The following is a 233,381-nucleotide window of genomic DNA, read 5'->3' as shown; positions in this document are numbered from 1 at the left end:
ATTACTCAGTCTGTTGAGCTGCCAAAGAAACCCCAAAAGGGTACAAATTAGTCTCAGTGACAAATCAATGTTTAAGACCTGATTGAATAAAGTCAATGATGACAAGGAAGACATTGACCCTACAATGTTGCTCGGCATCAGATTCAGTAGGTAAGTTGCAATTGGTGGAGAACTCAGATGAAATGCCAATATTCTGTGTTACTAATTTGGACTCAGTCAGGATTGCATCCCATTGTTCACAAATCTGCTGAATGTCATGGATAAGATTTTCAGTGTTATCCCTCTCAACATCAAGTGTAGCATTGCATGCTTCAATTACCAGATTAGTTTGGTGGATCATTGTAAATAGCTTCATCCACAAAGATGACATCAGTCTATTCAGAAGCACATATCCAAATTTGAATGCATTCTGAAGTTCATTTCGAGCCTGTGCAGTGAGATTGAGAGATTCAAGCTCATTTAAAGCCTTTCTCACTGAATTCAAATGCTGCGCAGCTGGTTGAACACCATCAATCCGTGCAGACCATCTAGTTTTGGACACCCCATGCAGTGAAACAGGAAGTTATTGCTTAAGAATTTCCCACCTTTGTGGACTGCTACTGAAGAGATTGTACATTTGCTGAACAGTTCCAAAGTAAGTAATTGCATCCTTGCATGATTCAGCACAGTCAACACCTACAAGATTTAGTATGTGGTTTCCACAGCTGGAGAAAATACAATTTGAATTATGCTCAAGCAAAACTGCTTGTATACCTTTGTACTTTCCAGCCATATTAGACCCATTGTCATAGGCTTGACCAGTGCAGACTTGAAAATCTAACTTAAAACCTTCTAGAATTGCTAATACTCGAGCAGCAATTTCTTTTCCAGTTTTTCTCATGAAATTATTAAAAAAAATAAACCTTTCTTCAATTGAAAATTTTGAGCTGTCTACAGTCTTAACATATTGAATAACCATAGTAGTCTGTTTCTGGTGAGAACAATCTGGAGGGCATCAACAATGATTGAAAAATACTAGGCATTTCGAATCTCATCAAGAATTGTTGTTTGTACGAACGACCCACATAGCTCAATAAACTCATTTTGTATGCGTGTGGAGAGATAATGGATTTGCATGCGCTTTTGACTAGCTTGTGAGTCTCAAACACATTTAACATGCTCTGTTAAAAGTGGGTCATATTTGCTGAGGAACTCAACTATGCCTAGAAAGCTTCCATTTGCATGATCACCAATATGTTGACTGGAATGAAAGAAAGCCAATCCCCGCTCAGAAAGAAAAAGGATGACATTCAGGATGCACTCAAGACATTTTTTCCAGTTATTAATTTCTGTAGAGAGTTCAGTCAAGAGTAAATGCTCAATTGAACTTTCAGCTGATGCTGCCCTACTGGCTGATTTCCATGCAACATAGTTTTCTTTATGTGATGTTGAACTCTCATGTGATAGCATTCGGTCTTTCAACTTCCTCCAATCTGTTGATATTCCATCCTGATTGATCAGAGGGAACTGATGCTGTGATAAATGAAGGGGTGGGGGGTAGCTCCCTGTTATGGACACCCACCCAGCCAGTTAGCTATATAATTCCTTTTAGTAACTGTTCTCTACTTGCTTTACCTGTAAAGGGTTAAAAAGTATCACTGCTATCCATAGGTAAAAGGAAGTGAGTGGGCACCTGACCAAAAGAGCCAATGGGAAGACTAGAACTTTTTAAAATTGAGAAAAAACTTTCCCTTTGTCTGTCTGTTGTTGATCTTGGGGAGAGGCAGACAGGGCTGCAACTATGCTGTAAGAAGCTTGGGGACAAGTATGAAAAATTATTAGTATTATACCTAGAAACTACTCATTTGAAACCCCAGATATGTAAGTAGATTAGGAAATGTCTAGGAAGAAACAATCAGGTTTATCTCCTTTTATTTCTTTATGGCTTATGGTCTCCTCTGTGCTAACCCCAAATGCTTTTGTTTTGCTTGTAACCTTTAAGCTGGACCTCAAGAAAGTTATTCTTGATGCTTAATCCTTGTAAGGGTTTTTTTTTTTAAATCTAGCAATAGCCTACATGTTTTTAATTAGCTGGTGGCAACAGCTGATTTCCTTTATTTTTCTTTCTCAGCTCTTCCCCAGACTGGGGAGGGGGGTGAAAGGGCTTGAGGGTACCCCACAGGAAGGAATTCCCAAGTGCGCTTCCTGGGTTCTCAAAGGGGTTTTGCACTTGGGTGGTGGCAGCATCTACCCATCGAAGGACAGAGAGAAGCTGTAACCTTGGGAGTTTAATACAAGCCTGGAGTGGCCAGTATTAATTTTTAGAATCCTTGCAGGCCCCATCTTCTGCATTCAAAGTGCCAGAGTCAGAAATCAGCCTTGACAGATGCATTTGCAACACTTTTGTTCAAAATGAAGCAGGGTGCATGGTACAGAGATTGTTTTTCCATACTCCAGCATAACCAGTCTCTTGTGCAGGTCTCACCATTTGGAAGAGTTTTTGTCAGCAGATGAGTAGGGAAAGCACGATTATCTCGTAGAATATTATTTGGAATTTCAAAACAACTAATTTGAAGAAAAGATTGCATTTGGGCAGCATTGCTCTTGTCAATAATTCCAATGTCAGTCACAGTCAAACCTGTAGTACTTATGAATTACTCTTGCTGCGTAAGGTTTACATCTTCCAGTTGCTGTTGAGTTTCTTGATTGTACACAGGGTCTTCTGCTGCATCTGTTACTGTTGGCAATCTCCTTCTTGACTACTGTCCTCATGTTCAAGTACTGGCATTGAAATATCACCTGTTGCAGTTGCGGAGTTTTCATTATCTGTAGCATTGTATGTTAGGTAAGGTGTGTTTTCCAGTGGTTTGAGAAATTAAGTTATTGGCTTTGAGCTCTTAGCTGCTTCTTCACTCAGTTGTTTTCGCCGTCTCTTGCTTGCACCACTTTCAAATCTCCTCTTCATAGTGATCTATCTGGTCAACATGTAGCCTATCCACACTTGAAATATTCTGCTGCACATAAGTAGCTTATCTACACTTGAAATCTTCTACTGTAAGCATGTACACATGCTGAATGGTACACAAATTCTGAAAAGACTTAAAATGAAAGAATATAATTAAGAACACAAAATGAAACAGTTAGGTTATTATCCTTATCACTGAATCAAAACTCAAGCATACAAGGTATAGTATAACAGGCTACGATGAAGACAAAGGGATCACATATATATATAGTAAACACAGATATGGATACAGACAGAGGGATAATGTCCAAAAATTTCAAACGTGTGTCCTCACAAAACTCACTGAACAAGATTGTCCTCACAAATGTTCATCTTGAATCTGGGCTTACAGACAATGAAAGCCTATGATGATGGCAAAGCTAGGGCTCAACCAACAAACCAGTCATCTCTTTTAGCTACCCTTTGAAGATAATAATGAGGAATTCTCACATACAAATAATTCCTTAGTCAACTAAACGTAAAACTATAAAGACCCTAAAATATAACAATTCTCTACCTTTCAACACGCACTTGATCCAGCACCAGCCACTAGTAGTGGTTTGTTTATATAATCAGCTGATCTGAGAGGACACATTCATCACGGTCTAATCTTGTGCCATTAGGACCGATATATTTTTATTAATATTTATGAACATTTTAAATTATTTAATATGACAAAATCTATATCAGTTAACAAAAAAATTATATCTTTTACCAAATCACATCACTTATTTGCTTAAATTTGCAGCTCTAAGCTGAGAGAGCGTGTCACATTTTGGTCTGATAGGGATGTGCATAAAAACAAGTTGCGAAACTTATAAAATGCCAAAAAATTAACAAGTGTCTAAATTTGAGGCCCCCTTTGAGTTTGAGGCCAAGGCCAAATGGCCCTCCTGGTTCCCCTCTGATTGGCCCTGGGTAAAGAACAGTCAAAAACTACCCCAGGAATGTGAGTATGGGTGATGGGCCTAGGTGGTGTATTACCAACACCAATATAAAAGGGATAACCCCTCCTCTTCTTACTCAGAATCTCCACAGCTCAGAATCACTCCTTCAACATTGAACACTCTCCCATCAGACAGTCCCAGGCCACGAATATACCATCAACTTCACCCCATTTACACACACAACCCTCCAAGCCCATATCCTATCCCAAGGCTCAGAACTATTCTCCATCTGACCTGACACCCACCATACATCAGAAGTCCCCCCACCTACTTGTTATTTAGTCTGGAAAAGCAGGAGAAGAGATAACAGAGAGCACATTCAAATAGCTCTGTGGGGCTACCTACCAGATACTTTTGTTCTGCATCATCCCTCTACAATCTACAGTCTATGTGCTACAGGGCCAGAGGTCCACTGGTGGCAGCCAGATGTATTGCAGACTCCAGGGGCTGGAGTTCTCCCAGACCCACCAGGTGTGCCCCAGTGGCAGCAGGTGGTTCTGCAAGCTGAAGTAACACACTTAAACACAGTTGTGATATTACTGGTGGGACTTGGCCCCACTAACCCTTAATGAACAGCCACCAAAGCCAGTGTGAAAGGGGATTTTTTAAAACATCTTTGTTAGCTGAAACCAGGCTACAGAGGGTTTCTTAGATGATGCTGGAGCCTCAAGGTGTGTTCCAGCTAGAAATGGGCGCAGACCAAACCTCCAGATCTGAATGTCACCAAATCCTGGAAGAAGGAAGATCAGAATTCAGTTCCAGACTCAAATTTTGCAGTTCAAGCCCATCTCCATCTCCAGTTGTGTTAGGTTGTTTGGTTTCAAAAAAGTTACAAACCACAGTGTGCACAGAGCCTAATGGAAGGAATGTAAGTGCTGGCAGCAGAGTTTACATGGATGACACTACTCTCTGCACAAAGTTGTTTTGTGTCATTTCAAGTGTTAATTTTCCTTTTCTGTCTCTTTCTTAAATGAAACTAATATATTTAATACCAGACTATTTAATACAAAATGTAAACATCAGAAATGTAAATATCACTTTCTAAAGAAATATTTAAACAACACTCAACCAAGTCTCTGTACCAACGCACAAAATAAACATGTCTCCTGGAACATCCTCCACTCTTTTGGTGTCATTCCAGTTTTTATGTTCTGCAGAGTGTGAGCACTGTGCTATGACAGATCTCTGTATACCTAGTTTAGCCACTATGGTTTGCTGTTCCCATAATTATTGTGTGCTTAGGCTGGTCTTGCCAGTCTGTTAAGAGAGTATGCAGTGCATGAATGAGATATCATAATAAGTGACCTCTTTCTTTCTGTACGTTATGAACTGCACTTCTCACAAACAGAGACAACTGTACAGCTTGAAGTAGAAACACCTCTTATGCTTTCTATCATGTAATGATAGAAAGATAAAATAGCAGCTATGGCAAATTATTCCAGAACAAACACCTATTACGTTTATTATAAAACAATCTCATAGAGAAAGCAAGGAAGAGTACGTCATCTAACTGAAACTGTGAGGCATTCAGGTACTATAGGCAGAATGTAATTACCCTAATTGGAAATAGATTAGAACCTCAGGGCTAATGTGTTCTAATATCCTGGACAAATCAGGTAAGGAGGCCACACCCCTTTTTCAACATACAAAATAAATTATTTTTGAATCTTCATACAACAATTATTAAGTTAATTTATGGTGGATGAAATTTCTCTCTCTCTAAAATGCAGGGTGAAGTTCTCTCCATATGCATGTGGAGCTCTCAAAAATATCAGTTGTAATCCTGAATGTGTATGGAGAAAAAGAATATATCCCTTAGAATGGAGAATGCACTACAAAGACAGAATCCCTCCTGAACTGCACTGCTTAAGAGCTAATTAACATTCAGAATCAAGAAAGTGCTAACACGTGTCTAGTTTAAAGCAGGGCTAGCCCTAGATGTGGGAAAAGTGTGTAGCAGCAAAGGGATCCATATTTTGTAGGGTCCCATGCTATAAGAACATTTACTCAGGGCTGTCTGTCCTGGAGACATTTCAGCTCTGGAGATGCCATCCATGGGCAGAAAAATAGGAATGTCTGCTTCACCATTTGCCATATCAGTTGAGTGCTGCAAGCATTGCCAGTTGCAGCTAACCACAATCTCCTTTTCTGGTCCCTCTTAGGGGCGGATTTAGGGGCAGGTGACCCAGACACCTGGGATGCTGAGCTTGGGGGGCACCAGGCTCGGGGTGCTGCTTTATGGCCAGTGAGCCTAAACTCTGCTTAAACTTTATGGCCAATGATCATAAAATGGAAGGGGTGGGGCAACGAAAATGCTCCTCGCCTGGGGTGCCATTTGATCTAGGGTCGGCCCTGACACTAGTGATACTCAAAACTGCAATCTGGCTGCTTTCCAGTCCTGGTTTAGGAAGTCTTCTTGGGTCTCCACACATCTGCCTTTGAACATTGTCCCCCAAAACATCAACTGATCCATTCTTCAAGAATTTTAAGATTGCAGCACAAAATATGACAAAAATCAGGACATATAAAGTTATGTCTGACAATCTGTCCTTAACACTCACTACTGTAAAGAAGATAAAAGAAAAGCACTATAGTGCACAATAAATTACAGAGTGCTAGCCTTAGCACTCAATTTCCTGCCTTTGGATGGTTTTTTTGCACCTTCAGTTGCAAAGCTGAGACAATTATGAAAATGTAATAGGCAGCTCTATAAACTGGGGCAGAGTTTTATCATAAAATGGTATGGATCTACCCTACAGTGAGTTATGAATCTTTAAATTCACATATTGATCAAATGAGCAAAGTTCAAAGTGGTGGGGAATCAAACACATTACAATTGCCACTCCTGCCCCAGCTCCAAGAAGCAAACTGACCAAATCTCCTATTATGCTCAATCCACCAAAATGTGATCAAACCAACTTCAAGCCAGAGAAGGAAAAAAATCTCTGTAAAATTGTTGAATCTGAAAAATCACATTATAGCTAAAATCATATTTCTGCTGTGACTACATCACTCAGGAAGGTTCTTGCTCATAGCATCATCCATTGTGCCCTGTGATTCATCCTGAATCGTCATCAGAGTGGACATAAGCCATTTGTAAGACAAAAACTAAAGATAATTATTTAATCATTAAAGAGTTCAGATGGCAACCTCAGGTCTGAGTAAAAGTCTGAACATTGATAGTTGCATGGGACATTTGTGCATAGAAACAGTTGCATTTGCCTGGAGCCTTCTCCTTTTAGAATGGAACAGAATATTTATAATAAAGTATTATCAGTTGTGAGAAGAATTATGCTGTTAAGAAAGGAAGGATGGTTTTGTGTTTAAGAAGCTGGGCGGAGACTCAGGAGCTCTCGGTTCAATGACCACACTTTTCCTTTGTCCTCTTGTCAAAATCACTCAAATTGTTTGTGCCTCCATTCCCCATCTGTAAAATGGGGATATTAATTCTTAACCCTCAGAGGATACAGTAATTAATGTCTGTAAGGCACTAAGAACCACAAGGAGATTTAGGCATCTAACTGCCACTTTTGATAGCTAAATCCAAAACACAAATCCTCTAAACCTCTGCTCAACTACTGCCTAACTTTGTAGGTGCCTAAAGCCCCAACCTAATTTCCACTGGTGAAGTCCCCATGGCACTAAAAATCTGCCACCGGGCATGTGCACAATCACCTCTGTCTAGGTACTCAGATGCCTAGCTCATACCTAAGCTCCAGTGGAATTCCCAAACTAGGTGTTGCCGTGCCTATCTCACACATGGGGCTTGATCCAGTGGGTGTTCTCAGAAGCTGCTTACCAGATTAGGCCCAAAACAAAACAGCACTGGAGAAATCATCACCCCCCTTCTAACCTTTAGTCCAGTGGTTAGACTATTCATGCAGGATCAATTCCCCCTACCTGTTTGGTGTTGAGCAGGGATTTGAACCTGGGTCTTCCTCCTTGCAGAAGTGTGCCCTTATCCACTGGGTTGTGGGGCCACAGAGTGCTCCACCTCTGCTGTTCACACTGTTCCACTGTGTCTGACTAATTAAATATACATTGAGCCAGAGAGTGAGTGAGTCTGTCTGAATGGGTAGGGTACTCATCTAAGGTGCAAGAACCCAAGTTCCAGTTATGCTACTTTTTGGACTAAGGGAGCCGAGCAAGCACTTAGGTACCTAGCTTCAGGAGAGGTTGCATGGTTGTGAATCCTGAGTGGAGAGGTCTCCCTCTGACCCAGACTTAGGCCTAGTCTACACTACAAAGTTAGGTTGACATATGCCATGTTAGGTCGAGTTAAGAATGTATGTGTCTAGACTACCGAGTCCCTTCCGCCAATCTAAAGGGCTTGTAAAGTTGACTTCTGTACTACACCTCCACGAGAGGCGTATTGCTTCAGTCGACATCCATGCATCAACATGGGGATAGTGTAGACACTGTGCTGTGTTATTCGAATGAATTGGCCTCCACAGTGCTCTACTGTGACCACTCTAGAGAGCACTTGCAGCCAGGTACACTGAAAACAGCCTCCTCTCCATTAAAGCCCCAGGAACTTCTGAATTTTCATTTCCTGTTTGATTGGAACAGAGAGCTCGTCAGCACAGCTGACAACAGATGCTCAAGGCTGCAAACGCACTCCATACTGGAGCACACAGGAGGTGGTGGATCTTATTGCTGTGTGGGGAGAAGAGTCTGTGCATGCAGAGCTCTGATCCAGCAGAAGAAACACTAACATCTATGCCAAAATCACGCAGGGCACGGGAGAGAAGGGCTTAGACCAGTGGTTCTCAAACTAGGGCTGCCGTTTGTTCAGAGAAAGCCCCTGGAGGGCCGGGCCGGTTTGTTAACCTGCCGCATCCACAGGTTTGGCCGATCGCGGCTCCCACTGGTCGTGGTTCACCGCTCCAGGCCAATGGGGGCTGCGGGAAGCGGCGCGGGCTGAAGGATATGCTGGCTGCCCTTCCTGCAGCCCCCATGGGCCTGGAGTGGCGAACCGTGGCCAGTGGGAGCTGCGATCGGCCAAACCTGTGGATGTGGCAGGTTAACAAACCGGCCCGGCCCTCCAGGGGCTTTTCCTGAACAAGCGGCCCTAGTTTGAGAACCACTGGCTTAGACTATACCTGTTTCCTCTGCATTTCAAACTGGCTACCTTAGGTGCTTCCCCGCTCAGCATGCTGGCTTTTGTGGAGCCCTTTTTTAGGTGCCTCACTCTCCCCATGCATTGTTAGGCACCCACACTCCCTAAACTTGGGTAAACGGATGGCACTAGGTGGCAGAACACCTAAACATTAGGCATTGCAACACTCAGCCTAAGTCCCCTTTGTGGATCTATCACTAAAATTTTCTCGTAGTGATAGACACACAAGGACACAGACAGATAAGTCCTTGATCTGGTGTGGCAGGACTTGGTTCCATATGTGGAAGGCCTTTTCCACATAGGAAAGTAGCATTTGACTCAGGGGGTTAAACATTGTATATATTGCTGCCTGTATGATGGAGGGCCAGTCATTTCATGCCAAAAAAGTAATTGTTTGGAGGGAAGGGAGTCAAACAAGAGCCTGACTGAAAATAGAGGCAACTAGTCAAGGAGATGTGCTGAATTCACTAAACAGGAGACTAGTAGTAGCAGTAGTCGTCCGTCACTGTTGATGATGAAGATGTTGTGGCAATTCTCATACGCATATGATCTAAAGTTCAAACCCTGATGCACAGAGTCAGCTCACTGAGGGCATGGGAAGTCTGTATGATGTTTGTGGATGCAACTCTGTGGCACCTTTCATGGGTAGCCTGGAGACAATTTAGTTGATACTGTTTGAATCTGCTGCATGCTAATCTTGTCAGAGACTGCCAGCGAGTCATGTTCTGAGCTGTTTGCTCAAGTTCTTTGAGATTGATGCCAGCCCACTGGAGACTGCTCTTCAAGTTATCTTTGAAGAGCTTAAATGGATTGCCCTTCATTATTTTGTCCTGCCTCAGTTCCCCAGACAGGATCTGTTTTGGGAGATGGTGGTCTTCCATTCTGATGACATGTCCAGTCCACCTAAGTTGTGTTCTCAGTATCATTTTCTTGATGCTAGCTGTGTTCGCTCTCTCAAGGAACTTAATACTAGTCACTTTGTCCTGCCAGCAAATACTCATTATTGAGCAGAGGGAGTGCATGTGAAATTGCTCAAACTATTTAATGTGCCATCTATAGAGAGTCCATGTCTCAGAACCAAGAGATGTTAGGACCACTGCACTGTAGATCTTCAATTTGGTGGTGAGATAAATGTTGTGTTGGTTAAAGACTTTTGATTGGAGTCAGCCATGGGCCTGGCTGGCTTTACTGATTATGGAGGCAATTTCTTTATCAAGGGAACCATCACTAGAGATCGTACCACCTAAATACTTGAACTGATCCACATTTTTCAGCTGTGTGCCTTGGATGGAGATGGCTGGGGCACTGGAGTGAGGTGCTGGCTGGAACAAGACCTCTTATCGAGACTGATAGTAAGGTCAAAGAGTTGGGATGCTTCAGAAATATCTATCAACGATGACCTGAAGGTAGTTATGTCTATGGGTGATCAGGGTGCAGTCATCTTCAAAAAGTACCTTGACAAGAAGTCTCTTCAGCATCTTAATCTTAGCATTAAGTCTGTGAAGATCAAAGAGAGAGCCATCGAGTTGGTACTGAATGTATATCCCCTGGTCCAAGTCCTTGTGGCATGGCTGAGGACACAGGCAAAGAACAAGTTGAACAGCAGTGGAGCAAGTACACAGCCTTGCTTCATTCCATATGAGATTTCAAATGTATCAGAAGAGTCACCACTGGAGAGCACTTTCACTGTCATGTGGTCATGAAACAGATGGATGATTTGTATAAATCTTCTTGGGCAGCCCAGTTTATGCAGAATAGCCATAGACCCTCTCTGTTGACTGTACCAAAAGCTTTTGTCAAGTCAATGAAAACTGCATACAGGTCCATATTCTGCTCTAAACAATTTTTCCTGGACCTGCCTCATGACAAAAATCATGTCTGTATTACAGCAGCCTAGTCTGAAACCACACTGTGCTTCTGTTCAATTCTCTTCAGATATATTCACAATGAATCTGTTCAGTAGAATGTAAGGGAGTATTTTCCCTGCTGTACAGAGGAAAGAAATGCCTATGTAGTTTCTGTGGTCAGCTTTGCTGCCTTTGTTTTTGAATAGTGATACAATAATAGCATCTTTAAAGTCTTGTGGCATTTCTTCTTCCCCAAATGCTACTCAAGATGTTGTGAAACACCTCAATAGGCTTTGAGCCTGCTGCTTTGTACAGTTCTGCTTGAGCTTTGCTATGTTGAAGGCTGTTCTGCTGAGCTTAGAGCACCTGTGCTGTCAGGAGCTACATGTAGGTTAAGCACTGCTCTTACCAATCTGTGGTCTGTCCAGCATTCTGCACCACGCATGGCTCTGGTAATTCTGACATCACAGATGTCTTGTTGGCAGATAATAGCATAGTCGATCATGTGCCATTGTTTGGACTGTAGGTGCATCCATGACATTATATATATTTAATTTTTCCTAAAGTTGGTGTTAGTGATGCGCAGACTGAGTTCTGCACATGTACACAAGAGGAGGAGTCCATTACTGTTCATCTTTCCCCCTCCATATTGTCTTATCATACCTCTCCAGTCACTGCTGTCTCTACCAACTCTAGAGCTGAACTCTCCCAGCAGGGGTTCATCTGTCATATGCAGGGGTTCATCTGAGGATGGAGTCCAGGTCAGAGTAGGTGCATAGGCACTGATGATAGTGACATACCATAAAGGATTCAGGGGGAATTGAAGTTTCATGAGCCGTTCATTCAGGCCAACAGGGAGGTCAGGAAGTTGTTTCAGGAAAGACGTTCTGATTGCATATCCAACTCCATGGATCCTGTCTTCATCCTCTGCTTTTCCTTTCCAGGAGAAAGTGTAGTCACCTCCTAGCTCATTGAGGGAGCCTTCACTGGCCAGTCTAGTCTCACTCAGTGCTGCAATATCAGTATTGTAGTGGGCAAGTTTTCTAGAGACAAGAGCTGTTTTTCTTGCAGGCCTTCATGCATCGCCTCCATCCATAAGGGTGCAGACATTTCATGCTCCTAAAATGAGTCTTTTCTTCTTTGTTGTTTTTTGACTACTCTAGGATGATCTGCCAGCTGTGGTAGTCTGACCAGATGTTATGGGGCAGGCAATGTTTAGGGCACCTTTTTTAGCCCCCTCCCTTAAAAAGGGTGAGCAGTGCTATCCTAAAAAGGGCTGCTCAGTCGCTTAGGGTGCTGCCGAACTTCTCCGCTGCCCCAGGGATGGAGCTGAATGGCTCCTAGTCCTAAGGCTCTTATGTGCAGGATTGTGGCTACTCTGACTGCCAGTAGTCATCTCCACCTGTTGCTTCGCCATGCTCCCATTGCTGCAGGACTTGGATAAATAATAAGATGATGTTAATGAGCTGAGATTTGCAAGAAAAAAACCTGTGCGGGAAATTTTTAAGTGAGAAAGCCGTTGCATAGGGGCAGTCCCACTCTCTCAGCTGCAGAAGCCAGATTCCAGCAGCACGAGGAATCATTATGGCTGGGGACTTCCTTAGGTGCAGTGGGTGATCAGGACATCTTCAGTGCCTTGTCATGCTCTTCACCTCCCACAGCAGGCTGCTGAACTCTGCCAATCCGACCTGGGGAAAAAATCCTTCCCAACCCCAAATATGGTGATTAGTTAGACCCTGAGCATGTGGCCAAGATCCACCAGCCAGACACTTTGGAAAGAATTATCTGTAGTAACTCAGAGCCCTCCCCATCTAGTGTCCCATCACCAATCATTGGAGATATTTGCTGCCAGTTGCAGATTGGCCACATGCCATAGTAGGCAGTATCATCATACTGCTCCCTCTATAAACTTGTCAAGCTGAGTCTTGAAGCTAAATAGGCTTTTTGCAACCACTGCTCTGCTAGGAGGGCTGTTCCAGAATTTCGCTCCTCTGAAGGTTAGAAACCTTAATCTAATTTCAAGCCTAAATTTGTTGATGGCCAGTTTGTATCCATTTATTTTTGTGTCCATATTGGCACTTAATTTAAATAACTCCTCTCCCTCCCTGGTATTTATCCCTCTGATGTATTTATGAAGAGCAATCATATCTCCGCTCAGCCTTCTTTTGGTTAGGCTAAACAAGCCAGGCTCTTTGAGTCTACTCTCATAAGGTAGGTTTTCCTTTCCTCGGATCATCCAAGTAGCCCTTCTCTGCATCTGCTCCCACTTGAATTCATCTTTCTTAAATATGGGAGACCAGAATTGCACATTGTACCTAGAGTATGTGCAACCTTTCCATTACCTGCCAGTCCTGGGGAAATATCCCTTCCCTTTAGACATGTGTCTAAGTGCACATTGGGAAAAGCCTTTGAAGGATGGCTATTAATCATCATTAAAAGGTCTTCATATCTGCAACAGTCCATTTGCCAGAGAAAGCAGCAAGTCCAAATGCTATTGTGTGTGCAGGTAATTGCTTTTCAAATATTTTCCCCAAAGGTGAAGCCCTGGATCAGGAGCTAATTAAGATGAAACATTCTCAGGAGTTTAAGAAAACTATTTCTTGTATGTGAAGTCCATTTTCTCTGGTTTTAATTAATCTTGTTTTTATTAAGATTAATATTGTGTCAATAATTCTTGCAGCTGTCCCCAAAAAGAGGAGAAACCCTTAATGTTTAAGGATAAGTGCTGAAGAGTCAAAATTACTAGAATCTACTCCCCCACTCTCAGTCTTGGGCAAGGAACCTGAACAAAAGTGTCCATCCCAATAAAGCTTTTGTCTACATGGGGAAATTGACCAGAATAACTATTGTGGAATAAATTATTTTGCTATAGCTATTCCAGCCTAGCTCCCTAAGTGGTCGCTCTATTCACTTGTATTGTGGAACACATGAGGGAGTTATTCTAGAATAAGGTAAATTAAACCAGAATAGCTAAAAGTCAATTTTCCCAGTATAGTCAAGGCCTAAATTGTGTTGCCATTAGACTGTAGTGGGTCAACACACAGGAAAAGGCCAAAGGACAAAGCAAGAGATGACCTTTTGATGGGGTATTGGTTACAGCCTGCCATGACATGTGGTTCAAGTAGAGTAGAGAAAATATTAATACACAGTTTCTGGTAGACTAAAATAGCCTGTCTTTTTCTTATGCCAAGCCAAAATAGGGTGAATTAAACCAAGGAGGCTTTTTCACTCCTAGAATGGAATAACTCCTATTGTGTTTCTTCATGTGCATCTTGGAGTAATGATTGATGTAATAAAGGTGTAACATGCTGATCACACTGTTACTGGCTGGAATTTATTTTCTGGCATAGACCAGGGTTAAAAAAGACTAATACCTTTGCCACATGATGTGGGTCAGTACATATCCACTGACTCAAATGGCTCTAATGACTGTTAGAATCAGTAATCTATTTATCCATTTTTCAAATGGATTACGTGGGGTCTGTTTGAGGAGGAACAGTATACTTTTCACTGAATTTTATTTCTTTAACTTCTTAATGGTTGGAAAATGAGTCGTTTGATGCATGCAATTTTCCACTACATGAAAATGCATGCCCTCCAATGCTATTGAGAGAGAACCGCTTATCCTTGATAGCGCAACAAACCATTTATCGGCACAGATGCCAGACCTGCTAATAGTAATATTTGCTCTTATGTAGTATTTAAACCTACAAAGCAATTTGCAAACATTTGCTAGTAAAGCCTCATAGCATCCCTAAGAGATAAGTTAAGAATTGTTACAAACTGATAAAGCAAGTTAGAGAGTTTAAGGCTCTGAGTTATAAACGAGTGAGGGAAGCAGTTAGGGTGACCAGACAGCAAATATTAAAAATCGGGACAGGGGTGGGGAGTAATAGGAACCTATATAAGAAAAAGACGCAAAAATCAGGACTGTCCCTAAAAAATCGGGACATCTGGTCACCCTGGAAGCAATTGCAGTATCAAACTGTGCATGTGAATGTGAAACTACCTGGTTGCACAGTTACTGTGACAGTGTGTGCAAATAGGGTAACTATTTGCAAAATACAATTTACAAATGGCTTATAATGTGTGTTTGCACACATGCCCCATCTTTTGATACCCACATGCAGTTTCATGGCCTCATAGCTGGTCAGTTTCTATTGATGGAGAGAAACTGAAGATATGCAATCAGGAACAATGCAATCTGTTTATTTACACTATGTACATAAATCCCGTTAAATCGAGATAGACCAAATTGCACACAGCCAATTTCAGAAATCCTAGCTCAGTCACTACTGACAGCCACCAGAAAGAGCTGCCTTCCTCACTGTCCTTCCAGGTCTCAAACTATCTCTCAACAAAGACAGAACCATTCCCTCCTAGCTGAGCTATTTCCCTCAGTGAGGAAACTGAAGAGCAATAGAATATTCACCTTTAGAAAATTCATCACACTGCCCTCTGCTTACATATTATTGTTCAGATAGTTCATTACAATATTGACCGCCAAGAATCAGACATCAAAAATGCGAACTGAGATACAGTACAGGGTCTTAATGAGCCAGATTCTGAAGTCTTTTACACTGGCTTTATATTGATATAAAACCTTGGACTTCAATTTATTGCTCTGTTTGATAATTGGAGCTGGTCAATAGATGTTAATTTTTTTCAGAAAAAAATCAGAATAATTTTTTCTGCAGGTTTAGAAAAAATAATTTTGGGGGTTTGGGGGAAATTTTGTTGTGAAAAAAGTTTTACCAAAATATTTCATGTATTTCTTTTTTTCAAAATAAAACAGTCAGTGTCCATTTTAGGTTTTTCCTCCTTTCTCTCCCTTTTTCTTTTCCCTCCTTTCTTCCTTTATTTTCATTTTGCCACTGAAAAGGGGTGAAAATAAAAAAAGTGGTGAGAAATGGGGAAAAAAAGAAGCAGCCCTGAAATGGGTTTGTTTAGTTAAAATACAGAATATTTTTTTAAATCAATTTTTGGTGAAAACTGTCAGTTTTGAAAATGGGTCACTTTATCACTGAAAAAATGCTTAAAATTAAAAATGTCCACCAGCTCTACTGGTTATCTGAAATTGCTTAACTGATTTATTTTATTGATTAAGTTATTGCATTATGGTTTGCTGGCTAATTAATTTCTCTGTCAGTTCACAACTCACTTGGCATTACTTCTCCACACCTCTTCTTTATTATTTAGGTATTTATTTATTTGTGGTAGCACCCACTGTATGCTAGGTGCTTTCTAAACACTTCTCGGTTTCTCCCTCTCTTCCTCTTTTCAACTTCACTTTACCACTTCCTTCTCCTCATCCCTTTTACCCTACTATATTTTCTGCTCTCATCATTCTGTCTCCTCTTCCATTCATCCTGTCCCTATTCCTGCACTCATCTCTACAAATCTCTACACTCCACTACTTCCTTTTCTGAATTCTTCTCCTTCTTTCTAATAACAACTCCAAGCCATGTCCTTTGATCGCTGGAGAACGTTAGTAGCTAACGCCCAGACTCTAGCTGACAGATACTATATGATGACGCTCTAGCAGTGGAAATAACACAATGTTTCAGAAGGAAGTTAAGCAAATTTCATTGAAACAACTATGAACAAACTTGGTACCAAAAAATAACGAGTCATCAGAAACCACTGCAAACAAGCTATCAGATGATTTATCAAAACATAATGTCAGGCAAATACTTTGACTTTTTGGGAGAAAACAATGGAGTTATAAGTACCTTTAATGCAAATGGTGCAGTAAAAGCGTGAGAAACCAGTAATGGTTTAGTATTTGTTTTATTTTATCATTGTGGTCTTTGTCTAGTTTTGATCTTGTTTTCACTTCAGTGTAAGAAGATATTGTAAGCTGTCTGTTAAGCACTTTGGAACAGAGACTATATTTGTTTCTATACAGTATTGAACATACTGTAATCACAAATAATCATATAATAATAATAATAGTTAATACACATTCTTGGTATTCTATTTGTTATGTGTCATAGGTAACATGTAAAATGTACATCTCCCATCATTTTGTGTGTTTGCATTACTGTGGATTTTGTTGTATTTTGTATTTTATCTGAAAACAAAAAAGTACAGTAATTATATCAGGTAGCTGTGCTCCCAGCAGTGGTAGCTATTCCCCTCGTGGAGGTGCTTTTTTTTTATAGCACTGGGAGAGCTCTCTCCCAGCACTATACCGTGACTACACAGCCACATTAAAGTGTTGCCACGACCAGTGCTTTAATGTTGCTAGTGAAGACATGCCCTCAGAGAGCGCTTATTGAGGGCCTCTAGAATCCTTAAAGGCTAAAGAAGTTGTTGGTATGTCCTAACCCAAGTGTTTTCTCAGAAAGGCTCTTACCTGAGTATTGCCTTGAAGATAGAGAAGGTGGGTGAGGTAATATCTTTCATTGGACCAATATCTGCTGGTGAAAGAGAGAAGCTTTCAAGCTCCAAATGCTCTTCTTTAGGTCACCTTGAAGGCATTTGAAACATTATTGCCTGATATGCTGAACTGCAGGTTAAACAATCTGGAAGGTTTCTTAGGCTGCCAAATTTAGGGTCAGGGACATCAGTGGCCAGGTTCTCAAAAGGTTTTAGTGCCCAAGAATTCTTCCACTGAATTCTTATGAAAGTCTGTTGCTGTAAACTTACTCTCAGTACTTTTTTGTCTGTTTCATTTGACGATCTCCATTCTATTTTCAAGAAGTTTTATGTTTAATTTCATCTAAAAAGAAGAAAACCTAAAAATAGAGCAAAAGGGAGTTGCAAGTGAATAAACAAACTCTAACAACATATTCACAGTATTGCTAATCCCTCAGGGTAATGCCAGTGTAATTAAGCAATAGACAGTATTGCCAACCCCAACTGTCCAAAAATCAGGTCAGAACCCCCCCCCCCCCCAAATCATGAGATTGGCTTAAACATAATACATTGTAGATTCTTTTTATTTGCCTTCCGGGTTATGGCCTTTAGGCTGCCTGTGGTTTATTTACAAGCTTTTCTTCACAACTATGAGAGCTAGAAACTTTTTCATAATGAAATCTGAATCCCATATAATTACATGACTCCAGGAGCTGGGGCTTCAAGCAAAACACTAAATATGGCCAGGCTCACAATAAAATTGTGAGATGGCAACACTATATTCAGGATCTGACTGCAACACACTTGAGCTCCATCTGGGGTTGCAAAAGATGTTTTGTTTCTGCCTTTTTTAACATCTCCAAAATGTATAAATAAATGGGTTAAAACTGTTTATTAGCCCAGTAAAGACCAGGATTTCAAGGTGAGTAGCAAAAGAAATCAAACTGTACTTGTATACGTTTTTTTTTTTTGCTTTTCCAGACATGTAAAGAAGGCTTTATTGTTTACATAGTTATTTTTTGTGCTTCCTTTGCAGTATCCACTCATTTCTCATCTACGATGGAGGACTCTGGCAACCGGAGCATCAGAACTGGTGAGGTTGTGACATCATCACAAGCAATGAGGAAGTGCCATCTAACTAACCGTGAAAGGAAGTGAATTTTGTACAGATTGCTTAAAACTCTTTGGGTCGCATTTTAATAGCTATTTAATATCTATCTAGATATCTGAGGTATTTATATGGCTCCCATTATACCAGTATCTGAGAATCTAAAAATCTTTCATGTGTTTATCCTCACAATACCCCTTTGTTGTAGGGAAGTTCTATTATTTCTGAGTTTTCGAGAAAAAGCAGGGGAAGACCAGGCTTGATATTCCAGATATTTCTAAGGCAAAAAACCAAACACACAGAGATTGATTTTTTCCAAAGGTATTTTGTCTTTCCAGGGCTTCTGAATCCATTATAAAGAAGCAAAACACCCACAATTCTTTCTGTTTCTCCTTTGCTTGCCAAACATTCAAATTTCTGACACCAGTGACAGTAGTGATCTAACATAAACCAGGGCACAACTGTCTTGTATTTTTGCCCCAGCCTACACTCTGCTTTTTTTCCCCCAAATCATTTTTAAATATGATGCTTCGAAAAGGAACTATTACAATTTCCCTGTTTTATGGGATTAGGTCTAACATCAAATAGAGGTGGCAAGTTTCACGGTACTGTATCTCAAACCTGAAGGAGCTTAAAAAAGAAAACAAACAAAAACCCTGGCTGCTTTCCCCCACAGATAATTAGATGCAAATGTACACAAACACATGTAAAAAGAAAAGGAGGACTTGTGGCACCTTAGAGACTAACAAATTTATTAGAGCATATGCTTTCGTGAGCTACTCTGAAACAAACACATGTGAAAGAGAGCCCGGGGTTTAGTTCCCCTTCTTTCGAAGGGAAACAAAATAAAAAGACAACTCCCACCTCCAGGAAAGTCCCGCATTAGGCAACGGATACAGCTAGAGGGACTGGGGTAGAGATGGTTCAGAGTAGCAGCCGTGTTAGTCTGTATTCGCAAAAAGAACAGGAGGACTTGTGGCACCTTAGAGACTAACACATTTATTAGAGCATAAGCTTTCGATGAAGTGAGCTGTAGCTCATGAAAGCTTATGCTCTAATAAATGGTTTCAGAGTAGCAGCCGTGTTAGTCTGTATGCACAAAAAGAACAGGAGGACTTGTGGCACCTTAGAGACTAACACATTTATTAGAGCATAAGCTTTCGTGAGCTGTAGCTACAGCTCACGAAAGCTTATGCTCTAATAAATGTGTTAGTCTCTAAGGTGCCACAAGTCCTCCTTTTCTTTTTGCTCTAAGAAATGTGTTAGGTCTCTAAGGTGCCACAAGTCCTCCTTTTCTTTTTGCTCTAATAAATGTGTTAGTCTCTAAGGTGCCACAAGTCCTCCTTTTCTTTTTGCTCTAAGAAATGTGTTAGTCTCTAAGGTGCCACAAGTCCTCCTTTTCTTTTTGCTCTAAGAAATGTGTTAGTCTCTAAGGTGCCACAAGTCCTCCTTTTCTTTTTGCTCTAAGAAATGTGTTAGTCTCTAAGGTGCCACAAGTCCTCCTTTTCTTTTTGCTCTAAGAAATGTGTTAGGTCTCTAAGGTGCCACAAGTCCTCCTTTTCTTTTTGCTCTAATAAATGTGTTAGTCTCTAAGGTGCCACAAGTCCTCCTTTTCTTTTTGCTCTAAGAAATGTGTTAGTCTCTAAGGTGCCACAAGTCCTCCTTTTCTTTTTGCTCTAAGAAATGTGTTAGGTCTCTAAGGTGCCACAAGTCCTCCTTTTCTTTTTGCTCTAATAAATGTGTTAGTCTCTAAGGTGCCACAAGTCCTCCTTTTCTTTTTGCTCTAAGAAATGTGTTAGGTCTCTAAGGTGCCACAAGTCCTCCTTTTCTTTTTGCTCTAAGAAATGTGTTAGGTCTCTAAGGTGCCACAAGTCCTCCTTTTCTTTTTGCTCTAAGAAATGTGTTAGGTCTCTAAGGTGCCACAAGTCCTCCTTTTCTTTTTGGGGTGGAGATGAGTAGTTGCCTCAGATGATTCTGGCACCGTGCAGATTTATTTTTATGCAGGGCCCGAGGCAAGGCTGAGAGTACCACAGCCAACAACAACGACGAGCCAACCCCGGCAAACCCTCAGGGAGCGGGGATGTTCTGCCTGAGCGGCGGGTGTCTCTCTCCGGGGGGAGCGCGCTCTGGAGTGCAACCAGAGCTCAGCCACAGCTCCGGCCGCTCCCCTGCAGCGGGGGGGGGGGGGGAAGCCTCCGGCTCCGGTGGCCGCTGTTAGTACCTGGGAGTCACGTGGGCTCTTCCCTGGCTAGGCGAAGGGCGAAGTTAGGGCTGGAGGGCAGCTGCCGCAGAGGTGGGTTCCCCTCCCCAGAGACTGGGATGAGCCCAAGCGAGCGAACGCCCCCGCCCGGCTCCGACCTTCCGGCGGCCCGACACCTTGCGTGGAGTTGAGGAACTAGTTTGGCAAGTCCTGAGCCGGCTTGGGAAGGGAGCGGAGCGCCGCGCCATTGGAGGGCTGGGAGAGCCCGAGCCAACCCCAGGCGGCTGGTGCGCCTCTGCCCGGGCAGTGGGGCGAGCATGCAGGGGTAGGGCGGGAAAGCGCTGCCGGAGGAGCCAGCGGGGCCGCCGGAGCCCGCGTTGCAGCGAGAGGTAAGGGGCTGCGGAGGCAGGGCGCTGCTCTCTGGGTGTGTGTGGCTCTCGCACCTGCGGCGGGGCCAGGGGGCGTCTCCGTGCGGGGGGAGCCCTGGCCGGGGGTTGGGGGAAGGCGCGGCGGCGTGTGTCCCCCGGGCGGAGGGGATGGAGGACGATGAGTGCGGGTTGGTGGCTTGCGCGGGGCAGGTCCCCCTGGAGGGGCGGGACGGCTACCGGGGGCCGCTTCCCAGCAAGCCCAAAGCGGCGGTGTCCTTACGCCGCTCCGCTTGGCAATGAGCGCCTGGCCCTGCAGGCTCCTGCCGCCCCAGCGCGGCTCTCCGCCGCTGGGACCCAGCCCCTGCGCTGGGCACTTCCCTAGGTAGGCTGGCTGCTGACCATGGTTAAGTGACTCTAACTTTCGCGGGCTCCTGATCGCAAAAGGAAAAGGAGGACTTAGCCCCTTAGAGACTAACGCATCTGTTTGAGCCTAAGCTTTCGTGATCCTCCCCTTTCCTTCTGCCGGGCCCGCTTCATAGGTGCTGGGACTAGGGCCGCACCCCCTGGCTTGAAGTGGTTCCCATTCTACCCGGGGTTCGGTTCAGTGGCCCTCGGCACCCCCCGCTGTACAAACTGCCCCAGCGCTGTTCCTGTGGGCTTGCTCAGGCCTGAGAAAGCCAGGGCACAAGCTCCCTGCATAGGATGGAGGCTCCCGTGCCAAGCGCTGGGGGAAGGCGTGTCTCTGCCTGAACCCGAACTGAAGTTCAGAGCCACGCAGCCGATCACCAGAGAAGGCCAAACAGGTTTTTGTAGCTCCTCCCCAAAAATCCAGACAGGTCACAGCTAGATTCAGGGTGCAAGTGCTGTCACCCTTCAGCGTTTGCCTCTACAGACTTGTGTGCTAATTACCTCAATCTCAGAGGTTTCTGTAGTTGACATACAGGATAGGAGCCTGGAGGCGCTTCATGAACTAAACTAGATATTTAACGTTAACTGTTAACATAGCTTACATAGTGTAAAGCTAAAATATCTAATTTTTCCTGGACATTCACTAATCTCTTAATAGTGTGCTCTCAGCACTGCGTGCGCCTGCCAGTTCTGATTCACTTTCAGATTGATCACTTGTTAAGGTAAACATGAACTCGGTGGAGAAGCGCCTTGCACTGATCTGTTGCTGAAGCTGGTGGAGGAAATAAAAAAGCCAAACCTACTGGTGTTTGTTTTCAAATGTCTTTTCAATACCCGTCTGTTAGCACAATAAAGAAATGCACGTCATTCTCCTCCCTGGACTGGGTAGACAAAGGCAAATTATGGTGCACCTGCTTTGACTCCAGAATATGCTGTTTCTGTATCACTGTATATGTTGCAGTATGGTTTTTTTTTTTTTTAAAGACTCTACTTCTTGTGCTCATTAGTAAAGTTTCCTTTTCCTTTAATATGAAAATGATTGCCTGATTCCATTGTGACTGTAGCAATTTCTGTCTGCACAACTTTCTGTAAAGCTCAACAGTATAACAAAGGAAGAAAAACTCTACAGTATATTAATTCCTTAGTCAACTAAGAGTGGATAAGGAATTGGTTAAACGGGAGACCGCAACAGGTCCTACTGAAAGGCGAACTGTCAGGTTGGAGGGAGGTTACCAGTGGAGTTCCTCAGGGACTGGTTTTGGGACCAATCTTATTTAATCTCTTTATTACTGACCTTGGCACAAAAAGTGGGAGTGTGCTAATAAAGTTTGCAGATGATACAAAGCTGGGAGGTATTGCCAATTCGGAGAAGGATCAGGATATTATACAGGAGGATCTGGATGACCTTGTAAACTGGAGTAATAGTAATAGGATGAAATTTAATAGTGAGAAGTGTAAGGTTATGTATTTAGGGATTAATAACAAGAATTTTAGTTGTAAGTTGGGGACGCATCAATTAGAAGTAACAGAAGAAGAGAAGGACCTTGGAGTATTGGTTGATCATAGGATGACTATGAGCTGCCAATGTGATATGGCTGTGAAAAAAGCTAATGCGGTTTTGGGATGCATCAGGAGAGGTATTTCCAGTAGGGATAAGGAGGTTTTAGTACCATTATACAAGGCACTGGTGAGACCTCACCTAGAATACTGTGTGCAGTTCTGGTCTCCCATGTTTAAAAAGGATGAATTCAAACTGGAGCAGGTACAGAGAAGGGCTACTAGGATGATCCGAGGAATGGAAAACTTGTCTTATGAACGGATACTCAAGGAGCTTGGCTTGTTTAGCCTAACTAAAAGAAGGTTGAGGGGAGATATGATTGCTCTCTATAAATATATCAGAGGGATAAATATAGGAGAGGGAGAGGGATTATTTCAGCTCAGCACCAATGTGGACACAAGAACAAATGGGTATAAACTGGCCACCAGGAAGTTTAGACTTGAAATCGGACGAAGGTTTTTAACCATCAGAGGAGTGAAGTTTTGGAATAGCCTTCCAAGGGAAGCAGTGGGGGCAAAAGATCTATCTGGTTTTAAGATTCTACTTGATAAGTTTATGGAGGAGATGGTATGATGGGATAATGGGATTTTGGTAAGTAATTGATCTTTAAATATTCAGGGTAAATAGGCCAAATCCTCTGAGATGGGATATTAGATGGATGGGATCTGAGTTACCCAGGAAAGAATTTTCTGTAGTATCTGGCTGGTGAATCTTGCCCATATGCTCAGGGTTTAGCTGATCGCCATATTTGGGGTCAGGAAGGAATTTTCCTCCAGGGCAGATTGGAGAGGCCCTGGAGGTTTTTCGCCTTCCTGTGTAGCATGGGGCATGGTTGACTTGAGGGAGGCTTCTCTGCTTCTTGAATTCTTTAAACCATGATTTAAGGACTTCAATAGCTCAGACATAGGTGAGGTTTTTCATAGGAGTGGGTGGGTGAGATTCTGTGGCCTGCGCTGTGCAAGAGGTCAGACTAGATGATCAGAATGGTCCCTTCTGACCTTAATATCTATGAATCTATGAAATGAGATATATTGGAATAACAACGTTTAAACTTTAATATGTTGGTCAAATGTAAAGGTTATATAATTGCTTACGCATTACATGAATTTCAGGCTGTCACATAAAATGATTATAGCACATTATCTCATAAAATGACTATAGCACATTATCACAGAAAAATAGTTTTGGGGGAGGGGGTCATTTTTTGTTTGAATCCCCTTGGTTAGATTTATGTGACTTTTTTGTGAGTCACAAGTAAAGAGTATTTCCCCTACAGTTGTAAGCAGTTCTTGGTGGTGGTGGTTTTTTTATTTTGTTTTGAGTGCCAAGGGTGTAATTTGGTGCTCTACAGACCTAGGCAGGTAATCCCGAACTGAAGGACTTTTACTTCTAGGGAATGCAGAAATGGAAGTTCAAACTCTAATGACAAAAGCAACTCCTCACTATGTTTTAGGGAATGTTTAGTAATTGGTTGATGCATCTTACTTGTGGTGATGATAGGGTGACTAAGAGCAGTGAGCTCTGATAATCCTGGCTGGATCAGGCTGTGAGAGCTTGGACAAGGCCCTTAAATTTTGTTTGTTTCCACAGCTATAAAATGGTGGTAATTTATTTTGCAGGAGTGAGATTGACTAATTAATAACTATGTTTACATAGTCTTCTACAAAAGTGAAGCTGGTGCTTATTAAGGAACATTTATAATCATGTAATAAAACTTGCTAAGATTATCATCTGTGAGGTTTGTCACTATTTGAAACACCTAATCTAATAGCGAACCAAAGAAAATTAGGGTTAATTCTTCTAGGTTTTTGCTTTATTGTCTCTGTGGTTCATATTTCTTACTACTCCATGTCTATTACGTATTAAAATTTAAAATAATGTCCCCAAAACATTAGCTTTTTTTCATGTAAAAGTTCTAATGGAATTGCTTAATTGGATGAGTTAGTTATCAAAACAATATCCTAACTTTTTTTTTTTTAAAGAATATGCTAGAGATATTTAGGAAGTGAAGTACCTCAGATGCTACAGTTACAAGGACTGTGTAAGTAGCTGTGTAGATATAGTACCAGGAACTTCTGGGTACTGGAGGCTCTCAGATTTGTGATCACCTTTTTCTATTGTAAATATATTGTACAAAAGGTAAGAGAACAGTGAGCCAAGTACAAACCAAGTGGACTACTAACTAACTAACCAGTTCCTAAAATAAATCCTGCACATGCTCTTATTAAAATCTGGAAATCTAACTCTTGGTATGAGCTTATGAATGTCAAATTGTATGGTATCAAATCATGGTTGGTGATTGGTTTGTTTTTAAGTAATAATTCAAGCTCACGGTGAACATGATGATTTGGTCACTGTCTGCTTTATTTCAAACTCTGAAGATTCCAAATGTGAATTCCCTTGCCAGTAAAAGATTGAATACTCTTGTAGCATTGGAGTAATTTATGTTTCATACTCCTAAACGTATGTCCCAAACATTTTTCTTTTTCTTTTAACTAGTGCTAAACATTCAGGTGGCCTTACTTAGTAGTTTGATTTGTTCTCTTCGCTTGCTCTCTTTTGTGAGACTTCCTAAGAGTATTCTGGTCCCTAGTCTTGCAATTTGTAACACTAAATTGAATGAGCCACTTGCCTGCCTCTTCTATTCAAATAAGCCTGAATTCATTTGCTTTTTTTTTTTTTTTTTTAAACTGTAGTTATGCAGGCCTTATTTTGACAGTATGTTAGTTGTGTTAGGCTTGATTATGTAGTCTGCCATAGGTTTAAATTCTACTTTTGGAAATTGGAATTATAAGGGTTTCCAATCTTTATCTGTGTTCACATTTCTGGTCAATGGACAGTTTAATCCACTCGCTATCGTCTCCCATTGTGCCTCAGTTTCTCTCTATAGTTACAGTAATTCTTTCTTGCTACATGAGCATTTTCAACATAGGCAAGTGCTGCTTCTAATCCTTTCAACTGAGCCACTGCATTAGAGTCTGTCACAAATTTCTTTATTAATCCCAGATACTTGGACCATTCAGGGCTTTTCTCATCTTCTATTTTCTGAAAAAGCTTCAGAGCTTCTTCGTAGCCATTCACTCTGGCTTTCCACAACTTGTGTTCACGTTTCTGGTCAATGGACAGTTTAATCCACTCGCTATCGTCTCCCTTTATCTGTGGTTGTTTTCTTTAACCAACATCTATTATGATCATTTAAACTCTGACACCCTCCATAACACAGACCTAAGAAACTTGCCCAGTAAAAACTGTATACCTGTGAGGTAGGAAAGTACAATTATGCCCATTTTGTAGGGAAACTGAAGCACAGAGAGGCTAAGTGTGTGACTGTGGGCAAGTCAATCAGGTAATGGTGAAGTAGGGAAATTAAACCTGGCTCTCCCAAGTGCTCTAATAACTGAACCATCTTTCCTGTCTAACATCCCCAGAGAATTTAAGGTGATCTGAAGCATTTTTTTAATTCTGTGTGTTTTGCTAAACAAATCTACTTAGTGGCAGGAATACAAGCTCACAGGCTATTTTACCTCTAAAACGTGAAATAAATTAAATAACTGATTCCAATGTAGGACCCTGGGGAACTGTATTAACAGACAGATGCTGACTGTACCTGTTTTAAGAGTGTATCTACACTTAAAATGCTACAGAGGTACAGCTGTGCCACTGTAGAACTTCATGTAGACGCTACTTAGGCTGACGGGATTGATTCTCCTATTAACGTAGGTAATCCATCTCACCATGAGGCTGTAGTTAGGTTGATGGAAGAATTCTTCTGAATTCATCTACACGGGGACCTACGGAGTATAGTTAAGTCAACGTAGGGGATTTTTCACACCTCTGAGCAACGTAGCTATCCTGACCTAATTTTCTAGTATAGGCCAGGGCTAAGGGAGCCCCTGACATCTAGTAAACATCTTTAATTTTCCTTCTGTCGCAAATATATTTAAGTGCATTTCCATATGTCAAAAGTGCGTTTCCATAAGTCATCCTTTTCTCTCCATGTCTCTGTTAATAGCCTTGAAATTTTAGCACTTGTATAGCTGCTCACTGTAACTTTCCCATTGCTCAAGAAATGTTTAATTCTTGCCAAGACTTTGCCCCTTATTCTGTTATTTATTATCCTTAATTTTTAGGAAGGATCTCATTAAAAGTCTTGAAAAGACAAATTATCTCCTTGGATCCACCTTTAACTATTGTCCTAAAGATTTTTTTTAGGGAGGGAAGGAAACCTCTTAACAGGTTAGTGAGGGATACACATTTATTTTACAGAAGTCATGCAATTAAATTGCTCTACCAAGTTAGTCTAGTGCAGCTGTTGAAAGCTGTCTTTACACTTTCAAGCTTTTTCCACTGTAGTGAGGTAAGAGAAGTACTGGTTTGTAATTCCTATGGAATCGTTTTAAGAAAAAAGGTCATATTAGAAGCTTTCTAATTATCAGCAACTACTGTTTTGAGGATATTATATATTGTCAGGCTCTCTATTCCACACTTTTTTTTTTTTTTTTTTTTTTAAAGAAACTCCCTATGTAAATATATGCTGTCTGCTTCTGGTAATTTACTGCACCTGAATTTCTAAAATTGCTTTATACTTTCATTAGACCACAGTCCATCAAGGCCATGCCCTGCTCTCTTTAATTTTACCTCTTCGAATTGAAATTTCTAAATTCCTCCTATATCTCTGGCATGAACTAATACATGATTGTTCTAAGGATGATGAAATCTCCCACAGTGCTCCTAGCTAGTTGCAGTGAAAAAGATTGCTTCCTTAATACTTCAGGTTACACCCTTAAGCATGATTTGATCACCCTTATTTTACAGTAGCATGCGTATCCCTAAGCGTCATTACTAGCAATACAATTATCCAGCCTTGCTTAAAAATTCAGCTATGCTGTTTGGCATAATGGCCTGTGGTAATGAATTCCATACTTCTGCTGACTTCACTGCATGGTGTGACAGATTCCTGCTAAGCCATATTCTGCCCCCAGTTACTTCAACCCCTTTAATATCAGTGGAGTTGCATGAATTAATCTGAGCCCAAAAAGAAAAGGAGTACTTGTGGCACCTTAGAGACTAACAAATTTATTGTCATGCATCCGATGAAGTGAGCTGTAGCTCACGAAAGCTTATGCTCTAATAAATTTGTTAGTCTCTAAGGTGCCACAAGTACTCCTTTTCTTTTTGCGAATACAGACTAACACGGCTGCTACTCTGAAACCTGTGATTATGTCTGAGCCCAAAATTTGGCTTGTACAAAGGTTATCTAATTGTGCAATCCAATTCCTTAAAGCTTTTCTCACTGTCGTATACCAGAACAACCTTGATGAATACAAGAGAACGTTGTATATTCCATGGTTAACAATACCATCATTCTTATCAACTCTCAGAATAGTACAGTTATTGACACATTTGCTGAGTGTCGTATCAAACAGCATGCGAAGTACATTACAATGGTGAAATGACTTCAGACTCTAACTACTCCATAAGCTTAATTGCTCACATGTGGCTCTCTGGTTTCACAAATGTATCTGTAGAGTCTTAGGCTTTTAAGATTTAGAGATCCAAGGTTCAATGCCCCCTCTCCATGATCTACCAATAGGCCCTACCAAAGTTACAGTCTATTTTGGTCAATTTCACGGTCACAGGATTTTAGAAATCACAAATTTCACAGTTTCAGATACTTGCATCTGAAATTTCAAGGTATTGTAACCATGAGGGTCCCAACCCAAAAGGAGGTCATGGGGTGTCTCAAGGCTATTGTAGGGGTCATGGTGTTGCCATCCTTACTTCCTGTGCTGTTGTTGGAGGAGGTGCTGCCTTGAGAGCTGTGTGGCTGGAAAGCAGCAGCTGCTGGCTGGACACCCAGCTCTGAATGAAGCACCGCTGCCGGCAGCAGCACAGAAGTGAGAGTGGCATGGTATGGAAGGGGGTCCTCACTTTTGGGGGTGGGGGGCAGGGCCAGCCTTATGGGTGGATGACTGCCCAGAGTGCTGGGGTGGGTGACTGCCCTTGGACACTCCCTCCCACAAGCCAGCCCAAGGCCCCTTTAACTTCCGAGCACTGGGGTGCTGGACAGGGCTGGGGGCACCCGGGCAGAGGGCTCCTACTTTATGCCGGGATCCTGGTTAGGCGGGTGAGGAATGGGACAGCCTCTTCCCCTGCAGGGGCTACTCCCAGGGCTGGGACAGACTCACCTCCAGGAACCTTCTCCAGCTGCAGGAAGCTACACGGCTGCTGGCTGGAACCCCAGCTCTGAAGGCAGCGCCACTGCCAGCAGCAGTGCAGAAATCAGGGTGTCATGGTATTGTCACCTTTACTTCTGTGCTGCTGTCTTTAGAGCGGGGTGGCTGGCACATATCCCCTTGCTAATCATCTGGCCCACCATGTCTGGTTTTGCAAGTTGCTAGTCTTTTGGAGAAGAGAGCATTTACACATCTTATCTTTGTGACCATCTTCTTCTCTAAAGATATGCAGCTTCTGTAATAAAACATTGTTTTGCAATGGTAGAATGTCATTTTCATATACTGTAGCATACACAAGATATTTAATGCGATTCAATTATCTAAAAGCATGTGAGTTTTTGGAAGATGGAGTGGATAATATGTCACTTCTGTTATTGACTAAATGTCCCACTCATTATAGGCTTATTCTCCGCAATACAGTTCAATAAAACTTTGTCCACAACTTCCTTGAAGAGATTTCCCCTGTACCTGACCCCCAAAAATTATTGAAAATAATTTCATGATTAGGAAAATCTCCCTGAATTCAGCTGATGTTTTCCTTTACTTAAGAGCCAGGTACAATCAACAGCTGAACAGATCTCTAATGAGATGCAAATAGAGCACGCTACCTGTTCAGTCCTGTCTAGTGGTGCAACACATTAAGAGTAGAAATGCCTAACCTGAAGTGTAGTCTAGGCTCAGTGAGTGTCCTCTGTCCTTTTTTGTGTGACCGTAGCAAATTGAAAATGATGGTTGGCAAACTTTCAATCACTCATTTTACTTTTGTGTGTTTTGGCTTATAAACAGAGGCTTAGTTAATTTCAATCAGTATAAACTTGCTTGGAATAAACTGTGACACAGCAGAGTTGTATGAGCATTGACAGAGACACATCCTGGAATGCAGTGCTCTGTGCGGAAGCTGGATATTACTTTTTTTTTATATAGAGATTATCTAAAAATTTGCCATTTAGCTAAGATGCTTACTCTTTTTTTTTTTCTTTTTTGAGAAAGTTGTCCCTTAACCATGTTGAACCTTTTTGGGTAGATTTATAAACCGGGCAACCTTCCCTACTTTAAACTTGCTGTGGTCTCCAAAATATGTTATGGGCTTACAGCAGATCCATGAGATGTGTAGAAGGATGCACCTCCAGCTGCTTCTGAATTGTTAACCCCAAAAATTGTAAATCAGGCCCCCAAAATCATGAGATCTCAAAAAAGTGGGTTCACTTTCTTTGTTTTCTGTCTGAGCTGTCAGTGGTTTGTTTTCAAGCTTTTCTCCGTAACCAAGAGGATTAGAAACTTTTTTTTTTTTTTTTTAACAAGGAAAGCTCATCTAACCACACAACTCCAGGAGCTGGGTCTTTATTAAAACCTTGAAATATTTCAGGGCTTGCAGTAAAATAACAATTGGCAACACTGTCGCTTATCTGAAAAGAGAATGGAGTGCAGTTTCAGAAGAATCTGGTCCACTGCTGTGAATTTCAGAGACTATTTTAGCTCTCCTGAGCTTGTGCTTCAATGGCTGCTGGGCAAAAGGGCATGTACACCTCCATTTAAACTAGTTTGCCCTCTTAATGTGTTTTTTTTTTAATTATTATTTTAAATTGCAAAGCCCTTTCAACAAAAGCTGTATTTAAAAAAAAATGTGGATGATATAGACTTCGTAATATGAGGAATGAATTTGAAACTGCTTTCCAATTGGAGGACCTTGTCTTACCTGAAACAAGAATGGCTATAGATGGATCCTCTGTGGCCCATAAAAAGAAAAATCCTGATATTGAAACGCTGCCCTAAAAATAAAAAACGGACAAAGGGGAATGGAAGAACTGGGTTCTTGTCTTTTATTGCTTTTGAAATAAAGAGCTTAAAGGATCATGGCTGTGGTGTGTCGTTCCCTCCCATTTTGTCTCTGATGCAATCCCCACAGCCTGTAATGAATGCTTTATCATCTTTATCATCGTTGATAGTGCTGCATGAGTCTCGGGCTCTGTACACACAGCATCTTAAGTCAATATAAGTTAAGTTGCTCAGGGAGTGAATAAACCACCCCCGAGTGACGTAAGTTACACTGACCTAAGCGCCGGTGTGGACAGTTCTATGTTGGTGCAGAGCTTCTCCTGCCAACATAGCTACTGCCACTTGTGGGAGCTGGAGTAATTACATTGATAGGAGAGCTCTCTTCTGTAGGCTTAGAGCATCCGCACTAGCAGCGCTTCAGTGGCACATCTCTATCAATGTAGCTGCACCACTGTACGCTCTGTAGCGTAGCCATAGTCTTAGTCGCAAGGACCGACCTCTGCGATATAGAGGACTGTGCATGGGCATTACGCCTGGCCTACACTAGGAAATTAGATCAGTATAACAGTCACTCGAGGGTGTGGAAAAATCCACACCCCCTGAATAACGCAGTTAAACCAACCTAACCCCCAGTGTAGACAGTGCTAGGTTGATGGGAGAATTCTCCTAGTTGCTGCCTGTTGTGGAGGTTAATTACCTACACCGATAGAGAAGCCTTCTCTTTTGCATAGGTAGTGTCTTCACTGAAGTGGTTCTGCAGTGTTTTAAGTGTGGTGCAGTGTTTTAAGAGGAGTCCTTGTAGTTGTAAACCTGGCTCTCCCATTGACTTGAGTTGCCAAAGACCAGAAGGCATTTAACCTATCTGCCTCAATTTACAGATGGAGGTGATATGTATTTCAAAGGAATATTGTGATTTAATTTAAATGAGCTAAAGTGTTGGAAGCAATGCAAAGAATGTTAATGTCAATTATTTATTGGCTTCTTAGAGGCTTCGCACAGTTGGGGATGGGGAAATTCAGTGTCAATCAACTATTACTTCTAGGTTTGAGAGCCAAATGTGTGGTTGGTGATTTCTCGTATAAATAGAACAATTCCATTCTGTTTCCCTTTCATGCATCTGAACTTCAGTGTGAATGTGCCAGATATCAGAATTGATATTTCTAGCAAAGGTGATTTGATCAGGTTATAGTTTACTCTTCATCCCTTTATAGCTTCCTCATCTTGGATTTTACCTGAGTATACCAATGCTGTGAACAGTTTAAGCCCCATTGCTATGCATGCCCAGAGATTTAAAACAACAACAAAAAACTCTGGTAAATGAATGCAATAATAAAAAATTAAAAAAAAAAAAACCTCTTGTATGGTTCTTTTCATCTAGAGATCTCAAAGCAAAATGAGGTAGAGATCATAATTAGAATTGGGGGAAATTACTCCAAGTGAAACTTTTTTGATTAAAAAAAAAATGTAGGTTTGGTGACATTGAAACATTTTGAAAATTTGAGTTGATTTTGCTGAACTGTTTCAATTGAAGGAAAAAAAATAAGATTGTAGCATTCTATCTCTTTGATTCAAATCTGCTTTTGGTTTTGAAATTTCCTTTTAATTTTTAAAATCATTTTTAAAAAAAAACATTAAAAATGTTATACCAATAAAATAAAAACCAGCAGGATCTTATTAAAGGGGAAAAGGCAAAATACCACAATTATTGTGAATACAGAAAGAATCATAGTAAGCAGTTAGTTATAGCTATAACGTTCCATTCAATCTCATATTTGCGCGCGCGCACGCACGCACACACACACACACACACACACACACACACACACACGTTCTGCAAGGTTGTTATCATAGTTACCAGCCTTACAGTTGCTCAAGCCAAGCCACTGGCCAGATGGCCTGGACATGAGGAGGGAGCGGGGCCTTGTCAGATGCACATCTGATGCTCCTGGAAGTTGGTTTGCAGAATCAGACCCCAAAGTTCTCACTTTCTAGAGTCCATTTTTATAGAAATTTCTTCCTATGACAGTCTATGGGAATTGCTGCTTCATGCTATTGCTGAATCAATCAGCAGATGGCACATTCCTGATGGCTCCGTGCTGCCAGATGTTATCTTGTTCTTTGGTTCTCCCATTCTTGAGGCTGTTGGGTGGATTCCAGTCTGCCCTCTGTGAGTCCTCTGGTTATTTCCACTTGACGCCTTCTTCAGCCGATGGACACTGGATTCTTAGGCTGGCACCTCCCTGATCATTCAGTTATTATCCACACCAAGCATCCATCCACATAGATCCTCTATCTCTATCTTAATCACAATTGTTAACAAAGCGAGATGAATACAACAAAAGGGCGAGGAGTCTCTGGGTGCTGTTTCTGTTGTTACAGAGTATTGCTTTGAGAACAGACTCTGTCTTAGAATGTACTAACACAATTAGCAGCTTGCAAGTTTCACACATAGAGGGAGAGAAACAGTACCAAAGACCAAGAGACCTCTTAACCAGTAATACCCTGGAATTCAAACCATGGGGAATCAAACTCGTTTGTGACTTTAATACAGAACTTCTTTAATATGATCCAACAAAAATACTCAATCAAAATGAAACGCTTCATTTCAGGCAAAAAAAAGTTTCTACTTAAAATAATTTTTTAAACTTTGATTTGCCAGCTGTTTTCTTTTGGGTCAGCCCAAAGCTTTGGTTTGTTAGAAATAAAAAACAAAACAAAAACCCCCAACTATTCAGGCAGCTCTAATAATTATTCCTGTTTTACAGGTGAGGAAAGTGAAGTACAGAGGTGAAGTGACTTGTCAGTGGCAATGCCAGGAATAATACCCAGGTTGCTCTATTTCCTTGGCCACACTGCTTTGAAGTTTACAATATTGTTGGCGGGTACCTCAAGCCCTGCAACTTGGGACTAGTCTCAAGAACGAGTTCTAAACTCTCCTTAGACTATTTCTGCAGTGTTTTTGTAGCTGTGTTGGTCCCACGATATGAGAGGCGAGGTAGGTGAGGCAAATCTTTTATTAGACCAATTTCTGTTGGTGTAAAATGCAAGCTTTTGAGCTGTACGGAGCTCTTCTTCCGAGTGTCTTCCTTCTCCAGACCTAATTTCCTTCCCCAGCCCTGAAGAAGAGCTCTATGCAGCTCAGAAGCTTGAATCTTCCACTAACAGAAGTTGGCCCAATAAAAGATTTACCTTGCCTACCTTGTCTTGCTTAAGCTTTTTGTGAATTATGTTAGGGCCCAATCTAACTCATTTAAGTCAGTGGCAAAGCAAAACTCCTATTTATTGATCCTAAAACAGGTTGGTGTTAAACTATTGGATCAATGTACCAAAACTCTATTAACGAAAATAACATTTACTTAAAAATAACGTTCCTGTTGCATGGGAATCAAGTTTACAGTTATTAGCACACCTTAAGCTATGTCTACACTGATCGTCTGGACATGGGTACTGGACTGTGTGTGCCCCCCTATACCCAGTGATGAGCTGCCAAAATCTTAACAACGGGTTCCCTCCTCACCCCACGAGGGAGTTGTGGTCCACCCCCGCCCCCCGGGACTACTGCCCCATCCAACCCCCTGCGTTCCTTGATGCCCCCCCAGGACCTTGCCCCATTCACCTCCCTCCCCTGACTACCCCCAGAACTAGGCAGGAGGGTCTCGTGGGCCCCCCGTAGTGGGTGCCCACCCCGCCCCGGCCCTAAGAGCCAGAGGGAGCTGCCGGGGGGCGAGGTGGGGAATCTCGGTGCTTACCTAGGGTGGCTCCCAGGAAGCATCCGACAGGTCCCTCTGGCTCCTAGGGGCGGGGTAGCGTAGCTAGGGTGGGAGCAGGGGGAGTGGCCACTCCCCCCATTGATTGCATCAAAAGCGGCGCCTTAGGCACTGACTCTGTGGGTGCTCCAGAGCTGTAGCACCCATGGGGAAAATTTGGTGGGTGCAGAGCACCCACCAGTAGCTCCCTGCCCATCCCCAGCTGACTTCCACTTTGCCTCCTCCCCTGAATGCACCGCCCCGCTCTGCTTAGCAGGAAGCTGGCAGGGCGGGGCAGAGAATCAGCTGTTCATGCGAGAAGCCTGGGAGGGCTCAGAAGCAAGCGGCGGCTTTGTGCTCAGGCCCAGGGAGGTGGAGGTGAGCTGGGGCGGGTAGCGGTTCCCCTGCATGCTGCCTAGGTTACCCTCCTTGCACCCCCTCGCCCCAGGTCATCTCCGCTCCACGTCCTTGGGCCTGAGTGTGAAGCTGCCACCTGCTTCTCAACCCTCCCAGGCTTCCCGCGCGAACAGCTGATTCGCGGGAAGCCAGGGAGCGGAGAAGCAGAGCGGGGTGATGCGTTCAGGGGAGGGGGAGGAGCGGAGGTGAGCTGGGGCCAGGCGAGGAGCTGCTGGTGCTCTGTACCCACCAAATTTTCCCCGTGGGTGCTCCAGCCCCGGAGCATCCACGGAGTCAGCACCTAAGGCGCCACTTTTGGCCAGTTCTAAAAGGGCTTCTAAATTTAACAACTGGTTCCAGCGAACCGGCTCCAGACCTGGGGGAAAGGCTGCATAAAATGTTCTAGGGTGTCTCCTGCATGGGATTTAGAGGCCAGACACATACTGGCCTTCAGGACAGTCTCTTGGGTTCATTGTTCCACTCCTGCAGTCACAGGGCTCCCCCAGGAGGGGTTTTGGGTATCGGTGCAGGGCATTGTGCCCGGAGTCCTGCAGCCTCCCTGCCTATCCTGGGGGGCAGGTCCTCTATCCTCTATCTCAGCAGCATGGTGGACTGCAAATACAAGAGGAGGTTGTGTCAGCTTTTGGATACTGAGTGGCAGGCATGACTCAAATCCATTCCATCACCACCACTCAAGGACACAACAGTGCCTGGTCCTGGTCTCTTTGGGAAAACTCCCATTCCCTGAACCATGCATCCTGTTCCAAGAACTGGACCACTAATCCCTCCTGTCTTTGGAAAAAATGTTCCTCCAGCTCCATAGCCTATTGCTCCTGCTCAGTAGCCTGTTCCCTCAAAGTCAAACTGCGCTTAGCTCCTCCTGTTGATCCCAGCGTACAGATCTTCAAGTGTCGTCCTCTGTCTGGGCATACTGTTCCTGGGCTGCTGCTCCTGATTGGCTGCAGGTCCTGCCAATTCAATAACAAGCGTGACATTATATTTTCTCTCTCCTTGGAAAGCAGTGCCTGCATCCAGATAACATAACTGCTGTTGAAGGACATGTTGTTGATACTTTTCAGCATTTCAGGAATGCGATTGTTTCATTATACTTTTTTCTTCAGATGACTTTTGCAGCCCCCAAGAAAGAAACACCTACTGAAAATGGTAGCTAGCTCAGTGGTGTCAGAACTGTGTTTTTATTTTTGCCCCAATGCTGGCTATTCTTTTTTAACCAAATTGAAAAGTTCATTCTTAGTTTGAATCTGTTATACATGTTTATAAAATGCATCTGACCTATCTGAACTCTTTTTTTTATATTTTTGAAGTATATCTAGTTATATTTGGCTGCTTCCTTGCAGAATCTCTTATTACAGTGGATAAACTGATTAATAAATCTTTAATGAAGGATAATATTCCATTAGGCCGTCTGACTGGGACCACTGACAATAAGAAGTGAGAATAGGAAAACAATATCCTATCATGAAAGTGCTTTTAACTTTGACTGTTCCTTTGTAAGGAAAAAATGGCTAGCAGGAACTGTAGAAGCACTAACTAAACACATTACCCGTTTGATAATTATCAGGCTGTGAAATGTATGGCTATGCAGTGTCCCAAGGTGACAACTCTTTCAGATTCTGTATTGCTCGCTTACAGTGATTATCTGCAAAAAGAAAAGGAGTACTTGTGGCACCTTAGAGACTAACAAATTTATTAGAGCATAAGCTTTCGTGAGCTACAGCTCACTTCATCGGATGCATTTGGTGGAAAAAATTATATGATTTGCTATTTGCAATAGTCAATGGAAACTGGCAACTACTTTTGTGGATGCAGAAGTTTCACTTTACAAACTAAAAAAATATTTTGCTCCCTTCCTGGTAATTGATTAGACTTCATTTGAAGATACATAGAATTATAGGATTTGAAAGGACCTCAAGAGGTCATATAGTCCAATCCCCTGCACTCGTGGCAGGACTAAGGGCTTGTCTACACTACCCGCCAGATTGGCGGGCAATGATTGATCCAGCAGGGGTTGATTTATCACGTCTAGTATAGACATGATAAATTGACTGCTGAGTGCTCTCCTGTCAACTCCAGTACTCCACCAGAATGAGGAGCACAAGCAGAGTCGATGGGAGAGCATCCCAGCTGTTGACTTACTGCAGTGAAGACACAGCGAAAGTAGATCTAAGTACGTCGACTTCAGCTACGCTATTCACGTAGCTAAAGCTGTGTAATTTAGATGGACCTCGTGTGGTAGTGTAGACAAGCCTTTAGTATGTGGTATTAAATCAGTGTTCTCAGTTGCATCTCATGACTGCTTCTTTACTCCTGGGGTAAAATTCATCCCTGATATAACTAACCCTAAATGATACATTATTCCCATGGATTTAAATTTTTTTCTCCAAATGCCATTAGAAATAGATACTGGGTAGACACAGTCTCCATTTGAAATGCTGCCATGAAAAAAATCTTCCTTCCTTTTCAGTTGGACCATGTCATCCCCTCTTCAAATCACTCCTCCAGTTTTCCCCTTTTCTGCCACATTAATTCTCATCCTTCAGAGCCCCCTGGTTGCCCCACCCACTTTCCCAAAAATGGCAGCCTTCACACAGTGTCCGTTTCTCCCACAAACATCTCTACCTTCTTCTATACTGTGCCCTAGCCCTGAAATGCTCTTCCTGAGTCAGTGATGACCTATACTGAAAATTTACATTGGCATAGCTGCTGTGTGAAAAATTCACACCCCTGAGCCATGTAGTGAAACCAACCTAACCCCTAGTATAGACAGTAGATTGAGGAAAGAATTCTTCCATCTACCTAGCTACTGCCTCTTGGGGAGGTGGATTAACTACAGCAACAGGAGAATCCCTCCTGTTGTTGTGTCTATAAGCTACAGCAGCACAGCTGTGGCACATACCCTCTACCACAAACACCACCTCTTCTGGATTATAAATGCTTTGTACTAACAAGACATGGTCTATCAACATTTGCCCTGTGCACTTTCTTCCTCACTCAGTCTGTCTGTGTTTTTAATCTGTATGAGCTTTCAGGACAGGAAAAGCCTTCGCTGCCTTTTGTTTTGGAAAGTGTCTAGTGCAGTGGCTCCAAAACTTGTTCCGCCGCTTGTGCAGGAAAAGCCCCTGCCGGGTCTGGCTGGTTTGTTTGCCTGCCGTGTCCACAGGTTCAGCCGATCACGGCTCCCAGTGGCTGCGGTTCGGTGCTTCAGGCCAATGGGAGCTGCTGGAAGCGGTGCGGGCTGAGGGACATACTGGCTGCCACTTCCAGCAGCTCCCATTGGCCTGGAGCAGCAAACTGCGGCCCCTAGGAGCCGCGATCGGCCAAACCTGCGGATGCGGCATGCAAACAAACCGTCCCGGCCCGGCAGGGGCTTTCCCCGCGCAAGCGGCGGAACAAGTTTGGGAACCACTGGTCTATTACATTGTGGGTGTAACCAAAATATGTAAGAATCTTGATAAGGACTGGGCATGGTTTTCTTTCTCCAGTCATGCATGGATGATATTTGTATTAGGTAATGGAAGACCTATTATTTTCAGAAACTAGCAAATCCCTGAAACAAAACAGGATTTTGTAACAGTGAATGGCCACTGTGACAAACCAAAATATACTAGGGTTCCAGATCTCTGCTTCATGCAAATGATTTTGTATAGAAATGATCTGTTAAGTTCCTTTTTGACAAAATAATATAAATATTATGTATGTGTTAAAAATCCCAGTAGAACATACATTTCTAGCTAAGACTAGTCAATTTGCAACTGAGATTCTTCTTTGGCGGATGTTTGTAAAATATTTAAAACATTTGTCCAGTCACACACTTGGTGCATTTGTCAGAGCCAGACTTGCAAGATGGTCACCACAGATGATATGGTTTGCTATATTTGTGTTTACTGAGAAGATATGGTTGAAATCAGTTTCTGTTTCAACTAAACTCTGGAATATGAGGTGTTCTTGTAACTATTTCCCTTTCTTGTTGCTAGTTTACAGTATTCAGCTTTCCACCAGTTCTGGGTATAGCTATAGCTGCTGGAGATGTAGAACTTGGAAAAAGAACTAGATAAGTTCATGGAGGATAGGTCCATCAGTGGCTATTAGCCAGGATGGGTAGGGATGGTGTCCCTAACCTCTGTTTGCCAGAAGCTGGGAATGGGCGACGGGATGGATCACTTGATGATTACCTGTTCCATTCGTTCCCTCTGGGGCACCTGGCATTGGCCACTGTTGGAAGACAGGATAATGGGCTAGATGGACCTTTGGTCTGACCCAGGATGGCAGTTCTTATGTTCTTAATTGTGCTGAAGAGGCATCTTTAGGGGGCTGTTGAAACTAATTGGTACTGAATAAGTAGGGGTTTTGTACTAAAAAAAATATCTAGTGGCAGGAGCCATTTATCAGCAGCTAGGGTTCCTGGGTTCTGTTCTTGGCTCTGTCCTTGAGTGAGAGGCAAGATTACTTAATCTCTTTTATATAAAATGTGTATAATACTTAAGCCTTACCCATTTGAGGCAGGTTAACTGTAAAGTGCTTTGAAATCCTTGAATTTTACTCTTATGTACATAAGTATAGCTGCTTTTGCTGTATTGAGCTCGTAAAAGCTTGCCCTGAATATAGGACTATCACTGGATTTGAACAAAATCTTTACCATTCATCACTTTAACATGACCGTGACTCAGAATCAGGATGCCTGATTGCAGTTTTGAACACACAACCTTTATTTTTGTAACAATCATACACTGCTTTTTCTACCACTTCCTTCTCCAACTTTTCTCAGAATATTTTGATCTTCAAAGATTAAAAACTGTGTGAGCAGAAAGTTAACACAGCTTAGTCTGACCCTCATCTCAATTGTTTCTGTTCCAAGTGACTTCACGTATGACGTAACCTCATTTGCAGTACTTTTAAATATTTTATGCTTGCATTGAGTTCCTTAACATAAGACATGAACAAAATATAATTGTCCTGGATGAAGTATAAGCTTTAGCAATTTCAGCATATATGATAAAGGGCCCCAAGAAATAATCTGGAAAGTCTGATCTCCCCTGGAAATTTATTGATGATTTTCTGGATATAAAGTGTAAGATAGAACTGTATGCAGTGTCCCTTACTCTGTTGGATAAAGTTTTCCATTATTCATAGTTTTCCCCATCCTAACATATTAACTAGGCAAATATTAACTCGAATCACTGATGTATCCCAAGAAGCCAAATATATTTTGTAATGTCCTTGAAATGTTGAAGGAACTAATTCTTTGTGTGTCACTGTTCTGTGGGTTAGAGTCTACCACTGCAATTCAGAAGAGATTTAGGTCCTTTGCCAGACTTTGCCACTGGCTTGCACTCTGACATTAAGCAAGGTCAGGCCAGGGCCACAGGCCAAATCACTTGATATTAGGATAGATCAAAGTAATTGTTGAATGTAGAGGAGTGTTTGGTGTTTAAACTTCATGAAAATTAATGAGTCGTTACTTGCATTGTTTTCACTTATCTGTTATAATGTAACAACAAACATTTACATTGTGCATACACTATAACTAAATTCCCATAAAAGAAATCTTGTGAAATGCTAATGAAGGATTTAAGGATTTTAACAGAAAATGCTAATTTCAAAGCAAGTGGTCATTGTGTGTGATGATCCAGGTCACGGACTCCAAGTGCATTCCTCACTATCTGTCATCAAACACTCCCAGCTAGCTTTCTGTGTAAAGGGGCTATAAATATGGATTCAAGAAATGACTGTTTGGGAAGTGTGCCAGATGCAAAGTGGAGATCCCCAGAGATGTCCTCACCTGTTAATATATTTTGACTGCTTTAACCTCTCACTAACTATCATTTCTTTTTCTTATCTAAAAAACCTGTAGTTTACTATAGAATTGGCTGCCAGCATTGTCTTTGATATAAGGTCTGGAGTACCAATTGATTTGGGATAAGTGGCTAGTCCTTTTGGGACTGGGAGCAACCTAATGTGGTGTGATTTTTGGCTTATGTCCCCATTATCACTAAATCCAGTTTGTCTGGGTGGCAAGATAGGCTGGAGAGCCTATGGGGACTGTCTGTGACTGGTATAGTGATCCAGGAGTTCACATCTGTTACTGGCTTGGTGAAATCTAATTACAGACTATATCATCATTTTGGTGTGTCTGCCCTGTTTTCTGACAGTCTGACCTGAGATTGGCACACTCAGTTGTGAGTCATGTGACACTTGGGTCCTTTGCCAGACTTTGCCACTGACTTGCACTTTGACATTAAGCAAGTCATTTAATTCCTCCCTGCCTCCATTTCCCCATTTGGAAAATGGACATAATGATCAGTCTGGTAAAGCATTTGAGATCTTTGAAGAGAAACAACTAAAATACTCCAATTCTTTTGAAACTGGACACATCTGATCAATTAACTTGTTCAAAGCTTCACTTCATTCAGAAATATGAACTTTTGGTGGAATTACACAGAGGAGGGGAAGTAACTCTTTGAGCCCTGCTGGCTATGACATTTTAAGAGTTGATGTGATAGATATGGGAATATTTTTGGGTGATCTTACTGCATTAAATTTATGCATCATTGTGGGCCAGGCACTGCATGTAATTCCATGGTGGAGGGTGACCACAGCTCCTCCAGGAACTATGAACAGTCAGCGTGGGATGATTAGGCAAATTTTACTCAGGTTGTAACACTTCCCAGAGAGATACTACCACTTGGAGAGGCTCTCATATACTGGCTGAAAATGGATTCTCCAGAGACCAACAGACAAAGAAAGGACTCTTGGATAAATAGCCTAAGTTTAAAATGACAAATGGCCTTTGTTCTGGTCCAGCAAATGCACAGAACCTTCTGTCCAGGTAGTTTGGGGAGGAGGGGACAATCCTTATGAAGCATTGGAAGTACTGATACCTAGTAGAGATCTTGTTGGGTTAGGGGTGGGGGAGTTTGTCTCTGTTAAGGTTATTAGCATATGTGTAAGTTCTTTTATTGTTTTCTCTGTAATTCTTGTTACCTTATAAAGAGTTGTGTGGTAACTTATAATTGCTGGCAATTACTCTGTTCCTAGCCTCTGGAGAGATACAAAGCACAGACACTGACCTGTTTAGGCACTCTGGCTTGCTGGGAATATCACAGTGTAGGCAGGGAACTGTGCTGCATGGGGAAAAAAATCCTGGTCTGGAGAGAGAGACAAGTGGAGGTCTACCCAAGAGAGGTGATGGCTGAGGAGCTGTGAGCCTAGAACGTGTAACCTTGAGGGACCATGGAGGGGGAATACAAGTGAAGCTTCCATGTACTATGATAATAGGTGCTTGGAGTATTAAAATGGAATTAAAAAGCAAATTGAAATAAAGTATTTTAAATAGTGGATTACTGCATGGGATTGGGAGCCAGAGTGTTCTGAGAAATCCCTTTCTATCTTCATTTACCAAAGGCTCCTACGCCAGTAACTTCAGAGCTATCCTGAGGTAGGATTGGGTAAGTCTCCCTCTGCATCCATTAACCACACTTAGAGTAAATTTGTCTTGCTTTGTTTTTTCATTATGTACTTTTATGATTGCTGTGATATTCAGTGTCACTGAATTTATTGGTACTAATTATTAAAGGATGCTGCCATCTTAAATATTTCTTAGAACTCTTTCCCACAAAAAAAAATCCAAACTATCATTGATAAGCATAGGTTTCAGAGTAGCAGCCGTGTTAGTCTGTATTCGCAAAAAGAAAAGGAGTACTTGTGGCACCTTAGTTAGTCTCTAAGGTGCCACAAGTACTCCTTTTCTTTTATTGATAAGCATGAAACTGAAATCTATTTATATTTGCAGACTTTTACTACTATCCAATTTTTGGTCTAGATTGCTGGTCTTTTTTCTTTAGAATGCTGACCACTGGGACTTTTCAGTTTTGTTTTTGCTGGGCTTTTATCCTCCAAACAAATGACGCACTTTGCCAACATGAGCAGGAAATACTCAAAATTCTGGACTTGCCACCACCTACAATGACTGCTTTTTATGTCAAAAGACATATAGGAATCCAGGATGTATTTACTGTTCCATGCCCTATATGATTGACTGATTCCATGCATTATGAAGCAATGTCATAGGACTGTTGTTAAAGTACATAGCTACTTTTACAGACACTGTGCATTGCCAAAGTATATATCGGATGCATCCGATGAAGTGAGCTGTAGCTCACGAAAGCTTATGCTCTAATAAATTTGTTAGTCTCTAAGGTGCCACAAGTACTCCTTTTTCTTTTTGAGTATATTATCTGTAACACTACCATTTTAATCACCTGTTTTCCCCCCCTAAGACACTATAGGTTAATACAACGTAATGCAACAGCGCTGCCATGTTGGCTGGGTCTGTGTGTGGCACATTCACAGCCATTCCCTAAAGGATGTGGCTCCTCCCAAAGTAGAAAGACTCCTGACTCAGGAAGTGACTTTCACTTTGCCCAGGCAGGAAGCGTACACCTCTCCTAACTCTGAAAAGAAAGGGTTTTTTGGAGTCGGCAGCCTGAGGGCAGCTGCCTTTGTCCCCTCTTATAGTAATAATTTTTCCATTGTTACTGAATTTATACCCATGTCATCATTCTGGGGAACTCTGCCTGTCTGTGCTAACCCACCAGGAAGAGAGATCACAAAGTCATGCAACAGTACTCAATAGCTGTATATTGTGGACCTAATAGTCAGTTTTTAGATTAGCACTTAATACTGCTAATTCTCTCTCATGCAGGAAAGAATCATAAGCATACCTTTTCATACTAAATTAAAAATTCCTTTTCCATTTTATTTTTGATCAAATATTCCTACAAGTGTACTTAAAATCTGGCCCCGTGGATGAAAATCTGACTTAAAAATTTGGATTGTGGTGGAGTTGTAGTTCAGTCTCTTAAATGTGGTTCTAACTGAGCTACTAGAGTACTTACAGTAGCCATGATAACGAATAGGCTATTAGAATAGCTAAATAAATAAAACAGCTGGGTAGATGCATGTTAAGCAGCCTCTGGGCTTGTCTACACTATAAAATTAGGTTGACTTAAGTTAGGTCGACTTACAGCCACTGCAGTAATTAAATTGGCTGTTGGTGTCCATACACTACCCTCCCTCTGTCGGTGGTGCGCATCCTCATCATGAGTGCTTGTACCAACTAAAGTGGGACATTGTGGGGCACTGACAGCTGGAGTGTGGGGTGCTAACAGTTGGAGCCTCCCACAATTCCAGGGCTGACAGCCACAGTTTTAACCCCTGGGCTGGCTGATAACCGGAGCCAGAGAGGAAATGTGAAATAACAGCTGTGAAACTGACAAGAATGACAGGGTCTGACAGCCAACAGGCAATGTAAGTAACACAGTGACATGATACAGTTCTGTGGTGACCTAGAATCCTATTTTCGACGTCTCAGACTCAAGGAATATTTCCAACATACCTCTGACCAACATATTAACCCACAGAGACCTTCCTGCCAACACTACAAAAAGAAGGATTCTGGGTGGAATCCTACTGAAGGTCGAAACAGCAGCCTGGATTTCTACAGACTGCTTCCGCCGACGTGCACGAGCTGAAATTGTGGAAAAGCAGCATCGCTTACCCCATAACCTCAGCCATGCAGAACACCGTGCCATCCACAGCCTCAGAAACAACTCTGACATCATAATCAAAAAGGCTGACAAAGGAGGTGCTGTCGTCATCATGAATAGGTCGGAGTATGAACAAGAGGCTACTAGGCAGCTCTCCAACACCACTTTCTACAAGCCATTACCCTCTGATCCCACTGAGAGTTACCAAAAGAAACTACAGCATTTGCTCAAGAAACTCCCTGAAAAAGCACAAGAACAAATCCGCACAGACACAGCCCTGGAGCCCCGACCTGGGGTATTCTATCTGCTACCCAAGATCATAAACCTGGAAATCCTGGACGCCCCATCATCTCAGGCATTGGCACCCTGACAGCAGGATTGTCTGGCTATGTAGACTCCCTCCTCAGGCCCTTCGTTACCAGCACTCCCAGCTATCTTCGAGACCCAACCGATTTCCTGAGGAAACTACAGTCCATTGGTGATCTTCCTAAAAACACCATCCTAGCCACTATGGATGTAGAAGCCCTCTACACCAACATTCCACACAAAGATGGACTACAAGCCGTCAGGAACAGTATCCCCGATACTGTCACGGCTAACCTGGTGGCTGAACTTTGTGACTTTGTCCTGACCCATAACTATTTCACATTTGGTGACAATGTATACCTTCAATCAGCGGCACTGCGATGGGTACCCGCATGGCCCCACAGTATGCCAACATTTTTATGGCTGACTTAGAACAACGCTTCCTCAGCTCTCGTCCCCTAATGCCCCTACTCTACTTGCGCTACATTGATGACATCTTCATCATCTGGACCCATGGAAAGAAGCTCTTGAGGAATTCCACCATGATTTCAACAATTTCCATCCCACCATCACCTCAGCCTGGACCAGTCCACACAAGAGATCCACTTCCTGGACACTACAGTGCTAATAAGCGATGGTCACATAAACACCACCCTATATCGGAAACCTACTGATCGCTATTCCTACCTACATGCCTCTAGCTTTCATCCAGATCATACCACTCGATCCATTGTCTACAGCCAACGCTACGATATAACCGCATTTGCTCCACCCCTCAGACAGAGACAAACACCTACAAGATCTCTATCATGCATTCCTACAACTACAATACCACCTGCTGAAGTGAAGAAACAGATTGACAGAGCCAGAAGAGTACCCAGAAGTCACCTACTACAGGACAGGCCCAACAAAGAAAACAACAGAACGCCACTAGCCATCACCTTCAGCCCCCAACTAAAACCTCTCTCCAACGCATCATCAAGGATCTACAACCTATCCTGAAGAACGAGCCATCGCTCTCTCAGATCTTGGGAGACAGACCAGTCCTTGCTTACAGACAGCCCCCCAATCTGAAGCAAATACTCACCAGCAACCACACACCACACAACAGAATCACTAACCCAGGAACCTATCCTTGCAACAAAGCCCGTTGCCAACTCTGTCCACATATCTATTCAGGGGATACCATCATAGGGCCTAATCACAATCAGCCACACTATCAGAGGCTCGTTCACCTGCGCATCTACCAATGTGATATATGGCCATCATGTGCCAGCAATGCCCCTCTGCCATGTACATTGGCCAAACTGGGCAGTCTCTACTTAAAAGAATAAATGGACACAAATCAGACGTCAAGAATTATAACATTCAAAACCAGTTGGAGAACACTTCAATCTCTCTGGTCACCGTCGATTACAGACCTAAGAGTGGCTATCCTTCAACAAAAAAAGCTTCAAAAACAGACTCCAACGAGAGACTGCTGAATTGGAATTAATTTGCAAACTGGATACAATTAACTTAGGCTTGAATAGAGACTGGGAATGGATGAGTCATTACACAAAGTAAAACTATTCCCCATGGTATTTCTTCTCCCCACCCCACCCCCCACTGTTCCTCTGATATTCTTGTTAACTGCTGGAATTAGCCTACCTGCTTGTCACCATGGAAGGTTTTCCTCCTTTCCCCCCCCGCTGTTGGTGATGGCTTATCTTCAGTGTGTATGATAAACCCATTGTTTCATGTTCTCTGTGTGTGTGTATATAAATCTCTCCTCTGTTTTTTCCACCAAATGCATCCGATGAAGTGAGCTGTAGCTCACGAAAGCTTATGCTCTAATAAATTTGTTAGTCTCTAAGGTGCCACAAGTACTCCTTTTCTTTTTACGAATACAGACTAACACGGCTGCTACTCTGAAACCAGTGTCTACACAGACATTGCGTCGCCCATACTACATCAACCTAAGTTGTATGCCTCTTGCAAAGGTGAAGTTATTCGGTCGACGTATTGGGAGACTTAAATCGGCGGGAACACCATTCTAGTGTAGGCACTTACATAATTAGGTTGACATAAGCTGTCTTATGTCGACCTAACTCTGTAGTGTAGACCAGGCCTCAGTTTACTTCTTGCTTGGTGCTTAGGGTAGAATGTCTCTAGTTAGCAGGATGAGCAATGCAGTGTGGGTGACAGTGTGCCATGTAAATACTTTTTCCTTAGTTCTGGGAATAAAATGTAATTACTCTAATTACAACATGTATCTGTTAGTAAGCCCTTAAAAAGAAACCCAGAGATTAAGTGAGACACTTTGTCACATACACAGATTCGGAATATAGATATATACGCAAGCTGCTCTGTTCGGAGCAGCTATTAGAGTGAAATATTTAATGTCTCTCTCGCTACTAGAGTGAAAACTTCGTTAGTTCTGTATACCAATGTGTTACATTCTAGGCTTCCCCTTTTTTAATGATTCATCAAAGGAAGCTCCATGTAACCAATTTGAATAATTAATGTTTGATTAACCCTGGACACTCAATAACAGACTTAAAAGTGGCAATTCTTCAACAAAAAAATTTCAAAAACAGACTTCAACGAGAAACTGTAGAACTGGAATTAATTTCCAAACTAAACACTATCAATTTAGGCCTGAATAAAGACTGGGAGTGGCTGGGTCACTACAAAAATTAATTTTCCCTCTGTTAATACTCGCACCTTCTTGTCAACTATTGGGAATGGGCGATGTCCACCTTGATTGAATGGGCCTCGTTAGCACTGACCCCCCACTTGGTAAGGCAACTCCCATCTTTTCATGTGCTGTAATATATATACTGCTTACAGTATTTTTCACTCCATGCATCGTGGGTTTTAGCCCATGAAAACGTATGCCTAAATACATTTGTTAGCTTCTAAGGTGCCAAAAGGACTCCTCATTGTTTTTTGTTTGATTCTTAGGTATGTCTTCTCTATTACAGACTGAACAGAATTAAAGGTGATCTGCAAAGGAACAGTAATTGGGCTTATGCCTTTTTTACTGTGAAATGCAGAGAGGCCTGGTGGTACGGTGTGTGGGGGTGGGGTGGGGGGCTATTGTTGAAAACCAAACTCTGAAAGAACAAATCTCCCTGACCACCTGTGTATATATAATGAAGAAACAAATGGTGCACATGCCTGTTTTTTTTTTGTTTTTTTTTTTTTTTGGTAGATTGCTTAAACAGTTCACATAGTCTTTTTCTATTCATATTCAGTCCTCTTGTACATCTGTCAAAAGCTGTTCCGCAACCTAAAACTTTGGAATGTAATTACAAACATCTTAAAGTGGGCTGAAATAACAATCTGGTTTTAACTTGAACAAGATTTCTCCATTTATTGTGTTGCAATATTTCGTCCTCACTGGGAAGGAAATAAATACCACTGACCTGGTCAATGTTTGTTTCTTGGAAAGAGTGCTATTGTCTTAATGCATAATGGCACATCCCTGCCTGTCAATATGAAGAATGTTGACTCGTGAACGTGGTGGTGTTCTTAATGACATGCTTCCAGTTATTGTTCAACTTCCCTAGTAAAATACTTTTAACTAGAGTTTATCTATCGTGTTACTTTCCTGTTATGGTGGAAATATACATTTTCTTTATTTTGCAATACAAAACGTGAACTCCTTAGACTTTGAACATAGTTAGGGTAATTAGCTAAGAAGCCAGTCAGTATTCAACAGTCGGATGCTGCTGCTCTTGAGACTTCAGCTTTTAACTTGGTCAGAACTGCAAGGATTCATCATTACCTTAGATTTCATCTTGTCCAAACAACAAAGAAAATAATTCTCCATTGTTGAGCATCCTGAGATGGAAAAGTCACTTGTCTGCCATGCTGGTTTTTCATATAGAAGTAATTCTAGTTGTGACCTATTTGTAATTTTTTTTTAAAAAGCTTAATAAGCCTCAGATGCTCACTATTATTTGTTCAATTTTAATAATAAAAAACAAAACAAAAAAAACCCTCAGCAACATCCCAGAACATCTTTGTCTTGTTCTTACATACTTCAACTCCAGTTGCATTCAAGAGCTGTTACTGGAGTATTCCAGAAATGTCTTTGCTTGAGCAGGCTTATTTACTGAAATAAGTTTAATGCAGATGAGTTTCTTATGCTGTACAGTGACGATAACTTGTCACTTAACAAATATTGATGTTCTGTATTATAGTAGCACCTAGAAATCCCAGCAAGGTTCAGGGACCCAGCAAATACATTAACCACTGTGTAAGATGGTCCCTCTCCAGAATAACACTGTAGAGTCCAAGGCAGACTAGATGTGGGAAAGGGGGATGCAATGTACAAGTACTGTGAACAGAGTGATTGTTGGTAAATGTCCTGTTAATTGTAGGTTTCTTCTTTTTTTCAGGGTGGCTTGTACATAATAAAGATCCCCAAAACTTCTTATTAATTAAATGAAACTTGTATTGAGAAAATATATATAAAGACCTTGGTCAGTGTTCTGAACTGATTTGTATTTTTGTTAGGAAATCCATGATCATGATTCTTTAACTTAAACTTATGACCATTTCTATTAAGACTGAACCCTTTGCTTCTGACCCACGTTTCCCATGTTTTGCAGGAGGGGGAAAAGGGGGAAGTCCCATGTGTATTTTTCTTCCTGGGGGAGAACATTTGTGTGTAGTGTTTGATGTTAAAAAGACGAATATTCCATACACAGGTATCTCGCATCGGCTGCACACATCTTAAATGGGATAGGGGAGCTTCTGTGTGTCCATGCTTACCTGGCTTGTTTGCCTCCTCATAATACAGTGATTCTAGTTGAGTTTTTATTTAATTTTTGTGCTCCCGTCATGCAAACATTGTAACTAAAGTTGCATGTATTAGTATCCCCATGGACTTCAAGATTACTGCATGTTAATAAAGTTCAGCACATCTGCCTGCAACTATCCTTTTGTTCAGTCAACAAGATGTGTGAATGATCCTAAGGGGATTGAATCTCTTGCTATACTGTCAACTTAGGTCTTGTCACAGTAGCAAGTTCTGCTGCTTTAATTATACCAATAGAGTTAAAGGACAGCCCCCTAGCATGGACAGTGTTTATATTGATATGACTTGCGCTGCTTACTGAAACAGAATCAACGCTAGTGATGGCACCTTTATATGGGTATAACTGCATCATAAGAATGACTGTACTGGTCACACCAATGGTCCATCTAGTCTAGTATCCTGTCTTCTGACTGTGGCTAATGCCAGTTGCTTCAAAGTGAATGAACAGTACAGGGCAATCATCAAGTGATCTGTCCCCCGTAGTCCACTCCCAGCATTTGGCAGTCAGAGACTTGGGGACACTCGGAGCATGGGATTGTGTCCCTGACCATCTTGGCTCATGGCCATTGATAGTCCTATCCTCCATGAATTTATCTAATTCTTTTTGGAATCCGGTTATAGTTTTGGCCTTCACAACATCCCCTGGCAATAAGTTCCACAGGTTGACTTTGTGTGAAGAAGTACCTTCTTTTATTTGTTTTTAAACTTGCTGCCTATTAATTTCATTGGGTGACCCCGGTTCTTGTGTTTTATGTGAAGGGGTAAATAACACTTCCTTATTTACTTTCTCCACACCACTCATGATTTTATAGATCTCTATTGTATCTCCCCTCAGTTGTCTCTTTTCTAAAATGAACAATCCCAGTCTTTTTAATTTCTCTTTGTGGCAGCTGTTCCATACTTTTAATCATTTTTGTTAACATTCTAGGTACCTTTTCCATGTCTAATGTATCTTTTTTTGAGATACATGTTTGTTGACCCTCTCAAAGAATTCTAATAGATTGGTGAGGCATGATTTCCCTTTACAAAAGCCATGTTGACTGTTCCCCCAACAAATCGTATTAATCTGTGTGTCTGATAATTCTGTTCTTTACTATAGTTTCAGCCAATTTGTCTGGACTGAAGTTAGGCTTACCGACCTATAATTGCACCTTTTTTAAAAAATGGCATCACATTAGCTATCCCCCAGTCATCCAGTACAGAAGCTGAGTTAAGTGATAGGTTACATATCACAGTTAGTAGTTCTGCAATTTCACATTTGGATGAAAGAAAATTTAATTTACCAATTTGTTCCCAAACCACCTCTATTGACACCTTTAATCTGGAATAGTTACTCAGATTTGTCACTTAAAAAGAACAGTTAGGTGTAGGAATCTCCCTCGCATCCTCTGCAGTGAAGACCAATATAAAGAATTAACTTAGCTTCTCTGCAATGGCCTTGTCTTCCCAGGGTACTACTTTAGCATCTTGATCGTCCAGTATCCCTACTGATTTGTTTGATAGGGTTTCTGATGTACTTAAATTTTTTGCTATTCGTTTTTGAATCATTTGCTAGTTGCTTTTCAAATTATTTTTTGGCCTACCTAATTACACTTTTATACTTGACTTGCCAGAGCTTATGAGCCTTTCTATTTTCCTCAGTAGGATTTGATTTCCAATTTTTAAAGGATTTCTTTTTTGCCTATAAGCGCTTTTTACTCTGTTTAGCCAAGGTGGCATTTTTAGGGTCCTCTTACTGTTCTTTTTTTAATTTGGGGTATACATTTAATTTGAGCCTCCATTATGGTGTGTTTAAAAAGTTTCCATGCTGCTTGCAGACATTTTACTCTTGTGACTGTTCCTTTAATTTCCATTTAACTTCTCATTTTTGTGTAGGTCCCCTTTCTGAAGTTAAATGTTACGATGGTGGGCTTTTTTGATATTACCCACTCCCCACAAGGGTGTTAAATTTAATTTATTATGGCTGCTATTAACAAGCGGTTCAGCTATATTTACCTCTTGGACCAGATCCTGAGCTCCATTTAGGACTAAATCAAGAATTGCCTCTCATCTTGGGGGTTTCAGGATTAGCTGCTCCAAGAAGCAGTCATTAATGGTGTCTAGAAACTTTATTTCTGCATCCTGTCCTGAGGTTACATGTACCCAGTCAATATGGGGATAGCTGACATCCCCCATTATTATTGATTTTTTTTTTCTATTTTTATGGCATCTCTAATCTCCCTCAGCATTTCACATAGTATAGCATAGTATTTCTATCCATAGAGATTTTAGAGTACTGTTTGATTCATTTTAAGATTTTTACTCTATTTGACTCTATATGCTTTCTTTCACATATATATTGCCACTCCCCCACCAACATGACTTATTCTGTCATTCCTATATATTTTTGTACCCTGGTATTTAGTGTCCCATTGACTTTTGTCATCATTTCACCAAGTTTCTGTGATGCCTATTCTATCAGTATTCTCATTTAATACCAGGAACTCAAGTTCACCATCTTAGTATGTAGATTTACAATTTTTTTCACTTTTTAGTTGTCTGCTTTCATGTGATGTAATTGAATAGAACTCTTCATTTGATTCTTTCCCTTTGGCTCCTATCTATACTTTATCAACTTCTATTCTGTCTTCTCTAAAATGTAGAGAATCCCCGTTAATAAATCCTCCCCTATGGGAGGTCTCTGGCTGAACCATGTGCTCCTCCACACCCCAGCCTTAGTTTAAAAACTCCCCTATAACCTTTTTAATTTTATATGCCAGCAATCTGGTTCTATTTTGGTTTAGGTGGAGCCCATTCTTCCTGTATGGGCTCCTCCTTTCCCCAAAGGTTTCCCAAGATCCTAATAAATCTAAAACCCTCCTCCCTATACCATCGTCTCATCCACACATTGAGACCCTGCAGTTTTGCCTGTCTAACTAGCACTGTGTGTGGAACTAGAAGCATTTCAGAGAAGATTACCATGCAGGTCCTGGACTTTACTCTCTTGCCTATCAGCCTAAATTTGGGTTCCAAGACCTCTCTTCTACCTCATCCTCTGTACCTTGACCACCTTGTACCTTGACCCCCGTCTCCTCCCCAGCACTGCACATAAGTCTGTCTAGATGTTTAAAAAGATCTGCAACCTTTGTATCCGGCAGGCAATTGCCATGTGGTTCTTTCAGTCCTCACAAGCCCAGTTATCTATATTTCTAATGATCAAATCCACTGTTACTATTACATGTCTCTTCATAGTAACTGGGATTCCCTCCTCCAGAGAGATGTCCTCATTGTGAGAGGATAACATGACATCATCTGGAAGGAGGATCCCAACTATGGGATTGTTTCCCTCTGCTCCACTTTGATGTTCTCCTTCCCAGAGACTTTTATCCTCCTCAACAGCACGGGGGCTGTCAGACTAGGGGTGGGACCACTCTGCTGTGTCCCAGAAAGTCTCATTTTATGTGCCTCTCTTTCTCCCTTAGCTCCTCCAGTTCAGCCACTCTGGTCTCAAGAGCCAGTACTTAGTCTCTGAGAGCCAGGAGTCCTTCCACACATGCTACCTGCCCCCAGGGCAGGTAATTAAATGCTGCTTCTGTGCAATAAATTGGGTAGTCCCACTCTGCTTCTGATCTTCTGCCTGCGTTCTTTTTACTCCTGAAGTTTTTTTGTGTTGGGGGGGGAGCATGTTTATTGGCCTAAGTTTAGAGAACGTTGGGTATATCTGGTTCTCACACTCCCCTGTCTAAACTCCCTTGAAAAACTCCCCTGATTGCTAGGTCCTCTGGTTGCTTAGAAGCTGGCTTTTTAAACCCCTGTTTTCCCTGAGTAGCCCCGCCCCATAGTTAATGGATCCTAAAGGGTTTAGGGATCAAAGCCTCCTTAAGAAGCAGGCCTCTAGGCTCAGGACACATCCTGTCTCCCCTGCTTCCTCTCTCCCCACCACGCAAACAGATCATACTATAATCAAGCAGCAAGCACACAACAAAGAGACCATGAACTCACTTCAAGAGTCACATAGTCACTCATCCTTTACCTGGAGAACTCCCTTGCAAAATTCCCGTTTGCTGCTCCTGTTTTCTAAAGTTTACACCAGTGTAACAGGTGTTGTTTTTATTTATTTATTTATTTATTTTTAAGACCAAACCTAACAGACAGTATAGCAGTATAACTTCCTAATGCAGACCAGCCTATAGTCAAATCTGAACCAGGAGCAGGCAGGCAGTCATCAACTGCTGGCAAATCTGGATGCATTGCTAGCCCAGTGCTTTATCTGGCAAATATCTGTCCATAATCTGACACACTGTCCTTCTAATATATGTATTCCACTGTACCTGAAATGGGGTTAAAGATTAGGTCAATGCACAACTACATATCAATCCGTTGGCACTTATATCTGCACGAGGACGGGTTCCTGGCTTATGTAGCAATTTTTGAAGGTCTCCAACTATAAACTGAGAGTGGATGGGAATATGGTGCCAGAGTCAAAGCTGGTGTGAAGACTTCAACTGTGAAGTTCTTGAATTTTATCTTTCCTTTTTCAAAGCTATAATTCTGTTAACATTGTGGGTTTTGTTTTGTGATTTATTTTAAAAGAGGGGGAAACTCTCATTAAGAATTAAGGTTGAAACTTTTCTGACTGGGAATGTATGCCCAGATTATGGGGATGCAGGGACCATGTAAATTCCTAACATATAAAGGAGCTGGTGAAGGGGAGAAGATAATAGTTTTATCACCCAGTTAGACATTAACTCGGCCCTTCCTTGTGCTAGATAACTAATCTATTGTTTCTACATTTGTAGCAGGTGGGACAACTCTGTAGGTCACTCCAGTGCAAATGGAAAGAGGGATGGGAGATGGCAAGATAATGTCTATATGAAAGTAGGAGAAAGTATTTATGGAGCACTGGCAATGTAGTAGGAATTGAGCAAAAATAATGTTACCAATTCAAACATCCAGTGCTGCATTTTCTGGGTTTGGATTAAAATGAGCATGGTCAATTTTCATATGAAGTTAGCAATCTTTTTAAATTATCTCAGAATAGTTAGTTATATTTTACCATCAAGTTAACCATTAACTGATTGATATATCTTGATTACTTGTTGACACTTGTAATTGGGCTGTAGATTTAAGTGGCTTCTCTTGTCATGAAGGCAAGCCCAATGGGGGAAGAAAATTGATCACAGGAGTTTTTAGTCTCTATTTAAATCCATGGAAAATACCTGTTCAGGGGACAAAGTATTTGAAGCAGCAGTAAAGCATTAAGTCAAATCCCCCTTTCTTTCTTTTTTTGATTAAAGAAAATCTCAGTTGTGTCAATACACTATGTGGTTTTGATCTTTGTTATATCCTGAAAAGTACAAACACGCCCACCTCTCTGGGGCAGTAACCCTTTCAGGGCCATCTCTATCAGTATACTCTCCTTACTGTCTCCTAGCAAGTAAACTGCGAAACTTAGGCTTTGTCTACACTTCATCAGCAAAACTTTTGTCGTTCAGGGTGTTTTAAAAACAAAAAAAACCACACGGAGCCCCAAACGTACCAACAAAAAGTGCCAGTGTGAACAGCTGCCGCCAAAGACGCTGCTGCTTGTGGGGGTGGAAGTTTTTTGTGGGCAGGAGAACTCTCTCCTGCCGCTGCTGACAAACATCAGCTACATTGCGTGCCTTTTAGCAGCACGGCTGTCGCAGCACAGCCATGTCGCTAAAAGCCTCGTAGTGTAGCCATAGCCTTAGTGTGCTCTGCATAGCCTTGCTATAAACTTGTCTCTGAACGCAGCATGACACCCCCACCCCCCAATATGTACTACTTTCCAGAGGGCTCCTGAAGCTGAGTTGCAGTAGAAGGCTCATACCACTAATGAAAATATGATGAGGCTACCCTGAAGAGTTGTTACCTATGTCCAATGAAGAGATTTTTCTCACTTATTTGGTGATAGGGATGTTTTGGGGTTATAAATTTAAAAGAAGTGCCAGACAACTTTTTAAGTGCTTAACTTTGAAGGTTTACCCCTCTTTTAATCTGTAATTTTAAGTGCAACCTTATTTCAGTCCCCCTTGTGCATATGACCTATGAGACAGTTTTTCTAATCAAATTATTGCATGCTATTTTTTCCACAGGACTCCTGCCTTGTTTTGTGAATGAGGATTCAATATTTCTTTGTGTCCTTCTCATTCAGGGTGTGGCCCCAGGACTCCCTTACAGCACAACATTCAAACACTTAGGGTAGGTCTACACTTAAAAAGCTGCAGCCATGTTGCTGTAATGCTTTAGTGAAGATGCTACTACACCAGTGGGAGAGGGTCTCTCATTGGCGTAATTAGCTACTGCCTCTCGTTAGTCCTGTGGGAATTGTGCACAGAATTTTTAGGCACAGAATATTTTAAAATTCTGCAATTTTTTTTGTCAAAATAACACTACATAATCACGCCGGTTTCAATTATTTTGGTAATTTATTTCAAAATAACTGTAAACAAGTATGATTTAGTTGGGGATTGGTCCTGCTTTAAGCAGGGGGTTGGACTAGATGACCTCCTGAAGTCCCTTCCAACCCTGATATTCTATGGTTTTATGTCTATAACAATAAAGACAAATTTCTGCAGGAGTAGAGAGTTAAAGAAACCCCTACAACAACTCAGTTCCTGCTTCTCTGCCCGCCGCCCCGCACCCCTCATATAGCCCAGGGATCCAGAGGGAGAAACAGCCTGATGCTGGGTCTCAGGCTTGCACAGAGTTTCCTGCACTCCATACCTCCTTCCCTCAGGGCTTGCGGGGAACTTCAGCTACTGGTATCCCTCTAGTTCTCTCCCTGTCCTCCTGGCAGTGTCTTCTATGTGCAAGATGGGCTCTGCCAGTTCCAGCAGCCCCAAGTGGCAGCCAACAGTACTGTAGCCCATTTTTTGGGGGGGCGGGGGGAGAAAGGAAATTTTGCCCAAAAAACATTAATTTCTGAAAAATTCTGCATTGCGCTGTGGCACAGAATTCTCCCAGGAGTATCTCGTGGAGGTGGATTATGTTGATGGGAGAAGATCTCCCATTGACATAGTGCTTTCTATACCGGTGGTTAGGCTGATACAACTGCGTTGCCCAGGGTGTAGATTTTTCACACCCCTGCGTGATGTTAATTATACCATTGTAAATTTGTGGCGTAGACCTGGCCTGAATAGAAAATTAATTTCTTTGAGTGGTGCTCTCACCTTAATATCTGAGTGCTTCCCAAATAGCAGGATTGTCTGGCTATGTAGACTCCCTCCTCAGGCCCTTCGTTACCAGCACTCCCAGCTATCTTCGAGACACCACCGATTTCCTGAGGAAACTACAATCCATTGGTGATCTTCCTAAAAACACCATCCTAGCCACTATGGATGTAGAAGCCCTCTACACCAACATTCCACACAAAGATGGACTACAAGCCGTCAGGAACAGTATCCCCGATACTGTCACGGCTAACCTGGTGGCTGAACTTTGTGACTTTGTCCTGACCCATAACTATTTCACATTTGGTGACAATGTATACCTTCAAATCAGCGGCACTGCGATGGGTACCCGCATGGCCCCACAGTATGCCAACATTTTTATGGCTGACTTAGAACAACGCTTCCTCAGCTCTCGTCCCCTAATGCCCCTACTCTACTTGCGCTACATTGATGACATCTTCATCATCTGGACCCATGGAAAAGAAGCTCTTGAGGAATTCCACCATGATTTCAACAATTTCCATCCCACCATCAACCTCAGCCTGGACCAGTCCACACAAGAGATCCACTTCCTGGACACTACAGTGCTAATAAGCGATGGTCACATAAACACCACCCTATATCGGAAACCTACTGATCGCTATTCCTACCTACATGCCTCTAGCTTTCATCCAGATCATACCACTCGATCCATTGTCTACAGCCAAGCGCTACGATATAACCGCATTTGCTCCAACCCCTCAGACAGAGACAAACACCTACAAGATCTCTATCATGCATTCCTACAACTACAATACCCACCTGCTGAAGTGAAGAAACAGATTGACAGAGCCAGAAGAGTACCCAGAAGTCACCTACTACAGGACAGGCCCAACAAAGAAAACAACAGAACGCCACTAGCCATCACCTTCAGCCCCCAACTAAAACCTCTCCAACGCATCATCAAGGATCTACAACCTATCCTGAAGGACGAGCCATCGCTCTCTCAGATCTTGGGAGACAGACCAGTCCTTGCTTACAGACAGCCCCCCAATCTGAAGCAAATACTTACCAGCAACCACACACCACACAACAGAACCACTAACCCAGGAACCTATCCTTGCAACAAAGCCCGTTGCCAACTCTGTCCACATATCTATTCAGGGGATACCATCATAGGGCCTAATCACATCAGCCACACTATCAGAGGTTCGTTCACCTGCGCATCTACCAATGTGATATATGCCATCATGTGCCAGCAATGCCCCTCTGCCATGTACATTGGCCAAACTGGACAGTCTCTACGTAAAAGAATGAATGGACACAAATCAGACGTCAAGAATTATAACATTCAAAAACCAGTTGGAGAACACTTCAATCTCTCTGGTCACTCGATCACAGACCTAAGAGAGGCTATCCTTCAACAAAAAAGCTTCAAAAACAGACTCCAACGAGAGACTGCTGAATTGGAATTAATTTGCAAACTGGATACAATTAACTTAGGCTTGAATAGAGACTGGGAATGGATGAGTCATTACACAAAGTAAAACTATTTCCCCATGGTATTTCTCCCCCCCACCCCACCCCCCACTGTTCCTCTGATATTCTTGTTAACTGCTGGAATTAGCCTACCTTGCTTGTCACCATGAAAGGTTTTCCTCCTTTCCCCTCCCTGCTGCTGGTGATGGCTTATCTTAAGTGATCACTCTCCTTACAGTGTGTATGATAAACCCATTGTTTCATGTTCTCTGTGTGTGTGTATATAAATCTCTCCTCTGTTTTTTCCACCAAATGCATCCGATGAAGTGAGCTGTAGCTCACGAAAGCTTATGCTCTAATAAATTTGTTAGTCTCTAAGGTGCCACCGGTACTCCTTTTCTTTTTGCGAATACAGACTAACACGGCTGCTACTCTGAAACCAAATATCAATGAATTCATCTTTCCACCCCATGAGAATTCATCTTTCCACCCCTTTTTATAGCTTGGATGGTAAAGGTTGGTAAAGACATTAAGGTTAAAACCATCAGAAGTGTCCACTGATTTTGGGTCCTCAATTTGACACCAAGGCTCCGATTTTATGTATTTACTTTTGAAGAATACTTAGCATTTTTGTAGCACCTTAGAGCTGTGCTTTGAACATAACTGATTTCAGTTGGAAGTGCTCATCAATTCTACAAACCTGGCCCCAGATATCTCAAGGTGGGCACCCAGAAACTGAGGAACACCTAATCAGTGGCCAGCTGTGAACATTTTGGTGTATGTAATTTGCCTAATAGCAGATGAGAGCTCTGTGGCAGAGATAAGGATAGAATTCAGTTCTCCAGGGCTGCATTCAACTCCTATAACAAATGAAGGAGGGGTTCTACAGACAACCGCTTCTTTCACCATACAGTGCTGATTCATCCCCAGAACAAGTCTATCCTGTGCACTGAATGAAGCCTGGATCCTGTGGAATCAAATAGTATGTGATCTCAATGTAGCATGCAAAAGGTGGGTAAATTAAGGGTGCCTGGATGAATTCTGGCATTTCCTAACTCTTAAGCTGACTTTGCAACATTCTTTTGTGTGTGTGTGGTGTGTGTAATTTCCTAGCTTTGAGAAAAAGAAAATTGTGGAATCCTATTGGCTCTCAAAGTGGGTCCTCAGCAGGGTTTTGGACCTTTTAGATCCACTGTAGAGACCTCTGCCACTTGAGCTAGCAGAGTGACTGGTAGCATTAGGAGACTGTTATACTCCATGTGATCCTGCCACTAAAAAAAGATTAGACCTACTTTGCCAATGGATTTCACTGCAATTTGTTCACAGCAATTAAATGCAGATTCTCAAGTTTCCTGGGTTCAGTTTTAGGCTTTAGAGGGGAGTGTTCTCTAGTGGTGGTGGACTTTTCTGTGCCTATCTCACCAGCCTGTCCTTGTTCCCCTCTCCTCTTCAACACTTAATGCCTTGGGTTATCTGCTCCTGTCTGTCTTCTTCCACCCACCCTCTCTCCTGGGCCCAGTGCACTCCAACTTGGCTGCTTCCTCCTCCTTTTCCCTACTACTGGGCCCCAGCTGAGGGACATATTGAAAGCACAAGAGTTGCTCTTCTCTCTTCTTATGCCTAGTGCCATAGCAACCTCTGGCTGCTTTGAGGATCAATTTGAGTAAAATCTTACTTGGCCTTTTAGCCCCTAGGTTGGCATTTGCTCAGTTGTTCTGTGGGGAGAGTACCCTGCTCAGCAGGTAGCAGCAAGGAAAGTACTGCTCAGCCCATGCAACCCTGGATTGGAGCATGCTCTGTGCAGATGAAGTCTTTGAAGAATTTTGTTGCCAAACTTTACCAAGTCTCAGAGCATGTGGGAAAGAACAGATAAAGATTATTTAGATGTCTTCGAATCAGCAGGACCTGATGAAGTTCTGGTATATAAAGAACTAGCTGAAGCAATGATCTTAGAGAACTCACAGGGGATTGGTGAGGTTCCAGAGGACTGGAGAAGGGCAAATTTAATATCTATCTCTAAAAAGGTGAACAAAGAGGGCCCAAGGAATTAGACCATTCAGCCTAACTTTGATATGTGGAAATATATTTGAACAAATTATTAGTTGGTTTAAGCACCTAGAGAATAATAAGGTTATGAGGAATAACCAGCATGGATATATTGAAAACAAATCATGCCTAACGAACACTAATTTTCTTCTTTGACAGGTTTAATAGCGTAGTATTGGTGGGAAGCTGTAGATATGATCTATCTTGATTTTTAGTAAGATTTTTGACAGTCGCATGTGACATTCTCATAAATAAACTAGGGAAATGTGGTTTAGATGAAATGGGTGCACAACTAGTTGAAAAACCATACTCAGAGTAGTTATCAATGGTTCACTGTCAAACAGGACAGTATATCAATGTGGTCCCAAAAGGGTCTGTCCTGGGTCTGGTACTAGTCAATATTTTCATTAATGACTTGGATAATGGAGTGAAGAGTGTGCTTATAAAATCTGTGGAAGACGCCAAGCTGAAGGGGTCACAAGCACTTTGTGGGGGAAAGGATTAAGAATTCAAAACGACCTTGACAAATTGGAGAATTGATTTGAAATCAGATGAAATTCAATAAAGACAAGTGCAAAGAAGAAAAAATCAAATGCACAACTACAAAAGTGGGGAATAACTGGCTCAGCAGTAGTACTGCTGAAAAGGATCTGGGGTTACAATGGATCACAAATGGAGTCAAAAGTGTGATGCAGTTGTGAAAAAGGCTAATACCATGGTGGGGTACAATAAGGATCATATGTAAGACATGGGAGGCAATTGTTCTGTGCTACTCGGCACTAGTGAATCCTCAGCTGGAATATTGTGTCTAATTCTGGGCACCACACTCTAGGAAAGATGTGGATAAATTGGAGAGAGTCCAAAAAGAGCAACAAAAATGATAAAAGGGTTTAGAAAACCTGGTCTGTGAGGAAGTTTAAAAAAACTGGACATGTTTAGTCTGAGGGGGGAACTGATAAGTCTTCCAATATGTAAATGGCTGTTATAAAGAGCCTGTAATCAGTTATTCTCAGTGTCTGCTGAAGGTAAAATAAGAAGTATTCGGGTTAATCTGCAGCAAGAGAGATTTAGGTTAAATATTACAAAATACTTTTTAACTATAAGGATAGTTAAGCACTGGAATAGACTTCTAAGTGAGGTTGTGGAATTGCCATCGTTGGAGGTTTTTAAAAAACGATCATTAGAGACACACCTCTTGGGATGATCTAGATCAGTGGTTCTCAAACTTTTGTACTGGTGACCCTTTTCACATAGCAAGCCTCTGAGTTTGACCCCACTTATAAATTAAAAACACCTTTTAATATATTTAACACCATTATGAATGCTGGAGGCAAAACGGGATTTGGGGTGGAAGCTGACAGCTCACAACCCCCCATGTAATAACCTATCAACCCCCTGAGGGGTCCCGACTCCCAGTTTGAGAACCCCTGATCTAGATGTACTTGATCCTGCCTCAGCAGAGAGGCCTGGACTAGATAAGCTCTCAAAGTCCCTTCCAGATCTACGTTTCTATGATTCTGTGTGTGAACCGAAGTTTTACAGGTGTGGTAAAAAGCACATCCGTGTCCCAGGGCAGTCCCCTGCCCAATTTTAAACCCTTGTTTCCGAGCATGGAGGCGCTAGAGCTTCTCAGTAAAATGGCTGTGAGAATTTTAACATGGGCAAAACAATGTATTTTTCCCTACTCTTGTTCTCGAAAATAGCCTAACAGTGTTTCCTAAACTTTCCCAAAAATTGAGGCTGAGGCAGTCACCCACCATGGAACACTTCAGTCCAAATGGTTAAAAGTTTTTGGCAAAGGTATAAGCAACTGAAAACAGGATCTTATAATGGAAAGTACTTAGGGTTGCCAGGTTTCTGCTTTTCCACCTGAATACCTGGTCAAAAAGGGATCCTAGCTCTGGTCAGCACCGCTGACTGGGCCGTTTAAAGTCCAGTCGGCGGTGCAGTGGGGCTAAGGCAGGCTCCCTGCCTGCCTGGCTCCGCACAGCTCCCAGACAGCAGCAGCGTGTCCCCCTTCTGGCTCTTATGCGCTAGGGCAACCAGGGAGCTTGGCATGCTGTCCCTACCCCAAGTGCCAGCTCTGCAGATCCCATTGGCTGGCAACTGCAGGGGCGCTGCCTGTGGATGGGGCAGTGTGCAGACCCGCCTGGGCATGCCTCTGAGTAGGAGTTGGTGGGGGGGGGGGGGGTTATGTCGCTGCTTTCAGGAGCTGCTTGAAGTAAGCGCCACCCGGAGCCTGCCCCAGCCCTGATCCCCCTCCTGCTCTCCAAACCCTTCTATCCCAGCCTGGAGCACCCTCATCCCCAGCCCCACTGTAGAGCCTGCATCCCCAGCCAGAGCCCTCACTCCCCTGCATCACAACTCCCTGCCCCAGCCCGGAGTCCCCTCCCACACCCTGAACCCCTCATCCCTGTCCCCACCTGAGGGGCAGACAGAGCCTGCACCTCTAGCCGGAACCCTCACCGCCTTCCGCACCCCAACCCCCTGAGAGCCCGGTGAAAATGAGCGAGTGAGTAAGGGTGGGGAGAGGGAGCGACTGGGGGACGGAGTGAGAGGCTAGAGTGAGCAGGGCCGGGCTTCAGAGGAGGGGCAGGGCAAGGGTGTTTGGTTTTGTGCGACTAGAAAGTTGGCAATCCTAAAAGTGCTGGGCAACCATGACTATATGAACAGTTTTCAGAGTAGCAGCCGTGTTAGTCTGTATTCGCAAAAAGAAAATGTGGCACCTTAGAGACTAAATTTATTAGAGCATAAGCTTTCGTGAGCTACAGCTTTACAGTAATGCCTCTAAGGCAGAGGCAATGGGATTTTGGCCTCTTTTGGAACTAGGCTTGCAATCACTGAGAAACTCCAGCCTTTTTGCTATTTCCAGTCCTCCCCAGAAGTTCTGATTGGCTGGCTGCCTTTCCCAGTTCCCTGACTCCCAGGGAGGAACAGTCAGTTGGGGCTGCTGCAAGAGGAAGAGGGCACTCTCCCCTCAGGAGCTGGCAGAAGCTTTTGGGTAGGAGGGGAGAGAGGAGCTGATACCATTGTTACAGGAGGGGAAGGAAGCAGAGCAGGGCACCTTCCCATGAAAAATAGGTCATCCTCCTTCCTCACCCTTCCTCTTTCTAGTCCTGCAGCCCCAGGCCTCGGAGGGAGAATAGCTGTTTCTCCTGTCCAGCTTGAGAGAAGTGGGTGAAGAGCCTCCACCATGGTTGGAAAAGCAAAGGTGCACAGAGGACAAGGGACAAATGTTGGGCTGAGGGGAACATAATCAATTGATGTGGCGCTGAAGGGGCTTGAACATTTTATATGGGCCTGGGGAGTGCATAACTTGGCTGGAGATGATGGCTGCAGGGTTGGGAGTGCACAGCATAAACTGGAATTTTGGGACTTTGGAGAAGCTCTCTGCACCATCAGGCACCGTGTGATAGAAATGTGTGTGATTTGATCTCAGTTGGGCTTTCTGACGAGATCCTGCAGCAAGGGCCACAATCTCCTTACTCTCCATACACTTGTGAGATCAAGCACCACTGTATCTGTCACCCATGCTGGAGATGGGAAGGGGGAGTTCCTTTGTTGGATTGCAATATTGCCTCCCCAAAATGTCCAAAAAGCACGAGTCAGACCCCCCTCCAAATTTAAAATAATAATTTTTGAATCCTTTCTATTTGCCATCTGTTTTTTGAACTTTTGGGGGGTACAATTGGGTCACACTTTCAAGTTTTTCTCCCCAACTCTGAGGGTTAGAAACTTTTCAAATGAAAGCTGAGATTCTTGCATCCTTACGTTAATTTGGGAGCTGGGAATTGAAGTAAAAACATCAGATATGCCTTGCAGTAAGATAAAATTGCAATAAATTCACAAAAGTTGGCAATATAGATATTTAAATAGAAGATCTTGCATGTCAGAGATCTTCTATGAAAGCCCTGGGTTTGCTTTACTAAAACAATGGAGCTTTTTATTTCTCCAAACGCTTTGTATTTATTCAAATGTCAGGAGTTGATATCCACAACGACTAAAGGTGTTATATTATGTTGACACGCATTGTATAGTAAGATAATGCTCTGAGTAAACTGAGCTCTACGAAAATGATTTTAGAATTGTGTGTAATCACTATGCTAATACACTAATGAAAGAGATAATAGTTCTCAAATTTCAATAAATTGTTACTTTGTAAGATTCATTCCCAGCATAAAATTCAAGATGTATACAGGTTTGAGTGGTAGTCGTGTTAGTCTGTATCAGCAAAAACAATGAGGAGTCCTTGTGGCTAACAAATTTATTTTGAGACTAACAAATTTATTTGGGCATAAGCTTTTGTGGAGCAGGATGTATACAGTTGCTTCTAGAAAATTTAAGGAGAAGTTGAACACCTTGGAATACCCCTTTGTATAAGAGTGTGTCACTCCAAGTTCTCGCACATATTCATGAGCTTTTCTTTTTGTGTCCTGTTGGTAAAGCTAAAGGCATGTATGTTGGGCAGCGCAGAGTAACTGGCACAGTGTAGCTATGTTAATTGATTTTTAAACTGTTTAAATTATTTAGCTAGGGTTGTGACCCTCTTGAGTGTATTGTTGTCAGTTCTTTGATTAGCATACAATGTGCTTGATATTTATATAATGCAAATTCACATGCAATAACAGGTTTTCATTGAAAGCCTTGATTTTTTTTCTCCCGTCTTCACTGTCCCTGTAAATGAATATCTGTAATACTACTGCATTAGAGATTGCCTACAGTTACTTCTTTCTTCAATCTTTTATCTTAACTAGAAAATGAAACCAATATATGTTTTTTTCCATGTACATTTTGTTGCTCTCCTCTGAATGCTTTTTTCTTTAAAGACTTTCAAAACTAAGCCTTGTTCCCATGGAGCCCTAGAAAGTGCAGAATACAGTGAGAAAAATATTCTTAATGTCCAGTCAAACAATCCAAAACATCCTTGTTTACTTTGGTGATGCATTTAGAGTATGACTATTCAATATACAATAATGAACTGGATTTAGACTGAGATTATTCTCACTGAATAGCAGCGCCTGATGATGGTACCAGCTCTGTCTCTCCCAAGGCAGCAAAATGTATATTTAACTTTTGGTATGAGTAACTGACTTCTTGTAGGGACCAACTTTTGTCAGTATTGTATTGAGCACCAGAACCACAGGGAGTCAGCCTGTAGTGAGGAGGTCTGGTTCCCTGCCGCCCCAGAGAGTGATGAGCCTCTCTGGATGCCAAAGTGGGCGGAGCCAGTGAGCCCTGCGCCCGCCCCTCTGTGGTCAAGGTGCAGGATAGGAAGTATAAAAGCCTGATCCCAGAGCTCAGTTAAAAGACAGCCACCAGAGAGGCCAGATGCCTGTGGCGGAACTTCCAGCTGGGAGGCCCCGGCAAGTGGCGGCCGACCTGAGGACTGGCCAGACCAGCCAATGCCTGATGCTAGCCTGAGCCCAGAGACGCTGCCAAACTTGCTGCTCACCAGTTACCCCGAGGAGCACCAGTTACCCCAAGGAGACCATGGTGTGTGACCCCTTGGAGGATGCTGGCCAGACCCAGGTACCTCTAAAGAGGGAGGTAGGAAGTAGCCCGGGGGCAGCCGACCCTAGTCAGGCTGCAACAGGGGAAGTAGGAAGTAGCCCGGGGGCAGCCGACCCTAGTCAGGCTGCAACACTGCCAGAGCCAATGTCAGTGTGTTGCGGCCAGGAACCCCACTGACCCAGCAGCAGGTTTTCTGCCGCTGCTAGGGCCCTGGGCTGGGACATAGTGGAGTGGATGGGCCTGCGTCCCCCCCGCCACCCATCTTGCGGGTGGCAATCTCCCCCTCTCCCAGGCTACTCGGAGCCAAGAGCCTGGGTTTGCTATTGAACTCTTTGCTCAGCCTCTGCCTGAGGGCCTGAGCTACTAACTGTTGGCCCCGCAGCCAGGCTAATTCCCCGACACACCTGACAGAAGTAGCGAGGCCGTCTGGTTCCCCACCACCCCGGAGAGTGACGAGCCCAGGTCGAACTTGCTTACGCAGCCTGTTTGAGTATTCAGCTTTCTTATTTTTTTGGTACTCATAATGAAACAGTAATGTGTGCTAATAGAAACAGAGATCTATCGGGTGGAGAATGGGAATTTTTGGTAATATTTTTATGAACAATATGTATGACTCGATTTACCCACCCATTTTGTATTGTTACCTAACTGAGGCCATGTCTATACTACAGACCTATATCAGTATAACTATGTCGCTCAGGGGTCTTAAACATTGTTCGAGGGGTGTGGATTTATTTATACCAGTCTAACCCCCTGTGTAGACTGCACTGTGTTGATGGGAGAGCTTCTCCCGCTGACATAGCTACCAACTCTCACGGTGGTGGATTAATTACACCAATGGGAGACATGGTGCAGCTGTGTCACTGTAGTACTGTAAATGAAGACAAGCCCTTACTGTGGAGGGTTTGATTGCTAATTTGGGGTGAGGGGAAGTGAGGCATAGCAGGATGTCGGACAATATGTCTGTCTGGGATGGATCCTAATGTGCCATCAAAAACTGAATGGAGTCAACACACATGAATGTTAGATACAATGACTGAACATTAACTCCTAATGACTGGCAGCCAGTAGGAAGCTATTTCCTTCAACTCTCTGCAGGGAAGCACAGTGGAAAGACCTGAGCAAATAAAAGGGATGAGGTGTGAAGAGTCTGGGGGTATGTCTACATTATAGAGACTATGATGTCATAGCTTCAGTACTCTCAAGTCTTTGTTTTTTGTTTGGCTTGCTGGTAGTTTGTGCATGGAAAAATAAAGATCAAACATTTTCTGTCTAAATTATTTTCATCTTGGTTTGAAGAAAACCATGAAACAACTCTTTATGCCAGCATATTATGTGTGGCTTTGCCGATTGGAGCAACACTGCCTATTTCTGCAGGCAGCTGTGTTCTTCGTGATTTAAAAGTACAGTTCACAGAAAACAAGCATATTTTATAGAGCTAAATTATGGCACACATTAGGAAATATATGTCCAAACGCAGACAATACTTCCTATCTGAAAAAGGAATTGTAGAATTTCCTGTAATTGCATTAATATTTTGGAGGTGGGGAAGAGGAAAGGTGAATAATAACAGTATGTCTTAGAGTCACCTAACAATTAGTAAGCTTCAGACAGATTTGACAGTACGGCTGACTTCAAAATATTGTAGGTTACTTAGAATCATAGAATCGTAGGACTGGAAGGGACCTTGCGAGGGCATCTAGTCCAGTCCCCTTCACTTGTGGCAGGACTAAATATTATCTAGACCATCCCTGACAGCTGTTTGTCTAACCTGCTCTTAAAAGTCTCTAGAGATGGAGATTCCACAATCTCCCTAGGCAATTTATTCCAGTGCTTAATCACCCTGACAGTTTGGACATTAGGAAAAACTTCCTACCTAAATCAGGATATCTGGTTGCAGTCTAAGGCTATGTCTACACTGCACTTTCGTCATTAAAACTTTTGTTGCTCAGGGGTGTGAAAAAACACCTCCCCCGAACAACAAAAGTTTTGATGAAAAGTGCTGGTGTGGACAGTGTTTTGTTGGTGGGGGATGCTCTCCTGCCGATTTAAGCTATTGCTCCTTGTTCAGGGTGGCTTTATTTTGTCACTGTGAGAGCTCTCTCCCCATGACAAAGAGCAGCTACACTGTGCACCTTACAACAGTATAGCTGTACCAGCACAGCTGCGCCGTTGTAAGGTGCGCGGTGTAGACAGTTTGACTGCAATTTCAAGACTTTTTTTTTTTTAAATGGAGGAATTGAGACAACACTATTGATGCTAGTAAAAGGATATCTTCTAAAATATAAACACTTCCTGATTTAAAACCGAATCCCAAACCGAGGAGGAGATTATTCTGTTCAAAAGGGACTTTGAGGGTTTTTTTCCACTGTCTTCGGCAAGTTTTGCAGACTCTCTAGATTAGACATTTGACAAGAAGAATGACTTTGGTACTAGCTCAGCCAAGAAGTTGTTGGAGTGGACAAATGCTATATTATCTTTCATGCTATTCTGATTTGGATAGGCGAAACCAAAAACCCAATTTCTGTACTCCTTTTCTGTAAAGGATATAACATCTTACTTGCCAAAAGCATAAATTTGACTTTTCCATAAGAATTTCACCAAGTTCTTTTTATAGACTTTTAAGAGGTGCAATGCCTAATGCTAATACCCAGTCTTGATTCAGTACAGCCAAGCTAGCTTGTCTTGAGGAACGGAAACTTTTTATTTATGGACTGTGATGTAAGGATTGGCAGCACTTGAACCCAGGCTTGAAGTCCTACAAGGCAACCAACATCCTCACACTGCCACCCAACAGCAGTTGTAACCTGGCTGCTCACTGTGAGCCACAATCCACAGAAGTTGTATGCCACAGGAAGTTCTGTTTTGAGTGGTCTGATTGACAGTGATACCATGTTGATTCCTTGATCCTATATAAGCCCATGGGGCATACCAGGAAGCATCTAGGTAACAGTGTGGATGTCTAGGTAGCTGCTATGACTGATCTGTTTCTGAACTCCATACATTGACCTCAGCACTGACTTGGATTCCGACTCCCAATCAACCTGTGGGACTGTCTTTTGTTCTGTTTGTACAGCACTTAATACCAAGGAGTCCTGGTCCATGACTATGGGTCATGGGTGCTACTGCAATCCAAATAACATAGGGGGAGTTTACCTGCAGACATTCCGCTTTCCCTGAGGGTGCTCCACCCCAGGTCCTGCCTCCACCCCGGCCCTCCCTTTTCCCGCCCTTGCTCTGCCCCCACCTCTTCCTACCTCTGTTCCACCCCCTCCCTGAGTGTGCCTCGCTCTCCCTCCTCTCTCTCCCCCTGCACAGCCCCTCCTGCATGCCTCTAAACAGCTGATCCATGGTAGGCAGGAGGTGCTGGGAGGGAGGGGAAGGTGCTGATTGGTGGGGTTGCTGGCAGGCAGGATGGCTGAGGGGCGAGGGGGAACAGCTGATCAGTGGGACTGCCAGTAGGTGCTGAGCACGATAACTTTTTTTCTTCTTCTCTTTGAGAAGGTCTGTCTTGTTTGTTTGTTGCAGGACTATGACACCTGGCAGGGGGAATATGTGCAACTGTAACAACACTTCATTGTGCATCATTAGCAGGGTTTGAACCGTGAGTCTTCAGCACAGAGTACTGCTACTGGAGCTCCATTAACTGGCAGCAGAAAGCTGTTATCTGGGGAGAAATGCTGGGGGGATGAATGGACCCATAGGTTCACATGCTGGGTGCTGGGAGAGTTGGAGGAGCCCAGCCTAAACTGGCTCTCACCCTCACTTCTCAATGAGTTGGAATGTAATGGCCTTGGATGGGGGAAAGGGCCACTGGAACCAGGGTGTGGTTGGGAGGATCCCATTTCTTCTTCCCTCCTCTCTCTGGGAGTTGGGGGAGATCCAGTTTGCGGTGCCTCCAGAGAGGGACATGGGCTGCTGGGGCCACATGCCAAAGTCTGGGGTGCTGGAGGTATTGAAGTCTGACTCTCTTTCTTCCTGCTATAGCTGCTCTAGAAGTTCCTGAATATTCTAAAGTAGTGGAGGTGGTGGCATGAGCCCTGCTGAGGAAGTTGGTGGTGGTGGTTTAGCAGTTTGCCAAGGTTTTTCTTGAGGCATGCAAGTTAAGAGAAGGGAAATTGTGATTTTAACAGTTTGTCTTTCTCAACAAAAAGCTAGTCAGAATTCCGTGGGGCAAAGAAAAGCCACTTTTATAGCCTGATGGTTTGTCTTTACCCTTTTTTGTTTTAAAACAAACAAAAAAACCCTAAGAAATTATCTGTTAAATGATATTTAGATTGCAAAGTCAAGCACTTGAAAATTTGGAAATGCCAGATTCATGATTGCCTATGTACTCTGAATTCTGCCTCCTTTTGTAACCATCACGGGCAATGAATGGGGGTAAAAAGGTATGTGAACATGTAATTCTACCACAGGGCAGAATTAAGGTTGCCTGGGGGACTGTAAATTTGACACTTTCTAAGGAAAATAAAACGTTTGTTTTCATGCAGTTTCTTACATAATTTTACTTAAGCTATATAGAAATACCCCTGTTCTCCCCCTCTCAGTCCATTTGCTTTGGGCTATCCCAAAACGATAGACTGTGCTGCTCTGCATTGGAAAGTTAACTTGTATATTTTCTTTATATACATTCTTTCCATTTTTCTGATCTGGGAACACACACTGAAATATTGCCTGAATTAGAGCTATATGAATTGCAGCTACAGACTTCAGCACAATTTATTCTGTTCTAGCTGTTTTGGTGGAATGGGCAAACAATTACTGGCTCAAGTTCTCTGGATTGTATGCAATGTACTCCTTTATATAAATAGCCATAAAATCTGAATGGACTTAATTAGCAGTTAATATGTGGCTAAATAGTAGGTTTTTAAAAGCATTTCTTCAAGGGCTTTTCATACTTTTGCCTTGCTGGAAACACCACCTCAAATATAACAACATTGAAAAACTTATTAAAGAAAGTAATCTGCCGCTGATGTGATGTTCTTAAACAGCGGAAACATGGCTCCCTCTGTTTTGTTTGGATCCTGTGAGGGGAGTTGATCTATATCATTGTCATCTTCACCTTTGCTGAAGCTGTGTCCTTTCCTTCCAGGCCTGGCACAATGGAACCAGTTCATTTTCAAATTTTGCCCCGTTTCACTTTGTGGATTCAAATAGCAGTTTCTACAGCTCCCTCTAGAACCTTCTTACATACAACACTCACCCTCCACATACACTTTTTTAATTCAGAGTTTTACCCCAAAAACAAAGTGCTCTGAGATTCTGTTTCAGAAAATTACCAGAACAACCCATAGCAGATGGTGTGCTTGCCAGAAATTCAAAGACTTACTTCTATTTGCTTTCTTAGATTAAATTTATATTGTTTGGATAAAAAAAATTAAGGAAGGCACATAATGTTTAACTAGAATCTCTGTTATGTCCTTAAACTCCAGCTCACCAAGTTCTAGTGAAAAATGCAAGTTTTTAAGAATAGTAAATGTTGTTTTTTCCCCACCAATGCTGGGAAAACAGCCCTTTGTTTATCCGCATCTTCTATGGAATTTGCATAAAAATACTGCTCAAGTCTCTGAATATATATTGCAAAAAAAAAATTTCATTAAACTGGAAACAATCCATATTGATCAAATGGCTGCCTATGGCTTTAAACTCTCTTTTTATATCCCTTCCTTGTTGCCAGTCTTCTCTAGTATGTTCATGATATACACTCAGGAAAGTTGTAGAAAAACATATAACAATCTTGCTGGAAGGCTGCAACATAACACTACATTTATTGTTCGATCCAGAATGATAACACACAGTAACCAAAAACAGACACCCAAAACAGGCTGCTCCTTGAGGCAGATTGGTACAACCCAACCTTGGCATCTTGCTGTAGCCTGGCTCTTTCCAGACTGACTGATTGCATGCTTCCCAACAGAGCCTCCTAGCCTGCAAGCAGGACCAGGAACCCCCACTCCATGTACACACACTCTCTTAAAGGGAGAGCTTGCAATTCCAACACAGTGCTCTGTACACCACATTTATGTTTAGAGTTGAGTGATCATATTTACCTAATTACGTTAAGGCCCTATCTGTTCTTGCCCTGGAACCATGTTTAATTGGAGTTCAGCCTTAAGGCTTGTCTACACTGGCACTTTGCAGCACTGCAACTTTCTCGCTCAGGGGTGTGAAAAAACACCCCCCGCCCCGAGCACTGCAAGTTTCAGCACTGTAAAGTGCCAGTGTAGATAGTGCACCAGCACTGGTAGCTGCACTCCTAGTGCTGGTAGCTATTCCCCTCATGGAGGTGGGGGTTTTTATAGCGCTGGGAGAGCCAGCGCTGGTGCTGCAACTACACAGCCATGTTAAAGCACTGCCATGGCAGTGCTTTAACGTTGCTAGTGAAATCATGCCCACAGATACTGCAAGATGGGGGTATAATACTGTTAGCTAGCCTTTGTGGAAAAGGCGGCTTCTTCATTTTAGAAGGGTTTAACTCTAGGTTCAGGAAAACCAGTATAGCCATAACAGAGGGCCAGGCTACACAAGTTGTGCTGTAATTCTGGTGTTTGATAGGCTGAGTTCAAACTGTGCTTAAACCTATGGACACTGAACTTTACTTTAAGAAATATATTTTCTGGATTGGTAACATAAGGGAATTTTTAAGAAGCATTAACATTATTTTTAAAGAGTCCATTTTTATGCTTATTCTAATTCTCATGTGTTATGTCATACCTGAGGCACGATGCCTGACAAAGGTACTCCATACATGGGCCAATAGCCAAGAATGTAATCCCTTCATGTGACATATCTTCCCAGGTGTCTCCCAAAAAAATCTTACAACTATACTTACTAACCTATAGTAGTTCTGTCATTTCTATTAGGTAGCTCAGTTTAATTTCTTTCCCCTTGGAGACAATGCTCACTTAAAAACATATGATTTATCTGAAAAATATACCTACCCACTTTTTTTTTTTTTTTTTTTTTGCATTGTGGTAGCTCCTAGGGACATCAATCAGTGCCTTATGTTTGTACATTGCTTAACACAAAAAGATGGTTCCTGTCCATTTACAATCTGAGACTAGAGATAACAGGTAGATGTAAGAAGACAGATGGAGACAGTACTGAGTACCAATGAAATAATTAATACTCAAGATTTCTTAACTTTAAATGACAGGAGCACAAATAGTTTTTTCAATCTTTTCAGTTTACTTTATGTATAGTAAGTTCATTGTTGCTTCCTATGTTGTCAGTTTGTCTGATTCCACTTTTTGGACTCTGGATCTTCCGCACAGTGACATAGGAGGCATGTAGTGCATCTGCAATTATATGGGGTTCTAAAACTATAAAATGTGGCAGAGGGATTTGGAAGCAGGTGTAGCATAGTGATTGCTATTTTTAATTCTCCTTAGATTGACTAGAATACAATTTGACAGATTCAGGGATGCGGTCTCTGAGAAAAGGTGCCTGGGCTTACCTCTTTCTATTGGACAGGACACTTAAATCTCATTGTTTTGTGAAAAATTAGGCCATGCTTCTAATTTCATCCCCTGTAATTCAGTTTATTACAGCATATGGCAGTAATAAATATGTGGTGGTTCTGTTTGTAGAATTGGAAAGGGATCATTATTCAATATAAAATCATTCTCTTGAGGTTCGCAATAGCTAAACTGGTCATGTGCCAGGCATAAAAGAATTACCATCTGTTCAAGTGAGTCCTTGATGACTTGATGGGCTGCAGCATGGTAAAATTTTTAGCTTTGTGTGATTGTCTGTGAGTATAGTGTAGCAGGCCTGTTTTTTTATTTAAACTAATGCCAGTTAAGTATTAACAGACTTTTGAAGTAAGAGTGGAAATCTTCATCCGTGCTGACAGCCCAGTTTGGGCCTTCTGCACTGGGGTGAATTTCACTTAGGTATTCAGATATGGTGTTGATGTGAACAGCTTAAGAATTTAAGTAGAGAGAATTCTGTAGTCTTAGCATAGATGTACAATTCTCCTTCAGTGCAGTTTTTTTTGAAGGCTTTCCCTTCTTGCATATACATGACTATGGCTTGACTTTTGCGGCATTTATAATTTGGCTCGGATTCGTGAGGCTGATGAATGGAAGACAGAGTTCCAGTTTCAGCATGGCTATTTTGAGTATCTGGTGATGTCTTTTGGTCTTTCAAACACCCCAAACACTTTTCAACATTTCGTTAATATTTTTAGGGACATTTTAGATCAAATACCTTGACAATATTCTTATTTTCAGAAAACCAGTTCCTCCATGACCAACACATTCGCCTAGTACTGGAACTTCCCTGTGAGCATTGGCTATATTGCAAATCTAGAAAAATGTGAATGGAATCCATGGAATTTCTAGGTTATAGAGACTTGCCCCAATGGCATCAGTGTGGATCCTAGAAAAAAGTATCTGTGATCACAAATTGGGTAACCCTAAGAAATGTACATCAAGTACAAAGTTTCCTTGGATTTCCAAATTTTTTTACCAAGATTTTCTTAAGGATTTTGTTGGACTGGTGTCCCAAAGACTGGACTGTTCTTGAAGAATGCTCCATTTGCCTGGACATGGGAAGTTTGGTCAATCTTCGATCACTTAAGAGAGGCATTTACGTCAGCACCTAGATTTGGTGAAATCTTTATAGTTGAGGTGGAAGTATACAATATGCGAATTGGAGCTGTATTATCACAATGACATGGACCCTGGAACTTATTCCATCCATGTGCATTCTACTCCTTTAAGCTCAAAGAAGAGAGTTACAAGATCTGTGATAAAGAACTAATCTCTATTAAAGCTGCCTTTGAAGAATGGCACCACCATCTGGAGGGTGCCCAACTTCCAGTCCAGATATCTACAGATCATAAAAATTTGGGATATCTGCATGTTGAAAAGACCCTGAACCAGTGTCAAATCTGATGGTCTTTATTCTTCTCCAGATTTAACTCTGTTTTCATGTACTATTGGGGCACCCAGAATGGCTAGTCAGATGCATTCTCTCTTAAGAGGGAATAGCTAGGAGAAAGAGCTCGAGCTCAGAAATATTCTACAATCCTCAAATCTTGTAATTTTGCCAATGCCCTAATACATAGGATTTGTTGCCCTACCTCCAATCCTCCTTATTCGATGACCAATTTGTGGTGGAAGGCACGTTGACTCAGAATGTTGCCAGTGACCAACCTCCTAACCTCTCTTCCTGATTAAATATGGGTTTCTTTATTTTAAAAGCTGCATCTGTTTTCCACAGGGACGCCCAAGCTTGAAGTATGTAAACTTTATGGTGATTCTCTTCTGGTGGTCACTCTAAACCATGGATACTAGTTTCTCTAAATATCTGGGGGTCAAAGATGCAGCCCTTCATTTTCTATATTAACTCCAATATTTTTCTCTTGAACAGAGGCCCCCTGCGTGAAACATATTTGGGAATCATACCTTTATGAACCCCATCCCAATCCTGGTCATTTATCTCCATGAATTTTTATCATTGATCTATCCAAACTGGATTGATCCAAATTGGGACTAAAATGATCCACTTTTATCTTGAATCCCAGGATCTCCCCTTTTTTTTTAAACTCATGTCTTCAAACTCCCCGGGCTAGCATCATCATCAACTGGTGCACACAATTCATTTCCCATTTGTGGCTAGGATTCTTAAATTGCTGAATGTTAAGCTACATCCTGCCTCTGCCGACCATCCTCATATCGATGGGCAGACATAAGAACATAACATAAGAACACCCATACTGGTTCAGACCAATAGTCCAATCTAGTCCAGTATCTTGTCTGACAGTGGCAAGTGCCAGATGCTTCAGAGGCAATGAACAGAACAGGGTAATGTTGAGGGATCCATCCCCTGCTGTTCAGTCGCAACTTCTGGCAGTTGGAGGTTTAGGGACACTTGAAGCATTGGGTTGCATCCCTGACCATCTTGGCCAATAGCCATTGATGGACCTATCCTCTATGAACTTCTCATTCTTTTGAACCCCGTTACATTTCTGGCCTTCATGACCTCCCATGGCCCTGAGCTCCATGGGTTTCCTGGGCGTTGTGAAGAAGTACTTCCTTTTGTTTGTTTTAAACCTATTGCCTATTTAATTTCATTGTGCTGCTTATGCTATGTGACCATATGTGTAATGTATTATGTGACCAAATGGATTAATCAAATCCTTGAATAATACTTTCATTGTTTCATCAGTTATCACCAGGATGACTGGGTCTATGGATTGCATCTGCAGTTCTATCCATTCTTACAAAAGGTGTCTCATGTCCCCACAGCCATCTACCTAGTCCAGCATTTTCTACCACATCCAAAAGAAACTGAGAAAACATCTCAATACTGCCAAAAATAGCGACAAGTATTATGTGGACCGGCACCATTGGGAAGTCCCCTTGTCTCATTGACTGCGTATGGTTATCATGGAATCTGACCTCCACTTCACCCTCACGTAAAGTAGATAATCATTATTTGGGTTCATGTAAAATTATCCAGCAAATCAACCCCATCTTGGTCAAACAGCTTCCTGTTCACCTCCATTGGATCTCGTCTTCCATATTTTGCTGTTTAAAGCCAGGTACTCACAATCCCTTTCCTGGATGAGTCAAGCCTCAGCCAGTCATCATGCAGGGGCATGAAGAATTTCTTTACAATGGATCCTGGATTCTCAGCTAGTCAAGAGCAAACTGTGAGGTACCTTATGACTTGGGAAATTTTATAGGCCAGCTGACCAATTGTGGAACTCCCACCAGTCACATCCACACATCTGATAAGATTGGGGAATTTCACCAAGCCTACCCTGCCAAGTCCAGACCTGAGAAACCTGGAAGGCATCCTTGAAGGGAGGGTAAATATAAGGAGCTCATGCAGCCTGTGCAGGGCTTGCAATTGATTTAGTATAGCATATACTCCACTGGTCATTGTGCACCAGAGGCTGCTTATGCTGGCTATACAAGAGCTCTGTGAGTACCCTTCATCATCTGCTCAACACAACAGTTGTCTGGCTCCTCGCCCACTAGGTTCTGCATTGTGTTCTCAGAATACACACCTGATGTTGCTTCAGCTGAACCTGAATCTGTTGTGAGTGTTACCTTGTTCCATGGCAATGGGTAACTATATTGGTGAACTTATTACATTTAGTAAAGAAAATAAATTTTTTGTGTTCTCAATGGTAGTTTAGTAACATTAAGGCTTCCCCCACTTTTTGTTTTTTTTATTTTAAGACAAAAGTAGCTCATTGATTTGGTTCAAAGAAGCCCATTTAGGTTTTGAATTATAGGCCAGCTATGGTATATTGGCACAGAGAGATTCTATTAGCTTATTAGTCAGAGTTAAGCTAGCTTTTGAAAACTGATATAAAGCAAACATCTAACGTTTCAGCATTCAAGTGCAGTATGATGGGAGTAGGGTTACATTTTACAAATGTAGGCCCTGGAATAGAGAAAAAATAAAATACAGGTGATATGTCATCCATTTGGCCTTCAGATTGCCATGATTTCTGACTGTCCACAAAGGGATGTGTGGCCAAAGCTCTTGATCTTTGTTGCTAAAATTCCTGGAGGGGAAAAAAGCATAAAATGAATTATCTACAATAGTGATCCTCAAAGCTTCTGTTTAGCAAATTGGGGAGAGTTCCATGATGACACTTAAAAATGGCTCCCTCCACAACACAAGAAAACTTCTATTCAGTTTTTGGAAGGGAGATTTGTAGTTTAAATAATTACAAATCTGAGGCAGTAATTAGCTTTCTCTAATTGAAGTTGTACTGAAAGAAAAGATAGGTTTCAGAGTGGTAGCCATGTTAGTCTGTATCGGCAAAAAGAACAAGTAGTACTGTGGCACCTTACAGCCTAAGATGCCACACGATCCATTGTCTACAGCCAAGCTCTAAGATACAACCACAGTTTCTCCAACCTTTCAGACAGAGACAAACACTTACAAAATCTCTATCAAGCATTTTTACAACTACAATACCCACCTGCTAAAGTGAAGAAACAGATTGACGGAGCCAGAAGAGTACCCAGAAGTCACCTACTACAGGACAGGGCCAACAAAGAAAGTAACAGAACACCACTAGCCATTACCTTCAGCCCTCTCCAGTGCATTATCAAGGATCTACAGCCTATCCTGAAGGACGATCCCTCACTCTCACAGATCTTGGGAGACAGGCCAGTCCTTGCTTACAGACAGCACTCCAACTTGAAGCAAAAACACTAACCCAGGAACCTATCCTTGCAACAAAGCCCGTTGCCAACTCTGTCCACATATCTATTCAGGGGACACCATCATAGGACCTAATCACATCAGCCACACTATCAGAGGCTCGTTCACCTGCATATCTACCAATGTGATATATGCCATCATGTGCCAGCAATGCCCCTCTGACATGTAATTGGCCAAACCAGACAGTTTCTACACAAGAATAAATGGACATAAATCAGACGTCAAGAATTATAACATTCAAAAAGCAGTCTGAGAACTCTTCAATCTCCCTGATCACTCGATTACAGACCTAAAATTCACAATATTACAACACAAAAACTTCAAAAACAGACTCCAATGAGAGACTGCTGAATTGGAATTAATTTGCAAACTGGACACCATTAAATTAGGCTTGAATAAAGACTGGGAGTGGATGTGTCATTACACAAAGTAAAACTATTTCCCCATGCTTATTCCCCCACCCCAGCTGTTGTTCTCACTTTCTTGTCAACTGTTAGAAATGGGCCATCCTGATTATCACTACAAAAGATTTTTGTTTTTTTTTCTCCTGCTGATAATAGCTCACCCTAATTGATCACTCTCGTTACAGTGTGTGTGTGTGGCAACCCATTTTTTCATGTTCTCTCTCTCTCTCTCTCTCTCTCTCTGTGTATCTATCTATCTATCTTCCTACTTTATTTTCCACTGGATGCATCCAATGAAGTGGGTTTTAACCCACGAAAGCTTATGTTCAAATAAATGTGTTAGTCTCTAAAGTGCCACAAGTACGCCTCATTCTTTTTGTTGAAAGAACTGACTATCAGTTGCCCATTGTCCCTGACCTGGAGAGTAGAAGTAGTAATCGGATGTTACCTGTCTGTCTTCTCTGGCATCCTCCATCTACCAAGAGAAAGTATTTGTTTAAACAGAGTTCTAAATTTGGTTTAAACACTGTTTATGTTTACATGTCTTCCTTAGCAAACATATACATGTAAGTTACGCATACATGGCCCTAATCCTGAAACCATAAGTATGCGGGTGGGATGCTACACTTAGAGCCCTATTGAAGATAGTGGGGATTGGTGAAGGTGCAACAGACTGCTTGTATGATGCCAGTTGCAGGATTAGGACCCATATTTAAAGCAGTGTTCTGTAATTAGGCTAGCATTGATAAGTCCAAAGTGTGAAAAATACTGAATAAAGAGTGGCTATTACAGATGGAAATAGATTCACAGACAATGAGCCCTGGAAAATCCATGGCCCAAGCAGTGCAGTTATACGGACCAAACTTTTGCTATCGACATAGCTATGGCCTCTCAGGGAGGTGGATTAACTATGCTGATGGGAGAAGCTCACTGAAGCACTCTAAGTGAAGGCAAGCCCTAAGGCCAGAAGTGATCATCTACTCTGACTTCCTGTAAGCACAGGCTGTAGGACCGGGGAGGCAAACTTTTTGGCCTGAGGGCCGCATCAGGTTTCTGAAATTGTATGGAGGGCCGGTTAGGGGAGGCTGTGCCTCCTCAAACAGCCAGACATGACCTGGCTACCACCCCTTGTTCCCAGACGGCCCCCCGGGGACTCCTGCCCCATCCACCCCCCCACCACTCCTGTCCCCTGACAGCCCCTGAAACCCCCACCCCTAATTTCCCCCCTCCAACCCCCACTCCTTCCTGACTTCCCCCCCGGGACCCCTGCCCCATCCAACCACCCCTTCTCCCTGACCGCCCCTGGACCCCTCGCCCCGACTGCCCCCCTAGGATCCCATTCAAACGCCCTGTTCCCAGCTCTGACTGCCCCGACCCCATCCATGCCCCTGACCAACCCCCCCGAACTCCCCTGCCCTATCCAACCCCCACTCTCGCTCCCTGCCCCCTTACCACAGTGCCTGGAACACTGGTGGCTGGCGGCATGGCTGCACCAGGACAGGCAGCCGTGCAGCACAGAGCACCAGGTAGGCTGGGCTCTGCAGCCCCGCCGCCCAGAGCATTGCGCCATGAGGCGGCGTGGCTGCAGGGGAGGGGCCGAGGGCAAGCCTCCTGGGCCAGGAGCTCAGGGGCTGGCCAGGATGTCCTGCGGGCCAGATGTGGCCCGTGGACCATAGTTTGCTCACCTCTGCTGTAGGACTTCCTTGAATTAATTCCTGTTTGAACTAGTGCATATCTGTTAGGAAAAACTTTCAATCTTGATTTAAAATTGACCTGTGAAGGAGAATTTTCCCCAACCCTCGATAAATTGTTCTAATGGTTAATTACGCTCACTTTATTTAAAAAAAAAAGGGGGGGGTACTTTATTTCTGGTCTGAATTTGTCTAGCTTCAATTTTTCCAGCATTACATCTTGTTATACCTTTGCTAGATTGAAGAGCCCTATATTATCGAATATTTATTCCCCATGTAGGAAAACTCGTATAACTATAATCAAGTCGCATCTTAATCTTCTTTTTGTTAAAATTAATATGTCGACCTTAATCTTTCATCATGAGGCATTTTTAATGATCTTTCAAGCATTCTAGAGACTTTTATCTCTACCTTATTCAATTTATCAACATCCTTCTTGAATTCAGACATCAGAACTGGCCATAGTATTCCAGTGCCAGTCACCAATGCCAAACACAGAGGTGATGTAACTTCCCTACTCCCACTTATTTCCTTTGTTTATATATCTAAAGATTGCATTAGCCCTTTTGGCCACAGTGTTGCTCTTGGAGCTCATGTACAGCTAATTCTCCATCATGATACCCAAGTTCTTGGAGACTCACTGCTTCAGGATAATTCCCCCTCCTGTAAGTGTGGCCTTCATTCTTTGTTCCTACATGTGTGACTTAACATTTAGGCTGTATTGAAATACATTTTGGTTGCACCCAGCTCACCAAGTGATACAGATTGTTGTGTATCCATGATGTGTCCTCTTAATTATTTACTACTTACCTAATCTGTGTCATCTGTAAACTTTATCATTGATTTTTGGGGGTTTTCTGGGTCATGACATAGCATAGGGCCAAAAACAAATCCCTGTAGGATCCACTAGAAACATATCTGCTCAAAGATGGTTGCTGCTTACAATTACATTATGGGACCAATCAGTTTGTTGGCTTTTAATCCATTTAATATGTGCCATGTTAATTTTGTATCATTCTAGTTTTTTAATCAAAATGTCATATGGTATCAAATCAAATGCCTCAACCACTAAGTATACTACACGAACACAGTTTTATATTTAGCAGCCATTTAACCCCCTTTTAATCTTTAAATCCTATATCAGTTGTTCCATTATTTTGCTAAGATGTGACTTGCTGGCTGACAGGCCTATAAGTATTCTGCTCCTCCCATTTACCTTTTAAAAATATTAGTATAACAGTAGCTTTCTTCTGGAACTTCCCCAGAGTTCCAAGACTTTTTGAAAATCAACACAAACAATCAAGAGAGCTCCTTGGCCAGCTTGTGTGTGTGTGTGTGTGTGTGTGTGTGTGTGTTAACTCTTGGGTACAGATTATGCTGATCTATTGATTTTTAAAATTTCTAAGTATAGGAGGTGCTGTTTAACATCCTCTTGAGTTGTATTTGGAATAGAAAGTGTTTCATCGTTACATAAGACTGCATCATCTGGCTTTTTCCTAAATACAAAAGAAAAACATGTACTGAACACCTTTTCCTCTTTCTGCATTTTTATTGACTGTTCCCATTTCCATTCCATAGGCCAATATCGTTATTAAGATTCTTTTTATTCCTACTATACTTAACTCTGCTGGCTGTAGATTTTGCCAAGTGTCCTTTTGCTTCCCTTATCAATTTTCTGCAATTCCTAGTTTCTGGTTTATATTCCTTTCTGTCAACTTCCCCTTTCTTCTGTTTATGTGGTGGGGTTTTTTGCTGCTGCTGTTTGTTTGTTTTTAAATTGCTGCTTTTACTTCCTCTCTAAACCAGATTTTTTTTTTTAAACCAGTGTGACCTTCCTTCTCGGTTGTGGCTTTCTGGGCATCCAGTAAAATATTGTACAGTTACCAGTTATCATGCATGGTTTTTCTGTTCATATTCTTTCTCCCAAATGTCATGGCTCATAATTGTAAAATGCTTCATGGGTAGGTTTCCAAACTTGTCTACAGTGTGATTTGTAATCTGTTAGCTGGGCAAATCTGGATAGGAAAACAAACTATTAAACATGTTTTGTTTAAAATGGTTCCATTAGTCCTGTTTAGTTGCCAGTGGGCACACAGAGTCTTTAACATCTTAACCATGACTTGGAAGAATAGTATTAAATCCATATTTCATGTTTTGAAGATAAAATTTAACCCCAGATTGTATAATTCAATGAAGGCACTTCTGTACCATTTAAGTATATTTTTAAAACCTCTGCTTTTTAAAAATGACCTAACGTTTTGAAATATGCATCTTGGGGGGGCTTACTCCAAAAATAGAAAATGATCCTTCACAAGATGCCGAAAATACTCCAAAATTAACAATTTTCAGCTCTTTAAAAATACTCTTGGTAGAAGAGACTGATGATTCCTCTTAGAAGTCTTGCTCATATCCAGGATTGTGAAAATTCAGGGAAGGCCAGATCTTTGAACATTTTAAAAGGAATTGTTTCTGAAGAGCCATAATCTGCAAAAACTTTCCTTCTGAAAATAGAGACCACAAATCTGTGTTTATATTTTGACTCTTGAGAGTTGGAATTTAAACATTTTAAAGGGTCTTTCAGGAAGAGGTGAAGGCTAGCTATGTTTTTATCTTATGAGAGTACGTAGGTACAATAACGTGTTCAATGCTGAGGATTTTTTTTAAACAGACTTGTGTATAGTATAAGCCTTCAATGTAAATAATTTATATTTGTAATCAGTTCTAAGTACATTACTTCATCAGAATACTACGTTTTACAGTGCAATAATATGAATGTCTTTACTATGTTTTTTTTTATTGCAATAGTCATGATGTTCAAATATCCTGTAGAAGTAGTTAAACATTTCACATTTGGTTTTTTACATGAAAAATAAAGGTTCATTTAATGTTACTGAAAGAAATTACTTGTGTGTGAGCTTCTCCCACTGCCCTCCTAATGGATACAACTGGAACTCACTCAGTCCCTATACCAGTCACTGCTAATGAAGGTTCTCATCTAGCTCAAGTGTCAAGAGCCTGTGCTTCTGAACCAGAAGGATCTGAATTCTATCTGTAGTGTCTCTCCTTTTTGAAAAAAGAAAAGGAGTACTTGTGGCACCTTAGTACTCCTTTTCTTTTTGCGAATACAGACTAACACGGCTGCTACTCTGAAACCTGTCATTATGCAAGGCACTGAATTTAGCCGAATAGAGTGGAAATCTGTCAACTTCATGAAAATCTCTAGGGTGCCACAAGTACTCCTTTTCTTTTTGCGAATACAGACTAACACGGCTGCTACTCTGAAACCTCTCCTTTTTGAGAGGACATGGGCTCCAGTATAGTAACAGCTGTAAAGACCTATGTGGTCCTGAAGTTAGTAATACTATTGTAATACTTGCTAGAATTTATGGGTATATCAAGGAATTAGTATGTCAGTTACAATAATCATTACATCAGTCTGCTTAAAATTTCAGAAAGATAATCTAGAGGTGCTAAAGGTCTTGGATTAGAAATCCTGTTCCATGGCTCCAAACTATCTTTGAAATTGGAGTCTGAACTCAGTTGAAAGAATTCTTAGCAGAGCTGCTTTCAATCCTGATTTTAAGAAGAGACAGATTAGAATGCTTTCTATGCTTTTGTTATATTAACTATCAATTTGTTGCCTTTATCAAGTGTTTGCAGACTGCTGGCAGAATGCATTCAGACAGGGATTCAGAGACAACCTTTGATGAGGACTCTCAGCCGAATGATGAGGTAATGCCCTACAGTGATGATGAAACAGAAGATGAATTGGAGAGTCCACCTGCAGTTGAACTAGAGCAAAACCGAATCAACAGAGAGGCTGAGGAGAGCAGAGAACCAGTTAAGAAAGGTAATGGTATGAGAAATTGTACCGAACTAACTATTGAATATAAAGGTTCAGAGGATTGTTCAGTGTACCAGATATGCATAGATTGCTGAATTTGTTCAGTTTATTTTCAAATTTAAGAATATACTCAATACTTTCTCCCTGGGTAGATCTACATAGATTAATAGAAAATGCAGTTAACCAGTGGAAACTAGAAAGTTAATCCACATTCATCTACAAAATCACAATCCACTACAGCTATTTGGGCCCAGTAAAGTGGCTTCACACTATGATCTGAGGTCATCAAATGTGAGCTTGATCAGATCCAGTCTATTTATTCAGTAATGTTCACAAACTGATGGGCTGTTACTCCTGAACCTTTCACATGACTTCAGATTTATTGCAGGCCTTCCACTAGTTTTTTTTTTAGCAATTTTATTTAATTTTGTTTCTGGATTAGCAGCAGATAGGTCACTTCCACAAACTGTTGTGGGTGGTGCTGACATCAGGTGCTCTAAGGAGAGGGATTGTTCTTTGGATAGTACCTGATACATTTTGGGTGCCCTCACGTTTTGAAATAATAAATGTAATACACAGGTACCTGGAAGATTGGCACAAAAATTGTCAAGATGAATGGCTAGAGTCTGTTTGTCTTTTACTGTTGGCTTTGACATCTGCCTCTAGAGAAAAAGAGAAGCATTTAATACATTAATTCAATTTTTTCACTAAGTAGGTTGCTTCTGAAACATTTCTACTCATTAAAGACTTAATTTACATGTAATGGAAGCAAAGAAAGCATGTAGATCTGGTTTTAGTATCTACCAGTATAAGTGAGAGATGCACTTGCTTTGAGTTTCAAGAGCTAAATAGTTTTCTAAATGACTTTTAACAAGTTGTCACTGCCAGCTGGAGACTTAAACTAAAAATAAAAGTTCAAAAATATATTTCATCTTGAAGTAGCCTTCTTGATAGATTTTATGCTTCTTTTCATGGCCTTTAGAGACAAAATCATGAATCGGCATTGTTCCACTTTTGCTACTAGAATGTGTTCTAGCAGCAGTTTGTTTCTGACATCCGAGTGTCAGGATATGGAAGGTATTTCTAGCAGCACTGGAAATTAGACTTTGCTGGCTATCTTTAGTTTGTCATTCAGCAATGACATGGTCAGCAATGTTGGTATCTAATTCAAGCATTTAATAATTAAACTTCAAAGCTCACGTAAAGATCATGATCATAGAATATCAAGGTTGGAAGGGACCTCAGGAGGTCATCTAGTCCAACTGCCTGCTCAAAGCAGGGCCAATCCCCAACTAAGTCATCCCAGTAGGGCTTTGTCAAGCCTGATCTTAAAAAATTCAAAGGAAGGAGATTCCACCACCTCCTTAAGTAATCCATTCCAGTGCTTCACCACGCTCCTAGTGAAAAAGTTTTTCCTAATGTCCAACATAAACCTCCCCGCTGCATATTGAGACCATTACTCCTTGTTCTGTCATTTGGTACCACTGAGAATAGTCTAGATCCATCCCCTTTGAAACCACCTTTCAAGTTGTTGAAAGCAGCTATCAAATCCCTCCTCATTCTTCTCATCTGCAGACTAAATAATCCCAGTTCCCTCAGCCTCTCCTCATAAATCATGTGCTCCGGTCCCCTAATCATTTTTGTTGCCCTCCACTGGACTCTTTCCAATTTTTCCACATCCTTCCTGTAATGTGGGGCCCCAAACTGGACACAGTACTCCAGATGAGGTCTCACCAATGCCGAAAAGAGGGGAATAATCATGTCCCTCAATCTGCTGGCAATGCTCCTACTAATACAGCCCAAAATGCCGTCGACCTTCTTGGCAACAAGGGCACGCTGTTGACTCATATTCCACTTCTCATCCACTGTAACCCCTAGGTCCTTTTCTGCAGAACTGCTGCCTAGCCACTCGGTCCCTAGTCTGTAATAGTGCATAGGATTCTTCCGTCCTAAGCGCAGGACTCTGCATTTGTCCTTGTTGAACCTCATCAGATTTCTTTTGGCCCAATCCTCTAATTTGTCTAGGTCCCTCTGTATCCTATCCCTACCCTCCAGCATATCTACCACTTCTCCAAGTTTAGTGTCATCTGCAAACTTGCCAAGGGTGCAATCCACACCATCCTCCAGATTGTTAATGAAGATATTGAACAAAACCGGCCCCAGGACCGACCCTTGGGGCACTCTGCTTGATACCATCTGCCAACTGGACATGGAGCCAATGATCACTACCCGTTGAGCCCAACGGATCTAGCCAGCTTTCTATCCACCTTATAGTCATTCATCTAGCCCATGCTACTTTAACTTGCTGGCAAGAATACTGTGGGAGACTGTATCAAAAGCTTTGCTAAAGTTAAGGAATAACATGTCCACTGCTTTCCCCTCATCCACAGAGCCAGTTCTCTCCATCATAGAAGGCAATTAAGTTAGTCAGGCATGACTTGCCCTTGGTGAATCCATGCTGACTGTTCCTGATCACTTTATTTTCCTCTCCTCTAAGTGCTTCAGAATTGATTCCTTGAGGACCTGCTCCATGATCAATGGGGGAAGTTCATACTTCTTCCGTTTGGCTGCAGATGTTTCAGTCTGGTTGCAGATTCAAGAAGATCTTCGTTTCCTTTGCTCTGGTTAATAAAGTCAACTCTCTGCTTAATTGCAGAATCTGTGGAATGTACCAAACTAGGTTAATCTATAGGTTATTTATTGTCAGATAGTGCTACAGAAATCTCATCCTTGTTGCTTTTTCTCAATAGAAAGGATTTCTATTTAGTTTTCTTAGAAGTTGAATCCTTAATTAACAGCTTTTCTCTTCCTCAATGAAGAGTATAAAATAAGAACCCTTCCAAGTAGACTGAATAATAAGTCTTTCCCCTCAACCAGGTTTCACTCACTTATTACTTAATTCAGAATTCTCCTCATTGTCCGGTCACCCATAGTCCTCCTTCATTAGCATCAGTCAAGGTTACCACTAGGGTCAACACTTGTCAGTGAACCTTCTTATGACAAGTGTGTTCATAAACACACATTGCTGTTCAGGACAGCACTTTAATCATGAGAGGGGACAAGCATGTCGTAAACGGGTCTGCTTGCACTTTTTTTTTTTTTTTTGCAACTGGTTTGGCTGATCAGTAATACAATCTATTTTAGAACCTCAGTTTTCTTACAGTATGGTTTATTGTGATCTTGTAGTCTGACCTCCTGTGTAAAACAGGGCACAGAACTGCCCCAAAGTAATTCCTAGAGAAGTTCTCTTAGAAAAAACATCCAATTTTTTGCTGAATGGCCAAAACATAAGGTGCCCATTTATTGCTGGTGCTCTTGTTATAATTCTGTCTCAATGATAGTAGTTTGAGGGGAAAAAAGGATTAAGAGAACAGACTGGAAGCTAGTATATCTATCTTGCAGTTATTGCCAATCTTTTCTCTATTTGAAACAGGTCAGTCAGGTTGCAACTTGTCTGATTATTGACTAGGAAGCTGCTTTAAAAAAGCATATATTCCCCACCCTATGGGGCAGTCCTGCAGGATTCCCTGATAGTGTAGGACAGGGTTCAGTTAAATTACTGTACCATGCCCCTACTTGTGGGATTCCCAGAGCACCCTTGTTGCTGCACACTCACGCATGTATAGCATGAAGAATAATCTGAGCAAGAAGGATTGTTGATCAGAGATGCCATTATCTTGTCTGTGGGACTGTGTGTAGAGGGAGACTGATGTAGGTGCAGAATCTAGAAAAATGGTCTAATACTGTGTTCAGAACTGGCTTGGCCTCACTCACACTGGGCTGGCAAATTGTTTGAAAATCAGTTTAAAACCTGTTAGACAAGTTGAGTAAAGTTTAGGCAGGTCCTAAATGACTGAATTTTTAGGTGCCGGGAGCAAGGTAGGTAGTGTTACCAACAATATGGGCCTGTGGGCAGGAGTGGAAACTGGAGGATAGTGGAGGAAAAGGGTTAGACGGTGAATAGAGAGAACATGAAGAATGTATTGGGTGTGTGAGAACTGGACTGGACGTATAAGGGCTAGAGTGAGGCAGTTGAGCAAGGGGAAGGGACAAAATGACACAATGGGGCAGGGAGTGGACAGGTTAGACTGCGAAGGCAGCATGGAGGGAAGATAAGAAACATCTGTATGAGGTACTTGTGGTGCATGTAACCCAGACAATCCACTTCTCACAGGAACTGCTTGACCAGTTCTAAATTCACATCTCCATGCCAGAGATAAGGTGGGTGAGGTAGTATTTTATTGGACTAACTTCTTTTGGTGAAAGAGACAAGCTTTTGAGCTACACAGAGCTCTTTTTCAGGTCTGGGCATCTCAGGCATACCAGAGTGTCCAGGCCTATAAAAATGTGGATTGCAAAACCCTGGCATAGCATAATGCCACTCTGGGATGTAAAAGGCTCCTTGGACTTGGAGTTTCTGGTGGACACAAAGCAACTCAATACCAGGAAAAATATTTCTTCATTGTTGAACCTGCACTTTATTGCTGTAAAACTCTTGCTTGTTGTGTTAGCAATTCCGCACAAATTAGAACTAGCTGAAAGTCAGAGACTTAAAGATGAATTGCATAGGATTTTTAATGAAACTGGGATTGGGCCCTTCTCTACGATTTAGACAGGTGATGACAAAGGGGTGAACATTTAAATTCTGATTGTTTTTATCTTAGAAATATTGGGGATGTCAAGTCTGGCTTTGCTTAGTATTGTTGGAGGATTTCTTAGGAGGTCCCAGAGGTGCATTGTGAGCTTTTTCACATTAATTAAAAGGGCAAGATTGCTCAGTCTCTGAGATGCCCTTTTTTTTGTTCATTAGGCATTGGAGTTAGATGGGTGTAACAAAAGCAAAACAAAATAGTCTGATTTAAAAATCTTTTCCCTCGATTGTTTAATTTCCAACGTCTTGTAACATAACGTCCCTAATTTTCTGCTTACCACATGTTTTTCTCCCAGCGTAGGTTAGATTTCAGTTGCTTATATAGACAAACAGAATGCTTTTTTACAAAATCCTTTGAGGACTTCTTTACCAACAATACAGAAATGAAAAAGGGTTCAGAGGCCCAACTTGATTTTTTCCATTGCATGTTGCCTTAAAAGATACAGAGGGGGTAAACCTTAAATTTGTAGACTTGTTTCCCCATCATTGGAGCAGTCAAGTATTATGATTCATTTGGACGTGTGTGACACTCCTTTTTTTTTTTTTTTTTTTTTCCCCCTTCCCCTCCCAGATTGCAGCTGGCAAGTTAAGGCAAATGATCGAAACTTCCACCAACAACCCCAGTTTAAGAAAACAACATTTCTATGCTTCAAGAAAAGCAAATATGCCGTAAGCTATTTTCCTTTATATATAATGACTGATGTAGATTTCTTGTCTGGAGGAACACTTGTTGGTTCATGATAAAACGTTTCAATAATTAAACAGTGTACATGTACTAGTATACCTCTCCAATCTACAAAGGTGGGTAAGTACCAGGAACGGATTAACTGAGGCACAGAATGATTTGACTAAGGGCTTGTCCACATGGTGGTAAGCTTTTTGAATCTACATCAAAGTGCATGATGGAACTTTTAGTGTACCATAGTGGGGTCCATCCTGTCAGTTCGTGCATGGCTTGCTTGTGTGCTATAGCCTGGCTTGCCATGCACTAAGTTGCTGTACACACTTGTGAGTCAAAAGCCATTTAGAACCCAGACTTTCTGAATCCCAGAGCCGCATCCTATTCACTGGACTATGGCTTTCACTAACATTTGAATCAAATAATGTTTAAGTATTTTATTTTCAATACTTTACTAAGGGCAGCCTTTAGGGAGACAGCATCCTGGTCAAACCTGAATGTGGTGCATCTTCAAAATAAATGATTATCTAAGTACAGTCGAGTCTTCTTGTTGTTGTCTTAGGTCACCCACTCTAAAGCAAACCATGTTATGGATGTATTAATAACTTTCTTAAAAAATTGTGTTTAAAACATACATTTTTAAAAACAGTGGGATTATTTTAAAATAAACAAGTAGTGCTCATGTGCAGTTTTGGTCTTAAATGACAGAGTGATATCATGGGATTTCACATTGGCCAACCTTGATTACTTTCAGGGCAATAACTTGTTTGTTTTACAAATAAAATGTTTTTCTAATTGCCACCCTTGCAAGCTTTGCCAGTATCTGAAAGTCAGTTTGGGTTATTTCTGTCTTATGCATGAACATCAACAATAGAGATTCTGCAATTGGAACCTTTCTTACCTATTCTACAAAAACAATGAGGCGTCCGGTGACGCCTTAAAGACTAACAGATTTATTTGTGCATAAGCTTTCGTGGGTTAAAAAACCCACTTGTTCAGATGCATGGAGTGAAAATTACAGATACAAGCATAAATGTATATTGGCACATGAAGAGAAGGGCGTTACCTTACAAGTGGAGAAACAATGTTGAAGGCCAATTCAGTCAAGGTGGATGTGGTCCACTCCCGATAATTGATGAGGAGGTGACAATATCAAAAGAGGGAACATTACTTTTGTAGGTTTCAGAGTAGCAGCCGTGTTAGTCTTTTGTAGTGAGCCAGCCCAAATTGATGGTGTTAAGTTTGCAAATGAATTGTAGGTCTGCAGTTTCTCTTTGAATCTGTTTTTGAAGGTTTTTTGTTGAAGAATGGCTACTTTTAAATCTGTTGAATGTCCAGGGAGATGAAGTGTTCTCCTACTAGCTTTTGTATGTTACCATTTCTGATGTTTGATTTGTGTCCATTTATCCTTTTACATAGAGACTGTTCAGTTTGGCCAACGTACATGGCCGAGGGGCATTGCTGGCACATGATAGCATATATCACATTAGTAGATGTGCAGGTGAAGGAGCCCCTGCTGGGTCCCAGCCACACCATCCGGGGCTCATTCACCTGCACATCTACTAATGTGATATATGCCATCATGTGCCACGTAAAAGGCAGTCAGCTGTAAAAGCAGTCGGCTGTAATTTGAATATCCAGAAGACAGATGTGTTGAGTAAAAGGTGCCATTCTTCATTATCACTCTTTTGATCATAACATAGCAGAATCTAGTTAATCATTTTAGTTACATTTCAAGTTAAAGATGAGTATTTGTTACAAGTGTCGGGTTTGTTGTCAGTACAGTTCCCTATTCTCGGAACATGGGTAATATTGACATTGGCAGTACAAGCTTCCCCATCCTGCTTTGCGCTATGTAAATCAGTCCTGCTCAGAAGGGACAGTCTTTATGGGTGAGTAAGTAATTCAGAGTCCGTTTCCATTCAACTGTAGCTTCTCAGGCCAGGTCTAAGCTATAAATTTTTGCCGACACAGCTATGTTGATCAAGATTTTGAAGAGATGTGATTCCTGACCCGATATACCTGTGCTAGTAAAAGTCCTAGTGTAGATGCTGTTATAGTGGGCGAAACTGTGCTTTATATACTAGGATTGATGTAGATTTCTTAGCAGGAGGAACATTTGTTAACTCTTGGAACATTTTATCAAAACTGCTTTTATAATTTTTTGGAGGGGGAGGATGGGGCTGGGATTGGAACAAACTATATTGGCAAACGCGCAATATTGTTGCATTAACATTAGGAAAGCTTTGTCGTTCTAGGTATTCCAGTATAAAAATCTGTGCTTTTACTAGTACAGCTTGCGCATTTTTCACGTGTACATCTGGCCTCAGTTAAAACTGCAGACAAGAATATCCGTTGTTCTTGTGGTCATGGAAAGAGACCAAATAATTTAGACTTGTTAGATCCTTGTAGGATATCTATTGGTTCTAGTCCTTTCCTGCTCTTCTTTTAGGACTGTAATTAGACCATTGCACAGTCATCAGTCAGGAATGACTTTTCAATTATCACTACTGACCTGGGTTCAGTTTGAAGGAGTTGCCTTGAGGTAAAAACTCGGTATCCTATTTCCAATCCCTTGATTTTACATATTGCTCCAGATAATCCTTTTAAGGCATTGTCAGTTGAAGGCTAAAGCAATACAAGGCAGCTTAGAAATAAAACTAAAGCCAACAGTCCTTTTGGTTGACTTGACTAGTGATCCTTGTTAAACTGGTTTGCATAATACACTTAACTTATTTGGCCATTTGTAGAGAGGGATACCATAAAGTAAAACATTTTACATGAAATGCAAATTGGATTGGAAAAGTATCCATTAGTATATTGCTATTTAGAATGACTTGTTTTAATTTTTTTCTCTCAACAGGGGAATGCAATTAAGACCTACAAATACAATGCAATTACCTTTTTACCATTGAATTTGCTAGAACAATTTAAAAGAGTGGCCAACTTCTATTTCCTGGTTCTTCTTATTTTACAGGTAAAAATTGATTACATAATACAGATAATTATGATAAAGATAATATAAGTTACTCAGTAATGCAGCTGAATATTACTGCTTTTTTGTGACATTGCTATCATGAAACTAAAGTGGACTTCATAAACAACTCCAGGCTAATGGCTTTTAAAATTCAGCAAGTTTAATACGAACTTGGAGCAATGCACTTTATTTGTACCTTAATCATTTTAGCTTGATATTTAGATTTCTGCCTTGTGTACCCTGCTTAGAATACAACTAATTACTTAGACTGTAAACAATTTGGGATATGGGCTATCCTTTTTGTTTTAAGTTTGTACAGTACCTAGCACAATGTGGTTCTAGTCCATGACTGAGCTCATAGGTTATGTCTTCACTGCCAGGAGGGGGGAAAAAAAAAGTGTATTCTTAATTCATATAGCTAACTCGGGTTAAAATAGTTGTGAAGGCATGGCAACATAAAGCCAGTGTTCACTCCCAGGATCCCATATAGCCAATATCGAACTGCTAACACAAGTTAAGAGTTGCCATGCCTTCACTTCTGTTTTAATCTGAATTAGCTAATCTGATTTAAGAACACACCTTTTAAAGAACTAATGTGCTCAAATCAGGGAATTGGATAACTTATGTTCATCATTGAGTGATGGTCCCTATTGTAGTCCACTGAGGGTTTATGCATGTGCACTGTGTGTCCAGAGCCAGAGAATTTTGGTTGGTTCCCGCATGAGCCCTGACTCACCTCGTGGTTTTGTCTGATGTGACAAAGGGCAGGACAGATGGACTGTGTCTCCAGTTCCTTCTCGTCACCGCATGGTCTGGATCGGAATGATCAGTGTCCATTTGCGAGTGACACACTTTCACAAAACAAAGTTGTATATAGTCAGTGTTTTAGAGTTTTACTGTTTTTATTGCTTTTAGACAGTCTGTAGTAGTTTTAGAGTAGAATAGGTTGTTTGGAGGGCTTATTTTTTCTCCATACTCCTCCCCCTATACCATGCACGGGTACTGGACTTTGCTGAAGACCATAGGCTTTAACATGGGTGCCTCCTGCCTGCATTCCTTCTCAGTCAGTGACGAACATCAGCGCTGTCTCTACTGTTTGGGAGAGAACCACATTGCATCCAGATCCACATACCCCAGAAGGTCAGGCTCCCTGTCTCCAGAAGCAACTTATGGAAGTTGCCATGAGGCCTCATTCAGATCTAGGCTGGGGAACCCCCCATCCCTGGGGAACCCCCCACCCACTGCCTGAGACAGCCAGTGCCCCTCCAGCTATAGACCCCAAGTCTGGCACTAGCAGTATCACTGCTATGGACCCTGTGCTGGGAGCAGTTGAGAGGCAAGGAAGCACAGCCATAAGCATGGTGGTAAGACTTCCTCTAAGACCAAGAATGGGGACATTCCCTCTACCAGCTCCCATCATAGAGGGAACACGTGCCAAGCCTCATAAACATGAGAAGAGGCCTCACAAGAGGACAGAGCCGCTGGTACCAGGGGCAGAACTGCTGACACCAACAGCATCAATGCCCCCGTAAGACAAGAGACTTTTCCATAATGGGGAAGTCCACCACTCCGATGCCAGTACCAAGTACGGAGAAGGAGCCCTTCACTCTTGGGAGATTAGGGAGAGTGCCAGAACCCCAGGATGTGTTTGCTCTGGGGGATCCAACAACTCCACACCTATCCACCTTCCCTCCACCTCTAGTGATAGTGTGTCTCCCCTTCAGTATATGCTGCATTTGGCACACCACACACATCCCATCCTGGCGATCTACATGCTTCCGCTGTTTCCAACAGTATCGCCTATGGAAAACGTCTCCTAATTCTTATCTTTAGATGAGTCGGATAATGGGCAGGGTCAGTCCATACCATGCTATCACGAGGACTAATACAGGAAGCCATTTATACCATGGCAGTATCTTCTGCTGCAGCTGCCACAGAGCCATTGGTTTCCCACACCGTGGGGTCCACCACAACACCCACTGGATCCATCATGCTGGCCCAGTTGGGAACCTTGGTCCCATAATCCTCATTCAGAGCCCAATAGTCAGCAAGGGAGACTTCACCAATTTTCCCATATCATGCACCTTCCAGCAGATACTAGACACTGGTGATGGAGGAAGAGTCACTCAGCCTAGTTCTGATGGTACCGATGGACAGGAAAGATTTCTGTCTTCCTCTCCGGATGTGGTGGTGGCTTGAGCATCCCCCTCACCCCCAGATAACTTCCACCAGTTTCAGGATCTCCTATGGAGAGTGGCAGGGGAGCTTTACATCCCTCTGGAGAAGGTCCGGGATACCCAATGTAAGCTCCTGGACATCCTTCACTCGTCGGCATCAGATCTGCACCACTTGGCGCTCTGCCCAAACTCCCAAAAGTTAAGGGCACCCTCTCTGCACTCAGTACTGGCATTGGAGCAGTGGACTTCTCCACAGTGGAAAGGTCTTGTCTTATGGGCACTTTTCTTCCCGAAGGGTAGAGTTGCGTTGTCTATCAATGAAGATATACTTGAACCAGCTGGGACATTTTAGCACATTCTGACCATGTGTACACCTACCGCCCCAAGGGGGCTGAGAAGCCTTATGTGTCTGCTAAAGGGCCTGAGTTTCTGTTCTCATCCCCCCATCTCCCAATTCTCATGGTCCAGGTGGTGACGAAGCATTCCAGGCAACATCTCTCATGCTTCAGTCTGTCAGATAAGGTGGGAAAGAGATTGGACCTGCTGGGCCAGAAGGTCTTTTTGTCAGAGGGCCTTCAGTTCAGGAGCTACTAGTATTGCTCACCAAGTACGATTTCCTGAACTACTGTAAACTGGATGAATTTGCTGAAAAGATACCACAGCAAGGCTGGGCCTCTTTTAAGGCTACCTAGAAGAACGTAAACTGGTGGCAAGGACAACTCTTCAGTTAGCAATGGGTGCAGCAGATATCTACTTGAGGCCCATGGCCACAGGTATAGTTATGTGCAAGGAATTGTGGCTCTGCTCTTCTGGTTTCCCCAGGGAGGTACAAAATGCCATCAAAGACCGCCTTTTCAATGAATCCCATCTTTTTAACCAAAAAACCAATGATTTCCTGCACACTCTCAAGGATTCCAGAGCTACTCTGTGTTCCTTGGGCATCTACACATCTGCACCAAAGCGTCAATTCCACTGCCCTCCTCCCCCTACACAATGTTACAGGACCCAGTTCTTTCTCCAGAGACCCTATGAACCACTGAGAAAATGTTAGAAAACTCAGATTGTGCCCTTTGGGACCTCCTTCACAGTCTTTCACCTTCCAGAGGCAACCATCAGAGAAGAATGATTTCTGAAGACCACTAGAGAGCTGCCGACCACATTGCCTGATGCCATTTGAATCCCCGTCACTGCTTTCATGGGTCATCTAGCGCTTCTTTTTTACACCTTGGAGTGCAATAACAATGGACAGATGGGTTCTAAGTGTCCTCTAACATGGCTATATGATTGAGTTCATTGTGCTACCTCATCCACAGCCTCCCCACCTCTGATCCCTCCTTATGACAGCATCCTTACCCAAAAGGTGCACTCCTTACTACAGAGAGCAGCAACAGCATGTGTCCCTACTGAATATCAAGGAAGGGGCTTCTATTCCACTTACTTCCTGATACTGAAGAAAAAGGGCGGGTGGAGGCCTATCCTGGACCTTCGTCTCCTCAATCAGTTCTTCCGAAAGCCAAAGTTTTGTATGGTTGCACTAGCAGCGATCATCCCCTCATTGGAAAAAGGCATGTAATTTACAGCTCTCAATATGCAGGAAGTCTACTTGCATGTAGACATTCATCCATCCCACAGATGGTTTCTGAGGTTTATGATCCGCTCACAACATTTCCAATACGGAGTTCTTCCCTTTGGACTCTCCACAGCTCCCAGAGTTTTCACCAAGGTTTTCTCCCTGGTAGCAGCCCACATCAGCTATTAAGGGCTCCTAGAATTCCCGTATCTCGACGACTGGCTCCTGGTGGCACAGCCCTTCCACATGAGAAGCTCAGGCCTCAACCTCTGTTGCTGGGCCTTCCTTTTTCCCTGAGAGTCAGTATCCATATTGAAAAGTCAACTTGAAACCCTACACAATGCCTACACTTCATAGGGGCCATCATCAACTCAATTACGGCTCGAGCCTACCTACCACGTGACAGGTGCCAGACTTTGCAAGAGCTCATAACTCATGTAGTTAACAATCCTTCAGTCACAGCCAGGATTTGCCTCTCCATCTGGGATCACGTGGTCTTGTGCACATACATCACCACCTTTGCTCAACTTTACTGGCTGCCTCCAGATATGGTTCCAGAAAGTTTACTTGCCTGCTCATCACACCATGGATCTCGGGCAAACAGTTTCCCCCAAGGTAATCTCATCCCTCCACTAATGGAGGGAACCTTGTCAGGTCTGCATAGGGGTTTCCTTTCTACCCCTATTCCTGGACAGGATGATTATCAATGATACCTCCCTTCTAGGCTGGGGAATACATGTGGCACACAGGGAACATGGACCCCTTGGGTTTCCAGAATGCACATCAACATTCTGGAGTTCTAAGCTGTAACAAAGGCATGCCAGGCCTTTCTCCCGCTCATCTGTTCCCATCATATTTTCATGATATCTGACAATACCGCGACTGTGTGCTACATCAACAAATGGATGCGCCAGATTGGTGGCTCTGTGCTTAGAAGCAGTCACCCTTTGGAACTGGTGTACAGATCACCTTATCTGCAGCCTATCTCCCAGGGGCACTGAATGTGATTGCAGACTTGCTCAGCAGACAGTTTGTGATTGACCACGAGTGGGAACTTTATGACACCGTACCATGGGAAAGCTTCAACAAATGGGGAACTCTGACCAGAGACCCTTTCATATCCTCAATGAACAGAAAATGCTGTGCATCTTGCTCCAGAGGGGGTCTGGAACATCACTCTTCAGGCGATGCCCTCTTCCTCCCCTGATCAGACCAATTCAATTATGCCTTCTCTCCTTTCCCGCTCTTATCACAGATGCTTTACAAGATCAGACAGGACAAAGTGACAGTCATCCTGATGGCCCCTTACTGGCCAAGACAGTTTTTGTTTTCCCAGCCTCCTTCATATGTCTGCCCATCCCCCAGTTTTCCTCCCTGCTGTCCTGATCTCCTGATACAGCACAATGGCCGCATGAGCCATCCTAATTCAAAGGTGCTCCATCTCAAAGCCTGGCCTTTGGATAGGCATTTTCTCTAGAGTGGCCATGTTCATCAGATGTGCAAAACATCCTTTCTAGCAGCAGGAAGGACTCCACGAAACGTGGTTACTGAGCCAAGTGGACACGCTTTGCTTCCTGGGTGGAACACAAAGGACTTTCCCAGAAGCAGGGGGGATTCCCCTCCTCCTTGACTACCTACTGTCCTTGAAGGCATTGGGTCTCACCCACAGCTTCCTCAAAGTCCACCGAGCAGCAATTAGCACCCCCTTCCCACGCTGTGGAATGACCTTCCATCTTTACCTACCTGTTGACTGTTCAGTTTTTGGAAGGGCCTCATTAGAACCTTCCTACCTGCACAACCTATCACTCCCCAATGGGATCTTAACTTGGTCCTATCTGTGCTAATGAAACTACCCTTTGAACTGCTGTGATAGTGTGCAATGTCCCTCCTTTCCATGAAATGTGCCTTCCTGGTTAGTGTCACATCAGTGAGGGTTGGTGAATTTGGCCCCATGATACCGGGCCCTCCTTTCATGACTTTCCATAAAGATAAAGTATCCCTGTGTCTGCATCTCAAATTTTTGCCAAAGGTCATCCCCCAATTTCACATTAATCAATCCATTCACTTACTTGTTTTCTTCATGAAGCTACACACCTTGGAAGAGGAACAGCGACTCTGCTCCCTCGATGTCCATTGGGCATTGGCCTTCTACCTGAAAAGGATGAAACTGATCAGGAAATCCCCCAGACTGTTTGTTGCAATAGCTGAAAGAGTTAAGGGGCAGGCAATCTTCACACAACGAATCTCTAAGTGGATTTTGAGCTGCATTACATTCTTCTATCAATTATCTGGCCTCCAGCCACCCTCAAGGGTGTGGGCCCCTTCAGCGAGAACCCAGGCTCTGACCAGGGCCTCCCTCCATGATGTATTGCTTCGGTATATCTGTAAAGTGGCCAGGTCGAGTTTAGTTCTCATCTTTGCTGAGCATTATGCCTTAATGCAGGACCCAGCGACGGATGCCTTCTCTGTCGCAGCTGTCCACCATTCACCTATCCCATCTGCATCCTTGTACCCTCCTCCAATTTAGGGACTGCTCGCTAGTCACCCTCAGTGGAATACAATAGGGCCATCACTTGAAGAGGAGGAGGAGGTTACTTACCTGTAACAGGAAGTTCTTTGAGATGTGTGGTCCCTATCTGTATTCTGCTTCCCATCCTCCTTCCACTCTGCTGCAGATTTGTTGATTTGCAGTGGAGAAGGAACTGGAGACAAAAAGCAGGGTGGACCAACTGTATCACCTTCGACAAAGCTGTGAAGTGAGTCAGGGAGCATATGCGGAGCCATGGATGCTGCTTTTAAATTCTCCATCTCTGGATGCATGGTGCACATGCATAAGCCCTCCGTGGAATACAGATAGGGACCACGCATCTTAAAGAACTTCCAGTTATAGGTAAGTAACATCCTCTTCCAGAACTGGCATATGAGACTGCCAGTTTTGAGAATTTTTAATAAATCTGTCTTTTATGGGAGTAGTACCATATGACTGGAGAATGCTAATATCATCCCTGTATTTAAGAAATGGGGGGGAAAAGTGATCAGGGCAATTACAGACCTGTTAGTCTGATCTCAGTAGTATGCAAGGCTTTAGAACAAATTGTGAAGGAAAAAATAATTAAATTCATAGAAGTAAATAATAAAGGGGATGTAATGCAATGAGGGTTTACCAAAAGTAGATCATTCCAGAATAACCTTTTTGAAGAAAAAACTTTTCCTTTTTTCCTCCCTTTTTTCTCTTAAGATAAGGGAAGTGCAGTAGCTCTAATATCCTTGGACTTCAGTAAAAGCATATGGCATGATATCACATGGGAAATCATTAGTTAAATATGAGAAGATGGGGATTAGCACAAGAGTTGTAAGGTAGATAAGGAACAGGCTAAAGAGAAGAAGGTAACAGATTGTGCTGAAAGGTGAACTATCGGATTGGAGGAAGGTTACTAGTGGAGTTCCTCAGGGATCTGTCTTGGGACCAATCTTGGGATATATTTTTGTTAATGACCTTGGCACAAAAAATAGGAGGGTGCTAATGAAGTTTGCTGATACAAAGGTGGGAGGCATCACCAATACAAAGAAGGATCAGAATATTATATAGGAAGACCTGGATGACCCTGAAGACTGGAGTGGATGAAATTCAATAGTTCAAAGGGCAAGGTCTAGTAAGTATTTCTGCTGCAAACTTGAGACTCATCATTTGGAAGTGACAAAGGGGGAGAGATACCTAGGTGTGTGGGTCAGTCACAGGATGACTAGCCACCAGTGTGATGTGGCTGTGAAAAAGGCACATACAATCCTAGGATGTATTAGGTGAGGCATTTCCAGTAGAAATAGAAAAGTATTAATTCTGTTGTACAAGGCACTGGTAAGACCTTACTTGGAACACAGTGTACAATTCTGGTCTCTCGTGTTCAAGAAAGATTAATTTAAACTGAAATGGGCAAAGAAGAGCTATTTGGATGATCATGGGGAATTGAGGGCTTCTCTTATGAGATGAGACTGGAAGAGCTTGGCTTGTTTATTCTAGGAAAAAAAGAAGGGTGAGAAGATGTATATGATTGCTCTGTAAAGACATTGAGGGGGGTAAATGCCAGGGAGAGTGAAGAACTATTTAAGCTAAAGGGCAAGGTATTGGCACAAAAGCAAATGGGTGTAAACTGGCCATGAACCAGTTCAGGATGGAAATTAGAAAAAGGTTTCTAACCATCACTTGGGATAATGTTCTGGAACAGCCTTCCAGTAGGAGTTGTGGGTGCAAACAACTTAATTGGTTTTAAGAGATCGGGGCACACTGTATGACAGGGTTGCATGTGATATAGAGGGAAGGGATCAACGTCCCCCAAGCTCACTTCTGGTTTATGTCTTATATTTCTAAAAGTTCCTGCTTCAGGGCTCCAGCTGGACACCTGCAGGGGTCAAGAAGGATCTCTTTCCCCAGATTGTATTCTGTGGCTTTTTGGTCTCCTTCATCTGAAGCTGGAGATGGGACACTGGGCGCGGTGGTACAGGGCTCTGAGATGGCCCCGAGCATTCTCTCTCTGGTGCTTGGCTGGCTGGTGGATCTTGCTCACATGCTCAGGGTCTAACTGGTAACCATATGTGGAGTTGGGGAGGAATTCTTCCCTGGGTCAGATTGGCTGTGACTTTGGGTGCTCTTCTCCTTCCTCTGCAGCACGTTAGTGCAGGTCACTTGTCAGGATTATCTGACTCACATAATCATTTCCATGCCATTTCAGGGGCCACAGGCAGGGGTGCATCTCAGTCCCTCATATTCTCTGGCTGTGTCACATAATAGTGTAGTTTCCAGTGAGCTGTAATACTTCGATCTAATTTCTATTGTTGGGTTTAGTGTGTAGGTGCTGGAGGTCTGTGATGTACAGGAGGTCAGACTAGATGATCGGTTGGACCTTTTTGCTGCTAAAGTGACTCACCAAGTTGTTCCCTGATCTTTGTTCACATTCACAGACAATTCCTCAGATAACGACTTTATCATGGTATACAACGCTAGTGCCTTTGCTCTTGGTGCTTGGGATAACTGCAGTCAAAGACCTAGTGGATGACATCGTAAGAAATATTTTCTTTAATGTTAAAATTGATGACAAATTATTTAAATATGTAAGAGTAAACATACTCCTTTTTCCTGTCCCCTTAAGGCTCGCCATAGAATGGATAATGAAATTAATAACCGGACATGTGATGTTATGAGGGATGGAAGGTATTATAAAGTTTTGCTTTAACTTTGAAAGTAATGTTTTTACTAGTTACTGATTACTTCTGCAGAACTTAAATTATAGATTATATTGTACATTTAGATTGCAGTTCTCCACTGTTTAACCACTTGTATGTGTAACTCCTATTAATAATTAAAGTTAATTGCCTACATCCAATCCCTTGTGGTTTGAAAGAACAGTCGCATAAAAACAAAAAAATCCCAGCACTGAGATTGTGTCAAGTGTGAGTTTTGGGGAAAAAGGCAGAAATATTCATGTGTGTTAAATGATGAAGCTTGCCTGCATTGCAGTTCTTAAGAATTTCAGTCATCAGGAACTGATTGAATAAGGAATGTTTTTCTCCTGAGATACAAGGCTCTTCTACTCTGACAGTGTGGAAGTCTGCTAGGGAAGATGCCATACACTTCAAGATGATGTATAATTTATGTCTATCCTATCCAAAATGAATCCTACTAATCTTAAAAAATATTTGACACTTAGGTTCAAAACTGCAAAATGGAAAGATATTCAAGTTGGAGATGTCATTCGTCTGAAGAAAAATGCCTTTGTTCCTGTAAGTGAATGGCCTCATTTTTTTTTAAAATAAATTCTTTATTTATATGGAGTTTGTCTCTGGTGCAATGTTGTTTTGGCTTTCATTTATTTACTGTACTGTTTTGACTAGGCTGATATTCTGCTGCTGTCCAGCTCGGAACCTAACAGCCTTTGTTATGTAGAGACAGCTGAACTAGATGGGTAAGGCTCTTTTTACGGGATTTCTTACACGTCATTTTTGGTTTAATGGTGAAAGGGCAGAAGTGAATGTTGCAGAGATATTATTCCAAAGTAGTGAAATTCTTTATATACCCTGGTGATTAGACCTGGCAAATTTTAAGGTAATTAATTTGTGGAAGTTTTGTTGTTATTGTTTCATAAATATCTTAATTGGTACTCTCTCTCTCTAAAATGAATGGTTTTTATGAAGTCCAGGTGACCTGGACTCTGCATAATATGGATCTCTCGTGAGATATGCTAGAGTAAATTTTCATCTGGCAGTGATTTAGCCACACAACTTCTATTGATCTTGAGGGCCACATGTTTATTCCCTACACTACAACTCTATAAAATCATTTATAGAGTCCGTTTGGATTACAAGACACTGCAGTCAGAGTGTGTTTTGCTCTTTTTCACTAGAGCTCTTAATTTTGTCAGTTGTTTAATTTTAGGTTCTGCTTTATTTACAACAGCTTTCTCAAGCTTAACTATTGCATCAGGAAGGCAGTGGCTTTGAGCATTTATGTCCATCCCACTAACTTTACCATTTGGCATCGTATTAACATCCCATCCCATCCCCCACCCAAGCCCCAACAACAGCAGTTAAAAGCTGAGCAGCCATAGGCAAACACCGTGGAAAATTACAGCTGCACTGATCTTGTGAAATGTACTGGAAAAGGAGACATTCAGGGAACCTCTAAAAATGGAAATTTACAAATCACTAGTTTCTGCTTTAATATGAGTCTAAAGATAATCTCTTGAACCCTTATAAAATTAATGAGGTAGGGGAAGAAACAATGTGTAGAAAGCTTTTTTTTACAGTGTCTTTCCACTTCTTTCCTTTTGGCGATGAAATACTATTAATACAGGGTTATAATAAACTAAAACCAATTTTTCTGAATTTTATCTTGTAATATCAAGACATAATAGTACATGTACAGATGTAACCTAATCCACTTATTTGGAAACAGCACTTTGTGCTGGCAGTGCCTCTGAGGTGAGAAATCACAAAGCAATAAGGCACATCCTGGTGTCCGTTGTGGCTGAAGTGAATATTACACCATTTGAGACTCTCCTTGTTTGAACTCCGAGGAGTGTGTTCTGTCTTTAAATTATTCTATTGAGAAATGTAAATAAGAGTTGAAGATCTTACCAAAGCTTTCCCACTTTGAGTCTATTTTTCTACAAATAGTGTATAACTGGGTTATTTTTACTGTGTTGCTGCCCTGGGGTACCCAGGGTTGTGAGGCATGTGACCATTACATGCCTTTATCATGAAGCAGTTTTGTCTGCTGTGCCTGCCCACAGTGCCTGCTGTGGATCAGCTCCCTGGAACCACCAGCCCCTGGCAGCAGCAGATCTTGCTTTTTCCGCATGGGTAATGACAGGCACCCACCAGCCCTGAATACACGGTGCTTTGCCTGCAGCATCCCCAGCCCCTTATCCACTAAACACTCACCGGATTACCAGGCCTGCTATTTCCAAGGAAACAGTATACACTAGCTTGTCAGATTCAACTTGGGACCAGCACTTTGCTCCAAACCCACAGCACTTATATTTATTCTTGTTTTCCCAATGAATATATCTATTATTTAATAAAGATTGAAGTGATACTGAGTAAGAATACTGGAAACAAATGAGTACATATAAAAAAATCTTAATGTGCTTTCGAGAGGCTAAACTTAACTAACAATTTACTCTCTTGTCCAAATAAGTTTCTCACCCAAAGTTCTCTCCAGTGTTTTCAGCTAAGCCTGGTTGAGACCCCTCTTTCATGAAACAAAATCACTGTCCTTTTAATTCCTCAGTGAAGGGCACCCAGGCAACTCCCCTGTTCCCCCAGATACACTCAAGCAAACCTTTGATGTACACCTCCAGAGAGGGTTTCCTCCTACCTGCTGCTTTTCTCTTCCTGTTAGTTTCTTTCTGTAGTCCTCATGATCCTTCCTTTGCATTCCATTCAGAGTAATCAAAGGAGACCCTTTGTGAACAAGACAATTCTCAATTTATTTATAAACATACAGATAAACATCTAATGTCTGACAAAAAAAACCTATTTTCACCTTTGCTGATGACCAGCACCTTGATACAGACGTTAAGAATATATTTTGAGTATATATACTCACTCCTTACATAGTACCTGTACATACATTTCACAGTGTTGTTATGACCAGAGCAACACCAGCTTTCATTTGAGACCTTGAGTGACATTCTTTGGTGAACTAGAAAGTACATATCAGACTCAGAAGAGTCCTGTAACCCCTCTGCACCCCCTTGCCAGTTGGCACTGCAAGGTTCTTGGCTCACATTTCCTTATTTACAGTGAACGTAAGTCAATCAATATTTCCATTATGGACAGAAATGAGTAAGCTTTCTTGTTAGAATTACTTGTGCAATTTGTGGGAATTTTAAATGCATTCATGTAAGGTTTGCAAATGTGCTATTTTATCATTTTCTCAAAGTGGGTGTGCACAGATAATAGCTGCATATGTATGTGTGTGTGTGTTCGTGTTACTTCAAATTTTCCTCCTTTTTCCAGATTTAAGTAAAATCCTTTTTTTTTCTTTTAGTGAAACTAACTTAAAGTTCAAAATGTCACTTGAGATAACAGACAGATATCTCCAAGAAGAAAGTGCAATGGCAGAATTTGATGGTTTGTGCAAACACTTTATTCTCATTTACAGTTGCTCAAATGTAGCTTGAATAACTTACAGTTAAACAAAATGTAGAACTCAGACTGGGCTGTTGGTAATATGTATGTGCTTCTATTTTTATGCCAGCGTGCAGTAAAAGTAACTGGTTTGACTGAAAATTGTATTTTACTCAGCAATACAATCTGAAAGACTAGGTTTTGTATCATGGATATTCTGGGGTATGTTGATGAGTGGAGAGAAAGGAGATCCTAAACTAGCATTTCCATTCCTATGTTTTCTGGGAAAAAAAAATGTTTTATATTGGGAACCTGTAGAGTAGTTTCTATTCCTCTTAGTATTAAACATATTTTTACTGTGCAGACACAAAGTGCATTTTATTTTTAAAATTTCACATTCCCTCTTGTTGGGACCTGAGATAGAACTGTATTTCTTTACTAAAATTCTCTAGCAATCCTGTACTTTATACTTCAAAGAAAAAAAATTCAAACAAATTTACAGCAAATATGGATTAAAAAAAGCTAAAAATTCTCACAATCTGGATAAAGTTCAGATTGCAATCTGAAATCAGTCATATTTTTTGTTCACTTATATTTGTAGAAACAGATTTTTTTGTGTTCATAAACATATCAGAATCCAAAATTTCAAGACGAGCTGAATTCCGTTTTCAGAGGGAAGCGGAAATACCACACGACATGAAGTGACCAATCATAACTTACACAATAGTAATAAAAATAACAAAGTCCACAAGACAGACAATACATTTAAAATACATGAATTGTAGTTGAAGCCCTGTCGGTCCCAAGATATTAGAGAGACAAGGTGAATGAGGTAACAGTCTTTGGACCAACTTGTTTTGGTGAGAGAGACAAACTTTCAAGCCACACAGAGCACTTCTTCAGGTCTGGGAAAGGTACTCCCACTGTCACAGCAAAATGCAATGTGGAACAGCTTGTTATCACATATTGCAATGGACCATTCAAGGTAGAATGGTCCATTAACATCTCTGCAGACATAGGATAAAAAGATATATATACCCCAAACACATTGCCAAACTCATCCATTCCATCCTCACCCATAACAATTTTACATTCAACAACAAACACTTTGCTCAAACCATGGGAACAGCGATGGGTACCAAGATGACTCCCCAATATGCCAGCCTCTTGATGGGCCAACTTATAGTATGTGCTAACTACTTATGCTAAACAGTCTGTTCCACATTGCATTTTGCTGTGACGCTGGGAGTACCTTTCCCAGACCTGAAGAAGAGCTATGTGTGGCTCAAAAGCTTGGTCTGGTCTACACTACAGACTTAAATCAGTATAATTATGATGAAGTGAGCTGCAGCTCACGAAAGCTTATGCTCAAATAAATTTTAGTCTCTAAGGTGCCACAAGTACTCCTTTTCTTTTTTGCGAATACAGACTAACATGGCTGCTACTCTGAAATCAGTATAATTAAGTCACTCAGGGGTGTAAAAAATCCACATCCCATAACGACATAGGTATACCGACCTAACCCCCAGTGTAGACAGTGCTATGTCAGCCAGAGAGCATCTCCTATCAACATAGCTACAGCCTCTCAGGGAGGTGAATTAACTGTGCTGACAGGAGAGCTCTCTCCTGTTGGTGTAGAGCATCTTCACTGAAGCGCTACAGTGGCAGCTGTGCTGATGCAGTGTGTTGAGTGTAGACCTGCCCCTTGTTTCTCTCACCAACAGAAGTTGATCCTATCAAAGTTATTACCTCACCTATCTTGACTCTGTAAGAAGCTACAATGTCTAATTAAAAGCTTTAGGCCAAAAGGTTACCAAAAAAACCTTCGGAGATATCAACATTGTTCATGTAGCTTGCATACAAGGGAAAAAGGCCAAAAGATTCAAATTTGGAAGAATATCTTTACCATATGCATGTTATCAGCATGACAATGTATTTTTCTTGTTGGGTCATTGCCACTTCAGTCTCAAAAGCAAAATAGCATCAAATACTGAATAATAGCCTCAGTCTGGAGTGTAAGCAAATCCAGTAAGAGAGAAACCTACATTCCTCTCCCATTTTGACCACCTTCACTGTTAAGGAAATACTAAAGGAAAGATATTGGCTGAAAGTCCACTTAACTGAGGGCTGAATACAATATGCCACTTGTAGCAAGAAAATAGTTCTACTGTATACTGTGTATTTGTAATCTGCAGATGAACTTAAAGTAAAATACCAATGGATTCACCATATTCAACATTTTTGGCAATATAGCATTGAATAGCTGTACGCAAATTTTCAAACAAATGTTTCATTCAGAACTTTTGCTTTTAAATGCTGAACTTTTTGTAACAGAATCCAGTGCTGTTCCTGTAAAAGGACTAAAGTAAAATCCTGTATAGTGTTTCATAACATGTCTATTGGCATTGATCATTACATTTATTTAATTTTAATATTTGTATTAGGTTTTATTGAATGCGAAGAACCCAATAATCGACTAGATAAGTTTACAGGAACATTATTCTGGAGAAGCAGGACTTATCCATTGGACGCTGATAAAATTTTGTTGCGTGGCTGTAAAATCAGGAATACAGACTTCTGCCATGGAGTGGTAATATTTGCAGGTATTTATATAACAAACAGAAGTATATGAAATAAGTACAGCAAGGTCACTAGGTAAAAGCTGTGTCCCATAGCTGTCCAGCATAGGCACTTCCATTAACTTCAATTGAAGCTCTTGTGTGAAGGATAGATCCCTGAACACCCCACATTTAAAAGGTGCAAAATCTTCAATTCCAGTTGTTTCCTGTATCAGAGTCCTGACTTGACAGAACTCTGCACTCTACAGGATCAGACCCTATGTCTGCAAACTTACAAGATCTAGTACACTTTTTTTTTTTATGAAATGATATCCATGCTTGATGTCTGTCTTTTTATTTTTATTAATTTTGTTTGTTTTGGGTTTTTTTAGGAGGAGACACAAAAATAATGAAAAACAGCGGAAAGACCAGATTTAAAAGGACTAAAATTGACTCTCTCATGAACTATATGGTTTACACGGTAACAGACTTTGATTGGGTTTTTTTACTCTGTTATATTTTTGGAGTTCATACTGCATAGTTGTGAATGTCCTGTTGTGCCTAGTTTCAATAATCATTATCCATAGTGCGACATGCTATCAGGTATGTTCAGGCCCAAATTTAGGCACTAACGTTGCAAGTTCCACATGCATGGATCCCACTTTGTGGTTAGACACTCAATGAAGTCAGTGGGCTTTGTGTCGGTGATAGACCTGCCTTTCTAGAACAGCAAGCAAGGTTGAGGCCTTGTTATAAAGGAAAACCAATTACAAAGTGAGTAAACAAACTTTAATTGAACGTTGTTGTTTTTAACAAATGCTCATTTTTTATATTAAAATTAATTTAAACATTTCACCTGCAATGTTATAAACTTGGGCTAAGTTACACTTGAACTAAAACCAAAAAAAAATTGGCCCCCAGGCACTTAGATGCTGCTAGTTTAGTTTCCAAACTGAATTAAAGTGCAACAATCAAGCTATCTGCATATAGTAAAATGTGAAAATTAGACCTTAAAAACTTGTTCAATTCAAACACAGGTCAGTTTTGGGAAAAATCTGTCATAGGTAAAGACATAATTGTAATTATTAATATCTTGACAAATGTCCTTTAAAACAGAATTTTCAAGGGAAAGGTTGCCCTAGTAGATCTGTTTTTCCTTTTATTGAATAACTACTAAGAATACGTCTCATGAGAATCTTCATAGAGGTCAAGGTTGGGAATCCAGCCTAGCAAACGAGGCCATTGATTTACAAAGAACACTCTTGGCACTTTATGTTCTAGATCTTTGTTGTATTGATCCTCCTGTCAGCCGGCCTTGCTATTGGACACACTTATTGGGAGCAGCAGATTGGCAATATTTCTTGGTACCTCTATGATGGTGAAGACTACAGCCCTCCATACCGTGGCTTCCTTAATTTTTGGGGCTACATCATTGTTCTTAACACCATGGTTCCCATTTCTCTCTATGTGAGGTAACTAAATCTCTTTAAAAACAAAATTGACAATGTGGTGGGTCTGGAGTAAAATTAACTGTATTTCCATTTGATGAGGTTTCCTCCAATCCCCCTGTTTCCAAAAAGATGATGATTGTTCTTTTCCTCTTATTGGTATTTTCAGAGGAAGGTGAGCCATACTGTGTGTCACTAGGATGTACAAATCTTGACTGAAAGATGCAAAATTAATGTTAAAAACACTTGGCCTCTTTAATAAATTAAATACTGTGTGGTGATAAATTTCAAACATAAACAAATCGCTTCTCCAATATTCAAACAACGTACAGCAATAGGCCAAATCCTGAAAGAATTTACTTCTGTGTGTGGCTAATTCTGTACAGTCCTATTAACAAACTGTATGGAAGAAGCTGCTTACAGGATTAGACCGTGTGTTGAATTTTTTCATATGTTCTATGTTCAGCTTTTTTAAGACAGAGAACTGGCTCACACTTCATGTTTTACTGAAAAGTACTTTGAGTTTTGTCTGTCAGTCTAGTATTCAGTTGGCCCTCAAGATGATGTCTGATTTGTATTTAAATTTTACTACTGAATATAGTGGGTTTTTTTTGTTTTTTTTTCCTCCAGTGGTGGTAATATGGGATCACCTTTGACATGGTCCATTTGGGGTTTCTTATCTGACTCATACTGGGCTGTTAAACTGAGCTGTGCACTTTGAATTTATTTGAGTAGCTTGTATCCTGGGTGAGTTTTTGGAAATAAACTAGCTCCTTTATGACAGGTTTCAGAGTAGCAGCCGTGCTAGTCTGTATTTGCAAAAAGAAAAGGAGTACTTGTGGCACCTTAGCGACTAAAATTTGTTAGTCTCCAAGGTGCCACAAGTACTCATTTTCTTTTAGCTCCTTTATATAATTTCTAAATATTAACACATTTGATAACATGGGTTTATTTGCTCTATTGGTGTCCTTGAAAATTCATTCAGAACTCGATTGATCTATATAATGTCTTTGCATTTTAACGTATAGCAACCTGATAATGGTATGATCTTGCTGTTGTGTTTTACTCAATTAGTGTTGAAGTGATTCGTTTGGGCCAAAGCTATTTTATAAACTGGGATCTGCAAATGTATTACCCTGAGAAGGATACACCTGCTAAGGCCCGAACCACCACTCTGAATGAACAGCTTGGACAAATCCACTACATCTTCTCTGATAAGACAGGAACACTTACACAGAACATCATGGCATTCAAAAAATGCTGCATAAATGGACAAACATATGGTAAGTACATAAGAACACAAGAACAGCCACACTGGGTCAGACCAAAGGTCCATCTAGCCCAGTATCCTTTCTTCTGACAGTGGCCAAGGCCAGATGCCCCAGAGGGAATGAACACAACAGGTAATGATCAAGTGATCCATCATCCCCTGTCGCCCATTTCCAACTTCTGGCAAACAGAGGCTAGAGACATCATCCTTTGAAGTCTGGGTCATTGCTAACTATTACACCTCTCTACTGACAACTGTTTTTCAATCTTAACTGTTGCATGCCCACTATATTAAGTACTTATTTGTTAATGTACTTCAGTGACACAAGTGTGTTCCACTGTGAGAATTCTGACATTCTCAACCCCCAAAATATAAAGGGTATGGTACCTTTTTGCTTCTACAAGGACAGAGATCCAGCTGGTTCTGAGGGATGAATTTGGATGAGATTGCCTCTTCCAAAACATTTTCTCCCTTGTTCCACTCTCCACACTCCCAGCTTGCGTGTAGTAGCAGAAGGGCAGGGATGGGGGGAGATGGCTATGGGAATTGGGCACTTTGCACACTAACCCCACCGAACACTTTGTGGCTATGTAAATGATGATCTAGTCAGCATTAACTCACCCACTCTGGACTCTAGAAATCTCCATTTCGGGGGAGTTAATTGGTGGGCAGAGGGGTGAGCAGTACAATTTCTGAAGGAGCTTTACAGAGGGAGCAGAAAAAGGGACCATGTGCCATTATGCTGGTTCCCAGTCTCAATGAGTGTGGTCTGTGCCTGTCTAGTTAAGCTAGTTGGAACACTTTTTGGCTAACGGCATATTTTGACAAAATGATAAAAGCTAAAATATTTTGTGGCGATGTATCGGTTTTGATTTAAGTTTTTCGTCAAGAAGGGAGAAGAAGAGAGAGAGACTCTTTAGCCTGGTGGCTATGGCAGTGGCCTGGGATGTGGGAGACCCAGATTCAAGATCCTACTCTGCCTGGTTCAGAGTGTTCTGGGATGAAAACTCTGCCTGATTTGGTTCCTGTGAGGAACAAAAACGTATTTAAAAGTTGTCATGAAATGCAATTGTCATCCTCTGGCCAGCTCTGGTCTATGGGATCTGCTGGTTTTACTTCTTGCTTCACCTGCAGGGTGCAGTTGTGCCAGTTTTGGTTAAACTTTCCTGACTAAATGATTGCTGCTAAAGTTATTCAGAATTGGGGCTGGGCGGTTGCAGTTGCTGTTGTTGTTTAGCCATTTTTAAAAGAGCCATAGCATAACATTTTTTTATAACTGGTATTTAAGTCAATGCCGAGTAGAAATGATTGGAAATTTTGCCAAAGGAAAATTCTGTCTGTCAGAAAATGCTGATTTGTGAAAAGCAATGTTTCACTGAAATATGTTGCCTTTCACAAATTCATTTAGAACCAAATTTTGGGGAAAAGATGTTTTCAATAAAGTCAAAAGTTACAAAAAGGTAAAAAAATGGAACAGGATGTTTGATCTTTCATTTTGAAACTACTTTTGGTTTAATTTATTATATAGTCTAAAATGAAAAGTTAAAATTTGAACAAAATGTTTTAATCAACCCCAAACTAATTCTGTTTGTTTTGCAATTTTTTGGGCGTTTTAATTCACAGGAAATTTCCTTTTTAAAAAAATGTTGTTATGCAACAAAAAAATCAGGTTCCCACAAGCTCTAATGCTGGCTGTGTTTTTGAAGCTGTACTCCCATTTAAAGTTATTTGTAGTTTTATCATTGACTTCAGTGGAAACAGAGTTAAGCCAACACAGAGCACTTTTGAAAATTCCACCCTATTACTATAAAATGATGAGTACCAATATAAAAACCTAGATACAATGAAATTCCCTTTTAATTTGTATTCTGTCTAGTTTGAGCAATAGACATTGAAATTGTCAGATACTCACCTTTAAGATTTCAGAACAATATTGTTTCCATTACAGGCGAAGCTAGGGATGGGTCTGGACAACTTCAAAACCATGAAGAGGTAAGTGAGTTGACTTGTTTCACTAGGAATGTATTGAAGACACTGGGGCTTTGAGATAGGAGTGTTGAGGTTTAGGATTTTATTTATCTTCTAATTTAGGGGATTTTTGCCCCCCAGGTAATGAGGCTTTTATCTAGGCATGAAGTAATTACATTCACCTCAAATTCTGTTCATTTTTTCCTAATCCAGCAAGTTGATTTTAGCTGGAACATATATGCTGATGGGAAACTCACGTTTTGTGATCATTATCTGATAGAACAAATTAGATGTGGAAAGGAGCCTGAAGTTCGACAATTCTTTTTTCTGCTTGCAATTTGCCACACAGTAATGGTGGATGCTTCTGATGGTGAGTATTCTGCTTGTGTAAAATGCACACAGATTCAATTTTAACATCATTCACACAAGTGAGATAGAACACCTGGCTATTGTATAAATTCTAGGCTAGTGCTTGCGCTAAAGATGCCCATCTCTACATGTGCCAAGAAGTCTCAGATTTAACTTTTGAATTCTCACAATTTTGACATAAATATCTATTAAATACCTGCTTCAATAAATATTTTCTGAATCTAAGTTTTATAAATACAAAATACAGAGGACTAGTATTTTCGCAGTATTACACTTCACTCTATGGAAACCTGTATTTGGTGTACAGAATTTCAAAAGCATTAACACCAAATAAAGGGTAAAATAAACACACAGGTATAAGCACAGATTTTACATACATGTATGTAATTTCACAAACTTGAAGTTTATCTTCAGTGGGACAACTCATGTATAAACAGTTAAGTATTTGTTTATGTGCTGGCATGATTGGAACTATAGATGCTTTTCTCCTTCTGTAAATGTGCTTTTCCCCTCACAATGGTTCTAATATATGCACAAATATATACAGTGCCCTAGAAGACTAAGTTGAATAAAGCGGAATGTTGAACTTTACAATCTGAAGAATGAATAAAGGTTAAGGGTGCAGATGGGTGGCTGTGGGGAGAAGTGGTAAACTGTGGAAGCAAGGATAAAAGTCTGAGTCCAAACATACTCTGTATGCAAAAGGAGGGGACAAAGTGCTGAATTTTCCAGCCACTCTGTTTTCCTGGTCTTATATGAATTCAACAACTAGATTAAGATCAAGAAGGATGGGATACATTGTAGAGGGTTCACAGAAGAGCCAGGAGAATGGTTAAAAGGTAAACAAACATACTTGTAGAGCGAGAGATTCAAGTAGCTCTATCTGTTTAGCATAACAAAGAGAAGGATTAAAGGGTGACTTTATTACAGTCTATAAATACTTGTGTGGAGACATGAGGAACAAATATTTGATGATGGATTTTTCAGTCCAGCAAAGAAAAGTTTAACATGATCCAATGACTGGAAGCTGAAGCTATACACATTCAGACTGGTAATAAGACATCATTTTTTAAATGAGAGCAATTAACCATAAGAGCAATTTACCAAAGATCATGTTTGATTTCTCCATCACTGGCAATTTTAATATCAAGATTGAATGTTTTTCTAAAAGTTTTTCACTAGGAATTAATTTGGGGAAGTTCTATGGCCTGTGTTATATAGGAGGTCAGATTAGATGATCACAATGGTCCCTTCTGGCCTTGGAATCTATGACTTTATTCACTGTAACTTTGTGTCTGTTTTTCTTTGTCTTCTCTAATTAAAGTTAATTTTTTCCAATGGTTAATGCGAGCACGGCTTTCTCTCTTGAGGCTTCCAAAATGCTGCAATGAAATAAATGAGAAATTAAGATTCTACAAATAAAAACCACTTGTATGTGATCAAGTTTTGTTATCTCCATTTTATGGATGGAGAAGCTGAGGAAGAGAGGTTCAATGACTTGCCTATTTGAAAGGAGTCCAGGACAGGAATTAAATGAGCTCCCAGATTCTGTCACTCTTAATTTAAAAAAAAAAAATCCACAGTAAAAATGTATCCTGAGTTATACAGAGAAATCAAAAGTGTAGAATATTAAACATGCCATATGGCCCTTTATTGCTACAAAGCATGGGGTGTTAAAGTCCCAACTGTTTGAGGCTAATGAGGGGCTTAGGGATAATGGGAGGACGACAAATGGGAATGAGGATATGGAGGTAGATATTACTACATCCAAGAGAGAAGCCAAACTTGAACAGCTTATATCGGGAGGCCCAGATAATCTTCATCCAAGAATATTAAAGGAACTGGCACATGAAATTGCAAGCCCATTAGCAAATTTTTTTAATGAATCTGTAAATCAGGGGTTGTACCATATGACTAGAGAATTGCTAACATAGTTCCTATTTTTAAAAAAGGGGGGAAAAAGTGGTCCGGGTAACTACAGGCCTGTTAGTTTGACATCTGTAGTATGCAAGGTCTTGGAAAAAATTTTGAAGGAGAAAGTAGTTAAGGACATTGAGATCAATGGTAATTGGGACAAAATACAACATGGTTTTACAAAAGGTAGATCATGTCAAACCAACCTGATCTCCTTTGAGAAGGTAACAGATTTTTTTAGACAAAGGAAACGCAGTGGATCTAATTTGTCTTGATTTCAATAAGGCATTTGATACGGTTCCACATGGGGAATTATTAGCTAAATTGGAAAAGATGGGGATCATTAAGAAAATTGAAAGGTGGATAAGGAACTGGTTAAAGGGGAGACTACAGCGGGATCAAACTGAAAGGTAAACTGTCAGGCTGGAAGGAGGTTACTAGTGGAGTTCCTCAGGGATCAGTTTTGGGACCAATTTTATTTAATCTTTTTATTACTGACCTTGGCACAAAAAGTGGGAATCTGCTAATAAAGTTTGTGGATGACACAAAGCTGGGAGGTATTGCCGATATAGAGAAGGACTGGGACATCATACAGGAAGATCTGGACTAAGCTTGATAAGTTTATGGAAGGGATGATATGATGGGATAGCCTAATTTTGACAATTAATTGATCTTCAACTATTAGTGGTAGATATGCCCAATGGCCTGTGATGGGATGTTAGATAGAGTAGGATCTGAGTTACTACGGAAAATTCTTTCCTGGGTGTCTGGCTAGTGAATCTTGCCCACGTGCTCAGGGTTTAGCTGATCGCCATACTGGGGGGTGGGAAGGAATTTTCCTCCAGGGCAGATTGGAAGATGCCCTGGAGGTTTTTCTCCTTCCTCTGCAGCATGGGTCACGGGTCACTTGCTGGAGGATTCTCTGCACCTTGAAGGCTTTAAACCACAATTTGAGGACTTCAGTAGCTCAGACATAGGTTAGGGGTTTATTACAGGAGTGGAGGTGAGATTCTGTGGCCTGCGTTGTGCGGGAGGTCAGATTAGACCATGATAATGGTCCCTTCTGACCTTAAAGTCTATGATTCTGTGATTCTATAAATGCAGCACACTAGATGAGGGCATCAGTTACTAAAATATACTATGTTTCAGAGTAGCAGCCGTGTTAGTCTGTATTCGCAAAAAGAAAAGGAGTACTTGTGGCACCTTAGAGACTAACAAATTTATTAGAGCATAAGCTTTCGTGAGCTACAGCTCACTTCATCGGATGCATTTGGTGGAAAAAACAGAGGAGAGATTTATATACACACACACAGAGAACATGAAACAATGGGTTTATCATACACACTGTAAGGAGAGTGATCACTTAAGATAAGCCATCACCCACAGCAGGGGGGGGAAAGGAGGAAAACCTTCCATGGTGACAAGCAGGTAGGCTAATTCCAGCAGTTAACAAGAATGTCAGAGGAACAGTGGGGGGTGGGGTGGGGGGGAGAAATACCATGGGGAAATAGTTTTACTTTGTGTAATGACTCATCCATTCCCAGTCTCTATTCAAGCCTAAGTTAATTGTATCCAGTTTGCAAATTAATTCCAATTCAGCAGTCTCTCGTTGGAGTCTGTTTTTGAAGCTTTTTTGTTGAAGGATAGCCACTCTTAGGTCTGTGATCGAGTGACCAGAGAGATTGAAGTGTTCTCCAACTGGTTTTTGAATGTTATAATTCTTGACGTCTGATTTGTGTCCATTCATTCTTTTACGTAGAGACTGTCCAGTTTGACCAATGTACATGGCAGAGGGGCATTGCTGGCACATGATGGCATATATCACATTGGTAGATGCGCAGGTGAACGAGCCTCTGATAGTGTGGCTGATGTGATTAGGCCCTATGATGGTATCCCCTGAATAGATATGTGGACACAGTTGGCAACGGGCTTTGTTGCAAGGATAGGTTCCTGGGTTAGTGGTTCTGTTGTGTGGTGTGTGGTTGCTGGTGAGTATTTGCTTCAGATTGGGGGGCTGTCTGTAAGCAAGGACTGGTCTATCTCCCAAGATCTGAGAGAGCGATGGCTCGTCCTTCAGGATAGATTGTAGATCATAGAATCATAGAATCATAGAATATCAGGGTTGGAAGGGACCCCAGAAGGTCATCTAGTCCAACCCCCTGCTCAAAGCAGGACCAAGTCCCAGTTAAATCATCCCAGCCAGGGCTTTGTCAAGCCTGACCTTAAAAACCTCTAAGGAAGGAGATTCTACCACCTCCCTAGGTAACGCATTCCAGTGTTTCACCACCCTCTTAGTGAAAAAGTTTTTCCTAATATCCAATCTAAACCTCCCCCATTGCAACTTGAGACCATTACTCCTCGTTCTGTCATCTGCTACCATTGAGAACAGTCTAGAGCCATCCTCTTTGAAACCCCCTTTCAGGTAGTTGAAAGCAGCTATCAAATCCCCCCTCATTCTTCTCTTCTGCAGACTAAACAATCCCAGCTCCCTCAGCCTCTCCTCATAAGTCATGTGCTCTAGACCCCTAATCATTTTTGTTGCCCTTCGTTGTACTCTTTCCAATTTATCCACATCCTTCCTGTAGTGTGGGGCCCAAAACTGGACACAGTACTCCAGATGAGGCCTCACCAGTGTCGAATAGAGGGGAACGATCACGTCCCTCGATCTGCTCGCTATGCCCCTACTTATACAACCCAAAATGCCATTGGCCTTCTTGGCAACAAGGGCACACTGCTGACTCATATCCAGCTTCTCGTCCACTGTCACCCCTAGGTCCTTTTCCGCAGAACTGCTGCCGAGCCATTCGGTCCCTAGTCTGTAGCGGTGCATTGGATTCTTCCATCCTAAGTGCAGGACCCTGCATTTATCCTTATTGAACCTCATTAGATTTCTTTAGGCCCAATCCTCCAATTTGTCTAGGTCCTTCTGTATCCTATCCCTCCCCTCCAGCGTATCTACCACTCCTCCCAGTTTAGTATCATCCGCAAATTTGCTGAGAGTGCAATCCACACCATGCTCCAGATCATTTATGAAGATATTGAACAAAACGGGCCCCAGGACCGACCCCTGGGGCACTCCACTTGACACCGGCTGCCAACTAGACATGGAGCCATTGATCACTACCCGTTGAGCCCGACAATCTAGCCAGCTTTCTACCCACCTTATAGTGCATTCATCCAGCCCATACTTCCTTAACTTGCTGACAAGAATGCTGTGGGAGACCGTGTCAAAAGCTTTGCTAAAGTCAAGAAACAATACATCCACTGCTTTCCCTTCATCCACAGAACCAGTAATCTCATCATAAAAGGCGATTAGATTAGTCAGGCATGACCTTCCCTTGGTGAATCCATGCTGACTGTTCCTGATCACTTTCCTCTCCTCTAAGTGCTTCAGGATTGATTCTTTGAGGACCTGCTCCATGATTTTTCCAGGGACTGAGGTGAGGCTGACCGGCCTGTAGTTCCCAGGATCCTCCTTCTTCCCTTTTTTAAAGATGGGCACTACATTAGCCTTTTTCCAGTCATCCGGGACTTCCCCCGTTCGCCACGAGTTTTCAAAGATAATGGCCAAGGGCTCTGCAATCACAGCCGCCAATTCCCTCAGCACTCTCGGATGCAATTCGTCCGGCCCCATGGACTTGTGCACGTCCAGCTTTTCTAAATAGTCCCTAACCACCTCTATCTCTACAGAGGGCTGGCCATCTCTTCCCCATTTTGTGTTGCCCAGCACAGCAGTCTGGGAGCTGACCTTGTTAGTGAAAACAGAGGCAAAAAAAGCATTGAGTACATTAGCTTTTTCCACATCCTCTGTCACTAGCTTGCCTCCCTCATTCAGTAAGGGGCCCACACTTTCCTTGGCTTTCTTCTTGTTGCCAACATACCTGAAGAAACCCTTCTTGTTACTCTTGACATCTCTTGCTAGCTGCAGCTCCAGGTGCGATTTGGCCCTCCTGATATCTTTCCTACATGCCCGAGCAATATTTTTATACTCTTCCCTGGTCATATGTCCAACCTTCCACTTCTTGTAAGCTTCTTTTTTATGTTTAAGATCCGCTAGGATTTCACCATTAAGCCAAGCTGGTCGCCTGCCATATTTACTATTCTTTCGACTCATCGGGATGGTTTGTCCCTGTAACCTCAACAGGGATTCCTTGAAATACAGCCAGCTCTCCTGGACTCCCTTCCCTTTCATGTTAGTCCCCCAGGGGATCCTGGCCATCTGTTCCCTGAGGGAGTCAAAGTCTGCTTTCCTGAAGTCCAGGGTCCGTATCCTGCTGCTTACCTTTCTTCCCTGCGTCAGGATCCTGAACTCAACCAACTCATGGTCACTGCCTCCCAGATTCCCATCCACTTTTGCTTCCCCCACTAATTCTACCCGGTTTGTGAGCAGCAGGTCAAGAAAAGCGCTCCCCCTAGTTGGCTCCCCTAGCACTTGCACCAGGAAATTGTCCCCTACGCTTTCCAAAAACTTCCTGGATTGTCTATGCACCGCTGTATTGCTCTCCCAGCAGATATCAGGAAAATTAAAGTCACCCATGAGAATCAGGGCATGCGATCTAGTAGCTTCCGTGAGTTGCCGGAAGAAAGCCTCATCCACCTCATCCCCCTGGTCCGGTGGTCTATAGCAGACTCCCACCATGACATCACTCTTGTTGCACACACTTCTAAACTTAATCCAGAGACACTCAGGTTTTTCCACAGTTTCGTACCGGAGCTCTGAGCAGTCATACTGCTCCCTTACATACAGTGCTACTCCCCCACCTTTTCTGCCCTGCCTGTCCTTCCTGAACAGTTTATAACCATCCATGACTGTACTCCAGTCATGTGAGTTATCCCACCAAGTCTCTGTTATTCCAATCACGTCATAATTCCTTGACATCACCAGGACCTCCAGTTCTCCCTGCTTGTTTCCAAGGCTTTGTGCATTTGTATATAAGCACTTGAGATAACCTGTTGATCGCCCCTCATTCCCAGTATGAGGCAGGAGCCCTCCCCTCACAGACCTTCCTGCCTGTGCTTCCTCCCGGTATCCCGCTTTCCCACTTACCTCAGGGCTTTGGTCTCCTTCCCCCGGTGAACCTAGTTTAAAGCCCTCCTCACTAGGTTAGCCAGCCTGCTGGCAAAGATGTTCTTCCCTCTCTTCGTAAGATGGAGCCCGTCTCTGCCCAGCACTCCTCCTTCATGGAACACCATCCCATGGTCAAAGAATCCAAAGCCTTCTCTCTGACACCACCTGCGTAGCCATTCGTTGACCTCCACGATTCGACGGTCCCTACCCAGGCCTTTTCCTTCCACGGGGAGGATGGACGAGAACACCACTTGCGCCTCCAACTCCTTTATCCTTCTTCCCAGAGCCACGTAGTCCGCAGTGATCCGCTCAAGGTCATTCTTGGCAGTATCATTGGTGCCCACGTGGAGAAGCAGGAAGGGGTAGCGATCCGAGGGCTTGATGAGTCTCGGCAGTCTCTCCGTCACATCACGAATCTTAGCCCCTGGCAAGCAGCAGACTTCTCGGTTTTCCCGGTCAGGGCGGCAGATAGATGACTCAGTCCCCCGGAGGAGAGAGTCCCCGACCACCACCACCCGCCTTCTCCTATTGGGAGTGGTGGTCGTGGAACCCCTAACCTCAGGACATCGCATCTCATGCCTCCCAACCAGCGGAGTCTCCTTCCGCTTTCTCCCCCCAGACATATCATCTGGTCCACTCTCCGCATTGGTACCTGTGGAGAGAACATGAAAGCGGTTAGTTACCTGTGTCTGTGTTACTGGAACCCGGACATTCCGCTTACCTCTTCTGGAGGTCACATGTTGCCAAGCTTCTTCACTGGCCTCTTGGCTCCTCTGTGCAACCTGCTCTACATCTTTAGAGCTTTGTGCCCCTAGAAGGCTATCCTGAGTTTGGTCCAGAAAATCCTCAGTCTCTCGTATACAACGCAGGGTCGTTACCTGTTGCTCCAGACCTTCAATCTTCTCTTCCAATATGGAGACCAGCTTGCACTTTGTACAGACAAAGTCGCTTCTGTCCTGTGGAAGAAAGACAAACATGGCACATCCAGTGCAGGTCACAACAGCTGAATCCCCCCCTTCCATATCACCTACCTACTACGGAGCTTCCTCAGAGACGTTGGCAAGATGTAAGCCTCACTGGGCTCCCTCCAGGCGAACTCCCAGGCAAACTCCTGCTGTGAGCTGCTCTGCTGTCCCCGCTGCTCCGCTGGTTCGCTGCCGCTCAGCTGGTTCGCGAGGCTCTGGCTATTTTTAAACAGCCAGGCTTCCCTGACGCAAACACACAGACACCCTAATGCCCGCCCCCTGCAGGCTAGCAGCCAATCGGACACTCACTCAGGCTCCCTCCCAGCAAACACACGCTCGGATACTTCCTCAGCAAGCAAACACACACTCGGATACTTACCAGTCCCAGGCAAACTCCTGCTGTGAGCTGCTCTGCTGTCCCCGCTGCTCCGCTGGTTCGCTGCCGCTCCTTAAAATTAAAAAGGCTCCTTAAAAAGATCCTTGATGATGCGTTGGAGAGGTTTTAGTTGGGGGCTGAAGGTGATGGCTAGTGGCGTTCTGTTGTTTTCTTTGTTGGGCCTGTCCTGTAGTAGGTGAGCCAGAAGAGTACCCAGAAGTCACCTACTACAGGACAGGCCCAACAAAGAAAACAACAGAACGCCACTAGCCATCACCTTCAGCCCCCAACTAAAACCTCTCCAACGCATCATCAAGGATCTACAACCTATCCTGAAGGACGAGCCATCGCTCTCTCAGATCTTGGGAGATAGACCAGTCCTTGCTTACAGACAGCCCCCCAATCTGAAGCAAATACTCACCAGCAACCACACACCACACAACAGAACCACTAACCCAGGAACCTATCCTTGCAACAAAGCCCGTTGCCAACTCTGTCCACATATCTATTCAGGGGACACCATCATAGGGCCTAATCACATCAGCCACACTATCAGAGGCTCGTTCACCTGCGCATCTACCAATGTGATATATGCCATCATGTGCCAGCAATGCCCCTCTGCCATGTACATTGGTCAAACTGGACAGTCTCTACGTAAAAGAATGAATGGACACAAATCAGACGTCAAGAATTATAACATTCAAAAACCAGTTGGAGAACACTTCAATCTCTCTGGTCACTCGATCACAGACCTAAGAGTGGCTATCCTTCAACAAAAAAGCTTCAAAAACAGACTCCAACGAGAGACTGCTGAATTGGAATTAATTTGCAAACTGGATACAATTAACTTAGGCTTGAATAGAGACTGGGAATGGATGAGTCATTACACAAAGTAAAACTATTTCCCCATGGTATTTCTCCCCCCCACCCCACCCCCCACTGTTCCTCTGACATTCTTGTTAACTGCTGGAATTAGCCTACCTGCTTGTCACCATGGAAGGTTTTCCTCCTTCCCCCCCCTGCTGTGGGTGATGGCTTATCTTAAGTGATCACTCTCCTTACAGTGTGTATGATAAACCCATTGTTTCATGTTCTCTGTGTGTGTGTATATAAATCTCTCCTCTGTTTTTTCCACCAAATGCATCCGATGAAGTGAGCTGTAGCTCACGAAAGCTTATGCTCTAATAAATTTGTTAGTCTCTAAGGTGCCACAAGTACTCCTTTTCTTTTTGTAAAATATACTATGGCTTTCTTCCCTTTTCACTCTTTTAATATAGGACAGCTCAACTATCAAGCAGCCTCCCCAGATGAAGGAGCCTTGGTAACAGCAGCGAGAAACTTTGGATTTGTTTTTCTTTCACGAACACAAAATACCATTACTATAAGTGAGATGGGAATTGAAAGAACTTATGATGTTCTTGCTATCTTGGATTTCAACAGTGATAGAAAACGAATGTCTGTTATTGGTAAGCTGATTTTGAAAAAACTTTATTGTTAGAGACCCCTAAAGAAAAACTCTCTAAACCAGTAGAACGGAGGTAGAACACTGTGCTGTTATGGTTGTCTTTTTGGCAAAATGGCTGGTTATATGGTGGTGGCTAATCTGTATTCCCAGCTGCTAAATTGCTTTAAATGAAACTGAAATACACAGAAGGCTTTTCTAACCTTACTCTAATTGGAATGGATATGAGCAACACATCTTGAAGAACAAGAGTTACAAGAGGGGAATAACCGTTTTGTTTGCATGCTGAAGTGTTATCTCACTTAATAGTAATGAACAGTTTTTTAGTTTTTATCTTAATTTCTTCTATAGCACATGAAGTATAAATTCACTAAAACAATTTCAGTAGTGGGCTAGCAGACAATATCAAATTCAGGTTTAGTTTAGTTTATTGCAAGTGCAGGCACACTGTAAAGTATCTTCACTGTAGTCTGTCTCTCTCTCTCTCTCTCCTGTTCTTGTGAGCAAATTGTGTTTTGATGTTTTTAAAAAATGCTCTCAAAACACAGTTCTTACAAATTTCAATACCTTGTTCATTCGCAGCAGGGCTGGAGGAGGAAATGATGATGCGTTTGTGAACCAAAATTAAGCTGGTGAGCCACATCAAAGAGCTTATACCAGTATAAGAGAGAAACTTGATTTAGTAGGCATACTAGCCTTGAATGTCTCTTCCTGTTTAAAGAAGTTTTGTGTTTGTTGACCTGTTATTTAACAGTCAGTTCTCTGATGGAATATTTCAGGTTCTCTAATTTTAAAAAAAGAGATCTTCCTGATGACATAATAGCGAGACACAAAAGTCCAATCAGTAATTTATCTTTTATTACATCTGCTCTTTGGGTTTTTTTGTTTTTATTTTTTTCCCTTCTCTGATTTAGTAAGAGAACCAGATGGAAAAATTAGACTTTACTGTAAAGGAGCTGATACAGTAATTTATGAACGTTTGCATCCAGTGAATCGTCAGAAACAGATTACACAGGAAGCACTAGATGTAAGTTTTTTGCTTTTTAAAATTCCATTTTTAACATGGGTAAAACTAAGCTACCTACAACTGCATTGAGTTGACTTATTTCTATTTTGCTAAACAATTCTGAAAAATATAGCTCCATAGTACTATTAGATCAAAGTTTTCAAAAAAGCTGAATAGCAGCCAGAACAACTTATCTTGCTGCTACTTGATGTTCGAAATCATAACGTGATTTTCCCCCTTTTTTCCCCCTTTTTTTCTTTTTAATGGAATTGTATCTTAAATGTTTGCATTGTACATATTGAAATTAGTTTTTCATTATTTGAGTAACTTGCATGTCGCTTCGGACTTTCCCGCTCCATTCTATTTTTTACTTGTACTTTGCAGCATGTTTTCTAGACCTACCTAGATTAACTGATAAATTGCACTAGGTACTATTACTGGATTGATTGTTTTACATTTTTTCCAAATGTAAAACACCATTTTTACATTTTTTAACACCAGAAGTGAAGGATTAGAATTAGCTGCAGCTCATCTTTGGATATTCTGCAATGTCCAACTTTCACCATAGAGTCTGAGTACAGTAGCAACCAATGACTGAGTTCTTTCAGATTGACTAGTCAGAGTATGTCTTTTCAACTTCAATTTTAAGCCAATATTGAAATCTATGCAGCTTATTTCTTTTTTTCCACAGATTTTTGCAAATGAGACCTTGAGGACATTATGCCTCTGCTACAAGGACATTAGTCATGATGAATATGAAACATGGAATAAAAAGTTCATGGAAGCTAGTGTAGCTGCAAGTAACCGTGATGAAGCCCTGGATAACGTATATGAAGAAATAGAAAAAAACCTTATTGTAAGTTGTAATATTTTAAATTATATATGTGTTTTTATTCTTGTCCAATTAGTAGCAGACCATTGTGGAAACTGAATAGCCCTTTTTGATTAGCACATTTGTGAGTACAATTTTAATTAAGATTTTGTGAGACTACCAAAACTCTGTTCTAGAGAGCTTCAGGGAATGAAGGAAGATGGATTTCTTTGGTTTAGCTTTCACTGGACGTTTTTCCTCCATTCCAAAAAAGCTGCTAGTATCTCTGTAGCACTAGCTCAGAAATAAGTTGTATTAAAAGAAGTTCAGGTTTTAAAATTTGGGAGATAAGCAGCTATCTGCTATGTCGGTAACTGCATTACAAATAATTTGCTATAGCTGTTCAAACGTTATTTCATCCTTAAAGCTCTGAAATACTTCTAGTATTAAATTTATCTCCATTGTGTGTGATGCAACTGGTTAGTATGCTATGGGGTAATTTGCCTTCATTTGAAGGATTGAGTATTGCTTAATGTGCCTGACACAGAGGGTAAGACTAGATGAACCAAACAGTCTGATCAAGATACGTCACTCAGATAACTCTAATTGGGTATATTCCAGACCAATTCATGAGAAGCAAGAGTATAAATTGCAAATAGCATTTAAAAAAACAAAAGTTCTCATCACAGTCATGGTGAAGATTTTTTTTTTTTTTTTTTTTAAGAAACCCAATACCCTTGGCCAAATCAGGCTGTATTGCATTGGCAAATGCTATTGACTTTACAAGAGTTTCTCTGGGTAATTGGAGAGTAGAAATTTGCCATCTGAAGTATACTGAGGAAAAGTTTATTGTTAAAATGATTTGGTCAACTGTGAATTCTACGATAACCATACTGTTAACTGCTGATTTCCCATTTGAGCCTGCAATATGTGTTGGATTGCTTTTCTAAAAATTGACTATAGATCAGAGTGTTGGAATACCATCTCAGTCATGCAGCCCAGTTTGCAATAGTATTGTTGTGGGAATCTTTCTTACAGTAAATTTTTCTGGATTTAAGGAGTCTCGGGTGAAGCTTCTTTGGAACTCTTTGCTGCAAACAAACTGCACAATTATGACTATAAATGGGATCCGCTTACTGAGTAAACTTCATGCTGGCAGTTTGTTTTAGTCCATACCACCTATTATGCTCTGTTTAGTAATATCAGCCACCTGTTAATCACTCCTTATCTGCTACCTTTACTACCTTGTTAGTGGTATTGGATAGTGCAAGACTTCATGGTGTTCATTGTCCCTCTTAAAAGCACTTCTGTTACCGTAAGCTCTTGACATTCCCTCTTTTACTTTGAGTTCAGTAAAACATTATTTAAACATAGTGGGAAACATGTCTTTAAAACATAAAATTCAGTATCTGAAGTGGAGAATTTATTATATAGTTGTAACTATTGTAAACAAATCCTATCTGTAACTGGGATGGAATACAATACACAGATGAAAATGTTTCTGTGGTGTCCTACATAATAACAATCATCAAAGTCATCTAGTTCTGTAATGGTGGTGTTTTATTATTATCATAGTACCTAGGAGCCCCAGTCATGGACCAGGACCCCATTGTGCTAGGTGCTGTACAAACAGACAACAAAAGGATGGTTCCTGCCCCAATGAGCCTACAATCTAAGTATAAGACAAGAGATAACAATATATTCTTCCGTATCTAAGTAGCTTCATTTTATACTACAAACTAAACCTGTTTTTTCTCTGGATATTTCTCTTATTAAATGCTTGTGTTTCCAATAACTTCCAGCTCTTGGGTGCTACAGCTATTGAAGACAAACTACAGGATGGTGTTCCAGAAACGATTTCCAAACTTGCCAAGGCGGACATTAAAATCTGGGTGCTTACTGGTGACAAAAAAGGTATATTTGCATTACTATAATGATAGCAGAAACATGAGATCTTATGGTTGGAAGCTGAAGCTAGACATATTCATACTAGAAATAAAACTCAAATTCTTAACAGGGTAACTAATCACTAGAACAACTTCCATATTGATGTGGTGGATTCTTTGTCTCTTGAAGTCTTTAAATCAAAACTGGATATATTTCTAAAAGATATGTAATAGCTCAGATGGAAGTTCCGCTTAATGCTGAGTTTACTGAGTGAGATTGTATGGCCTGTATTGTGCAGGAGGTCAGAAGAGATGACCATTATGGCCTTAACCTATGAATTATTTTTAGAGAAAAATCTTTGCTATATTTCCAAATGAGAAACTAATGTATGACAATTGGCTACCAACCAATTAACTTGCCCAATCACAAGGGTAACTGAATGGAAAATAATGTTGATGACAGACATGACTTTAACAGAAGCTATTTCCATTAACAACTCCTGTTTCTATGGTTATAAAACCTGCCTGATTTATGCAAGTGAATTTTCTCTTTTAAGTTGCTGGGACAAAAAGAAAACTTTCTTCTTAAAGGTGGTTTGCAAAAGAGAATAAACCTTTCAGTGACTTGCCCACCATCACATAGGAACTTGGTGGTAGAGGCAGGGATAGAATCCAATTCTCCAGGGTAATGTTCACCTGTCTTAACCATGGAACCATCCTTACTCTTCCTGCAGTCTCTGCCTCATTCACTATGCATCTTCCAAACTTCTGCAACAAATGAAGCAGGGGTTCTTCAGATGAGTTTCCTTAACTACACAACCCTAACTCGTCCCCAGAGCAAGTCCATCAGTTCAGAGGTTCTGTGGACACAGTAGTATGTGATCATGTTATGAGACTATTATAATGCATACTCACAAGGAGGCTGATACACAGGCATTTCCTAACTTCTGACTACTTCATTTTGAACGTTGATGTTCATAAGGGTGGTTGTGTGTGTGTGTGTAATTTCCTAGGTTATTAAAAAGGCAAACAAAAAAACAAATTCCATCATGTAGTATCATATTGACACTCACGTGAGTCATCACTGAGGTTGGAACCAAGTTTAGATCCACTGCACAGCACGTAGACCCCTGCTACTTGAGTTATGACGGAGTAAATGAGGATAATAGTAGGTTCTCCTTAAGCTTGGAAGGATCAGATTTTTATCAGGAAATGTCAGTTGCATTACACAAACCAATGAAAAAATATTTCCATTGATGATGATCGAAATTTACAGATAAGCAAAATAAGAAAAATGCTTCTTGAGAATTTAGAACATGATTTAATACTAAAATTTAGATATATTGATGTTGGTAGTGTGTGTTTTAATGGTATAAAACTATTTAAAATGCTTAAAACCCATGATTTTGCATAACTGAACAATTAAATAGATAAAAATTAAAAAAGCTTCAAATAAAAATCAAGATTAGCCATTGAAATTATTCAAAAAAAAAAATCAAATTCCGTCAAGCCTAGTTATCCTGTTTGTGGATGAGAGGAATAAGATGCATCCTTTGCCCCATCCCCTCTGACCTGTTCCTATCCTTTCTCTCCCCCCCCCCCCCCACCGGCTCCTTGTTCCACTCCCATTCTCCTTGACATCCCAGTCTCCCACTCCTTAGGCGTCTTGTGCCACTTTACTTGCCTACCAGTCCCAGTCTCTGACAGTGAGTCCAGAGACAGAGTCCCAGTGTCTCCCCCTCCCAACAACCAGTCCCAGTCTTACCAGACTCCTTGTTCCAATCTATGCCTTTCTCTCCCCTGGTCCATCTTTTGTCCTCTCTGCATTCAACTCAGGCTACTTCCTATGCTATGATGCCTTGGTGCCAGCAGGGACACCACTGAGAGCACAGGAGACACAGGCTCCCTGCTCTCAGTCCTAGTGCATGGCTCCACCCCAGCTTGGAGCAGCCACTAAAGCATTGGTGATCGACTGGTCGATCCTAGAGGAATCTCCTAGTCGATAGCGATCTCCGGTGGTGCAGCATGGCTGCCGCTAAGGCAGGCTCTCTGCCTACCCCGGCCCCATGCTGCTACTGGAAGCGCCCAGCGCAGCCCCGTGGCCCCAGAGGTGGGGGGGGCAGGGGTCTCCCTCCATGTGCTGCTCCTGCCTGCAAGCACTGCTCCTGCAGCTCCCATTGGCCAGGAGACCTGCACGGGCAGTGTTTGCAGATAGGGGCTGCACGCGGAGCCCCGGGCCTCCCACCACCTCCCCCAGGGGCCGCAGCAGCAGCACATTGGCCCCTTCCAGGAGTAGTGGGGGGGCTGGGTAGGCAGGGAGCCTGCCTTAGCAGCAGCTACGCTGCACCACCAACCAGGAGCTGCTGGAGGCAAGTGCTGCCCGGCGGAAGGCCGCACTCTAGCCCTGAGCCCCCTCCCAGAGCCAGGACCCCACACCCCTTCCTGCACCCCAACCCCCAGCCCTGAGCCCCCTCTTTGAACCAGCACCCCATATCCCGTCCTGCCCCCCTCCCAGGGCCTGCATTCTGTACCCCTTCCTGCACCCCAACACTCTGTCCCAGCCCTGACCCCCTTCCCAAGGCCTGCACCCTATATCCCCTCCTGCACCCCAACACTCTGCCCACACCTGGAGCCCACGCCTGCAACCCAAACTCCCTCCTAGAGGTTGCACCCCTTCCTGCACCCCAATCCCCTGTCCCAGGCTCAGCCCAGGGCCCCCTCTCCCACTGCAAACCCCTCAACCCCAGCCAGAGGTGAAAGTAAGCCAGTCCGGTCCAGTATGGCATACCAGCAAGAGCCAGTATGTCATGCCAGACCAGACCAGCTTCCCCAGCGGTGATTTAAAGGGCCCAGTGCTCCTGACACTGTGGGGAGCCCTGGGTCCTTTAAATCATCTCCGGAGCTCCAGCAGCGGGGCTTGGGTAGTGCTTTAAAGGGCCCAGGGCTCCCTGTAGTGGCAGGAGCACCGGGCCCTTTAAAGCACCGCTGGAGCCCAGCTGCCAGAGCCAGGCTCAGGTGGGGATTTAAAGGACCCGGTGCTCCGGCCACTGTGGGCAGCCCCTGCCCGAACCCCACTGCCAGAGCTCCAGTGGCGCTTTAAAGGGTCTGGGGCTCCCCGCAGTGGCAGGGGAGCTCTGGGCCTTTTAAAGCTCCACTCAAGCCCCAGTGCTCGAGCTCAGGTGGGGATTTAAAGGGCCCGGTGCTCCTGCCACTGTGGGGAGCCCTGGGCCCTTTAAAGCACCGCCAGAGTCCTACCACCGCTATGGGTCCTTTAAATCCCCACTTGAGCCCAGCTGCCAAAGCCCAGGGGCTCTGGAAACTGGGCTCCAGCAGGGATTTAAAATGCCTGGAGCTCTGCGGTGGCCGGAGCCCCGGGCCCTTTATTTCACCCTTGAGTCCTGGGGCTCCCAGCCGTCTCTGCAGCGGCGTGATTTAAAGGCCTCGGGGCTCTCAGCCAGAGCCCCAGGGCCTTTAAATCGCCTCTTCCGGTTGAGGCCACGCCTCTTCCGGTTGAGGCCACGCCCCCACTCAGGACGGTAAATCCTTTAAATTACTTTCACCCCTGGCCCCACCCCACAGCCCGCACCCCCTTCCAAACCCCAGCCCGATGAAAGTGAGTGAGGGTGGGGGACAGCAAGCGACAAAGAGGGGCGGGATGGAGTGAGTGGGGCTGAGCTTTGGGGCAGGGGCAGGGCCTTGGGGTATCGGCAGGGTAGATCCTGGTTTGTTAGATTCAGAAAGTGATCTTGGGCATAAAAGAGTTGGAGACCACTGCACTAAAGAAGGCCCTATATAGCCCTAAGCTGTAGCATGCTTAGTCTGTCTGTGGGGATGGTGCATGCACAGTTCTGTCACACATAGGAGCTGTGGGAGGAAGAAGCATATTCAGTTAGGATGGAATCTTTAGAGATTTTAGCTGTTAAAATTAAACTCTGGCAAGTATCTAAGCATGTGCAAAATGACTTTTTCAATGAGTCTGTTTTGGACAGATATTCACAGGGATGGCAAAAGGCATATCCCTTATGCAAAAGGCCACCCCATGCTACATTTGGGGGTGCTAAACTTTTTTTTTAAAAAAACTCTCAAGAATATAACATGGACCACACACTATATTATTTTCCCCTAGCCCTGTTGTCTGAAACAGGTGGCCTGAATAGGTTTTAAAAAAAAAAAAAAAAAAGGCAGGCTGATGCAGACAACCAGTGTGGAAAATTTCCGTCCAAACACTTTCACAAAGTTAAAAGCAACTGAAAACAAGGTCTTATAATGGGAAATGTCAGGCCATCTTAATAGGTGGTGCTAGCAGTGCAGTCTTTAATAACTGCTTTATTAATGTTGTTTAGTTTAATTTAAAGGTGCAATGAATTTGATGACATAATCTTTGAGATACTATTGTATTTTTAAGGTTGCAATTAAAGAAAAATATAACCTACAAATACAATGATCTTCAGCGATCTTACTCTTGTTTACCTAATTATTGTAGCATATTTAATAATGCCAACCCCTGTACTGAGACCCTTGAAATATCTAACCATCTAATGACTTTTCCATTAGATATAATTGCACTTTCTTCTTCTTAGTTTAAGTTAAACCATTATTCAACATTTTTGTATTTATGTACCAACTTCAGTGTTTAATGAGGAGCCTGCCAGTTTACTTGTTCTGTTTGTGTTTTTCTCATTTGAAATTTTATCTTAAAATTTCTTTGAAAAATAAGAGTTTCTTGAGACAGAATGGAGTCTTTGTACATAGATTGGTCAATTATCCTACATATGGCTAATTAAGTCAGTTGAAAGGTAGTACTGTGTCGAGGTTTACTGACCGCAAACTTGCCATGCTGAAACTTGAATCTTCAAATCATTTACAAAGCCCCAGTACTATTAGTCACTATCTATAATGATTAAGGCTACTTTTTAGTCTTTGGTATTTTTAGTAAAAGTCACAGCCAGGTCATGGGCAGTAAACAGAAATTCATGGCCCGTGACGTCCATGACTTTTTTACTAAAAATACCTGTGAATAAAACTTGGGATGGGGAGGACTGCCTGGGGGCCCCATGGGTGCTGGGGGAGGGCAGCCCAGGTGTTTGGGTGGGGGGAGGGGGAGGCGGGCAGCGGCACCCAGCCCGGGACCCCTACTGGTGCTGGGGGCGGGGAGGATTGTCAGGGCCAGCAGGCTCCCTACCAGGTTCCGCTCCTCCCTCCTGCCCAGCAGCAGCAGTTTGGGTGTGGGGAGGGCACAGGGGACTGGGTCATGGGATGAGGTGAGATGAGCTCTGGGTGGTGCTTGCCTGGTGGGGCTCCCCGGAAGGCAACTTCCCTCTCACTCAGCTGCTAGGTGGCTTCGCAGCTTCTGTTGGCTGGGAACCAAAGCCAATGAGAGCTGCAGGGGTGGTGCTTACAGGTGTAGGGGCTGCCTGAGATACCCTTGAGCCAGGCACACTGGCCGCTGCAGAAGTCATGGAAAATCACAGAATCTGTGATCTCTGTGAGAAACTCGCAGCCTTAATAATGATTCATTAAAGAATCTAACTAATATGTGGCTTTGTTACAGAAACTGCTGAAAACATTGGATTTTCTTGTGAACTTTTAACAGATGAAACTACGATCTGCTATGGAGAGGATATCAGGTAAGTTACAAGCATACAACATTTTTTTGTGTAGGAGTTTAAAATCTCAAATTTCAAAATATTCTAAGTAACCACACTGTTCCTGTGGCTTTCTTTCTTTATCTGGCTGTCTCCTTTGATTCCTTCTATAGTGGTGCTTACAGTGCCTTAGCAGTGTAACTGAGATGCAGGTTGTGTCTACTCTACGAGCTGGAGGTGTGATTCCCCTGCTCGTGTATGCATAATTGTGCTTGCTCCCACCAAGCCAGTGTGAGTGCAAATAGCAGTATACCCACGGTAGCATGGGTAGCAGCAGTGGAGGCACAGCTGAGCCATGCAGAATACATACCCTTATCAAGCTAGTGCAAGTATGTGTACATCAGCAAGGAGAATCACATTCCTAGTTCGTAGCACAGATGTAGCCACAGTAGTGGCCAATATTCGGTTATGCTGTGGTTTGTGGATTTACTATTTTGCATTGCAGTTTACCAAGGCAACCTACTCATTGTTAGGTTCACGGCCATGAAATTCACTGCCATGAAAAATGTGTCACAGACCATGAAATCTGGTCTTTTTTGTGTGCTTTTACCCTATACCACGGATCTCAAACTCAAACGGCCATGAGGGCCACATGAGGACTAGTACATTGGCCTGAGGGCTGCATCAATGACACTCCTCCCCTGCTGCCCCTGGCCCTGCCCCACCCCACCCCTTCATGAGGCCCCGCCTCTTCCCACCCCTTCCATGAGGCCCCACCTCTTCCTACCCCTTCTCCTCCCCCATTCCAACCCCTTCCCCAAAGTACTCACCCCAACTCCGCCCCCTCCCTGGCCCTATTCCAACCCTTCCCCAAATCCCTGCCCCTGCCCCCACCCCTCCTCTTCTCCGCCTCCTCCCTTGAGCACACGGCTCCCCGCTCCTTCCCTATCCCTCCTGGGAAGCACCTGGATGTAGGCAGAGGAGTGGGGACGCGGTGCGCTGGCAGGGAGGGGGGTAGCAGGGGAAGGGAGCTTGGCAGCAGGAAATAACTCAGGGGGTGGGAGGGGCATGGGGAGCTTGGCGGGTCACAGCAAATAACTCTGTGGCCCACAGGCCGTGTGTTTGAGACCCCTACCCAATACTATACAGATTTCATGGGGGAGACCAGTGTTCCTCAAACTGCTGATCCTGACCCAGAAGAGGGTTGTGGGGGAGGTCACAAGGTTATTTTAGGGGGAGTCACAGTATTGTCACCTCTTATTTCTGGGCTGCCTTCAGAGCTGGGTGGCTGGAAGGCAGTGGCTGTTGGTCAGGTGCCCAGCTCTGAAGGCAGCACCCACAATCAGCAGTGCAGAAGTAAGGGTGGCAATACCATACCATGCCATCGTTACTTCTGCACTGCTGCTGGCCGCAGCTCTGCCTTTCAGAGCTGAGCTCCCGGCCACCAGCTACTGCTCTCTGGCCACCCAGCTCTCAAGGCAGCGCCACCTCCAGCAGGAGCGCAGAAGTAATATGTGGAAGAAAAACGCAGTCTTCACTCTTAGGTTGTTTGCAACAAGTCAGAGACAGTTTATTCTCAAGCAATTGCAAGGGGGAGAGTGCACACGGACAGGGATTCCCCCTTCCTAAGCAGGTCTCCACCAGATAAACAATTAAGGCAAGCATTTAAACCTTTTGTTGCATACAATAATGATCAACAGCCACGTCTTGTTTATACATATTCCTTCCTGATATCTTACTTTTCTCAGCAGCTCCTGCTACAGTCTGTGTTCCATTCTTATCTAACACAAGGTCAAAACAGCATCTCTTACAGTTTTCCCACTCACTTCCCACTTGCCCACGCCCCGCCTTAAAGTTTCGCATTATTAGAGTAAGAGTTAGCCTGACTCCTGCTCTATTCCTAAGAACACTTAAGATGTCTGCGTCCAAATCCCCTTTATCCCCTTTTTTACTTCCACAAATGGTAGCAGTATCACAACCCCGGTACAATAACCTTGCGACCCCACTCACAAATCCATTTTGGGTCAGGACCCCTACAATTACAACACCGGGAAATTTCAGATTTAAATAGCTGAAATCATGAAATTTACAATTTTTAAAATCCTAATGACCATGAAATTGACGAAAATGGACTGTGAATTTGGTAGGGCCCTACTCACTGTGGATCAGGCAGAAACATGCCTTTTAAAAACAGTGGTGGTAATAAACCAGCCATTGTGGGCTTTATAAACTTGATTCTATCACAATAACTAAATAACTCATTTCAGCACCTTGCATAAGTACTTTATTAAGTTAGGAGAACTGAGGCTTATGTAGCACCTTTCACCCAGAAAGATCCTAATATACTTTATGGACTGTAGAAGCTATCTATAGTTAAGACATGTAATATCTTTATCCACCACTGTAATACAATAACCTCTAGTATGAAAATATAGCAACTGTTTCACAGAAATAGCAACACAACACAACATTTTACAGCAGAAATTGAAGATTTTTTTCCCTAAACAAATTTACAAGAATGGGGAAACTTAAGATATCGAGTTATAATCACCTAGTTGGAATTTGTCCAGAATACCACAACTAACACTCTTACTTTTATAAAAAGTGCCATGCAATTTTTAATAACTATAAGAGGCCAGGATTTTCCCTTTTCATTTAATTTGAAAGACATTATCAGTATCAGGGCAATGCAAATTACCCTTTGTGTTAGGGCTTTGGAGCAACACTGACTCAGAATGCCACCCACTGAGTTGTTAACCACTTCTTCGAGATGAGTGTCTCTGTGGGTGCTCCACTTCACGACAAGGTGCATCCCAGCGCCTTCGATCAGAGATTTCTACAGCAGTACCCCTACGGGCTGCACACGTGCTGTGCCTGCCTCTCGAGCTGTCAGTGTTTAATAGCACGTGACCAGCCCGGGCTCCTCAGTTCCTTCTCTACCGTCCCCAGCTAGAGACGGAGTTCAGCAGTGCTCTTTCAGATGAGCAAGTTTGTTTGTTTCTCAGTTTTGTTAGATAGTTTTTAGTCATTAGAGTTATTATTTAGATAAGTTACATTAACTGTTACATTTATTTCTCAAAAAAAAAAAACCCACAAAAAACCAACCTCCGCGGTAATGGACATGCATGGCTCCCCAGGCTTCAAGAGATGCATCTCCTGTAATGATGCCATCCCCATCTCAGATGGGCGTTCACAGTGTGTACACTGTTTGGGGGAGTCTCATGTACCCTAAAAATGCGTCCACTGTGCCAAATTGAAAGCGCAGACCGCAAGGATGGGGAGCTCAGACTTAAAATGCTGCTCCTAGAAAACTCTCTCGGACCTGCGTCTGACCTTGGCCAGCAAATCTCTGAGACACCCTCCAGAGGCAAAGCTAAAGCAAAAAAAACCGGCCAGCTTCCTTCCCCCCCTCAGGAGCCATTCCTTGGGGAAGAAGTTAAAACTGGCTCTCCTGTCTCCGGTAACTGCCGCTCCGTGGCTCCGTACCTTTCACTCTGCAGGCATCTCACTACGTGAGTCAGCTGCCTCGCTACATGGTGCTGAGGCTCAGGGCTTTCAGTTGCCTGCCTCTTTCAGCTCTCCCTCAGCCACCTCTGTCATTATGGTGCCTAGAGCTGCTACGTTGCAGAGAATACAAGCAGCGGCTGCGGCACCATCCTTTGATCATGTAGTGCCGCTTTTGCAGCCGCCGGTCTTGGCACCGAGCCTCCTGCAGTCTCCAGCCTCCCTTACAGTGCCTACCTCAGGGGCACCTACTCCGCTGAGCCAGCTTCCACCTCCAGGACACCCTTCAATGCACGAGCAGATGCCCCAGCAGACTCTGCCTCCACCAGTTACACCAGCACCAACTCCTGGTCAGTCAGCTCCACCACAATTTTTACAGCCAGAGGAATTAAGGGTGTCCCATGCTCCTGAGTCTCCTCTTCTCAGCACCAGTCTATCACGAGACCTTTAGCACCCTACTATCAGTACTCCCCTACCACTTCAAGCCCCTCCAATGAAGTGTGGGAGGAAGAGGAATACGATGAACAGATGTTTTCCTCTCAGTACTCTCCCCAGATTCAGTTACCTACAACTGGGAGATGCATTACAGCATGATCTCAATATCCTCACGGCTATCCGCACTGGTATGGCTATCCCTGGATGGGACCACCTATGCTCACACCCGGGGCAGGGGCCACATTGGGGTCCATGGACTGACACCAAACCACACTCAGGTGTTCCGCGGGCTGTTAGACCTTCCCCACTGCCGGCTGACACTGACACCCACAAAAGACCTGAAGTGGCCGCCACCCCTACAGAGGACACTGTCCCATACACCACCTCTACAGTGATAACACCACAAGACGCCATTGTACCCCCACCAGCGCCCACTACTAATGAGCTCGCTCATTTTCAAGAGTTGTTTCAGAGAGTAGCAGAAGAGCTCAAGATTACCCTGGAGGAGGTACCTGAAACACACCACGAGCTTACCGACATCCTGCAAGCTACGACCTCCTCCAAAATAGCCCTACTGATTAATGGGGCCATTATGGAACCTGCAAAAACTATTTGGCAGACCCCAGTCACAATAACACCCACTAGCAAGGACTGGACTGCAAATATTTTGTCCCATCTAAGAGTTCTGAGTTTCTATTTACGCACCCATCATCTAATTTGCCAGTGGTTGATGCAGTCAATCAGAAAAACAAATACTAACACTTCCGATCCACTCCATCCGACAAAGATAACAAGAGACTGGACTCCTCTGGCCGCAAAGTGTATTTTTCTTCCACTTTGCAATTTAGAGTAGCGAACTATACGGCGCTCTTAGCAAAATATGACCACAAAAATTATGCTATGGTAATGCATATGGTAATTTATTGATGATGTGTCGAAGGATAAACGACAACAGTTTAAAGCAATGGTGTCCAAGGGCCAATTGATCTCCTGGACAGCTCTTCAAGCCACCCTCGATGCTGTGGACGCAGCGGCCAGATCCACAGCCATGGCCATCATCATGCAGCAGGCCTCATGGTTTGCTTCTTCCTCCTTTTCGAAGGAGATATAGAATACGGTTGAAGATCTCCCCTTCAATGGAGATAAGCTCTTTGCCTCTACGACCAATGAAGTCCTTCACTCCATGAAGGACTCATGTGCCACACTCCGATCCTTAGGCATCCAAACACCTGCCTCAAAGAAGAGACAATATAGATATCAGCTATACCAACAACTGTGTTACCATACCTTTGTGCAGCATCCACCTTTAAGACAATATGATACACAACAATGACATAGACCCAGGAACCAACGACGTCTCCCTCCGCAAACAACAGCGACCCACCCTCCTAACCCAAATAAACAAATCTGAAGTCTTGATTGAGGGTATAGAAAATCTTGCATCATCTCCAGTGCCAACTCCAACCAATCATTTATTTGGGACACTTTGCGTCCATTTCTGGCCAACTGGAAAACCATCCCTACAGACAGATGAGTCCTGGAAATTATCAGATCGGGTTATGCCATCCCCTTCCTCTCTTTACCTCCTACCCACCCTTCCATCCCATCCCTCTTCAGGGACCCCTCTCACGAACAATTGCTCTGTCAGGAGGTACAACACCTCATACGTCTCCGAGTAATAGAGGAGGTACCCCCTCAACACAGAGGGAAAGGGTTTTATCCCCACTACTTCTTTACGGAAAAGAAAAATGGCGGTTGGCGCCCTATCCTCGATCTTCAATGTTCGAACAAGTTCGTCAAGAAACAGAAATTCCGGATGGTTACACTCCTAGTGATAATTCCGACACTGGAGCAAGGAGATTCAACCCTCGACCTCCAAGACACACATTTCCATGTCTGTCCACCCTGCCCATCGATGTTTCCTCAGGTTTGCTCTGGGAGCGCAACACTACCAATACAGAGTCCTTCCATTTGGCCTCTCCACCACACCATGTGTCTTCTCCAAGATGCTACCAGTTGTAATAGCACATCTCAGGAAAAAAGGGGATCCTCATATTTCCTTACCTGGATGTTTGGCTCCTCAAGTCTCCCACACAGTTAGAAGCGAACCATGCAACTCTTGTAACCCTTCACTGCTTCCACACCTTAGGCCTGCAAATAAACAAAAATAAATCTACACAACAAATCGACTTCATCGGCGCCCACCTCAATTACACCACTGGTCTTGCATCTCTTCCCCAGGACAGATTCCACACAATGGGCAACCTTATTACCCAGATACGTGCCAGTCCACAGACTACAGTCCGAGACTCCCTATAGTTATTAGGATATATAGCCGCTTGCACATTTGTGGTCGCAAATGCTCACCTGTACATGCGATGCCTTCAGGGTTGGCTAGCCATAGTACAAACCAAACAAGCACAGGCTAAACAAGTTACTAACTATGCCCCAGAAAGTTAAGGACCCAATTCTGTGGTGGACCTCTCCCATCAACCTCTGCATGGGGATTCCCTTCTGACAAGATCCCCCTTCAATTATCATCACCCCAGATGCATCCCTCACAGGATTGGGAGCACACATGGGCCACCACACCACTAAGGTTCTCTAGGCTGCTTCGGAAACCAAGCTTCAGATAAATTTGCTGGAGCTCAGGGCCGTATGCAATGCCTGCCCCATTTCCTTCCCATCATTCAAAACCGCCGAAGTCGAATCATGACCGACAACATCATGTGCATGTTTTACGTCAACAGACGGGGGGAAGCCTGGTCACACTCCCTCTGCACAGAGGTGGTAAAACTTTTTGGAACTGGTGCCTTCAATACAACATCCATATTTCCTCCTCATACTTGCCAGGTTCTCAGAATACCACCGCAGATGAGCTCAGCCGATTGTTCCCCATACAGCAAGAGTGGGAACTCAACGACACCATTCTTTCCAACATCTTCCAGACCTGGGATTATCCGCAACTGGATCTATTTGCACAGCAACAAACAAAAAATGCCCAACATTCTTCTCCAGAGCAGGCCTGGGGAAACACTCACGGGGAGATGCCTTTATGCTCCCATGGACTGAAACTCTCATGTATGCATTCCCACCAATGCCTCTATTGCACAGAGTAATTCAGAAGATACGAACAGACAGAGCCAACATCATTCTCATAGCCCCAGCATGGCCCAGACAACTGTGGTACTCCTTTCTCCTGCACATGTTAGACAAGCCATCCATTCCTCTTCCCCCACTCAGCAACCTCCTATCACAATGCTGGGGACAACTATTTCACACTGATGTACAACACCTCCACCTGAGGGCCTGGCTGATCAATGGTTCTCTAATGCCGAATTAACATATTTGGACCAAGTGCTTACTGTCTTGCTACACAGCAGAACACACAACATGCGTACTACCTACCTGCATAAATAAATGGAAATGGTTCACATCTTGGTGCGCTGACAAACTTACCCCTCCAGTTTCTGCTTCACTCCCACTGGATTACCTGTTACACCTTAACATCTGGTCTCTCTCTATGAGCTCACTCAAAGTCTACTTCACGGCAATCACCGCCTTCCACCAATGTTACAGTCTTTGCCCATTCAGTCACCAAAAGTTTCCTGAAGGGTATCCAGACGTTATACCCAGACGTGAAACCACCTGCTGCACCTTGGGATTTACACCTAGTCCTCAAAGCCCTGATGGATAAACCCTTTGAACCGATGGCTAACTGGCTCCCTTCTCCACCTATCCATGAAGACAGTCTTCTTCATAGTAATCACGTCTGCCAGACAAGTAGAAGAAATGAGGGTGCTTATGGCGGACCCTCCGTATACCACGTTCTTCCGCAATAAGGTCACGTTCCTCATGCATCCAAAGTTCTTACCTAAGATACACTCTTCCTTTCACCTCAATGAGACTATACACCTCCCAACGTTTTCTCCAAAACCTCACGCTAATGCCTTTGAAACAGCAATGCACGTTCTTGATGTTTACAGAGCATTATCCTTTCACCTGGATAGAACAAAACTGTTCAGAAAAGCCCCTAGACTTTGTCTCTGCTACTCAGCGCTCACAGGAAAATGTTATCTCTACACAGAGACTTTCCAAATGGATTGCTGACTGCATACGCCTTTGTTACCAACTCAGGTAAATACATCCTCCTACATCAATTAGGACACCAGAGCTGTCTCCACCTCCACGGCTTTACTCCGTAATGTCCCACTGTCTGACATATGCAAGGCAGCTACCTGGGCATCGAACCTTACCTTTGCCAATCACTACGCTCTCATCCACACTGCAGTGTCTGACACCAGAATGGGTAGAGCTGTCTTGTCAACAGCCTCCTTGCCTCATCTGAAGTCCCAACTATCCTAAGGGATACTGCTTTTCAGTCACCTGAAGGGGAGCACCCACAGGGACATCTCTCTCGAAGAAGAGGTTATTCACCCTGTGCAGTAACTGACGTTCTTCGAGATGAGTGTCCCTGTGGGTGCTCCACTGCCCGCCCTCCTCCCCTCTACTTCATAATTCGTAACGCACTCCGTTGTAGAGAAGGAACTGAGGAGCCCTGGCTGTGCACACGCTATTAAACACTGGCAGCTCGAGAGCATGCGCAGCCCTTAGGGGTACTGTTGTAGAAATCTCTGATCGAAAGCGTTGAGATGCACCTTGACCTGAAGTGGAGCACACACAGGGACGCTCATCTCGAAGAACGTCTGTTACTGCACAGGGTGAGTCATCTCCTCCTACAGCATATGCTGTATCCCTTTCTTGCAGATCTCCCATCCAAGTACTGACCTCTTCACACTTAACTTGGTTTGAAGTTTACCTTTAGGTTTCCCATAGATAGGCCCACTACAGTAGTAATTGTAAAAATCATAGGCAGTATTTGTAGTTTTTAGATGACCTACATTAAAACTCTGCATTCATTTTTCAGTGCTCTTCTTCAAACAAGGTTGGAAAACCAGAATAACAAAGCTGGATCAGATATAAACTCCTCTCAAAGAACGAATGAGCCATTCTTTCAATCTGGTAGAAATCGTGCTTTAATAATCACTGGTTCCTGGCTGGTACGTATAAAGCAGACTTTTCCCTTGCTTCAATTTGGGGAATTTTCTGGGATACATAACTTGTCAAAGGCTAATAGTACTGTAAATTGGAATCTTATGTTTCTCATCGTTAACTACTCCTTCATTCATTTGACTGCTACCCTGAAGCACCAGATGAAAGATATTTAACCTCTCTGCCTCAGTTGCCTCCATCTATAAAATGCCAAACTATAAAACTAGTCTTTGAAAATGTAATAGATAAAGCAATAAAATATCTCTCATAATCTATCAACTTTAACCATCAAAGCAAAAAAGAATCTTCTGTAAAAAGAACAATCTAATGTTAGAATTATTCATAATCAAGGGACTCTGAAAGTCTAGTGCTAAAGAAGAACCAGAAAGATGCAAAATTAGATCTTTGAAGCCCCAACGTGCTCTGAACAGACAGCAGTCATTACTTCATGGTTGAAATACGGGAGGTCCCTGGTATACGTCTCCCCCTTATCTGTTGTTTCGCATACCCGTTACTCATCAATAGGGGAACTTGTTTCAATTCACATCGGGCCCGATCCGCATATCCGTCGTTTGCAGCACTGTACTGTAAGTTGCAAACAAGGCATATGCTGGAGCGCCGGAGCAGGGCAAGCCCCTGCGTCTCGATGCAGCTCCCTGTCTGGAGCTCCGGAGTGGGGCAAGCCCTTGCATCCCGACTCCACTCCCCGGCAGGAGCTCCGGGCAGAGTGGGGCAAGCTCCTGACACTGATCCCTGGAAGGAGCACCAGGGTCCCCTGCCGGGCGGAGTAGGCCAAGTCCCCACTCCTGCTCACCTGTTGAACATAGCAGGACAAGCCTCTATGCCCCGATCTCACTCTCTGGCAGGAGTCCCGGGCAGAGTGGGTCAAGCCCCACGCATCAGGGTGGTGGTGGTGCAGAGTGTGTGGTGGTACAGGGGGCACACATTTTTACGGGCCCCCCCCATTTTTCTGGGAGCCCCTGGCCAGAGCATCTATCATTTGTTTCTCTCTCTCTCTCTCTCCCCAAGGGTGCTGGAGGGGGGAGAACTGCCAGATCGCTCCTACCCCTCCGCCCCCCATCATTGCTTGCCCACCCTGGCACCCACCCAAGTGTCCCCTCCTGCCTACGCCACTGCTGACATACTTGGATATGTCATTTCAGTATTCGTGGCCCTTTTCAAGAACACAACCCCAACGTATACTGGGGACCTGCTGTAGAGGGTATGTTTGAGAGCAAAAGTATGAACAAAGTTGTCAGAAATAAAAGAAAGCTCATATGGTACCTTGTACTGTGGTCTAATGTTTTAAGAGTTCAGAAAACATTGAAGGACTTTCAGTAAAGAAGTGACCTGGTTGGCAATCAAGTATTGGTGAGAATCCTATTGGCAGAATTCTGTATAAACCAGAGTGGGAGAAGATAGATGCGCAAATAACAAATCTAAAACTATTCAGCTTAGAAGTGACTATTAACCCATGTATAAATCTGTGTCTCAACTGGATAACATAAATCAAAACCCAAAGATTATACCTGAAATGATGAGCTTCACTGTCTTGCTAATATTAGGCTTCAGAGGGAGCTCAGAATTTTTAATAACTTCACCAGTACAAATCACTTGCATTTGATGATGACAGCTTGGTGTTCCAGGTGATCACATTTTCCATTTTTTTCCCCCCCAAAAATTTTATACCACAGAAACTAATATTTATTCTTCAAAATGAATTAGCTGAAGATGGAAAGGATATTTTCCATTAATTTCTGCAAGAAGTATTACAATATAAGAAGTTGTACAAAAACCTACCGCATTCACTGTCCCCTTTTTCTTCAGAGAAGTTTCATTCAGGTGGTATTACAAAAGTGCACATAATGTAGCTGAGAGTCAAGGTATTTCAGACTTTAAAAATGTTATGAGAGCAGTCCTTAGAACACTCTATCTTTAAATAGCGAAGAAGGGATAATAATTACTTTCTCTTTGATTATCCAGAATGAAATCCTTTTAGAGAAGAAGAAGAAGAAGAAGAAACTTCTAAAACTGAAATTTCCCAGAACAGCAGAAGAGAGAGAAAAGCAAAGTCAGAGTAAAAGGAGAGCTAATGTTAACAAAGAACAGCAACAAAGAAACTTTGTAGACTTGGCATGCGAGTGCAGTGCAGTGATCTGCTGCCGCGTAACTCCCAAACAGAAGGCCATGGTGGTGGAGCTGGTGAAGAAATATAAGAAAGCTATAACTTTGGCTATTGGCGATGGTGCCAATGATGTAAACATGATCAAAAGTAAGTCATCTATAAAACTTCACTAGCTATTTGTTTTTTGTTTTTGCTTTTGAAGGTCTTGCATCACTTTATTAGAAAGTGCTATTTTCCCCAAGTTCAGACAGTCTTTTTAACAATTGAAATAGCTGTTTAGATACATAAAGAATAATTTGGGTCCAGAGAAATTTACAGTAGAGAATGGGAATTGTTAAATGATTGTATAAGCTGGAGTGTTACTGTGCATCTTTATTTGTTGAATAATATATCATTTTTTAATAAAACCTTGCTTATTCAATGTGGTACTCTTTTTGTTTTTTTATTTAATGTAGCTGCTCATATTGGTGTTGGAATTAGTGGACAAGAAGGCATGCAAGCAGTCATGTCGAGTGACTATTCTTTTGGACAATTCAGATACCTGCAAAGATTACTATTAGTTCATGGCCGATGGTCCTATATAAGGATGTGCAAGTTCCTACGATATTTCTTCTACAAAAACTTTGCATTTACGCTAGTACACTTCTGGTACTCATTCTTCAATGGTTATTCTGCCCAGGTAAGAGAAGTGCTTATCTAACATGAACTAGATAAACTTACTTTTTGCCAAAACAAAATAATGGAGATCAACTTATTAAGTGATGATGTAATTTAAGTAAACAGCATTAAAGGAAGCAGCCTTTGCAGGTTCATGTTAGAGCCTTTCGTATCATTGTGGTGGAATTCATACCTACTCTATTACTCATGCCTTGGAAAGATGTTAACCTCCAGCTATAGTGCTATTGGTATGTTAATCTTCACTAATTTAACTTTTTTTCTGATCAATGTAGTTTATCATGTGCGCAGAAAAAAATAAGGATATAGTAAATAATAAGAATTCCATGTACACTTGGCTATTACAACATAAAGCTGGAAATCAATAGCATGAGTGAACCATGAACTTATGGATCTAAAGGTAGAGGAGGCCTGGGATGACTTTAAATCAAAGCTGCAGAAGCTATCGGAAGCCTGTATCCCAAGAAAGGGGAAAAAATTCATAGGAAGGAGTTGTAGACCAAGCTGGATGAGCAAGCATCTTAGAGAGGTGATTAAGAAGAAGCAGAAAGCATACAGGGAGTGGAAGATGGGAGGGATCAGCAAGGAAAGCTACCTAATTGAGGTCAGAACATGTAGGGATAAAGTGAGACAGGCTAAAAGTCAAGTAGAGTTGGACCTTGCAAAGGGAATTAAAACCAATAGTAAAAGGTTCTATAGCCATATAAATAAGAAGAAAACTAAGAAAGAAGAAGTGGGGCCGCTTAACACTGAGGATGGAGTGGAGGTTAAAGATAATCTAGGCATGGCCCAGTATCTAAACAAATACTTTGCCTCAGTCTTTAATAAGGCTAAAGAGGATCTTAGGGATAATGGTAGCATGACAAATGGGAATGGGGATATGGAGGTAGATATTACCATATCTGAGGTAGAAGTGAAACTGAAACAGCTGAATGGGACTAAATCGGGGGGCCCAGATAATCTTCATCCAAGAATATTAAAGGAATTGGCACCTGAAATTGCAAGCCCATTAGCAAGAATTTTTAATGAATCCGTAAACTCAGGAGTAGTACCGAATGATTGGAGAATTGCTAATATAGTTCCTATTTTTAAGAAAGGAAAAAAAAAGTGATCCGGGTAACTACAGGCCAGTTAGTTTGACATCTGTAGTATGCAAGGTCCTGGAAAAAATTTTGAAGGAGAAATTAGTTAAGGACATTGAAGTCAATGGTAAATGGGACAAAATACAACATGGTTTTACAAAAAGTAGATCATGCCAAACCAATCTGATCTCCTTTTTTGAAAAAGTAACAGATTTTTTAGATAAAGGAAATGCAGTGGATCTCATTTACCTAGATTTCAGTAAGGCATTTGATACCGTGCCACATGGGGAATTATTAGTTAAATTGGAGAAAATGGGGATCAATATGAACATCAAAAGGTGGATAAGGAATTCGTTAAAGGGGAGACTGCAACGGGTCCTACTGAAAGGAGAACTGTCAGGTTGGAGGGAGGTTACCAGTGGAGTTCCTCGGGGATCGGTTTTGGGACCAATCTTATTTAATCTTTTTATTACTGACCTTGGCACAAAAAGTGGGAGTGTGCTAATAAAGTTGCAGATGATACAAAGCTGGGAGGTATTGCCAATTCGGAGAAGGATCGGGATATTATACAGGAGGATCTGGATGACCTTGTAAACTGGAGTATTAGTAATAGGATGAAATTTAATAGTGAGAAGTGTAAGGTTATGTATTTAGGGATTAATAACAAGAATTTTAGTTATAAGTTGGGGACGCATCAATTAGAAGTAACGGAAGAGGAGAAGGACCTTGGAGTATTGGTTGATCATAGGATGACTATGAGCTGCCATTGTGATATGGCTGTGAAAAAAGCTAATGCGGTTTTGGGATGCATCAGGAGAGGCATTTTCAGTAGGGATAAGGAGGTTTTAGTACCATTATACAAGGCACTGGTGAGACCTCACCTAGAATACTGTGTGCAGTTCTGGTCTCCCATGTTTAAAAAGGATGAATTCAAACTGGAGCAGGTACAGAGAAGGGCTACTAGGATGATCCGAGGAATGGAAAACTTGTCTTATGAACGGATACTCAAGGAGCGTGGCTTGTTTAGCCTAACTAAAAGAAGGTTGAGGGGAGATATGATTGCTCTCTGTAAATATATCAGAGGGATAAATACAGGAGAGGGAGAGGAATTATTTCAGCTCAGCACCAATGTGGACACAAGAACAAATGGGTATAAACTGGCCACCAGGAAGTTTAGACTTGAAATCAGACGAAGGTTTTTAACCATCAGAGGAGTGAAGTTTTGGAATAGCCTTCCAAGGGAAGCAGTGGGGGCAAAAGATCTATCTGGTTTTAAGATTCTACTTGATAAGTTTATGGAGGAGATGGTATGATGGGATAATGGGATTTTGGTAAGTAATTGATCTTTAAATATTCAGGGTAAATAGGCCAAATCCCCTGAGATGGGATATTAGATGGATGGGATCTGAGTTACCCAGGAAAGAATTTTCTGTAGTATCTGGCTGGTGAATCTTGCCCATATGCTCACGGTTTAGCTGATTGCCATATTTGGGGTCGGGAAGGAATTTTCCTCCAGGGCAGATTGGAGAGGCCCTGGAGGTTTTTCGCCTTCCTCTGTAGCATGGGGCATGGTTGACTTGAGGGAGGCTTCTCTGTTCCTTGAAGTCTTTAAACCATGATTTAAGGACTTCAATAGCTCAGACATAGGTGAGGTTTTTCATAGGAGTGGGTGGGTGAGATTCTGTGGCCTGCGCTGTGCAGGAGGTCGGACTAGATGATCAGAATGGTCCCTTCTGACCTTAGTATCTATGAATCTATGAAAAACATTGTTTCTCTCCCACCATGTCATCTGGTAATCTCAGTCTCTCAGTTTAGTTATTTGTGAAATACCCCATCCCCTCTACCCTCTTCAAAAGGCCCGGAAGGGTCAACTAGCTGCAGGACAACTTGGGCTTTGCAAGTTTTATCTAATAAGATATTTTTGTCCCAGACTTTAGAGAATTTTGGTTCTATTTTTCTAAACAATAAATAGTTTGGGAATGCATGTTAGCAGCCAGAACTGTTGAAAAAGCTATTACTGTGAAAATAACGGTTACTCACCTTTGTAACTGTTGTTCTTCACGATGAGTTGCTCATATCCATTCCAACTAGGTGTGTGCACACACCGCGTGCACAGTCATCAGAAAGATTTTCCCCTAGCAGCATCCATCAGGTCAGCTGTGGAGTCCCCTGGAATGGCACCTCCATGGCGCTCAATATATGACCCTGCTGACCCAGTGCCCCCTCAGTTCCTTCCTGCCGGTTACTCCAACAGAGGGGAAGGGGGTCAGGTTTGGAATGGATATGAGCAACACATCTTGAAGAAGAACAGTTACAAAGGCGATTATCCATTTTTTCTCCTTCGAGTGCTTGCTCATATCGATTCCAATTAGGTGACTCCCAAGATATACCTAGGCGGTGGGGTCGAAGTTAAGGAATGTTGATTGTAGCACTGCTCTACCAAAAGCCATGTCGTCCCTGGCATGCCGGATGATGGTGTAGTGTGAGGCAAAGGTATGCACCGAGGACCAAGTCACTGCCCTGCATACTGGGCCAGGAACGCCACTGATGAGGCCTGGGCCCTAGTGATACGCGCGGTAAAAGCTGGGGTCGGCATCCTGTCCTGTTCATAGCAAGTGTGGATGAAGGATGTGATCCAGGAGGATATTCTTTGAGAGGAGACCAGGAGGCCTTTCATCCAGTCCACCACCGCAACGAATAGCTGGGTTGATTTCCTGAACGGCTTAGTGCACTCGATGTAGGAAACTAGGGCTCTGTAGACATTGAGGGAATGCAGCATGAGGTTTCGGGTAAAAGATGGGCAGGAAAAGGTCCTGGCTGGTGTGAAAGGCCAACACCACCTTGGGGGGAGAGGCTGGGTGCAGTCTGCGTTGAACCTTCTCCCTGTGGAAGACTGTGTAAGACGATTCCGAGGTGAGGGCCTTCAGCTCGGAGACGCATCTTGCTGACGTAATGGTGACTAGGAAAGCTGTCTTGCAGGAAAGATACAGGAGGGAGCATGTGGCCAGCGGTTCGAACAGGGGCCCCAAGAGCCTTGAAAGGATCAGGTTAAGGTCCCATGTAGGGATAGGCTGCCAGATCTGAGGATAGAGACGGTCTTCAGAAAGCGACCATTGGGTTGGCAAAGACAGAGCGGCCAGATGCGCCCAGATGGAAGGCTGAGATGGCAGCGAGGTGAATCCTCACGGAGGACTCCGCCAGGCCTTGCTGTTTCAGTTGCAAGAGATACTCCAAAATGCGGGGCACCAGCGCTTGGAGTGGGGGTGTGCGGCACTGGTCACACCAACATGAAAACCTTTTCCACTTTGCCAGGTACGTGGCTCTAGAAGAGGGCTTCCTACTGGGTCCAAACACAGAAGCTCTGTGGGGTTCAGCCATGCAGCTTCCAACCCGTGAGGTGGAGGGACCGTACATCGGGATGACAGAGGCGACTGTGGTCCTGAGTTAGCAGGTCGGGGAGAAGAGGCAATATGACCGGATCATCCACCGACAACTCTAGCAGCGTGGTGTACCAGTGCTGGCAAGGCCACACTGGAGCTACCAGAATCACTCTCGCCCCGTCACTGCAGATCTTGAGCAGGACCTTGTGCACAAGAGGGAACAGAGGAAAGGCATAGAGCAGGTGACCAGTCCAAGGAAGCAGGAATGAATCCGTGAGGGAGCCTGGGCTGTGACCTTGCCTGTTGCTGCGGGTGGCAAATGGGTCGACCTTGGGAAACCCCCACCTTTTGGAAGATGGGGTGGACTACATCTGGTCAGAGAGACCACTTCTGTGAGTGGAAGGACCTGCTGAGGTGGTCCGCCAGCGTGTTCTGGATCCTAGGAAGAAAGGATGTGACCAGGTGAATGGAGCGGGCTATGCAGAATTCCCACAGCCGAATGGCTTCCTGGCAGAGAGGGGACGAAAGGACCCCCCCCCTTGCTTGTTGATGTAGAACATGGCCGTGGTGTTTTGTGAGAACCACCACACAGCAACCTTGCAGTTGTGCCTGAAAGGTTTGGCAAGCAAGGCGTACCGTCATCAGCTCCCTGATGTTGATATGGAAGGAGAGCTTGGCCCGAGACCACAGGCCCTGAGTCTGAAGGTTCCCCAGATGTGATCCCCACCCCGTAGCTGACATGTCCGTGACCAGGGACAAGGAAGGATGGGGGCTGTGGAAGGGGACTCCCCCTGCACACCACTCGGGGGTCAAGCCACCAGTGGAGGGAGGTGAGGACATGCTCCAAGACACTGACCACCCAATTCAGGCTGTTGCACCCTGGGCGATAGCCTGAGGTGAGCCTCACTTGTAACGACTTGTCAAGGTTCCTTCCCCACTCTGAACTCTAGGGTACAGATGTGGAGACCTGCATGAAGACCTTCTAAGCTTACTTTTACCAGCTTAGGTTAAAACTTCCCCAAGGTACAAACTATTTTACCTTTTGCCCTTGGACTTCCACTGCCACCACCAAACGTCTAACCAGGTTTATTTTTGAGAAAGCATTGTTTGGAAATGTCTTTTCCCCCCAAAATCTTCAACAAAACCTTGCACTCCTCTTGATTAAAAATCCTCACCAATTTGCATAGGTGACCACAGACCCAAACCCTTGGATCTTAAGAACAATGAAAAAAGCATTCAATTTCTTACGAGAAGAATTTTAATATAAGAAAAGGTAAAAAGAATCACCTCTGTAAAAATCAGGGTAAAGTAAATACCTTACAGGGTAATTAGATTCAAAACATAGAGAATCCCTTTAGGCAAAACCTTAAGTTACAAAAAGACACAAAGACAGGAATATCCATTCTATTCAGCACAGCTTATTTTCTCAGCCATTTAAAGAAATCATAATCTAACGCATATCTAGCTAGATTACTTACTAAATTCTAAGACTCCATTCCTGTTCTGTGCCCGGCAAAAGCAACACCCAGACAGACACAGAGCCCTTTGTTTCTCCCTCCCCTTCCAGCTGTGAAAGTATCTTGTCTCCTCATTGGTCATTGTAGTCAGGTGCCAGTGAGGTTATCCTAGCTTCTTAACCCTTTACAGGGGAAAGGGTTTTTCCTCTGTCCAGGAGGAATTTTAAAGGTGTTTACCCTTCCCTTTATATTTATGACACGGATTCTGGTGTGCCGGGTCACATATGTACAGGAAGCCATGTGGTCTAGGAGACTTGGGCATCCCCTTGCTGTTGAAGTCGGGAATCACTGAAGGCCTTGCATGATGCCCGCGATAGCTTGGAAATGGGAGTTTGGTAGGAGGGCCTGCGCCTGAACGGAGTCCAGCACTGCCCCGATGAATTTGATCTGGGTCAGTTCTAGGGTCGACTTCGCTACGTTGAGGAGGGGACCCAGCCATTCGAATGTAAACCTGACAAGGGGAGGTTGGGCTGCACCTGCTCTCTGGTGCGGCCCCGAAGCAACCAGTCATGAAGGTAGGGATACATTTGCACTCACCATCAACAGAGGAAGGCAGCCAGGACTGACATACACTTGGTGAACACTCAGGGGGCTGTGGAAAGGCCGAATGGGAGGGCCGTAACCGGGTAATGTTCATGATTGACCACAAAGCGCAGGAAACGCCTGTGTGCCGGATGAATCGCTATGTGGAAGTACGCATCTTTCATGTCGAGGGCAGCATACCAGTCTCCAGGATCCAGTGAAGGGATAATGGTGCCCAGGGAGACCATGTGGAACTTCAGCTTTACCATGAATCTGTTGAGCCCGCGCAGGTCCAGAATGGGCTGAAAGCCCCCTTTGGCCTTGGGGATTAGGAAATATCAGGAGTAGAACCCCTTGCCCCTTAGTTCCCGTGGAACCTCCTCTTCCATCCCCAAGGTGAGGAGTGCCTGAACCTCCTGAATAAGGAGTTGTTCATGAGAGGGGTCCCTGAAGAGGGATGGGGAAGGGTGGTCGGGGGAGTGGGTAGGAGCAGAATTGGATAGAGTATCCTGCTTCCACCATGTGAAGGACTCAGCGGTTCGAACCCCAGCAGCCACAACAACACTCCTACCCCCCTCAGATGAGGCAGGACTTTTATATGCAGTGGGGGCAGAATGGCAGGAGAGAGCCTTCCAATCCCCCATTTGGGCAAGGCCAGGGCCCAGCCAAACCATCGTCTGGTTCGAAGCAGGCCTTTTGAAGTGACACCCGAGGACAGACTTACCCCTGGATCCTTCCCTACCCTTTTTATCAGCAATGCTACTTAGACATATATATGCCTGAGGACAGTGAGGTCAAATTTAAGTAATTTTCCATCCTGAGTTGTCACCTAAAATAAGTAAAATTTCTTTTAAATTTTGCATAAATCATACAGTCGAAAGCACAAATAGAAGACTATTATTTGCACTAATTTATGTTCTTCCAGAGATGTCTCTGTGGGTGCTCCACTCTAGGTTTTGGTGTGTCCCTGCACCTTCGTGTGGAGATTTTTATAGCAGTACTTGCACTGGTCACGCACACGCAGAGCCTGCCCTCCCTTACTCCCCCGCTCTGAGTGTACATATGCATGACCCGTCTCCTCAGTTCCTTCTCTATCATCCCTGGCCTGAGAGGGAGCTCAGCAGATTCGTTACAGACTTTCTCTCCCTTTGTTACAATTACCTTTCTAGTTAGTTTGTTTGTTACCAGTAGTTACTTAGTTACCATTTTCTATCTTTTTCTCTTTAACAAAAAACAAAAAAACAAAAAAAAACCCCAAACAAATAAAAAAAACTTTCTTTGTTCCTGTCAGCGGCAGCTGCTTCCAACATGCCTGGTTCTCCAGGCTTTAAGCACTGTTCTACCTGCAAGGATGCCATCCCTCTGTCAGATGGCCATGCAAAGTGCAAAAATTTTTGGGGGAGTCCCACATCCCCCCAAAATGTGCCCATTGTAGCAAACTTAAATCTAAAGCATGGAAAGACAGGGAGCTGAAACTAAAACTGTTCTTCCTTTAAAAATTAGGGTCAGCTTCAGACCCGGGCACTGACTCTGGCTCCGTTGCACGCTACAGCCCCCACCCTCACTGCAAAGAAAGACGAGAAAACTGTTAGTTTTTGTTTTTTAAAAAAATATAATTGCCGTTCTGGCAAAATATGACCACAAAAATTACAACAAATTCATGGATTTTATTGATGACATTCTGGAAGAAAAGAACAATTCACAGCTCTAGTTTCCAAGGGACAAATCATCTCATGTACTGCTCTTCAAGTAGCCCTTGATGCAGCCAACACTGCAGCAAGATGCACTGCTACAGCAGTGGTCATGCGCCAAGGTTCCTAGCTATCCTCCTCTTCCTTTCCTTGAGAGGTCCAGAATACCACTGAAGATCTTCCCTTCAACAGTGACAAACCCTACCAGCATCCACACTACCCTGCATGTACCCAGCAATTCCATAGATCACATCAGCGACAACAACGCCAGAGACCCAGATACCAGCATCACCGTCCCAATTCCTCAGCGTCTCAATCCCCTCCTACTAATAAGCAGATATGAAGCCTTGGTCGAGGGTTTAGAAAACAATGTTCCCTCTTCAGCGCTTACACCACATGTCCCTATTTTTGGATACTGTCTGTGACCATTCTCCCATCTAAGGCAGAATGTTACCACCGACAAGTGGGTTATAGAGGTCATCACAACTGGCTATTCGATACCTTTCCTATCCTTGCTTCCTACCCACCCGCCCACCCTCCCCGTGCCTCTTCAGGGACTCCTCTCATGAGTACAACCTCTCCTTCTATTTGGAGCAGTGGAACTTGTGCCCAAACGACACAGAGGGAAGGGGGTTTATTCCCATTATTTCTTAACAGAAAAGAAAATCGGGGGATGGCGACTGATCTTGACCTCAGGCGACTTAACAAATTTATCAAAAAGCAAAAGTTCAAAATGGTTACCCACACCACCATAATCCCAGCGCTGGAGCAGGGCGATTGGTTTTCAGCCCTCGACCTACAGGACACCTATTTTCATGTGACTATACATCCAGCCCACAGACGTTTCCTTTGTTTTACGGCTCGACACATTTTCAATACAGGGCCTATCCTACCCTTCGGCCTATCCACCACCCTCCATGTTTTTTCCAAGATCCTAGCCATAGTCACTGCCTACCTCAGGAAACAAGGGGTCATAATTTTTCCTTACCTTGACGATTGTCTCCTCAAAACTTCAATGTTCGACAAAGAGCTTCAATTCACGCAGCTCACTATCGATTGTTTTCCTATCCCTCGGCTTACAAATAAACAAAAACAAATCCACATTATCTCCTACCCAGCACCTGGAGTTCATAGAAGCATACCTCAGTTCCTGGACGGGAATAGCATCTCTCCCACCCGATCGCTTCAACACCATAAAATTATTGGCAACGAAACTCCACAATGGTCTTCAGGTCACTGCTCGAGACTGTCTACAACTACTAGGTCACATGGCCTTGTGCACTTTCATGGTCCAAAACATATGACTATACATGAGGTGCTTCTAAGCTCGGTTGGTTACAGTTTACAGACCGAATATGCATACTCTAAACAAGCCTCTATCCATATCTTTCAGAATCAAAGACACTCTCCTATAGAGGACAGTTTCCTCCAACCTCTGCTCTGGAGTCCCCTTTCTTCAGGATGCTCCATCCCTCATAATGACTACTGATGCATCCTTCACAGGGTGGGGTGCACACATGTCCCACCACACAGCCCAGGGGTCTTCAGCCGAATCCTCCCTGCACATAAATGTCCTAGAACTTTGAGCCATATGCAATGCCTGCCATCACTTCCTCCAATTAACCCAGAACCAATATGTACGGATAATGACAGACAAAATCGTCTGAATGTTCTATGTAAACAGGCAGGGAGCGGCTTGCTCTCACTTGCTTTGCACAGAAGCCATGAAGCTCTGGAAATGGTGCCTTGCGAACAACATTCGGATATCAGCTGCCTATCTTCCTGGAGCTATGAATACCACAGCAAACGAATTAAGCAGACGCTTTCCCTGGGATCACAAATGGGAGATAAACAAGACGATCATCCACAATATATTCTGCATACGGGGCTACCCAACCATAGACCTTTTCGCAACTGCGAAGAACACAAAATGTTCTGAATTTTGCTCCAGAGCAGGACTGGTCAAACATTTCCAGGGAGATGCGTTCATGATCCCATGGCACCAGGACTTGCTATATGCTTTTCCTCCGATACCAGTTCTCCACAGAGTTCTAACAAAGATATGGATAGATCGTACCACAGTAATTCTGATTGCCCCATCATGGCCCAGACAACAGTGGTTTCCATTCCTCACCAAAATATCAATCCGCCCACCAATCTCGTTGCCCCTAACTCCAAACCTCCTATCGCAGAAACACAGACAATTTCTTCACCCCAACCTAGTCATGCTTCACCTCAAAGCTTGGTTCCTACATGGTTCTCCCAGAATGAACTAGCATGCTCTGAGCAGGTTCAACAAGTGCTCCTACACCGCAGAACACAATCTACTCACATCACCTACCTCTGTAAGTGGAAGCGATTCATACACTGGTGCTCACCTAAACAACTTCTTCCAACTTCTGCACCTCTTCCGATCATACTTGACTACCTATTAGACCTCAAACAAGCGGGCCTTTCTTTCAGCTCCATCAAAGTCCACTTATCTGTTACAACTTTTCATGACAAGATCAACTATACCTCTATTTTTGCTCATCCAATCACCAAGTGTTTTCTTAAAGGACTCCAATCCCTATATCCGGACATTAAACCTCTACTCCTTCGTGGGGGAAGTTAATACTTCACTTAGTATTATCCCGCCTGACTCAACAACCTTTCGAGTCCCTACCAACTTGCTCCCTCTTACACCTCTCTATGAAAACAGCATTCCTGGTGGCAGTCATCTCCGTCAGATGGGCAGGAGAAATAGCAGCTCCCATGGTAGACCCATCGTATACACTATTTTTTTAAGGACAAGGTTACCTTCCGATTACACCCCAAATTCCTTCCAAAGATGCATTCATCATTCCAAATCAATGAGCTGATGCATCTACCAACTTTCTTTCCTAAACCACATGCAAACTCTTTTGAATCCACCATGCATATGTTAGACGAATGCAGGGCTTTATCCTTCTATTTGGATAGAACCAAGCCCTTTAGGAAGTCTTCTAGACTCTTTGTCTGCATCATGGAGCGTTCCAAACGGTCACCTGTTTCTACCCAGAGACTTTCAAACTGGATTTCTGAGTGTATCAGACTGTTCTATCAGATAAAGAAAGTGACACCTCCAGCCGGCATCAGAATTCACTCCACTAGATCTGTGGCTACCTCCATGGCCTTTCTATGCAAAGTTCCCCTGGCTGACATCTGTAAAGTGGCCACTTGGTCTTCTGAACACACATTTGTTAAACACTATGCCCTTACTCAAGGACCTCTGTCTGATACACGATTAAGCAGAGTTGTATTATCTACTGCATTCCTACCAAATATCTGAAGTCCCTACCTCCTTGAGATGCACTGCTTTGCAGTCACCTAGAATGGAGTGCCCACAGGGACATCTCTCTCTCTCTCTCTCTCTCTCTCAGAGGAGGTTAGTTACCCTGTGCAGTAACTGACGTTCTTCAAGATGAGTGTCCCTGTGGGTGCTCCACTACCCACCCTCCTCCCCTCTACTTCGGAGCCTCCATTGTAGAGAAGGAACTGAGGAGACCAATCACACACGCGTACTATGAAGGTGGGCAGGCTCTGCGCATGCATGACCGGTGCGAGTACTGCTGTAAAAATTTCTGGGAGAAGGGACGCACCAACACCTGGAGTGGAGCACCCACAGGGACGCTCATCTCGAAGAATGTCAGTTACTTAACAGGATGAGTAACCTCCTCTTTAACTAATCTGTATATATTAAGACAAGGTCCCTACCCCAGAAAGCTTACAAAGGAAGACCACAGTCCACAAGCTGTTCTTCCCAAGTGGACCAACTTGTAGGGATTTAGTTAGGCATTTAGTCAGGGATTTTTTTTTTGAGGATTTTATCTGGAGCTGGTCAAAATTTTTCTCACTAACATTTTTCCACAGAAAATATTAGTGGGAATGTGTCTATGCTGACGAAAGGTGTTGTGTTGTTGTTTTTTAAAATCAAAACAAAGGGGAAAACATTTTGACCCCATCCAAACATTTTGTTCTGATTTCCCCGTCCCCTAATTTTATATTAAATGTAAGGCTGAACTTGAAACCAAATGTTTTGACTGGCCCAAAATGAAACTTGTTCAGAGACTTCTTTTCACAGGGAATTTCTAAACTTGGACTTTTTGTTCTGATTCAGAACAACAATAACAAAAATTTACAAATGTCAGAATTTCCTACGGAATTGAAACAGTTTCCACCAGCTTTAATTACATCCATGAGGTATCGGTTCTTAATTTGATCACTGCTAGTATAGCACACTTATGGTCAAAAACTTCTGCAACTGTTGGAAGTTTCTGCTTTGAGTTCAGTGGAAGTTGCATGTACATAGCTAGGGAACAAATTCTGTCCTTTTAATGGTCACCTGTATAGACTATCAGGGTTGGAAGGAACCTCAGGAGGTCATCTAGTCCAACCCCTGGATTGACTAGATTGGTCAAAGCAGGACCAATCCCCCATTATTTTTTTTTTGGCCCCAGATCCTTAAATGGCCCCTATGAGGATTGAACTCACAACCCTAGGTTTAGCAGGCCAATGCTCAAACCCCTGAGCTATCCCTCCCCAATATAGTATGCTGCTTTAGTAAAAAGGGTGTGCATTTTAACACATATGCTCAAAGAACTATTTCAAGACTTTGTGGGTTAATGCACATTAACTTTAAACCCACAAAACCTGGTGATTCAATCAGTTTTCTTAATATTCTTGTTTAGATTAGATTGCTTCTGAATTAACTTTTTAAATGAAAATGATGTAACTAAATATAAAATAATATCTAATTAATAAATTTATATTTATTTTCTATTGCAGACAGCTTATGAAGACTGGTTTATCACGCTTTACAATGTGGTGTATTCCAGTCTTCCAGTTCTTCTAGTTGGCTTGCTTGACCAGGTATACTACTATGCTATTAAGAAAAATTATCCAAATGAATTTTAGAAGCAATTGTTAAAGAAAAAGATCAGAGTAAACATAATTGAAGTGACTTTTACTTCTAATCTGTGCCATTTTTAGGTTGCTAGATATCCTATTTATTAGAGGACGATAAGGCATGACCTGCTAGACTAGACAAAGCTACTCAACTTCAGATACGTTCAGTGTTGAATTGATGTGCTCAGATGTTTGTAGATCTTAGCAGATAGCTTTTCTCCATGAAGCTAATAGAAAATGCTGTAGGCTTCTTTTCATTAATAACTAGAAATACCTGAGCATAACAATTGCTGTGACTTTTTGTTCAGTCACTCGCTAGAGGGCAGTTCCCATTAATCCCATTGGTGGGATTAACACATAACTTCATTGAAAGAAATAAATCTGCATAAATGTAGATTAGAATTGGATGGTGATAGCTTTCTTCACAATGGCCTGATTCAGCAAAGCACTTCAGCACATAATTCCAACTGACTTCAACAGAACTGAAGTACATGGTTAAAGTTAACCATATATTTAAGTGCTTTGCTGAATCAGGGCCAATATGTATGTATAGTACTGTTGAATGGCAATAATGGGATTGATTATGAAGTATACTTGCATTATTTATCTTTGATTATAGTGTCAGAAGGTATTTCTATTTTAAAACCATTTTCAATGGGAATAAATTTGGCAAAAAAAATTTATGCTGAAAACTTCAATATTTTATTTTTAATCTGAATGGGTTTTAGATTTTATTTTGGATTTGCTTGATTTTTGCAAATTGGGCTTTCCTATAGATTTTGCATGCATAGAAATGCAATGCCTATGCAATGCATTTTTATGGTTGGGGGGGAGGTTTAGAAGAAAAGAAATTTCAAAATTATTCATGTTGTATGTATGCGTTAGATTTAAAAAAGAAAAAGGCCAGGAAATTGAGTTGCATTTCCCACAAAAATGCTCGCACTACCTTTTTGCATGTATATATTATAATAGACTCTTTCCATTACGCTGGGCATTGTTGCACACTATTATAGAAATATTTACAAATAGGTGTGAATGGAAGGTATGGAAATGGTACATCGTTTGAGTGATGAAGGAAAAATGTACCATATTCTTAGATATTCATATTGAATAAATACAAAGTCTAGATCATGGTGGCATGTTGTTCCTTTCATTTCTATACCAACACACTGCTGTTCTAGAGTCTCCCTGTCCATTTTCTAACTATTTAAAAATATAGCTTGCATTCATATATGCAAATATGAATTCAAGTTATGTATTTTTTTAAGCTTCTAATTTTTATCACTTTTGGGGTTAATACAGAGGTAGTCTGTTGGCTTGCCTTGCTTAGCTCCTCTATCCTCCCACCCAAAAGATAAATGTTGATGGGGGAAGATGTATACTGTGCTTCAGGTTCTATGGCTCCGATTTATTTCTAACTGCAGTAACTTTTCTTTTATTAAGGATGTGAGTGACAAACTTAGTCTTCGGTTCCCTGGTTTGTACATATCTGGACAGAAAGACTTGCTTTTTAACTACAAGAAATTCTTTATAAGCTTAATACATGGAATTATAACATCACTGATTATTTTCTTCATACCATACGGAGCATATCTTCAAACCATGGGGCAAGATGGAGAGGCACCTTCAGACTACCAATCATTTGCTGTCACTGCAGCCTCTTCTCTCATAATTACAGTCAATTTTCAGGCAAGTACATTTATCTTCATGATCTCCCCTGCTTCTCTGAAAGTGCATCTTTGTGAGAATAAACACTTAATTAGCATTCAGTTTAAATCTTTTTGCATATTGATATACTTTTGCCTGGTTACTATCTTCCCCTCTGGTATATTCACATAATATTCTATATTGTATTAGAACTATATAATGAATAGTTTGACCCAAGTGTCTGCATAACAGACAGTTTTCAGAATATTCAAATACATGCTTCCAACTTCTACATCTTAAATTCATTGTGAGTTATCTGATTTACTTTCAGATGGGTTTGGATACCTCTTACTGGACTTTCGTTAATGCTTTCTCTATATTTGGGAGTATTGCACTTTACTTTGGTATCATGTTTGACCTTCACAGTGCTGGAATACATGTTCTCTTCCCATCTAGCTTTCAGTTTACAGGTCAGTGTTTTGTTTTGTTTCACTATTCATGTGTTCTACCTCAAATGGTTATGTAACTAGAGTAAACACAGTACCAAAATGTCAGCTTATCAGATATCATTTGATGCCCAGAACCAGTAAGTAGAGGTGAATGTTAACTCACTTTAGAAAAACATTGCCTAGTTTATGGGGTCAACGTGTGTGTCTTAATCAAAATTGTTTTGTTGAAGTAGCTAACTCTTGAGGTATTTGTAGTTCCAAATTATGTAGTCAGTGGAATCATTCCTCCTTAATTATTTTATCTCAAGAAATAAAGAGCAGTTAAATTTTGATACCTGTGTTGTGCAGTGTAGGGTACAAAGCAGCAAAGTAAAAAGTGATCTGCAGCACAGAGTAAAGGGAAACCTGTAATCCTATGTTGAAGGCTGCTGTGTGGCTGTCAAGTTACTTCTGCACATCTGTGGGAGTAAGGCTCAAAGGTGAATGCTAATTTGCCTACTCACGCAATTGTCACATCTCATGACCTTTGATGTTTCCTATAACTTGAGCTATAATTTAAAAAAGAAAGTAGTATTCTCAAGCAAATTTTTCTAACCTTCTTGGCTGTGAAAAAGCTTGAAAATATAACCCGACTGCACCCTAAAGGATTGAAAAGGCAAATAAAAAGAACTCCAAACTTGTTGTTTATAAAAAGGTCTCATGATTTTGGGAGGCCTGACTCCAAATTTGTAAATGGTTTGGGTTAGTAATATTTAAGTGCCTTTTATGTGTCTACTGAACATGCTTGAGATTATCTTTTTTTTGCCCATTGTCCTTCACCATCCCAGTCTTTTTAATTTGTGATCTGGGTAAGTGAGTGGATGTGCAATGAGCTTTAGACTTATCTTCCCAAAGTCAGATGCCTAAACTTACTTGAAACCATATCACATTTATGCATAACAAATTTCCTGCTGCATACTGCACGGGGATGTAGTCACATATGAAACCAAATTACTTTCAGTTCAATATCAAAATCAATCTGAGAAAAATCCTGAGTTGCATCCTGTACAACATATTCATTCTCTTCGGCCTCTGCTTTTTAATAGTACTTCAGATTTTAGAATTTGTTCTACCTGGCTGCTTAAATTAAATGTTACGATTTAAGTGCTACAGTGCTTCCATATTAAATTAGCACTTACATTCTACACTCTGTATGTGTGTGTGTGTATGTGTGTATATATATATAAAATTACAATGATCCTAGAGGTTTCTCTTAATCAGTTTTTGCCCATTAAAAGCAATCAAAAAACCACATATGCCAGCCAAATATTTGTTCTCACCCTAACTTATCCCTTAAAGAGTTTTATAAGTTAATACAGTGAAAAGGAAATAAAAATGTTGTAAATTTGTGGCACGCTTCTGGCTCTCTCCTTACCTCAAACTTTTTCTTACTAGTGGCTTATTTTAGATTTCAATATAGTTGTATTCAAACACACTTGGAATACTTCAATTATACATTTCAGGACAGGAAACATGAATGTAATTTGTTGTGCTATATAAATTTAATTGAAAACAGATACAGACTAACTTTCACTCTTATTTCTCCCAGGGACTGCTCCAAATGCTCTAAGACAGCCATATCTCTGGTTGACAATACTTTTGTCAGTTGCAATTTGTTTGCTGCCTGTTGTTGCACTACGATTTTTGTCAATGACAATTTGGCCTTCAACAAGTGATAAAGTAAGTAGAAAAATTTGGTTAATTTGAACTGTATTTAGTTATATAAGTCAATAATATTCTTAATGTTCAGAAAATAAGATAACTGGTAGTGGCCTTTTGCCAAGAGCTGGGCATGGGCGACTTGTTGATTATCTTGTTCTGTTCATTCCCTCTGGGGCACCTGACATTGCCACTGTCGGAAGACAGGATATTGGGCTGGATGGATCTTTGATCTGACCCAGTATGGCCGTTCTTATGTTCTATAAGAAGAATGTCATTAGGACTGTGCATCTGGCTTCCTCAGGAGCCTGATGCATCCTAAAATGGCAATTTAGGGTTTCGCTGAAGGCCTAACCAAACTGGCAGTTTGGGAACCTTGCTAGAGACTGGTGGTCTGTTGCTTTGCCACCCCAATGGAGCAGGGACCGTCTCTGCTTTGAGATGGTCTTCTCAATACTCTCCCACTGAGCCTTCTCCCAGTCTGCTTCTGCCTCTTTGTCTGATCTGCTGTTTTCCTCAGTATGTGCTGGCCCACATGTATCTCCTTCTGCCACCTCTAACTCATCTGCTGACATTTCTCTCTTTTCCCTTCTTTATCTTCTTATTCTCTCTTTCCTCTTCTCTTTATTCTGTGGGGTAGAAGAGTGAAGATCTTCTTCCCTCCCAAACAGTTTGCCCCTTTCTCCATATCTCTAAATGGTGGGAAGTGACTGATGGTTAGAAAGGTCCAGGCCCTTCACATTTACCATAGAGCAGCAGGGAGCTTAATATATGTGAGAAGTTCTTGGTCAGGGAGTTCTCTAGTTGCTGCTTAAAGAATAGCTCTTTGTGTCTGATCTCACACTATACAGTGTCAGAAGTGACTGAATCCTTGTTACTAGTGAAAGAGTAAAAGAAAGGAGACTCCCCCCACCCCCCCAGACTGACAGTGTGGTGAATCAGTAGGGAAAGTGGAAGATCAGACAACAGACCTGCGCCAAGAAAGTCTGCACCAAGAAGGAGATAAAGCCCTTTCACAGCAGTGGAGTCCATAGTGCAAATGGCTCTGTTTGAGAGGCTTGATTTTGGTATCTCAGCTAGCTCTGCTCAAGCCAGAGAGTTGAGCAATTCCAGATTGCTTTAGGTTTAACAAATAAAGCACAAAAATACCTGGTAAATGCTTTGATATTTGCAGTGGGTGATGCTGAAGACATCCATGTACCTCATCCCCTCACTGATGAGGAAAAGAGAGACTACACAAAAGTGAAAGACGCTTTTGACAGCCGTTTCACAGACAGACAGAATATTACACATGAAAGGGCCAAATTTAAAGGAGGTTCCACGAGCAAAGAGAAACAGCTGTGATTTTTATTATTGTATTTCATAGGCATGCTGAACATTGCAAATACAAAGCATTAAAAGAATAACTAATAAGAGACAGGATAGTTGTTGGTATAAAATACTTCAATTTATCAGCACAGCTTCAGTAGACCCAAATGTCACACTAGCACAAGTGAGAATACAAGAAACCATAATGAAACAGCAATATAATTTATATGCTAGCAGCATATGGGAGACTGCATCAGACAATACTGAAACAGTAAAGAGGAAAGACTTAAATTAGAAAATAAGAACAGGGCACAACTAGAGAGTGGGAAACCAAAGAACCTTAATAAGAGGGAAATTTGGAAAAGCTGTGGAAGATGCAGCAAGACACTATGCCACAGCTGTCAACAATGTCCAGCCAAAGAAACAATATAGGAGATGCCAGAATATGGGACTTCCTGCAATAGCATGCAAATCACCAGGAGTAGTGGACACAATCCAAGAGGGAGTGTTATCAGACAAGCTGTTACTTTTAGGGGCTATATTCTCAATAGAGTAGAGAACTCCTTGGTACACAAGCATGAATCAAAATAGATGAAACCTTTAATTTAAAACTGGTACTGGGGTGGCAGTCACTGCAATTCAATAAATAAATAAAAATCATCAGCAATCCCGGAATGGAGATCTGCAAAGATCAAATAAGATTCTATATGGGAATAGATTGGATGTTTGTGGCCAGTTCCTTGGGAACCTGGAGAAAGAACAGAAAAGTCTTCCACAAATAATATATGTAATACAAGGATTGACAGCTCCCACAGTTGGGTTGCCAGCAATACAAGGACTACACCTAACAGAGAAACTGGAATGCACCAATGGCAAAAAGCAAGTGCGGGGGATGAGCACAACAATCCATATGCTGCCCCAGTCTGAGTAGGAAAATTCAGACCTCAGCAGAGGGTTGCAAAGTTTGTAACAAGGAAGAACTATCACTAGAAACATTACTGTCTATAAAGTTACCTGACAGATCTCTGCAGCAGGTAGCAACAGATTTTTTTTCTTTTCTGGAAAGGTCATACGTACATTATTATAGTCTGTTACTTTTCCAGATATATAGACTTGATTATACTTACACAGACTTCCTCAGCACAGGTCATACAGAAACTGAAGTCAATATTTGCAAAACATAGAGTTCATGAAGTCCTCATAGCTGATGATTGGCCTCAGTTTACTTCTGAAACATTCCTAGCATTTGCACAGGATTTGGATTTTGAACATTGTAATAGTAGTCCACATTACACCCTGAGCAACGGGGAGGTGGAGAGAGCATTTCAGATTTTAAAAAGACTTCTGCAAAAATCAGTGGACCCATATAAAGCACCTCTGGCATATCAGTCAGCACCCCTCGCATCTGGACTATTTCCAGTAGAATGTCTAATGGGAAGATATCTACCTGTGGCTCCCATACAGCTTAAACTGAAGTGGACACACCTGAAGGAATTTAGAAAATGGGTGCTGAAATACAAATTTGGCAGCAACAATACTTCAATATCAGAGGGGTAGCTGTGTTAGTCTGTATCCACAAAAACGATGAGGAGTCTGATGGCACCTTAAAGACTAACGGATTTATTTGGGCATAAGCTTTTGTGGGTAAAAAACCCACTTCTTCAGATGCATGGAGTGAAAATTACAGATACAGGCATAAATATATATTGGCACATGAAAAGAAGGGAGTAGCCTTACAAGTGGAGAACCAGTGTTGAAGGCTAATTTAGTCAGGCAGGATCAACTATCTGAACTGAGACCAGGGAACAAAGTGTGGCTCAAAGGCTCCCAGAGTTTCAGAACTACTCTGAACTTGGCAGAAACTCCCAGATGTTACCTAATGGCAACTCCAAAAGGACTTCTCCAGGGGTATCAGGTTCATTTTCAGTATTTCCCAATCCAGTACCGAGAGGATCTGGGACCTGCAGGTACTCTGTCAGGAAGTGAACCCCTCCAAAGGGAAACTCAACAGCAATGAGAACACTGTCTGGAAGACTGGTCAGACCCACTCAAAGACTTGATCTTTAAAATACTGCTCAGAACTATGTGGATGCAATTCATAAGGGGACATACTAATGCAAATAGTTTTAAGGAATTTGAAGTTTATTTTTAATTGTGTGTATATATGCCAGAGGTGGCCAAACCGCAGCTCACGAGCAGCATGCGGCTCTTTTACAATTAAAGTGTGGCTCATGGAGTACCCCATAGAGCCCCCCCCTCCATTCGCCACCTATCAGACTGGGAGGGAGCTCGGGGCTTCTGCCTTGTGGTGGGGATAGGGACTTCTGCCCAGCAGAGATGGGGGTGTTAGGACTTCAGCCCTGTAGGGCACACCTGCCAGGGATCGGGGCTTCAGCAGGAGAGGGGCTGAATCCCCAGCATGCACGTCCCATGGGGCTGAAGCCCTCAGACCCACCTCCCCACAGGGCAGAAAAGCCTCTAGCCCCACCACCCTGCTTCAAGGCAGAAGCCCCACTCTGACTGGCACGCCATGGCTCTCGGACTTCTGAAGATTGTCGTACGTGGCTCAGAGGGTCAGTAAGTTTGGCCACCCCGGTATATATATTGGTTGATAAATTAAGTTTTAATCTTTTATTAGAAAGAAAAGAGGATGTGAAGTAGCTATAGAGTTCCTGGTCCTCAGCAGTTACCAGAGAGGACCTGGATGTGTTGCAGTGGGGAGCTTAATAAATGTGGCAACTTCTTGGTCAGGGAGCTTTCTCGTTGCTGCTTAAAGCATGACTCTTTGTATCTGTCCTCACACTAAAGTGATGATATCCATATCTGATCTAAGGAAGCCTATTCTATCACCCCCATTACATCAAGAGCCAGCAGAATGGGGTGCAGGCAGTTTCCAGGCAAACTAAATACTTTCTGGTAATTGGGCTGGGTGGGAGAGATGGGACGCACGTGTGTGTTGTGTGCGTGAGGAGGTGGGGTGCTTGAGAATCTTCATTCTTAATATTGGATTGTCTGCAGAATTTTATATATGCTTTTTTTTAATCATGATCTTAAGTATTTTAGTGCTGAGTCCATCCATAGGTCCAAAACTTTCTAAATAATCCCTATCTGAATACCAGTTGCCTGACATTCTGCCTTGGCAAGACGCATGTCTGGCCACAACTGTTAAAACAGGCTTTCATATATTTATCTTCCCTATACTTCAATTTGCAATCTGAACACATAGCAGTGGCTAATGTAAACCCTCCCAGGCTCACTTTGGATTAAAAAAAATCTGTCATTTTTGGCTTCAGACTATATTATAGTTTTATTTGTATTTACCACTTTAAGTTTGTGGCAAGAGGCAGCAGAGGTTTCCTTTTGGGTTTGTGTGTTTGTTTGTTTTTACCTAGAACTGGCAAGAAAGCCCCTTGTGGGATAAGAGTTGCGATTATTAAAATCCTATTGTCTTTTAGATTTTATTTTTAAAGCCATTGCCATCTGTAAACAAGAAAATAAGCTTAGATACAAATGTCAAATTTTTCATTTTGTTTTCTACACAACATGCCCACTCTAGCTTGGAATGCCTTAAGAAGTTAATAAAAATGCAAAATAAAACAATTAAAAAAAATCTGTTTTTTTTTTTTAAACATATGCTTCTGGTTTTAACTCAGTCAGGTAAATTTTAACAAGAAAGAAACTCTTTTATAAAACTTGTAACACTTTTTTTAAAGTTACCATCACATTGTTCCCAAGACATTAAGTACAAATGAGCATCTGTTTTCCCTCTAAATTAACCTGTTACACCCTTTCCTTTCATAAAGATTCAGAAGAACCGTAAGAAATACAAGACTGAAGAACAGTGGAAGCGAAGGCAGAGCACTTTTCGTCGAGGGATATCAAGCCGTCGTTCTGCTTATGCTTTCTCACATCAACGGGGATATGCTGATCTTATTGCTTCTGGACGTAGCATACGTAAAAAACGAGCACCTTTAGATGCCGTGCTACGCCACAAGGTGGCCGAAGGTAGACAAGTTGGTGAGACCAGCTGATGATTGTCTAAGATTTAAGTTCTAGAAGACAGGCTTTTTAGCAAAATGATTGCACAAACAATGTTAGTTTTTTTTATGGAAGACTCAAGATATTTAAAACACAAGATGATATGAGGTTATGAAGATTTCAAGATATTCTTACAAAACTGCTTGGTTTGGGAATATTGAAAAATAGAAAAAACCAAGAAGTGTGTGTTGTTTTAAGTAAATCCTAATTCTTGTGCAAATATAATGTGAAACTGAAGGCTGTATAAAATTCTAGGGTCTAAAAACCCAGAGTTTTAATTTTTTAAGTGATGCTTGGAAATGCTAAATTTTATCCCTTTTTTTTAATTAGAATCATGAAATATAATTGCAGCACACATTTCATACCTTATTTTAAAGATGAACTGCTGAGAAGCAAACAAACAATCAAAGCAATCAAATGTGCCACTTTGTTAAACAATTCTATTTATTCAATGGTAAGGGTGAATTAGATAACTAATATTTTTCTTCCTTTGGGGAGCCATGCAATATGACCTTTCATATTGCTAAATTAGGCTCTATGGTGGTATGTTGTAGTCACTCACTTATTTGGAACAGATTAACACATTTTAGTGAAAATACAGTTGTAGGTGTAGTTACACTCCATTCCTGTTTACTAAATGGTTCAGTCTTTTTTTTTTTTTTTTTTTAAACTCTTACAGTTCTATCACTGGCTTGGCTTATTCTTTCAATAACTTATCTGTGTCTCAGGAGAAGAGTGTTCTGGAAAACAGTGAAGACCTCATAGGATTTTTTGAAACACTTTCCCTGAAATATTTTTGTGTCTACCTACTTGTATAGTATTTCATGATGTTGTTTGGTTATTGGAAAACGGCCTTTTGAATTGGCAGATTTGATTTTTTTCATTTGAGTTTCACAATGCAACAATTTATAAGAATAGATCAGGAAGAATAGGCCACTTTTAAGTTGAACATACTTCATTTGGTAATTGTTCAACAGTGTCCTCTAATAAGGGAAGGAAGGGGGGAGAAAGTCTCTCCGTTTTTTTCTTTTTGTGGTACATATTACACGCATAGACGCGCGTGCACACACACACTCTCTCTCACATAGTTTCCTCAACTTTAGGATGTATAAATGTTTCACCTTTTTTATATATATAATACTGACTTACACCAGCATTAATAACTTTTCCAATGTTTTTTAATAGGGCATAAACACAATGTGTACAGTTAATCTTTTAGATCTAGGCAAAGAAATGTACATTTCATAATTTTAATGGAGCAAATGCAAGAAAGTTTACAGGGTTTTTTTTCAATAAGTAAATGGATGGGAGCAGTATAGTTAATTTTAAAGAAAAGGAAGTGTATAATTTCAGTTTCTCTCATTGAGAAATGTGAGAATGGTCAACAATACAAGTGTCAGTCTTCTAAATTGGGTGCAATATTAATTTTAATATACAAATTGATTTGGATATATTCCATTTACATGTAATTGAGGGTTAATATGTAACATTTTGTTTATGATAACAAATGCTTTCATAAAATATCTTAAATTTTAATCTTTTGATCAATGTGGAAAAAAGTGGTTTTTACCATATTTATGTTTTATTTGAATGATTATTAAACAATTCTGTGTAAATAAGGTTGCTGCTACTTGTAAATCAGTCTGAATTATTGGATTGAGGAGTTGCTTGTGTAATAATATACAAACAAAATATTTGTTAGCTGTTGGGAGAAAACATCTGAGATATTTCTTGTCCTATCAAAGGTTGAAAGTCAAACAGCTAGCCACTTAGAGCAGGGCTTCTCAGACTTTTGTACTGGTGACCCCTTTCACACAGCAAGCCTCTGAGTGTGACCTTCCCCCCCTTATACATTAAAAACACTTTTTTATATATTTAACACCATTATAAATGCTGGAGGCAAAGCGGAGTTTGGGGTGGAGGCTGACAGCTCGCGACCCCCCTATGTAATAACCTCATGGCCCCATGAGGGGTCCCAACCCCCAGTTGAGAACCCCCGGCCTAGAGCAAGAATGCTCTTAAGAGAAGATAGCATTGATCAAAAGAGTGGAAAGATGTTGTATTTTGGGCTGGGCAATTGGTAGTACTGAACTGAAGAGGAGAACATTTTTAAAAGATTATATTTATTTCAGAGTGCAGTTTACACTTAGACTTATGTATCTCTGCTACATTTCAGTCTTCATCTGAATTCTTTAAGCCAGCGGTTCTCAAGCGGGAGTCCATGGGGCCTGCTGCTGAAACGCAGTGCCCTGAGCCCCAGCGCCGCCCTTTCCCCACACACCCGTCAGGCTGAAGTGGGCAGTGGTGCAGAGCTTCAGCCCGGCACCCTGTCCCACCCCTGCGGGACAGAAGCTGAAAGCAGTGTAGAGCTGAAACCCTAAGTTCCCCGTCCTTCCCTGCCCCAAAGCCGGGGCTGAAACCCCGACATGGGCAGAGTTGAGTGAGTGGGCACAAGTGTTGCCCCCCCAAACTGCAATGCCTTACCAAGAGCGGGGCAGTCCTTGGGGCAGCTCCACCCCCACACCTCCTCTCCCGCAGCTCCTGCCCTCTGGCCAGGTCCTAGGCGGGAAGCTGGAGCCAGGCAGTGTGGACAGCTGCTCCACTGACAGGTGGTGCCACTATGGAGCAGGCAGCCATGGCATTCCCCCATCTGCCTTTAGTGCCTGGGGTTGTCTGCTTCTCAGCTTCCAGCCTCCTTTGACTGCTCATGCAGCTGGTCAGAGCTGCCCAGCAGAGCCCTCAGGGAGCAGCTACTGGCACACAGCCCCGAACAGGTAAGGGCCTGCTGAGGTGGGTCAGAGGGTGGAGGTGGCACTCCCTCCCTGGACCCTGCTGTTGCATAGCTGGCCAGAGCCCTGCTGGCCCTTGCCCCTCCCCCCCAATAGAAGTCAAACTATGCCTATGCCCAAGGGTTCCCACCCCTGGCCTGGGGCCCTGAGACCTCCCCCCCCAGGCTCCGGCCTGGAGTTGTTCTAGCATGTTGAAGGGGGCGCTTAGAAAGAAAAAAGTTGAGAACCCCTCCTTTAAGCCATACTGGCTTGGGCTGTGATTTTGTCTGATCTCACACACTTATACCAGTATCAGCATCAGCCTGCAGAGAGACCTCCATGGAAACACAAGCTTTTGCAGGAAGTGGTGCTAATTTCATCTGATGGAATTCTTTCAAGTCATTTAAGACATGACTTAATATGGTACTAAAAGACAACTTCCACTGGAATTACTGCCTTTCAGATGAGGCTTAGTCCCTGTTCATTTAAAAAACCCATGGTACTGACAAGTAACAATTTGGTCAAGTATACTCTGCCTACCTGAATTCTCCTGGAAGCTTCAGTTGGGTACAGTATTTACAGCATGCCCTGAGAGGTTGTGTACAGTTGCCATGTACTGTGTGATGCCTCTTGTAAACTACCTTTGAGAGAGCTGCAATGCAGTGGTGGGTTTATGGATCCCGGTGTCATACAGTTGGACAAGTCCTCTGGGATTGTGTAGAAGAACTCAATACTGTCTTGATGACAGCCTGATATATCTCTGGCCTGATGGGACTCCATAAACTGCTATCCTCTGCCAGTTATTCAGTGGCCCCCTGAACCTGACATTATTCTCAAAGGTCACCATAGTATGTAAATTATCTGTGGCAGATGCCATGGGAAGGCAGATAGGCAGAGTGCTGATGACAGTCTTTTGTGCTGAATCAGATTAGCAATACTAGAATCTTTAAAATCTCTTATGGCTGTGCTGAAGACTGTCTTTCTTCACTACCACCTTGCCTAGCTGAACTATTTAAGATGGTTAACAGCTTGGTAAATTAGAACTGTTTGCATCCATCGCTGCTTAACTATTGCTCACTGTGATGATCCCCTCTGGTGTTATCCGGACCCGTGATCTGCTAGGTCACTCTAATCCTTGACTCTGGGAGCCAGCCTTACCCTACTCTGCAGTGAGAACCCCCACTCTGGGGCTGTTCACACACAGCCTCTGGCACGTAAGCTGCTCCTTGGATTGTGCAACCGAATGATACTAGCCAGTATCTCCGGTCCCAGACACAACCCTAGGAACTGCAGTCTTGCAGTGTCAGTTATGCCTGCTGGACTGCAAGCTTTAGTAGGGCCAGGATTTCACCAAATGTTTAATAGTGATGTGGGTAAAAAATTGGCATGAGCGAAGACTTATTCTAGGGCAGAGTTCCTCTCACTTCTGGTAGAGCCTGTTTCCCCATCTACCACAGAACTGTGGTGTATTTTGGCACACATTTTCCAAATTGGTCTGAATCTGTCTAGCAGAATTTAGAGGTTATATTTACAGGTAAAATTTGTATGTATTCTTCACGAGCAGTTTCTCTTATAAATTTTGCTAGCAAGCATTTATTTGTATTTGTTAGGTTTCAGAGTAGCAGCCGTGTTAGTCTGTATTCGCAAAAAGAAAAGGAGTACTTGTGGCACCTTAGAGACTAACAAATTTATTAGAGCATAAGCTTTTGTGAGCCACAGCTCACTTCATCGATGCATTTGGTGGAAAAAACAGAGGAGAGATTTATATACACACAGAGAACATGAAACAATGGGTTTATCATACACACTGTAAGGAGAGTGATCACTTAAGTTTCAGAGTAGCAGCCGTGTTAGTCTGTATTCGCAAAAAGAAAAGGAGTACTTGTGGCACCTTAGAGACAGTCTCTAAGGTGCCACAAGTACTCCTTTTCTTTTCACTTAAGATAAGCCATCACCAGCAGCGGGGGGGGAAAGGAGGAAAACCTTTCATGGTGACAAGCAAGGTAGGCTAATTCCAGCAGTTAACAAGAATATCAGAGGAACAGTGGGGGGTGGGGTGGGGGGGAGAAATACATGGGGAAATAGGTTTCAGAGTAGCAGCCGTGTTAGTCTGTATTCGCAAAAAGAAAAGGAGTACTTGTGGCACCTTAGAGACTAACAAATTTATTAGAGCATAAGCTTTCGTGAGCTACAGCTCACTTCATCGGATGCATTGTCCAGTTTGGCCAATGTACATGGCAGAGGGGCATTGCTGGCACATGATGGCATATATCACATTGGTAGATGCGCAGGTGAACGAGCCTCTGATAGTGTTGCTGATGTGATTAGGCCCTATCATGTGCCAGCAATGCCCCTCTGCCATGTACATTGGTCAAACTGGACAGTCTCTACGTAAAAGAATGAATGGACACAAATCAGACGTCAAGAATTATAACATTCAAAAACCAGTTGGAGAACACTTCAATCTCTCTGGTCACTCGATCACAGACCTAAGAGTGGCTATACTTCAACAAAAAAGCTTCAAAAACAGACTCCAACGAGAGACTGCTGAATTGGAATTAATTTGCAAACTGGATACAATTAACTTAGGCTTGAATAGAGACTGGGAATGGATGAGTCATTACACAAAGTAAAACTATTTCCCCATGGTATTTCTCCCCCCCACCCCACCCCACCCCCCACTGTTCCTCTGATATTCTTGTTAACTGCTGGAATTAGCCTACCTTGCTTGTCACTATGAAAGGTTTTCCTCCTTTCCGCCCCCTGCTGCTGGTGATGGCTTATCTTAAGTGATCACTCGCCTTACAGTGTGTATGATAAACCCATTGTTTCATGTTCTGTGTGTGTATATAAATCTCTCCTCTGTTTTTTCCACCAAATGCATCCGATGAAGTGAGCTGTGGCTCACGAAAGCTTATGCTCTAATAAATTTGTTAGTCTCTAAGGTGCCACAAGTACTCCTTTTCTTCTTGTATTTGTTGTAAGTCAGCTGTTTGATCTGGTGATTCATTATTACTTTGATTCATTAGTGTGACTAATTATGCTATGATAGCCATATTATCTTTTGTCAGAGTGGGGAGGGCCAATAAATGCCAAGATTTTCCTGCCTTGTCTTCTCACCCCCCAGTAAACTATCTTCATGAACAAGAAGAGTCGCACACTACTACCAGTAGAGTATGTACCACTTATGGCACATTATTAATTTGCAGTAGTACCTACTATATGCACACCACTTTCCAGACACTTAAGGACATTCCTAGTTCTGAGGCTCTCACAACCTAATGAGGGGTCACACATGTACAGGGATGACTGTAAAAGGAATCTAATGCATGGAGTTGAAGCTTTCTGATAAAGAGAGAGTTGACAAGATCAAGCACCATATTGCAGGGATGAAAAGACTCTAGTGAAGCTATTTTAAATGACTGTTCAAAAGACAAAAATATTGTTACATTGGAGTGATCTCTTATGTCAGGAGGTTGCTTAAAGATAGTAGCACAGATTTCATGGCACATCTGTCTGATGGAATTTCATCACGATAACTTCCTTGTTCTGCTGTCTCTAAATTTATGGGCATGCTTTCGTGCAACATACCCATCAACATGCAAAGTCTAGGTAGATTTTAATCCTGGGCAGAAATATTTTGTAATGTTATTGAAGTGTTTAATTCAGAAGGAGCTTGTTCAGTCAATTTATTACCTGTAAACCTAAACCTGGGTATCTTTACTAAGACAAAGGCAGAAAGCATGCCAAGGCATGTTCATTAGGATGATCTTGTAAAAAAAAAAAAAAAAAAAAAAAAAAAAAAAGCAAAAAAACCTTCTTTTTAAAAAAAATAAAATAAAATAAAAAGCTTAGACAAAACTGATTCAGCTGAGGCATCTAAATAAAGAAAAGTTTAGTAAATGAGAACACACAAAGATGGGGAGGTTTGCAGGGCTATGAATTCTTCCCCCCCCCCACTTTACAATCTTAAAATGGCTCCCTGGAGAAAGAAGCCCGAACCAGCCAGGAGGGCTCTGATGAGTTCTGCCCTCCCCTCCCCTAGGCAAGCTTGTCTGGCCCAGAACAAGCCTGATGACAGCAAGCATATTAACAAGCATGACTTCAGGCTCTATGGGACAAGCGGGGGGAGGTAATATCTTTTATTGGACCAACTTCTGTTGGTGAGAGAGACAAACTTTCGAGCTACACAGGGTTCTTCCTCAGGTGTGGGAAAAGTACTCAGTGTCACAGCTAAATATAAGATCGAACAGACAATTTTAGTATAGTTAGCATGTATTCTAAAGGACCATTCAAGGTGAAGTGGTCCATGAACACCCCTGGACAAAAAGAAAGAGGGGTGTGTGTGTGTGTCGTGTTAGTGGCTTGTTGTAATAAGCCTTTAAATCTACTGCCTTTATTAAGGCCATGATTTTTACTGGGTTAGTAAAAACTACTTAGGCTGGGAATGGTAAATATCGAATAGTTGCTGGAAATAATCGCTTTTGGTATTGATCCAAAGACTGTTCTTCTGATTGGCCAATGTTTTGTTTCACATCAAAATTCCCTGCAGTGACAAATGGAAAGACTTTGCATTCTATGCCCATTTTAGTAATGTAACTGAATTACGGGCAGAATTCAGATTACAGGAGGATGCTTTAAAAACAGTACCCACGTTTGGACATTCTATTCTTCCCTTTAACCTGCATCTTACTAGCCAGGAACAGGAAATTCGGGAGTTAACTAGCCCCTGTTGGTGGAAATAAGTGTACAAAGTAGAATTACATCCATGGTGACGACTAATTAAAAGCTTTGGTAATTATGATAATGTAAGTGTGGTCATTTTAATTCTACATTGTCAAGTTTATTAGTGGTACAAAATGTTGCAAAATAGTACACATTTTAAAAATGCTTAATGTAGTAAATCCCACATAATCAGGTTTTAAGGTGGAGAATGTAGGATATAAGTATTCAATTAAAGAATTAAAGTTAGCTTAAGTTTAGTTAAGGAAATATATGTGTTGTAAAGAAAGGCCTGACTAGCAAGTAAAAGGAAGGCCTTGAAAATAATAAATGATGAGGACAGAAAGAATAAAGTAGGAAGGATGTCTGATTCAAAGAATAACTAACAAAATAAGGGGAAGTTTCTAAAAAAGCCTCTGATCAATAGGGGTGACTGCAGAGGAAGAGAATGTCTTAAAATGAGCCAACACAGCTCTTCTCTAGCCTACACACCCGTGTTAAAGCCTATGTGAGCCCAGGTGCCATGGGAAAACTGTTGAACAGCAACTGCATACAGCAGGGGTGGCCAATCTGTGGCTCCCTGTGTAAGCACCGACTCCGGGCTGGAGCTACAGGCACCAATTTTCCAACGTGCAAAGGGGATGTTCATTGCTCAACCCCTGGCTCTGCCCCCACTCCACCCCTTCCCACCCCCTCCTCTCAGCCTGCCATGACCTCACTTCCCCCCTTCCCCCATACACACACATGCCACAAAACAGCTGATTGGGAGGTCCGGGGAGGTGGTGATTAGTGAGGCTGCAGGTGGCCAGGAGGTGCTTGGAGCAGGGAGGAGCTGATGGCGGGGCTGCTGACATATTACTGTGGCTCTTTGGCAATGTACATTGGTAAATTCTGGCTCCCTCTCAGGCTCAGATTGGCCACCCCAGCATATGGTATCATTTGGCTGATGGATTTTTAAAAAATTATGGTTAAATTAGTGTTTGGTAATTTCTCATATCAATTTTAAAATATTAAAGATTACAACAAATAGTATCTAGGTTCCCCGCCCCGCAAGGCAAAAAGAGCCCAGATCAAGGCAGCAGTTTCACAATGATTATTCCTCTAAGGACTGTATTTAGTAAGTACAGTTTTGCAAGCTAAGTGTACTAAATTTTTTTTAAAAAAGCAAAAAACAAGTTTAGAACTGCCACAAAAATTTGGCTAAAATGTCAGTTAATTTTTAATTTAATTTTTAAAAATTAAGGTATTGAAAGTTTTTGCACAAAGTAACATTACAAAATATGAAGAAAATTGAACAGTTGGGAGGGAGTTGTAAAAATATTAAAAAAAATGTTTTTTAAAAAAAATGGTAAAGAGAATGCTTAGTTTAATAACAAAACATAGTTATGGCAGTATAACTCAGTGCAGTCCTGCCCTATGAAACCTTTAGTAGTAAAACAAATTATGCAAAGAGAAGCTCATATGGTGACAACTACCACCACTATATGCCTTTTTTTTTTTCCTCCTCTGAAAAGGCTTTACAGCCATCTGAAGGAAATGGGCTCTTGCCAGAAAATGTGTCTGTAAATAATAAATTATGCTAACTGCTGCAGGCAGTGTGACAATCTGTTTTAAATTATTAAACTAGAAATAATTTAATCAAAATCTCTAAAAGACATGGATTTCTATATGGTGTAACTACTTCCAAAACTTGTAAAAATGTAACCATAATAAAATTTTTAAAAAAATGAAGAGCAATTATAAAGTTAATATTTTTAGTAACTTTTATATTAAAATGAAACAGAATATTTCATGGGATTTTAATGGTTGGAGGTTTTGTTATGATTTTGAATAGCCATTGCACTATTTAAAGTGGTTTTTATTATTTGCAATTAATAATTTGTTAAAAGAAAACAGAATTTGGATGGCATCTTTGAATAGCATTTCAGTGACTGGGGTCCGCTTATATTTATTTATTTATTGTGTGCGGGGGGTTCTTAAAGCACTCAGCTATTTAAAAAAGAAAACACAACCTACAGTGGCTCCTTTTTTGAGCCCTTGTAGGATTTTATTTCATATTTTTGTAAACCCTTTTACAGTATATGCTACATGTTTTATAGAATGCATACTTTTGTATAATTTAATTTTTACACTATATTATTACACTAGGTGCTGTACAAACAGAACAAGGAGACAGTCTCACTATTTATCCCCCCTTTCCCTGCTCCAAAGACATACTTATGCTTGTAAATTATTTTCTATTGCATGAAATTACAGATTGAGTTCCCAGTCATAACTTCCATCTAGAAATTATGCACATTAGGAAATCATTCTTTTCAGATTCTCATTCCTGAAGAATAAGCACAAGACAGGTGGATACTCAAACAAGGGGTGGGCGGGGCGGGTTAGATTTCAATTTATTTTAGCTCACAAGCCCCCTTGCACAAATGATATGTTGAGGTTTTCTTTGCTAGAGAAATAACTTGTGTTTAGCTGATTATCTTCTCTAGAATGACTCTCAATACACATCTGTCTAAAGACAAAACTTCCTCAGTTATGTCTTGGGTTGTGCTAGGTACCTTTTGGCTGACCTTAATGCTAACCTTGACTCGGGCTGAATTTTGTCAGCTCCCTGTGTTACTGCCCATGGGTATGGAGTTCACCACCCATGGCTCATAGTGGCTGGAAGCACAGACAGGTGAGCTCTGAACTGCTTTCCTGGTGACCAACTGCTCTGGGCAGGTGATCAGTGAACTAATTCCTGGTTCATCCATACCAGATCTATAAATAGCTGATCCATCTATAACAGATCTAGAACTAAACTCAACAAACATATGGAGGGTGTCCTCTGAGTGGGTTGACAGCTAATCAGCAGCCACGGTGAAGGTACTATTTGTTTGCATTTTGGACAGAGACAGCAGCACTGTAGGACCTCAGCTCCCCTGGGAGAAACTAAAAGGTGTCCAAGACAATTTCAGAGGGAGTTGTGAAGTTAGGTACTCACCAAACCAGTGACCAATGCTTGGAGAAAATGAAGGGTCTGGAGAAGGGGCTAACAAAGGCCAAAGGCTATAATCACTACTTAAGTGTCCATCTCCTCCCAGAATGGATGAAAGACTGTTCCATCACAATAGCTAATAGACACTGCCATGGTGATATTACTGAGGGACAGGTGGTTGCATCTGAGAACCATCGGGCCCAGGCCAGTGCCTCTAAGACCAGAGTTTCCAATATACTGGGGGCTGAAAAATTTTATGGCCTTTCTGAGTCTCATTTTCAACTGGTTAGTTTGTGGTCAGTAGTGTCTAATGTTGTAGTCTCTTTTGTATCCCAATTGCTAGAACTATTGATCTTTCTGTTATATATATAAGGCCTTACCAAATTCACAGCCATGAAAACCACATCATGGACCATGAAATCTGGTCTCTGCCCATAAAATCTGGTCTTTTGTGTGTTTTTCCCCTATACTATACAGATTTCATGCAGGAGACCAATGTTTCTCTAATTGGGAGCCTGACGCAAAAGAGAGTTGCAGGGGTTCATAGTATTGCTACATTTACTTCTGCTCTGCCTTCAAAGATGGGCAGCCGGAGAGCGGAGGCCGTTGGCCAGGGGCTCAGCTCTGAAGGCAGTGCCCTGCCAGCAGCAGCGGAGAAGTAAGGGTAGCCGTACACTAGGGTAGGGCCCTAGTTATATATAACAAATTATATATTTTAGTGGTACTATAGAATGGGTGACACAATTTAGCCAGAAACTAAGATTCAGATTCTGTTCCTAGTGTGGACATAATGTCTATTATGGAGTAGTACTCAGATTACCTCCCATATCTGCAACCTGTTCTTGTATCTTAGTATGTACTGGTGCATGGGATGATGCAAGGTCAGTGCCTGATCCTGATTTTATTGAAGTCACTCTAAATTCATTCGGAAACTGGAGAAGAATGCAGGATCCTGCTTTATTAAATAGAATGTATAGCTGCGAGCACACCTCAAAATGGCTCCATGATATGCATCAGTTTGGTTTTTTTTTTTTAAATATATTTCAAGTTCCATAGTAATGGGAATTCACTCGTGTTTGACCCTGTAAACACTTACTATTTAAATCCCTGCTGCTGCAGCCTCACTTTTCCCCCTATGCCCCTGAATATCTGAATCCATCACTACTATTCACTATCTGAATAAGGAGGGTGGAATTTGGTACATATAGTGTGCATCTCTGACCAAATGTGTAAACTCTAGTCAGGGGTGGGAAATGTTTTGTGTTGTACCACTTTATCATTTTTGTTAACTGTAATAAGAACAGTGTTAATATACTCTACCCGAAAAGGACTTCTTCTTTCTCTGCTGCAGCATACACCTCAGTTCGTAGTAAGTTTTCAGTACCATACAAGGGGCCAGCAATGCAGTCCTTCCGTTGCTCTGCGGTGCAGCTTCTGCCTTACATGCACAAGCAGGGGATGATGGGCTTCTTATGCAGCATGACTGTAATAAACATTTCATGGCAAAAATGAGACGATACAGCTCAAAATCAAATTAAAAGCCACGCCGAGGGTCGCATTATTAAGATTAAAACAAAATATAGTAGGAAGCAGGAAAGTAACAGCGGAGGTGAAGGTACAGGGGGCTTCTACGATTATTTAAAGGTCTGTCAACCTCTCTGGAACCAAGCGGCTTTTTATTCTTTCCTCCTTCAGCTGTTTTGCCATGGGCAATTATTTATCACGGCGGGGGGGGGGGTGCTGCCCCTGTTCAGCATCCGTGTTTGTAAAACAAGCCAGCACTCCATGCCGTCCATAAGCCTGAGGGCAGGGGACGGCTCTGGACTACTGTGCGGGTCACCCATCTCCTTTCCTGAGCGGTGGCCGAGACTCTCAGCGCCCCACGCCCGGCTGGTGGGAACAGGGCCCCGCAGGCGCTGAGCCGGTCCCGCTCCGGATCCAGCCGGAGTCGGGGCGTTCCCAGGCTTCGCGTTCCGCGCGCCCCGCCAGCCCGGCTGAACCCCCCCTGCCCGCCTGGGCTGCCCAGCGCTCCCAGCCGCCTCCGCTTTTGCACTTAGCCAGATTTCCAGCAGCTGAAGCCCCGCGGCTCCCGGAGCCCAACAGGTCCCCCCGGGCTCAGCCGCAAGGAGGAGACTCTCTCCCGGCCCCCAGCACCGGGCGGCCCTGCAGCGGCGCAGCCCCGGCTCTAAGCCCGCAGCCGCAGCGAGCGACCAATCCCGCCGCGGCCCTCCCGGGGCCGGGCCAATGAGCTCGCCGGGGCGGGGCGGGGCGGGGCGGGGCTGCGGCGAGGCCCGGTCGCAGGCTGATGCAATCTCGCCGCCGGAGCGCAGGGGAGCCGCCCGCTGCCGGGCCGGGGAGTCTCCGCGGCCGCCATGTCCGCGCTGCTCATCCAGGAGGCGGGCGAGCTGGCCCTAGGTGAGTCCCCGCGGGGCGGTGGCCCCGTGAAGGCGCCTTTCGGGCCCCCTGTCGCCCCCTGGGCGGGGCAGCGCGGGGAGAGCCCGGCCCGGCGCCCCCGGCCCGGCGCGGCTCTGCGGCCTGCCGTGGTGCCTGGCCCGGCTGAGCAGCTCCGCGCCGCGAAGGACACGTTGCGCTAGGGTCGGCGCTGCTCGGGGTCGCGCTCTGATCCCTCGCGGCGGGAGGCGCTTGGCCTGCCCAGGCCCCTCGTCAAAAAGGGCAAATCTCCTCGTGGGTCAGTCCGTGGTGAAAACACGGACAACAAAGAGTAGGAGTAAAGGGTCGGTTTTCATCGCGGCGAGAGGTAAGTAGCGCGGGTCCCCCGGCCAGGGCCCTGTGCTACCTAGTCCACGTACTCATTAGCGATCGGGGGAAGGGAGGATAACGGGTGAGGTGGCAGTTTGCAGATGATGTAAAACTATTCGAGATAGTTAAGTCCGAAGTCTTTAAAACAAAGACAAGGAAGTATTTCTTCCCATCATGCACAGTCAACATGATGAACTCGTTGCCAGGGGATGGCGTGAAGGCCAAAAGTGTAAATCTGGTTTTGGTTTTCTTTTCTTTTGTTTTTTTTAAAAGAGAAGTTCATGGAGGATGAGTACATCAATGGCTATTAGCCAAGATGGGCATGGATGCAACCTCCCCCCCTCTCCCCCGTACTCTGGGTGTCCCTAAACCTCTGACTGCCAGAAGCTGGGCTTGGATGACAGGGGATGGATCACTCAAAACTGTTGACTTCCTCTGTAGCATATAGAAAAGGAGGACTTGTGGCACCTTGGAGACTAACACATTTAATGCTCAAATAAGTGTGTTAGTCTCCAAGGTGCCACAAGTCCTCCTTTTCTTTTTGCGAATACAGACTAACACGGCTGCTACTCTGAAATCTGTAGCATATGGCAGTCAGCTGTTAGAAGACAGGGTAATGTGTTAGATGGACCATTGAACTGACCTAGTATGAAAGTTTTCATGAGGTGGCTGAAAGGTCCCTTCACAGCCTGCTGCTGGGCAAGAGGCACTGCTGTTGGAGGCTTGTGTATGCTAAAGAAGTGGGCACTGACCAGTGCTAGGTTGAGAGAGCTGCACCCATTTCCTAGTGTGTCTTCCCACTAGCTCCATCAGCGTCCTGATGCAGGAAAGGAGCTGTGCTAGACACCATCAGAAAGGCAGTAGGTGATGTGTAAGGGATTAAATCCATTCCAACAGGCAACATGGACAGTCTTTTTCCTTGGCTGCCATGAGGCAGTTCAGTGCTGGTTTGTTTTTTTTAATCTGATCAATTACTTCTCCTCTGGAAGTATGAGTCACTGTTGTATCATTGGTTTCAGAGTAGCAGCCCTGTTAGTCTGTATTCGCAAAAAGAAAAGGAGTATTTGTGGCACCTTAGACACTAACAAATTTATTAGAGCATAAGCTTTCGTGAGCTACAGCTCACTTCATCGGATGCATTTGGTGGAAAAAACAGAGGAGAGATTTATATACACGCACACAGAGAACATAAAACAATGGGTTTATCATACACACTGTAAGGAGAGTGATCACTTAAGATAAGCCATCACCAACAGCAGGGGGGGGAAGGAGGAAAACCTTTCATGGTGACAAGCAAGGTAGGCTAATTCCAGCAGTTAACAAGAATATCAGAGGAACAGTGGGGGGTGGGGTGGGAGGGAGAAATACCATGGGGAAATAGTTTTACTTTGTGTAATGACTCATCCATTCCCAGTCTCTATTCAAGCCTAAGTTAATTGTATCCAGTTTGCAAATTAATTCCAATTCAGCAGTCTCTCGTTGGAGTCTGTTTTTGAAGCTTTTTTGTTGAAGGATAGCCACTCTTAGGTCTGTGATCGAGTGACCAGAGAGATTGAAGTGTTCTCCAACTGGTTTTTGAATGTTATAATTCTTGACGTCTGATTTGTGTCCATTCATTCTTTTACGTAGAGACTGTCCAGTTTGGCCAATGTACATGGCAGAGGGGCATTGCTGGCACATGATGGCATATATCACATTGGTAGATGCGCAGGTGAACGAGCCTCTGATAGTGTGGCTGATGTGATTAGGCCCTATGATGGTATCCCCTGAATAGATATGTGGACAGAGTTGGCAACGGGCTTTGTTGCAAGGATAGGTTCCTGGGTTAGTGGTTCTGTTGTGTGGTGTGTGGTTGCTGGTGAGTATTTGCTTCAGATTGGGGGGCTGTCTGTAAGCAAGGACTGGTCTGTCTCCCAAGATCTGAGAGAGCGATGGCTTGTCCTTCAGGATAGGTTGTAGATCCTTGATGATGCGTTGGAGGGGTTTAAGTTGGGGGCTGAAGGTGATGGCTAGTGGCGTTCTGTTGTTTTCTTTGTTGGGCCTGTCCTGTAGTAGGTGACTTCTGGGTACTCTTCTGGCTCTGTCAATCTGTTTCTTCACTTCAGCAGGTGGGTACTGTAGTTGTAGGAATGCATGATAGAGATCTTGTAGGTGTTTGTCTCTGTCTGAGGGGTTGGAGCAAATGCGGTTATATCGTAGCGCTTGGCTGTAGACAATGGATCGAGTGGTATGATCTGGATGAAAGCTAGAGGCATGTAGGTAGGAATAGCGGTCAGTAGGTTTCCGATATAGGGTGGTGTTTATGTGACCATCGCTTATTAGCACCGTAGTGTCCAGGAAGTGGATCTCTTGTGTGGACTGGTCCAGGCTGAGGTTGATGGTGGGATGGAAATTGTTGAAATCATGGTGGAATTCCTCAAGAGCTTCTTTTCCATGGGTCCAGATGATGAAGATGTCATCAATGTAGCGCAAGTAGAGTAGGGGCATTAGGGAACGAGAGCTGAGGAAGCGTTGTATCATTGCAACTAAAAAGTTTGTCCTCCAAACACGCTCAGTTAATTTTTTACAATGTTTTAAGACGCACTGTATCCCAAGTGCTTTATTGTAATAAAAACTAAACATTCATCCCCTTTAAAACAAACAAAAAGGGGACTTCGATTTGAATGACATGCTGGTTATCTTATGCTAAAACATCCCTGGAATTTCTCAATGTTATAGATGACGACAATTTCCTAACTCAAAGCCAACTTGGGGGGATTCTATATTCGACCTTGTGTTAGGGGCTTATTCCTTCACCCGCTTACTTCCCTGGTCCTTCTCACATGAACAGAGAGCATCAATACCCGAAGTCCAAAAGGTGCAAACAATTCTATGTTTATTGGGGTGAACTTCCAGCAAGCATGATTCCAGTTTCCTTCCTTAAGTGTCTCCCTTCCCAGCTCTGACACCACAGAGCCTTACCTGTGTCCCTGTTCCCGTTCTTAGCAAAACGTGATTCCAATTTCCCCACCCCTGTTCCTATTCCCCTTCCTTCCTGATTGACTGCAAACTATAGTAAAACTTGAGTTCTGCGTAGCTATACCTTAATCAATTATTTTCCTGAAATTTAACTAGCCAATCCTAACATACTGTAACATGATTTAACCAATTATATCCCACGCCTTAATTAGTTTACACCACGCCTTAATTAATTATGCAGCAGACAGAAACAATCAGAGAACCAGACAGAGATTATACAGACAAACAATGGCAAAGTGGGAACTATAATGACAAAACAATACAGAAGTGAGGATTTCACATCCCAGCTATTGATAAGTGAGTTCTTGCCAGACAGGATGCTATCTAACTAAGTTTCCTTTTACATCTTCTAGGCACTTCCCTTTCTCTGGAGGTGATAGGCATTATCAGGACAGGATTGTATTCCTAACAGCCCAATAGCCCCTTATTTCAAAGTGACTAGTTTGGAATGTGAGGATGTGGCCGGTCGCTTCCCAGCTTATGGCTGCCTCTGCTGCTTAGCCAAAGGCCTTAGCCTAAGAACAGGGCCTCAGACTGTCACAGTAAGAGAAGGACCTTACACCAGCAGACAGTGATTTTGATTCTTTCTTTTATACCTCTATAACTAGCCAAGTGATAAGAATACACCTAAATTCTTAGAGTCCAGGCCTTTGCAGACAGGCCTGAATATCTATATCCTAACACCTTGTTCTAATAGATAAAGAGGAACTGATCACAGAACTAAAAATTCATGGTAGCTTAGGTACAAGTGATTGTGACTTGATCACATTTATAATGTGCAAGCAGAATAAAGTCTAGACCAGTAATATATATACTTGGTGCTTTCATAGGGCCAATTTCACAAAGCTGAAAGCAATTATGAGTCAAATCAGCTGGGAGGAATAATTTAATTAAAAAATGTGAATGATAATTGGGAATCACTTCAGAACACTTTCATAGATGCCCTAAAAAGCCACAATTCCACAGCTGAGGAAGAAGGCTGTGTTGATTTAAAAAACAACAACCTGGTTTAGAGTGGAAGAGAAGGCAGCTGTAAAATAAATAAATAAGATAAATTAAATAAAATAAAATGGAATAAAGGGGAAGTTAATAGTAATGACTATAAATCAGCAGTTAGGAATTGTAGACAATTGATAAGAGAAGCTAGGGGACACAAGGAGAATTTTATGGCAAGAAGGAGTTTTTAAAATATATTATGAACAAAAAGAATCCTGACAACTGTATTGGTCCATTGCTAGCTGGAATTATCAAAATAACACAGAAGAGACAGAAGTGTTAAATATTTGTTTTTTATTTGAATTTAAGAATGGCCATACTGGGTCAGACCAAAGGCCATCTAGCCCAGTATCCTGTCTTCCAACAGTGACCGATGCCAGGTGCCCAAGAGGGAATGAACAGAACAAGTAATCATCAAATGATGCATCCCCTGTCGCCCCTTCTCAGCTTCCGGCAAACAGAGGCTAGAGACCCCATCTCTGCTCATCTAGTTCTTTTTTGAACCCTGTTATAATCTTGGCCTTCAAAACATCCTCTCGCAAAGAGTTCCACAGGTTGACTATGCGTTGGATTCAGAAATACTCCCTTTTGTTTGTTTTAAACGTGCTGCCTATTAATTTCATTTGGTGACCCCTAGTTCTTGTGTTATGAGAAGGAGTAAAAAACACTTCCTTATTTACTTTCTCCATACCAGTCATGATTTTATGAACCTCTATCATATCCCCCCCTTAGTCATCTCTTGTCTGAGCTGAAAAGTCTCAATCTTATTAATTTCTCCTCATATGGAAGCTGTTCCATACTCCTAATTATTTTTCTTGTCCTTTTCTGAACCTTTTCCAATTCCAATATATCTTTTTTGAGATGAGGCGGCCACATCTGCAAGCAGTATTCAAGATGTGGGCATACCATGGATTTATATAGAGGCAATTTGTTTTATGTTTTATTATCTATCCCTTTCTTAATGATGCCCAACATTCTGTTCACTTTGTTGACTGCCCCTGCACATTGAGTGGATGTTGTCAAAGAACTATCCGCAATGACACCAAGATCCCTTTTTGGAGTGGTAACAGCTAATTTAGACCCCATCATTTTATAGGTATAGTTGGGATTATGTTTTCCAATGTGCATTACTTTGCATTTATCAACATTGAATTTTATCTGCCATTTTGTTGCCCAGTCACCCAGTTTTGTGAAATCCCTTTGTAACGGTTTGCAGTCTGCTTTGGACTTAACTATCTGAGAGTTTTTTTGCAGATTTTGCCATCCCACTGTTTATCCCCCTTGTCCAAAAGAGTGGTTCACTTAGGAAGGAGAAATCAAATACAGCTACAAACTTGGGAGTAACTGGCTAGGTGCTATACTGCTGAAAAGGATTCTGGGGTTTATAGTGCATCACAAATCTGAGCCAAAAATGCAATTTTTGATGATGATGATGCAGTTGCAAAAATTAGCCTTTCTGGGGTCTTGTATGTAAGACATGGGAGGTAATTGTTCTGCTCTACTCTGCACTAGTGAGGCATCAGCTGCAGTACTGTGTCTAGTTCTAGGTGCCATACTTCATGTAAAATGTGGACAAATTGTACAGAGTCCAGAGGAGCGCAACAAAATTGATCAAAAGTTTAGAAAACATGACATACCCAGGTTTTTTAACCTTTTCTGATACGTTTAGTCTTGAGAAAAGAAGACTGAGAGGGGGACCTGATAAGTCTGAAGGTAGGACAAGAAGTAATATGCTTAAACTGCAGCAAGGCCATTTAGGTAAAATATTAGAAAAAGCTTTCTAATGATAAAGGTAGCTAAGCTTTGGAATAGGTTTTCAAGGGAGGAACAGGCTGGACAAACATCTGTCAGAGATGATCTAGGTTTACTTGGTCCTGCCTGAGCACAGGGTGCTGGACTTCCTGACCTCTCGAGGTTCCTTCCAGCCCTACATTTCTATGATTCTGTGTCTGTCTCTCTATATGTTTGTCTGTGTGTCTGTCTCTAGATATAGACACAGATGTATACACACATGCTTGAATTTAGGAACCTAAGAATTGCTGTTGCAGTGATCCATCGAGGTTGGTATTCTCTCTCTCTGGCATTGGCCAGCACTGGATGTTTCAAAGGAAGGTGTGAAAGCCCTATAATGGACAGTTCTGCAATTGCATGCCCAGGGGAGTGACAGAGAGATGTCTGACTCCATGTAGTAATTTCAGCATTATCTTAATAAAATTATTAAATCTGTTTTTATCAGTTTGAGGGTAGATCCATCCTCATCATCGTACCCGCTCATTATACTCCACACCTAAACATAGCCATTATATGGACAACATACCCCCATATCTCAATGTCTGTACTGACCCGTTAAACTTTTACCCCCAATCGGGGAGATTGCAGATTATGTATTCCTTACGCCACCTGCTCCTAAACTGAACTTCACACCCCTTAATAATCTGTATTTTATTCCCTGATAACCAGCAACTTCTATGCCTAAACTCTGTACCGTTTTCTTTTTACTTCAACATAATCTTAATAAAATTATTAAATCTGTTCTGGCTTATCTCCTGAAACATGAGGGTCAATATCCCTTGTACGTTATCCTAGCTAGTTTAACTGGATATTCTCAACATTGGTATAAATATGCCCTTTTTTATTCTTACTAATCTGTGTGCTAAAGTAATATTATGTGATTACTAGGTCCACATGTTAACTATGAAATATAGCTACTAAAAAACCCCAACAAAATACTTTTTCTTGTTCCTTACTTCGATTGTGTTGCTTGTTAATTTCCCCATGTGTAATTTCCCAAACTGTTGTTGTTATAAGTGTCTGACTTACCTTCTCTGTGTGGCTCCTTGTTTTATATACCCTTATCTCACCTCTTTGTCTTCTCCCTAAAATAACAGTCCTAATCTTTTTTTTTTTTTTTAGTCTCTTGTTGTATGGAAGCTTTTCCATGCTTCCAATATTTTTCATTATCCTTTTGTCTGTAGTGAACAGAACTGATGATGATATTCGAGGTGTGGGTGTGCCATCAATTTATGTAATGTCATCGTGTTGCTCCCTATTCCTTTCTTAAAACAATATGCCATACACAGTGTTTGGTTAATTGACAATCACTACATGTTGGGCAAGTACTTTCATTGAACCGTCCTCTGTGATGAGCAGGTCTCTCTCTCTAATTTGGACCCCATCAGCGTGTAGGAATATCTAAAACTTCCTTCCAACGTGCTTCCCCTTATATTTATCTGCACTGAATTTCATCTGTCATGTTACCTAATTGCTGACTTTTGTATTGAACCAGAATAGTGAAAATAGATCAATCCTTGTATTCCAGGCAACAAGAAAAAGGGGCCACCTGATGCAATTAGTAAGTGGTAAATTTGGAACAAATAAAGGAGATACTCCACATAATAGGCCAGTAGAATTTTGTGATTATTAGCCACCAAATCAAGGGATTATAGCAAGATATTTTTAGGGCTGATAATGGTGGTTCATTGCTTTTGCAGTTATAAAGGTAGTCAACAGTTATGAATCAGTACATGTTTCTTGGTTCCTTTCTTTCCTATTTTTTTTACCCCCAAAGCTCTCCTCTTCCACCAATAATTATACAATTAGCTATGTGCATTATGGGTTTGTTTTTGTTGCTTTCCTCTGAAGTATGCAGTCCTGGATATCAGATTCAATGAGCTTCAATGTGGCAAATTCTATGTAACTAAGTTATTGTGCATCTCTTGCTAGTTAGAGAGAAGAGACATGGATGGGTGGAATAAAAGGGGCAACACCAGGGAGGATGGTACAGGAGGAAAAAACACAGTAAAAGGGGAAGTGGCACAACAGACATTGAGAACAGTTAATGGGGTGAGAATGTATCCTAAAGGAATCAGAACAAAAAGAAAAGTGCATAAAGCTAAAAAAGCATTATGCTCCCAGATAACCTACTTTTCAAAAAGTTATATTAAACCAAATATCCTTATTTTCCTGTTGTGGGAAAAATGTGCACTGAGAAGTTGCACCAAAATATTGCAAAAATTGGGAGTTGCAACATACACACGCATCACTTTGAAAAGCACAAAAAACTAGTGTGCAATCACGATTGGTTGGTACATGTATCACTTCAAGAAGAAGAAGAACAGACTTTTAGAATTAACTCTTCGGGGTGTTTTAGAATGAACTCTTAGAGGTGATATTCTTAAACGTGCCAAAGGAAGTTGGGTGCCCAGGTCCGGTCAATAATCCATAGACACTTATCTCCCTTAAGCACTTTTTACAGTTATACACAAGGTCTTTAGTAGTTATTTGCAACCTTGTGTTAAGTTGCTTGTAGTCTTAACTACATATGTGGTGGTTACTCTGCAAAGACATCACTATTGAGTTAATAAGAACATAGGAATTGCCATGCTGGATCAGATCTAAAATCTGTCTGGCTTAGTATTCTGTCTCTGACAGTGGTCTGCATCAGAAGCTTCAGAGGAAGTTGTAAGAAACCTTAATAGGAGGATGGGGATACTAGTCTATATCTACACTACAGAGTAAGATGGGAGTTTGAATTACAGCTCAAGCCTTAACCCACCCCCACCCCCCTTCCATCTATACACAAATTGCACTAACCCTTGGCTTGGTCCTTGGACCCCACAGGTGTGGAGGGTCCACGCCTGAATCAAGCCAGGACCCAGGGTTCAAGCCCTGTTGCTTTGCAGTGTAGATCCTGTTCCAAAAGTAATCTACAGGCTGACTTTCTTTGTCCTCTGTCAGTGGTTTGGTGGACAGTCAAGTTTTCCCGCATCACAAACAAAGGGCCGTTGCTGCCACATTTTGGGAGGTGCTAGGAAGTCTGAGAATGTGGGTGATTGGACTCAGGCCTGCCTAATGCAGTGAAGACTCTGGAGCCTCAGGTAGGAACCAGGGTTCGCCAGTTCCTAACCTGGGGTCCCAAATGAGTGTTGACACTCAAGCTCTAGGTTAACAAACCCAGGGTCTGGGAACTTGAGTTCTGCTAACCCTGGGCTTACATTGCAGTGTAGACATGCTAACAGTTAGAGATTCTCGTGAGACCTGAAGCATGAGGCTTAATGTCTCTTCAAAAACGTCTTCATTAATTATGATGATGCTGAATATTCTTGATAGACATATAAATATCCAATCCCTTTTAAAATCTTACCAAGTTTTGTGCTTGCTTTAAAATACCTGTATATGCTGCTCCTATATTACAGGAGAGATGTACGTTTCGGAACGTGAGGGCTGTGATTCTACTGGTGATGGAACAGAGAAGAAGCCTTTCAAAACAGCTCTGAAGGTATCTGCAGAAAACACACACAGTCTATTTCAAGTTTCAGAATAGCAGCTGTGTTAGTCTGTATTCGCAAAAAAGAAAAGGAGTACTTGTGGCACCTTAGAGACTAACAAATTTATTTGAGCATAAGCTTTCGTGAGCTACAGCTCACTTCATCGGATGCATTCGGTGGAAAATAGAGTGGGGAGATTTATATACACACACAGAGAACATGAAACAATGGGTTTTATCATGCACACTGTAAGGAGAGTGATCACTTAAGATGAGCTATTACCAGCAAGAAGGGGCGGGGGGAAGGAAGAAAACCTTTTGTGGTGATAATGAAGGTGGGCCATTTCCAGCAGTTGACAAGAATGTCTGAGGAACAGTGGGGGAAGAAATAACATGGGGAAATAGTTTTACTTTATGTAATGACTCATCCATTCCCAGTCTCTATTCAAGCCTAAGTTAATTGTATCCAGTTTGCAAATTAATTCCAATTCAGCAGTCTCTCATTGGAGTCTGTTTCTGAAGTTTTTTTGTTGAAGGATAGCCACTTTGAGGTCTGTAATCGTGTGACCGGAGAGATTGAAGTGTTCTCCGACTGGTTTTTGAATGTTATAATTCTTGACGTCTGATTTGTGTCCATTCATTCTTTTACGTAGAGACTGTCCAGTTTGACCAATGTACATGGCAGAGGGGCATTGCTGGCACATGATGGCATATATCACATTGGTAGATGCGCAGGTGAACGAGCCTCTGATAGTGTGGCTGATGTGATTAGGCCCTATGATGGTGTCCCCTGAATAGATATGTGGACAGAGTTGGCAACGGGCTTTGTCGCAAGGATAGGTTCCTGGGTTAGTGGTTCTGTTGTGTGGTGTGTGGTTGCTGGTGACTATTTGCTTCAGGTTGGGGGGCTGTCTGTAAGGAAGGACTGGCCTGTCTCCCAAGATCTGTGAGAGTGATGGGTCATCCTTCAGGATAGGTTGTAGATCTTTGATGATGCACTGGAGAGGTTTTAGTTGGGAGCTGAAGGTGATGGCTAGTGGCGTTCTGTTGTTTTCTTTGTTGGGCCTGTCCTGTAGTAGGTGACTTCTGGATACTCTTCTGGCTCTGTCAATCTGTTTCTTCACTTCAGCAGGTGGGTATTGTAGTTGTAGGAATGCATGATAGAGATCTTGTAGGTGTTTGTCTCTGTCTGAGGGGTTGGAGCAAATGCAGTTATATTGTAGAGCTTGACTGTAGTCAATGGATCGTGTGGTGTGATCTGGATGAGAGCTAGAGGCATGTAGGTAGGAAAAGCGGTCAGTAGGTTTCCGATATAGGGTGGTGTTTGTGTGACCATCGCTTATTAGCACCGTAGTGTCCAGGAAGTGGATCTCTTGTGTGGACTGGTCCAGGCTGAGGTTGATGGTGGGATGGAAATTGTTGAAATCATGGTGGAATTCCTCAAGGGCTTCTTTTCCATGGGTCCAGATGATGAAGATGTCATCAATGTAGCACAAGTAGAGTAGGGGCATTAGGGGACAAGAGCTGAGGAAGCGTTGTTCTAAGTCAGCCATAAAAATGTTGGCATACTGTGGGGCCAAGCGGGTACCCATCGCAGTGCCGCTGATTTGAAGGTATACATTGTCCCCAGATGTGCAATAGTTATGGGTGAGGACAAAGTTCAACCACCAGGTTAGCCGTGACATTATCGGGAATACTGTTCCTGATGGCTTGTAGTCCATCTTCGTGTAGAATGTTGGTGTAGAGGGCTTCTACATCCATAGTGGCTAAGATGGTGTTTTTAGGAAGATCGCCGATGGATTGTAGTTTCCTCAGGAAGTCAGTGGTATCTCAAAGATAGCTGGGAGTGCTGGTAGGGTAGGGCCTGAGGAGGGAGTCTACATAGTCAGACAATCCTGCTGTCAGGGTGCCAATGTCTGAGACGATGGGGCGTCCAGGATTTCCAGGTTTGTGGATCTTGGGTAGCAGATAGAATACCCCAGGTCATGGTTCCGGGGGGGGGTGTGTGTGCGGATTTGTTCTTGTGCTTTTTCAGGGAGTTTCTTGAGCAAATGCTGTAGTTTCTTTTGGTAACCCTCAGTGGGACCAGGGGGTAATGGCTTGTAGAAAGTGGTGTTGGAGAGCTACCTAGTAGGCTCTTGTTCATATTCCGACCTATTCATGATGACGACAGCCTTTGTCAGCCTTTTTTGATTATGATGTCAGAGTTGTTCCTGAGGCTGTGGATGGCATTGTGTTCTGCACGGCTGAGGTTATGGGGCAAGTGATGCTGCTTTTCCACAATTTCAGCCCGTGCACGTCAGCAGAAGCACTCTATGTAGAAGTCCAGTCTGTTATTTCGACCTTCAGGAGGAGTCCACCCAGAATCCTTCTTTTTGTAATGTTGGTAGGAAGGTCCCTGTGGGTTAATACGTTGGTTAGAGGTGTGTTGGAAATACTCCTTGAGTCAGAGACATCGAAAATATTTCCCCAGGTTATTTCTCCCCCCCACCCCACCCCCCACTGTTCCTCAGACGTTCTTGTTAACTGCTGGAAATGGCCCCCCTTGATTATCACCACAAAAGGTTTTCCTCCTCTTCCCTCCTTCCCTCCCCCCCCCCCGCTGGTAATAGCTCATCTTAAGTGATCACTCTCCTTACAGTGAGTGTGATTAAAAACCCATTGTTTCATGTTCTGTGTGTGTGTAAATAAATCTCCCCACTGTATTTTCCACCAAATGCATCCGATGAAGTGAGCTGTAGCTCACGAAAGCTTATGCTCAAATAAATTTGTTAGTCTCTAAGGTGCCACAAATACTCCTTTTCTTTTTTTAGTCTATTTCAAGTCATGTTGTTTCACTTCCGGACAAACAGCCAATTATTTAGGGAAATACCTGTAAACTAGTGGTGGGCCAGATTTGATCTGAATGGCTTTTTAATTAGCTGTTCTCTTTACATGTAAATCATATATATCTTAACATCTGGTCATCATTGATGTGTTTTGTAAATGTAGGATGTCCACCATATTGTCTTATTGACAGTCTGGCTTCAGTATTCTTATGATGAAACTGACTTTGCACTTTTTTTTTTTCCCCCTTTTAAGGCTTTGATGACAGCAGGAAAGGAACCATTTCCTACTATTTATGTGGATTCGCAAAAAGAAAATGAGGTGATGTTTAAATGGATATTTCTAATTAAATGAGGTATTACGGTTCCTATTTTTCAAGACACAAATAACTTCTTTCTCTTCCCCTCCTTCCCATATCTCACCGGATTCATCTAGAGATGGGATGCTATTTCTAAGTCACAAATGAAGAATGTCAAAAAAACATGGCACAGAGAACAAATGAAGAATGAAGCTAGGGAGAAGAAAGAGGTGAGTTATGAATACTGCCAAGTCAGCTCATTTAGAAATTAAAAATAAAAAATTCCATCTTAGTTCCCCTGAAAATGGCATATGCTAATCCTGAGTGTGCTGTTATAGTGGTGGATGAAGACTGTAGCAGGCAAAGTGATCAGTAGTGCACTAGTCAGAATTACAACCTTTAAGGCCACTGCTTGTGTGCCCAGATAGTTTAATTTTGCCAGAGAAGGGCAGAGAAAGTTAAATGTAATTGGCCCTATTCTATCCTTGGATATATGGTTTGACTCCAATTGATTTCAATATATATGTATGTATGTTAGTTGTTTTCACTTCATCAAGACAAGCAAATGGTCTGCGTCAGGGCTGGGATGAGTTTCTATAAATTTTGGATGTGAATGTGGATGTCTCTAAACTCCTCCAACCTTCTCTAAACCAGGTTAAGGTCACTTCTAGGAAGCGTTTCATGTCCTGGGGATCGCATCCATGTACCTTAGGGCAGATTTTTGACACATTGTAGCAGTGCTGAGATTGTATGTAAGCACAGGTTTCAGAGTAGCAGCCGTGTTAGTCTGTATTCGCAAAAAGAAAAGGAGTACTTGTGGCACCTTAGAGACTAACAAATTTATTAGAGCATAAGCTCCAAATGCATCCGATGAAGTGAGCTGTAGCTCACGAAAGCTTATGCTCTAATAAATTTGTTAGTCTCTAAGGTGCCACAAGTACTCCTTTTCTTTTTGTATGTAAGCATTCATCTTTAAAGATGTACATTACAGTTTCGTACTGCTGTCCGTGGGGAGTGATACTGGTATAAATAACCTGTAGTTATTTGTAGTTATCGTTAACACCAATACATCATTTATGGAAAAACTTCTTACAATTAGGCAGAAGACATTTTGCGACGAGAGAAGAACCTGGAGGAAGCTAAGAAAATTACCATCAAGAATGATCCCAGTCTTCCAGAGCCTAAATGCGTGAGTGAAACCTAATGGATAAGAAACCCCTGTAACAATCTCTTTCTTGTATTTATAAACAGCATGATTCTGAGGTGTGCTCTGCATCATCACCAGCTGTTGAAGTCTACGATACTGTTCTTTCCTTGAGATTTTATTCTCTCTGGTCATTAACATATCCTCATACGTTTCATCTCCCTCATGCACCTCACAGTTCACTGAGCCTGCTTGACTTTAATTTGGATTCTCCCAGTCCATAGGAAAAGGAGCAAAGGAAAAGAGCCAGGCTGTATTTCTGTTTGAAACAGCCTAATGAGTTTTTGTTGGTCTTTTTTTTTAATTGCTAAAAAGACCCTTGTTTAAAGTTTGCCCCCAACAGAAGAGCTTTTGCCATGATGGAGGAAATATTGCTGATTTGAGAAACATACATACTGAATTAATATCCAATATGTATAGGCCTAAGTTCTACTTAATTACGTTCGTACAGCAACACTGAAGTTAGTGAGGTTTGGCAAGTCTAAATCAGAGAGGAATTGGGAAGCAAAACACAAACATTCTGCTAGATCACAATCTTGAAGACACTTCTTAAAGCATGTGTGAAAGAATTTTGCTTTGAGATTTCCACTCCAACATAAGCAAACAGTGTGCTCAGTTGTACCAAAGTCAATCTCTTGTCTTTCCCTGACCAATGCACTGTAGCAATTCCAAGTTGCAGATGGCTGGGGCTTTAAAATCTGTTAACCGATAACTAGATAAGTCTCTGAAGAGCAACACCAGCCTGCCAGTTGGAGAGTCAGCCTGACCACGAGTGCCTCAACAGTGACTTTGCAATGGGTTTCAATCAGTACCAAAATAAAATGCATCAAAAAGTGCCAGTTACCTAAAATTCTAATTCATTATCCTCTCTCTCATTTTGACTTCTAACTGAACTCCTATCTTACTGAGTAACTTTAAAAATTAGTGCAGAAAAGGCTCTTCAGACCTTCGGGTGAAGGAAAGCTGTATGTTCAAGGTTTCTTGCGCAGATTGGTGTGGCAATTTGGTATATATTCAAGTATAAGTAATATCTGAGAGGTGAACTTTTGCATGTGCTGACTCTTGTATTCAAATAAGATGCAAAACCAAATTCCTGATCAGTTGTGGTCATTAAAGTTCCCATGTTGCTATCTGACAAAGTACATTCTGCTTAACAGTCCTAATAACCTACTATGAAATTTGGTTAGGACATCAGAGGTGCTTGAACGCAAGCCTTTCTATTTTTAACTTGGTAGGATATTCTTCCCTTGGTGCCTAAACTGTCATGCAGTATTGATGCGTGCTGTTCGATCCCTTTTGTGTTCTATCCCGGATGTCTGTGCATTTCAATAGTTAGAAGAAGCTGTTTCTGGGGTCATATCCCATATGCCCATGAAGCTGTAGAAATGAAAGGCACTGTCTAAATGTCAGTTTATGATTTATCTCTGTGGTTCATTGATTTTAATCCATGCTTTACAGGTGAAGATTCGTGCTCTAGAGGCACACAGAAGCCAACGAGTGAAGGTTTTTGGCTGGGTCCACCGGTTACGTAGACAAGGTAAACAGTCCTTTATGTAGACAAGGTAAATAGCTACCCCTTCAAAGTAATTGAGTCAATGCAAAGAGGAGGAATGAGTCCGTAGTAATCCAAGGTGTAGAGTATAATAGGCCACATTCAGGCTCACCTCGCTCATGCTAGAAAAGCTGGGAGGTGCAGGAAAAATGAACAGCTTCTGTAGCACCTGGTAAAGCTGTCGATCCTAATCCTGGATCCACTGATGCTTCATAGATGTCCTCTGTCAGGTATCCTAGAAGGATTGAACTTGATGTGACCTCTGGGGATCAGGGTGTGATGCTAGCTGTCCTACCTTAACAGCAATTCCTATTGCATGGCATGCTGTGCAATCTGTTTCTTCCCAGAAGGAAAAACTTGAACAAAAGGGCTTTCTTTAGTTGTGGATGGGAGGGACTACATCGTTTCCCACACAATAGCTGTCATTTGGGCCTTTATATTCAGCACCTGTATATAGCACCTCTGTATGTCCAGTCCAAAGGGCCTAGCCCTGAGAACATCCAGCACTCGTCAAATTATTGGGAGTAAAATCCTGACCCTATTGATATCAATGGGAATTTTGCCATTAACTTCAGTGGAGCCAGGATTTTGGCCTGGCAGATTTGGATGCCTAATGCCTCCTAGGATTAGGCTCTACATATGACTTCATCTTTCATTATCTTTTGGTATAAAACCCTTTCCACACAACTGTGTTTTTTACCATCCAACAAATGTTTTAATGTGTAGTTCTGGTATTAATTAGTGATCATGAGCAACCCTTAACAGACAAACCCTGAAAACAAACTGCCTTGGTAACATTTGCTGGGTGTGGGCCTGCTGAACTGAATAAAGTAATAGTTTCGTCTGACGAGTCTGGGTTTTTGTTTTTGTTAACTAGGAAGAAATTTGATGTTCCTCGTGTTAAGGGATGGCACAGGATTTCTGCAGTGTGTCCTGTCGGATGAACTGGTGAGTTGCAGGGTTTTATTTTCTTCTGCAATGCAAAAGAGAAACTATCAGTACCTAGTGTTGTTTCCTTTATATGCCCCACTTGAAAGCTTGACTTTAACTTTTCATAAAGGTTTAATGAATTAAACCATAATATGGTTACGGGGTCTCTTTCTCACTCATACCACTGGCGTTTTTCTTTTTCACAGAATGAGTTCACGATGGGATTATGAACCTTCTTTCTTTATCTCTGGACCCTTGTAGAGTTTGTACTCTAGCTGTAAATTTAAAATCTTTGTCTGTCTCTCTTTCTATAGTGCCAGTGTTACAATGGAGTGATCCTCTCTACAGAGAGCAGTGTGGCGGTGTATGGTACATTAAACCTTGTTCCTGAAGGCAAGCAGGTAAGGGAGTTAGTTGCAGCTGTGAGTTTGCTTTTTTCCCCCCCACCCACCCATCACTCAGTCAGATGGTATAATATGGCCCTTTTTGGGAGGGGCAGGGAAGGTGGAGAGGGAGCAGGGGGAAACAACTCCTTAATTGATTTCAATGGGGATTGCTGCTCAAAAATTGGCTGCATGATATGGCTGAGAGACAGTGTGTGTGCGTGCACGGGTTTGTGCTTGCATGCGTGTGTTCTAACGGGGTAATATTTCTATTTTATCTTTTAGCTGAAATTGCATTTCCTTAGGGTACTAGTAGGGTAGAGTATTGTCTTTAAATATAGACATGGCTTTAGTTTTCCTAAAAAGCAAGATGATGGTTTTTGGTTTTTTTTTTAAGAATTATTTTAGTAGTAACGTGGTGCTTCTCAACTCTACTCTCTAGATGAGATTTGTGCTTGTAGGCTCCCCTCTATTCAGGATAACCTGTGGGAGCATGGAGACTTTAATTTGGTCATTAAAAAAAAAAAATTGAGGGGGACACAAAACCACGTAGCCTGAAAACTGGCCTTTAAACGTGTTTTGTGTTCGTTAATCATAATTTCAGTATCGTTTATAACTGCTGGAAATGTATAAAAATACAATAAGGTTGTAGACTAAAAACCATAATAGTGTTTATACTTTAGTGCCTTATAATTGATCGTGTAAATTTGAGATTGGAACGATTCCATTAACACTTATGAATCCTTTCACATCTGAAGCTAGGGCCAGTTCTACAATAAGTAACTTCATCAAGGATACCCATAAAAGGAGTTCAAACTGAAGGTAGGGCTGGGAAATTTTCCAGGAATTCATATGGGGAGAGAAATTGGATGAGGATGATCCAAAGTTTTAGGCTATCTTAAAATATAGTAATGTATAGTAAATATAACTCCCATAAAATGAATTAATAGTAGGACATTTGTTTTCGAATATCTTCTCAGTTGCACTTAGTCTAATTAATTCAGTTATAAAATGTCTTCTGCAGAATAAATATAAATCCATATTGTAAACCAATGCTTGAATATAGTTTCTCGATGTTTGTTGGATTTGCTGGGGGGGAAATTCTGAGAATGAAAAACAAAAGAGAAGGCTATTCTGATAGTGCTCTAAGTAGCTATTAAAGAGCCAACTTTGAAGAAGATTAGGCTGTTCAACTAACCACTGATGTTAAGAAAGAATGGGACAAATTCTGCCTAATTTACACTCCTAGAAGCCGTATTGATATTCAGTTTTCTGGGTTCTGCCCTCTGGTTCACTGAGTTCCCATAACTATGGCACAGTCTACAGTGAGACTCTCAATTATGTTGTGGACCCTTCCTGGAGAATAGTTGCATATGGGTTTTGTTAGAAAGGTGTTAATTTATTCAGAAATTTCATCATACAGTGAAAATGTATTTACTTCTACACAAACACTTGTGTACATTTTATTGAGTCTAGAAAGTTTGGAAAAGGGGAAAAAGGAAATGGGGCCAAACAAGTCACAATCTGGACTATCTACTCTCTGTTTCACTGAGTTTAGGAGCCATGTTTGAATACAGTTCAGCAAACCTATTTCCAAAATGCACTTGCCAGCCAGTGTGTGAACATGGCCCAACAGTGTTAGACTTGTGTTTTTAAAAACCTGGGCTACAACATGCTGTCTGGCAGTATCCACACTGGTGGGCAAAACAGAGTTAGGAACCTGTTAGCTGGAACTGTGTGTTTAAAACAAGTTGTAATCCTCCCTATCACTCTGAGATGACAGACTGCATCCGTAAGAGAACTTGTCTAAAGAACCGAACCCCAATTGTATTGGAGCTTATAGCTGCTAGTATCAAGTTAAAATCATATTATCAGGTCAGAAATAATAATATCCTTCCCTTTGTTAGAGTTTAATATCCTCAGGTATTATTACTAACTTCTAACTTTTTTTTGTGCTTTTTGTTTACTATGTATATTCATTAGCTCATTATTGTCTCTGTCATTTTGGACAGCGAAAGCCAGATAGAATCAGAAAATGAAATTTTTGCCTTAGCAAATGGTATAATTGGGATTATGACACTATAGCATATGCTACTTAAACTCCAAAATGGACAATTTGTTGTTTCCTTTTTCAGCAGTTAGCTAAAATTAGTAATGGGAGGGTTTTCTGCTTTCATATGGGCGTGAAATTCAGCACAATGCAGAAAGCTCAGAAAAGCCCCCACGTCCCATCCAAGCCCTGGGATGAAATTCCTCCATAGTCTATATATGGTGGTCCTTCCACCATCATATGAGCAACTCCCATTGACTTTAGTGAGAGTTGCATGTATTCTTCAGCAGGAGGAGACGGGACAAAAATATACGAAGGTCAGAATGCCTTAGATTCCTATCAAGGGTTAACTTGTATACCACATCCCAAATGTGGATATTTTCATGGGAGTGGGGAGAGGAGGGATTTTTCACTGTTTTCACAAGAGTAGCAGTCATTTGGGAACATTGACAAGATACCTCAGACCATGCAAGTTCTGATGATGAAAATCTTTTACACTGAGTAACTTTTTATTAATCAGCAGTAGCACATAATGCCACTGTAGTTAAATCAGTGGATCCCAACCCAGTCTTGGGTTGCAAATCATTTGTCTAAAGATGGCATTGTTGAATTACAAAAAATGGCAATTTAAAAGCATTGCCTTTCTCAGTAGGCCTTGAACATCTAGGGCCAAAACAGAGCTCTTAGCAACAGAGTAAGTTAGACTATCAAGTTACCAATTTTAGTTGACAGTACCAAACTTCTAATGTGTATGTTGTTTCTTCTAAAACCCATAGGCTCCAGGAGGCCATGAGTTGAGTTGTGACTATTGGGAGCTGATTGGTCTGGCTCCAGCTGGAGGGGCTGATAACCTGATCAATGAGGAATCGGATGTCGATGTGCAGCTTAACAACAGGTATATGATGATCCGAGGAGAGAATATGTCCAAAATCTTCAAGGTGCGCTCCATGGTCATACAGTGCTTCAGGGATCACTTCTTTGACAATGGATATTACGAAGTAAGTATAGCTTTCTTTCCTTCTTCAGAGCCTCAGTGAGGCTTCTAGATATACTGTATAGACTTCAATATTGAAGTGGATTACACAAAAATTACTTGTCAATTAGGAGACCACTTTCTGACTGTTTTTATAGATGTAATTCTTAACTTAATAACAAGGTTTTGTTTAACAGATCACTCCACCGACACTAGTCCAAACGCAGGTTGAAGGAGGCTCCACGCTATTCAAACTGGATTATTTTGGCGAAGAGGCATACTTGACACAGTCATCCCAGCTGTACCTGGAGACCTGCATCCCTGCATTAGGAGACACGTTTTGTATCGCCCAGTCGTACAGAGCTGAGCAGTCCAGGACGCGCAGACACCTGGCAGAGTATGGGAATAATTGTAGTATAAGCATGTATGTGTTTAGAGAGCAAGGGAGCAGCAATCAGTCAGGAACAATAGGACTCTGCGAAAAGAAAGATGGAGCATTATGCTAATATGCAAGGGGCTGACCAAAGCTACTTTGGAAATGTCCTAATCCCAAGGTCAGTGGGTGGGAGGCAGAGCATTAGAGGAGACTCACTCCTCTTCTCCAATTTGTCCAGATGGAGAATGTCCTTTATTGAGCTTCTGTTGCTGGAATATGCTGTGGATGCCATTGTGTAACTTGTGAAGGGAATAAGTTTATAAGTAGGGCTGTCAAGCAATTAAAAAAAAATCACAATTGCACTGTTAAATGATAATACCACTTCTTTAAATATTTGTGGATGTTTTCTACATTTACAAATATATTGATTTCAATTACAACACAGAATACGAAGTGTATAGTGCTCAATTTATATTTATTTTTGATTACAGATATTTATACTGTAAAAAACAAAAGATAGTATTTTTTAGTTTCCCCATTGCAAGTAGTATAGTGCAGTCTTTTTATCATGAAAGTTGAATTTACAAATGTAGAATTGTGTGTAAAAAAAAAAAAACAAAACAAAACCAAAAAAAACCCCTGCATTCAAAAAGAAAATTATGTAAAACTGCCTACAAGTCCACTCAGTCCTACTTCTTGTTCAGCCAATCACTCGACAAACAAGTTTGTTTACATTTGCAGGAGATAATACTGCCTGCTTCTTGTTTACATTGTCACCTGAAAGTGAGAACAGGCGTTCACATGGCACTGTTGTAGCCAGCGTCACAAGATATTTACATGCCAAATGCTCTAAAGATTTATATGTCCCTTCATGCCTCAACCACCATTTCAGAGGACATGCGTCCATGCTGATGACTGGTTCTGCTCGATAACAAGCCAAAGCAGTGCAGACTGATATAGGTTCATTTTCATCATCTGATCAGATGCCACCAGCAGCAGGTTGATTTTCCTTTTTGGTGGTTTGCGTTCTGTAGTTTCCGCATCAGAGAGTTGTTCTTTAAGACTTCTGAAAGCATGCTCCACACCTCGCCCTGCTCAGATTTTTGGAAGGCACTTCAGATTCTTAAGCCTTGGGTCAAGTGCTGTAGCTGTCTTTAGAAATCTCACATTGGTACCTTCTTTGCATTTTGTCAAATCTGCAGTGAAACTGTTCTTAAAATGAACATGTGCTGGGTCATCGGAGGCTTCTGTAACATGAAATATATGGCAGAATGTGGGTAAAACAGAGCAGGGGACATACAATTCTCCCCAAAGGAGTTCAGTCATAAATTTAATTAACACATCTTTTTTAACAAACATCATCAGCATGGAGGCGTATCCTCTGGAATGGTAGCAAAAGCATGAAGGGGCATATGAGTGTTTAGCATATCTGGCATGCTAAGTTCCCTCTAAGCTGTGTGGCCGTGCATCTGCCTATTAAGCACCGTGCAGGTGCTCAGGGTTGTGGCTGGGAGATGTCTCTCCCCAAGCCCTAGACCTGCCACAGTGCCCTCCTCCAGCCCCAACCCAGCCCAGCCCCGTACCTGCCACGGCTGGGGGACAGGCGCTTGGCCCTGAAATCCAGGTGCTGCTGCAGGGAGAGACTGAGATGGGGGGGTCCTCGCTCCCCACAGTAGCCATGGGGAGACCCACTGCACCCCAAACCCCTCATTCCCAGCCCCACCCCAGAGCCTGCCCCAGTCCTGAGCCCCTCATCCCTGGCTGGAGCCCTCACCTCCCACACCCAATGCTCTGCTCCAGCCCTGAGCCTCCTCCCACATTCCGAACCTCTCGGCCCCTCCCTGCCACATGAGTTTTGTGATGTGCACCAATATGGAGGTGATCACACATCACCTCCATATTGGTGCACATAACAAAATTCATTCCGCATGTGGGTGGGAAAAACTACAGGGAACACTGTTGGCCTGTAAATACCTTGCAATTCCAGCTACGAAAGTGCCATGCAAATGCCTGTTCTCACTTTCTGGTGACGTAAATAAAAAGCGGATAGTGTTATGTTCCGTAAATGTGAACAAACTTGTTTCTTTGTCAATTGGCTGAACAAGAAATGGGACTGAGTGGACTTGTAAGTTTTAAAGTGTTATATTGTTTTGGTTTTGAGTTCAGTTATGTAACAAAATCTACATTTGTAAGTTGCACTTTCATGATAGAGATTGCACTATAGTACTTTATATGAGGTGAATTGAAAAATACTATTATCGTTTTTAGAGTGCAAATATTTGTAATCAAAAATAAATATAAACTGAGCACTGTACACTTTATATTCTGTGTTGTAATTGAAATCAATATATTTGAAAATGTAGAAAAACATCCAAAATACTTAATAAATTTCAATTGGTATTCTATTGCTTATCAGTGCAATTAAAATTCGATTTATCGTGATTAATTTTTTTGAGTTAATCATGAGTTAACTGTGATTAATCGACAGCCCTAGTTATAAGCTAAAAGTGTAGGGAGGGAGGGGGCAAAATGGCAACTGGGATGAAATCCTCCCCTCTCCTAAGGAGGTTGTCTTCATTACTCAAGTCCTCTTGCTTGTGCATGGCTGATGAAGGGGCGGGGGGAAGTGTCTTCATTCTGATGATTAATGATGTGACCTTGTTCTTCAGATATACTCACATTGAAGCTGAGTGTCCTTTTATGACCTTTGAAGACTTGTTGACCCGTCTGGAGAATTTGGTGTGTGATGTAGTGGATAGAGTTCTGAAATCGTCTGTATCAACCTTCCTATATGACCTAAACCCGGTATGTGGTGGTGTGGCAAGCAGTCCTGAATATTCACTTCTGTTTGGCGAGAAATATGACTTATGTCCCTCAGAACCTCAGCCTAGCCTCCTTTGGCAGCATATTTGCACAGGGGGTGAACAGAGCACAGTAGTGAGCTCTGATCATTTGTAAGACACTGAGTGACATCAAAAGGAGTCCAGCCTCTGCAGGGCTGATACCTACATCATGCACGGATAGGGGTGGTGGTTTATATCTTAAAGTCTCAGGACAAGCTGTTTGAATTCCAGAAGTGCCTAGGAGCCCCATTCATGGATCAGATAGCCTTTTATTTTGCTTAAAGTGAATTTGATGATGTATTACACCACCATGCATTCAGCTCTGGTTGCTACAATTTCAAACTCACCAGAGTGAAATTGCATCTGGTGCTTTTTCTCAGATTTGGAGACTCTGGAAACACACAAAGTCTAATGATGATGACCACAGAGTACAAAGTCTTATCTGTACTACAAGTTTTATTAAGCAATAAGTTACAATTACCCATGCATATAGAAATCTGACAAAAACGTATGCAGTAATTATAACTGTAGTCACACTCACATCCTCAAAGATATTCCAGGTTCGAGCAAACCTCTCAATAGATGATTGTTGCTAGAGAGATGGTTCCTGCTGGGGCTTCCTGTGGGCTCGTCCCTTGGGTCTTCCCACTTTTACCCAACAATGGAACTCTCTTTTATAGAGTTATTCTCACCACACCTAACACATATGCATGAAGGTGTCAAACTCTCTTTTCCTTATCTGTACTTCCACACCCCATAAATATGTCCTGTTTTTCATAGGTTGTTCTTAGTTACTCTTATTCTCATTAGCATCTATGCATACCTTGTACTCTGTGGTCAGGACAGTCATTGAAAGATGTTCCAGTCAGGTGTTTTGCGGTCTTGGACAATACATTGTGATCTATTGCAATCCATTTTTTTGTAATATCACCTATTGGCACATCTTATTCAGTAACCTTGCGACCTTGCTGGCACAGGGTTATTCCTATGTCACCCACTCACGTCAAGCGTTCTTAAGGCTATGGCCTAGTATGGCTAAGCTAAAATCTTATAGGTCTCAGCCTGTAGGCCTTGCTTTTCAGCCACGCCTTACCTATATACCTAATACACACTCATCACTCCTAAAGACTTATCTATCCTATACTTCTTTATAATCCTACAATTTAAATCTATAAACATTGATTACATAGGAAATGGCATATAAATTGACCATAACATCACATAATACAGTGACAAATGGATGATAACCAGAACTAATTGGTTACAGCCAAAACCCCACTGTGCTAGATACTGTACAAATAGAACAAAAAGATTGTTCTGCCCCAATCTAGGTATCTAACGAGATAAAAGTTGGAGACAGACAGACAAGGGAGCATGAGGAAACGGACAATATTAGCCAGTTACTTGTGCGGGTTCTAAGCGGAGACACAGTGCTCAGTAAAGCTGGTTCATACTCCTCATCCTGTCTGCAATGACCCACCTTACTTCATTGTCTTCTTAATTTCCCTCCAAAGCAAGCCAATAGCCTCCTACAGCCAGCCAGTCTCCTCTGTTACTAGCCAACTCATTCATGTTGTATAGAGACCAGAACATCTCCAGTTTCCTTGGCTTGTTCTGATAAGCACTGCCTTCCTCCTACTTGTTTAGTCTGTGCTCAGGAGGGTTTGGGGGAGGTGAGATACAGCAAAGGCCAGAGAGTGTGGTCTTTCCTTAAAGAGGTGAATGTAGCAAGTCTGAACTTGCTGCAAGTACAAGTTCTGACCCAGCCCTGTGTGCCAGCAGATGGAAACTCTCTCTTGGCATAGTGTCCAGTAGTGCTATCTGCAGTATGCCTTGAAACTGGTGCTGATGTACCCAATGCATCCATGCACAGAAGGGGCTAATGGCTGGAGTGCTACTGTATCCTGGTTCCTGCAGAGAGCACTCTGTGGGTTCAGAAAGCTGCAGGTGGAGAGGGATAGATGTTCTGTGTGCACACACTCACTCAGCATCCTAGACACCACCAGGTATTTACCCATGTCTCCCATAGAGGCAACTGCATTGCATTAGTGCACACATCATCCAGGTAAGGTCCAAGAGCTGTAGAGGGAGCCGCATTGGCACAGCTCTTCTGGGTGGGAGGTGTAAGGGAGACTAGTGGATGCGTGAATCAATTATTTTAAAAAATAATTAAACAATCCACTTTATTAAAGCAACAACAACAAAAGTAAGTTTTTTTTAAAAAAAGCAATTCCTCCATGGTTTGAGTTGTTGCAAACAATTCTCACAAAAGCTTATGCTCAAATAAATTGGTTAGTCTCTAAGGTGCCACGAGTACTCCTTTTCTTTTTGCGGATACAGACTAACACGGCTGCTACTCTGAAACCTGACATTTACTATATGTTAGCCCCGAATTGGTTGGTTGCTTCTCTCATTCAGACAATTTAAAGCATGGTTCTATTATCAAAGGATTCTTTGTCAAATTTGCTCTTTCTCAAAGTTCTTTCTAAGCATCACAAACTCTTTCTTGGACCTGAAAGCCCAGCTGTATTTATTCTGGCTACAGCCTCTTTTCTAGTTTGTTTCAGGGGAAGAATCTTTTACTCATTTGTTTAAAGCATGAGCTAGAAAATAGTCTGGCTTGCTCTTTCTAAGCCCTACTGGCTGTGCAGTGCTAACAGGTAAGCTTGTGGTGTTCACCAAAGTGAGCAGATAAGACTCTGAACACAGACAGGGAATAGATTTCATCAAGCCCTCGGATCGCTACCCCTTCCTGCTTCTCCACGTGGGCACCAATGATACTGCCAAGAATGACCTTGAGCGGATCACTGCGGACTATGTGGCTCTGGGAAGAAGGATAAAGGAGTTGGAGGCGCAAGTGGTGTTCTCGTCCATCCTCCCCGTGGAAGGAAAAGGCCTGGGTAGGGACCGTCGAATCGTGGAGGTCAACGAATGGCTACGCAGGTGGTGTCGGAGAGAAGGCTTTGGATTCTTTGACCATGGGATGGTGTTCCATGAAGGAGGAGTGCTGGGCAGAGACGGGCTCCATCTTACGAAGAGAGGGAAGAACATCTTTGCCAGCAGGCTGGCTAACCTAGTGAGGAGGGCTTTAAACTAGGTTCACCGGGGGAAGGAGACCAAAGCCCTGAGGTAAGTGGGAAAGCGGGATACCGGGAGGAAGCACAGGCAGGAAGGTCTGTGAGGGGAGGGCTCCTGCCTCATACTGGGAATGAGGGGCGATCAACAGGTTATCTCAAGTGCTTATATACAAATGCACAAAGCCTTGGAAACAAGCAGGGAGAACTGGAGGTCCTGGTGATGTCAAGGAATTATGACGTGATTGGAATAACAGAGACTTGGTGGGATAACTCACATGACTGGAGTACAGTCATGGATGGTTATAAACTGTTCAGGAAGGACAGGCAGGGCAGAAAAGGTGGGGGAGTAGCACTGTATGTAAGGGAGCAGTATGACTGCTCAGAGCTCCGGTACGAAACTGTGGAAAAACCTGAGTGTCTCTGGATTAAGTTTAGAAGTGTGTGCAACAAGAGTGATGTCATGGTGGGAGTCTGCTATAGACCACCGGACCAGGGGGATGAGGTGGATGAGGCTTTCTTCCGGCAACTCACGGAAGCTACTAGATCGCATGCCCTGATTCTCATGGGTGACTTTAATTTTCCTGATATCTGCTGGGAGAGCAATACAGCGGTGCATAGACAATCCAGGAAGTTTTTGGAAAGCGTAGGGGACAATTTCCTGGTGCAAGTGCTAGGGGAGCCAACTAGGGGGAGCGCTTTTCTTGACCTGCTGCTCACAAACCGGGTAGAATTAGTGGGGGAAGCAAAAGTGGATGGGAATCTGGGAGGCAGTGACCATGAGTTGGTTGAGTTCAGGATCCTGACGCAGGGAAGAAAGGTAAGCAGCAGGATACGGACCCTGGACTTCAGGAAAGCAGACTTTGACTCCCTCAGGGAACAGATGGCCAGGATCCCCTGGGGGACTAACATGAAAGGGAAGGGAGTCCAGGAGAGCTGGCTGTATTTCAAGGAATCCCTGTTGAGGTTACAGGGACAAACCATCCCGATGAGTCGAAAGAATAGTAAATATGGCAGGCGACCAGCTTGGCTTAATGGTGAAATCCTAGCGGATCTTAAACATAAAAAAGAAGCTTACAAGAAGTGGAAGCTTGGACATATGACCAGGGAAGAGTATAAAAATATTGCTCGGGCATGTAGGAAAGATATCAGGAGGGCCAAATCGCACCTGGAGCTGCAGCTAGCAAGAGATGTCAAGAGTAACAAGAAGGGTTTCTTCAGGTATGTTGGCAACAAGAAGAAAGCCAAGGAAAGTGTGGGCCCCTTACTGAATGAGGGAGGCAAGCTAGTGACAGAGGATGTGGAAAAAGCTAATGTACTCAATGCTTTTTTTGCCTCTGTTTTCACTAACAAGGTCAGCTCCCAGACTGCTGTGCTGGGCAACACAAAATGGGGAAGAGATGGCCAGCCCTCTGTAGAGATAGAGGTGGTTAGGGACTATTTAGAAAAGCTGGACGTGCACAAGTCCATGGGGCCGGACGAATTGCATCCGAGAGTGCTGAAGGAATTGGCGGCTGTGATTGCAGAGCCCTTAGCCATTATCTTTGAAAACTCGTGGCGAACGGGGGAAGTCCCGGATGACTGGAAAAAGGCTAATGTAGTGCCCATCTTTAAAAAAGGGAAGAAGGAGGATCCTGGGAACTACAGGCCGGTCAGCCTCACCTCAGTCCCTGGAAAAATCATGGAGCAGGTCCTCAAAGAATCAATCCTGAAGCACTTAGAGGAGAGGAAAGTGATCAGGAACAGTCAGCATGGATTCACCAAGGGAAGGTCATGCCTGACTAATCTAATCGCCTTTTATGATGAGATTACTGGTTCTGTGGATGAAGGGAAAGCAGTGGATGTATTGTTTCTTGACTTTAGCAAAGCTTTTGACACGGTCTCCCACAGCATTCTTGTCAGCAAGTTAAGGAAGTATGGGCTGGATGAATGCACTATAAGGTGGGTAGAAAGCTGGCTAGATTGTCGGGCTCAACGGGTAGTGATCAATGGCTCCATGTCTAGTTGGCAGCCGGTGTCAAGTGGAGTGCCCCAGGGGTCGGTCCTGGGGCCCGTTTTGTTCAATATCTTCATAAATGATCTGGAGGATGGTGTGGATTGCACTCTCAGCAAATTTGCGGATGATACTAAACTGGGAGGAGTGGTAGATACGCTGGAGGGGAGGGATAGGATACAGAAGGACCTAGACAAACTGGAGGATTGGGCCAAAAGAAATCTAATGAGGTTCAATAAGGATAAATGCAGGGTCCTGCACTTAGGATGGAAGAATCCAATGCACCGCTACAGACTAGGGACCGAATGGCTCGGCAGCAGTTCTGCGGAAAAGGACCTAGGGGTGACAGTGGACGAGAAGCTGGATATGAGTCAGCAGTGTGCCCTTGTTGCCAAGAAGGCCAATGGCATTTTGGGTTGTATAAGTAGGGGCATAGCGAGCAGATCGAGGGACGTGATCGTTCCCCTCTATTCGACACTGGTGAGGCCTCATCTGGAGTACTGTGTCCAGTTTTGGGCCCCACACTACAGGAAGGATGTGGATAAATTGGAAAGAGTACAACGAAGGGCAACGAAAATGATTAGGGGTCTAGAGCACATGACTTATGAGGAGAGGCTGAGGGAGCTGGGATTGTTTAGTCTGGAGAAGAGAAGAATGAGGGGGGATTTGATAGCTGCTTTCAACTACCTGAAAGGGGGTTTCAAAGAGGATGGCTCTAGACTGTTCTCAATGGTAGCAGATGACAGAACGAGGAGTAATGGTCTCAAGTTGCAATGGGGGAGGTTTAGATTGGATATTAGGAAAAACTTTTTCACTAAGAGGGTGGTGAAACACTGGAATGCGTTACCTAGGGAGGTGGTAGAATCTCCTTCCTTAGAGGTTTTTAAGGTCAGGCTTGACAAAGCCCTAGCTGGGATGATTTAACTGGGACTTGGTCCTGCTTTGAGCAGGGGGTTGGACTAGATGACCTTCTGGGGTCCCTTCCAACCCTGATATTCTATGATTCTATGATTCTATGATTCTATGATTTCCTGAGTAAGAAGGTGCTTTTTTTTTTTTTTTTTTTTTTTTAACCTGGCTACTTTCCTGACTCTAACTGCACTGCTAAAAGTAAATGACCTTTCAAACAACACTAATGTTTTCATGTGTCTAATCTTACATTGCAGAACTTCCAGCCCCCAAAACGCCCTTTCAAACGAATGAACTATACAGATGCCATTACATGGCTAAAGGAACACAATGTGAAGAAGGAAGATGGCACTTGCTATGAATTCGGAGAAGTAAGACCCTTTTACCCTCTATTCTTTTGATATATTAAAAGAGATTGGAGCTCAACTCTGAAAGTGTACCATACTTGTGGTTTCTTTCTAAATTTTGTGACTGGATCATAATGCAATAAATGCAAACAGTGATTTTATAAAGTACCTACTGACTACTTCTTTTTTTGGTATGGCCTGGTCTTCTAGCTGTCTAAAGAGTAATGTTGATCAGTGGAGCCAGGATTTCTTTAAGTCAATGTCTTTGTCTTCCTGAATACTGGGTTTCACAATCTATTCTCTGGTTTGAAGACATGTGGAGGGAATGTGGCCTTTAAGATGCTCTGAGCCTGAGGATCCATAGGGAAATCCACATGAGTCTTGGGTGGAGGAGCAAACCAAATGCAAACCCACATCCCCTCTGCATGGCATTCCCTCATAAGCTGTGCTAACATTTTCCTCCCACGGCTGTGTACTACACTCCTGGTAGTGCAGGATAAGTAGAAGGAACGGATGCCACTGGGTTTGGAAGGGAGCCTGCCTTATGGGTAAAAAAAATTAAAATAAAATAAAAATGGCAAAAACACATCATTTAAGATCAAAATTTGATTAAAACTTTTGATCAAAAATGTTTTAGAAAATTTGAGAAATTTGAATAAAATGTTTTGGTCAAAAAATTGTATTTAGGGTATGCTGAGGAAGGAAAATTTAAAATGTAGGTTTAAAAAAAATTGGATACATTGTATTTTGCTTTTAAAAAAAAAAGGTCAAATTTTGTATTATTTCAGTCAAAAAACCAAGAAATTTGGATCAGGAAAATTTTATTATTTTGGTCCCAAAAGCTTTTAATCAAAAAGTAGAGAACTTTTGGTGAAAAGGTCCAACCTCGTTTTTCTTCTCATTCTCTTTTAACTTCCAAACTATACAGTACCTGTGCTTTTAGTTGTGGGGTATTTTTTCTCCCTCTGCCCGACTCCTCTCTGGATTTAGGGCCCTTTGCACCCTTTTCTGTGCACAGCAAGGGAAACAAAATTACACTTTTGTGACCTTGACATGGTCTAAATCCTCAGAGGGGCTATGTATCTGCAGCTCCTGGTGCAATCAGTGAAAGCCCCAGGTGCTCCATCCCTTTTCAGCACCTGGCCCTGTGTTTCTAGTGTCTGGTTTATCTTTAAGTTTTGCCACACAATGTGGCATTCTTTATTCATCACAAATAAGGCTGAAGCTGCCTCTGGTTTGAATTGTCATGTCTTCGGTGCTGTCAGTGCCTGCCTTAACCCAGAATTGAGAGGGAAATCATGTTATATTTTAGATTTCTAATATAACTTTTACATGTATTTAAATCACAGGCAACAATGGAAGTGAACATTGACCCACACACGTGGTTGTTACATTTGTCATTAATTGAAGAAGCATTGCTTGTATCTGTTGGAATTAGACTTAGACCTTGTCTACGCTACAGAGTTAGGTGAACATAAGGTAGTTTACATAGACCTAATTGTCGGTCTATGCTACGGCCTTGATTCCGCTGTAAGAGCCGTACTACACTGACATAACTCCACCTCCATGAAAGGCATCGGGCTTATGTCAGTTAGTTAGGGTGATGCAGTGCTGGAGCCGTGAAATTGATAAGAGGCTGTTAAGCTTTCTGCTGTGAACCCCATACCTGGCACACAGCTTGGGCTGTCACCCCAGGGCGAGTGGGGGGTTCCCGGTTCCCAGCAAGGCTAGTCCTCTTTAAGTTGGTGGAAGCAGTGCTGGTGAGGATGTGCATTGCTGACAGAAGGAGGACATTGTGGACATGAAACACTGCAGCTGTAAGTTGACCTAACATAGGTTGACTTAAGTTTGTAGTGTAGATGTGCCCTTAGTTTCTTTACATCCTGCACCACTTATTGCAACCATTTAGAGAATGGTCCTAAATTGGTGGAATTTCAGTTTGGATGAGTTTTAAGCTGTGCTTTGATTTTGATGGAGTTGAGAACCCATGCTGGTGATATTACATTTTTGTATAAATAGATGAAATCTACAAAAAAGGGATATTTCATTGTAGTTGCATTTTATGCTAGATCATGTGAAACATATGTTACCATAGATTTGACTGTATGATACTTTATTATTAAATCAAGTTACTTGTAGCAAAGGCAGAAAATGCTAGCAATCTAACGACTATTAAACTGTGCCTGTTTTTATTATTAATAGTAAAACTGCTGAATTGATTTTTAAAAAAAAGAACCCCTTCTGGAGTATATATTGCTAGGTGTCCTTCAACATTCCTTAGTAACTTCAAAGTTAGGAGGGTTTTGATGTAGTGGTACATATAGTTGGTCTTTAACTGGTCATTCAAGATATTCATATATGCAATATATAGATTAAAGGAAATGCTTAAACAGTTCTTAGCAGTGAGACCTAATGCTCATGGAATATGTAGCACACCTGGGTTTCAGGGCCAGATAAAACTAGCTTTTGTGTAATAGTAACTGATCATCTGAAAGTACTCCACTTTCTTCTCAGTTTCCAATCTGGGGCTGGCTTAGTTTTTCCTAGTGTCTTAGCTGTAACCCTCTGATATGTAGTGAATATTCTGATGCAAAATATTTTTTTCCTGATTTAACATCTCGGAGTTTGATTAAAATTGCTTTCTCCCCCCCCCCTCACCCCTGCCCAAAGCCTTCCTCATGCCTGTGTTGTTATACTGTGTTCTTTGTGCCTGACATCTATAGGAGAACTCAAGCAGTGTCTGGCCATAAATGTTAATAAAATCTTGTTTAACCTCAGGATATCCCAGAAGCTCCTGAGAGACTGATGACAGACACCATTAATGAACCAATCTTGCTGTGTCGATTTCCTGCAGAGATAAAATCCTTCTACATGCAGCGTTGTTCTGAGGATTCCCGGCTTACTGAATCTGTCAGTTTGTATCACACAGTATCCTTAGTTTCTTTCTGGGGTTGGGAGGGTGCTTGTGTGTGTGAATGCACAGAAAAATATAATGACGGGGTGGGAGAGTCAAGTGGGATAGCTTTTAGTGAAATAATATTTTTGCATGTGTCTGTGCATGGCTTGTTTGCTTTAAAAAAAGAAATATTGAAGTAACTGTATACCTGCCCTGAGAAGAATAAATGTCAGCATTTTACTAGGGCTTTTGTTTAGTCTGATCACACACACATGCTATATAAAGATAGTTTTCAGTCTAATAGTGGAAGGAAAAGAACAGTCTTACAGTTAAAGCACAGGTCCAGAAGTCAGGAGAGCTGGGTGCTATTCTTAGCTGTGTATGAGGAAAGATTAAAAAGACAGGGACTTGCTCAGCTTGGAAAAGAGATAACTAAGGGGGGATATGATAGAGGTCTATAAAATCATGAATGAAGTGGAGAAAGTGAATATGGGAGGAGTGTTTATCCCTTCACATAATACAAGAACTAGAGGTCACCCGCTGAAAATAATAGGCTGCAGGTTTAAAACAAAGAAAAGGAGGTGCTTCTTTACACAACGCACAGTCATCCTCTGGAACGGATTGCTGTGGGATGTTGTGGAGGCCAAAAGCATCACTGGGTTCAGAAAAGAATTGGGTAACTTCATGGACGATAGGTCCATCAATGGCTATTTGCAAAGATGGTCAGGGACGCAACCCCATGCTCCACGTGTCTCTAAACCTCCAACTGTCAGAAGCTGGGATAGGGTGACGGGGATGGTCACTCAAAATTGTCATGTTTTGTTCATTCCCTCTGAAGCTTCTAGCACTGGCTACTCTCTGAGACGGGATAGTGCGCTAGATGGACAGTTGATCTGACCCAGTAGGACCAATCAGCCTCTCTGCTCAAATTCCCCTCCAGTAAAATGGGGCTAATAGGACTTGCCATCCTCCTTAGAGTGTGCCTGAGAAGTGCTACCATGCTAACCTTTTAAGCCTATGATTGTTTTGGGGTTGGCTTCCCCCCCACCCCCGGTTCAAGTAGCTTATATGTAATGGTTTGTGACCTCCTGTCTTGTCTGTTTTAGGTTGATGTATTGATGCCCAGTGTTGGTGAGATAGTTGGAGGCTCAATGCGTATCTGGGACAGTGATGAGCTACTAGAGGGTTATAAGCGGGAAGGTATTGACCCCACACCTTACTACTGGTATACAGATCAGGTACGTAAATAGATTTTACTCCCTGCATGTCAAATACAGAGGGTGTGGCTTTTTCAGGTCATGCTAAAATGATAGTAAAAATTAACCTGGACAGTTTATTTTAGAGGGATCAGGACTTCTCTACCTTTTGGCTACTTGACCCATTGCATCTTGCAACTGGTTGCTACCTGTGGCAAGGTAGTTGTTAGGCTATTGAAATTGCTTTTGCTTGCTGCAGTACATACAGCCTCTATTAGACCTCCGTGCTTAGAAGCTCCAGTGCAGCCTGGAAATGGCTGGGCATGTGAAGTGCAATTCTCTCAGAAAGTCTTCTGCCCCTGCTCTGCCTATTTGAAAGGCAATAGTTCCCCTTGGCAGCTTCCAAGTATAAAATATTTTTGCTTTCAGTGGACAGAAGAGTAATTTAGTCTGTTGGAAAATTAACAGTCCATCAGCAGAGGTTGCAGGGGGAGGGGAATGGGGTGGAGAAGGACAAAAGGGTGGGAGGAAAGTGTAGTGTAAAGAGTTGTCTTTCACCTTCCTCTTTCCCACTCCTTTCTTTTCTGGATAATAATATCAGGAATCAGACTCCCGCTCATTCAATGGGATGAGCTCATTTTAGTTTCCCCATTTATCGTTCAGAATATGAGCCCCTGAGTGTGATATTTATCCCTGTGTAGATGAGTAACAACAGGTTGATGCATTTTTTAAAATATTTCCTCTTTGCATTTTGTTCCATAGCGTAAATATGGCACATGTCCTCATGGTGGGTACGGCTTGGGCTTAGAACGTTTCTTAACATGGATTCTGAACAGGCATCACATCCGTGATGTATGTCTGTACCCACGCTTCGTCCAGCGCTGCAAACCTTAACCACTTCCTCAGGAGAAATTCAACAGAAAATCAAAGCAACTTCTAAAGTCCTACATGTGAGGGGGGGGAAAAAACAGTGCACTATGTCATCCTACAGTCCGTCTAAAGGCAAGAGCTATTCCTCCTTGTTGCTTAAGCCATAAAGAAGTACAGTTTTACTAAAACAACTGTCTAATATAGCAGGTGAAATTCTGCTTATTTGGAAGGTAACATCACTTTAAAAAAAATCTACAGAAAAATGGCTATTTTGTCATTTTAAAAATCTGGTTAGGGGCATTGCAGCTTTTAGCTCACAGCAAAGTTTTCATATTAGATTGACATTTGAAACATGCAGTGTATAGTACTTAGCACGCAACATTTATTTCTCCTGTGACTTTAACATTCAACCTATATGTATCTTAAAACATAGGGGCATTTGATTTTCTTTTAAAAGAAACTGGGTTTATGTTCCATCAGCAGTTTGGGGGTTGTTTTGCTTAAATTAAAAGGCAGATCGTTTACAAATACTATTGTGTATTAATATGAGAGTGTGCAGCAGAAGTTAATAAAGATGGAATTGTGTAAACTGTTAGAAATATGATCTTAGAACATTTGAGCCCAATCCTTCATTTACCCAAACAAAACTCTCTGCAGTCAGTAGGAGTGTAGGATTGAGCGCACCATCCTCACACAAAAAGATCTGCTTTCTTTTGATAGAGTTCATTAATTTGGAAATGATGGCTTCCGTTTTGCAAGGTGCAGAACACCTTCCGCTGCTTTTGATGTCTGCCAGAGATCAGTGGTCTACACCTTGCAGAACTGGGCCCTTTAACAGGACCAGCCATTGTACAGCCTACATATTGAGATAGAACAAGGTGAATGTTGTCTGGCTTCTCCTGTACACCTGCATGTTTGAGTTCCCTTAATCGGTTGGTCACTGTTGCTTGATACATAGGAAGAAAACTGAATTTTAAAGACAGTGATACAATTTGATAACTTTGAAACTGAAATAGTTTAATTTCAGCATTATATGATTATTTGAATTAGTGTCCTCTTTAAGAGTATTTTAATCTAAGGAGCATATTTTCATAGGTCAGTAATGTCTTGTCTCCCAGATGGCTTTATACTGACTAAAGTTTGGGTAATGGGCTCAGTGTACTGTTTTTGCTTCTCCTCTATGGATTCCCTCAATGATTGTAATCAAATGTTACTTAATTATTAAGTGTTTTGAGCTGTCAGAATGCATTTTAATCATAAATTAGATAAATCTTACTGGAACAAATAGTAGGTGGATTATTTGAGACCTACTTGGATACCTGCCTTGGGACCTAATCTGGACTTTTCATCTACACTGTATTTGTAAATTGTTAAACTTCACATTTCTGTAGCAAAACGTTGTTTTTCCTTTTAGAATTTTGCATGTTGCACACATAAATCAGTTCAATCTGCTAGTCAATAAATTTAGCATAACATACAAAAATGTGTTCAGGGTAATAACTTTTGGACTGTCCCCTTTTTGTACTTGTTCTTTTTTTCTCAACATACTCCACCCTGTCAAAGGACATGTCTACATGAGAAGACTCAGGAAAGTTGAACTGAATTAACTACAGGTGTGAACTTAAAGCACGTTAATTAATGTGCTTTAAACCTACTGCTCTTACTCAGAAGTAAAATGGCATTATTGCTTTAGCTTAATCAAAAGTCTGCCGCTGGCCCAGGTCAGCTGACTCAGGCTCACAGCCCACAGGTTCTGGGGCTAAAAAATGGCTGTATAGATATTTGAGCTTCGGTTGGAGCCTGAGCTCTGGGATCCTCAACCCTCATAGGCTCCCAGAGCCTGGGCTCCTGTCGCAACAATTTGCAATCTGAGCCCTGCAAGCCTGAGTGAGCTGACCCGGGACAGCTGTGGCTAAGCTGCAGGCCCCTTATCCCCATGTAGATGTACCCTTTGAAGGCATTTAAGGCTAAAATGAAGAAGGTTACTTCTGAATGAGTGTGTCCACACAGGCATTTAATGTGCTTTAACTACTGTACTTTAAATCCATACATTTTAACTATTTGCCTTAACTTTGCCTAAGAGTCTCTGGGGAGACATGCCCAAAGAGAAGTGGAGTACTGCCTCAAATTTTTATGTGAGAAAATTCCACAGGGTGAACAATGTCATGTGTCCAAGGCATCATCTCTGCTGGGAGAGAAGAGTCCCTGATGGCTGCTTAGGTGCTCCAGGAATTGCAGACATCCCATGAAATTCCCATTGTTCCTGTTCAGGACCCATGCTGCCATTGAAAGCCAACTGCATCGTTTGAGTAGTGCCCCTTTTGAGGAGGGGGTTTAAAAGCTACTGATGAGTTAATGTTGCTCCAAGAAATGAGGATTGCTCAGGTAGCTGATTAGGATGAAGTTTTTTCCTCTTCTCCAAATTCTCCTTTGACTTCACTTCTTCCACCTTATTATCCACTATTAACTTGCACTCGTTTGTGGCCTGTTCCTTTCCTCTGGACCTACCGCAGTCTGTATGGGAAAAATGCCAGACCTTACAAAACTCCCTCGCTATACAATAACTACCATTAGTTTTGTTTCCTTCATCTATTCTTTTTCCTGGTTCTTCTTGCATTTTTTTTGGTCTCCGTGTTTGTCTACTTGAGATTACAAAACTCTTCAGAACAAGGTGGTGGGTTTTTTAATCTGTGTAAAAGTCTAGTCAAAGTTGTAATGCTATATAAATATTTAACAATAATAGACTTCCCAGGGTTTCAACATGTTTTATACTGAACTCATACAATCCAATGCAGAGGAAATAAAAGAAAAAAATCAACATGAGTTGTCTCATTTTAGTATACCAGTAGTGACCTCCTGTCAAAGTCTCTGTGCTTGACTTTCTAAATTATATAAAAGTCAGCTTATCTTTATTTTAACTAAAAACTGGAAAAATATAATCCCCTTCCCTGTCTTCAAAGCTGCTGTTGAATTATCAACAGACATGTCCCATGGAGAATTTTAATTTATAAATGTCTCTGAACTAACATGTCTCAAGGCACTGCTGTAATTATAATATAAAGACAATCTGATATAACAGCTGCAGAGGATAGAAAGGCAGGAGAAGGCTCTACAGCAGAAGGCTGACAATCAGGATTCTATTAGAAACAAATTACTCATAAGAAGGCCCATACTGGGTCAGACCAATGGTCCATCCAGCCCTGTCTTCCAACAGTAGCCAATGCCAGGTGCTTCAGATGGACTGAACAGAACAGGTAATCATCAAGTGATCCCTGTCTCCCATTCCCAGCTTCTGGTTGTCAGTGGCTAGGGCAGGGGAGGGCAAACTACAGGCTGGATCTGGCCCAACGGGGCTTTCAATCTGGCCCATGGGATGCCAGCCTCATGACACAGTGGGGCTAAGGCAGGCTCCCTGGCCCCATGCCACTCCTGGAAGCGGCCTGTGGTCCCTGCAGGAGGGGCAGAGGGCTTTGTGCGCTGTCCTTGCCTGCAGGCACTGCCCCCCACAGATCCCATTGGCCAGGAAAGGGAACCACCACCCCACCCCCAGGAGCTGCTGTAAGACATGCTGGCCACTTCCAGGAATGGTGCAGGGCCAGGGCAGGCAAAGAGCTTGCTTTAGCCCTGCTGCATGCTGCTGGCACTACAGAGCCACTCGAGGTAAGCTGTCCCGGGCAAGAGCCTGCACCCCAAACCCTTCCACCCTGCCCCCAACTCCCTGCTGCACCCTGCACCCCTTCCTGCACACCACACCCCCTCCCGCAACCCAACCCCCTGCCCTGGCCCTGCATACAATTTCCCCACCTGGATGTGGCCCTTGGGCCAAAAGGTTTGTCCACTCTTGGGCTAGGTACACCCAGAGCATGCTGTTGCATCCCTGATTGTCTTAGCTAGTAGTCATTGATGGACTTATTCTCCATGAACTTATGTAGTTCTTTTTTGAACCTTGTTATAGTTTTGGCTTTCACAACATTCGTTGCAATGAGTTCTACGTGACTGAGTTGTGTAAAGGAACACTTTTGTTAATGTCATTGGGTCACCCCTGGTCCTTGTGTTATGTGAAGGGGTAAATAACACATCCTTATTGCCTTTCTTCACATAGTTTGTGACTTCTATAAACCTCTGTCCTATCCCCCACCCTTCGTTATCTCTTTTCCAAGCTGAAAAGTCCCAGTTGTCTTAATCTTACCTCCTCTGGAAGCTTTTCTATACCCTTAATCATATTTATTGCCCTTTTCTGTACCTTTTCCCATTCTTATATATATTATTTCTGAGATGGGATGATTAGAACAGTGTACAGTATTCAAGGTGTGGGTGGAGCCGGGATAGATGGTGTAGTAGTGTGATATTTTCTGTTTTATATATATCTCCTTCTTTATCCAGCTTTGTAGTGTTTAAAATCTGGACAGATGGACTAGCACTGCGGTTCTCAACCAGGGGTACACAGAGGTCTTTCAGGAGGCACATCAACTCCTCTAGATATTTGCCTAGTTTTAGAACAGGCTACATAAAAAGCACTGGTGAAGTCAGTACAAACTAAAATTTCATAGAGACAATGGCTTTATACTGCTCTATATACTATACACAAATGTAAGTACAATATTTATATTCCAATTCATTTATTTTATAACATGGTGAAAAGTAAGCAATTTTTCCATAATAGCGTGCTGTGATTTGTGCATTTGTCTGATTTTGTACGCAAGTAGCTTTTAAGACAAATCAGACTTATGAAAGGGGTATAGTAGTCTGGAAAGGTTGAGAGCCCCTCTTTCAGCACAATCAAATTAAATGCTCTTTATGTCAAGTGATGGAACAGATCTTTAAGATTATTGTTCGGCCATTAGGAGCAAACATGGCTACAAGCGCTGGAATGTAAGCTTGGTTGAAATTTGTTACGATGCCTTGAAGACAATTGCTTCTCCTTTTCATAACTGTAGTCTTTACTGTCAGAAACTCAGTGATGCTAACATTGATGAGCTAAACTACTGTGCCAAGTATCTGAATTTCAGAGTAACAGCCGTGTTAGTCTATTCACAAAAAAGAAAAGTAGTACTTGTGGCACCTTAAATTTTAGTCTAAGGTGCCACAAGTACTCCTTTTCTTTAAGTATCATTAAAGATGAGCTAAGAATCTAATTTATGTGGGGGGAGGGAGGTCTGAACATAGCTATTTTATATATAGTTTAATCTTGGTCTACAGATTTCAAAATGCTCAAGAATGTAACACTCACCCCTGAGTGACAATTTATAATGACGTCTTTTTACATAAGACCATGGCCCAGCTCCACATAGGCATTGCAACTAACTTTTAGGCAGCAAGCCCCCAATTGGAACCTGCAAACCTTGAGTTAGGCACCTAGACTCCCTGTACAATGAATGCAGGGAGAGACACCTGAAAATGGAATCCACAAAAGCCAGCACCCTGAGCTGGGAGCCACCTAAGCTAGGCAACAGCAGATGCCAGTGAGAGGAGTATGTCCTAAGTTAGGCACTTATCTCTGCAATTAATAGCCAGGAACCCCCTCCCTGCATCAGGCCCCTAAGCTTTTCTTCCAAGAACAGCAGTAGTGCATGTCAATTTGGCACAAAACAGTGACAGAAGTGGACTCTTATAGCCTTTACCCAGCAGTTAAAGCACTCATCCGGGATATTCAATTCACCGCTCCCCCTTCTGCTTAAGAGAAGGGCTTTGAACAGGTGTTTCCCACCCCTGTAGGGAGTGTCCTCTCACCCTTAGACTATGGGACATTCTGATGTGGGTCTCAATCTCTACTGTTCAAGCTATTTGACTTTGTTAAAATACAGTAGACTCTGCTTATTCGCAACCCCTCAGTTGCCAGCAAAAAGTTCCTATTATCCAGCAGTTGCTAATAAGTAGGGCTGTCAAGCAATTTTTAAAAATTGTGATTTAAATAAATTGTGTGATTAATTGTGCTGTTAATAGAATACCATTTAAATATTTTGATTTCTACATTTTCAAATGCATCTATTTCACTTAACACAGAATACAAAGTGTACACTGCTCACTTTATATTTAATATTTGCATCATAAAAATGCCTTTCAATTCACTTAATTGAAGTACTGTAGTGCAATCTAACTGTAGAATTATGTACAAAAGGTAACTGCATTCAAAAATAAAATGTGAAGTTTGAGCCTAAAAGTCCACTCAGTCCTACTTGTTCAACCAATTGCTCAAACAAGTTTGTTTACATTTGCAAGAGATAATGCTGCCTGCTTGTTTACAATGTCACCTGAAAGTGAGAACAGGTGTTCGCATGGCACTGTTGTAGCTGGCGTTGCAAGATATTTACATGCCAGATGCACTAAAGATTCATATGCCCCTTCATGCTTCCGTTACCAATCCAAAGGACATGCTTCCATGCCGCTGACGCTCATTAAAGTGCATTAATTAAATTTCTGACTAAACTCCTTGGGGGAGAATTGCATTTTCCCCTGCTCTGTTTTGCCCGCATTCTGCCATACATTTCATGTTCTAGCAGTCTCGGATCATGACCCAGCACATGTTCATTTTAAGAACACTTTCACTGCAGATTTGACAAAACTCAGAGGGTACCAATGTCAGATTTCTAAAAATAGCTACAGCACTTAACCCCAAGGTTAAAGAATCTGAAAACCTTCCAAAAATCTCAGAGGGAAGAGATGTGGAGCATGCTGTCAGAAATTTTCAAAGAGCAACACTGATACAGAAACTGAACTACCAAAAAAGAAAGTCAGCCTTCTGCTGATGGCATCTGACTCGGATGATGAAAATGAACATGCATTGGTCCTTACTGCTTTAGATCATTATTGAGCAGAATAGTCATTAGCATGGAAGCATGTCCTCTGGAATGATGATTGAAGCATGAAGGGACATATGAATCTTTAGTGCATCTGGCATGTAAATATCTTGCAACACCAGCTACAACAGTGCTATGCGAACACCTGTTCTCACTTTCAGGTGACATTGTAAACAAGAAGCGGGCAGCATTATCTCCTGCAAATGTAAACAAACTTGTTTGTCTGAGCATGTCATAAATATAAAGGGAAGGGTAACAACCTTTAGGTACAGAATCACTTACCTGTAAGGGGTTAATCAGTTCCATTAGCCTAGTTGGCACCTGACCAGAAGGACCAATGGGGAAAGAGACTCAAATCTGGGGGTGGGGGATAGCTCCTCCCCACACCCCTTCCCTTGTTGCTTGCTGCTTTCCCTCCCCCCCCACTCCCTGGCCTGGGTCAGTAGGGACTCACCTATGGAGCTGGGACTATCAGCTGCCCAGTGCAGGTAGGAGGCAGCCCCAGCTGACTAGAGGCTGGCATGGGTGATGACCCAGCACCTCCCTCACCCACAGTAACCGGACCTTGGGTGTCCAGTCAGTCGATCTGACTGGACACTGTCAGGTACCCTTTTGGACCAGACCTGATATTAATGGAAGGGATTGGTTTGGTTCCTGAAAATACATTGCCATTACCTGGCAGTTGCTAATATCAGGATGACTATCCTAGAATCATAGAATATCAGAGTTGGAAGGGACCTCAGCAGGTCATCTAGTCCAACCCCCTGCTCAAAGCAGGGCCAGTCCCCAATGTTTGCCCCAGATCCCTAAATGGCCCCCTCAAGGACTGAACTCACAACCCTGGGTTTAGCAGGCCAGTGCTCAAACCACAGAGCTATCCCACCCCCCAAAGGGGAATCTACAGTAATTAAATAGGCAGTTGGCTGGAGAGCATGAGAATGATACTATAGTCCAGCAGTTAGGGCATTCACCTCAGAGGCAGGAAACCCCTAGTTCAACTCCCTTGTCCTCACTGGGTGGAGACAACTGAACAGAGGGCTCTCATACTCCAGGCAAGTACTCCAAGCAGTGAGCTAAAGGTTGTAAGGAAGGCTGGCCACTCTCCCCCCAGCTGTGTTGTGTGGAGATGGGTTACTTACCAGGGGAGCACCTATATGCCCCTCCTTTGTGGACCCCACTGGGGTATAAGTGTGAGATAGATGGCTGCCTTGAATCAGCACTCTGCATGCTCAGAGGCAGAAATGTAGGTGTTTAGGGAACTTTTACAGTGAAAGTTTAGCAATTGAGTTGGGATTTTGTGGATCCCAGTGGTGCCTAAAGCCAAGATTTAGACACCAAATCCCAGAGTGGATCTGGCCGTGAACCAACAATGATAAGTATTGCCAAAGCTCCAAGCTCTTCATTAACAATTATTAAATCACCATGGATAGAATCAAACTTAGCAGCATCTGCTGGAGCACATTCCAAAAAACTAGGGACAAGAACAAACAGCTTCTTTAGTTCAGTGGCACAGATGTGTAGATTTTGTAAACAAAGGTCTGAATTGCCCCAGGAGCATAAATCAGAAACTGCACTCATCCGAAAACATCACCAGACACTTCATAAAGGTTAGTTTTGAAGAAATGCGCACTCATTACCACTCAATAGGCCATTAGGCTATAGCAGTTGCCTAAGGGATTATTCTATATTAAAAGGTACCAGAGTGGATTTGTATGTGCTGTTTTCTTCCTAGCATCAATGATCTTCTTTATGTAGAGGATTAGTCCATCCCACCTCTGCTCCACACAATCAGACTGAGAGTACACAGCATTCTCTGAGGTTTGACCAGATGGGTCTCTCATTCCATCTACCTCAAAGGATTCTCATTCAATCGGCCTCTAGGGATCCCACTAGTACTCCTTACATCTGCATTGCAGGCCTTTGTATGTTAGCCCCCTCTGATGTACAAACACTCCTTTACCCACTTGTCCAGTAGCTCTCATCCTTTCCAGACTACCATACCCCTTTCAGGACTTTGATTTGTCTTGTGTATCCCTAAGTTTCACCTCACTTAAACTACTTGCTTACAAAATCAGACAAAAATACAAGTGTGTCAGCGCACTATCACTGAAAAATTGCTTACTTTCTCATTTTTACCATAGCATTATAAAATCAAGTGGAATATAAATATTGTACTTGCATTTCAGTGTATAGTATATAGAGCAGTATAAACAAGTCATTGTCTCTATACATTTTAGTTTGTACTGATTTTGCTAGTGCTTCATGTAGCCTGTTGTAAAACTAGGCAAATAGGTAGAGGAGTTGATGTACCCCCAGAAGACCTCTGCATACACCCTGGGGTACACATACCCCTGGTTGAGAACCACAGTGCTAAGACAAGTAAATCTAAAAACAAAACGAGGGCAAGAAATAAGTTTGTGTCTCCAAAAGAAAAGTTGGAAAAGTTCCCTGATTAGTTTTAAGATATGATCTCTATAGTTCTCCCAAATAAGGCAAGACAAGTGAATTGTTTTTAGAGCATCTATTAGATAATTTGCTTTGTCTCAAGGTTAGATTAACTAAGCAGGGTTTGCTGTACTGATCATATTCATTTTCTTTTTAAAATGATTTAAAACACCATGCTTTAAGAAATGAAGCTGTCAGGGAATTTTCACTCAGCTACATAAGTATGGTATAGAATCCTTGCTGCAAAAATTGAGGTCTAGCTTGGTGCATGGCCTTATTATATATACTCTGGCAATGCCTGGTAAATCCAGCTGAGATCACAGCTTCATTGTGCTACATGCTGTACATACACATAGTGAGAGCTAGTCATTGCCCGAAAAAGTTTACACTAAATAGACAAGACAGGAAAAGAGTGGTGGGGAAACAGAGGCACAGAAAGGTTAAACTGCAAATCAGTGGCAGAAGTAGAATCAGTGTATCCTGACAGTCTAGTGCCCTAAACCATGCTGCCTCTAATTAGTATACTGTATGTGCAAACAATATTATGGCATGAATACAATGTAAAAGTATAACCAGGTCTGTAATGGTATGCGGAGGTGCTAGGTCATAAATCTAGACCTGTGGGTTTCTGCTACCCAGCAGAGGGACTTTGTTCCTCTGTGTGTGTGAAGGGAATCTCATCATAAATAATGTATCCAATAAACTGTGTATCCAGCTGTGCAGTCTCAATTCAAAGCTTCCCTACAGTGCCCTGTCAATGACAAATTTTATGCTTTGGAGAAAAAAAAAGTATTCTTTCTATCCACTAGAGAAGATTTCAGTCTGCAGAGCACAGAAGTGCCAATCATGACAAATGATTCAGATTTTGTTTCCGGAGCGCTGAGCTGAAATCAAGATTCATTTTATGGGACTACAAGCTGATAGCAGATATGGGGTCTCATTTGTGCCAGGCTTGATCATTATCTACTAATTAAGCCTCCCAACCTCAGGTACAGTCTCCCTTGCCACACCCACACCCCAAATTCTCTGGTTATATGAATGCACACAGATTATTGCTTTCTGATTATCTCCAATTTTTGTTCCTTGTTTGGTTTCTCAAATATTCCCTCCCCTCTTTTTCCCCTGCTTTCCTTAAATACTGGGCTGTGATTTATTTAAAGAATAGCTTAATGGAAGTGATCCTGGTGCAAAGAGTTGCTTAGTACACTACAGAAAGGTGCTCAGCTATTCCGCTCTGAGGACAGTAAAAGAACCTACATAGAATAGAAAGGGCAAAATTCAGAGAAACACGGTCATATAAATAAACAGAAAATGCACAGGTATTGCTTTTGTACCCAAATTAACCCTTATTCCGCCATATTAATGCACATAACAAGGCCATGTACTCAGATAACATTTCTGAATAAGAGCTGCCACGAGAGAACTACTTTAAACAACTCAGCCTTCCAACTTTTACCTTTACATAAAGGAGAGTAGAACCGCCAATGCCTCTTGGGGAATTAAAGGGGCACAATCAACTTAAAAAAAAAATCAGACTTTTTTTAAGCTATTGTTATAAGTATCACTTAAGTTTACCATGACTGACAGCAGAATAGGATATTTTCCTGTTTTTTACTACACATAGTTTATTTCACTGTTTCCCTTGTCTAGTCAGTCAGTCACTTTATTCTGTTTGTGTGGATTTTTGCACATAGCAGCGGGGAGAGGAAAATGTTGAAAAACCAGAAAAATTGGCAAAGGGACTCACAGGCAGGTCTAGTATCCAAAACTACATGCAAGTTATTTTAAGTTGACCATGTCCCTTTAAAGCATTCTTTTCATGGTCAGAATGAGGCAGCATCGTCTATTGGATAGGGGAATTGTACCTGGAGTGAGGTAACCAGGGTTCTGTTCACAGCTTTGCCGTTCATTTGCAGTGTGACATAGGGCAAGTCACTTAGCTTCGCTGTGCCTAGAGACAAGCCACATTTACCTTGTGGCAATCAAGAAGAATTCAGCTTACTACATCTATGAATTTACCAGTCATACTAGAGGAATTCGTTTTTGTGTACATAAGAAAGCCAAATAAAAGAGAAACCTATTTGGACCTCAGATACCCTATCAAACATGAATTATTTCCCAGTGAAATTATTAAAATGACCAACATACAGTGTTGCCTATAGTCTGCATTCTTGATTCATATTTATCTCTGAAGGGTGTTAAGTGGTTAGCGATGTGAAATGTGACAGAGGACTAACACGCACCACCTTTTTTTTCCTCCCAGTTGTCTGTCTGCACAGCTGTTGTATTGCCTCTCTCTCTCACATGTAAGACAGGAGGATGACTGCTGGAGATTTTAAAGCCATGTAAAGAATACCTGGTAGGCTTTTGTTAAACATTACAAAGAACAGCTGTTTCAATAAAGGTAGTAATTATAAAGTAGACATTCAAAAATAAACAGGAACCAAGAGATTCAGCAAGCCACTCCTCTAGAACCGGGGTCTGATGTGGCAAACCTTGCCTCCAGTGAGTAATATACTAAAATCAATGATAGAATTCATGTGAATAAGGACTACTCCAGTGAGTAAGAGATGGCAGGAGTAAGCCTAGAATGTTAGCGAAAAGAGGAGCTTTCTGGCTCACAATATAGGGACCCAATCTGGCAACACTTTCTCACATGAGTATCCATTAGGCTAGAAATCCCTTGGGAGACAATGGGGCTGGTTGCATGAAACAACAGTGAAGGACTGTACACTACCTCAACATCAGATTATGCCCCATCATCAGTCACCAACACTCTCATGATTCTATTTTCAGTCTTGTGGTTTTGGTGTTTTCCTTAAAACCCCAGCTCCTGAAGCCATGTAAATACAAGAGTGTCTCAGCTTGATTTTTTTATTATTATTATTTTTTTTAATAAGTGTTTAGCTTTTTTGGCTGCAAAGAAAAGTTTGAAAATGCGACCCAATGTAAGCTAAAGCCTCAAAACCACAAGGCGGCTAAAAAGAACCCAATTTAAAAAAAGAAAAATCTTGTGATTTTTAAGCCACTCCATGCATTTTGAACACTTATTGACAGTAACAGTTATATAGGAATATAGCAACAGCCATACCAGAACAGACCACTAAGCCATCTATTTTAATATTTTGCCTGTAGCAGTGGCATTTAGATTCTACTGGATACTTCAAAGACAGACAGCTCTCTGCTCTAACCCATAATGCAGCTAAGCAGTTGTATAACACTATCATCTTTGGTGGGGATGATTTACAGCTGTAGGGATTATGGTCCATTGTTAGGAAGAAGCTTTATGAACTCATCCTGCCAATTTTTTTCCTTTGTTAATGAAATCTTAGTTGCATAAATTTGTAAGTAATGGGAATTAGCCTTTTGAGTATCTGCAACAGGAACAGAATGGAACTATCACATTTCCTAGCATTTACTTGCTAGAGTTTTGTAGGCTGTTTTGACTGTTCTAAAGACAGATTGAACTTCTTTTGAACAACATGACATTGAGGCATGAGAATATCCATGGTATGGCAAAATGGGGCAGGATAGAAGTCTATTTGATGTGAACTTCAGTCCAGCAGGTACCTGGGCTATTAAAAAGTTCTGTGTTATGAGAGAGCTACAGCTAGACTGACATCATTGCCAATGAAAGTGGATTCAGGTGCAGAGTTCTAGAAATGAAAGAGCAGGAGGATGAACGAAAGATAGCGGTCATGATAAGAGGAATATGATTTCCAACTGTTCATGTATAAACTGTGATATGCCAAAGACAAGGAACAGTTAGGTATGTTTGTGGACAAGAGCCATGGCTACTTACTTTGCATCTGAGGGAGCCAGGATGAGAGGCAGTTTGCAGCCTGGCAATTAGTGAAAAAGAGACCTGCTTGTAAACATAACATGGGAACGCCTGTGAAATCGTGAGCATAACCTGACTGGGTTTACAATGTAGGATCAGGGAAAGTGTTCACCGCGTTATTTTGTTAATTCTATAGATCCCCATCCCAAGGATCCTACAGTCTGAAAATAAATATCCCACAAAATATGGAAGTATTCATGTATTCCTGAGCAAAATTAACTGTGAAAAAAGGAATGGGAAAGAGGCCATGGGAAGACAAGAATGAGTCAGAGAGAGATGCGTGGTCTGAGTTGACCACACGATAGTAAGCGGAGAATTCCCACTTCTAATTCTGAATTCTAGCCCTGGCTCTGACATAGATACAGACAATCGCCTATTCCTAGCACATACACCCCTCACTCCTGAGTCTCCAGGCTTTGTCCCATGCACCTTACCAATTTCAGCTTTTTAGCAATATCTCTTGGGGATGGGCAGTTCTTTGCCCAGGGTCTTTGAGTGAGTGCTCCACTGAGCTGTTCATGACTTTGAGGAATATTCTAGCTCTTCATGAACTAGACCCAAACATCTTAAAAGCTAAATTTCTCTTAAAGAAAGCAGTTTAGTCAGAGAAAAAATTATCTAATGTCATGAGGGGGACAACTTAGTTACATAAGAGCCATTCAAGATGCAAGTCAGTGCTTACATAGTACTGCCAACTTCAAGAGATCAAAAATCATGAGTTGGACACCCCCCACTCCCCTCAAATCATGAGATTAGCCCCAAAATCATGACATTTTAATAAGAGATTATATTGTGTTTAAGTCAGTCTCTTGATTTTTGAACTCCCCTTGCCTATCCCCAGGGTGTGTGCATGTGACAATTAGTGTCGGCCACTTTCCCACATGTACTAGATAAGGGGATTTTTTTTTGGCCCCTGCTGCAGGAGCTCTCTCACCCTCACATCTGCCTGACTCCCACCTAGCAATTAATCCTCTCCCACATCACCACCTCATCAGTTCAGCCCCCTGCCCCATCAACCCGCACCACCCTCAGTTCACCCTCCCAGTACTTACCCCATCTGCTCAGAACCCACCATCAATACAGCCCTCCCACCCAATGAGCCCTCACTCTCCTCACTTCAGTCCTCCAGCCTCACCTCTGTTTATTAGGGTTCATCACCCTCCCCAGGCCTGGGGGGGGAACTGCAATGGGGTCCCCTCTCCCACTTCCCAGGCTGTCAGGAAAGCAGCTGCCAGGATTTCTAAGTAAAATTAAGCCTCACTTTTAGAGTGCTCATATGTCAGATTCCAAATGTACTTTGGAACTAACTGCCCAGTGGAGAAGCCACATTCTTTTAGTTAGGGCGGGGCAATTCCTGTTTGACAGGAAACACATTAAACTGTGCCCTGGCTGGGAAAAAAATCCTGACATTTGAGAATTGTATCATGAGATCATGAGTGAGGCTTAGGCCATGTCTATATAGGTAAAGCACTGCAGCCGTGCAATACAGCTGCGCCACTGCACCGCATCTGGTGAAGATGCTCTATAGCAATGGGAGAGAGTACTTGGATCAAGAAATCCAATATTTACAATACAAATGGGCAGGAAATGAATTTTTTTCCTGTGACTTTTAACAAACAATTACTTGTTCTTTAATTTTTGTCAAAAGCCTGTTTTTCTTTGGGGAAAAAAATCAAAACATTTTGATAGACAGTTTGTGACCATCTCCAATTTACAATAAAAGGCAGATTGCTTAAGAAGGGATGACAAGATTTTACAAAGATATAGAGCAAGAAGCAACAGGGAGGGTCTGGCTCCCTGAGGAGACAGTGAGGCAAACTATGACAGTACAAGTAATTACTTGGAAACCCGAAGGACTTCCTTGAGGCAGTGGGGGGAACATGTGTCTGAAAGGTTTCTGGGGAAGTAAAACTTTGGCTTCATCTATACACAAAAGGAATTTTGGTTTAACTATACTAGTATAGTTAAGACATACAACTCCCCTAGTGTTGACAGTTATATCCATATGAAAGTGCTTATATACAGCTGTTCACAAAAGGGAAATACCAGTTGTACCAGTATAACTATTTTGGTACAAAATACCCCCCCTACCTGACGTAGTTCTACTGTACAAAATCTTGATATAGATCAAGCCTTGCTGCAACAAAGAATTTCACTGAAGCTGGTCAAACGTTTTCCAGCAGGCCATTTTTCCATTCGAAAGTGCCATTTCATTCAAATTGAGACTTTCTGCAGGAATATGTCAATTTTGATGAAATTTCATTTTAGAAAAAAAAAAAAAAAGGAAGAGAATCACTTTGATGAGGTTGAAATGTTCCTGTTTTGAACTATCAGAATGGAACATTTCAATTTCATTTCAAAACAACTTTTCATTTTGAAATTTATTTTATTTGCTATGTTATTATGCATTATATATTTACAAATATAAAATAAAAAAATCAAAATGCGAATGAAACATTTTGATTATATTAAAATAGAACATTTATATTGACCCCAAACATTTCAGAAAATTTTATTTTATGGAACGTTTTGAAATTGGTTGATTTTCTTCTAATTTGATATGAAAACAAAATTTCAAAACATTAGAATTTCCTGTGGAATGGACATTCCAAGTTTCTGCCAGCTCTAGATCTCACCATGTTAAAAAACCAACAGAGCAATTTAAAATAGATGCTTGAGGACTGGAAGGTGAGAAATGCCAGAATTCTGAAAGACAGCAAACACAAAAGGAGGAGCAGAAGGAGATAGTTTTCAGTTCTCGTTAGAGAGCAGAGTGAAGAGGTATATCTCGGGACTTCAGAGAAGTCATCTTTGATACTCCTGTTTAAAAAGGGAATAAGGGAAGATCTGGGAAGCTTCAAATATGGGAGTATGACCTCTGTATTGCTAGGAGAGAGTCTATTGTACAATTGATTAAGGAAAGAAAACCAAATTCTTGGACAGGTATATGCTAGCTAAAAAACCATGAAACTGGGTAATTTCAGGGACTAGTAATAGTACTGAGAGTCTTATGTCTGTAGGGCATATCTATCCGAGGTAGGGATTGAAAGTCATTACCATCTATTGACAGTTTAGATGAAAATGAACTGATGGTCTCAGTTCAGTTCCTAGCGAATAGCCTCCATCACCACAAAAATCACTATTAAAACTGATCTTGGCAGGATAGAGGCCAAGGTTTGAATAAGCAGGGATTAACCTGCTCTCATAACCCTACCAGTGGTCCTACCAGACCAGGATTAAGATGAGGTAGCAGGGGAGCTTGTACTCCTGCTTTTTGCTAAAGCTGTTCTGAGGATGGATAGAGAACTTCAAGAAGCAGTCAAGTTAGCTTAATTGTGAGTCAACATTGCTAGACTGTATAGCCCACCAACACAAATCCTAAAAAGAAATTAAATAATCTCGGATCCAAACCTTGCTATTTAGTTCCCTTTCTCGGCCTCCACTGCTTTGCGTGCTGTGGATGGGGGAACCAAATCACCTCCCTCAGGCCAAACATAAGTTTTTTATCTCTCTCCTGACCTTCCATAAACAACTGTGTTACATGGTGGAAAGATATGTGGCATTGTTAGTTTGTTTTATATTTTGAAACGTGAAATAAAGAGCAAGTCTGAGGCAATAAGAAAAGCACAGATAAATTATCTCAAGCTTATCCTTCATGCTTAAAAGGCCCCTCTGTCCTGCACGCACACTCTCTCTCTCCCTCTTGATGGGAACTTTTTAATCATAAATCTCTTTAACAATTTACAAAAATCTGGCTACTCTGATCCATCCCCTTTATAGCAAAAAGATAAAGTTTAATTGACCTCCTGGCTAGATCCTTATTGGTTATTTGAAAAGTGCATTCTAGACAAGTTAGATGGGGGTAACACCAATTGATGTGTCTCCACTGTGTATTTGGCTGTCTGAATTTAAGATTATTTTATTGCCCTTTGATGTCTGGGCAGTCAAGACTCATCAGCTATGCTATAATAGTTAATGTTTCTGGCCTGTTGGACACAGTAGGACTCTCTGGGGGGTGGCATGTTTACTGACCTGATACAATCACCACACTTACCCTTGTTTAATATCCTTGAATATGTGCATGTTTATGTCAGTTTCCCCAAATACAATACATCCCCCACCAAGACATGACAGAGTCAATTAATGACTTTAGCCTGTGCCTAAACCTCAGACCATGTGTGAAATGTGCATTAATGGCCCCAGAAAACACACGATGGAGATTTGGATTGCTTAATTATAAAACAGACAGAAGAACTGAGTGATCTGATGGAGTGTAAGAATTCTGAACTATTATTGTCATCAGTAAAATCCACTGCCTACAGCCTTGAATTTTGAATTGTTCTGGCAATTACAAACAGATCAGAATGTAGGAAACTCTATTTTGACTAGTTTAATATTCTTTAAAACCAGTATTTTATAATTGCAATAAGATACTCCGTTACCAGAGCTGGGATACATTTTAATGCATGCCTCGAATTGTACCTACCAACAATCGAGGAGTCTGATCCTGTCCCTTCATCACAAAAGTAGTCCTTTCTCCCCTGAATAATCCTGTGGAGTTCTGTACTATGCTTGTAATATTGCACCCCTGGGTGGGTTACCAGTAATCAAACCTGGAACTTCTGGATTTTAAAGCATGAGCCAGTGCTAATCTGAGCTAAGAGATTCATCTCTGTTAGCAAGCCTGTAGGAGGCTCATCAACTTCTAGATATGGCCCAGTTACCACTAGAGGAGGACAGAGGACCACAGTGAGTGGGGTTACCTCTACTTCTTCCTCCAGTGATGATCCCTATTGTGTTCCACTGTGGGTTTATGCATGCGCACCAGGCGTCTGAAAATTTTAAAGTAGTGTCCTTTGGCTCGCACACAGGCCCTGGATCACCTCTTCCTTCTGTCTGAAGTGATAAAGGGCGGGGCGGACTGACCACATCTCCACTTCTTTCTTACCGCCACATGGTCCAGATTGGAACTTCCAGTGGCCTTGTTTCTGACGCACCTTTAAATACATAGTTGTAAATAGTTTTTAGAATTTTATTGTAGTTTATCATAGTTTTCAGTGATTAGTATAGATAGATTGGGGGTTTGTCTTTCCACCCCCCCATCCTCGTAGCCACGTGCAGGTACCAGACTATGTCCAGGACCCTGGGCTTTAAACTTTGTGCCTCCTCCTGCCCATGCTTCTTCTTGGTCAGCGACAAACACCAACGCTGCCTCTATTGCTTGGGGGAAGCTCACATTGTATCCAGGTGCACAGCAGTATCTGCCAGTTCTTCCCCAGCCCTACCCGAGAAGCCCAGGCTCTCTCCCTCCGGAAGCACTTCATGGAAGTCACCATGAGGCCTCACTCGGACCCAGGCCAGGGCCCCCCATACATCAACCATAAATGGCAAGGAGTGCACCCCCTGCTACTGAGTCCAAATCCAGCACTGTCAGACAGTATCACCACTATGGCCCCCATGCCAGGGCCTAGACAGGAAGCATACCCATAAGCATGGGAATAGGTCTTCCTCAAAAGCGAAGAAGTGCACACTCCTTCCATGAATTCGAACCATGGAAATAGGGCATGCACAAAATCTCAGACACAACAAGTAGTCCCAGAAGCAGTGGGACCCAGCGGTTCCAAGCACCAGCCTACTGGTACCATCAACATTGGCACCCCATAAGATGCAGAATCCACCCACTCTGGGGAAGTCCACCTTGGCACCACCACTGACACCAAGTAAAGAGAGGGTACCTCTGACACCAGGGAGGTCCAGAACTGTGTTTGAGCCCAGGATGTATTAGCCTTAACAGAAGTGGGATCACTCCATCTGTCGGGGCCTTTCTACCTCTAGGGAGGCTATTTCTTCCCCTCATTATCAGCCACCACTGCAGGACCTCTCACCTCCCATTCCAACCATCTACACACTTCTCCAGCCCCGACTGCCAATGAAACTGGAATCTATTTTCTTATCCTTCAGCGAATTTGGATGCCAGAGAGGGTCCACTGATGTTGTACCACCTGTATGTGCCCTCATGGAGACCATCCCGATCTTGTCAACATCCTCTGTTCCAACAACCACAGACCCACTGGTGCCCCATGCCATGGGGACTGCCTCAACATCCTCCAGATCCAAACTATTGGCTGTACTGGGGACCCTGGTCCCTATACCCTCCCTCAGAACCAGCCCTGATCCATAAGGGAACCTTCACCTACCTCCCCATTGAGGGCCCCCTTCAAGCAGGCGCTCGGATCCGTTGATGGAGGTGGAACCCCTTAGCCTGGCTCCGATGGTGCCACCGAACAGGCAGATTTCCCTCGTTTTCCCCCCGATAAGGCAGCAACTACAGTGTCCTCTTCATGTCTGGATGATTTTAGGCAGTTCCAAGAGCAACTGTGCAAAATTGTGGGGGACCACCACATTCCCCAGAGGAAACCCACGATGCCCAGCATAAACTGGATATCCTCTACCTCAGACACCAATTATGGTTGCACTGGCTAATTTAATGATGCCATTCTTGAGCCTGCCAGGGCAGCATGGCACACACCAGCCACGTGCCCCCTAAATGGGCAGAAAGATGCTACTACATTCCGGCTAAGGGGTCTGAGTTTCTCTTCTCACACCCCCTCCGCAAAACTCTTTGGTTGTCCAAGCAATGACTGAATGAGTCAAGACAACAGCACCCTCACTCCAACCCATTTGGCAAGATGAGCAAGCATTTGAACCTTTTGGGTCTTTTCCTCAGCCAGTCTCCAGTTCAGGATTTTGAACAATCAGGCATTACTAGCCAAATACGATTTCCTGAATTACAGCACATTTGAGGAATTTGCTGATAGACTCCCAAAGCAGGATTGGACTGATTTTTAGATTCTCATTGAGGAGGGAAGCAGATAGCCAGAACAGCACTCCAATCAGCAGTGGACATAGTCAACACCTCTTCCAGGGCTACAGCTACGGCCACATTTACACATAGGGAATGTCGACGCCACTCTTCCGGTTTCTCTCAGGAGGTACAAAACACTATAGAAGACTTCCCCTTTAATGAATCCCATCTTTTAAATCAAAAGATGGATGATTTTTCCCTACATACCCTCAAGGGCTCTAGAGCCACCCTTTGCTCACAGGGCATCAACACCCTTGCCCGATGCACAGGCAACACATAGGGGGGACATGTGGGGTCACATGTCCCCCCCCCAGATTGGCCTGTCGGGAGTGGGGAGGGAAAGGGCTCTGTCCTCCCACTGCACCTGTCCCCCAACATGCTCAGTCTCTGTCCCTGGCAGCCAGGCCTGGGCAGGGAATGGAGGGGGCAGGACCAGCCGCTTCTCACACCAGCCACTCTGGGTCGCTGCTGTGTGCGGAGCCTGGCTGGGGAGGCAGTGGTGGCTGGGGGCCCCCATCCAGGCTCTGGAGTCCCCTCTCTCCCCCTCTAGGCATGTTTCAAGCTCGCTCAGCCACTGTCTCCAGCAGCCGGGCCTGGATGGGGGGTGGCCCACTGCGCTGCCACCACTCCCCAGCCAGGCTCTCAGGCAGCTGCTGCACTGCACAGAGTAGCAACCCGGAGAGGCCAGCTTGAGCCATGTGAGAAGCAGCTCCCTCCTGCTCCCTGCCTGGGCC

General features: G+C 42.5%; 2 protein-coding genes and 1 long non-coding RNA gene across 4 annotated transcripts; 2 read left to right on the top strand and 1 right to left on the bottom strand.

The window, feature by feature from the left end:
- The first annotated feature begins 20,473 nt into the window (after positions 1 to 20,473).
- On the top strand, positions 20,474 to 165,550 carry ATP8B1 (ATPase phospholipid transporting 8B1). Of its 2 annotated transcripts, XM_043514306.1 has the most exons (29): positions 20,474 to 20,953; positions 33,676 to 33,788; positions 83,866 to 84,064; positions 89,281 to 89,378; positions 92,252 to 92,365; positions 101,069 to 101,167; positions 101,257 to 101,318; positions 101,815 to 101,887; positions 101,999 to 102,069; positions 104,658 to 104,740; positions 107,182 to 107,340; positions 107,688 to 107,776; positions 108,577 to 108,767; positions 109,818 to 110,026; positions 111,962 to 112,005; positions 112,195 to 112,351; positions 121,951 to 122,139; positions 123,050 to 123,162; positions 123,833 to 123,997; positions 125,755 to 125,866; positions 131,390 to 131,465; positions 140,290 to 140,422; positions 142,398 to 142,686; positions 142,995 to 143,218; positions 156,213 to 156,296; positions 157,776 to 158,021; positions 158,311 to 158,449; positions 160,017 to 160,147; positions 165,238 to 165,550. In XM_043514306.1, the coding sequence occupies exons 2-29, from the start codon at positions 33,720 to 33,722 to the stop codon at positions 165,463 to 165,465; spliced, it is 3,846 nt and encodes a 1,281-aa protein (XP_043370241.1). In that variant the 5' UTR covers positions 20,474 to 20,953; positions 33,676 to 33,719; the 3' UTR covers positions 165,466 to 165,550. The 2 variants fall into 2 exon arrangements, with proteins under 2 accessions (XP_043370241.1, XP_038257246.1); XM_038401318.2 differs by lacking the exon at positions 33,676 to 33,788.
- Positions 165,551 to 171,166: 5,616 nt separating this feature from the next.
- On the bottom strand, positions 171,167 to 173,609 carry LOC122460157. Its single transcript, XR_006281265.1, has 3 exons — positions 173,397 to 173,609; positions 172,396 to 172,397; positions 171,167 to 171,208 (listed from the first exon to the last, which is right to left on the bottom strand). It is a non-coding gene; the product is annotated as an uncharacterized LOC122460157 (long non-coding RNA).
- Positions 173,610 to 178,229: 4,620 nt separating this feature from the next.
- NARS1 (asparaginyl-tRNA synthetase 1) lies at positions 178,230 to 214,182 on the top strand. The gene is given in 16 exon segments (XM_038401320.2): positions 178,230 to 178,291; positions 178,293 to 178,354; positions 187,909 to 187,991; positions 191,061 to 191,126; positions 191,241 to 191,333; positions 192,203 to 192,292; positions 193,766 to 193,844; positions 194,737 to 194,807; positions 195,104 to 195,190; positions 197,999 to 198,220; positions 198,393 to 198,592; positions 201,241 to 201,376; positions 207,648 to 207,761; positions 210,516 to 210,647; positions 211,740 to 211,871; positions 212,592 to 214,182. Coding segments are annotated over 16 exon segments (1,746 nt in total). The 5' UTR covers positions 178,230 to 178,244; the 3' UTR covers positions 212,724 to 214,182.
- Positions 214,183 to 233,381: the final 19,199 nt, after the last annotated feature.

Source organism: Dermochelys coriacea, chromosome 5 (assembly GCF_009764565.3).
Source record: "Dermochelys coriacea isolate rDerCor1 chromosome 5, rDerCor1.pri.v4, whole genome shotgun sequence".
NCBI classification, from domain to species: Eukaryota; Metazoa; Chordata; order Testudines; family Dermochelyidae; genus Dermochelys; species Dermochelys coriacea.
Note: the sequence above shows the minus strand (reverse complement) of the source record. Positions and strands in the feature narration are given on the sequence as shown.

Coding starts and splice junctions, on each gene's coding strand:
- ATP8B1 (XM_043514306.1), top strand. CDS start 33,720: ATGCCAGGAATAATACCCAGGTTGCTCTATTTCCTTGGCCACACTGCT. Junction 84,065..89,280: donor CAGAGAACCAGTTAAGAAAG/GTAATGGTATGA, acceptor TTCCCCTCCCAG/ATTGCAGCTGGCAAGTTAAG. Junction 158,450..160,016: donor ATCTAGCTTTCAGTTTACAG/GTCAGTGTTTTG, acceptor TATTTCTCCCAG/GGACTGCTCCAAATGCTCTA.